This window comes from Corvus moneduloides, chromosome 3 (assembly GCF_009650955.1).
Source record: "Corvus moneduloides isolate bCorMon1 chromosome 3, bCorMon1.pri, whole genome shotgun sequence".
Classification (NCBI taxonomy): domain Eukaryota; kingdom Metazoa; phylum Chordata; class Aves; order Passeriformes; family Corvidae; genus Corvus; species Corvus moneduloides.
In genome coordinates, this window is record NC_045478.1 from 82,917,188 (window position 1) to 83,124,661 (window position 207,474).

At 38.4% G+C, this 207,474-nt stretch overlaps 1 protein-coding gene and 1 long non-coding RNA gene across 14 annotated transcripts in view; both read right to left on the minus strand.

Annotated features, from left to right (window-relative positions):
- LOC116441006 overlaps positions 1–8,611 on the minus strand; it is an 18,135-nt gene extending 9,524 nt beyond the window's left edge. Inside the window, exons 1-2 of the long non-coding RNA XR_004238837.1 lie at positions 7,999–8,611; positions 1–768 (exon numbers count right to left, since the gene is read on the minus strand). The exon at positions 1–768 is cut by the window's left edge and continues 9,524 nt beyond it. This is a non-coding gene — a long non-coding RNA (uncharacterized LOC116441006). The remainder of the gene's footprint in view (positions 769–7,998) is intronic.
- A 35,409-nt stretch (positions 8,612–44,020) lies between these two features.
- On the minus strand, positions 44,021–201,722 carry QKI (QKI, KH domain containing RNA binding). Of its 13 annotated transcripts, none has more exons than XM_032102463.1 (9): positions 201,034–201,719; positions 164,836–164,978; positions 137,003–137,119; positions 114,079–114,129; positions 96,037–96,180; positions 64,567–64,654; positions 61,929–62,225; positions 59,197–59,271; positions 44,021–45,333 (listed from the first exon to the last, which is right to left on the minus strand). In XM_032102463.1, exons 1-9 carry the CDS (start codon positions 201,173–201,175, stop codon positions 45,323–45,325), a joined length of 1,068 nt encoding a protein of 355 aa, XP_031958354.1. In that variant the 5' UTR covers positions 201,176–201,719; the 3' UTR covers positions 44,021–45,322. The 13 variants fall into 13 exon arrangements, with proteins under 13 accessions (XP_031958354.1, XP_031958352.1, XP_031958353.1 ...); XM_032102461.1 differs by lacking the exon at positions 44,021–45,333 and adding an exon at positions 49,914–54,475 and having other exon boundaries at positions 61,929–62,222; positions 201,034–201,721; XM_032102462.1 differs by lacking the exon at positions 44,021–45,333 and adding an exon at positions 49,914–54,475 and having other exon boundaries at positions 114,085–114,129; positions 201,034–201,717.
- Positions 201,723–207,474: the final 5,752 nt, after the last annotated feature.

A 207,474-nucleotide genomic window follows, 5' to 3' on the forward strand; every position in this document is an offset into this window, starting at 1 on the left:
AAGGAACATGAACAGAAGTGGGTCTTAGCTTGGCCAGGAATTATTCTGATCCCTGTGAAAGCAATGCCAAGGTTGAGTGCTGGGGTGCAGGATCAATCCCACCCCACGCAAAGCATCACACTGTTTCCAGGTGAGGTTAACTGACAGTCACAATGCCTAAAAATCCTGTCCTCCTTGGCACTAACTGATTTTCTTGAAGGCAGGTGGTGCACTCACATCCTTCTGCTCAGACACAATCTCTGGTCATAAAATAGCAACAAGGCTGAGGCAGTCAGACGAGGATGGCAGCTGGGATAGCCAGACTTAGTGCACTTGATGTAAACAGCAGCAGGACCTGAAAAGATGCGAGTACCCATCCTGAATGGCTCGGGAGACACTGATCATCCCGGAGGCCTACAATGAATCTCAGCACCCCATAGCAATGTGTGATGGGGCCAATTAACAGATGGTTAGGTTACAACCCAAAAAATGGCAGAACAGCATAAGTGTAGTATTGTGCAGCAGTGTTTAGTTGTGAGTCATCATTTTTGCAGTCTATTTTTGCCACGGACTTGGCTTGAAGTCCAGTTTCACAAATGGTCATCTTCAGCTGGTAATCCATGGAGCCATGGGATTGGGAGATATTTCCAGGGGGCTCTTAAAAACTGACTGTAAAGCCACAGTCTGAAAAATGCCTCTTTGAAACCCAGTACCAGGTGAAGCACTCCCTGATGGCTGTTCCTACTGCTGCACTGTGCTTCAGTGGCACCAAGACGAATTTTCATAGAGCTGTGGGAGGAATCAATTTTAAAACTGGTTAAAACAAATGAACAAAAAAAAGGATTACTTTTAACCTGAACTGGTTCCCCAGATGATTTGCCATGTATCTGCACCAGACCTTTGCTGGCACCACTAAATTAACACAGGAGTACAAGGGAAATGCTCCCCAAATTGCATCCTAAGGAGAGGAAGGCTATTGCCAGTAGTATGGCCCATTTTCCTATGGGAAACCTCTGACAGCTAGGTCTGTAGTTTCAGCTGTCCAACCCATTCAGCACACTGAAACTAACCCTAGCCAAGCTAAGCCAAGGACTTGAGCTGCTCTTAGGCTTACCCTTATCTCTCTCTTCCCCCAGCTGAACAGGCCCAGGACCCACCACCTCCTCTCGCAGGGCAAGCATTCCATGCATGGAGGACCTCAAGATTTACCAATTAAAATTTTATTTACTAGTCTAAACTCTCACTCAAAAACCTACATTCAAAAGACTCACAAGACTCTCATACCATTATGAAGTAAAACCCAGAAGAAGTTTCCCAGAAGACTTGTGACTCTCATGTGAAACCACTATCAAGAAGGTTTAACAGTTGTTGCAATAGAAGTTCTGTGCAACAACGATAACTGCACCAGGTTCAGCCTCCAGCACACTCGGGCCATGCACAGGGTTTCACATGAAGGTCATGAGAGGCTTCAAATGTTTCAAAGTTTCAAAAGAGATATCATGGCAGAGAAACAAAAGAAGGGACATCTTGTGTCTGCCTGCTAAGCCAAAGGGGTCTGACTTGCCTGCATGGGGCGCATTCAGCAAAAGCAAAAGCTCCCAACAGGATACCTTTGGAGGTCCCTTCAGACAGCATGGACTTTCTGGCTTTGAGAGAATACAGTTCACCTATTTTCAGTGGAGAAAGACTAAAGAAAGAACTAAGAGGACTGACATAAGACACCCTCCACAAAAGTTAGCCTTTGTAAATGCTATCCTCTCCAGGCTAAAGTACTATAATTTCTTTGTTGCAATTACAGAAAGAGAAAAGTTTATTAAACTTATTTACTAATTTGTCTATTTATTTATTAATCTTTGTTTAATAAACTTACCTATTAATTTGTTTTCGTATTATATTTTCTATGGGGAGACATCCTACTCTGTTCATAGACTATCTGTTTTTACATTTTAAATGCAACATAAGATGAATTTTAAACCTAAGATTATTTCATGCAACACCTTAGTTTTCAGAACTCTTATATCCATGTCTTCATTATTGCATGACTTATGTATGTTTTATGCAATAAGTACAGATCATTGAACACCTGAAAAAGGAAGAAACAATAAACTTAGAAAAGCCCACATCTTAAAGTACTATATTAAATTCTGATTACACTTTTTTGAGGAGCGTGCAGCAAAATGAGAAAGGCTGCAGATGCAGATGTGAAAGGGATGGTCAGAGGAATGGGTTACCTTCTGAAAAAGGGAGACTAAATAAGCCTTGGAAAAGAAGGAGACAACAGAGCAGGATAAGGCAGACATCTCTGTGTTTATGAAATAGAAAAGGTTAACAGATAACTATTATCCATTGCTTTTCTTAACACAAGAGTAAGGAGGCACTAAAAGAAAACATCAGGCTGAAAGTTGAAAAACAACAACAAAGTACTATTTTACAAAACCACGTGGGAGCACTGTGTGATGCACCACCATGGGATGGTGTGAAGCCCAAGGCTGTCCAAAGAAAGGTTCGATAAGTGATTAAAAAAAGTAATAGAAGAAAGGTGCCTTCAGGACTTTTGGATAGGCACAAATATATCCCACAGCCTAGAACATCCCAAGCTATGCAGGATGCAAGGATCAGAGCTGGTTACAATGTGGCCAGAATTACTGCACATTTGCCTTCTTTTTCTTCCCCAAGCACTTGCTGTCAGCCACAGATAGGCACAGGAAAGAAAAGACTCTGGGGAGCTGAAAAGCCCTGCTCTTGTATTTTCCCTTCAAGATTAGTCTGCTTGAGCTGGCATGCTCTGTCACTTAGCCAAGCTTCAGAGGTGACAGCATGAGGCAGGCTGAGAAGAAGCACCACAAGACTTCTAAATGCTTCCAAGAAAAATGATCCCTCTTTCTTTATTATGATATAACTTGTCATACAATAGCAATAATCACAACTGCTTTGCAATATACTTGGAGCAGCTTTGGAGATTGATTAAATGCTTCAGCTTCCCTTCAGCTTTAATCAACCTGAGCAGCTGTTTATCACTCAGAATACTTTAGATCAATAGAGCTTATACCTTTAAAATAGTGTGCTCCACACCAGCTCCCTTAAAGCTGCAAGCAGTAATTACAATAAGATTGTACTCTGTAGAGTTAAAAGTCAAGCTCTGTAGAGTTAAAAGTAGGTGTTATAAAACTGACAAAAATCACCACAGCCACTAGCATAAGACATTTTTGAAAGGTGGCCTTTCCTAGTTTCAAATTTGCCACAAGTTCTTTGATAAATGAGGGGCTGGAAAGACTGTGAGCAAAATTCTGCTCAGACCCTGCCACCAGCTTGAACAAAAGAGCCAGGAGACAGAGAAGGACACCAGCCCCCATCAACCTCAGACCTGTTCTCCAGGAGCCCAGCAGCAGAGGAAACGCCAAGGTTAAGTCCTAAGCACAAATGAGAACACCTCAACTTAGATGGCAGTACAGGAACTAAAACCATCAGTTTTAATGATTCTATGAAATACACTTACGTCATGTGACTGTGTCAGCAACCAGTTTCAGGGGCATTACAGCAATAAAACTTTAAGCATATTTTGATTACATAAAAATAAGCAAAATCCTACCAAAAACAGTGTGAAAACTTCTACTGACTTTGACATGTTCAGGACCTCACTCTCTGTGTTAATCATGGTGCATTAAGTGATTGAAAGTTGAACTCCAGGCATAAAATCATCAAATCCAGATGAAACACACTGAAAAAGTTCATTTCATTATACTACCAGACAAGACAAGACAAGACAAACTCTTGGCTGGTGCCTTGAAAAGACAAATATTTGGATAGGAAAAGAGAGAGCAGTTCAAGTAACTGCTTCTAAAATGATATGTTATGGAAAATCATTGCATCATTTTTACTAGCAGTTCACAGCTACTCATTAATTTTGCAGAATTGCAGTAGCTGCTGCTTTCTGAGGTCTACTGGGGCAGCAAGGCATCTTGCCTGTTCCAAAGGGAACAAAAAGCGACGTCCAAGAGAACTGCCACATGAAAAATAATGTTTACATGGAAAGTGACAAGATTTGGTTCATTCTATACACATCTAGGTCCTGTGTTTAAAAGAGACGACATTAGGACTGGTTTTTCCACCCACATATCCACAGCAATACAGGTCCTTCTCCACAGCAGGGAAGACACCGTAAAGCAGTATTAATGTCATGTTGTGTCAACAAACACATAGCACACCAGGACTTAGGACCCTTTTAGGTGGTCTAGCCCTCTAACCCTCATCTGACCCCAGCACTAGGCAGAGGAATGAGAAAATTGTCAGGCAGAATATGCCACATACTACATTTGCTTTGTTACACATTGAGGTATATTAAGTTAATGATCATTAAAATCCAATTAAGAACATGGTGAAAAACAGCCTGGGTGTTTAGAAGGCCCCAGCCTTCCAGTCGATCAGGCGAGGGAAGAAGAAAGCAGATAAAACAAGATTAACACAACCTGTCATTCCTGCTGCCATTCAGAAGAGAAGGAGTGCTGGACAATCTAGAGCTTTTCCACTTTATTGTATTTTTGCTGTTTTTCTCAGATGCATCTGGAATTTCAGCTGTTAAAAAAAGGAGGGAGGTGAGGGAAGATGGGCCCTTCAAGTTATTTTATAAACCCAGCAAACGTTTCACATGTTTCAATTTCTGCCACTCTGTGTTCTTTTTCACACTGCTAACCACTTGAAAGCCTCTTGCAGGAGAGAAGCTACCAGAGAAAATAGTTTTGGATGCTCCTTGTTTATTATGCAGATTAAGCAGTTCTTATTAACTCAGTCTCCATTCTTTCTTCATAGGTAGCAGTGCTGTGATATTATTTGCAAGCAGCCAAGGTAATTACCATCCAGCAGGGTCCAATTGTTTTCAATTAAAAGCTTGACTGAAGTCTTTAGTTTTTAATACCATTGTGACCATCTGCTTTCACTGAAGTTCATCAGCAAAGGCACAGGCCTCATTCTAATGCTGCTTAATTATATGGAGGAACTTTTTTTCTTGGTCAGAGGTTCATTTTTTCCTGCTAAAGAAATGGGCAGCAATGGGGCTGCCTGGCTTCTCTAATAGCCTGCAGCAAGATGGAGTATCCAGGAAGATCGTTACCTTCCTGGGAGATCCAGCTGTTATTGCACTGACAAAAAGATCCAGGGGACCAACAGGAGAAAGCAGTTAACCTCAGCTGCCCTCCTCCCCATTCAGTCACTTGCCTTCTTTTTCTACCAGCAAATCTGAAAAGGCCACAAGGAAGAGGAGTTAATCTAAAACAGAGAGTACGATCCTCCCCTGCTGATTAGATTTTCAGACTTGGTTCCAGGCCAGGAGCACAGGCAGGCTCTCCCGCCTGGGCACACATCCCCTCCTCCTTGCACATGCAGAGAATCTTTTGCAGTCCTGTATCATCTCAGATCTGAGGATCTTCAAATCCCTTACAGGCATTCATTAAGCCCCGTGCAATCCCCAGGAGAGGTAAGTAAATATAATTTTCCAGATGGGGAAATTAGGGCGGCAAGAGGTTAAGTGACTAGCCTGAGGCCCAACAACAAATAAGTGGCAGAATCAGCATGAGGATCTGCCAAGTCCCAGGTTTAATGAAAGTCTCTCGAGTGCTCAGCTCCAGAAAAGGAAAAACAACACCCCAGTCCTCAAATCCTCAGGACACTTAACTCATTTACTGCAGCTCTGCTTTATATGTGCCAGTGCTAATAAGCGTGACTCTTAACATTTCCAACTGCACTGTGCACAGAAAGGCATTTTGTAGATTTAATGTGGGAACCGCTGTCTCAAGGCAGGGAAGCACGCTTGATGTTGTTCCATATCATCAACCCAGGCAGGCACACAGCTTCCTTACGGGTGCCTGCTGCCATTTCTGTTACACGTGGCTATTTCCAAGGATTGGCCCCCTGAGAGGCAGGTGCTTTGCCAAGTACCAGTTAAAGAGGAAAAATAAGTGGTACAACACTGTCAAAGCTGGGGAGAGGCACTGTCTTGCTCTAGTGGCAGTTCAAAACCCTGAAATAAGAAGCCAGAGGGTTCTCCATCTTCTGGGCTGGCCACAAAAGTAAATCCATCACTCCACTAAATCATGGAACTGCTCAACCAAGACTTAAATCTCTGCTCCTCACTAATCTTTGGAGAGACAGGACATTGAGTTTCACCCTTGCCCCTGTGGGTGCCTCTTTCCTTGGCACATGTCTCCACTCTCAGCGTGGGGTGTTAGGCCCAAGTAGCACTCCCTCCCAAAGGCCACCAGTCCTGCTCTGCCATGGTCCAGCAGCAGAAGCACTAAATCTATATCAAGGCTGTTAGACAGCCAAGCCCAGGTCTTTTATGCTATATTGAGATGTCTGCAGCTCCTCTGCAGCAAAGGCATTGAAACTGGAATCTGACACTTGGGAGATAATTACTTCAGAAAATGGTGTAAATTACTTCAGTATTTTGAAAGGCTTGAGGTGTTGCTGTTCAACTACCTTCAGCTATTTGCAAATGTAATGCAATTTGTTTCCATACAGATTTCTTTTAAAGCTGTGTGTAGTATGTGTCCTAAATACATAATTACACACCAGAGTATAATGGCTCATTCGGGTTTATTTTGTAACCAATATGCATTTTAAAAGCAAATGCTGAAGGAATATGCAGCAACAAACATGCAGTACACATTCTGGTTTCTTACACTTTCACTCCTAAGATGCTCCCAAAGGCCTACTCCTGCCAGAGACACAGACATGAAAAAGTGAGAAGTAAACCCCTTCTTTAAGAATTAGGTTGAAGGACACATAATGACCCTGTTAAGAAAATAGTCCAGTAAAAACATTTTTGGCATGGATGCCCTGTGAACTGGATAGCCTAGGAAACTTGTAATAAGATTTTGCATTTTTCTTTCTGTGTTTGAAACTAATCTGTGCTTGTAGCAATTCGGCATAGCTATTCCAAAGAGTTTTTCAGTGACCTATGTAAAATCATTTGGCAGTGTCCAATTGGGCAGCTCTTACAGAGCTATGTATCCACTGCACAACTCACAGAGAAATTCCAATTCTTTTCCAATGTACTCCTTATAACCGCCCCAAAAGATGGTTTCTGGTGAAAAGTCCTTCACTGACATGAGCAATAATGCATCAATCAATACATGCAAGCAAAAAGTTTTAACAGTAGTCAGACTGATGGGAGTAACCCAAGGTTCATCTTAAAGAGTGTTTCAAACACTCTCACTTAAGTTATTAGTAGTTAGAATAATCTGCCTTGTTCACTAGTTACAGCCAAAAATATTTTGACTTTTTTCCTTCTTTTGTAATTCCCTGAGTTACCCTAAGAGAAGAAACTACCTTTTTACAGGAGTGTATGACCAGCATGAAGAGCACTAGGTCCATCCTGCTTAAGTGGAAGCATTTAAAATTGAGATGCTGAAATCAGGTACCATCTCCATCAAGAACCAGGTGTTTCCAAAGGGCACCTAAGATCTACATCTCCCATCAGAAGTATCTTTCCATCTCCATCAACTACAGAAGCAATTTAACATAAAAAGTCTCCCAATTCTGGCACCAGAGATAATAGCTTAAAGAAAAACTAAAAATAAATTCTGTCTGTTTGAAACTACCTGTTAGTTATACTTAAGCAGAGGAGCTACTGGATGTAAGACGAAAGGGACAGAAAGACCTTGCTTTCTGCCTTATGGTCATTGGGCATGCAGGTCAGTGAGGCAAAGCAAGACTCAAGATATTGTGAGTCTGGAGCCCAGTGAGCAGACAAGGCCTGAACATAAATATCCATGAAGTATAGGTATAGCCTTCTCAGTTTATTTCTGGAAGTGCAAAAAAAGTCTGACATTGAAAGAGACAACAGTTTTTTGATGAAAAGTAACACTCTTGACTTTATCAAGTGAGATAATCCCACTTTTCCTACTAGTTTCAACATCTTAAGTAAAAAATACAAATATCATTTTTCTTTCTCTTTGCTATTTTTATAAATTCAGTCAAAATACCAGATAATTTTAAAATGAAAGTATATGGAAAATTACTCACAGCACTGGGATTTTCCCAGGTGATCTGCAGCACTTCTCTACTGGAGCTCCAGAGCATATAAGGCTTCATTCATTTGCCTTCTTTCAAGTCACACATTCACTGGATCCAGATGGGATCTGAATTTTCAGTGTATGCATTGAGGTCAAAGGGCTGCAATATTAGCGTTCAGATTTTACCACACTTTTTAAGACCTGAGGAAAAATGAGATTTCCAAATGCATCTGTATTATAAAAACTCCATTATATCTCATAGTCTGTTCTTTTTAGTTCTAAAAACATTGCCATTCAAGTCAGAGGCAGCTGAGCCTAATGAGATGAATCAGTGGAAAAGGATCCTTCAACCTCAAGACGTGAGAGGTGTGCCACACCAGTCAGTCAGCTAAGGGGAAGGCTGATCGCTCATCTAGGTCTTTATGGGAGATCTCTCTCTTTTTGTTTCCTGAATTCTTGTAACTCTTCCCCCCAAGACAGCTCCCTACAAACTTTTTTAGAAATAGTGTGGCAAAATGCTTCCGATTCAGCTGCTGGTAAGGAGGAAGAAAGCCAGAATCTCATGCTTTGTATATTTTTCCCTCTGCACAAAAGGAAAAGCTCCCTCATTTTTTTTTTCTACTGTACTTATCCCTTCTTAAAGCACCCAGACAGCTTAAAGACATAGATGTAGAGTCTGAGTATCCAGAATCTATGTGAAAAACAATATTATCAGAGGATCAATCTGAAAACCTGTATTTCAGTGAGCTTTGTGCCATTTCCTGAATAACAACTTCAGATCTCATGTACTATCTTATAATTATGAAAAATATAACTTGGTATAGAATGCACTGTGTCTGCTTTGATTATGCCAGCAGAGAAAGACATGGGATACAGAGAAAGAATAAAGGAAGAATGATGGCTGTCTACTGGCTTATCAATTTACATCTCTCTACAGTAAATCTAAGTCCTTTGTGCTGTCAGTCATGCACTCCTACGGCAGTGATTGCTGGAATATGAAAATCACAGCTTTGAGATCCATTTGTACATTCACGTATTTGCACAGCCTTCATGGGTTTATTGCTTCAGTGGCTGAAGCATCCCACATCAGCATGGGTCCTGTGATCTGAGGCTTGATGTTTACCCCCACTATGCAGCTTATGTGCAACAATCTATACCAACATTCTCTGAATCACCACCTTTTCAGTTCAAATTGTGAAGGAAAATGGAAAAAACCCTCAGGAAACTGTAAAGGTAACAAACGATCATGTGTTAGATGACCTATTTCAGGCCTATAAATTTCAATAATATGTTGTGATTGTGGCTAAAAATAACACACCTCCTCATCAAATATTTACTGTAACATAAATAACCACCTAGCCAACATCATGGTTTTGAACACATTAACAGCAATTGCATATTTTCAGCTGAAATGACACACTGGAAATTAATGAAGTCAAGAAGGCATGAACAAAAACCACCTCACTGCTGCCATTACCCCTATAGCAACTGTCAGCAGCAAAGAGCAGCTTCCTGGAAATTTCAGAGGCATGGAGTTCAAAAAACAAAAAATCATGATTGTTGCAGGCACAACACTTGGTTATGCACGCACACACACTCCACAACTAAATTTTCTATGAGCTGAGCAGTAATTTAGGGCCTCACCTTCCCCATTTCTCTCCCATCTGGACCAACATTCAGGATAAAGTCAGCAATGTTTCTTGCTGTTGTAAAATACACATGGTGGTAGAAAAGTGTTTTTTCAAACCTTTTATGTGGCCTGTGAGGGCAAACACTCCACCATGTAAATTTCCCACAGGGCCACAGGTAACTAGCAAAGAGGAAGAAAAGAAGCAGAAACTATCCTTGCTCTAAGAACTGCTGTCAGCTATTTCCCTACCATGGAGTGAGAATTAAATTTTTTAGCAGAATACTAGCCCTCATCCAAATACTTGAATATTATTTGTCTCTAATGGGATAAGAATTGTGATGCAAGGAAAACAAAAGCCACTGGAAAATATGTCAGGATAATGAATTATTGCTGATTTCCTGAACTTACGTAAGTTGATCAGAATCCCTTAGAAAACTCCCCAAGCAATGCTTCTATCTTAAAATTCTCTGCATTAAAAAAAGAGAAGACTGTCATATTCATGCACTCAGCTTTTGAGCTGCATTCTGTAAGGCAAGAACAATTCTTCCAGATCAGCAAATCTGTACAATATGGCAGTGTTTGGTTCCCACACTGAATAAAACATGGTCTGTCCTACCCGATCGTTTATTAGACTTGGCATTATTTTCCCACTATAAACATTCCTAATAGCACTAGACTATTTTCATCATGAAGTAATAAGAAGAGCATGAAATCACTCCTTGTCTTTAAAGTAAACACATACATTATGTTTTGGGGTTTTTCCCTTGTGTTGAGGCTGAAGCATCTTAATGTTTGGCACTCCTTGGGGCTGCTACTGCAGAAGGTTGTTTCCTCCTTGACATCCCATAAAATCCCAAAATTCCTGTGTCTGGGATGAAAGGGTATTACAGGCAAGTAAATGACAAGAGAGAGAGAAGGCTGATGATGTTTTCACAATTTACCCTTAATTTTAGCTGGAAAAGATATTTGAGTCCTGAAGTTTGATTTGAACCAGTAAGAGGACCTGCATTTGTTATTGGAAATAAATAACCCTAAACAGTAATTGCTCTTTTTGCAGCTCCTTAGACATCTGCATTACTTCCACTCAAAACCAATCTCCCTTGAAGCAAGACAATGACAACCTGCACCATCATGAAGAGCAATATTGGGTTTAACCTAAGGTCCACGGGAGTCAGTAGCCTATTAATGACAATGGCCAACTGAGGATGCTCAGGAAGCAATAAAAAAGAAAAGAAAGGCCACAGTGAGGTACAGTTATGGCCTTGCATTTCTCTTTCATGGTTGTGTATCGTTTGAACGAGACTGAATTTTTATTTTAAGCTGCTGCCTGTTCGAAGTGCCCCATTGAGTCAAAGACAGAACCCAGAATATAGTGCAGTGAATATCTGGTCTTGAGTTTTGACTACCAGGTCTTGACAATCTTACCAAAACCCTGAAGATGTATCTATGCCCATAACACAAACAAGTCCATTAGAATGCTCCTCTGTCTTTCTCCTAGTCCATGTTCTTTCACCTCTGAGACATGTTTTTGCATAAGAAGTACTTGAATGACAGCCCTAGCAGCAGCCTATCACACCACAATAATAAAGGATTAATTACCTCCGTTGTCAGCACTCTATTATTATTTGTAGCACCAAGTGCCTGCTCTATTTTTGTGAGCTACAAATGCCTGGGAACACCGAAAAGAAGACACTGTGCATTAATTCAACAAGTCTGCCAGCCTGCACCTGCGTTTAATTAGTTACTCTCAAATCAGACCTGCAGAGCCAGGAGCTGCAAGCGAGAGCACCGCTGACTGCTGGCCTGGCTGGGCTGCCAGAGTAATTAATTGCATTCTTACTGTGGCTCTCCCCTCTGTGCAAACAGAAGTTAATCATCTACTGGGAAAGTCTGAGCTGATGCTTCTCCACCGTTTGAGCCAGCGTGTAGAACATTCCAATAACAGCATCCCCCCCCTTAATGTTTACTGCTTGCCTCCCAAAATGATGTGCTGACCACGTCTGTGCTGCTGGAGACCTACATGGAGGCAGGGGTTAAGAAGGTATAAAGAAAAAAAAAAGGAAGTGAAAACCTGAACTAGAGAAGTGCTGACCACAAAAAAACCACCACTCAGCAGCTGTCCCAATCCAAAGGCTTCTTTGGGCAGAGGTTTGGCAAAATGACAGCTAATAACCTGGCTGTGTTGTCATTCCTCTTGCCTTCAACTTTAGTGCTCGTGTAAGCTTCAAGCTATTTGTACACAGTAATGGTTGTGTCCTCAAAGCACACTTTCAGAAAGAGGGAAGCATCATTATTGCTATTAAACGCATGACAAAGAGAGTAGCAAAGGATCTTCTCCAAAGTTTCCACAGAAACCAGCAGAAAAGCAAGGTGCGCTGCGCCTTGGCATGGCTGTTGTTTTCAGCACAAGAACATTGATCTTTGCCAGGAGTTCAGGTGACCACAGGCATCAGAAGGCTGGCAAGAAGCCACCGCACAGAGGCTTAGGCATGGAGATGACACCTTCAAACCAAGCAGTACCTGTGAAGCATGTCTGAACAGAGAGAACGGGATACGGGTCTGAACAGGAACCTTGCACTTTCTTCATTGCAAACGAGCAGGTTGGTTATTGCTCCCAGCTTTGTCTTCTGCTCCTTCATCCAAGGACAGCCAGCACAATTTCCAAATGGCATAATGGGGCTGGAGCAAGGACAAAAGGGAGAGGGACGGCAGAGCCAGGCAAGGCTGGGAACAAGGAGACAATTCTTTTCTCTGCTTGCTGGAATAACCATTGGGGGTGACGTGGACTTTTTTCCATACGATTAGACTGCAAATGGACTGTTTGTTTGCAAAGGGAGGAGAAGGACTCAACCAAAAACAACCTTTGAAACTTTTGAAACACAATTTAGACATGATGGGCTTTCCTTTTAAATTTTTTTATTTCACTTTTTGAGAGCAGCCTGGTACATCTCTTTTTAAAATTAATGGCATACACTTGATCAAAAATGCTAAAATGCTGGTTCCAGCAAATTACACAGATAATTAAGCCTAATTTCAGTAATGCTCCGAAACACTACTAATAAATCTTTGGGCTCATGCATTCTTTGAATATATACAAGCTACTTCACGAGCACCAAATTCCACCCTCTCAGCTCCTTTTCTGTCAAGCTTTGGCAACCCCAAGCTAAATTCTGCTGTCAGTTATATCCTGTAAGTCTGGAGCAATTGCTTGTCCTCGGTGGCATAACTCAAGATTACAGCTGTGTAAATGAGCACAGAATGTAGCTTGAAATGTTGTAAATCTGACCTTCAGCTTGCTTCCATGAAAGGGGAAAACCCAGGAACTTGTTTTCACATTCACTAAGCTTCTTGAAAAACTACCCTGCATAAATATTATGATTTCAGTCATAGACATAGCAGATTTAAAATGGAGTCAAACCTGCCTGGTATCTGGCTCTACCAGCAGGGGGAAAGATGACAAATATAATATTTATGAGCTACCACAAGCAATGCTTGTTTTTAAACAGACATGCTCTTTGGTACATAAGACCTTCAGTTTTTTCTAGGTCACTGCTTGACCTCAAGATACTGCAGCATTTCCTCACCAGCAGCGCTTGCATGTTGGTCACCCACCCTCCGTGGACGCTGATCGCCAGCCTCCCAACCCACTTAGCTGGGTCTCTTGTTTTGTGGGGGGGTGGTGACAGAGTTTGTGCCTCACAGACCACACCTGTAGAGTGTGAGACTGCTATGGACCTGGTCACCACCATTGCTCCTGCTGAGCTGTTAGCTCCCTGCTCCACAGAAAAGCTGACCCAAGACATTTGGGGCCATGTCTTTACATGGTGATGGATGGGTTCAGTCCTAGTGCCCTCACAGGATTTTGCACTGGCTCAGTGATACTTTTGCCTGTGCACTCAAAATACCCACAAGAAGACAGGAACCAGGGAAGTGAAATCTCCCTTTTTGTCCTGACACCTCATGACTAGCAGGCTTAGCAAATAAGAGAAACACTCTCTTTCCCAGACTCCTTTAGCCACCAGTTCTCTGAATGGTATTATAGATGACTTGTCAGGTAGAGGGTATGGTAATATACTTACCAAATAGAGTTAGAAGAATGAATATCACAAAAAAGCAGGCCTCTAAACAAAACACCAAAAAGACAAGGGAAAATAATAATTGAAATGCCTTTTGTTCACGGAAGCACAAGTTAATTAATTAATGATCTTTCTAAACAATTGGTTTTGGAGAAAACATCATTTGCTGAAGTGCAGTACAATCCTTGCAGCGTTGTCATTTGCAGTTATGAAAGCATGTCTCTGTTATTACCAATATACATGTCTGAAGGGTTAGCTAGTTTCAGGCTAGGAAAAAACACCAAAATACTGCATGGTAAGTACTCCTATACATGTTAATTTTGATCATCACATTACCTCTTTGCTCTGATATGTGCACATAACATTCAGAAATCTCTATCAGGCCACTAAGTATAACAAATTGCTGGCCTATACATTTCAAAACTTTTATCTGTCCAAAGAATAAAATGATGGCACTGTACCACAGCACACAGCTGGGCAAAGCTGGACAAAGATGCACATATCAGTGGCACCAAAGATATTTATCTATGAAAGAAAAGCTTGCAGAGTATATGTCAGCATTTTATTTGCTTCTAGACTGCGTTATCAGTCTTTGGCTTTACCCTAACTTAAAAGTCATTGCCTTATGCAAAATACTTTTGAACAAGCAGCATCTCTTGTCTTCATTTCTAACTTTCTTAAAGCATAATTTGATGCATTACCATAAATGAGAGGAAAAGCCACAAAATCTCATCAAAAAGAGAAGAAAGACTGGACCTGTAATTTGCCTGCTATTGGGGGGGCTGCTTTTAAAAAATGGACCAAACTCACTTTCTGCTGATTGCTATTTTAACCATGTAAGATACTTTAATATATAATTTCCATTTTTCTTTCTATATTAAGGAGTGAATGCACTTTCCATTTTAATTCCCAAGCTGAAAAAGCAATGGAACAGTGTTTGAAGAAGCCATTTCAGACACAGGCATGTACCTGGAAACAGCAATGGTGACAATATTCTTGACTAGCACCATCAACAGAGTACTAGGAAACTCCAGAAGGTCAGCTAAGGACCTGTATCAATGATGAGAAATAAGAGGGAATTTCTCTTTCCTTAAAAATGAGCATAGTTTCCATGATAAAACCTTTCAAGTGCATGATTTCTTTTGGAAACTGTGGAATCTGAAATTTCTTCTGCAAAGAGGGATTGTTTCTGTGGAACTGGAACAAAATTATCCACAGGTATTTAGACTAAAAAAAAAAAATCAATAATAAAATAACCTAGATTTAATTTATTCCTTTTTCCTCTCCTGATTTCCACTAGCTTACCATTTCTTCAGGGTTTGTCTTGAGCTAAACATCACTGTAAACTGATGTGTTTGGTGTAGAATAATAAATTTCATCCAAGACCTTTTGAGTTACAGGTCATTTAATATAGTAACTGTGGGCAAGGCAAGCCCCCATTGTGCTCCCACTGATGTCAATGAGTATTTGCTGCCTGTGAGTTCAGAAATGAACACCAACTCTGGCTGTGAAAGATCACTCCTAATCTAAATTTGTCACACACTGCCACTGTCTGCACCTCATTTTCTGGGTGCCCATCTTCAGGCTCCCAGAGATTAATTTGCAGGGTAGACGGGTGCTACTGGAAACAGGGAAGATGATCTCTGTTTCGCCTGCAGAGACTCTCGCCGTTTGGATGCAGTTGCTGTCCTACACTCACAGGCCTCGTGAAGGTCTCTTCACTGCTTCCATCCTAAATGCAGGCAAGTAAATGCAGGTGCAAAGGGGAAAGCTCATCTGGTTATGGCCTTGTGTCTGCAGCAGAGTGGCAATACTCCAGGAAAGCAGAGAATATAGAAAAAAAGGAAACAAGAAGTGGGAATTTATGCCCAGGACAAAAAAAAAAAAAAAAAAGCACCAAAACACAAACAAACAAAAAGGCCATTTTATCATTTTGTATAAGTGCTGGCAGAAAGCTGGGTGCAGACACTGTCACTTGGTTCTGGTTCTGTATTAAAACAAACAAAATACAAAATTAAATAATCCCCAACAAAACAATTAAATAATCCCCAACAAAACACTTTTATCATTTCAGTAAAAACTAACCATGACCTCTTGTGTCTGGCTAACTTATCAAGTGGAAAATATTAACATCATGAAGCTCCACGCAATCTCAACAAAAGCAAGGTCCTTGAGTTCCCTACAGGGGCCTGCCCAGTTAGTTGACCCTCTTTTTTTATTTTTCTCTCTACAACTAAGTTTTTTAGGAAACAAAAAGAATAAGAACACTTCAGTACACCCAGTCAGCTGTGAATAGGCAAAGGATGAAGATGCTCTGCTGAGAATGCCACAGGGAGAAAACGACTGATCCTCTGCAGAGTCCAAGGAACCCAAAACCTACTGAATAGTGAGACTGAAAAATAAAGAGATAAAATAAACCCAAGCCAACCACAAAGGATGTTTATTTAGTCAGGAAACAGCATCCATCCATAGCCCAATGTTTCACTTCACAATTCTGATATGTTTCAATACATTTTTGTCTCAGCTACATAATATACCATTCCTTAAATGCATGCATATATATTAGTTCTAAAAGACTGGACAGTTTCCCTTGCTGCCCAGCTTTATTGTGTCAGATAAATGTCCCATGATTATAAGGTCTTTCTCTGTTGCTGTGAGATAGACCTGGGCAAATAAAAATCTATGCTTGCCTGACTGCGCAGGGAAACACTGACCCTGAGTAACCACCACATGCAAACGGTGTGGAGAGCTCAGATTTCTCTCCTTTAACCTGTTCTGCTCTTGGAATACGAAAAGCAGGTTAGCATTTTTGCAACAAGACTTAGAAGACCAAGGAGTAGTTGCTGGCTAAACACACGGGGAGCCTCTGGCACACAGATGGCCAGTAAAATGTGGACTCTGCAAACACTTAGGTGAATGTTAAAGTATAAAAGTATTGGGTAAAACCCCAGCCCCAATGACATCCATGACATTTTTAGTGTCAACATCAATGGGGGCAAGATTTTATTTGATGGGTTTAATTTATAATTTAATGTAAAGGGCAGAGCTCAGATTGTTCTTTACTCATCAGACATGATTAATACTGAGCTTGAAGTAGCACCAGATAACCAAATTACACATACAAATAAAAACATTATTATGGACTGCAGCAGTGTAAGTGAAAAATATTATTCACCTTCCAAGGGAAAAGAAATAGTTTTTAAATGAACCTTTAATTTAATCTATCCCTTTAGAATATTAGCTTAAGAGAAAAACTTATTCCCCATTGGAAGATATACCCATAATGGAGACTTCTCAGGTATCTCTCATAAAAACATTCAAAATAGGTGTGAACACACACTCTGGGTTTTCCATAAATGCCAACATTTATTCCTGGTAAATATTGTCCCTTGCTTTATCTCTGCCAGTTAGTATCACCTCAGACCAATAAATCTATGCAGGAGTCCGTAACTACTTACAGCTCTCATTGGATTAGCAATGATTACAAGTGACTGCTGCATGGATATACTGGATGGAATCCAAACTCTTCCCCCATGTCATGTATGCCTCCCACCCCTTCAGGATCCCCCAAGAGATATTTTCCTGCTCTCAGGCAGTACAGGTGTTCCTGGTAAACCAGGAAAGCGCAAGGTCTGCCCCTGCTCTCAGGTCAAAGAGACCATTGAGCATTTGTTAACAATGAGTTGTCCCATTTTCAGAAGGTCCATCTTACATCCTACTCTGCCTGTCTACATAAATCTACCTGGAGGACAGGCAGTAATCACATATACTAATTCTACAGACCAGAGGCTAGGATAATTTAACATAGCTTCTTCAGAATGCCCCTAGGAGAGACAGAAGAATTGCCATGCCCATTTCCCAAAGGGGAAGCAGTAAGTGTGTACCAATACCAAGCAGGTCTTTTACTGTAAGTGTGATGAATGGCAACCGCAGCCAAAAAAGCAGTATCATATGAAGAAAATACTTTGCTAAAAAGGAAAATACTAATTTCACCCTGGGACTGCACTAAGCAAACAGGGTCCTGCAAAGCAGACCATCCAAGCACAGGGAAGCAGAGGAATACATACAAAGGAATTCACTTCCCAAAGAAGACAATATTGGCTATGGTGGGCTCAAGGCCAAAATAAATAGAGATGTGTTGATTTTACATCTACCTACAGGCTTATTTTGTTGTGGGAGAAGAGAGCCTTAGAAACCTTGAGCTATTTTCCACTGCAGGAAGCCCCTGGTGATGATGAGAATGCCCATTGTTTCCCTGGGAGTGAATCGTCCCTTGGTTGCACAGGTGTGCATTAGTCTGCTGGCACAAGGACCCTTTAAACCAAGACAGAGGATCTGAGAGGAAGGAACAGGCTAGAAAGATGAAAGCAAGAACAATTTCATGCGAATGTGGAGAAGGACAGAAAAAAAAAAAAGGAACAAAACCCACTGGACATGAACTACGGTGCCCCTGAGTGAAAGCCTACCCCTACCCCAGGAGGATAGAAAAGTAGCCATGACTTACCGCAACAGGCAGACTCGTGAATGTCTCTTCAATTGGCCATAAGCAAGGAACACTCAAGGGAATCCCAGGAAAATACACCTTGTGCTACTGGTGAAAAATAAACATTTGTTCTGTGGCAAAGGAGTAACCTGGAAAGAAAAGAGAGACTGGGAAGCCATAGTGGTAACTGAGCCCAAATAGCAATTACATTGTAATGTCTGGGAATCCTGCCTCTGTACAAGTAACAATGTGTTCAGTCATCCTGAAGCTGTTCTCTAAACATGCTCTAGCCGTGATGCATTTGCACTGTTCAAGTTTATGCTGAAGACAGTTAATTCATATAGATGGAAAAAGTCAGATGGATGGATTGACCTTGGAACTTGGCCTGGAAGTTATTCATAGTCTCCACAAGAAAAGCACTGTTCATTTTGCATAGTAAAGCCTGAGAAGTGAGCATGAGAAACCCCAGGATATGCTGGTGACTTGCTTGGGAGTTCTGTTCTCTTAAAGCCACTTCAAAATTCAATTTGAGTCATTTTTCCCTTTGCTACAAACATTCCTCAAGCCCCAAAGGGGCATGAAATCAGATCCAGTACTTTTCCCAATACATTGCTGAATGGACCGAGAGGTCAGGAGAGCTTGGAGAAGAAGCTCCAGGTAAAATCCTCACAGATTCAAGGAAGGCTAAGGCCTGGTCTTGTAGTGCCTATAGCCTTCCACTTGGAAGTGGCCCTCCTGCCCTAAGACCTTCAGTGAAGGACAAATACGGCAAGGAAAACTTGCCCTGGGAGCCAGACAAACCTGCTCATTCCTTTCCACAGGATGAAGTGTTTCCGAAGCTTCAATCCTGTGTCATCAATAACAGTGGCCAGTTTGTCATCTGAAAGGTGGGAAATAGCTGTCACCTAGACTGCTGTTATTGGAGTTATCCTGATATGGATATAGGATGTTGCCGTGAGTATGAAAGACACCAATGAGCAATGATCCCTCTCACCTTTCAATCCCTGCGCTGGCTTATTCTGTTGAATAAAATGCTTTGGTCTGCGGACTGGAGCCTGAACTGGGTCACTAAGTACCTTCACTACAGTTGGGCCCATGTAGATGGTGCCTTGAAACCATTCTCAAGCCCATTTGAAGACCTCAGGCTTGAACTTTGTGAGCACTATGTTTATAATTGGTGTTTAAAATGCTGTACTCTGTGCCCTGGGTGGGCAGCCCACCTGCTTTCCAGCGAGGATTCCAGGAAAATCTCTGGTGCTATCTGCACCTAGATTCCAGAAGGGCAGACGGGCTCCAGCGGACTCTCAGGGTAGGGATGCAACACAGCACTAGTGGCTATGATGTAGCAGCTCTCTCCTGGGCTAGCTTAATCCATCCTTGCTCCCCATGGCCCTGCAACTAAAAGCCACCCTTTCCAAGGGGGATGCTGTCTGCTGGAGGCTGATCTCCTTCCCAGGCTGCTTCTGCATCTGCTCTCCCCAGGGCAGCAGCAGCAGACCAAAACCTGGGTGGCCAACACAAGGACACACACCTGCACCACAGAGGGTGGTCAAGACAAAAACCCCTACAGTGGGTGAGCAGCCAAGCTCACGTCCATCTCAAGCGGGAGTCCTGTCACCTGCTGACAAGTGACACGCTAGAAAATGTAGAAACCTTCTCTGCTGCCTTTTCCCCTCCCAATCCAGCATAAATCATAAATTAAAAGGCAAAAGAGGTAGAAGCCAGTTGGCTTTTCCTCCTTGCTGACTCACCTGTCCTTTATCCTTGTCCCCTTGCCAGAATGGAAAGCACAGGTTCCAAAGCCCCAGGGAGTTGTCTCTCAGGTTGTCCAGTTCAGCTGGAAGAAGAGCCTAACACAGGTGGCCAGAAACCTAGTCTGGTGAGAGCTCATCTGGGAACTGCAGAATGAATTTGGCAGCTCCCCTCCAAGCTGCCCACTGTTTCCTTGGTGCAAGAGTGAACTTAGAACCTGCCCCAACTGGCATCTGGGATCCACTCTCCCCTGTGTGAGGTTCCAAAAAACAAAGGGGCAGAGCCTGTAAGCTGTAGAAGGCCTCCTTGTAAAGTCACCAAGAGACAAAAAAAAGTAAAACTCAGTTCATTGAAAATACAAGACCAAACATTTCTTAGCATTCCCACACACAGTACTGTGCAATATACCTTCTGCAAGGACATTTTAACCATGCTTCTGTTAATGCTGCCTTGTGCCCCCTCTGGCTTGTATTTAACTTTCCACAACAGATCAGACTCAGCTTTGGACACAATAAAACAAATGCGTTTCTTCCTTTTTATTTGTGCATGTCATTAACATTAAGCACATGCTGCAATGACAGTGGAATTGATGGCTGAATGGGATGTATTTTAATTTAAGTAATATTTCCATTAACCTAAAAGCTCTCCCTTAAAAGTCTGTACAATTTATTTATTGGAAAAAATCCAGAATAATTGTACTGAAAATTCTGCTCTGAATGATAATATGTCAGACTTTTAAAGCTCTCTTCTGGCAGCTTGTCTTTTCTCCTTTGAACATTACTGACATAAGAATACATTTCTCACAAGTCTGATGTGTATTGAAAAAAAAAGAGAAAAGAAAAAGAAAGAGGGACTGCTACAGAAATCACAGTAGGTGTAAAACACCACAGCCCCAGATCTGTCCCCTTGGCTGGGGAAATGCATCCCAGATTTGTTACTCGTTTATGTTAGGTTATGGAAAATGCAGAGGATTAAAAAGGCAGGGGGAAGCAGATGCCATGCAGGCAGAGACAACTACGAGCCAATCTCCATCCGAGAGCACATAGGCACTGCACCCAGCAAAAGAATGTGTTTGGAGGCAAAGCTAAGCTGTGGCAGCTGGGGCTGGGACAGAGAGGTGCAGCTGCACTCGAGGAGGTGGAGGAGCAGGCGGCATTCCTGAGCTCAGAAAACAGCAAAATCCACCGTGCAAACCAAATAAAAGCTGGACTCTCCTCCCACCCCCGTGTTTGTGCTCACTGGCTTCAGAGCACAGGGGAACAGGATGGGGTAGGAGCTGCCTCTACGTCTCAGCCTCTAGAGAGGGGCTGCTGCAGGTTTGTCCCTTTCCTGCTGCCCACAAAGGGCATGGCTCTGACTGTGTCTCCTCTGGGATGTGCCATGAAGGGCACGCAAACACACATCTACATGTGCTTTTCTGTAGGGCAGCAAACACATCTAGTCTTCTGCCCAGACTTCTTTCAGGGAGGAGAGGGAAAATCAGAGACACATGACAGCTGTTGTCATGTCACTTTGTGCTCCACCGATCGATGTATGCAATCCCCAGCAACTCCAATTAGGCAATATAAAGTGCCTAAATAGGACAGCATGGAGCTTCTCCCCAGGGAGCACAGCCCTGAATTTGGGATGCCACAGCTCAGTCCAGGCACATTTGTCCAGCCTTTGCTTTACCCAGCCTGGGGAAGAGGTGGTTGGGCAAATACAGGGCAGCTGTGGGTGTTTGAGGATGACTACTTCTCTCATAAACAGCAGCAGGCTTCTGACAGATATCAGCACAGAGCCCTGTGAGCCAGCACAGGTGAGAGAGGCCCTCTCTTGGGCAGACCCCTTGCTCTTCTCTCATCCCTGTGGTACCCACCTGCCAAAGCCAGCCAGCCCCAAGGCACCACCAAGGCTGTGTGTGTGAAAATCAGGCACAGCAGCCCAGCACCACCCCAGAGCCAGACCAGTACAGTCAAACCCTCCACCTTGGCACAGCTCCTTGGAAGAGTTTAGATCCACTCTGAGCACCTTGAGAAGCCACCTTGCCTGCTCTGGCCAGCACAGGTGGATGCCCCACGTCATGCCAAGTCCTCTCCTGGGCTGTGTAGGGGCTGAGTACAGGGCAGCACTGCACTGAGACCCTGGAACCATCCAGAGCAGCACTGGTGGGCAGCGCTGCTCTCCCCTCTCCCTGCTACAGACCAGGTCAAGCAGCAGCAATGAGGTCTGGGTCAGAATGCAGCAGCTCTCTCCCTTCCTCCCCTCCATCTACTGCCAAAACACCCTTGGCTGTACCCCACACCCCTGCACTGCAGCCAGCTAACTATTCATTTTGATTTAGGATAACTGTCAACAAGAGATCAGAAACTAATTGTACGAAACAGCAACACCTCAGGCAAGCAGAAGTTGCTTAGGATTTGGAAATACTTTCTCCTGTCTCCACCCGCAGGTTGTACCTCCAAGACAGGCTGGTTTCTTAAGCAGCGGAGGTGGAGCTGCTCCAGCAGCAGGTGTCCAGCAGCTGGAAGACTTTCCACCCAACTGTCTAGCTCAGTTGTGACAACAACACTCCCAGCAACTCTGTTCGGGGCCGAACAAAACCCATCTCTTCCTTGCCAATAGGGGATTTCTTCTGGAAGATGAGACTGACCCCACAGTTTCATGGTACTCACACAGGGACATGAGTGGAAAAGAGCATGCTCCCTTCCAGCCACAGCCTTGCAAGGTCTGCCTTTCTCCACAGTTAGGGAGGGTTAGGAAGGGCAGCCAGCCCTTCGTGTGTGGCCCGAGCCTGGTTAGCATCTTTCACTCTTCATCACTCAGCCATTCCTCCCATCTGCACTGGCTCTAGCTGTCTCTCCCTCCCCTCTCCTCCCCTGGCTTCTCCTTGCATAGACTGATTTTGTGATACATCCAAAGGAAGACAGTGAAAAATACATTAATATTAACTCCTGCCTGGACAATAAAAAATGCTCTCAATTCTTTACCACCCATAGAGCTAAGTAAATCCACCTGCTTTCTACTACAGGCAGCATGCTGATGCTGACCATCTCCTTGCAGTCTTGTGCAGGGGAACACATTGCTGAGATGCAGCCATGGTAAATACCTGATACAGAATGCATGGAAGGAAGTCGCTCTAATCACCAGCTATTCAGTTAGTTCATAAGGCCTCTGCAGACAGATGCCTTTATATGTCTCATTCTTCTCATTCATGTATCACCCTCTCTTTCCCCTTTGTCTCCTCCTCCATTCCCAGCACCCTCTCTTTCCCCTTTGTCTCCTCCTCCACTCCCAGGACCTCCCCATGCTGACTCCAGGTTTCAGCCATGATCTAATGGATTAGGTACAAGGCTGACTGGCAACTCTTATAACTGGCGAGCTAATTCACACTTCTGCAGCTGGCTCAGCCCATCTCTCTGAAGCCCTCAGTGGCTCTTTTTTCTCCACCTGGGAAGCAGTTATGCTTATCCACTTTGGAAAAAACGTTATTTCCACTTAATATACCTAAGAATAGAGTGGGGTGTTTTTAAATAGGAAATCTAATGTGAGAGAGCATGTGTATGGACTGCTTTGCTCGGCCACACACAGCTCAAGGAGAGCCATCAAGAATCTGCATCCCCTGGGACTGACCTAAAAGGAGCAGCCTCAAGATGGCATCTGGAGTAGCCCATCCATCTCCCTCCCAGCAGGGCACTAAGCAGCTACACTAACAGCAGTTGACAGTGGGAAAGTTAATGGGTGTGTGCATTAACCTACATAAGCATGTTTAAGCTAGGGGGGCTCTGCAGAAATCAAAGGGGATAAGTTTCTAAGCCTTCTGTTCCAGAGATCGTGAAACCACTCCAAGGGCTCAACCTCTGTCGTGGGATGGCCTCAAAGGGACTTCACGTCATCACATTTTTTACCTCACTCATCAGTGCAAACTCTAATGTGTGTGTGCATGCATGGGTGTCTCTGTATATGCTGCTCAAACTAATTGTTTTAATTTCTCCCCACTACCCCCAGAAGCATAGATCTATTATATGCAAGATAGAGGAGAGGTTTATTTCTTTAAACTCAGAAATTTTCCAGTTTAAACTCACCCTTACTCTGTCCACTGGTCCAGGCCGGAGTCAGCAAGCAGCCCACTATGGCTTGGCACAGGTCAAACACCAGGCACCTGATAGATCTGTGCCACAGAACTGAAAAGTTATGGTGACAGTTTTTTCCTCGGCATAAGGAATAGATACTTCTATTTGGCTTAATAACAGATGCAGAGCCTTGAAGTAAATATTTCATTATAAACAAGAAACCTGCATAAACAGTGGGTGTGGATACATAATTGATGATGGATGCACTTGGGACCAGAGCAAGATCTAGAGAACTTGGCTTTAGGCACAGTATCCAGAGGAGATAATTCTCCCCCCAGGTCTGACCTCTGACATGTCCTCCAGTGCAGGTTCATTCAGCTCAGCTGTATCTAGGAGCTTGAACTGCCCTAGAAAGCTTGAACCACATGAGTTGGGAATAGGGAGAGGGAATGAGAGTGAAGCCAGACTGGGTGAGTGGAAAGTCCCTCCTGCAAAAGCTGGCAAGACCTTTACGGATCATCATAATGGCTTTTTGTTGTTGTAGTTGCAGGGATCATTTTTTAAAACAAAGAGATAACGTTTGGTTCATTTCTTTCATTTTGGAAAAGGGCAGCTCCTAAGCCCTTATCATTAAGAAATAAGAGCAGTGTTACATGTTCAAACAATTTATGTGAAGATCCTGCCATTTGTTATGGGAACAGCAAGTACAACTGCAAGTCCATTATCATCCCTCCCTGCCTCTGCATGCACAGCATGAGCAAGTGAGGAAGATTAGGGGTAAGAGCAATGGAGCCTGCAAAAGTCAGTGACAAATATTCAGTACTTAAAACCCTCTGATGCTTTCCACTCTGACGAGAGGCTTTGATTTGGTCAGCGGTCAGACATGGACCCACTGATTTTTCTCCAATTTACTCTCAGTCTCGAAGAATAGCAACCTCTTTTTGTGATCTGATAGCTGAGAAGTAAGTGACCCAACACCACCACAGTACCCTCCCGATGGCCCCATAAGCAGTGCTGACAGGAGGTGGGCTGCAGAACTGATACAGATAAGTTAATAGTGTTGGAAGGAGTTTCTGGACACCTGCCAATGTTAAAACCTGCCAGTGATATCTGCCTCTTTACTTAAAAAAAAAAATCACAGGGCAATTGGCATTATATTCTGGTCTTGTTTTCAAACCCACACTTCCTGTGACCTCCACTCCCTGTATCTTCACCCTCCCACTCACAGCTAATCTCTCCCTGCCTCTCCCCACTCCTCTGTTGTTTCTGCAGACAACACATTTATGTTGCTGCAAGTCTGCAGCAGCCGACAGACCATTTCTCATAATAAACCACTCCTGGCTGCACAGCCAGGCTGGGCTCTGCCACATGACCAGCCAGAAGCTCATGAGTTTTCAAAAGAAGGAGCTTTGCACTCCAGAAAAAAACCCCTACATCTCCTGTAAGTAGAACCCATACCAGAACAAGAACACACAGATGGAAGAGAAGGACAGCAGGGACAGCTCAGTTCTGGTGCAGCCCTCTGTGATGTCCTGCACAGTAAGTGCTCAGCAGTGAGCCCATCGTGAGCAGAGAGAAGGAAACCACTTATTGACGGGCATCAAGGAAGGGTAAGGGACCTGCTACAATTACTTAGCAAAGTTTAGCTGCCTTTAAACAAAGAGAAAGTTTCTGAGGAATGATGGTGACCAAAACAGCAATTTAAGGAGCCTCCTGAGAGTGTGCTCTAGCTATGCCAGCACATCCCTCTGTTCAGAACTTCTGCCCCTAGATGTCATGAGGTGCAGGGGAAGCAGGGGCCCTGGAGGGAAGAGGCTTGTCTGCTGTGCCACGGTGCCTTCTTACACAGAGCTGTGATGTTGCCACCACAATGGCCTGTCAGGGCAGTGGCAGATGCCAGCACAGGTTTGGGAGGCAGCTTCCACGGGCAGGTGTCCATAAAGGAGGTGATTGTTTCCTACACAGAGGACAGCAGCAGCAGCAGGAGAGCCAAACCCTGCTGCCCAACTGCCCCTGCCACCTTGCAGATGTGGCAGTGCTTCTGGCACAGAGTTGGGGTCCAGCAAATCTCCAGAGGGAGAATCAGCTTGATCCAGCATGCAGGGCTGTGACTGACAGGTGAGGGGAGCTAGCTGGCAGCAACGTCCCCTTCAGCCATCGCAGCTGAAGCTGGTGGTGGAGCAAGTGACACCATGGCATCACTCCTGCCAGTGATGCTTTAGTACAGGCCAAACCAGCAAGGGTGGGGGAGAGGGGACCTTACCTGCGTAGACAATGAAATAAAGCAATGAAGCAATGAGACCCTGGACTGATGAGGTGCCAGGGGACTGATGGGGACCCTCAAGGTGTGGGTCACACCCCATTATGGGCTCAACTGCTTCTGTAAAGTAAAGGGCTCAACTTCCTCCTGTGGAAGGAAACCACATTTGGGAGCGGAAACCCTGTATGGGCAGCAGAGGAGCACCTTGCTGCAGGAAGAAAAGAGGAATAGGGGGAAGTTGCTGTATTTGTTCAGCCTAAATGCAACTGTTTCTTCCTCAGCCCCTCCAGCAGCACTCCCGTGCCTATAGTATCTCCCTCCCTCTTCAGAGGGAAAGATTTACAGGCTCAGTTGATACTATTCGTTTCACTGGAAATTTGAGAGGGACCCACTTGTGAAAGTCTGTGCAAAACACCAAAAGGAAAATGGCAGAGGGACAGGGCTGCTAGATATTGGCAGTTACAGATGTCTTTATCTGCTTGAAACAGAAGAACTGCACAGCCTACTCCAGCCACATGCACCAGCAACAAGGAAAGAAAGAAAAGGGGAAAAAAAGGCATAATTAAAGGATGAACAAGCCCCTTAGCTTAGAGAAATATGTGTCCCTCTACCCCTGAGCTCAAGTACTTGCTGCAGGTCCCTGAAGCACTCCCTGTGCCAAAACAGACCTGTCATGAGGGGCCAATAGAGCTACAATGCAAAGCCTAAGTACAGAGTGGTAAATTTTAAAGAAATTCAGATGTGGTAGAAAGTACCAAAGCTGTGGGAACAAAAACTTTGCCCACTTCTGGCTCTTCCATTGAAGTCTCCAGTGCTTTGGACAGTGATCAATGAGGGGAAAACAACAGCATTTTCCATCTGTACTTGCTAAACAGGCACACTGGCACAAGCAGCTGCTGAACCAGGGCATCCCACTGGCATCTTCTGGCCATGAGTCCATGGCTGGAGCAAGATGAGTCCAGCTATAGAGGCTTGGAAAATGCATCACTTCATAAAAGAAGAAGTTTTGTACTAGTGAGAGAAGAATCAAAGTGGTGCTCTCAGAAAACACCACTTTCAGTATCAAAATTTTGGTGTCAAGGCACCAAATGAAGGCTGCCAGAGGGCACAGCCAAAAGTGCTAAAGCAGTGAGACTCTGAGGAATTGATGGCAGCAGCATCCAGAAGAGCTCTGGCACCACAACATGTGGCAGGATTCAAGGCCAGACACCTGGAGGGTCTGAAAGCCCTGTCTCTGCAGATGAAAGAGACACATCTCAAAGTGAGGCTACCAAAGCCTTTTGGAACAAGAAAGTCAGTGCAGAGGAGGGAAAAACATCACCTTATAGGAGTGAGTAGCAAATGAAGACTCTGAACATGAAGTCAAAACAGACACGAGCCCTTGGGAACAGAGGCATCATGAGGTATGGGAGCTCAAAAGAGGGCACATGATCGAACCTCTTTGCCTGAAGGGGTCCAGCAGAGCCACAACTCAGCAATGTGGATGATACCGGCTACCCTACAGCTTAAAAAATGGCCTGATTTTGAGTAGTCCCGAGTACCCAGCAGATTCTCACCGAAAATTTAGTCCATATTTCAGACCTAGTAAGTGCCTAACACCCTCACCTTAAGCTGGTCTCTGAAATCACCTCCTCAGGAGTCACAGCTCAAGGTTCATGGTCACACACGTGCCTGGAGCGCATCCTCATGTTCAACCTCTCCTGTGCCAGGGAAGCACAGTCCCTGCACTCAGCTACATCCCTCTCAACCTCTTCTGCTTCAACACCACAGGAAGCATGGGGACACCACTGCAGATAGTGGGAGGCCATGCTCAGGAGCACCTCTACACCCACTGCTTTAACTCACCTCCCTGCTGCTGCTGGTGCCTCACTCACACCAGGGCCACCGTGTCAAAGCTGTGTTGGCAGAGACAGGTCCCTCAGGAGTAGATGGCAGGAGGAGAGGAGAACTGACCTTCCAGTAAGAGAGGCTGGGTGAAAGTGTGACTGTAAAATAAAACACTACCATGCCCCCCTCCATGTTGCTGTGGAATGATTCCTCTCAAAAACACCAAGCCTGATCACCTGAGTGCTGGGACTGCTGCAGAAGACTTTAATCTGTTATGGTAGTGCTAGTGCCTAAAGCCATGGTGAAGGCAGTGCTTGCAACACGGAGATGTGCCTAAGCCCCTGCTCCATCTCTCTGTACCACAGTGTACCTGTGCTAAAATCTGGCCTTTTCACCAGAAAACTCACTTGCCCTTTTTCCAAGGTGAAGGAGGTGTGGGTCTTTCTCATGCATTTCCTGCATTACCAAAACAATCCTGTAAATACTGCCTCAACCTTTCCACTGGAGTGGTCCGTTCCTACAGAGTATACTCTTTCTTCCCAGGTTATAAGAAGAATGGGAAGTCCCTTCATGGCTCATTATCCTGGCTCTCCACCAACCCAGATCTCCTCTTCCTCTCCACCCTACAATTCTGGATAGGGACAACAGGGACTTAGACCTATGAAGTGGTTCATTGTCTTGGCAGCAGTGAGCAGGAAACTCAGAAGCTTTAGCACCATCCCTGTGGATATGAGTCCAGCTCTCTGTATCTCCAAACACATTTTGCAGAATTTAATTCATACAGTTCAGCACATGTTGGCAGAGATTTGTAACAGAAGGTTCACCACAAAGGTGCCTCTCTTAGAGAGTTCACCATAATTTCCCAGTGTCTGTAACTTAATCCTGTAATTGAATGAGTCAGCAGAATTTTCTATCACTTATAGAGAACAAAAGACTTAAAATTTAACCTGAGTGGCCTCTGAAGGCTCAAATCCACAGACTCAATAAAGTTCATGGCAGAGAAGAACATCAACACATTTGTTTGGTGTTTTCATTAACAGTTTTTTCATCTAGTCTTATAATTTATGAGACAGGGAGATCTGACTCATGCCTTTGGAACGCTTGGGGTTGGCAGGAGAAGACGCGCCATACATGTTTGTACCTCTGTCTCTGAAAAGGTCAACGCCACTCATTAAGTGGTGTGTCAGTGTCCTCATGGATAAAGCACCCACACAGCTGGCCAAGAGGTGCACAAGAAGCTGCAATGTGCATTATGCTTTATGGAAGGGGATGCTATTTCACTTAGGAGGGGCTGACCTGAATATGCAGCTTGGTCTGCTTCTGTCTTTGTAATTTTCTGAGATCCTGTGATGCAAGACTTTTGCAAAGAAAATGTTGTAATAAAAAATGTTACAATAAAATGTTGGAATATCCTGCATATTCATGTATTCACCATACAGTAGAGGTAGGAATATGAGATTTATTTCTGCAAAATTGACCTTCATGTGTCTGTTCTAGTCGATAGCATCCTTTTACCCCACTCAGGTGAATTTCCATACTGAGCTAAAGAATTCACCTAATGAACAGATTATGTTACAATTTGCTTTTGGGATTAAAATCCCTACTTACTCCTCATCTGTTTCCAAATAGTCATGGAACCTGTAGGTGGGCAAACCTGAAAAATACAAGAAAAAGCTCATCCATATATATGTTAAAATATCAGAATGGTATAAAATGAAAGCTTTCTCCTTGCTCTTCTTCAAAAAACATATGAACGAACCGACCAACCAAATGTATTTGAATTCATGAGCATATAAAGAAGGATTTTTTTCTATTATGATAGCAAGCAGGATGCATACTACCAAAAAGTTCTCAGCTAAGCAGCACTAAAAGGGTTTATGTCAGAAACACTGCAAAAACAAACATGGCATGGAGCTATACAAATCCAGGGTGGTTTGCTACAGCTCAGTCCTATTATCCAAGTTAATGATGCTGTGGTGTCACAGCTGCACACCCCCGCAGGGTGGGTCTCCAGCAGTGCTGTCCTGTATCCATGGAGCTGACTCAGTCTCCAGATGAGCTGCCCCATGCTGTGGGGCCAATATCCTTCCTTGCCTGTGGAGAGGGAAGTGGGGCAAAAGACAGGGGGTGAAGGGAAAAGGGGAGTCTTGGTCACTGCTGTAGAGGTGGAAAAGAAAGGAGGAAGGTTTAAGCATGAGGAGCACTGAGTAGGGAAACTCTTGCCCCTTCCCAGCAGGAGCCACTTCCCTGCATCCCCCCAGCCTCCCTCCACAGCTCTACCCAGATGAGCTTCTCATGGCTGGAGATGGGCAAAGCAAACGCTGAGGATGACAGCTGGTTTTGTGCCAGAGGTTTGCACTGCCCATGTCCGCCACCAGCCCTGAGACCTGCACTTCGTGTCTAGTTATACCTTTGTGATTTTGTTTCAAGCAGATATCCCAGCCTAAGACCTGATGGCGGTTGAAGCTCCCTGCATGAACCTGAGGTAGCTAAGAAAAGAATGTGTTAATCTGGTAATAATGACCCTTATTATCCAGCAGTTAATAAAAGTTGTGTCTATTAACATGCATTTGATGTTTACATTGAATCATACATCCAAAGCCTGTTTGTTTAAGCCAGAGACATCTCAGTCATTATTATGATGGTTTTACCAGGCACATTTTTTGGAAATCATTCCTCTTCTCTTTTGGATCTGTATCACCCATTTTTCCTGCCTCCTCCCTGGCTCCCATGCCCAACGGCAGAGAAGGAGAGAGACGAGGAACTGCAGTCAGAGTTCAGGATGCTGCTACAGCAGACAATACCTCAGGATTCACCCCTCAGCACTGGGCTTCCCATTGCTTTCAGTCTGGGTGAGTGCATTGCACCAGCCTACAGCTACAAGTTCAACAAAATCAAGGCAGCCTAAGGCTGGTGTCACGCTGCAATGAACCAGACCACTGACATCCAGGTGAAAGATTTCAGAGAATCAAATACGTATTTATTCTCCTATAAGGGTTGCAGCTAAGACAGGCTCTTCTGCATGAGATTTGGAGAGGCTCTCTCCTCTAATTCCCTGAAGATAATCCAAAAGCAGAAAGCGAGACCAACATTGCACTGCTATATTGGCTGATGGGTACAAAATCTTCTGACAAGTTGTTTGCTTGGCCCTGATTGGAAAATATCTTTAATTAAAACACCACATCAGAATCCTGAACCAATTTCATCCCAGCTCCACTAAGTGCTTTGTACAAAACATTAACTCTAAAATCTCATTACACATTAGCAATCCCTGTGACAAACATAAATGATAATTTAGCTCTAATGCATTCTGGAGCAAGCCATTTTTAAGACAGGCACATGATACCAGCTTGCTAGGAGAAGGGGAAGAATTGAATTTATCTGTCTCTTTATTTTTTAAACAAAAGGCTCCAACTGGCTCAGCAATGGGCTGTGCAAATCATTGTCATGTGTAGATCTGACAGTACATAGAAGCTGTTTAGCCCAAATCCAGCACTTGAGCCTGGGCCAGGTTTTGAAATCCCACCAGCAGTGCCGAGCTCCCAGGTCTTTAAGCATTCAGAGGAAGGGAACTGGGATGGAGAAGATGGGATGTCTCTTGATTTTACAGGACAGCAGGGAGGGAGATATGTCCAGAGACTGTGGGTAATGTGAGATTGCTCAAAAACACAGGGAGGAGGAAGGAAAAGGTGGGACTGAGTGCCTGCAGTCACTCCAGCTGGCTTCTCAGGAAAGAAGCATGAGTGCAAAAAAGGCAACACCTGCAGTGGTGATGTGATCCCTAGCACTAGTGGGAACTTTGCACCACTAAACACTGCACAACCCAGCCAGGACAACAGAGGACACTGCAGTGGATAATATTTATATTAAGTACTATAACTGTCTTAACAGCACTTCTAGGCCAGAGGGACAGCAGTGGAACTAATGTTATTTGTATTTCTTGTCAAAAAGATGTTAAATATTCCTTCTTCGATTAGCAGCAACATATTCAATCTCTCTCTAGTTTCCTCAGGCTGCACCTTGATCAATTTTTCTGTGTGCAGGTGAGCACATGGACAGTTAACTTTGTGAAATGGGGAATTTATGGTTATTTACTATGGGATTATCAAGCATGTACATAATGAATATTATACAGGGATTTCAAAAACAGGCAAACCCCAACATTTCCTCTAAATAGACCTACAAGATTTGGTCATTTCCTGGAAATCTAGAGCTGGAATCACTTTTTTTTTACTGTCTGAATAGAAGCTGGTGAAGTTTTCAGTGAAGGGAATGTTTTTCCCTCATCTGAGCCTTTCTGGATGCAGTAGAAATCAGAAAGATTATTCCTGATCAGTTTTGGTTTGGGCTGGAAGGGAGCAGATCACCTGCACCCACTCCCTTGTCAGAGCTGAAAGATATCCCTGTGGCCTAATGACTGGATGATGTTTCCTCTGTTGTATCTGTAGAGAAAAAGGTGCAAATCAAAATAAACTTGACTTTGACAGTGCACACCTCTCTCCTGTAAAAAGACTTGAAAAATCTGTGTTTGGTCTAGCAAGAAAAAAATCCCCTAAAACTTACTGCAGCATGGGTGCAATCTTCAACCAGCTCTTCTTTCAAGCAGCAGCCGTGCTTTACTTTGCCCAACAAAAGTGAGGAAGTTATTTCTACCAGCTTCAATGGGTGCCCAGACATGTTATCTCCATGTGCTTTTGAAATCTCTTTCTTGTGTGGCAGAAGGAAAGTAACCACATTAGATTTAAAAAAAAGAAAGGACTTTATTTTTTTCTTGCAACTGAAATACCATTCTGTGATTTTCCCTATTTCCAGTCCTGGAGGAGCTGCCTCCCCTCTGTACTGGGGCTGTTCCTGCCCTTTCCCAGAGCTCTGCAAGAGGTGTCAAGTCCAGCAATCTCCATAGAGAGATCTGCTAAATGCTTGGCATTTTACTTACATCTCTGTTCCAAAACATCTGAAAGCTACCACACAAATCAGACACAGCTCTGCTTGAGAGTCAGGAAAAAATGAGAAGCCCCAGAGGAGGTTTTTGTGAAAAGACAATGATCTTGCATGTAGGGAAGCTGACAGCAGTCAGGTGGTGGGTGGTTGTCTGGGTCCTGCAAGGCCAATAGTTCCTTGATTTTTACTTCTTAAGAACAGTAGCTTGGGGTTGCAGCTCTACCTGTTTTAGTCCTGCAGTTAGACCAATGTCCCAAAATCATTCAGATTCTTTAGAAGACTTTTCCTTGAATCATAGACTCATAGAATATCCTGAGCTGGAAGTTACTCTTAAGGATCCTCAAAGTGCAACTCCTGACCCTGCACAGGACAAACCCAAGAATTCCACCACTTACCTAAGAGTGTCATGGAAATACTTCTTGAACTGTCAGGCTGGTGCTGTGGCCATTGCCCTGGGGAGCCTGTTCCAGTGCCTAACCACCCTCTGGGTGAAGAACCTTCTCCTAATATCCAACCTAAACCTCCCCTGACATGACCTCAGACCATTCCTTCACGTCCTGTCACTGGTCACCACAGAGAAGAGATCAGTGTCTGCCCCTCCTCTTCCTCTCATGAGGAAGTTGTAACTGCAATGAGATCTCTCCTCAGTCTCCTCTTCTTCAGGCTGAACAGACCAAGTGACCTCAGCTGTTCATCATACGGCCTCCCCTTAAGGCCCTTCACCATCTTCCTGGCCCTTCTTTGGATGCTCTCTAAGAATTTTATATTCTTCTTATATTGTGGCACCCCAAACTGCCCCAGGACTCGAGGTGAGGCCACCCCAGTGCAGAGCAGAGCAGGACAATCCCCTCCCTTGCCCAGTGGCAATGCTGTGCATGAGGCACCCCAGGACAGGGTTGGCCCTCCTGGCTGCCAGGGCACTGCTGGCTCATGTTCAACTTGCCATTGACCAGGACTCCGTGTCTCTTTCCACAGCACTGCTCTCCAGACTCTCGTTTCCCATTCTGTGCATACATACAAGTTTGCCCCATCCCAGATGCAGAATCCATTGCTTATCTTTGTTAAATTTCATACAGTTGGTGATGACCCAGCCCTCTAATTTGTCCTGGAGACTTTCTGGCTAGCCCACAGTTTTTCCTTTCTTCATTTACAGTTTTCCTGAATTGTTCCCCCTCTAGAGGATTTGTCTTCCAAACCACCCTGTCACACTGCCAGGTCTCAGCAAAATTTTCCTTCCTCTTGCCACACCTGCATGCTTGCATCAGATACTGGACACTTTTATCATAGACTAAAGAATCATATATAGTAAAACTTTCAATAGCGGGCAGCATGATGCCAAGGCAGCTCTACTGCTGTAGCTGCGCCTGTGTTGGGTAGCTGTACTCTTTCTGTTCTCTGGGTTGAAATCAGTACACTGGGTTTCAAACAGACTTCAGTCAAAAATCGTCACATGTTGTCCACAGAAGGGGTGGGGAGTAATTTGAGGTGATAGTTTCTTTCCTCCTCAACATGGCCCTTGGATAATCATTAAATCATGTCAGCAGGCTCTGCAGAAGTGAGTCCATTTTGAAGGGGTGAAGGGGACCAGCTTGATAAACACTGCAGGGTGGGAACAGGAGCTGTGCTTAGATTTGTGTTTGGCAGTGACAATCAGCATTGTCAAGAGACGCTTCATTGGTCATGTGAAGAACTGAATAATGTTGTTGCTTTATTTGCAGACTTCTGCCTCAGTTATGTGCTGACCTTGGTCCATACAGCTCCAGTCATAACTGTCCTTCTGTGGTATATCTTAACAGAAGTCATCAAGGCCTTTGACTATTCATGACATGCTTCAGAGCTCTGCCTACATACCTGCATCTGCATGCATTAATAGCTGTGTCCCACACCTGCCCAGGACCTCACCACCCTTGTTCAAAGGCAGCAACTCAGCCAAGGTAGCTTAAAAAAAAAAAGGTTCAACTTGTTCTACTCCTTAGTTCAGCTTATCCTTGTAGAAAGTCACTGCCTGTGTACTTTGTGCCAATCACATGTTCAAAAACTACATTTGGTTCACATCAAGAGGAATTTTCTTCTCAACACTGCTCCAGCAGAAAGCATAAGCTTCACTTGCTGTGGAACACATGACATCACGCCAAAAATAGTCCGCTACTTCTTCAGCTTGTTTAAGAGTAACCAAGCTACCTGTTGGAGAGAAAATCTACAGCTACAGGCAGGGAGCATGCTGGAGCAAGGCAGAGGACAAACTGGATCCTGAGAAGCAACGTGGTGCAAAGCAGCAGTAAAAGGGGGCAAGGGAAGTAAATTGGGATGGGAAGCCTTGGGAATGCCAGGAAACAGATGCAGTGATAGACAAGTGAGAAGTATGGACAGCCCTTGTGTAGGCTCTCAAACCCATGTAGATCAGATACATCTGGAGGTGAATTTGACCTGGGCAGGTCAAATGCAAATAAGCCCTCACTTGTGAGTGATGAGGTACATCTCACCTGGCAATGGCTCCACAAGAATTGAATGACTGCTGCAGACTTGCAGCTCTTCATGTTGCACACCATGGGTCACCTGCAGCCTGTTTGTGGTGGCAGGAAGGCTCCTCAGTGCTCTCACTGTCTTCTCCCAACTCAGCTTCCTTAGACTTTTTCCCTGGGGGTGCCTATGCCATGTCCTGCCCCTTTAGGCTGCAGCTTCTCCACTTAGCTGGTACCTAGGGAAGGGAAACAAGAGGCAGAGGCACATCACAGCTGGCTGGAGCAGGAGCTGCCCCATGGGACCAGCCTGGACATGGCACTGTCCAGCAGCCCTGGCAGCCTTTTCCCTCCCACTGAATAAAGAAGACACGAATGCATCAGTCTTCACAGGATAACCATTACCCAGGTATAAAAACACGTAAGTCCCATTACCCTTGGGACTTTCGCTCTCTGGTCGTCTCTCTCCCCCTCTGCTTGACCAGATGCTGTTCTCTGCCAGTATCATTTCTGGAAGGAGTCCATGATAGAACACCCACGAGTGCTGCTGGAAGCAGTTGGGAAGTGAGGTGTGGGAAGTGGAAGGACTGTATCTACTCACAGAGATCTGTACCCCTCTTCAGGAGCAGCTTGTGGGGATCCTATTCCAACTCTGCAGCTCTTGTAATTTCTATGGCATCCCCTGCATAGTCTCTGTGGCTGGATGTGCTACACGGAAGAAATTCCTCACCCCAGCCCACTGGCTGTACCTGTTCCAAGGAATGGCTGCCCCAGCTTGGGTGGTTGTGCTGTCCTTTTCAGTGATCTGCATTCACAGTGATTTGTGTCTGCCTCTAAATCTGCCACCTGCACCCGGTGCCATCACAGCTCTTCCAGGAAAGCCCCGTGCCATGGCCTCTCTGCCTGACACTGACCCTGTAAAAGGAGGCTGGGACAAAACCAAACTGTGTCGTGCACTCTGCTGCAGGCAGGGCATCCCAGGGCTCTGAGTGCAGCCATCCCTGTGGATCAGCGAGGCTGGCCCACAGGCGAGCAGCGGGGGTGGCCACTGGCCATGCAGGCAAGTCCTGTAATGTGTTTTGCTCTGGTGTCATCCAACAGAGCAGAGTAAGGGCACAGCCACGACCACCCAGACAAATGCAAATCGACTGCATCAGCTGAGGGAAGACAAACATAAGGAAGAGGAACGGGGTGTGCAGCAGCTCCTGGTGGGATCAGAAGCAGTGCTGCTTTCACACACTTTTTGCTTAGCATAAAGGCTCCTCTGATGTTTCATGACTATCAAAGGCTTTGAAATTCACAGGAATTTCAAGGAAGGCAGAAGTTCATCTGAAATGAGAGAAAGATTATATTTTCCCTCCCACTATATTTCCAGCTTCCCAAGAATTTTCCTTTGAAGACTCCACTGCTCCCAGAAATGTCTTTATGATGTTTTTAAAGTCATTTCCCATACAGGATCATCACTGCACGGCACAAGCAAATGGTAGAGGCTCAGAAAGCAACGTGTGGGGGTGAGAATTGAGGATGGGGGTGAGCTTCAGCTTCTTAACAAAACCAGTTCATCCCACCACAATGTAGTAGCATTGGTTAGAGGCAAGTGTACCAGATGTCCCTTAGTGGAGGGAGTGCAAGGTCCTTCTGAGCAGCTGTTTAACCGAGCAGTGCCTTACTGCTTCCATGCTGGCTAAACCAAGAATACAGATTTGAGCTATGTGAGAAATTGCACTTTTCCAAACTTTTTTTTCAAGTACAAGCCACTCTCATCTGGAAAAGAAAGCACCTGCTAACTGCCTGCAGCAAGGGACAAGGGTCTCACAGCAAGGCATTTTATTTTCCAGCCCCTGGAAGGGGACTCCTCTCACTGGTCTGCTCTGATAGCTGTCCACCAGGGAATAGATAAGCATGGGGCAGACTTCAGAAACTGAGATGAAACTGCTCCTTTCCCTCTGATAAGAGGGAGCTGATATTGAACCTATTAGTCAGATTATGGTGGATCTGAATTTGTTTCCCCTTGAGCAGCAGCTACAGAGACAGAGCAGCTGGATTAAGTTTCACTTTCCTATGTAAAATGACTTAACAGAGTAGATAAAGCTTAATATTTGTGAAGGCTCATGTGTTCCCCTGAGACCTGATCTCAATTATGTCTTATGAATGCCTTGCTGATTGTTTAATGAATTATTTTTCTTCCTCTCAGACTGTTAATAATAAGTTATAAGTAGAGGCAATGTACAGACTGCTTGAAATAATTCCTCGAATATGAGTTCAGCTGCAGAACTCACTCTGTTTTGCCTTCTTCTACCTCTGAGCAAGTGCTTTTTGATGAGGATTTTGGGGCAGAGGAGTTCCCCCTGTTCTTGTGAGATAGGAAGGCCCTAGGGATCTGAAGGGCAATGAGTGAGCTGCACTGGGGAAGGTCAGCCTATCTGTGAAATACATGAGGTTTCAGTGTAAACCAGCTGGCTGTGTGTGTACATTGTTGTACACCTCCCAGATGGACTTTCACTTGGCAAAGCAGAGGCAGGAGGGACAGAGAAGCTTCGGAGACAGAAGAGGAGGGATGGTCCCATTTCAAGGCTGTAGAAAAGGACTCAGGATCTCACCACCTACCTCACCTGCCATGGGCTTTGAGGGACGTTCAGCATGAGTCACATTCACCTCATGCAGGTTTTGCTGTCTGAAGGACTCACATCCAACCATGCCACCTACATGGAGAGCCCAGGCATATAACAGAGGAGAACAGTTCTTGTTTGTATCAGAATTTCTTCATAATCTAGGCTGCACTGCCCTTATTGCTGTCCATGTCCTGCAGCTGACAAGGAGCAGGAGCCTAGCTGAGAAGCCCAGATCAGGACTAGAGTCAGGCATCGCACTGCTGCTGCCAACACCACCCACCCACATAGGAATGTTATGTGGATGGGCCTCTACTGGAAGCTATTAACCATAAGAGGGGTTTCCTTATTAGTCATGAGCTGTATATATAGTCTATAATATATATATATGTATTATGGAGTATAATCTACAGATTGTAAAAGTCTATCCCTTAGCATAGCTCACCCTGGAGGTTTCACGGATCTTTCACACATTTCAGTGTTAAATTACAGCCCACACTGTACCCATAGGCACATAAATGGATCAAACTCAGCCACCTCAGTTACTCTCAGCAGCACTTTGTTCACAGGGGGAAAACAACAGAGCTTTAAAAGAGAGAGCACCAGGAGAGCAAATGAAGGACGACATGAAAGACAAAGGGTGCTAGGATGTCAGCTGCATTTATAAACTTCCATTATTAGCCTTCACCTTCATCCTTGCCTCTTCCAAATCAAAGTGCTTTCACTTTAAATAGTGCCATGCACCCAGGGGAAGCTGCTGAAAACATCCAGTAGTGCAGTTTTCTGCATGCAGCCAAGCCAGCCCACGCCTTGCATTCAAACCAGAGGCAAACAGCTTTCACCATCCCCAACATGCCAGTACCACACATGGAGCTTAACCCAAGCAAGGACATTGAGGACTTCGCACTCGAAGGAGGAGCCTTTTGAAGTGGTAGGACAGGCAACATCCAACCCTGCAATGTGGGCACAGTGTAGAGCAGGGAGGACAGGAGAGGCAGGGATACTTTGTGCTGTCCCCAGAAACACAGAGACATGGACTAAGCCAGCAATAATCCCAGGCACTCCTCTGCCCAATTGCTGCACACCAGTCCAGCCAGCTACAGCTGGCCAGGTTGGTGTGCACAAGAGAGAGTGATGTGCAACTGAAATCTTGATGGTAAGGAGTAGGAAAAGGTTCTTTAAATCAAAAACAATTCTGCAGTTTCAGCAGGGAATGACAAATACAGAAAACCCACTGAAAGCTTCCTAATTATATACACCAAGTGTTTGGGCACACATACATCCTACAACAGCATTTATTTCACTGGTAAGGTTTGCAGTAAAACCAGTGTCCCAGGTTCCCCTCTGCCCAAAAGGCAGCCCTGAGGCACACCAAGGCTGCAGGTTAGCTTGGAGTCTCAAGTGAGGAAGCATGAGATGGGCAGGTCAGCACTTTTGGTATTGCTCATTAGAATGACTCACAGCTTGGATACAAACCCAGGTAGATGAGGATTACTCACTGCTCCTTTCAGCTGATCAGAGCTCACTTCCTTCCAAAACCTGAGTTAGCAACTGTCACCTTTGCAGGCTACAGGGCAGCCAGACCTGCACCAGGGCTTGTTACCATAATTTAGGCACGTGTAAGTCATCCTGTGGTGGGACACCACAGTGCTGCAGGTTGGCCAGGAGGGGTGCTCTGGCTTCTCTGCTCTATCCGCTCTCTCTATGACTCCCACAGCACCCACCAGCTGGTGGCACATCAGCTTTTCACCACCCTGTGTGGGGACTGCTGCTCCCTACACAGGGAGCAGTCACTGTGTGGGTGGTGCCCAGGTTGGAGGCTGCCAGGCTTTAATCCACTGAGTAACTTTGCTTCACCACTGCCATGTGTGTGAGCCAAGCTGTGGGTCTGCCCTTCTCACAGGGCCTGGAAGTCACTGAGGTCATTTCAGGGGAAAGAAAACTCCAAGAAAGGTGTGAAAGAAAGACACCTATGTCCTCAAAGACACATAGGCACCTGCTGCTGAATGAAATCAAGGGTGAGGTGGGTTTTCTTTGCACCTTTAAAATCCAGGGTGTGGATTCCTCCCAGGCTGCCACCTGATCCTCAGAAATAGCACACACTGAGGACTGAACAGCAGAGCCCCAGAAAGGTTGCTGTGTGTCATCCTAGGTTTTGCAAAATGGCACGTTGCAAACACCTGCGGTATCCCAGCTCCTTTTTCTCTGCTCTGAAAACGAATGTTTTGACCTTAGCTAGTCTCCCCTACCTCCTAATCTGTATAAACCCACCATTTCAGAAGCAGTGTTTTTGGTGCTGTGTTGCTGACTCCTGCAACTTGGGCAAAATTGCTCCAGAAATCAGAAACTTGTAGGTCAACATTTATTAACCTTGTATTAAACTGTGTGGTCATTATTGCCCTTGTGTTACACCATGCTCCTGGCAGTCACTACGAGCTCACTACGAGCTCGCCTACTCATGTCTGTACCTCCATCACACTGGTTTACTGAAATAGCTCCCATATGGGAAATACATTTTCATGGTTAGTTTTCTCTTTCCCCAGCCATATTGCTTGTACATCTCCTTCTCCTTTGGCTGTCAGACCTGCACAGCACCAAACCACTGACCTCTCCTATGTCTGGCAGGGAGCTAAGAAGCATTTCCATATTTCCCCACATTGGTAACATCCTTATTCTTATTGTCTGGGATGTAAGAAAATAGGTGGGGAAAGGAGATTTCTGCCAAAAATACATGCCCTGGTTCTTTTAAAAAAAAAAAAAAAAAAATCATGTTTCAGGCATTAATTCAGCCTCCAATTATCAGGGAGATGGCCAAGATTAACTAACTAACAGGCCCTACAGCTGCTCATTGAAAGATCATTGGGCCTTCCTGTAATAAATCACAATAAAACCCCATACTTATAAGGATGCCTTCAGAAAAAATCAGTAGGGGGGAGAGAGAGAGAAGGGGAGAAAGCATCTGACCAGTAATTGTAATTAATCTGTGGAGGAGCAGGTGACAACTTAGGAGATCCAAAAATGCTGTTTTTACAGTCATGAAAATAGCACTGAACACTGCAGGCCTGCATTCAGGCCACCAAAAGAGAAATCTTGTGAAGCAAGCAGGTGGGGCTGATTTTAATGCAAGGAGGAAGCGTCTCTGAAGTTATCCATTTTCTTTTCAAAAAGATTCTTGCAGCAGGCAGGGATCAAGTAATTACTTTGCCCCTGTTCACCAGATATCTCAGAATAGTAGCAGACCACACACCCAGGAGATGATTAAAGGAAGTCAGGGGTCAGGAACACAGAAAAGCTTGTGATACAGAAGAGAAGATTTGCATGGCCATTAATATTTCATGACTTACAAGCCATGTGGTTCAGAACAAATATCTGCACAATAAAGTAGAACTGTCTGCCATCAGGTTGCATATTTCAAGACATACCTGAGTCATAAAGGTATTATTTACATGCCTTTACCCACGAACAGAATGCAAAACTGTCTGAATCCTTGTACCTACCATAGGGGAACATGGAAAGCCTGTCTAAAGGCTCAGCAGGATTTAAGTGGGGCCTCTGCCCTTTGCTAGACCTCTGCACAGAGTGAGTTTCACTAAAAGCAAAGCGCAAGCAGCATTTTTCATACTGCAGGCCTATTAGATCCACTACAAAGGAAAAGAGCTGCTGCACTGTCAGTATGTCTCTTCAGCCTCTACTCCAACCCATGAAACAAAAGTGCTATTTATATGCAAGTGTATAGATAGCAGTGCAGACAGCAGATATTGTATTCTCTGCCATTATTCCCATTTTAGACACATCAAAGCTGGTAATTGAATTTAAAGAAAAAAACCAAAAATACAAAACACCAAACCATAAATGACTACTTTTCTCCCAGTGAAAAGAACAAGATGTGTCAGGGGTTAAGCAGGAGTATTTCGTCCCAGGATTTTGGCAATTATGCCTGGTGAGATTTCATTCTGGGAAAACAGAGTTTATTGTGGTGGCATAAGCAGGCCCTTTCCTCGCAATCAAAGCTAGGAATTTTCCCTGCCTGCACTTGCCTGTATGTGGCTGGAATAAGCAAGTGGAGCGAGTGGTTCAGCTGACTCACCAGCACAACCAGACTCTCCTGCTGCTGCCAGCCACTGATGGAACTTTTTTCCTGCCTTTGCACCTGGGCTCTCCCTTTCCCAAGCTGCTATAAGTGGTGAGGCTCCTGACTTGAAGGAAATGCTGAGAGCCAGAGTGACATTGCTAAATCGCCCAAAGGAATTGCTCAGAGCAGGAAGGCATGTTAGCATTGCTTGTCAAAGCTGCTGCTTCTCTGAGTCTCTTAGTGCTCTGTGCGTGTGTGAATGAGAAGAAATGAGAAGCTGTGGGGAGGGAAAAAAAATAAAATAATGAAAGCACTGCACCAGAATTGCAGTGTTTTACTGACAAGAATGTAAGTCGTTGCCTGGGGAATTTATAGCCAAAATGAGTCTAATACCACAGGGCTTGATTGCCATGATTGAGTGCTTTACAAATTACTCACGTGAGCAGCCCCACTGACTGTTGGAAGGATACTTCCATGTGCACATTCTGACTCACAGTGATTAGTGACAACAAACTGCAAGGGGAAAGGCATGACAAGGGAGAAAGTAGTCTAAGGCAACATTATTTACTGCTCCTCTCTCTCCAAAAAGAGTCAGGTGTTTGACTATTTCATTCATGGGCTGCACCTTTGTTTTAAACCAGGTGCTTGCCAGAGTGGAAATCATTTATTTTAAGGTTCCTTCACACAAGGAAGTCTGAAGACAAATCCAGAGCACGTGAAAGTCCTACTTCATCAATATAATTTATTATTATCATTGTGAGGTACAAGACAACTAATAAAACACAGTTGTTTAGTTCACCAAGATAAAATTTTGGAAGAGTCTTGACTGAGGAGGTAAATCCCCACTTCTCCACCTTTCACTATACCTATGTTGGCCAAAAGCGTTTGGTTGCCAGCTGTCTTGTGGTTGAGTGTGACCAGGGATAAACTGGTTAATGTTGGATTTTGCTGAGATTAGTGATATGGTTGATGAGGTGATTTTGTTTTGTATCTACCTGCTAGCCCTGGTTCTTGCTTGAGAAAGCAAGAAAGTTGTCTCTCACAAATGGCATTTCTCTCTCTCCTTCCAAAGCAAATTGAAAGCTCACTGAAAAATTGGTATCCCAAATGTAACCATTCACAACTACAGGCCTGAAGCTGCAAAAACTGTTGTTCTTGCTTCGAAGTTAATTATTTTAAGGCATTTCAGTTTTAAAAATTGTATGTTATGCTGAGAGTTGAACAATGTGAACCTCACATGATTGCAGAGGAAATCTCACTCCTGCCAACCAGATTCTCAATATAATTCCATTTTTTTCTTGGTCCTCCCAGGTCTCAAGCACTGTCAGTGCTCCCCACATCTACATTTCACTGGCAGAGACAAAGCAGTGCTGTTTCCCAAAACTGTATCTCTGTCCCTTTGCCTCTCCTTGGACTTGCCAACTGTGAAAAACTGGAATGCAGCTCAGTCCATCCTCAATGAGCCTGCAGGATTCAGATTGTTATGAACACAATCATAGAATACCAGATTGAAAGGGATTGCAAGGACCATCTAGTCCAACCTTTTTTGGTAAAAGCAAGGTCTAGATGTGAGCTAGTATGCTGTCCAGCTGAACCTTAAAGGTGTCCAAAATTGGAGAATCCACCATTTCTCTGGGGAGATTATTCCAATGGCTGCTATCCTCCCTGTAAAAAAATTTTCTCTTGCATCCAACCAGAATCTTCCCAGGCGTTACTTGTGCCCATCATTTCTTGAGATGGCCATCCCTTGAGACAGCACTACTGGTAGGTACCCACTGAAGTGATCTGGTTTGAGACTAGGACTCAGCTGGCCTACAAGATTCTGCAAACTCTTTGTATCATGGGTTTGACTAAGCAAGAAGTCAGAGGTATTTTGTTTTGCTTTCATGCTTTATTCTTAAGTACATTCATGATTATGAGACACTTGGACATTGTGATGATACCGGAGTACACTCAGCATTGTACTGCTTGAGCACTCTACAGACTCGAATGCAGCCATCCACAGCTTGCACTCCACTGGGGTTCTCCTGTTAGCCTCATTTCACTGACAGGAAACTGAGGGACAAAGATGCAGAACAAGAGTGCCAAAGGTACTTGAGTAAAAGAGTAGCTCTCGTTATGGGTAGCTGGGGAATGCAAAAGGCAAAGTTACAGCCATACATGCTGTGTATGTGGAAACAGGGAGAAACATATCCGAGAGATGGACCCAAGCAGCCAAGCTGCCCAGCTGGTTACTGTGGGTGTGGTGGAAAGATGGGGATTTATCAATCAGTGCTTTCCCTTCTGCACTCAGGCAGGTATATTGTCTCTGGGTACCAGGGGTTTTCTTTTTTGCTGATGTTGTTGCTTGAAACCAACAAAAGACAGTAAGGCTATGGTGTTTTCTTTTCTGGAAGACCATAAAAACGATTCTTTTGATGAAAACCTAGGTGACCACACTCTGTATTTTGATACATCGCTTCAGGTGATGGTGGTACTTTGTGGATTTGGCTGCAGGGGTCTTGCCCAAAACTGCAAAAATCATCAGCAATGAAAGAAGCATCTCAAAACCAGGTGTTCCAGACATTAGATTTATGCCCTCACTATTAAAATATTTCTCTTCCATCTGCTCATATGGAGTCATGTGTATGTAAAACAGGCTTTCTAAATAGTGTACACTTGAACATCCTGATCTAGACCTGAAGTCTTGCTTGTTGTCTTTCTGTAGCAAGAACGACCTGTGCCACCTCGCCATCCTAATGAAGGGAGCATTTGTCTATGAAATGCAAGACAGCATGGAAGGGGGCAGGGCAGAACCTTAGAATAAAAGAACAAGAAATTCAAATTAGGCCAAAGAAGGGAAAAATTTCCAACAGAGAAATTAACAAGCTTGCTTAAGATAACAGGAAGATATGGTAAACCAGTTCTTCAAGGACCGAGATAATTTCAATTTTCTTCACTTAAAATTCCAGCCTACAGTCTCTGATGAACTTCTTGTCAACACAGCATGGGCTTGACAGTGCTGCTCTTGTTTAGGGTTGTCTCCTCTTCTTGCCTCATATAAAAGTCCAAAGTAATTTTTAGTCATCTGTTCAGGACAGGGTTCAAAGCTCTGACATTATTATTTATCTTCTTTCAGTCCACATTGGAATACATTTCCTATTTTCTCTCAGAAACAAAGCTGAAGATCTGCTTCACTCGTTGCCTTTCAGGGAAAGAATCAAAATTATCTTATCACTAAGGTTATATAGGAAAAGTCACACACGGGCATGCAAGCAATGGCCTTGTGGCCCCCTCAGCAGTACTGGATCCACTCTTCATGAAAGATCATGAAAATGATCCAGAGATTTATTAGAGTAGTATGCATGTGAAGGTCTCCAAATTGCACCCTAAAAACAAGACATGGAATTTGCCACAGCAATTAATATGCAGTAACATCTCCAAAATGGTAACGATATTTGAACTTTTGATGATTCTTTTGATGAACTTTTGGTTAGCAGATAGGCTAACAAATAAACTGTGCCCCCTGCATCACAAATCACAATGTTTTACCCAGTATCTGAGGTCAAGACCTTAAAAAGGCTGTGCTCTATGAAAAGGCACAGATGTAGGAGTGATCTGCAATATCTTGTCATTTCACTACCTCTGAACTGCTCAAGGTACAGTCTTACTCTCATGGAAACCACCTTGTCTGGAAATCGTAATTGGAAAGGTGTAGAAACTAACAAGACAAATATTACACAAACATTTCATTGTGGGTTTCTAATGCACATAACACAGTGAGCCTCTAAAACAGTGATCCCAGTATCTTTATCATGTATTAACACATTTCCTGTAACACTCTTGCCCACTCAACCTGCCGTTTTACTGAAATAACTTCAATTAAAAAAAAATCCCTTTAAAACACTGCTCTACAGACTGATACATCTGTCACGATATTAAAAAGGCCTGGATACAAAAGATGGGGTTTCATTTTCACGTGAGTATAAAAGCAAACTAGAATCAACACTGAACACTTGTTTGCTCAATGACTGACCTATGACAAGAGGACCTGGGAACTTCCTATCTTCAGGCAGTGGAAGTACCACCTGCTTAATAAAGGCCACCCTCAGTGAACTGAAAATCTACAGAATTCATTCTGAAAAGGTTCCACAAACAAAAATAGTTTCTCTGCTTAGCCTCTTGTCCTTGTAAGGGGCTTACAAACACATGAACTTTAGAGAAAACAGCTTCATTTACTGATAAGCTGCTGAAATGATGCAGTCTTGAAGAGTGCCATTATTTGATGGTTTTTTTCCTTGAACCTCACCTCTGAGTTTATTCACTTTACTCTTCAAAGTAGTAACTGTATTTATTGCTGAAGATGAAAACACTCTAAAAATGCTGTGGCAGAAATTAAAAAGGACAAATATATGGTATATCACTTTGTGAAAAAAAAAACCAAAACCCCACCCCTTTTTTGAGAGTTACTGATTATTTGTGATTGTTAATTTTTATCGAGTTCAACTCAACAGGAACTGGCTGTCAGTTGTCTACTTTTAACTATTTGGGAACTTCAGAGGGGCACTAAGAAAACAGTTGGATAAAGTCTCTTTCTACGTTTGCTGGTAGACGTGAATGCCAACATGAAACACAGTAATTTCTGACCCTGCACTTCGTACTCTTCGCTGTGAATGTCTCTCATTATTTTGACACTGATAATGGTTAAGTTTGTATTTCCTCAAGGGAACTACAGTAACTGTAGTAAAACGAGGAGCCATCTAGTAAGGTCAGGCCATCCCCCATAAACATACCAAACCACACAGACAGTGCTGGTAGAATGGTGATAAAGTCTGTTGATAAAAATTTTCCAGTCTTTAAACTCCACATCTAACTTTAACTTGTAGACCTATAAATGCAATTCCTAAAATGAACGTGACCATAAACAGGTATTACTGACTTGGTGCAAGAGGTAAGGAAGGTCAGCACAATTCTGTTCTCTAGGGATCCGGATGGATGAAGGAGGGGGTTTACACAGTGCAGCCAGAGACAGCGCAGCAAGTGAGGCTGTGCCCACACTCCAGACCAGGACTGCAGGGCACAGGCACCTGGCACTCAGAGTAACAGCAAAGATGATAGGGGCTGCTTTACCTGCTCAAGTGGCACATGCCAAACAGCATCCCTACATTCTGTGAACTTCGGAGTTCAGCTAGCTCAGACACACCTATACACCACTACTTTGGTGAGACTCATCATGGAAGGTGTCTTTGAAAACTAATTATGCCAAATTTTTCATCCTTGCTGGGAGTGCAGAAGGGTACCTTAGCACTGGCATTTAACCTCCTCTCCCCTACTCAACCAGATTTCTTAAGATGCCACTCTTATCTACTTCACTTATTTCTGAAGCAAACATTTTTTTATTTAAGCAGTATGAAGTGGAAGAAATTTTTAGCAAAGAATACCTTGATAAAAGAAATTGTCCTTAACTAAAACCAGGCATAATCACATAAATGAAAGTGTAGAACACCATAATCTAGTTCTTCTCCAAAGTGTGTTTCTCGCCAGGTTCACAGTAGGTGGGGTGGCAGACATCTTGATTTTTTACCGTAATCAGAAACCATGCCCCAAACCAGTATGTTAACATTATAGTAAAGTAACACTCCTCTTTCTTATTTGCTCTGAACAATTTTAACAGTTATGCCTACAAAATTACAGTAACATCAAAATCACTTGGTCATCTTCGAGAAATTTATAGAATTGGTGCATCCACATATCCATATGCAAGATGTGTATTGCACGTTTATGGTATATAATGCATACTTCCTTCTTTTACAGTTACAAACAACAGCATAAAGCAAAATATACCCTGATAATTGGACAACCATGAAAGTTCAAGCCTCTTCAACAATTAACATCTTTCATAACACTGCTAGAAGCATTAATGAAAATTTAAGTGTGAAAAATGTACATTCTTTATTCTGTTGTTTAGATACAGAATAAAATTTAACTTTTCAGAAAATAAAACTATAGCTATAGCATTGAGAGCTGTCAGTTTTCTTTTGAGGATAAAGTACATGCACCTTTTTCCAGTTACTTTATTGCACATAATGTACAGTCATAAATGGTGTTTATTTACATGTGTTTTGGCAATGTCCATGTTTGCTTTTCCCCTCAGAATACATTATTTTGCACAAACAAAACCTCAAATGTTTCACACAAACTGCCATAGTACAAGTCAAAGCATTTATGTATATATGTCACTTTGTTGTTGCTGTATTTTCAATTAATTCTACAAAGAGTTTCAGATCTCAGCTAATCTTTGCCTTGGGAGGCAAAGTCCTCCAGTTAGTCTTGTTGTCAAAGACGGACACCCAAACTGCAGGCACCAAGAAATTAGGACTGTAACCTGCTGTGGCTAAGCCCCAGCCCCTATGCACCACCTGCAATTAGTGCGCAGGCACAGAGAAGGAAGAGCACTATACTTTCATCAACCAGTTTGATTCAACATTGATTACCACGTGCTAACGTTATGGGTCGTGTTATTTGGACAGTATTCCAGTGTTTTAGAAAAATATATCAAGCATATTAAAACAAAACAGAAATTCCAGGAAAAACCATGTACTTCCAGCCCTAGGAATGTGTTACTCAGATTTCGTTCTGTACAATGCGCTATTTCTGATAACTGGTATTTTTATCCAGACACAAAGAACTCAGTTTCATATACTCCTAAGTATGTTTCCGCCAAGTTAATTTCTAAATGGATGGTAACACACTTCAATGCTTCCCTGCTTTTTCAGGGCAGAAAACCTTTTAGTGGTCCCCCTCACAGAGTACAATCTGGCAATAAACCTTTCGTTACATGTAGATTTTTGACACACATTTAAAACGTATGTTCAAATAAAAGATCAGTATTGTCAGTACACTGAACATATGCTCATTAAAAATATCTGAAGTGTGTTCTTGAAGGCACTTTATAAAATGCACAAAAATACTCTAACTGAAACCAAATTTGGTGTACTTCGGTACAACAGTTCACTTTTAAGATGTGAAGAGCACTGCTCAGAGTTTACTTTGAAAGGCCTGATGATATTTTTATTTATATGCTGACCTAATTAAAAAAACCCCAAAACCTAAGATAAATCCCACTTTATTGGATCAAAGAGCAATTATCTAATTGTCTTGAATGTATGATCTTTCAAATGTTAAGACAATTTAACCTCAGAATATAAGAAAGAAAAAGAAGCTAACTTCAGTGATTTAGCAATATTGAAGTCATCCTCAAATTCAGTTCTAAAAACAGTTCATATCTTTCCTGTAAGCAGGCAAAGTAAAAAATAGTTAAATTTTCAGACAGGCACTCAGGTAAGTTGAGAAATGCCTTTGGTGGACAACAATAATAGTGTATTATTTTGATTTTAGAGTTTCCCTATTTTTTTCTGTCCTTCAGCTTTAAAGTACTACATAATTTACAGCAACTTTCACTATGGCATATACTGAAGAATGAGATGAAAATGCACTGTGGACAAAGTATGACAGTAGTTAATATCTATTGATAAAAATAAAAAATAATAAAAATATTACAGAAAAGCAGTAGTTCTCAGAATAGAAGTATTCTTCAATATAAAACATTAAAGTTTTGTTCCATCTGAATAGTTTCACTTATACTGGATAGAGTACTTCACCAAACTAAATGTGTGCCTCTGATAAAATTCTTTAAGATTATAAATTATTTGCTCTGTAATGACACTTGTTCCATTATCCAGTCAAAAGGTGCCTGATATTATCTGTTGTAATTACCTAATATTCTTATCATCTGCCTGTGGCTGAGTTTTAGGATAGCAACATGATCTGTTAAATTTAAAAAAAAAATTCTGCACAAGTGAAACTATTCAAAAGGTATTGGTATTTCAGCTCTACCTAAAATTTTTCTAAAACAAAGAACTACATGCCATTAGAAAACCAACAAACATCATGAAAGCTAGACTATTTTTCTCCATAAAATACAGATGCATAAAATTTTAATTACTAGCAATACTGTGAGAACTCTATTTATACAGTTTTATATAGCATGTATTTCAAGATAAATAGTTTGAAACGTCATAAATTAAAGGAGGAATTTGAACAGATTCAGACTCCTCATCTGGAATTTTACTATCTATAGGAAAAAAATGGGACTTCCAGGGAGAAATCCATCAACATCTGAAAAGTTATCTACATCGAGGATGTCCCTTGATATTAGTGGTAATTACTGCCCACTCAAGGTTACAAATCCAGGAGAACTACCTGGGAAATATGAAGGAGGCTCAGATAGTGTAGTTCTAAGAAAGGGGAAGCATTTCTGTAAAAATATTTGCATAGATGTACATTCAAAACAGCATTTTCACAATTTCAATTCCCTGCATTCATGTTGCTCCAGTCATCCACAGGGATAAAGATCACATAAAGGCAGCTCTGGAATTTGAAATGGATATTGCTTGGTAATTTAGTGAAAGGTGTATTTTTGTACTTTCTGCAGTCATTAGGAAAAAAAAACAGTTTGACCTTTGGCTTACAGAAGTTGTACTCCCCTGAGCTAGGCAATACTGACAGACTACAGCAGAAATACCATAAAAAAAAGTTACTTGAAATAGCATGGCATAAATAAGGCACTTTTGCCAAAGGAAACCCCCAGGTTTTGTATTTCAATGTACAGCAGTTTTATCCAGAAATATTTTCTGCTTAGAAATGTCACATGATGCAACAGTGAATCAGGTGCCAAAACCAACAAATCACAAATTACTGTGAGATTAATTGCAACATCTGAATGGTTCAACAAAGAATCAAACTGGTTTCTGTACACCGTCACGATTTACCAATACACTGGCATCTTTTGCTCTTTTGCTGTGAGCCAACAGTAATTATTTTAGAGAAAGAAAAAGAAAGTGTGGAATTAGTAATGCAGATGCTGAAAGGCAAGTGGCGAGACACTACAAGAAGAATGCCTCAAAAAATGCTACTTTGTTCCCATTTCTACTGGCACCTATTCCCCAAGGTAAAAGGCCAGAATGACCAAAGCCAACTTAATAGTAGTGTGCAGAATGTCAGCTGACAAACAACACAAAAACAAGTCACGTTGTGTTATCTGTGGTCACGTTCTTCAGGGTTAGTCCAGTAACTCAAGACTTTACATTCTTCCGTCTTTATTTGTTTATTTTAATTAAACATGTAATGGTTAATAAACAGACATAGTCCAGAGTTAGTAGGTTGGTATTATAACATTTATTAAAATAATGCTATGGGTTAATAGAAACAGCAAAGAACCAAAGAATTAAAATGCAAGCTATGTAAAAACCCAACTAAAACCCAAATATGTCTAATGTATTCATCCAGTAGCTAACTAAAAGCCCAAGAAAGACAACACTCCCAATATAATAAAGTACTGCAAAACAATTGGCAATTTTTCAGTTATCAAAATTGTGGGTTTTGCATTTTGTATCCTTTTTTCTCAATCAGGAAAAAAATTCTTTTGAATGTTATATAACATACATATAAAACAAGATAGAAAAATACATTATAAACTTGTAACAATGGCTGTAAATACATTATCTTACATGTTTCTCATAGGCAATAGGTTGGTTATGGTACATACATAGCATGAAACTACTAAGATAATAAAGAATAGACAAATATATGTCATCTGTATGGTTACATACAAGCGACACTCCCATCTACCCACTCTAAAAAAATTACATAATACTGTCAGAAAGAAGTCTTAAAACTACTTATTTTAATAAAGAAAAAGTCATTAAAGAATGATAATACTGAGAACCAAGGCATTCAGAGATTTCAAAAGTCATGCTTTTAAGTTGATCCAAAATTTTGTCAACTAAGTTTTCAGAAGTTTGTTCAGAGCAAACATTACTTTCACATGTCACACATCTATTCCATACACTTCCCCTCCCCCCAAGTAAAAGACCTTTGATAAATGTCTAAAATGTCCAGGTTTTATCATAGTTGAGATGAAACTGGATCAAATACTGGTATTGTTTTAGCAAATCTCTCTTCAAATGTTCGAGTGTCGCAAGTTTATTCAACCAACCAACCAAAATAAAATCAAAATGGCACAGCATATACTGTAAATAAAATCAACACAACTGTATGTGTAACAGGAAGACAAAGCCGGTGGCACAATAAACAAAAATCTAGCTGAATACGAAAGGATGAATGTCTATTGCATAGTAAATAAACTGATAATTATTTCCAGGTGAGACAAGATGTTAGATGAGGTCACCATGCAGGTGCTTAAAAACGTAAGCCCTCTTAGCTTACTATTGACCTTTCACTTGGAAGCTGTGAAGATTTGCAGGAGGAGAATAAGTTGACAAGAGGGGAATAAAATTATCACCTGATATTTGCCAAGTTTAGTACTGAGCCCCACAAAATTAATACTTAACGTTTTCAGAACTAAATACTGTGCGTTCAACAGCTTCAGCTCTTGCAATTGCCCAGCTAGTCGAACCTCATGTGGAAACAAGGGTTAAAAATAAAGTATAGCTGGACTTCAAATGGCTGAAGTCCCTCTCCTGCTTATCTTTTGAAGAAAAGTCAGTGGGCCAGATCTAACAATAGTCAAAGACGAGCTGAAAACTACGCAACTTCCATGCTGTTTGCCACTGCAGGAGCTGCTTGTGAAAACTGGGGACGTGAAAACTCGCTAAGCACTTTCAGTTTCATTATCCGAAGAACATCTGTTTTCTGGGTGGTGCCAAAGCCTACTATAGTTGATGTATATTTATTTCAACCAAAATCAAGAAAACTCCTCTCCATCCCTGAACAAAAATGACATAACTTCCAGCTCTACAAACATTTGTCAGCTAATAATCTCCTTTAGCATGAGACAGTCTGTATCACAGAACCCTTTGGTTTATGTTGCACAAGTACGGCATTTGCTATGATTTAAAAAGTAGAGTGGTTGAAATAATAATGGGCTGGTTTGATGAAAACTTAGCAAATACTTCACTTAATGAGATTTTGGCAAAGTCACATCACACTAGTATGGCAAAAATCAGGTAATTAATATGGTCAACTCATCATTTGTCTTCCCTCACAGCTTCTTTCACATACTGGGCGACTGAGTGGCATGCAGTAACTTGTCTGAGGGAGAAGCTGATTATACAAGACATTTGACTAAATGACCATGAAGAAAATAAGGCACTTCCTTTTCTTTAGACTTATTCCAATACTTAAAAAATAAAAAAGAAAGACTAAAAGGCTCTTTTGGTCTTTTGTTTCTTGACAACCACCAGAAAAAATCATTTAATGAAATAAAGGGTTTCTTTGTTCTTTTTTTCTTTTTTTATAACACTTGAAAGTATAAAATGCTACATTTCCAAAAATATATTTTTTTTCTGCACCAGCACCCTTGTATAGTAAAAGTATCTACTTTTTTGTTCATTTTGTTTCAATGCACTACACTTTATCTACAATTTCATTACATGTATACAGCAAATAGGCAAGCATGGCTTTTACATCCTTAATGAAATTTTTTCTATACAGGGAGGTTTAAAAAAAATATTTGAACAGTTTGCCCAGTAATGTGACACATAATGCATGTACCTTGTTCTCATGTAATCTTCCAAGGAGATTAAAATATGGTTAAAACAATTTAAACTCGTATTTTGCTTTAATAGTGTTGCTGTTTTGTTCTCTGCATTAATGTAGTTCTGAAAAGTCATCATAATCTGCATTTCATGGCACACTTTCCTTTAAAACGTCCAATTTGGCAGGCAATAGAAAAAAGGCTGCAACATCTGCCCTTTGAGGGCACTGGTAGTGACTAAAGAGCATATCAAATTTTGAATACTTTTTGGAATCCCTTCCCCAATGACATCCCTGACCAAAGGTTCATGCATGATGCATCATCACACAGTACATTCAGAGAGAGCTTTGACTTTTTTTTTTTTTTTTTCTGAGAAGAAAAATATTCCTAGAAGTCTCTCACAGTAACTGCCTCTGTCATCGGGTAGTTAAGGGACATCTGTCTCCATCTCGTGCGAGGCCTCCTTACCGTTCGCTTGGGGCAGGACACTAGAGGATGATCAGTGCGGAGGGATGAGTTGGACCTTATTGCTTTACTACTATTCAGTGCAGGTTCTAGAACCACTTTCACCCAAACAGGAGAACAACAAAAAGCGGAGTTGGAGGACAACAATTTCTTTGTCTGTTTTGTTAGATGGTAAGACGAACGGACAAGTGCCCCAGCTCGCTGCACTGAAGACAGGCAAGCAAAGGCGTTTACCAGTTAACTGATCAGCAGGCAGGCATGGTCAGGTCATCATTGGGTGAAGAGTTCAGAGGTCAGAAGGTCATAGGTTAGTTGCCGGTGGCGGCTGGGTGGTTAGAAACAAAAAAAAAAACAAAACAAAAAAAAGAAAGAAAAGATAGAGAAGAGATTAGTTCCAGCTAGTGACGGCTTAATGACAACATGAAAACTAATCACAACTAATAAAAAAAACAAGCATGTTTAATTCTGACATACTGATCGACACCACCATCTACAGAATGCAATAAAATCATGACAGCCCTCCATCATGATTTGGACATGTGAAGGAGAAGCCCACTCCCACAAAACCGGTTAACAGGAGAAATAGAGATAAAATATGACTAACGACTAATGGTTAGTAGCAGTCGATGAAGGAAATTGGAAAACAAAAAACGATGAACAGTTTTTGAACTGGGTAGAAGATTTCTGGAACAACAGTCAGTGCACAGCATCAGTATCTGACTGCTATTAAGCATTAGTACCTCCCCAGGTGCAAGCATTAAAGCAACTATTAATGATGGATGTGATTATTAATAACTGGTTGTTAAAAGAATGGAGTCATCTAAGGAATTCTGGATTTAGAGAAACAATTTGGTTCAACAAACTATGGGCCAAACAAAGGGTTTTTGTTCAATAAATTTTTTATTGCCTTTCATTTATTCTATTTACAAACAACACGGAATTTCTTGGCCTCATGATACAAAGCAATACTAAACTGTAGTCTAGCAACGTAGGCATCATCGTGGAAACCAGGAAAACGCTCAGCCTGCTACTATAGCCAGCATTTTCCCGTTCGAAATACTATTTTACACATATAGGACACTTATAAAATGCACTTGCATGTAAACACTGTAGAAGTCCTGCCATTTTAAAGTCTATACTTAAAAAGCTCTAAGTACATGAAAAAATAGAGAAAATATCTAATTGATACTAATAAGGCATTTTAAAACTACAAACAGCTCTCTTTATTCATTTTCAAAGCTAATACTCTGCAAATACAATAAAATCTGACATTTCATATACATTCCTGCTTTATATTTTTATATTTTAAAAGAAGCCACCTGTAAATACTATTTTCTTTTGCAAAAAAAAGGAAAAAAGAAAAAACCAACAAAACAAAACAAAAAAATAAAACCCAAAACCACAAACAAATTACAGTAAAACATAAAAAAGTTCTCAAGTGGAAAGTTATCATTCCCAATGTTCTTGAGCTATTCCTTCTTTATTCATTCTCTCGCATTCTCCTTCACCAAACTTGGTCCACTTAACAGTAGTATGATTTTTTTTATTTTTTTTTTTAAGACTCATTCAACAGCTTAATTAGAGCTAATATATTCTGAGGTTGATAAAAGTTTCTGTACTGTTGCCATTTTGACTAAGGCAGAGGAGATGAAAGTGAGAAAGGTATTCAGTGCAAAGTCAGATTTGTGCCATTACATAAAATGAAGTCCAGTAGGTGTAATATTCACAGATACCATCGATTTAACAATGTTTCTTGTGGATTCATTTACTTTCACATAATAAAAGTGGCCTATCATTTAGGATACAGTTTATAACACTACAAAAAATTACTACTGTAACATAAATGAGACCAAACACTCCCTGAATTTTTTTTCAGAATCATGCTAAGTGGGATTTGTTTAAATTAAAACAGCTGTTTCAAAAAGAAGAAAAAATAAAAATAAATATTTTATGTGGCACAATCTTACCACTTTACAGGTATACTAGAAACAGACCCTTAAAGCATTTTGATACTCATTACAATTTTGATTAAAAGGTATTAAAATTTATATATAAATTATGTGAAAATTGGTTTGGATAAAAAATTTGAGAAAATTCTCAGCATTAATATTTCTTGTGGAGTTTAAAATCAAAGCAAGCTACCTTTAAAAATACCAGTACACCTGTGATACATCCTCTGCCAAGTCTCTGGCCTTCTACAGTACACACAGGTTTGTCAACTGTGCAACACCATTTACAGTTTATTACAATTAAATCAGTCAGTCTCTCTGTTATATGAATCAAATTTGATTTTGTATTATTTATAAACTGGGGGTTTATTCTGAGTTAAAACGAGCTATATTTTCAAACCCTTCACCAATTCTACATGCTTAGTTGTAAAACATTTACATATTTGGGGATTCTTGCTTTAAATGCAGTGCTTATCTCTGGAAAAAAAACCCAAACCCCAACAAAAAACCAAAACTATGCAAAGAATAAGAACTACTTAAAAAGTGAATGCAGTAGTACTACAAAGTCATCTGAGAGTCAATTTAGAATTAAAAAAAAAAAACCAAAAAACAACTTTAGACCCAATGAATGCAAAGATAGATTTAGTGACATTTAACTACGTAAAAAAAAAGTATTTCGGTTTGCTGACATTGCTTTTCATGGCCATAGCTATAGAAGTATCTTGGTGATAGAACGACCATATAGGTGAATATAGCAACTACTGATAGGATTTTAATTCTACAATGTAATTTTAGTATATTAAAAGAAATTTTTATTGCTTAACAAAGTTATCTCCAAAACCTTTTGTGGAACTTTTAGATCTGTGCAGTGATAACCTAGGATTTAAAATTCAAAATACAATGATGTTCAGTTGTAAAATTAACTTTGTGTAAGTCTCTTCATACACATTTGGATTATTTAGATAAGACTTCAAAATAATGTTCTCCTGAAATATCAGCATGGTTTTCCTAAGACAGAGGTATGCATGACTTATTCCACAGGAAAAAGACGTGTATTTATTTCTCTATTTAAGACAGTGGGTTTCCAGTATCGCTAGAGATGAATGAATGCTGTTCTATGAGAAAATTGCTGCATTTTAAAAGAAGGTTAAATTATACCAATAATTAATTTAAATTACTTTTAAGTGACCCAGATGAAACATCTAGGCCCTTCAAAAAATACTTAAAATCTATGTTGAGCAAACATTACAATGATAAACTACAAATTGGTATTTTCTCCATGAAAACATCTCTATCCCCACTTTATCAGTGTATTTACTAGCTCTCTCAGGTAAATATCTAATTACACAAAAAGGTAGCCACATCTGTCACATGAAACTACCACTGCAGATCATGAAAGACCATTAGCAAAAAACTGATTTTTGCAACATCAGGTCAAACTTTCAAAGACAACCAAATCCTTACAACCTATTAGTCTTGACTGAGATAGAAAAAAAAAAAAATAGCAAAGATTAGAACCTATTTCCTCTTCTTTTTTTTTTTTGTAAACATGGGCTATGACCTTCAACTGATTATGTCCTGTAGCCCCATTGAAGTGTTCTTAAGAAATGAGAACAAGCCAATGGGCTGCAAATAGTGTGCAGTGATATAAAACAATCTCATAGAAAACTAAAGTAGTGTCTTCTATCAGCTTCACACTTTCTGTAAAGCCTAAAATCATATGAAAGATAAAAGCGTAACATAAATATAGCAAATATCCAGGAGGGCCCTTTTTACTGTATTGACCAGAATTTGTATTCTCTCTTGTAGCTAATTTATGGAAGGAAGGTTGTGAGAAGTGAAGTGTAGTCAATGTTAAGAGATGTCAGATCTGTCACTGGAATTTGGCTTTCGAATATTACAGTATCATGGAAACCTGCACAACATTGATCTGGATGAGAGTAGAATAATAATACTTGGCGCATAATGCTTTGCATCCTCAAAGCCCTGTACAAAACAAGAACCCCCACAACACCCCTGTGAGGTAGGGAAGTATTATTATCCTTATTTGACCAATGGGAAACCATACACAGAGAGATTAAATGACTTGCTGAAACCCACAGTGAGTCAGCAGCAGGGATGGGGTAAGAACTCATCCCCCACACTGCCTCCTAGCCAATGTCAATAAACCGAAAATATCAGTTTTCTCAATAAGCTTAAACACTTCATTCAGGGGTCCAAAGGCATGACACTTGATAAACAGGAGAAAAATGAAGATTTACTTTCCATTCAAGGGTTAAAGAGAGATGCCCAAATATTGGATGTCATCTCACCAACAGGTCTTCAAAAGTTGTTTCTCCTTCAGGTTACATATTTTAGCAGCAAAAGGCAAATACCAAGAAATAGATTTTGGAAAAAAAAAAAAAAACAACCAACAAAACAAAACCAAAAAACAAACCAACCTCCCTTCCCCTAACCCATACTAATTCAAACTCAAACAACTTTTGAAGTTATCTTCACAGCCCTTACCTTTCTGAATTCAGTTAGGTATCTGAGAACATGCATCCTCCTCATAATATACAGTACAGTGGCTCAAAAGTTTATTGGAAAAAAAGGAATCTAAATCTTCAGATTTCTCCAAACACAGACAGGAGGCATTTATTCCTTTACTTCTTTCTCATTAAGCAACCATCCATTCATTTTATTTTGCAACACCAATCTGATATTTCCACACCAATTAAAAGAACGAACTTGGGGGGGGGGGGGAGGGAGGGGGAGGGTGGAAGTGGGGAACATGACCAAATTAATTATTGCAGCACTGATTTCATAGCGTTTCCTGATGCAGATAGATGTTTCATTCTTAAAACTGAATCAGTTATAGAATTTCTGTTAAATATATCAAAGTATATGTCTTTAAATTGAGCCGGGAAAGCTAAGTTTAGAAATTTTTTTTTAAACCACAAGCATTCCCAAAGCTTTAAAATATTAACTGTCCAGGTTTTTGAGAAAAATCACGAATGGGTCAAGATAGGGTATTTGGTTAACCAGCTGTGGTGTTGCAAATCTCATGTACACTCAAAGCACTTCTTACAAACAAGAACTGCAGAACTAAACTAACCTCGGTCTGCGGTCACAATCCTTTGGTAAGGATGGACACGCATATCGTGCCTTCGAACTTTAGTAGCCACCGCACCTAGTTAAATTGCAATTACCAAGACAAAGTTAGAAAACATTCACAGAAAACATTAACAGCAGGTTTATCAAAATGGATTTAAATGATCATTAACTACAAAAGTTCATTTTAAGAAAAGCAACAAGTTAAGGCACAGTAGTTTCAAATCTTAATCTTAAAAAGGAGTTTATCTGTGCAGATTAATATTGCATTTATTTTAAACATCCTGGCCTTAACCTGTTTAATCCATTCATTTACAATCCCAAAATTACAGTATTTCATGAAATCTATTAGACCCAAGCACATTTAAGCTTTACTAGTCACATATTCACTGAAGTGCCTTTCTTGCAGCAGGACTATTTTAAATAATGCCATCTTTAATACTGACAATTATTTGCTAACCTTAAGATCACTTCCAGTTCTACCACAAAAAAAAGTTTTAAAGCAATTCTTCAAGCCTACAGATTGTGATTTTAAACTTTAAGTCAATAAGTATGAACTGCAATGAATTAGGTGATTAGTAAAGCAAACACTATATAGAACACTTAGCAGTCAGTATACTACTATACACTCATAAATTACAGCTACTCTGTAATAATAGGACCTAATCCAAATTAATAGCACTATTTTATTTTAAATCTATGTGCAAAAAAGTGCAAGTAAGTCACTGACTGCTAGGCCAAGCTTTTTTCAAGGCTGCTGAAACTAAGCATTTGTTAAAATTCAGATCTGATGAAGGATCAGTTAAGACCGTTCTTGAATTCTTAGCCTTTCGTTGGGAAAGCCATACCTGAAGATAAAAGGAAGGGAATTGAAAGTTAGTCACCAACTAAAAGTTGATCTCAACACCAACATCCCGAAAAATATTGATAGGGATGCATTTCTCTGCCATTTTTAACAGAATTATTTTAAAACATCTTAAAAGTCCACCACAAAAATGGACAAAATACTATAAATGAGAATGAGCATATAACAAAATAAACTCAATGAACCCCAAATTTAATACAATTAACTCTATACAATTGCTCAGAGAATAGAGCAGATGTATTAAGAGTTATTGATTCTAGGCAGCTTAAGTGGGAGTGTGGGGGTTTTTTTCCCTGCCCCCTTTTCCTTTTTTAAATAACATCTTCTTGATGAGGCCTGTTTTGGGCAATACACCTCACACAGTTAAGCCCAGGAGTATACAGTGGTTTCAGATACCATTTTAGAAGTAATTTTTATTTTTCCCTCCTATCTCTTTATAGAAAATCCTGTGAGAAATCGAAGTCCCTGCTTTGTAATAAACTTTGGAATTATGTTTTTATTTACTTGCTATTAACTGAATTCAGGAGAGGGGTTTACCACTAAGAGCTGATAGCTACTTTGATGAACTCTCTAACTGTGACTTGACTTTAGCCCAGGATGCACTCACAGACTGGGGGTAGAGGAGCTAGGGAGAATATTTACATATTTGTGGGAAATTAATAAATGATAATGTTATCATATGCTCACTGAACTTGGCTATGAGTTAACTGACAACAACCATAAACTGACAGATGTAGTGCATACTTTTGTCCTACTAGAATTTTTGGTATTGATTCACTAATCCTGCAAGACAGAAGTCTGAAATACATTTTCTTTTTTACTGTACATGATGTGGAAACATGCACACATACAGATAACTCACCAAGTATTTGTCACATGAAACACTGATTTTTTGCAATACTTTCAACAAAATATTGACTTTTAACCTTATTGTCCAGTGTTCATTAGAGATGTTTAGAATTTGTGTAAATCAATAACTGCCACTGAACAAAGATCAAAGTCCTATAAAATCAACATTATGCAGCACCAAGGTCATACGCAATTCAGAACAAACTGGAGAGAAAAGATTATTTAGATTCTGTAGAGGGTAGGGAAGGAAGAAACTACTGGAACTGCCTGTTCCATATTGGCCAGTTAACTGAATTGTCACGGCTGCTTTATCATTCTTGCCTTCACACACCAAGTCAGCGGTCTGAAATATTAGGAATGATGGGACATTTCAATGCAATGTATATAAAAGAAGCCATCAGTAAAGCTGCTAGTTTTATCGTCCTTTGGTCAGAACTTGGTTTGCTTTATATTCATTCACCGAAATAATTTTCTGCTCACGGTATGATTTAGAGCTTTCTGACACCGAGGAGAGATTTATCAGTTGCGTACTAAATAAAGAAACAAAAACTCCAACTGAACGAAGACTTTTCCACTCCCTCCAGTTTTGCTACTAATACAATATAGCAAAATAACAAGTCCTCTCCTCCAGAAATTGCTGGATGTTAATTTATGTTAAAGAGAATACAAACTAATCTGTTATTCATGGGAGCCCAGATGACATGTAATAGACATCAACTTGTATTTAACTGGTTTTTTCCCTTGCCTATGTATCTACCATCTAATATCATACAAACATGAAGATTTTATTTTCGGTAAATTTATTAATATAAACTAAGCACACACACTCAGGAATGCCAAATACATTCAAAATGTTTAAGAGCTGCACACCATTTGAGCAGCTCTCCTAGGCAGTTTTGATATACCTGAGATAAGTTTGTTGCTTCAGATTTTTTTCTTTGAGCACCATGAACCTCTACCTCGCAAACACAACAGAAGCATAAGCAATGCATTCTCCAGTCATCCACATGCGAAGATCTTACCTAATACACCACTAGGTTCAATAGGGTACTCAAGGATTGATGTAGCTGGTGCCAGCGTGTAGGGGTATTCATATGGTGTGTAAATTAAGCCGGCCTCAGGTCCGGGTGGAACTATTGCAGCGGTGGGATGAGGAGTTCCGTTTGGCATGACAGCGGTTTGTATTTGTCTGATCAAAGGCATTATGGTAGGGCCAGCTGGCGTAGGAGTACGCAGGGCAGCTGGTGGGAGAACAGGCGCAGGCCCAGTGATAATCCTTGGAGCCTGGGCTGTTGCTGCAAGAGAAAAGGCAAGGGCTGCTACAGTAAGCAAAGAAATTCAGAGGAAAGTATGGAGATAGCAGTACAAAACGTGGAAAGAATGGGAAAAAAGGGAAAAAGTAGGAAAGAAGAAAAATAAAAGGAAATCATTAGTACATGCGTTGATCACACAGTGCCAAAGCACACCATTCAAATGCAAACAGCTTTCCATTTTCCAGTGTGATTAAGTATGAACATGCAAAATAAAAAAGGCATTGTAAAACAGTGAGGTAGATTTCTCAAACAGGTTACACAGCACGAAAGCTCCATTTAGACCACATTTCTTCATTTATGCTATCAAGACTGCATGAGACTGAGATGCATGCAGGAAATACAAGGAAAATACTGTCACAATCAAATACAGAGTACAAAATTTAGTGCATCTATAGAGTCCACAGACATTCAGTTATGCAGAGCTGCTGTATGAGTCTAGAGTTTTTATATGTCTTAAAACTGCATTTAAACATATACACAATTCCCATTTCCAGGATCAGTGAAGTTGAAGATAACCTAGAAACATGAATCGGTCCTGTCCTACTCTAGCATGAATAAAATAGGTTTAAATTTTATTTCCGTATCAAATTTCACCAAATAAGATACTTCCTTTGTATTAGAAGTTCACTACGGCCTTGCTTAAGTTAAAGAAAATACGCAGTTTTTCTGTTTTAGTTTGGTTTTTTGTTTGTTTCTGGTGGTTTTGTTTGTTTTTTGAAGTGATGCTAGCACATTTCATTAAGTGTTATTTGAAGCTCGTTGGCACACCAGATGAACAACTTAAGCCCTAGCACATCTGCTGGTAACAGTCAATCTTGTGGTTATAATTTCTATTATATTATAATCTAGGGTTATAATTTATGTATTTCTATGCACTACTGTTGATCTCCATTGATTTAATTAAGTCACAGGTGTCCTGAAAAGACAAATGTTGCTCAGATTTGAGACTGGTGCATTTTTTAAATTGCTTTTATTTTTTAAACAAAAATGCTCAGATAATTTAAAAAAGGCACTCAAATGTTTTTACTTCCTGTCGTAAACAGAAATAAACCAGTACAGCTTCTACATCTTCGACTTTTCAGTAAAATCAAAACACAAAGAGTGAAACTGTCTTATCAAATAGTGAGTATTAGTGTGGCAACACCTAGTCAAAAATTAAATAAAAAAATTCCATCCTCCCACTTACACTGGTACAACAGACCAATGGGAAAAGACCAGACAAAGAAATTGCTCAAATGAATAAAAAAATTTCTGTGCAAAAGTTTGCATGAATTTAAGCTATTCTGAAAGCTATTTTACTCATAAATTTGTAATAATTTAGAGACTACCATATATTTAAAACTTACCTAGCTTTAAATTCACAGTGTTCATTAGGGCTGAAAGATTTACCATTACCATTGTAGTGGTAAAAGCCCTTGCTTATGTCTCTTTTCAAATCAGAATAATTACACTGGTGTAAGCACTCTCAAATTGACCTAACTGCATTCCAACCTTTAAACATATTCAACATTGAAACGGGGACTGTGTGGAGAAACAAATTTGCAAGTATCAGTAGGTCCTTAGTGAAAAGCCTGATTTAACTGTGCTTACATTTGACATCTGTATCACAGCTACAGCAAAAACGTACTTTTGAACAGCATCAGCAACTATATTTTCAGGAGGAGAAATTAGATTTTTCAACTGAAGTAAATAATTTGTATCACACAGAATAGGTATATGCTTTCATTAGTAGGTGCGTGTAATTAATTTTCAAGTGTAAACTTGTGCATACATGCGTTTGCAAAAGCATCTTCACACAAATGTAATGGAAGTAATCGTAAAAATGGCTCATTACATCACTGATCCCTGTGAACTCAGCTGTGAAATCAGTTGATGAATTGTTGGTAAAACATAACATTGGGGGTATACATGCAAGCAAGATGAAAGGAAGGAATATAATACAGAAAAACGTATCCTGAATATCTGTAACATTTTAAAATTAAATCTCTAAAAACAAAAATGCAAAGGAGTCAACTGTCCTGTATATGCTTTATGGAAAAAATGACCATAAAATAGAAGAATCCGACTTAAGGGTTGAGGTTTTTTATACCATATATTTGTAAATATTTCAACCCATACATACTGGTAAAAAAACAATGGGGCAAGAAACAAGCTAAAAAAATCCCCAAACTGAAATAACTTCTCCCCCAAAAATCTTTTGCAACAGCTACCTACAGTTTTGTTGGGTTCTTACTGCCTTCCATTCTCCAGCGTAAATTGCCACTGTACATTTTCCAAAGGTAGCCTTAAGATTCAAAACCTGCAAACACTTCTATGGCATTGACCCTTGAGCTTATGACATGCTTACGTGATTTGATGTTGGCATCTCTGTAGGTGCCATTCAGAATTGCAAGCTCCATCAGCTGCATCTTTTTAAGGCTGTCTTCTCCTTCTGCCTGCGTAGGAAAAAATGGGAAGAAAGTCAGGATTATGAACTCACTAGTGCACAAGATGTAAGTGACCTAGAATAAAACTGTTCAAGTTTTAACCAAGCAAAATATCTGCTTTCCATTAGTCACAAAAGCAGCAAGCTTTGTCAACTTTTCCATAAAATTAAGTGGAAATTGCCTGTTGACTACCATTAAGACTTGTTGACAAATATCTTAAAAGAGTTTTGAAAAAGGTTCATAACATAAATTATAAAAATTAAGGATGAAATGTAAGTTATGTTTGCTAGAAATCATTTAAGGAATTTTTTTCTCAAATACATTTTCATGTACTCCTAAAGGTATCTTTTAAAAAATTGTATTATTGGGCCAGAGGAAGAACAGAAATCACAAATTTTAAGCACAGCAATTTATTCTAATTTGCTCCACTGTAGTCGATACTGACTACTGGGAGGTGGAGCAAACAAAAAAATAAACAACAATCTCTAGTAGCTTTCCAGACAGGATATTGACAACTGCCCTGAGGCTGAATTCCTAATTCTGGCACATGTAGATGTACTCTGATGAGGATCTAACTACTATTTACACAGCATACACTACTCTTGGTTTTGCTTCAATAAAAACTACTTCCCTGAAGTCACCTACTCCATTGGTATTGTGCAGGATGCGTAAATATTAAGAAATGCTCACTTTTTCAGTTAATAATGAAAACATTTCTAACCATATAATTTCATTTTTAAGACCACAGATCTTCTGATCTGTCTTTCCAGAAATACTACCATTTGTTTAGTCTACAGTCTATCGAGCAGAAAACGTGATTATGACATAGGAAACCCAAGAGGGATGGTCAACATCTACTTTAATGTTAGGTTACCACCTTGCCTCTTGTATGGCATGCCACTGCTGAAATTCCTAAGTCAGATGCATAAAAGAGCAGCTTTCCTGTGAGCTGCATTGCATTCTTCCTTTGCTAAACTGGATTTCTTGCATTTTTACTTATCTACTCGCACAATATTTTCTGGATATTTGGAACAGCATTTTCCATAACAGCTTGTTATACATACTTTACTCCCAAACTATGGATTAGTGATTTACTAAACTCCGAGACAAAAACAGTTTTCAAATTTTATCTAAGCAAATACAGTACTTATTGTGAGATATGCGACATAACCCCTTGCAAAGGTAACTTTTAGCAGCTGATTTTTAGCAACAGCTCAAAATCAACATGGTAAGATGGGTCAACACTGAATTCCTTTCAAATGTCAGAAATTGAAAGTCCTAACTGTAATACTGAGGACTTGCATAAACACCAAGATTACCACACAGTAAACATTCCAAATATACTGAAAGTTAAACATTTTCTTTATATGTTAAATACTGTATGACAGGGCAAGCTGACATTAATACTAAAAAAGTAAATACACATTCAATTACCATCTTAACTAGAAATTAATTGTACTGTTTAGTACTGAACCATCCAGAAATGTCAGACACCATAGTCCCATATACCCTTTGGAATACAAAATATGCCGATTCTAGCAATCTTAACGTGACACAGAACAGATTTACAATTTACACGCAAAATAATTTTATCTTCTTTTTTTAAGAAACAGTTTTTCCATTGCATCTTTGCTGGTAAATTACCTAGGAAATCACGACACAATAAAACCAACTCCAAATCTACTTCCCTATCCAGAGTTCACAAATTCTTGTCATTCTGGGTATACCTTATCAAAGTTATTTTAGCAATACAGAGTTTTTTAATATAGTGGTTAGTCTTTTCCCCTTCCCCCATAAGTTATACTTTGTTATTTGCTTTTTGTTTGCATTCATGTATTTATTTATTTGAAAGTGTGTAACAAGAAAACCTCCTCACAACGTCAGCTGCATCTCCCATATAGTTCCATTAATGTTACTAAAATTGCGCACTTCCTCCAAACAAGACCTTCAGGTGATTGATCTATGCCATTAAAGACTCTCAGTAAATGCTGAATATTACATTCCACTTGCTGGGATAATTTTAGTAACCCTAATCCCAGATTTTGCACCACAATGAGTATTTCCCAATATAACTATTTGTAGGGTAATAATTTTAAGACAGAAAATACTTTTACCCTTTTGACATGGTCAAAAGAAGGAGATATAGGTCTAAGTAATCATTCTTACTTTAACATTTTCCTATAGGTCACTACTGCTTTCTATTAGAAAAGATGTTGCACAATTATTTAGGTTTTACAAAGTAAATTTATTAAAATAACAGTGGACTTAATCAAACAAAGCAGATCAAGTCCTTTGATTTTTGAGATTTACTTCTCTAGACTACTCAACAGTTGATAAATTTTTCTTCTTTTAAACAGATTCCAAAACACAGCTTAAGATTTTCCCTTAAAAACTGTACCAGTAAAAAAATCAAAGATGCAAGATGTGGACTTGCATTACCAGACATCAACACTGTCTTTTGACTTCCGGTACTTTGATTTTTAAAGCATTTATTAGATAGAAAAAAACCCCCAACCCGAACAAAAACCCAACCCCACCACTTTAAAAACACGTGTAATGCTGGCCACAAGGTCATCGTTCCGACTCCTCCCAGAAGATGGCACTGTTTGTTGCACAATGCCATCTCTGCGGGACATGGGTGCTCAGCACTGCTTGCACCACCCTACCAGGGCTGCTCAAAATCCTGCCAGCCCCTCGCACCCTGAACTTGGAACAGTCATTTGCCGCCTCTGCTCAAGGTGAAATCACAGAGGCGGCCAGGACCACTTGGGACATGCTGTCATGTCCTTCATTCTCTGGTACCAAGTTCTCCACTTGAACATCCTTCACCAATTGCCAACCCCTCAAATTTCCAAGAGCTGCGACAGAGCAAAGAGCACATGTTTTTCCCTGCCCTATCCTCTCGCTTCTTTGCTGACAGATGATCAAATGAGGCACATGAGATCTATCTTAGCTCCAGGCATTCCTGCAGGCACTCTCTGTTTAAAGCAAAGAGAGGTTGCATCAGGGATACAAAGGCAATCCCTAAAGGGACAGTACATTACCTGTACAATAACTGCAACAAAGCTCAGTCATTTGTACCAAAAGGAAGCTACTTTGAGCAAACATCAATAAGGTCACTTAAAACCAGATTTGCATTACTAAGTTGAAGCTCAAGTGATTGACTCAAACCTCTCATCCTCTTAAATCTCCAGTGCTTTCCTTGTATTGTATCATGTACAATATAACATGCAGATTAAAAAAAAAAAAAAGCCTTAAATGGTATCTTGAAACATAATTCTTTAAATGTAAGCAACTACTTGCAAATGCTCACTGCATACAAATAGGGAAGAGATGGAAGCAGTAAATCCTAACAAAGCCAACTGCACACAGACACTGCTGGGTGCTGTTCTGTGAACACACAGCCTGTAACTCCTCACAGTAGCTCAACTCTACTTCGGCTAGCAATAAATAGACCTAAAGGAGACCAAATGCCAGTGAGAACTATCATTTTAAGTAACTTGCCTTCTAATCTTTATCAGTGTAGGATTAATAGTTGCAAGGCTCAAAACACGAGTAACAAGTTCAACCTACATGAAGTCTCTGGGAAACACTTCCTAAAAAAACACAATTTCAAACTAAGTAGACAGTGCTGACCATACAAATGCCCAGTTAAAACCACAACTGTCTCCCCTACTTTAGACAATACTGACAGTTTCACAAAAAAAAAAAAGAAAAAAGAGGAATGCAGTTTATTATATAACTGCTATTAGTAAGAACTTGTTTCATGTCATGAAATGGGGAGCTCAGATAAAACACTCCAACGAATTCTTTTCATTATCAATGCCCAAGCTATACTTCAACCTCAGATACTCCAAAACCTTCAGAAAATCCCTTATTTTTAGGCACTAAAATGCCTCTGATTCTCATGTGCATACAGTGTACCCTGAAGAGTATCATACAGTTTAGCTTCTTATTTATACACAAAACATACATACACTAGATAAATTTGTTATCCAGGTGGAAGAGAGACAGGCATGCAGACTCCAAAGGTAAATGCCTTCATTGTGCAATGTCAATGAAGGACTTCAGCAGATGACAACAGTTTAGAGAGATGAAAGGTGGACTGATAGATTCTGTGTACAGTCAACTCTGAGACAAATTACAGTGGAGAAGGAAAGAAAGATACTATTTAAAAGAAGGATCAAGTAGCAGTGTTTAGGATAGAGCAGAGATCCATAAGCTAGCATCCAGTGGAGACGGTCAGTGGCCACACTGCCCTGCCATACTGCTGCCAGACCCAAAAGGAACATCACTGCAGCTCAGGTAATTCAGAAACCAAACAACCCACTCACTTGTGCCATAGCTGGGATACCTTGTTCTGACAGAGCTTCTTGAGCCTTACAGTCTCATGTACGTAGGTCTCAAAATGTTCTCTGATTCTCATTATTACCAGGGCTGGAAGGGAAGGCTTTCAACATATCTCTACAAACACAGGTCCATTCCCCATATAATGCTCAATTTTCTTTTAAAGTAACTGCTTTGGAAAATATAACAGACACAATTTTTTTACACATTCAAAACAAATATATCCTCATATTCAGGTGATGTTAGTGACTTTCACTGACAGTCTAGCTTCCCAATGTCATGCATTTTGGATGGTATCTTTGCAATCCTGTCACATCCCTGTACTTCAGCTGAATTCTCATGAACTGAAGTGAGCCCAGCCCTAGGAAAGGCTGCAGACAGTTTTATTATCCTGCACAAAATGCAGCGAAGTCTGGCTTTGGGGACCAGTCCTTCATAAGCTGTTCCAGGGCTGTCCTCTCAGGCTCAGAGCACGAGCAGCAAGTGGGTAGAGAAAAAGGTGGCAAAGCAAGACAATGGATAAATCAGCCAGGAATAACAAAGGCCAAAAACCAGTCTCCATCTTCCCCTGCTGGCTGCACCAGGCCTGTCCCACCAGGTTCATGGGAAGAATGACCAAGGGCCTCAGCAATGTCACAGCACCAAAGAACACTCGCCTTCCAAGCACCTCAGCAACCTCCCCTGCAGAGCGGCCACCCTGCCTGCTCCACACCACTCCTTGTTAAACAGAAGCTTCGCCTTTCCTGCCACCCTCGGGGGGAACTCCTCCAGCTACCTAACATTTTGTCCAAGTCCATACACCCTTCTACACATTTGCTTCAAGTAGAGAATTCTTCTAATGAACAAGAATAAATACTTAAAACTGTTCCTCAAATAGAAAAGTAATTTGTAATTGCCACATAAAATAAACATAACTTTTCTACTACCTGGAAATACACACATTAAATATGAAGACCTTAATTATTCTTTAGACTGCCTATCTGCATAGTATAAGCCATCTACTATTTACTACTTTAATATGAATTTTGGTAAAACACAGTATACCACTGAAATATTTTACTGTCATTGATCTGATCCTACTTATCCAGGAGGCAGTGGTGCTCCTCAAGGGTCTGTCACCCTGCCTTCCCCAAGTCCCCAGCTGCTCTATATAGCCAAACAGCTGCAGCTTGGAGGCTTGCACTGCGACACTGGCTGGACTCTAGGGCTCTAGAATGCTTTTATCTCCCTGACAAAGAAAAATCTTCCACTGCAATTCACTTGTAGATCAGTAAGTATTCCTAACATACCATGCGCCAGTCAAACAGTCTTAACACATGAATGTCTCCATTCAGGGACAAAAACCTTCCATTCATAATTTATAAACAAAAAAACCTTACAGACATTATACTACCAATTCCTAGACGTACATGTATTAAACAAAAAAACAGATCTGAGCCATCAATATATTGTAAAACATACTACAAAGGCTAAAACACATCGGAATTTTGACACTAAAGCATAAATGCTTAAAATCCATGTTTGGAAGGTCTTTTTTTTCCATATCTAAGTTGCTGAAAGTGATGTATCTATAGCAACAAAATCCTAGACAAGACGACAGGTAACTAGATGTAAAAGAAAGAAAAGATCTTTTTTACTGTGAATGGGAGTACCTCAACTATTAATCAGTTACCTACTGCAAGAGATTAGATTTTATTTTTGTAAAGGCTTTTAGTTCTGGTAAATTACTCTATTAGTCAGTATTAAAGAAAACATCTCATCCTCCCTTTCCCTCAAAAAAATCTGGCAGAGACCTTCAAGTTTCCCATGCCCAGAATGTAAATATTGATAGTTAGAAGTTGCTAGTAAACATACGTAAAAGACTTTCCCATCCTTGATTATGCACTTCTGAGGGTGATGGAGCAGAAATCCTACATAATAGGTTTGTTTGTTCTGAGGAGAATTGGTCAAAGGGGTCTTTTCTGTCAGAGTTTGGCAGCTATTCTTATATTAGAGGAAACTTTCCCAAATACTTCTGAGACAAAGACTTCCAGACCAGCCATGTTTCTCAGAGTCCTGTATGCCATCAACAATACTACGGCACTGAACAGGTGGCAAACTATAGCTCGGTTATTTCTCTATTTCCTTTTCAACACTGACACACACTGCTATGGCTATGAGGACAGGCAAAGATAAATTAGCATCATTATTTCTTCTGGGCAACAGTCTGCTTATCTTTTTCAAAGCAATCTCTCAGTTCAAATGATATGCAAAGAAGACTTGTGCTGCTTCACTTGACAAATTCATTGGTCATAATGTTAAAGATACACTAGGGGGAAAAGGCATCCTATCTTTTTACACTTCCCGTCACCTTGTCCGACATATTCCTGTTTAATCATGATACTTGGCTTACCAGTAATACTTCTGAGAGTCCTTATGCCCTCCCTCCCTCACTTTGCATTTCTGCACGAAGGAAATACAGATAAGGTACAGAAAACCAGCACGAAGCCTGTTTTCTAAGCCAGACTGAAATAACCCACCAGTGGAACTCAGAAGTTTGCTTTACCATATATCCTCCCTAGATATTAGTAGTTAACACACTGGGATGGGGGGAATTTTGCTTGACCTTAACAGGTCAGCACTTCTTTACACCAGATGTGATGAGCTCATATTTAAATCACAAGGTTTTAGGCTTTGAAGGAAAAAAAAAAGGTTCCCCGGATAAGGTAAATTAGACCCTCAACAATACTTACTTTAAGAACTTGCTTTTTGCTTTGCCTTTTTTTTTTTTTTTAATTATCATTCCTATTTTCCTTGCACCTCTGTTTTAATGCTGTTAATAAAATCTGTGATAAGAATCTCTATACACCACACTGGAGAGCTTGAGCAATTCGAAAGCTCCATAACAAGAATACATCTTTCATGATACACATATACACATTAAGCCCCAAAAAATTCAAAAAGAAAGAAAAACCCCATTGTTACAGTACATTCTAAAATGTTTTTAAAGGACAGAATAATACTGAGATATGTTCAGATTTATTTGCAAGCACAGACATCTGCTGATATTTGTATTAAGATTCAAATGAATATCTATCAATCTAAAGCCATCTATGCAGTCTAAGGCATTAGACCTATTTTTAGCAACGTGCAACCCCAGCTTAAAAACTTTCAGAGCTGAACACTTTACTTATGGTATTTCTAGCTTTAGAATGCTAGACATTCAAAATTCCTCCTCACTGGTTAGTTTAATTCTGAAAACAGCAGTTAAACTATAAGCACGCTGAATGAGACAGTACCAGGCAAGCCTCTTGTACTAATTTCCCACATATGGCTCTACCAGCAACATCTTGAGTTCCACGAGCATCCTAGGAATCTAAACAGAGCAGAATGCAAACACGACCTATATTATGCAGGTCTTTATTCCAGCGGTAGCCTTTGGAACAGACTGAACAGTGCCAAAACACTCCGACAGTGTTGACACATTCCACTTTTATCAGGACAAATTCATTAACCCATCATGAGTTTTAAGTAAATTATGAAAACAATTTAACCAATATATGCTACAGAACGATCTATGATCAAGGTGGTTGTTCTAACAGGTACAAATCAGAGGCAATTGCTAGAAATATAACAATGGAATGATTAATTAAAATATTTACAATTAAGTGTGGCCTGACCTGTAACATTTATTTTCCCTCTGTCATCCTAGGAGGTTTCTATTCAAAGTTTGAGTTTATACATTCCAAATAGCTGTAAATTGCCCTGAACCTCAAAGACGCCTAACTCAAATACTGGAGTGGGTCGGGACATGGGGGGCAAGATGGGACTGGAGACATGGAGGAACCCTATTTAAGGGTTTCAAAACTAGTATTTTGTTGTGAACTCTAGAGATCCCAATGCTACATAGTTTTCTTTCCAGCTGTGCTAATGGTTTAGTACATAAACAAAGCCTTTCATTTTCAAAATGGCACTGAAATATGACTGTGTGTTTTCATATGGAAAACATGTCCAGTATGTTTTGAATCTGTTCCCATCCAGAAACAAAAAAAAAAAAAAAAAAAAAAAAAAAAAAGAGAGAGGCAAGAAAAATGACATTTCATATCAAATTTAGTAACCAAGAAAGAATATGACAAGTCTCTCTCTTTAGAGCAACAGAAGACAACTAACTGCTGGTGACAAGGAGCACAAAGACTGTTGCTGTGAATTAGTACACATCTTTCAAGTGTATCTTCTCTCATGTGTTTCATTAAGGACAGGACTGAGGGCTGCACACTACCACATGGGAATTCAAGCTGCAGTAGTAACTTCTAAGACATTTTTATCTTCAGCATGGGATGTCCTGAAAATGTAATACTGACTAACAAAATTAACTAATTTATTACAATATGGAGTAAACCCATGAATGTTCAGGCTTTTCCAGTTACAAAATGTTAGTATTCCAGGAGCAGTGGTCTTCTAATAGCTTCTTCAACTGTCACACTTACTGCTCAACTCACATTTTCAACAGAAATCATGACAGCTAAATGTGATAGAAAAAATTGTTTCTGCATTTCACCTACATCCCCTTTGTAAAATATTTGCTTAAATTTTTTTTTTTTCAAAGTGACTGTTTTCTGCACACACACCACCTCTAAGGTCGAGGTATGTAATGACTGTTACATGCAGAACTTTATATAAAGCCATCATCTAGAGAAACAGTATTGTCTTAAACTTAAGATAGACAAAAATTCAACCAATTTAAGTTGTACATTTCTAATACAACTAAGGAAACAGAAAATTGGAAGTTTAAAAGGAGATATGCACTCACTTTATACTTGCAGTAATTTTCAACAGCTGCTAACAGGTGAATGAATACTAAAAGTTCACAATTACCCCAACTGCTTACATGTATATGAGCAGCCCACATGTGTCTCATGCACTTTTCTGGTACTCTAATACTAATGTTTAAACACTGTTTAAAAACCGAAATCAGCTCTTCCATAAACACCACAGATGCCTCTCCAGTTCTTGAATTCTCAGAGCTGATGAAGTCCAGGAGAAGGGTGTGATAGTACTCCAACTGGCCAGTCTCCTCTTGTATGGCTGCTAAAACCCACTTTCACACAGCTTAAAAATACAGAGAAGTGAAAAAACTAATTGTGTGCATTCTCCTTAGGGGCCAAATATGTCAATCACAGGACCTTCCGTTGGAAGGCTCGGGCTGCTCGAGGCAGCGTGTTGCTAGGGAGAGGGCTTTCTCTGCTATTTACTGAGCTTTCTTTTCAGCTTTTAGAGACCGGCCAACCCTTATTTTCCACAGACAGGAGCGAGAACCGGCGCTGCCTGGCAGGGGCTGGCACAAAGGGCCTTTGAGGAGTGCCTCTTCCCCAGGGAGCCACGCCACTGCTGGGCACACCTGACCACTCACCACATCTCCTCCTCCTTCAGGCACAGCCCCAACCTGCGGCTACCGCCATGGATGGATGGCGAGTCCCTGCCTCAAGGAGGAAAGGCAGAGGGGAGCCATTCTGGCTGGTGAAGGCTGCCTGAGGAGCCTGAGCCGCACACAGCAGCCACAGGTGTGTGAGCTGTGAGGTGTCCATCACTTAGGAGCAGCAGGCAGCAAAGCACAGGTTTGATCACAAACTGACAAAAGGCAGCTTTTTGACCCCAGCCAGCCCTGAACGTTTATTCGTGCTGTCACTTAGGAGCAGAGGGAAGGCACTGAAGTTCCTCCTATCAGTTTGTATCATTATTTTGTTTCTATGTAACATAAATTTAGCATTAAAAATACTTTTTAAAGCCTTTTAAGATACTCTCAATTAGCCGAAATATTTTTGATATCCACAAATATTACATAAAAATATACATGCAAGAGATTTTAATTTTTTAATCAATTCCTTTAATCTTAGCAACTTTAGTTACAAAAGATTAGTGGATTCTCAGTAAATCATGAAAATCATGCAGCATACTTCAGTTTCTTGTACCTATTCTAGAATAACAGAAGTGAGGGTATTTTGACTTTTTTTAATGCAGTCACAATTTTCCAGTATAATCATCCAGAATAATTCAAACATACACAAGTCTTATTTTAATTATCATAGTTCTTGGGGAAAAAAACCCCATGGAACCTGAAGCTGGAATAAGCGTCAAAGAAAATTAAACCAACTTCATATTTGAAGATATTCACCTTTTGGGCTTTGGGATATAATCACATACCTTAAGATCAGTATTTATCATCCAGATTTTAACAAATAAGAACCACCTAATTTTCATAATGTAGTAATATGAATTCAGTTTCTTACAATATTCCACTTTGTATATGAGATTTTATTCTGCTATGTTTTAAGACCAAATTACAAATACTTATTACTGAAAATAGGGGACACCAGCAGTAACAAAAATTTAGTTTTGAAAGTATGACTAGTGTTTTAAAAAATACCCCTTACATTTTGAAAAAAGATACCAAGTTGCAATAAAAATACCTTGCCGTTATCCACCAATTTCTGAAAGAAATTTGTATTTCAGCAAGCTATGTTTATAGAGAACTTTCCTAAAACTTGTTAAATTAAAAAAAAAAAAAAAACAAGCAAACAAAAAGCCCCCAAGAACAACTAAAAAAAACCCCAATACCAACACCCTCCCCCCGCCCCACTTCCCTCCCCCACTAAATAAAACAACAGTTTTTATAAAATGTGTTTTCTGGAATCTGCAGAAAAACCTACAGACTTTTTTCTCCCTTCCCAAGATTATGCAGATGCCATGCATAAATAACAAGTCTGCCAGTTTTGTTTTTGGGCCATGTTTCAGAACTCTACCTTTCCCAAGCAAGCATAGGCTGTGACAGCTCACATACGGAAATGAGACCATGGTATAACAAACATCTTCTGTCCAGAAGGTACTGGGATTATGAGGGACCTGACTAGAGACTGGCCAAAATAAAGGACTAGCTAACCCATTTGGAAAATCCCTAAAGAAATTACTGACCAGGACTTTTTCATCTCTTTTTTTCCTAAAATCCTACATTACCAGAATCAACTAATTATAATTTATTTTCTATATAATAATTGAGCCTACATGATAAGACAATTAAGTTCTTTAAGTATAATCTTCTGCCCTAGAATGAGAGAAGTATGTATCAGGCCTATCTTAAATAATTAATTTCACCATTCTTCCCCTCTGCTCTACACACTAATTTAAAAATCTGCCTCCTCAGCAGACACAGACACTAAAGTAACCATTTAACAGGATTCACAGTATAAATTTCACTGCAAGTTAAAGGCTATACTGGGCCAGAAATAATCAAGACTTCTGTGCTTCTCTTTGTTGCTGATCATCACATGTTTTATAGTGTTGCATCTGAACAGCTTGCTACAGACTCTGGACCAGATATTACACAGATAAACTTCATTTAATGGTTTTCCTTTTTCATTTTCTAAGCAGCTGGGTACCTGAACAGTGGCTGAAACAAACTGCAGCCACTGAGCCATCCTAGATCAATGCTGCCATGTCATGCTCAGGAAACCATTCTTGACAGGATACTCCTGCAGTATTTCTACATAGCATCTCCCTTGTACCTTCTAACGAACCTTAAATGCCAGATGCATATTATAGGACCTTTGCAGAGAACAAGCAATGTCGGTATTAAAAATATTAATCCACCCTAATAACACCAAATTGTTCCAGTGGTAACTTAATTTCTTCCCACACACTTCCTACCAGTACCTTGCTCTTCACTCTCACTCTGTATTGTATTGATACGAGATTTCCACCTGCTTTCAGAATGATCCTTGAGTCCTGTTGAACAAGTAACACTTTACCATTTCTAGATTTCTGACTCAATTCTTCACATCCTTCTGTCTAAATCTGTTTGAATATTGTTCAGACACTCTGGTTCTCTAAACATTTACTGCTCTAATCCAATTTTTAGAAGAAACAAATTTAGACTCAGATGTTAGAAATATAGTTAGAATTAAACTTCCAGAGACTGCCAAATTGTACTTTTGTATTTCAGCAGACAAGGTGCACAACCATAAGCAAAAGCAGCTTAAAATACGTCTTCTACTACAAGATAAATCACCTTAGTGATTCTTAATCTCCTGAGCCTCAGAATCTCATGAATATTTCAAAATAATACCTAAATTCACACAGTCGCTAATTTTATGGACTATATTCTTATACATAGCACTTTGCAGTAAAAACCTCCCTTAATGTGTGTAAAAAATAATACATAGGAAAAAAAATCCCAAACCAAACTCATAAAAAGTCTATTTTAAGCTTTCAGTTACAAGACATGGCTGAAAAATTAAGAAGTGAACCTAAAAAGTGATGCAAATTTTTGGACACTGAGAGTAACTGAAGAATATTCATTTACTGAGCATTAATGGGAAGAGACAAATGAAGTTCTTTTCCTTAGGCCAAGGGAAATAAGGACAACAGTGGTACAAAAGGTGTGAAAAGCAAGGCATATAATTCTGAAGCGATTCAAATAAATGGATAAATTAATGGAATTTTCTTTCAAGAATGTGTAAAAATAAGTTGCTGTGCATCAGTGCATGACTGAGTTCAAGAAGCTAAGACTCTGCAAAACAGAGGATGGAATGGGAATCAATCAGATGGAAAACTTAGGGAGAATAATTTCAGAGGAAACAAGTTCAGACAAGTCTGCCTAGCAAATACAACAGTCAATTTCAGAACGTAAAAAATTAAAATGCTATTCTTAAGATTTTTTTCCCAGGCTACGAATTAGTTCAGGATGACTAGGCTGAGGTTTTACATTGCTGTCGAAGGAGTCAAGAATTATTTTTCAAGATGTAAAAAGCCTCTCAACTGGCACTCCTGTGGTACTTTAAGCCAATTTAGCTAGTGGCGGTCACAGTCCTACTCTCTCATCACTGTTGCTCTCCTGCACCCATCACTGAACCCAGGACTGAACCATGCCAAACTGCTCATCTGGCAACACCTCTTTTTTTTTAAACCTGTGTATTTTTCTGCCAGGTTACAAAACGGGAAGAGCTCAGACTGCAGACTCACCAGTAAGGGAGGAGAGACTGATGGGAGCTGACACCTCAGTGTGTCAATTGACTCAGTTCCATGTGGAATCAGGAGTCTTAGTTTTGCTAATTCTGAAGACCAGCAGTTTTCTAACTGAAAACCACCACCTGACAACTAAATGAATTTCTCTTCATATTAAAATATTTAATTTCATTTTTCTTATTCCTCATTCTTTGACAATTTTTTTTTTAAAGTTTTTGCCCATTTCTTTACTTACAATCATTCTCCTTTCTGTCTTTCTTCTCTCTCAATGCCAACCTTCAGTGGAGAAATACTATTACAGCTTCTCTTGGCCAGCTGTACTGATCACACTCCTCTAGCAGTTACCTTAAACTGTGAAGTATATTTTCTCCATCTGTAGATCTGCTCATCAGGAGCAATGGCTACAATCTCAACCATTTACTTAATACTCCAAGTATACACATTCATATTTTGGAGAGATCTTTGACCTTCTTTGGTATTTGCAGTCCATGTTCTAAAAACACTGAAAATAACTAATTTCAAACCTCTTTAAAAGCATCATCATCCTAACCTGGCAATTCTTACACCTTATACAAGCAACTTTAAAACAGTAGCAGTTAAATAGCATAGCCAGTACTTACGAAACTCCATGTTAAGAAACATGGAGTTTGCATGGTTTGATAGTGAGAGGACTCTACAAAAATCAGTTTCCTTATTGATATTTTTTCTTTTTTGTGTATTACATTCTTCTATAGAACTACCTTAAGTGAGAGCTGCTGATTTTCTTTAGCCAAGAATTGTACAACTTAGACGATGCATTTTGTTTTCATGTCTCTGCATGCAATGTTAATTTTAGCGTAAGAGTATATAAACACTCTTCTGACCTGGAGTTCAGATACCCACAATACACATGCTAAGAACCCGCTCCAAAAAGTTTACAAGTTAGTAAGTGAAAAAATTGTAGAAGGAAACAAACTGTTGGAATCTAAAGATCAAAGGCAAAAGTAACAATGCCCCAGCAGATGCAGAACTAAACGGAGACTGAATAAAAATACTTGCAAGAGAGGTTATTAGAAAAGAGGGAGTGCCCAGAGAAGAAACAGCTGCTATCCCCACTGGTCTAACAGCATGCACATTTCTTTGATTCTCTGGATTCCTGGACCAGCAGGAGCCAAGAACCCTCAAAATATAGCAAATTAAACACAGAGAACAAGTACTTTGCATAGCTTCCCACTTCTTCCCCATTATGGTATTCCCACCTTTTCTGTGTGCACATCCATGACACTTCCTCTGTGTTCTCCAGTGGTGGCTGAGACATTCAACAAGGTGATTTACCTCTCCAAAAACCCCAGAAAATTTGTGAGTTACTTTTCTAGCACTTAGAAAAATCTGAAAAGTGTTCATTTATTATATCCATCCACAAATTAATTAGCCTGCAGCTGCATTCACCAGTGAAGCAGAGAGCAGACTTTTGCTTTCAATATGAAACAACAGACTCATGACAACTCCTGAGAACATACTTTTATCTGGAATCAGATTCAGAACTAAGAAGGCCCATCTCAGTTTTACATAAACCCAGACTTTTTTCTGTATGCCATATTTTAGATGGTAAAACTATAAGGTTTCTCCTACACTGCTCATGAGGTAAAGGACAGAATACCCTTCAAATGAAATATCCATCGTCTATCAGGTAACTTGCCTGATGTATGTTTTCATATACCCTGGAGAAGGATGTTTCTGATGTGACCAATCAGTAAGTTTTAGGTTACGAAAACCCCTCATTAAAAAAAAAAATACAGTGAAATACTAGGCAGTAATGCCCACCTTCCCCTTTCACAGGTATTGCAAAACTAAAATCATACTATGTAGCCCAGATTCAGTTTTCTGTAATTTTAAAATATCCTTATCTCAACATCTGACCCGGCCAAAAAATCCTGCCAGTTTAATCTTTTCCTGCACTCCTACTGCCACTTATTTTCACCTCAGTTTTGCAAGTCAAGCAGAGAGGAGAAGAGGAAGAATGCACAAGATGTAAAATAATATAGGTCCCAATCAAGCCTCACAACCTAGGGAACCAAAATTCTAAAATGCAGAAAAAATCCGAGATTTTGAAATCTGAAAACTGTAATACCTTTTTATTTTTCCAGGTTTTTTACTGCCTGATTTCTGTAAATAGCATCAATTTGCAGAGCTCCTGTAAGGTATTGGAATTAAGGACGTAAGTGAAGCACTCAGTTCAATCTAGTATCCCTAAGAGTCGTCTGAAGCATTGCCTTTTCTACATACTTTTTTTAATGCTCATAATGTCCTCTAATCATTTAGCAACCCTCTTACAATACAGAGTGTAGAAGGTTTCATAGTTTCAGTTTCTCAAGCCACTTCACACTTAGATAATACCTTTAAATTTTGCCTTCCAATATTAACTCTTTTAAGAAATAATAAAGTATGGGGGTGGGGATCAATTCTGATGAAATCAATTCCCTGACGGTATTTCTCAAACTTTAAATGAACAGTTAAAATTCTGAGTATTAGTAAGAGTAAATGCTGCTCTTGTTGTCTTCTAATTTCTTTGGAGACATTTCTAAAGTTTCACAGAAACAGGACCCTGAGGCTACCAAACAGCTTCAGCTGCATCATTAGTAACAGTTCAGGAATTTGTTAGAACTTAGCACCTGTTCAACCACTGAATCACCAGCACAAATTTACTATTTTCTTTTTCTAATTCACAGGATTCCTGCTAGTGATGTAAGATTATATCAAGGAGTTCTAACCGGTTTTTTATGGCTTTAAACTAAAGTTAAAATTGCTGCCATTACGGCAGTACTGCCCTCTTTTTAATTAGTTCCACCGCCATATCCTAATAGTCATGATGAGTAAAGATTTGAGATATGTACTCCAAAGGATCACAAGGCAACATTTAAGCCTTAAGCTATATAACTGATATAAATTATTTTGGGGAAAATATTGCATACTGTTTCAAGTATGACATGTCCTTGAATATACATTTTTAAAGCTATTATCAAAATATTCAAGCACGTATAAACTTTCCTATTTAAGTTACCCGATATAAGCGGCTAGGAGAACATTAACACATGCTTCCAAACAAGCGGTGCAAAACACCGGTCATCAGTTCTTCCACAGTCTACTACAGCTGACTTCTCGAGCCCAACTGAAGGTTAAACAAGCATAAGTGATGTTCATCACTTGAGGCACTTGTGAAAGCACCAAGTCCATCTTCTCACATTTCAATAGCATCGGTGCTGACAAAGAAGTCAGCAGGTCAAAGCCCAACTCCCTTTAGAGAGAAGGCAGGCCTGAGCTGGGAAAACATTTACATGTGACCCAAGAAAAAAAAAAAAAAACAACAGTTTGAAGGGCCATAGGACCTTATTTGTTTTCGAAAGAAACCTCAATGCCCTCCCTCCCCTTTCAGAAGCAGATCTGACAAGTGTTGTAATAAATATTACATGCACAGAGGAAAGTTGAAATCAATAGCAGGTTAATGTTTATTGAAACAATACAGAGAACCATTTATAATAGCATTACTTGAAAATAGATCTAATCTAGCAAAGGAAATTCAATTTATGTTTAGAGCAATCAGATTTTGCTTTTTACTCCGGGGATTTGTTGCAAACTATGTCTCTCAAAATGTGCTTACTGTACTGTATTTAGCAGAAACAGTTTAGCCTTAATAAGCTGATAAGTCTGCAAGGGAGCATGGATCAACTTATTCTCATTAAGAATGTAAGCAGCTTTCTAACAGCCTTCTTTGCTGTTCAGCCCATGCCAGAGAAAGCAGGGATCTCTCCTCTAAACCCCGTAATTTACGAGTTTCTTCAAACTCGCCAAATTGCTTTAAGTAAACGCCTCTTGTATTTGAAAATTCCCATGGCAACTCATTTAGTTTGGCAGGAAGGCAGACCCAAATTCAATCCTTTTATCCTCCTGCTAAACCATTACAATGGTAATTCTGCTCTGACACTCTGAAGAGACTGCTAATTACCGTACTCGGGTCCCCAGACAGATTCCCCATTCAGATTAAAATGGCTGTGCACGGCAGAGAACAGCAGCAACACCTTTGTGTACAGGAAGGGATGTACTCTCACATTACGGCTTTTTACAAGAGAGGCTCCAAGACTTCGAAGACAAAGCATCTCCTATCCACTAAGTCGTGCAGAACAAACACTGAGGAAGGCAAAAAGCCAGCTGCATTGACAGCGAAGGAGACAACGGGACCACTAAATTCGGTGTGCTGAATACTGAAGATACTTAGTCACCTCTCAGATGAAATTAATTAATCTTGTTATTGCTATTATATACGGCATGTAATAGTCTAAACTAGATATCAAGGAACTACATAAAATGCTACTGAGTATTGTGTCATTATACTCCACGTGCAAGAGCCCGGTCTCTCTGTCATGAGAAAGTCTCAATTTTTAAAAAGCCACGCAGGCCCTTTTACAGCGTTATCTATTTTGAGAAGGGGATGTGAGGATTTTGTAGCAAAGCTTTTTTTCCCCCTGTCATTTTTAATCGAGAAAATGCGAAGGAAACTAATGACTGCACCCTTGCTCTTTTGCCCTAGCTGTCCCCTCTTTCACTGAAATGTAAACAGCAGCTCAATGCTGAAGAGAATAAACATTTGCTGTCTCTGGACTAACAGTGTATTGGAAAGCCTAAACCCTGGCTTAACTCATTCTTCTACAGCAAATAAAGATGGTGGTCTGTCCTCCCAAAAAAATTAATTTTAGTCTGTCTTGGTCATACCACCACTTCTTTTGGAGCAGGAACACCCACAGTAAACATTACAACAACTTTTCTTCCTTTCTCCAGATGGAAACTTACCAGAACTAGCAAAGAACTAAGTGCACAAAAGTAAGGCACATTCTTAGAAAGTTACTCAAAAGGGAAGGAAGCCAACTTTTAAAATGTTCGAGAGAGAAATCAAGCAATGCATTTAATTTCAAAGCGTATCGTCTGATTTCTCTTTTAATCTGAAGTGAACAGCTTACATCTCATACTTTTTCTTCAAAAGATGATTTTAAATTGTGCATTAGTTTGATTCATAACATTTGAGAAAGTTAAGCTTTCACTTAAAAAATTACTGAGGTATTCTAAACCTACTGCATATTTGTTTTAAGAACAGATTTAGTTCTAAAATACTATATGCAACGGCAAACAAGAAACCCAAAGACAATTTTATCACGCAACATTTCTAATGAAATGCAGCCGTACTGTTAAGAACATCATTAAAGTGTAGGCTGACTCATCTAACAAAGCAGTCAGATCCATCTGGCCCAATTAGTGAAGCAGTCTACAACTTCTACCAACAGGAAAGTAAAAAAAAAACAACCTAAAAAACCCCAAACAAATAACCCCACAACAAAACAACAACAACGAACCAACCAACACCACTACACACACACAAAAAAAAGCCCAAAACAAAACAACCCCAAAAAACCCCTCATATATTGCTCCATCTGACCTTTACATGCAATTCATTCTGTGGTTTATAAGGATGCTGGTGAAGTCAGGACTAGTACCAGAGGTACAATCAATCTAACAATGTACTTTAATCTGAGAAGCAAGGAGCATTTGAGATAAAACCATACTGGATGCATTAATTATGCCTGCCCATATATCATACTTGCCAATTTTATTAATTTTTTAATTAAGTGCCTATTGGTGTTCTTGATAAGGTCTTCATATATCTGTAGAACATTCAATGCATACCTACACTGCAGCATCTTACACTGCACATACAGTGTAAATTTACTGATGTATTACATGTGAGACACCACCTACGCATATTGAATGCAGTATGGTCCCAGGTACTGCATACAAATTCCTCTACAGATAAATGTCTGCCACTCCCATCCTCCCCCCAAGAACAGTTCAACTTCAAATTTCAACTACAGAAATATCGCTCATCTTCACTTAAATAAGAATTAGTGCCTGGTGTTATTACTAATACTTTAATAAGGATAAAATGTAATTTTAATTTTGTGGTTTCTGGCAATATTTTTACATTTAAGACTGTACTATACACTTGTATTTGGCAGTTTACAAATACAAAGAAGCTCCTTTGCCTTACTGTGATGGTAACACAGACTACCACCCACACTTCTTTACCTTGCTTTGCCATTTGAAAACAGTTCATCAGTCCAGCTGGACAGCATCTGAAATCACTATATGGGATTCATATTTTGGATTGCAGTAAGTTTGTTCTTTTGTTTTTTTGGCTACCCCATGAGCCACCAGACAACAAAAAAAATTTTGGTTTCCATTTTGATTATGAAAGCATTCACTAGAAACGTTCTTTATCAACTGAGCCTTATTACCAACTGAGCCCCCAGTTTTAACCCTTCTGAAAGCTCTTATTTCAACTGTCTAGGATACAATATATTGTCAGTCTTACTGGGGAGAGGAAGGGGCATCTCAAGAATGAGAAAACCCAACTGGTTTACCTAATGATAACCAGCAAATAACACAGCAGAAGCTTTTGTGCAAGTACATAAAACTGTTGAGGGTGAGGTCTGGATGTTAACTGGAGAGGCCTAAGTGACAGACTGGTTCAAATTCGATTTTACAAATTCTTTTCCCAAAACATCTTTCAGAGGAGGCTGCAGGGCTCAGCAGTGATTCAGAAATACCAGCTGCTATGGTTTCCTGAAAGCAATGTATTTTAAATGAGGCAACATATAACAAATACTCTGGAAGGTAGTGGAGAGTTCACAGAAGCAGTTTTGGAAGTAGTTTCCTATACTTCCAAAAGCAAGTGTGGATAGATTAATGAACCAAAGAACTGTTCTTGAGCAAGGTCATCACTACTGAGATGAGAAGCAATTTCACTCGCATCAGATCCTTCAGGATTACAAGAGTCTCTCCAAGCAGGATGATACTCTGGGTTCAATACAATTTTCTTCCTTTTGCAGAACTCGCATGTACACAGAAAGGACAGGAGAACCGTGCTCTGGCTAGCACCCCTAAGATGTTGCACTTTGGGTATCAAGAGAAAAGAAGAGCTCTGCACTGCACTAAGTACTTGTCATAGGAAGCAGAACTGAGACTTAAATCCTCATCAGACGTATTTATACTTCTGAATCAATGAACACCGTCACAAGTGAAGGCATAGACACATATTATCAACCCGCCTTTTCCAAGCAATTACATGGAAAAACTCTTAAACCCGGCTTTTAGATGGTGCCATTTTTTGTCTCTCTTAAATGTGGGTTATGTGGCAAACAGGACAGATACTGTTCTCTGCCATAAATGCAACACACCCACGTGCTTTGGAGAAAAAGAAACTTTTCTCACCAGAAACTCAAAAATAATCCTGACAAAGTTAAGGGAGTATAGCCATAAGCCTGAGGTCAAAGACAGGAAAAGAACTGGTCTAATCAGTCAGACATCTAAAGGATGCCACAACAGTAAAGTGAGAAGGTAACTGTATAAAGAAGCACTGAAAGGATAATTTGGGAAAGAAAAAAAAAAAAAGAAATATTCTTCTCCCTCAGAATCCACAGTACACTCTTATTTCTATGCTTTGGAATGTAATATTTACTTGTTTGGATTGATACCATATGCTAGTAATACAATTGTTTTAGAGCAATATGGACATGTTTAATTTCTATAAATACAACTACGTTTTTCCTGAAATTACTTTTTTTTTTATCATAAGTAACAGGCTGGTAGTCTAAAGTAAAAACTCAGATTTTCTACTTTTTACATAAGCTTCCCTTGAAATACAAGCTTTTTAGAGAAGCCAAAAAGTCATAAATTTACTGGTCTTATGCCAGTTAAGGTTCCCTGCTAATCAATTGTTTTAATTAAACAGGATTCTATTTTGACATTTCTGTGAAAGAAATTAAAGAAAAAAGCAAAGCTTATTAAAAAAACCCCAAAGTGATTGACATCAAAACACCAAAAGGAGTAATTGTTTTCTCTTTCCCCTCATGATTCTAGTACATATCTCCATCAGAAAGAGGCTACTGAATCTAGAAAGAGAAGCCATGCCTTAAATCACAAGTGCTTTACATTAAATGACATGGAATCATATATATAGTTTCCTTAGTTCCCCTGAACCTTAATATTCGGCTGAAAGCCTATATGTGATTGACATTTGAAGAAAATTAACGAAAGAGACTAAAATACAGCAAAAATAAACAAAACCAGCACCTCAGGTGTATGTTGGGGATTACATCTCAACTACATCATCACAGAAGTTGTCTTAGCAAAGATTTCTAAAGTTTTCAACTCAATTTGAGACTTTTAGTAAAAATTAATTCCTAGGTTCCAAACCTAAACCACTGATGCACACAACTGTGCATCTTTCAAGTTCTTAGAAGTAACCTAGACAGGTTCTGCCTCCAAAAATCACCTGTAAAACTACTTACACTGCTACAGAAGAAAGAGCATTCCAGTAATGACCTGTCACATATTCATCATTAAGTAAACATTTACCTCTCAGAGTATTTAAAAAAACAATAAGGTGATCTCACCACATTTTACAGATGAAAAAGTTAAGGTTTATTTAAAGTACCTTTGCTATCATAGGAGAAAACAAGTGTTGCTATGACCTGATATATTTTAAAAGCCTGATTTTTTTTTAATGTTTATCTTTCTTGAATCTGACTGACCTTTGGATCTTCAGAAGTAAGAGATTTCCCTGAAGCTCTCCTCACTGCTGAGTAATAAAGTATCTCTTCGAAGAGTTCTCCACCATCCCCTACGAGAGGAGCTGATACTGCAAGGATGACTAAAGGAGTCCCTCTCCACAGCCCAACCACCTTCTTTGGAAATTAATCAGTGACTTCAGAAATGACTACTGAAAGGCACATACAGGCTTTTCTCTTGCAGGCATTAAGAAAAAAACAGTATTCTTCCCAATGCTGTATCAATAGCCTATCTGTTCCAAATGCCAGGATACCACTAATGACAAATCAGATTAGCACAGTGTTACCATACATACTGCAGCGGGTTTAAACCAGGAGAAATCCAGACACTCCTCTCAGCTCCCTTGGTCTTTCAGAACTTATCTTCCAAGACAAAAAAAAAGTGACTATACTCCTGCAAACAGCTTTTCTGAACAATACATGAAGATTTTATTATTCAACATATCTGATGTCTGTTGACAGTAATGATTTTGACTGTTAATTCCAACGAACTAAGCAACCAAGCTTTATTTTAAAACTTTGAAACTTTTCTTTAAGATCCTGGAAGCTACAGGTCTGCTCATTAAAAACTGAAACCTCAGACTAGCAGACAGAAAAATAAGGCCATCGGCTGCCTAACATAGCCAAAAGGCTGAGCAAAGAACTGGAATTGCCCACTTCCATCACCACAGCACTCAAGTGCCCATGTGTACACTTGACAAATTGCCACTCCACCTTCTAGTTCCATTTCACCTGATTATCATTTGCTTGCTTTAGTACAACTGTATCAGCATAGCTGCCAAGAAAGTCAGGGTAGCCAAAGTTAGAATTCTTGTTTTCAAACTAGGACACAAGCTAGAGAATGAAGGAATCATAAAGATTCTAAGATGAGGGCATAGCAATGCATGCAATTACTTGACTGAAAATTAGTCTTCATGAATACTGCTTCAAATGATCGTAAGACAGCCAACTCCAAATGGTGGGTTTGGAGCTTTGATGTTTTCAGTCTCATGAAAAAGGATTTGTAATGTACAATTTTGGAGGCTGTAGCAAAGTATCTATCAAAGGCTGGAATTATTTATTTATAAACTTCTTAGTATCTACAGCTGTGTTTGGTCAAATAGAAAACCTCACATCTTCCAATCCATTTATAAAAAGCTGCAATATCAAAGGACTGGATATAGTGCTAGAGACCTCTGACTTCATTAGATTTGCTGGTGCTGAAGTTTCCTTCTATCCAGTATTTCCAAGTGATTTGGAATATAAAACACATCTCACTTTACAACTCAAGTTGAAACTGATTAACACAATTTACTACATACACAGATGTTGTGAAAACATTAAAAATGAGCTAATAATGGTAATACTGAAAATGTAAAAGGCAGTACTGTTTTCATTAAGCTATCCCTACTAATAAAATGTTTGAAAACAAGGCAGAGACTTTAAAATACTTACTGAAATACAGAAGATGCAAGATAAAAAATTATAAAACTCATACCATTTCCAACAACAGACAAGAAATATACTACTTAATAAGGAAAAGCATTTAAGATTCTAACAACTGTTTTCCAAGCAATGCAACTTTCCAGTAAGATTTCATCTATCACTTTCCAGGATGGTTTACCACTCTCCAATTTATTATAAAGTATGTTACAAATGGCCTAGTCCAAAATCATATAAGCTATTTAACATAATCAGCTCCAATCTCTTATATCATGCCCACCTATGTTAATCCTGCTAACATATCCATAATTCCCCTGTTAAAGTCTTAGCCTATAAACAAATTGTGAAAGAAAAAGAAACCATATTATCCCACCACTGGAAGCTCTGGTATTTCTGTACTGTTTTAAAATAGAAACACTTAAGTTTTCTATTGAATAGTCAGTGAAAAACCCTTGGCGCTTTTCCACAGGTTAGAATTTTCTGTGTCTGACGTCAAAATAGCATAATGTAGACCAACTAGATGACTGTAAATCATCAGTCAGCATTAAACCACAGATGTCTGTATGACAAACTTTACTTCGGTATAATTAGAAATCTAGATTTCAAAATTAACACTTGCAATAAAGAATGCTTTAAATGGCTGGAAAAGGGAGATGTTTACTGGTTCCTTTACTATTGTTTCACACAAAAATCTTTGCAATTGCTATGATCCTTCCAGAAACCACTCCAAGGTGATTCATGCATGAAGTGATCTGACCTCCTTAATACAGTCTGGTTAGTGTTAAGCATTAAAATGTGTTAAAAGTCCAGGATAACAAAGTCCTACTCTTTATACTACATCTCCCCAGGAATCACAGTTCTACAATTACCATTTCTTTCACTTAGGTATAAAGTTGCGATAGCAAAAAAGAAAATCAACCAACCAAAAGTCAACTGTAACTAGAAATGAAGGATAAGAAAAATAATGCATGGGTAATTCACTGCAGTTTTGTCACCATCTTCATTAAGATGGCCAGACAAGGAGAACTGTAGCCTAATCATCTGCTTTTTGAAAAAGTGGAGAAATGCTGTAACAAGATTTTATATAAAGATCCCAACTTATATTTTCTGTTCCAGGACCATCAACAGAAAACAAACAAAAGTATGGAAGAAGAAGTAATAAGAAGAAAAATCTACTAGAGGAAGCACTGGGAAAATATCCAAGACTAGAGGAAGCAAAATTAAAAAATGAGATGAAAAATTAAAAAGAAGTTACAGGTACCACAAAACAAATTACTAGAATAGGTCAATACCATTTTTTCTTTCAACTATGTCTACCAAAAAAACCAAAGAGATTAAGCTCATTTCTGGAAGACAGACAAAACCCATGCAGAACCTAATTAGAGCTCCTAATCAATGCATAATCATGCTTTAGAAGGGCATGTCCCAACTGAGTTTCAGGCAACAGAGCTTCTTTGTTCTCTTTGAGAAGAGTCCATTTTCTAAGTTTCCCAAGGTCTTTTCCAGACTTTAGACCTACCACTTCTCTAGTCATACATTTGCAACACCTTAAATAAATGAATACAGAGGATGGTGGAGAAGAAGGAAAAGGGGAAAACAGAGGGTATTCAACAGTAACTGTAGGTAGGCACAACTAACTAATTTCCTTGGGTTCTAGAAGCCATCAGATGTCCAGAAGATTCAGAGTAACAGCTGGATTAAGGTGCTTATAAATAACTGTTGGAGAAGCTTCTTTCTGCCATTAGCATAAGGAAAGCCATGGGGAAGTAAGAATCCCTATGAACTGTTACCTAAGTTATAAGCTAATAAAACTAGACATATTTACAGTTATATTTGGTCATGACTATGTCCAAATTTGTAAAACAATCAACTGAAATGTATGAGGGCACAGATCACCATAAATTTGTACTTGCCATTTAATTACTTGTCAACTTTCTGAAAATGGAAAGTTGAAAACCAATTTATCATCATATTAAAACCAGCACATTTTATATCTCTTTTCAAAATTATTCTCATCACAGAATCACAGAATGATTGGGCTTGGAAGGGACCTCATGACACAGTCCAATCCTCACCCAGAGCAGGCTGCAGGGTATGGCATCCAGGTGGGTTTTGAATATATCCAGAAGGAGACTCCACAACCTCTCTGGGCAGCCTGTTCCAGTGCTCTATCACCCTGAACAATATTCTGATGAATAATTCTGATTTTCTCCTTTGTACTATGACGATCATTTCAGCAAAGTTGACAAATTCTAACAAAATTTAAACCAGATTTATCTCAATTCAGCTGAAAATCATCACGATATGTTGTAGTAAATATGGTCTCAAAAAACCATTTCCATTCAACAGGTAGTATTTTGGTGGTAATGAACCACTGGTTTCCACCACAGTACACAATGATGGAGAGAGCTACTTCTCACTTGCAGCTGACCCAAAATAATTTAGTTAATACTAATGTAAACTCAAAAATTTAACACTGCAGTGACATATCAAGTACAATACGTAAACACTTCGTATGTGAACTGGTGTAAGAAATTCATGTTCTTATTTTTAAAACTCAGACTTGCATGACAGTAAATACTTTCAGGAAAGTAAGACCATTAAAATGAATAGCAGAATTTACTTAAGGACTGCTCAACAGAACTCTCATAATTCTTTATTCAGTTTGTGAATAAGGTACTGAAATTACCAGTACTAGACATACTGGACAGTGGAAAACACAAAGAGGAATACTTACAATCCTCTTTTGTTTTCCACTGCCATAACAGAAATTCACTGTAGCAGGATATTTTACTCTCGTGCTATTTGCAGGTGAACATATTCACTCGCAGTTGTACAGAAATTTGTTTATTTAAGGGATGTCTGCTGCAGTACCATTTTTCCCTGTCTGCCTGTTCTCAGGCTGTCAATTCTGTCAGTGCTAAACCAGGCCTGACTCTGTAGCAAGTCAGCCAGTGAGGTTAAGCTCTCCACCAAATGGACTCGCCACACGGTCAGATGAAGGCCAGGGCTTTCTGATGCAAAACAGGAAGCAGGAACAGCAAATCATGAAGGAATGGCAGGACTGCAGCAGCCCTTGGTTCATACGGTCATGGAAACATTAAGTCCACTTCATGCTACTAAAAATAACACATTATCACCTCTCCCCCACATCAAAAAGTTTACCACGTTATCTAGTAGTCGCTGCCAAGATGTTTGGCTGCTTCACTGCCCTTCGTACAGAGCTTCCCATCTGATCGTTCACCCTGAGAGACTTCTATCGGAACTGACAACGCAGACATAAACGTAGGAATTTCCTAAAATGCTCTTAAGGACAGCAGTATCCTTTTTCTGCTACTGCATCACTTATTAATTTCATGACTTGAACTGAATAAGCAGCAAACAATGGATTGCACAGCATGACCAACATTTCAACAGGGAAACTATACAAGGCAGCACTATATTCTCACTCATGAAAGCAAAAATGTAAAACCAATGCACCATGTAGGAATGAATCAAAAGAGCTATTCAAGAAAGTCAAACTTGCATGCAGAATTTATTGTGGCTTTTTAGATAGCTAATAAAAAAATGAAATCTTCTAGTATCTTTCAAATGTCAAGTTTTTGCTAGTTTAATTACAGAGCAACAAATTATGTACAGCATTACTGTAAATTATGTTCTTTTTCTTTTACTAAGGCTAAAGCACAGTTAAACATTCTTAAATTCAATTTTTTTCTCTGTATTTTGCAATGGAATTTACAGCACACCAAGTTCCCAGAGTAAAAATTAAGACACATCTGAGTTTACTCTAAGTAGCTGAAAATAAACCACAATGAACATTTACAACCACACTTACATGGAAGGTATTAGAAATTTACTTTAATTAATAAACAAGCCCTACCTCATCACACTTGCTGAAAGCAGTCTTTTAGAAAGAAATGCCTTTAGCTTATTCAGCTGAAAAATAAACCACTCTACCAATACTATTGCCCCTTCACAATATTCTCTCCTGTTATATAAAGAAACTGTGTTGTATATAGGTGTGACTAAAAACAGAAACACCATCAAAACAGCTCGAGTAACAGGGACTGTACAGGAGGAGGACAGTTAGTGAATGAGGACATACCAAGCACCACTATAAAATATGCTCCAGTTTGTAAAAATCATGCCATATACAGCACATTTACTTTCTCATACAGCTAAATTTAAAGATATTCAAGACTAAAAAGTCAAAAATCACTATTACAGGCAAGATCTAAATGTAGGAGCAAAATGAAACAAGCTTCTACTGAAACATTTTTTCCTACCCATCATAACTGTAAAATTCTACATAGTAGTGGCAAATTATAAACAAAGTTAGACAGGGAGCATCACTGAATAATTCTGTGTTGTAGTTGTCTTCCAAGAAGATGGCAGCAGCAACCAAGTTAAAACTACAGCTGTCCCAACACAGGAAAAGCAATAAAAAAATCTGAATAACACTGTTTCCAGACCAACTTAGAACAGCTAAGTAGAAACCAAAAATATGATCTTTTCCTCTGAAAGGAAACATGTGAATCAAAAGGAAAAAGGGGTAAAAAGTATTCATCCATAATTTGAATTTTGTCATACATGCCTCGTCCTATACAAAGCCAGCTAGTATAAAGGTGAATTAGTAATTAAACGAGATATGGTCATCTGTAAAATGAAAGGAAAATCTAGATAAACTCATCCAGCTAGAAAGATTTATTCAACACCTTGTAGAAGCCTAACATTTCTGGCAGAAGAGTTCAGCCCTACAGCCCAGGAGCTCGAAGAACAACTTCAAACCATTAATGATGCTCTGATTTGGTAAGCTCTACTTCATTATTATGTATGTCCCCCTAAAAAGGTTCTGAGTTTTCTCTTCCGTTCTGCAGTGAACAACCAACCCAGAGCACCTTTTTCCTCTCCTTTGCAAGAGAACCACCCATCCTCACGTTAACTCTTGCAAATAACAAACAACTCTCAAAGCTCCCACAATAAAGAGAGATCAATGATCTGGAGGATTCACTTCAGAAGGAGGCATAAGGAGAGCACAACTTCATGAGATCCCTTAAGTCTGCAGACTGCTTTATTAATTCTACTTCTTTTTTAAGAAAAACATGGAAGAAGTAATATTGTATGATCTTGCAGGTCTAGATAAAGATCAGTATCTCACTGAACTATGGGAAGAGGAAAAGAATTAGTCCTATGAAACTTGCAGTACAGCCAAAAAAATAAAATAAAAAAAAAAAAGGTTTCATGCTAAAGAAATGTAAATTAAATACAAATGAATAATAATTTTAAAAAAATGTTGGCCTTTCTCCTCAAGGAGAAAAAAATGGCTTGTTCAGCCAGTCTTCCTCAAGTTGTGCTTTTCATTTCTAAAGATAAACTATTTGACTGTACAACTATCTTGGTAAAAATGCAAAAGCAAATGAAAAGGGAAAATATTAATTCACATCCACAAGGAAAAAAAAAAAATCACTAATGATTCAGATTCATAAATTTAGGAAACACACTTTAGTACTGAAATAGTCTCTCTTCACCCCAGTACATTCAAAAAGAAATCCATTTTAAGAAACGTGCCTATTTGTACACTGTAGCTAGAAAATGTAATTAGGCTTTTTAACATCTTGAGTACAAAAATAACTGATCATTCCAAGAAATTAGCAACTAATTTCCATCTCTGAACACTAGAACACTAGCACGTTTCTGAAATTTATCTCATAAACACAAAGCATTGTCACACTGTATGGCAAGAATGAAAATGAGTCTTCTCTCCCACATAGTCTCAAATTTTAATCAAGTTGGACAGTGATAGAACAGAAATACATTTACTTTTTTTTTTCAATTTTGACATTTATGTGAAAAACAGTAATAGTAGCAGGTATTCTACCATATGAAAGGGAATTTACAATTTTCCATTCTTACATCTTGGAGTATCTTTATAATATTCCAAAATCCACAGTTTCACTCATACTGCTATAATTCACTATGATTTCCTTTTTTCCCTACGCTTATCCTGATTATTTGAAGGTTTATGACTTCCCTCATAGAAGTTTTCAATTCCTACCTTTTAACACTAAACTGAGTTTTTCAGCTCTCAAACTGCCTGAAGCCACAATTCCATTTTTTATACTAATTGAACAGATGCAATAGGTAGTACAAAACCAAGTTCACCTATATACCAATTAATTAGTATGTACTACACATACCTGTTTCAGCAAGGAGTATTTTTGAGAAATTAGAGCCAGCAGACCTTTAACTCTTGTGCAAGTAATACGTATCACCCAAATCTCTTATGCCTACACATAACATATAAAGATGATAATGAAGTGAACTGACAAAGTGTATTTTAAGTGACGTTCTATTCAGACAATAGTTAGCCCTGTATTGTTATTTTTCATTAAAGGGGAAAACCAGTTATTTCTGTAATCAGGATTACAGTGCTTCCCCAACTGATTAGGATACTACCCGAGGCAGAGTGCTTTCAAGACAAAGAGCTGGCTTGTCACTTTCACAGTGAAAGAAGTACTAATGCATTACATGTTTTCTGGGGCTCAGAACACAACAGGTCCACAAAACAAGCACAACACAAACATACACAGAGTATACACACCAGTACTTCAGACATACTGGGGGTTTGTAACCTATCAAGTCATCCTGAAGTTGACCCTTCAGTCATATTATTGAGCAATAAGGGGGAGGTAGAAGAAGGAAGAAACACCTGACAAAATTAAGTCACACAGAAGTTTGGTTTTTAAACTGTTTGCTCTGCAATAGCTAAAGAATAAACATAAGGGTTTCTGAGTTTTGCCCGTATAAAAATTCTGACTATAAACTCAAATCCTAATGTGCTCAAGGTCTCTTTAATAAAGGAGTAAATTCTGAAGATCTACTTTCTCTGTCTTCTGCTTTCAGAAACTGACAATGTGCAATGTCAAGAGGTCTAAATCACATTTTTTCATACCTCCTGCTTAATAGTCTACCATTTTTTGATAATTAAGAAATTAAGTCTCTCTCCCTATCTTTAGTAACTTTTAAAAATGTCTTCTGAATAAATCTGCTTATAGAGACTGCACGTGTCACTACAAGTTTCCTCACAGCCAGCATCTATTAGCATTCACTAAGTACCCAAAATCAGTAGGCCATTTTAATACCACCTACTACTTTCTTTCACAAGATAGTCTCAATTTTCCCTTGTAACATGGAAAGTTCTTCTGCCACTGAAAAAGATCTAATTTATTATTATCATTTTACAGGGGCACAAAAGTGGTGGTAAAAATGAGCACAAGATGCAAGTTAACGGCATAGGATGCACTACACAGCCACACTGAGCCACCTTGCTTTGAGTGAGAATGCAGAGAAGATCTAAGACAAGGGCTCTCACAGGGCAATTCTGGTCTCTGAAAAAGGATTTAAGTCATCTAGCTATGCAGAAGCCCGTTTAAGTTATCAGAAAATGAGAAACACAACCATTTTCCCATTTCCCTACATTTATTTTTCCCCAGTATACTGACAGCAAAGTTTTTTGATACTAAACGGTTTTGTTCTTTTTGCAAAATGTTTAATGTGACGATCTAAAAAACACATGCCTTTGTTTCTTAAAATATCAGCATCATCTCAAAGTGAAACATAAAAGCATGTCATATTTCCCCAGCCTTAAAGAATACTAATACTGAAAGAAAGACAGAAAACTAGTGTTTGTAACAGTTCAGCATTGCCTTCTAAAGGTGATAACAATTTCCTGTATCTGATCTAAAACAGGCAAAAAAAGACAATGTCTATTTAAAATACTATTGTGTCCTAAGGAATAATTCAATCTGGGATGAGACATGTTTAAAGATCACTAGAATATTACCAAATCATATCCTAACTTCCTTCTAGGATGCCACTCTGCAGGCTTACTCTTACACCTGTAGTAAATTAGTTGTATTTCAAAAGTACCTTCTGAAAATGGAAATCAAAGGCTTGCATACAAATACTTACTGCAGGTATCAGTAACTTTTTTACTTCTTCAACAGCCCTCTTCAGCTTTATTTCTGCTCTGTTTTGAGCATCCTCCACAGTGATAAGTACATGTAAATCTTCGTTCAGGTGTTCCCAGTTGGGCTTGCCTCGATTCTGCTCTTCCTAAAAAAAATTAAAACACAGAAGCTATGAAGGACTTACATTCTGTATAAAGCAATCACAAACAGTAGACAAATTCAATTCTGTGCATAATATGGACTTCATTTTCAGCAATGGTTCTTCATACTTCAGAGACTTTTGTATCATATGAACTTAGGCTTCAAACGACCATTTTTTTGGTGTTTTGGAACCTCCTACTCTATATTACACCTTTTACAGACTACGATACACATGCTGTTTCTTGAAGAGTACCTTCCCCAGCTGAACAAAGGAACAAGAAATACTACAAACACAGTATTACTTTCAATATTATTTAGAGCATTTCAAGACTTAAACAGGTAAGACATACCAGTGGTTAAGTAACCGATCTTTTGAAGAGAAGTGAAACAGACACCAGACATAGAAACTCCATCTGAACCACTCCAAAGGACAAGAAAGCAATTCTCCAGCGTTAAAAAAAGCTTTCAAATACTCATGAAGACTAGATTCAAAGAATAAAACACTACAAAAGGAACACTACAAAAGTTGCCATTTTCAAAGGAGAGCATGTACTGGATGAAGAGAAAAGAGGAGGAGATGACAAAGTTTTAATACTGAAGTTACAGAAGGGCAAGTGACAAGATGGTCACCATTACACAGGTACTCATCGCATCCATGCCATTAATAATCCCAAAGATAAATCTTAGAAATGTTTTCAGAAAAAGAAAGCGCGCTAAACAAAACATTCTTAATGTAAAAAATTGTAGACAACAGAAAACAGTAAATTTAAGCAACACATTCAAGTATTCAGTCTTCCAAAAAAAACAGAAAATGAAACACAACACAGAAAAAACTTCCCAACTCCTTTTTTATTAAATGGTGAATAAAGCTAGCTAAATTTTCATGAAACCTCACTTAAATTTGACAATATTTAAAATATAATATAACAAGTTAAAAAAAAAAAAAAGGCAGGGGCTCAAAAAAAGGTTTATTACAATTTTGAATCTATAAAAAGGCCCGCATAAACAAACCTCACTTATTTAAAACTTAAAAAGCTGGGTATAATAGAAGAGCCTCCTATTTGTAAGATAAACCTTTGTGGCTTAACCACAATTCACACTTTAACTTTTTTTTTTTTTTTTTAATTGCAAATGTGTCTTTTTCCCCAAATTTCATGAAAAATTCCTCCAGAAAACCAGATATATTGAAGAAATGTACTAAGATTTAATACAAACAAATGTTTGCAGTGCCTCATATTCATATATACCTGAGGGAGCACTGTTCCTTAGAGTGTTTTATTTTTAATTCAGCTAAGTCTGAAATGTTTTGTGGAATAGACAAGGATTTTTAAACAAAGGAGGAAAAAACCTGAACCAAGAGAGATGTATGAAAAATGTATGTAATCAGTACATAATGTAAGAATCAGTACTTTGAAACTTCTTTTCACTGTGTATACAACATGCACATATCCATCACTCCATTTTATCAGCTACAGTGGTATGTTTTGTTGTTTTCAATGTTATCTTCACCAACTTTCTAAACAAAGGTGGCTGTGAAAATAGGTCTGCCAATTTCAGAAGCTGAAAACAGAGAGAAAAATAACCCTCACTACTTATGGTACAGAACATGACAAAAAGTGCAGCTGAGTTATAACACGTTCTCTGTTGAAATGTAATCTTTGAAAGAACTACCTATGACAAGGTATTTGCATCTTATTTATTCAGTCGTGATCAAAACTCCACTCTTATTAATCAATTCATTATTTTTTTTAATCCAAAGCAGGAGTGAGCTGTTTTCTTTTAAGATGGTGGCAAGCTATATCAATATGAGGTAATGTACAAAATAATATGTTACAGGTATGAAGAATGAGAGAAGGTTCCTAAACCAGCAGAGGGCAGAGGAAGAAATGTGCAACTATGCCTCTTCTTGCACTGACACAGTATTGGAACGGGAAAAGTCCTAGTTACTAACACCAGGTGCAAGACAACCTGCACGACTATAGTATCACAAGAGGCAAAAAAAAAATTAAAAAAAGGCCAAGAGGAGCAAATGAGAAGAAAGGTATCCCCAAGTAAAGCAGCAAGATCTGTTCCTGAAAGAGAAGGAATGCCCTAGTGCAATTTTAGCTACCACGCCATTAAACACCGCGCACCATGTTTACACATAGCGTGGGCAAACATGAAGGGGCTTTATGGTGGTGTATCCATTTCTCTCATAATGAAAATAATACTGTACAAAGTCTCAAAAACTTGTTTCAGATTAATGTCACATCAATTATTGGCACTGTACTCCAAATTATTCTGTTGCAGCATGACAATTTTTTGTTCAGTTTAAAAAGAGAACAAAAAGCTGCATATAGGACAAACACATGATACTGAAGATTTTTTTTACCCCCCTAATTTACTTTTAGGTGGAACGTGTTGTGTGTAATGTTTATAATCACAGGTATTATTAGGGTGAGACTTCACAGCACAAACAATCATATAAACTACTTATCAGTAAGATAACTGAAATACTATATGACTACGATAAGCTCTTCCACGACCATGAAGTGCAGTAATAAAAGTCCTGTTATTGAAAGTGCTATTTATTAAGTCAAATGGTAAGACTGAAAGAAAGGCTAAGAATAATAAAAGTTCACACTATGTTTCAAAATAAAAGAGAAAAGACAGAGTTTGGAATGGGCTCATAATTTCTTCTGTTCTACCTCGATGCACTGGGGTTTTGAATTCATCCAGTGCTCCCATTCTGTCTCATGAGATGGTTTTCTTAGTGGGTTAACAGTTTCCTAAGAAATGTCTTTTTATACTAGTATGTATATTTGATTATTTACCCGTTCAGTTTTACCCAAATTGGGAAATTCGGGTCTTTACTAGCTCATTCATTCCAACAGAAAGTCAGGTGCAAAACATATAACAGAGTTACATTCATGAAAGAGAGAATCTTCAAACCTCTTGCAGTTAAGAGCTACCTTTTTTATGGTACCTCGTTCTCCTTTTAAATCCTAAAATGAAGGTTTGGAAAAAAAAAAAATTTCCCCCAAGTAAAATCTTTATTTACATTAAACTAATCCTCTGTGCAACAAGTCTTGAACACATCTTTTCTCAACCACGTTTTGTTATAGTAAAGACTGAACAGGTAATTGAATATATCTGGAACACAAGTAGGAAGGAATCTTTCTGAAGACTCGTGAAACATGGTCCACGATTTTAAGGGTTGGTTAGGGTTTTCTTTTGATATTTTTGGGGGAGAAAACAGTGAAAAAATGGGCAGGAAAGAATTACAGCAACTTGCCTTGTTGCATAATTTGGCACAAAGAAAGAAAGTACAAGATGTGGCAGTCTTGAAGTGAATTGCAGGTAAGACAAACCAGTTCACTTCATAGATTCAGTAAATGTCTGGGGTGGGAAGAGATCCTGAACATCATCCAAACCAAACCCCTTGGTCAGGGCAAGGTCAATTCAAGCATGTTGCTACGGGCCAGGTTTTAAACATCTCCAAGGATGGACACTGCGTCCCCTCCCTCAGGAGACCTGTTCAGTGTTCAACCAGTGCTCAGTCACAACAACAAAAAGCTTATTCTTAGGTTTAAACATGATTTTTTTTCTTTCAGTGGCCCAATTGCCCCTTGTCCTTCAGTAGCAACTGTTGAGCAATTCAGCCTAGTTGCCAGGTCTACCTACTGAAAAAGCAGTCAAAAGTAATAGAAATTGCCATGAGAATTATTTTGGGAAAGAAACATTTGCCACCGCAGCAGGAAGGGTATGCACAATGAAGGAAGAAATAGCACCAGGAAAATCAGAAAACCTAAGACTTGGGGAAAAAGAAATTCAATTGCATATACTCAAAATTGTATTACATACACAAGAAGTAATTGACAGCATGAAGTCTTCCTGCATCCCAGAGATTGTTTATGGAAGAATTATACAAGAAAAATGGCGACTGAAGATGCAGAAAACTACAAAGTAAAGTGATTTATGCCACAACCTTGAGGAACAACAATATTAGAAAAGCTTAATTATAACCAAACTATCTTGTCTGCTAAATTAAAGAACATTAAGGACAACATAAATGGCAGATGAAATTTCACTGTGCTCCTTGTCTGGCAGAAATTTCAGTATCCTTAAATATACCCTAATTCTGTAGACAGATGTGCTTTCATTCTCTTGCCTATGCATATACACTCATTAATCCTCAGAACACCTATGCACAATAATGGAGTACTCAGTATTTATCTTGCTATTAGGGTCAATGTATTAGGTAGTTTAAAAAAAATATTGCTACAACTCCTCAAAATTTAGCTGCACAAAAAAACGTAGTGTAACTACATTTTCTTGGGGAGGGATTTAGGGGGAAGCAGAAAAGCAGGTAAAGCATGCAACTGACTTGAATCTATACAATCAAAACTTAAATATTAGAAAGGCTGTTCCACGAGGGAACTACTGTAGTCCAGCTCACTGTTAAACTGTATCCCGTATTTTCCATACATCTCACCATAACACAGTAACTTCAAGTCGTGGTTTGCACCTCCTGCACCTCAGGCCTAAATGGCCATTTCTATTTACATCTTCATCCCATCCCAAAGATTTCTTCTTAATTCCTCAACCTCTGACTGAACAAGAATGAGACAGCAGCTTACTAGCTTTCCACAAGCTATACAAAGCAGATGACTGAAAACTCTTCTAGAATAGAGTACAAAGTTAGGTTGCTTCCCTAGTCAATATGTTTCAACGTACTTCAAACCCAACTGAAAGAAGTGTCAAGGTTGACTGAAATTGTTAGAATTATTCAAATGTTGAAAAAGGAAAATATCAACTGAAAGCAATCAAAAATATTTTATCATCAACTTTAAAAAAAACTTCAAACCTTATGTCTCACCCCAAAGACCTTCACAGTATGGCCAACTGACGAAAAGTCAGCTGACAAATGAAAAACCGCTGAAGTAGGATCCAGTAATTTCCAACTGTCAGAATGCCATTAAAGAAAAATGAAATAAACTCTGAAAAAAATACTACTCTAGCGTCTGTTTATTTGTAGGCAAAAAAATATTAGTTAGACAATAAAGAATGAATGAATGCAATGTGGTAAGAGTGGAAGCAAGTTTTCCACACAGCATTTTTTTCAAAAAGCTATGGACTATTCTATAGTATTAAAAAAAGTGCAGCTTCCATTCTATGCACTTTTTTCCACTCCATCTCATACAATTTCCTTTAATGTAGGCCACTAAAAAGATACAAAACCAGCTCGGTACCAAGAGCAGGGATCTTTTAAAGTAAAGCCACCAGCTCAAGCAAGTGTTGAAAATTAACCTTAGTATTCTCACTCATTTTGAAGTGATAGGCTATTAAATTGTTTTCACCAACCTATTAAACAAGCTGCTCTCCCTACTGAATGACAAAAACCACAGAAAAAATAGAGTAAAAGGGAAGAATGTTTTCATATAATGTCAAATTTAACACTAAAATTAAAAGGCATCAGAATAGCTTTAGTCCTTTAAACCATACAAAGGTTTAATTCAAGTACACTCTAAGAACTTTAATTAAAATTATCCTAAGATATAAAAAACAGTATAATCACTCACAGCCACTTCTCACAGTCACATGGAGGAGGTAAGATGTGGAGAGAAGAAAATCCGCTATTTAGTAAAATTCTCACAATATGTTTTGTCTAATAAATTGTGCTGCAGGTACATTAAAATTGACAGTAGCTCTAGGCGAATATTTCTTTTCCATAACGAAAACATTCACACATAGATATCAAAGCTTTTAAAATAATTCAAAGAGTAGTTTAAAAGAAGGTGTGTGAACTCAAAAAAAAAAGCTAACATGTTGATTTTGAACAGTTTTGAAACAGAAGTTAAACTGAAAGGTCACAAATAACATCACTATAAATACATTCTAGTCCTGATCTAATTCTAGTATTTTTAAGTAAGACATGATATGTATTGCAGCCATGCAACAACATCTGAATTATTAAGTCCAAGAGAAACACTACTCGGCCATTCAATACAGTTTACATCTTACTTTACAACCTTTTGTTGACACAGTTGAACTGGTAAAACCAAGTCAGAGGAATCTTAGAAGAATGCACTTTGCCCTAAAGTCATTCACTCCCAACCTTTCAAGAGTTGTCTGTCTTGTGTTGTTTAATGAAACTTCTGCTCTTGCAACTGTTCTGCCAACCTGAACTACAAAATTGTATTTTCAAGTTTTTGGCTTTTCTGCTGCAGAGACATCTCAAAACAAACATCCAGAAGACAGAAGGTTTCTTTAACATTGTGCAAGGAATAAACCATTCAGTCTACAAATAATTCCACATCAGCTGATTCGTATTCATGAGAGGTCCAGCCCTAATGAAACAAAAATCACTTGGATAATCTCTTACTGTTGTATTCCTGCATCCTTTCCCAACCAGTATAACAACTTCCTAAGGTTCACTCCCCTTGCCAGGCAGCCCTTACTGCTCCCACTAGGACTGGCCCCAGCACCACACCAACCTTTCAGACTACATGCTGATGCAGCAGATGCCTTCCCACTCCCCCCCCCCATTTTCTGCCTGACAAGGGCGTTTACAACCATAAAGGGCTACTGAGTGCCAACACAAGGTCAGTGCTGTAGCTGGGAAAAGGAGAAGGTGAAGGACCATGTTTTAACACGTAACTGCCCCTTAAAAGACTGTCTCACCATGTCTCATGAAACTATCTAAGTGAGATCCAAGTATGCACATGCCAGGGACAGAACACACAGTCATCTTTATTATCTGGTATGAAGTAACCTGCTCATCTGTGACGATGTATTACATGTATTAAATGCTAGTATTACAGTAACAGTTTGTAAATCGGGGCTTGCTCCTTCCATTTTTGCAGCTGAATCTTAGGTCTTGACAGGATTGACTGATAAAAAAAAAGAAAAAAATCCCAAAAAACAACCTACCCACCCCCAAACCCGTATTGGAATTATACAGTCTTGATACTAACATTTCAATAGAAGTTGTTAATTTCGATGAGGCCTGCAAACAACGTAAGTGCTTAGGTAAGTACCAAAAATAGAGGTTTTTAACAGATGAAACTCCAAGCCAGCCCCGCAGAAAACCAGTTTAAAATGATGCACTAATTACAGTATCTGTTTGAACAACAGAAGTAATTTTATAACACGAAGCATCAGAACACACTGATTGTTCTAACCCCTGCTGATAAACTGCTTTAATTGTGCAGTTACAGTCAGGCAAATTAACACAGACTTTCGTTCCTACTGTGTTTCTAATGGCAGCAGTTCACAAGCAGAAAGCTGGTGAAAAAAGTAACGTTACAAAGGTGTGCTGAGGGAATAGCACCTGGTCAGGGAGAACATGGCAGCTTACGCCACACTTATTTCTGATCTAAGTTTACACCTATAGAAACAACAGATCAATTGCTTAAATTAACAGTCAAACACTTGTTGTTTTGATTGTCAAACAAGTTAGTGCTATTTGTCATGTCTTTAATTATAAATTATTATTGTACACTAAGCCCCACACCAAGATACTTTTGGATTGAAAAAGAGCGTGTCTTCCAGCACACATTAAACTAGCCAGCAGCTGTCAAACATTGTCAAAGGGCATTTATCTAAAGCATCTTTTAAGAACTGTTCTAAAAAAAAAAAATATGGCAGCATGAAGCAACCTAATGTTTAAATGACACAAGAGGATTTTGTTCTCTGTCTCAAAGCCTCAACACAGACTTTGTGCTCAGGAAACTTCAAACCAGGCACCGCCCCAAGTTCAGATCTGCCCTGTAGTCAAAATGGTTCCTAAATGCTCCAAACACAGCCCTGGATCTTTGTAAAGCTGCTGCTTCCCAGCACGAGTGAGCGGGGCTGATCCAGCCCTCGGGGGCTGCTGACAGAAGAGGAAGCCCCTGTCACCACCGCAGCTGGAGCGCTCACCCCCTGCTCCGCAGGGCTGTGCTGCGCAGGAACTGCTCCAGAGAGCCGAGCCAGCACAAACGTGCTCAAGAAGGGGAAGTTTCTGGGAAACTGGCAACAGGACCGCATCTTCCCGGGATTTTCTTCTTGCATATTTCTCTCAAATCTACCAGTGTGAAAATAAGGTTTGTGTAACAAGCTGTACTGTCAAGTGCTATGGAAGTCCAGGAGCCTGTTAAGACTGAGTATTTCACTGTTGTGGGATAAAAGTAAAAAAGTTTTGCATGCATCCATATCCACAGGGAAATAAATGAGAATTTAGCACATGAAATGCATAGCATAAACTCAATACCTGGATATATTTGTTAGAGATGAATGCAATTTTCAATATTGATACTTAAAATTACCATGAAGTAACAAACTTTACCCAGGCAGAAGAGTGAGACTGTTCATTTCTCTGACTTTGGACTACAGGTTTTAACATGTTAATTTTATCAGTATTCCTGGCGTAGTAAACTTTATATGGAGACAGTTACACTGATATCCAAGTATGGTTTTATCCCCCTACAGAAAAGGGAAAAGCAGCATGAAACATTTCACAATACTGAGATTCTTTCTACACTGACCACTCACTGAACAAACATCAAATTCCCTTGAAAGAAAATGAAATACCAATAAATCCTGAATGCAAGTCTTCTTGGTTCAGAGTTAGCTTTAGATGGCTTTTTGAAGAGAAGTACCTCCATATTCTAAATCTCAAAGTAAAAAAAACATTTTTCAGTGAAGGCTTAGACCAACAAAACCTAATCTGGAAGAGTGGACACATTCCTCAGAGCATTCTCAGCAATCAGAAAATACAGACAGTAAGAGTATTTCAACTCATGACTCAAGTCCATTCATCATCAGTAACGAATAAAATTAACTTCAAAGTAACCTGCAACTGTTCTAAAATCACTTCTGCATAAACCTATTTGCCTCTGAGTTTATGAGCATTATTAATCAGTATAAAGCTGATTCCAGTATTCGGCTTTAGACAGAGAAAGGATGACAAAAGTAAGTGTTCTTTTATATACCTTATTATCAAGCAGCACCTACGTACCACATACACAGAGCAAATTACTCAATTTACTTAACATATTTTACAATTTTTATTTTAAGAATAATTAACAGGATGTTAGAATTATATATATGTAAAAGCAAACAAATCTATAATACATCAGTTTTTATGAACATGAAAAGGTATTTCTTAAAGCAGGACCAACATGTCACTAATATAATATTTTACTATATAATACTATTGAGTTTACTCTTTTAAGTACATTAAGACCCCTTTGTATATCTGAGTTTTTATTTAGGCAGTATTCCAGCTGTATTATGTTTTAATTTACCATTGCATTCCCTTCTATCCAGGAAGAAGACTAGGACACCAAGGTACTAGCCTTGCTAATGCATGCCTCTCTTCCACCCAAAAACTTACCAAGGTAACTAAAACTCTGCTAAAGTACATGCTGACAGGCAAAATAGTCTTAATTAAAAGGAAATCTGATGACCATTTTCCATCTGGGATTCTCAAACTAGGAGATCTGAAAGTGTTGACATCCAAAAGGACCTAATCTAATACACTTTCCAAAACTAACTCAAGGTATGGCAACTTCAAGAAATTTGCCTGAAGAAAGAAGCTGCAACTCTAAGAAAACACCACATAACAATCCAGTGGTTCATACATGGTCCAGAAAGTGAGCATCAAGATCCTAGAACTATCTCAGACAAAAAGTCATCAACATCACCAGGTGGTGTTCCAGGAGTGCCCTAATACTGGGACAGAGAAACACAGAAGGAGGTGCTTCCCACTTTGCCATTTAAGAAAGCAAATCACTGCCCAGAAGCGGAGGAAAAAAAAAAAAAGGGATAGGACTGGAAGCTTTTTAGAGTAGTGAATGATTGAAACATATGAAGAGCATACTGAGGTGTGTACCTTTACTTATAGCTTCAAGGTAAACATCCTAGTTTTTCATTTTTCTATTTGTATGAAACTTTTACTTTCATCTGTGCAATGAACACAAACGGTAGAAAGCATCATAGGCACCTGTGGTTCAATGATTTGGGAACTCAGGGAAACACCTGAGCAGTGTTTTCATATTTCAGAGTACTGTATTGTTTACAGTAAAGTGCTATTGCTATTCCTCAACTGTATTTAAGGGGAAAAAACTGTCTGCTCATTGGTTTCTCATCAGTTTTATTCTACACAATATAGTACTCCCAAATATTTCTCTAGGAACTTTTTTTTTTAATGATTAAAAGAAAACCAAGCAAACAAACAAACCCAAATGAAAACCCCAACTCCAAAACACACTGTTCTCGACTCCACTTTGGAATGCCATTTACAGCATGCTGTATTTGGAAAACTGCACTCAATGTAGTAGTATTAGTCACTAGCACTTGGCCAAGTAAAAAACATAAAACAAATTTATACTTTTGTATTCAATGGATAACATGATCAGCTCCTAGGCCAGTAGTGTAATTGTACATGTTTTGAAACATTTTCTTTCCTCTTTTGAAGTACTATCATGCAACTTTCATCAACAGTAACTGCTACACATAATTGTGGCACCTGCCTTTACTGAATTTTAGCCATTTTTATTTCTCTATTCCATGTTTTATTTCCTCTGTCTTGTTTTGACTTGATTGCTGCTTCACACAGCAAACCTGGCCAAGATATAAACATTCCCCTCACCAGTAATTTGAATTCAGTGTTAAAGTAATCAATTTCTCAGTTAAACTCATCCACAAACCCCTGGGCTCCTGCTCTTTTATGACAGCTCCACGTATAAGTGACATTGAACAAACTGTAAGGGTCAAGAAGTATCAAAATAAAACCACACTTCTCCTTCAGGTGCTACTCCTGCTTAATCTAAACATGAATTCCAGAAACTGGACTTCATTTATGTTAAAAGCCTAAGAAGCAAAGCTACAGTAATTCATACATAAATTAGTGAAATTTCAATTTTTATTTTTTTTTTTTAATAATCAGGAATAAGTGACTGGGGTTTTTTCCCCAAACTGAATTTAGAGACCTGTTAAAGAAAAGGAGGGGAATGAAATATCAAGATGAGAAAAAAATGTAATAGCTAAGTGACTTTTTGGAAGTATCAGAATAAACAGCTGCTAATACCCTGCATTTTAATGCCAACACTTCTAGTTCCTTCTTCTCAATTTGCCTATCATGTCCAGAGTCCCGTGGCTCAGCCTTTGCTTGAGAATCTGACCATTCTGCTTTTAGCACTTCCTCAAGGAGAAGCTGCACATGCCTCTCATATAGATAAAAAATACAAGATATGTCAATAGGGGTTCCTCTGCATAAATCTTAGTGAAGGTCTTAAGGGAGTATATTGAAGGAAACTTCGTAAAATTGCAATATAATCCTGCCAACCCTTTGCTTTTTTTGTTACAAAATAACTGTAAACTTTTTAAAGAGAGAATTTTTCTTCCCCATTTTCCCATGCTGCTAACATTTATAATACACCATTACTAACCTTAGCATCTTTCCTGAGACTGCTTAGCACTTAGTAAGAAAAGTGAAATTTCACTAACTCCAAATCTTTGCACGAAAGTATACAAAGATGTTCCTACAGACTATTTTTAACAGAAACTTACATAGAACACGTTAACATAAACTCAGTGTGCCAAGAAAATTAAAAAGCATCACCTCTTAGCCTGCAATATAATAGAAAAGTTTCAGATACAGTATAAAACCACACACAGAAGCCAAGTTTAAGAAAATAAAACCAAAAATTCTTCCCTATTTCCTCCCTTCCCCCAAAAAACTGAGGTAAAAAAGTAACAAGTTTATATTTTTTACTTTTCGTATGTACAAAAAGAGACCTCAGTTTAAGAACATGAAGTTACTACTGTTTCTATAAACTGAAATGAGACTTGTATTGTAAAATAAAATTATTTTTATAATAATATGTTGTTAGCTTTATTTTAGGACATTGTGATCTTTAGGTTTTTACTGTTTGTCAAAGCAACTAAAAAAGAGACACATGACTCAAACTAAACATACCTAAGTAGTAGTTAAGTAACTTCAAGTAACTCAAACAACCTCCCAGCCATAAAGAAACTGTTTTGCTCAGAGAAATGAGAGAAAAAAAAAAAAAAAAATTAAGAGTTGAAACAAACATTCAACACCACTGATTTTTTTAGAATGGTTCAGGGACAGTTTGGGGAGGGGAAAGGATAGAGTATATTACTTTAATACTTTACCTGTAACACTTTGCCAATAGTATTCTATTTGGGGGCCACAAGAATGCAGTCAAATGCAGGAAAGAGGCCATGTGCAGGAAAGCAAAGCTGTTTTTTACTGCTAGGACCAGGCTGACATGGTTGCAATGCCACAGCTTTAGCTCAAAATCTGTATCTTGCAATTCTTGGGAATGATGCTTTGTGATTTGGATGTGAAAGTAAACAATATCCAAGTTTTGACAAGAGCAGGCAGAGTCAGACAGGAAAATACAGGGCAAGGGGGGGAGGGCTGTAACCAATGTTACAACAGCTCTCCTATATAAACTGAAGTGCTTTGTGGAATCCTGACCTAAGTAATAGATAGTGTATCAAGTATTATATGATAATACCTAGTATTTTTTTTATTCCCCTTTCTTGTTTCAGTTCTTGGGATGAATCTTCATTGGAGATTTCCTCAAAGATGCACTCCTGCTTTCTCTAGGTCTGCCAGGATAGCAAGAAGACTCGAGTGCCTAGGCAGCTAAATACTACCCTGGATTATTTAGAGTCAAAGCACCTCTTTGCCAATAAGAAAGCAGAGTGCTAAACATAAACCAAACCTTTTCATAAGCGGTTGCTTAAATGAATATTGACAACGTTAAACACAATGTCTGTGGTTATAATTAGAACACTAATCTTGTATAGTCACTTCAGAAAAAGGGACGGTCCCAAATCCCAAGACAGAACTATTCTGAGTTTCCTTGTACAGAAGGTTTTCCTCCATGGACTCCAGTTTAACACAGCTGCAAGGGTAAACGCTCACTCCCACAAGAGAAGTGGCCCCATTCCTTTCTCCTTCTGTCTTCTTTGTACCAGCAGCAGCTTTTGCTGGGGCCTTCCAGAGCCAGTTAACACAGCAGCAAATCACTGCTGTCAGATTAGGTTTTGCCTGTTTAGCAAGCTGAACTGGCTCAGTGACACACTCCACAAGCAGCAGGCTGAGCACAAAGGAGGGCACAGGCAGATCTCCCTCTGTAGGAAGCTGCGAGCTGGGTCAGTCACACCTCTGGCACGATACACAGCAGCCCAGCAGCTCCCAGAAGGCAGTGAGGATGGGGAGCCCCTCGCTCTGACTGCCCAGTGGACATGCTGGCATTTACTAGTGCCACGTAAGTCAAATGTAATCTTACCGCAATACATAAATTACTATTAAAAGTTCAGTATTCTGAAAACTCAGTTTCCACTCCAAGTTAGGCCTGCAAAGCAATCACCTTTCCTCCACTTCAGATGCTACATCTCAGTTGCTTACCTGAGAAACTAGTACACTATGTCCCATTTATTTAAGCCAGGGTGTGTCAAAGAAAAAAACCTTGCCATTCACAGCATAGTGATTAACTCTAAAAAAAAGTTCATTTAGACATAAAGGTTTGCAATCTCAACACTCTTCTTAAAAATGTGTAATTTCGTAGGAGACATCAACCAGTTTTCAGCAGCTCCATTTCCCCTCTTCATCATACAGCAGTACCAATACTGCCTTATTACACAAGGCCAATTTTTTTAAGGTTTTGTAATCACTTAGGAGTGATTTCCACTAACAAATTATATAACTAATGTCACTCAGTTATTCACTCTGTTTTCGTTATGCAGTGATTTCTCCCACAGTACTATGTTCCGAATTTTCAAATTTGTAGAAGCATTAGAAGAACATCTTGCATTTTAGATTAGAGAAAAGCGAGTCCAGAAACGACGCATAAAGTTAATTCTGCAGTCAGCAGGTCTCCTGAAACTCTATCTGTAACAGAAGGGCTTTATCTTAGTGACCAGGTACTCTTAAGCAGGTGACTGCCTGGAGTTCTTACCCAGTGCTTACACAGTGGTTTGCTCTGCTCTAAACAGTGGCCCCCTCTACAGTCCACAATTCTTTCGGAAAAGATGGTCAAATTCTTTGATTAATGTAACAAATACTTTCCACAAAATACTGCTGGTAAGCACACATATGCCACAAAGTGGCGTAACTTCAGAGCATGTTACCAAATACACTGTGCTGCCAGATAAGGCAAGATGTTATTTACCAGTTAGAAGCAACTGGAAAACTGAATTTCATGGTCATTCTAACCCATATACTAACTTATTGGCTCTATAGCTAGAAAGCTCATGAGATAATTGCAATGTTTTTATTTAGGTTGAGCCTCCTTTCATACAGGTTTTCTGCTTGAGTTTGTTTTTCCCCTTTTCATTTTTTTTTCCCCTTTGAGGAAAGGGCTATGTGAGCTTTATGTTGTCTGGTTTGGATCCATACTATCGTAATACTTCCAAGCAGTGCAAAAACAATAGTGTGGTTTGTTGTTGTCCACTATTCACTAAACTTTTTCTTCAACAGTGAGCCACCATCAGTAGTACAGTGGTGAATGGAACAAGGAATATAGCATTTTATAAAGCACCACTGCTAAGTCTGTTAGATCTTAGCACATTTAACAGTAACAGTCTAGCCTTATGTTTTCCCTCTCTTTTTTTCTTTTTTTTTTTTGCTGAACAGCAAGTTTACTCAAACTATAACAATTCACTCTTACAGTGATTAGACAAGCATATCTTTGTGTTTTAATCATTTCACTCCCTCCTGGAAGAGTTCCATTCTTTCGAATTTATGCAGTTGCAACAATTACAAAACAAATCTATGTATAACTGGACAACAGTTCAAGACTGTATGGAAAGTATGGAAATGGAAACTGGTGGGAAAGATCCTAACGCATATTAAATAAACTGATGTCTACTTTAAAAATAAAGGAAATTTTGTCACAAAGAATACAGAAAATCGGATTTGCCATTGAGTACAGAATTGACAATAAACATTGGCTAACAAACTAGAGTCCTTGAAAGAATTCAGAACTCCTGCCTCAAATAATCTCAGCACACAAGTTTTCCCTGTATTTATGACTGAAACCTTGCACACAGTCTGTAATTACAGTTTCACTGCAGCAGTTGCCTCAAATCCTTGCTACAATTACATGGGATTTGACACACCCAAGCTACCACCTAGATAACTCAAAAGTGTGACCACGGTTCCAAACCTTCTTTACGACCAATTTCATGCAACTACTCTATTGATTATAATGACTGCAGAATGAGGAGTATTCCAGCACGTGCCACATGTTCTCAAGGCTGGATTAAAACGTAGTAATAGTCATGCCAGTTAAAGACTTTGCAGTTGAGTGCCAGCTAGGCACTGATATTAAATGGCTCTTGAGAATACCACTAATAATACATTAGGGAAATCCTTCCTACAGCACAGAAATGATGGATGTTCAGGATTCCCCCTTCACTGCTCAGGTAGCATGAACCCAGTGATCTTAAAAAAAACCAACCAAACAAAAAAGCCCAACACAATCAACAAAAAAAAAAAAAAAAAAAAAAAAAAAAAAAAAAAAAAACCCAAAACAAAGAAAAAATAAATTAATCCCTGCAACAAACACACACCACCAAAAAAACCCAAAAACAAAAACACCCCAAAAAAGGGCCAGTGCATAGCAATATGACTTTAATGATTCTTCAGAATTAGAACATAGAACATTGTAACTCATCATACTGTCTCTGGTGGTTTTCACAGAGAGCTCCCTGGTCCTTCAATCAATCTGTCCTTAAGGTCAGGGCTTGTAAATCTTTATTCACTTTCTACACTAATGAGCTGAAAACCACAAATTTTTTAGTTCATTTAAAATATTGCACACGACCATCAGCTCTTTATATACCAACACATTTAAAATAAAACCCTTGCAAAATTACTGAAATAAGTAATTTCTATAAAGGAGTAATTATGAAAATTCTGTCCACTTTTTAAATTGGAAAACAACGTTTAATAGACCTCCTGCTCATTATATAAGCACAAAAGAAAGTAAAAGCTATTAATAATTTTGATTAAAAGTCAAATATCACAATATTTACATGTATACTGGTTTTAGGAGAGAATGCTTAGATATGCATCCTTCAAGATCCATTCAATTAGCAGTCCTACAACTGCTGTTTAGGGGACATCATCATCCTTCCAACAAGATACCTGGTTTCACGAGAACTTTTTGAATGCCAGAACTTCTGCTAAAATGTACAAAAACATTCACTAAAGGAATGTAATCTTCTAACAAACTCATTAAATAATGAATTTGCTGACATTTTCACTTGCATCATTTTGAGTAAAATTGAGTGTGCAAAATAAGATCTACAACTAATCAAATTATCACAGCTCCATTGCAAGTCACCATAATATGCAAAATTAAGGCTTATTATGAAAAATTTCAAGTTCTGTTTTTTCAACACATTCCCTCAGCCAGCCATTTCCCTCAGCTACCAGAGATATTAATGCAGAGAGAAATATCATGAATAAATACTGGACAGATAAGAGAGGCAAACAGAATGTCATTACAGTATGAAGCTACAGAAGCAAAGTAAATCCTTGATGAGCTAACCAAGTCACTATTTTAAAATGAGCAACTTTTAAACAAATTCCAGTATACTATCAGAAACACGCAAAAAGTTATTTAAAAAATTAACTGCTTCTGCTCTTCAAAAGACAAGTTCCAAGCTTCTTTCATTAAAATATCCATTATATATGTTTTCAGATTGCACGCTTATCTGCCCCCACAGAAATCAAATGGAAGTTTTACAGTTTAATTTAATATATTTCTGAATTACAAAAGTTGACGGGTGTAAGACTGGATAGAAAAGGTCATTATGTGCAAGCCTTTCTTACATTTTACAATGATTTCATCCACCTTAGAAAATAAGACAGCATGGTACATGAATTGAGGACAAAAATAATTACACACTTAGCTCACATCCTCGAGAGACAGGTAGAAAAAAGGTCAATTTCTTCATTCTAAATGTTTCCTCTTCTTCAGAAAAGCACAAGCTTTACAGCTTTCTTCAAAATGCATTTCCAAGAGATGACAAGGATTTACTGCCAACTGACAGGCAGTAAATTTTTCCCATCAGTACAGCTTATTAACTAGCAAATTTTTTTAAGCCCACTGAACTATTCTCTCACCTCAGCTGGCCAAAATCTAGCTTCTTTGCTGTTCCCACTGCAACCCTCTAACATGAAGTAGAACATTTGTTCCCACCATCCAAGAGAGAAGTTAAGCAAAACTTTCCCAAACACGTATAATCATGTACTGTTATGCAACGATGCAAACTGTCTGGTTTTATTCACAGTAACAGATAGAGAGGTCCAAAAAAACTTCAGCAAAACAGATGGATAGTTCTTTCCTGTACCTCCAATATAGCCTTCAAGATAATGTGATGCCATCAGGAGAAACTCAACATGAGCTTTCAGAGATGTCCCTAGCACAGAAATATTTACAGGTTTCGTATTAGTACATAATAGGTTGCTCAACTGTCCTTACTGAGAATGCCAAAGAGCTGATTTGAACACCAACAGCTGGAGGTAGGAAACAATCGGCACTTCCTTATTTTTCTAAGAAGAAAATCACTATATGACTCACTCAACAAATTTTCATTTTGTAGATCAGTTCAAAAGAAAAAACCTCAACAACTATTATCACAAAAACCTTACTAATATTAGAGCTACATATTTTTACACCAATTGGGTATTGCAACAGTGTGCAACTGATTTGAAACCTGTCAGTAATCAATAAAAGCTTAAATAAATTCTTCCTCACGTAGAATCACATACAGCAAATTTAGGAAAGGGGGCGAGGCTGAGGTTCCTTTTCAACCAGAGTCTCCTCAAATAATAGATGACTTGCAAAAACATACTGGAATGTTTACAAGAAGTAAAACATTTACTTGCCTCTACCTCCAAAATTGCTGGATCATGGCTGTCTCTGCTCTTAAAGGAGACCTGAAAAGCAAAAAAAAATTGGGCTTGTGCCCTATTTTGCTTCTTTAAGATGTTTGAGAGGCATGAAGAGTTGGAATTAGGGTTTTGTTTTTTTTTTTTTTTACCCTGTGATGGATATAAATTATTCCTTCTTGTTTACACTTGAGATTGAAATTTCAAGAAGCCATACTATAAAACAACCTAGTAAAGGAAAAACAGTGCAAGAATCAACAGAAGCTAAGTCACAGAAGAAAGAACAAACTTCATTTTTTTTCTGCTCACCCCTACTTTTTTCAAGCTCTCTTTCATTTGAGTGATGAGTGACATAAAATTCTTTTCCAGAGTTAAGCATTCTTGCACTACTACTACTGGTGATTTGCACACAAAATCATGATTTAACTTTGTGCATGCTAAAGAAAAAAAATGGGGGACAAAACCTAGAAATTTGATTGAGGTTGTATTTGTGAATTTAAGATAAAAACAATTCGGGAAAATGAAAAGTTCTTTTCAGGGGCTCTTTGTGGTTCAAAATAGAAAAATAAGTAGAAAAATAATTGTTAGAAGTTCTCTGCAAATGGAAAAGAGTGAAAAATCCATGAACTGGCTAGGTCTAAAAGGGAGACGAACACATGACTTTCTCTTCCACTACTAATACAGCCTGTAAGACATTTCCTGTGTATGCTGTAGTGATGCAGTTATCAGAACAGAAAAGCTGCTGCAATGTATTTTCTAAAAATTAGTGTATTTCATCTTATAGCACTAGGCTAATTTAAAAGTAAAATAAAACTAAAATTTATACTATATGCAAATGAGCAAAGAGTATAGCTTATTTTAACTAATGACCATTACTGCTGGGGCAACTAAAATAGCTCATTAGTGTTAACTGAGATGGGATGGCACCATGTATTTCCATTCAAAAAAATTGTTCAAAGCCCTTTCCTATTCCTTCCACCCATACTTCAACTATGTAATTACCATATATGAAAATGAAAGTCTAATTTTTTTTTTTTTTTTTTTGTAAAAAGGGAAATTTAAAACGCTGCTTATGGAAAAACATGCAATCGTCAAGAAAAATAAAAGCACGATGCCTAAAAATAAGAAAAATATATTCAAAGTACATCCTTAGAAAACTATTTAAGACAACAAATTCTCATAAATTATATATCACTGAAAAACAACAGTCAACCAGTACAGGGCTGTAGTCAGTATTTTAAGCCAAATCAGTGAACTGGTGGAAGGTTCTCATCATTACACACAAGGAACATGATCTTCCTGAAATGCGAAACCAACATTAGACAGGCCAAAGAGCTGAGCATCGTTACCACAGGTCTATTACTCAACTCAGCTCTCTAATACCAACAATTATAATGTTACTTCTCCAGTTGCAACATGCAAAAGGCACCAATTTAAACAATACTGGCACTTAATTAAATGCTCCAGTGTCATAATTCAAAAAGGGTTATTTTGGTTTGTGGGGCTTGGGACAGTTGGTTTGTGTTTGGGGGGTTTTTTGGTATATTTTGCTTTTGGGTTTCTTTGGTTGGTGAAGGGGGCATGTTTGGTAGGGGTTTTTTCCCCCCCCACATAAGAATTATAAAGAGAGAATGGAACTAAATAAAAACAGGAAAAAAAGCAACAAATTTCATGTGTCTTTAAAATACTGGAAAAACTCTTAAAAAATGAACCACATTTAAGAAAATTATGTTTAGTTCAGAAATGACTTACAAGTCTATAAAACATCACATTTCAAGATCACACAAAAGACTGTTTCAAAGCTATGGAGAAAAAAAAAAAAATCACAAAATGATTTTTTTTCTCCTTTCTGTTGAACAAGAATTCTCATCAGAAACTTCTCACTTTTCTGGGTAAAATATATGGTGACACAGCAAGCTAAAAATCAAACTGAGAGCATTTTAATGCAGACACTCATGTATCTCATATCATGGAATGTGACGGTGAAGTTTAACTTTGCAGGTTGAGTCTATTTAACAACCAGCTGTCACTGAAAATAGCAGCCCTGACTCTGCTACTTCCACTGAGCTGCCCCTGCTGCTTAGACAATTGCGCAGGGGCCAATTTAGGAAACTCACAAACTCAATTGACTCCCTCAGATGCACATGGAACAGTGGGAACAGATGTCCTAAGGCCTTTAATGTGAACTGACCATCAGATCGATCCAAATGTAGTGCCATACCACTCACAGAAAACCTTCAATAATTTGCAACAGAGAGATTTTGTCCTCTGAGGACTACTAATATGATTAGAGCTGAGGCATTACTCCACTTAAGAGTGTGTGAGCCTCTTCAATCCTGCATAATTTTATGAAAATTTAAGTAAAGACACTTAAAATTAAATTCTAATTTAAGGATATCTGTGGTTACTTCAATATCCATTATAACACCTTCTTAAGGAAAAGTGTATTTATATAATGTAGAAACTACTTTAAGATTACAAAACATATGAATGACACGAACATATTACTTTTTTTTTTAATTATGCTTTAATACCCTTTTTACCATGCAACACATAGTACATATGTAACTATTTACCTTGATACCTCTTCTACCTATGGAACTACTTCATACAAACTATTAAATCCCATTTAGATGTTATGGAACAGAAGTGACTGATCGACTTTGGGGGGGGGGGGAAATCAAAGTAATCAAGTAATATAAAGTTAAAATCAAAGTACCTCAACCACTGGTTTCAATGCTGTTCTCCATGGGAATTTGAAAGAAATTAATCTTCTGCTGTAATTTACAAACAGTGCTTAGACTGTATACTCAAACTCCTTGCTGCAAAACCATATGGTCTCACAGGGAAAGAAACCTTCACAAAAAAGTGCTTGCATAAGTCAGAAAAATCATCAGCAAAAGTTGTTGATCGGATTTTTTCTCTCTTTTAGTAAAGCATGTTTTAATTATTCAACAAACTACATTAATACTCGTAAAACTGAAGTTTCCAATGCAAGTCATGCTCAGCTAAGCATACATAGTATAACCTCCATATCCTCCCTGTTCTGCCCCCAATCCTACCCTGCAGGCAGAGTTAACAACATTTATTCCACTTTTGTAGGTAGGATGTCACATTCTTGTGATGGGGACAATTTTTTATTGACTTTATTGACTGACTTAGTACGTAATATACAACTATTTAGCACACCAGCACTCAAGCTTCACAAGGCAAGGAAGGCACACATTGCAGTTGCAGTGTATGCAAAGTAAAAAGTAGGCACAGCTCATCATCTATAAAGAAGTTAAAGGAGACCAACAACATAAAATACACAGACAAATCAACAGATGAAGAAAGGACTTCAAAAAAAACATGAGCTGTCTCACAGCAAGACAGGATGTTTTTATTTGAGCACTTAAATACATATAAACTGTTTTAATAGCTTGCTCTAACATGATACAACATCCAGGATAACATACCTATTAGAGTTTTAAAACACTACCCCATTTTAGGTATGAGATGTTACTTCATTACTCTGAAGATACCAACAAATAACCTCCTAAATCTGGTGATGAAACAGTACATAAAAATGCCACAAATATTCAAAAACACAGGCATGCAAAGAGCTTTTCCAATATACGTATATAAGAAAAGGTACTAAGAAAAGAAAGAAATACACCAAAAAAGGAAGTTTGCACTGTATATGCTCACCAAGAGTCCAAAGAGCATCTGAATTACCAGTGAACAAGCACATAGCACCTGCAACTCCAGGTACGGAAAATATTAGTACAAAGCTCCACACTGAGCTTTTCACTTTGTACATTTCAAATGTTTCCCTTACATATGGGAATAAGCTTGGGGTTTTTTTTTGTGGTGTGTCAACAACCACACACAGTCCCAGGACAGTGAATTCCATGCATTCTGCAAGTTCTGCATGTGGTAATATTCACCCCCTCCTCCAAGTAATTACATGGTTCTTAACACTATTAACCACTGTAAATGCTGGTAAAAAGAACTGAATGAACAGACTAGAATTCAAATATCTAGTTTGACACATGAAAAATCTCAGCAGCAGAAAGCAAGAAACTGTTTATCATCACAGAAAATATACTTGCAAAATTCACAGATAAGTAAGCATTTATGAATATGATTTTTAAAAAACCAACCTTTTGCTACTATTGTCACGATTTTGTGGAGAGTTAACACTTTGTTCTCAGTTTCCTCCCAATCTCTCAGGCCTAATTTTGTCCATCTCAAACTTGCCGCATTTCCTGTTGTCTGTGTTGCCTCACTTCCTTTTTAATAAACCCCCTTGCAGAGTCTCAAACTGGTCACACAGGTGATCATACTTGACTTTTTTTGAAACAAGCAATAAAATTTCCAAAAACCCTGCCTGTTTAAACTAAATTTAGAATTTTTAGTTTTTCTAATTTAAGGCCAGTAACAAGACACACAACGAAGACCACTACTCTACTCACTAAAACTTGTGGCTGAATACTACTCAGGATTAATGACAACTGGCTAGTACAGAAGCATCACACAGTATGACCAAAGTAACAGCACTCAATGTACAAAAAAAAACAACAAAAAAAATTCATGTGATGAAGATTTTAGTTCTCTGAGATTAGATGTAGACAAGCCATACTGGAGTACCAAAAATTTGGCATGATCTTTATCAACAGGCTGTTTTCATTTTAGCATATAGGAATGTATGAAGTCCATGATGCACAAAACCAGACACAAGGGAAAAAAAACCCCAAACACATAAAATGGAACTTGATTACAGAACTGTTGACACACACAAACAAGTGTATATACATATGTATAGGTATAACAAAAGGTTTTGTGATTTGTATAACATTTTGATAAATTAGATGTTACACTATACTATACTGAAATGTTATTCTATACATCTTACCCATTATGCCTCTTTTTAGACTTAAGCTTACCTCCAAGTAATTTTTTCCCAGTTTTAGAAACTTTGACCAGAAGGAATAGTCAGGATGATTTAATCTGGCCTTCAATATATCATAGACCATTACTTTTCAATGGAAAAATAACTGTTCTGACAGTAATCATTAAAAATTGGTTTAGAGTGTACCCAAGGTCATCATAACTTAACTCTGCTAATACATGGAATGAAAGTTTGTTTCTAGATGGATTATTCACATCTTCTTGAAGACAAATCTCTATCACTCAAAATTTGATTTTAAAAAAATTCTTAGCTTTGAGGCATAGATACACCAAGGGCTAACTGGTAAATTCCCCTTACTTTCTTTCACAGTACGTTTTGAAATTTTACACTTTAACCTCATTCTCAACGGTCCAAACGGCTAAGAAAATGGAGAAGGGATAAAGGACATCAATATCACTGCTATCTACTAAAAAAAAAAAAAATCTTAGGTAGTTGTGCTCAGAGTGACCTCACTAGAGAGAATACTTCAAATACCAGATGCACCAAGAACATTGTTATGCAGCCAAAAACTGAAGTATGAAAGTGAGACACGCTCTATAGGTCCCAACCATAAATAAAATATCGTTCACATTTTCAGTTTTTTAGTTGTTGATCCGACATAGGCAGGATCTGAGCCTGCAGGAAATTATGATTCATTGTGTACCTCTGCAATAAAACCAAGTTTTATGACATGCTTTCAGCAAGACTGTTTTCATCAGAAAAAAAAAGCATGTTTAGCAGGTGTATATATATTTCAAATGACAAGTACTATCAACTCAGATTATAGGGGGAGATAGAGGGTCTGAATTTTCCTCAGTGGTACATAAACCCTGTCGAAAGGATGCTTAACAGTGTTCTTCTGGATGACTATTTGGAGAACTACAAGCTCTCAGCTTCTAGATTTTTCATGTCCTAAAAGCTTAGTGGTACAAGAAAGTTAAACTTTCCTTTCAAAGTTACCAAGATAGGGAGCTTTTCCTATTTGACCTAGTATATAACTTAACACAACCATTTTTGTCCAACTTTTTAATGAAATTTGTGAAAAACTGTCCATGGGGCGAGTGCAGAAAATTACTGTATTTGTACATTCTAGCTGGTATTTTTCAAATGGGAAACCCCCCCCAAAACCTTAGACTGGAAAAGAAAATTCCTATTCAGTCTTAGACTTAGGAACCTCACTCTGAAGCACAGACACACAGCAATTCCTCCCTCCAAAAGGGAATGCAAGTCGTACAACAATAGTAAAGAACATGAAGGGAAACAACAATAGTAAAGAGAACATGAAGGGAAAGCATGTTCGTGCAAAAAGGGTCCAGGAAAGGTAATTGTAAAGTTCCTTTACTTTTCCACATCTTAACACTAAAAATAATTTAAAACCAGAAATTTTCCTCTCTTCAAGAAGATCTACACGTAGAGATTATGTGAAAATATAGCAGATTAATATCTATTCAAAATGGGATATCACAACATTATTTTAAAATTTTGTACATGGAAATAACAAATTTCTCTAAAAGCAAATACAAGAAAGAGCTCCTCAAAATTGTAACTGAACTACGTAACAAAGAAAATACTCCAAAAAAGGCTAACAAATTTTTTTCAAGTGACCAAAGTCAATGAAACATAATCAGAACAATTTAAGCAGGAAAATGTGACAGCCTTGTTGCATTTTTTTTTTACAGGGAACAAAAAGTACAGTATGTCCATTAAGACTGTTCATTCTGGAAGAACACAGTCATTTGACTTTATTTGAGGCTGGGAATTTGTACTGAATGCATGACAGTCTGAGGAAGCCTTAACAGACTGGCTTTGATTACAAAAACTGTCTGCGGCTGGACAGTGTGGGCTGCAGTACCCACCTACAAAGTGAAATGACTATTCAATGTTTGAGCAGAGAAAGCCATCTAATCACTGCAGAACCTAATCCTAAATGGATGAGCTAACACAGTTACACTAATACATACTGTGCTGCAGCACTGCTGTGCCATGAAATAAATCTACTAATCTGAATGCATGTCAAACTCATATTCGTGTTTTTTTTACAGTGCAGAAAAAAGAAAACTGGAAAAAACTGTTAAAGAAACAGACAGATAATTGCACTTCAAAATGCCAGATCATGAAACACTTTATCAAGTTCTTTTTTAATGCTTATCACTGTTTACTTGGCACGAAAGGGCAATTGTGTGGTGATTAGGAACAACTCTGCATTTACTAACTTCATGAATTACCTATAGAAAATGTAACCGATAATCATGTAGCAACTTATTATTAAATACAACAGTTTAATGAAATTTATCAGTTAATATGCCCAGATAAACATTTACTTCAAAAGAAAAGCAGACTACTTAAAAAACATGCCAGTTGTGAACTAAGATGGGCTTTCTAGTTTTCTTTCTGTAAACCATGATCAATTAACACTATTACAACTTTTTTTCTTAGCCTGATTTCTCACAGCACTTTGCTTGCATCCTGTTATACTACAATGTTCCACTACAAAATAAAATCTTTCTGCTCTTTAACAATGACAACAAAACAAGAAAACCTTTCAAGTTTCCACACCTTACAAATTCTTTTAAGAAATTGTTTTATCTGTAATGATTTTTTTGTTTATTTGTATATGGTTATATCTAAGACCAGTCATTACTGCTAAACATTCAGTATGCACAATATGCCTTCTGAAGAAACTTTATTAATTGCACCTAATTAATTGCAGACAACCACTCTTACTCGGCATGTGACCTCTATTCACCTAACAGTTGAAGCTCTGAAGTTCTAGTTGAATTACCATGCATTGCCATATCCACTGAGCTCCTCAAAAGAATTTCATGTACACACTTTAAAGCTGCTACAGTAATTACTCCTTTCCACTTACTGTTTCACATTTTTGGTCAAAATAGTCTAGCATCAAACATTCAGCTTTCACTCCAGAATAGACCTGTTCAAGCTTGCTGAAGACAGACCTTCCAAATTTCGTAAGGAAAGCAACCAAACCATTCCTTAATTTCTTCGGATGAATGAAATAATAAACATTTAAGTGTTACTATAACAATTTTATACCCTTTCTTACTGCCCATTGATATAGTTTTGATATAGTATATTTTTACTGTTAGAATATTCTTCAGCACTGGCATCTGAAATAAACCAAGACTACCAAATCTTCTATGTTAACTTCTTTGCTTTACTCCTCCTTGTTATTTCTGTTCAGATATGCAAAAATAGATGCTACTTTAAAAAGTCTGTCTCAGACTGCATTAGGAAACAAGCTTCCAATACTTGGAATAGAGAACTCAGTCAAAACCTTTAATTAAAAAAAAATTAAAATTCTGACATGTAAGATATGTAAGATGCCATGTCATGCATGATACAATAGATTTTCAAAAACCACTGAAATAACGACCTATGGCAACAGATGCTTCACACAGAGGAATGAGAAGGAACAGGATAGGACAAGCATCTTCCAAATTTGCAACTCTTAACACTGAAGTTCAGGTTTCTTTCCTCTTCTACTATAGCCACGGTTATTAAACAGCAGGATTCAAGAGTCGCAAAGATTTAAAAAATAAATAACCAAAGCTCACCATACACTACTCCACCCAAAAAGACAAAACTCGTTTGTCTTTACTGTCACTAGGTTCATAAAAAAAAAAACAAAGCCGCCTTCAAACAGATGAAAACACCCTGTTAATTTTCTTCACCTCACGTCTTCTCCACCAGATAAACGAGGGCATTATCACTGTTTAATACAAGTTTTAATTGAGTACTGTCACTGGTGGGAAGAAAAGTGTGGAACCACTACTTTCCATATCAAACAAAGCAGGTAATTAACAGCTACTTTGGCACAATCCCTTATCACCAAAATACACAACACTGCTAAGTTCTCTCAATGTGAATGCTTTGCTTCAACAAAGGAAAGCTGATGTTTCAGGGTCACATTCACTCCTTTAATACACAGGCATAAATTTACTGCTCAGTCAGACACCTATAATTAAACACAAGAAGAATATAATTCTAATATTCAGACAGGCTTGCATATGAGTGGGATATCTCCCCCTTTAAAGATGATTGCCTTTCATTTTTTAGTTTCAAGCAGCTACAGTTCACTTAGTTTTGATTACATAGCAATTAGATATGCAAATACAAGAGATCTAAAAAAATGCTTTTTCAAATGTCAGATTGTAAGCAATCAAGCTTATTCTTTTCTCCTGTACACACAAGCTATTCATTAAATAGCTATTGTCTTAAAAACATTCCAACAGATTGCATTTATCAGTGTTTTAGAAGCAATGGGAGTGCACACTACTCAGAACACAGCTCATCAGGGAACGAAATCGATCTTACAATTAATTTAATACATTCATGATAGTGGTTAACTAAGTTGAAACTAAGTATCATCTTCTTTGGGCATTTTTCCCACCATTGTTGTTAACAATACTGAGACTCACTGCATCATCAAATTAACCAAAAGTCATTTGTTTATATATTTAATGACAAATGTCATTTGTGATAAATGTCACAGCTAAAATCACTGAATTGTGACTATCAATAACTTTTCATCCTATACAGTAAGTTCATTCTGAATTATTATCAATTATTTTTTCATTGTATCTTACAAATGCGCTCATATAAAGGAATTCACTGTGAAATGATGTGGCTAGTATAATTTTGGCAGGAACAGCCATTCTGACACCTGTCCTTCTTTTTCTCCCCTGAAGGCCCACAAATATGTTCTGTTACAAATACAGAAGTTCCCATCCATCTAGACCACATATACGGTCTTGGTTCTTTGTGACACATTTCATTTGGAAGCAGCTTGAGATCCACTGATCACTAGTTAAAATGGTGGGAAAGGATATTTGGCAGCAGCTCTGAAGAGACCAGGAAAGAATAACTACTGCAAAACCATATGGACTGGTCTGTAAAATATTCTTACCCACAGCTCTGGACAGCCACTGAAAGCTTGCTCTTGCAAAACTCTAAAACACAAGAATAAAATGGGATGGAGGCAGGGGTTGGTCGGTTGTTTTTCTAAAGATCACAAAATCACTTTCAAGATAACAGGAGGGGGAAAATAGATCCCTAAAAGCAAGTTCATGCCGTCAGTTACTCAGCTGTGCAGAAATGTACACTAACAAGGGAAGCTGAAACAGTTCTTTCCTCAGGCTGAGCTTTCAAGCTAGGTAACTGAAGTAAATAAAATGCTTTCATAGCTGATTCCATGATCACCAACCACCCTTCAAGATATCTCTCACAGGAGCACAGACCTTTTTTCAAGGTCAGGAGAGCAGCAAAAATTACAAGAGATGCCTGATTCAGAGGTCTGTTTAAAAACCTGAAAAAAATCAGTTTAGCTCTGCAGCCCAGCTGTAAGCCCCAAAATGTTCTGCAAAGTCAGATCCAAGAATAAGCTGGAAAGGCTTTTTACAAGAATCGACTTCTATGAACTAACAGATGAATGTGTGTGACAAATTATTTGACATTTTGAGGGTCTTCAAATTTGCCTTTTTTTATCCCTTTAAATGCTCAATGTGATTTTCTCTTTCCTTCCCCTTGCAATACAGGAGCCTTATTTAACCAGCCAGTGAGGTAAAACTCACTGCCTCTCAGCCTGCTGTTGTTGCCCATGCAATGTTTATATCCCTTCTGCTGCATCTTCCCTAAGGGTCACTGTAAACAACTGTGAGAGCAGCAAACACAACCTGTGTATTTGAACTCCTACCCACTACAGACTAACATAAAAAATGATACAGCTGACAGAGGAACGAGAATAATTCCCTCCCAGTGGTGCCCCTGCAAAAACTCCCTCATCTATTACATGGTTCTCTAAGAAGACACAGGGAAAATCCTGTATCTGCTACTGTGAAACACCAGGACCCAAAAAGCATGTGGCAAAATGCCACATTCCTGCCAATTTCTGCATCTGGCAAGATTGGTGATACAGCTTTGTGTAATCAAATCTACTATACTTAATACTCTGACTTGCAGAAACAGCCTTTTGCAAGTGGGTTTTACAGGAACACAGGTACTATGACAAATATGACTCATTTAAAATCATTACACTTTATTCTACCTGGTAGATTCTTCTACTGTAAGTCATGAAATATATATTAGACTGCACATAACAGGTGTGAAGCCTGCAATAACCAAATGAGACTTCCTTAAGAGAGCCTAAACACATAATCAATAATAAATGTGTCTTCCTCTTCCAAATGTTTCTGCAGGTGTATATAGAAGACAACGCAAAGCCATCTATATATATGATTTTTCTTAAAAATGGAGAATTGTGGTGGGTTTTCTTGGTTTTTGGTTTTTTTTTTTTTAGGGAAGGTTAATTTTACCACCAAATGAACTTTTCCAAAAAAGTACACTTCAAGCTAAATTGAACTTATCATTTAAAAGGCTGGATACTGAAATATACCACTAGTCAGGCTGGAAAAACCAATTTTGGTATTTGCAATACCCTTGTGTCCTCACTGCATACTGATTTCCAGAGTAGCTTTGGTATTTCAGACCACGCAACGTTAAAGTTTATCACTTATTTTGGTTTGTAATACAGCTTATCTTAAGACCTTTTCTGATTCATGCTGTTGTGAGTCAATGTGAGCTAACAGATTTAAGTTCTGCGTCTTTTCTGTCAGTCAAAATTTAAGTGAACGTTCAATTCCAGCATTGTCAACTTGAAACATAGGAGTATTTCAGAGCTACCTCAAAGACTGCTTGGTCATTTACGGATCACTTACAAGATGCAGAACGAATACAACATACTTTATCAACAGAGAAAACATCTGTTTCTCTCTATAAAATTTCATTTTAAATCTAATATTTGTCAACCACTAGCTTTTAGTTCTTGAAACTATCTATCACTAATAGTATATTTCACAAGTTCGGCAAGCCAGTTACAATACCTGCCAAGATCCCCAAGAGCCTAAAAATTAAATTCCCTTGAATACATATGGTTGTAAATATGGGAGTGTTTGAAATCAATAGCTCTGAATCTTAAGTGGCTCCGATATAATTCCATCAAGTGGATCAATTAAAACAGTCAGGTACTTCAAGTGGATTCAGTCAGACAGCTAAACCTGGTTTTAAATTCTTTATCACTGTCTGATTGCCACAGAAGCATTAATTGTTTCTGTGTGGCTGCAGGACTGAACAGTCCAGATAACCATTTATAAAAATACTCCAAAGAGCCCACAAGCAGTGGCAGAGCTGTTAATAATTATGTTATGGGTCCCATCTTTCAGAAAACGACTTCTTTCTTATTCAAGACAAACATGCCATCTTAGAGTTTACTGTGACTTTACCACAGAAAGGACCCAGCGCTGTCACCGCTTCTTTCCTTACACCATAGGAAAGTACCACCACAGCAGAAACACCAAGGGCCAATAAATTAAGGTACACAATCACACTTACTGAGGAAAAAAGCTTATCTAGGACAAAACATCAGGATCTGGTGTCTAGAGTTTAAAGGTCCAATAGGCAGAAAATGAACCAGCATTTCAAGGTGGAGAAACATGGGAAACAAAAAAAAAAATCTGTAACTAGAAGCCCATGTGCATGCTTTGGACAGGATTTAGGGAACTGCTCCCAGAGCTCCAAACTGCAGAGACAAGGCATGTACACCACCAAACAATACCAAGGGAGGACAGCAGAACAGAAAGACCAGTTTTCAGCTTTTAATTTATAACACTGGGGGCTGATTTTGCTGGCTATCAAGCTGGAAGAAGTTTTCTTAAGATACGCTGCTACCACAGTGTTAAAAAAAATCCAAATAAGAAAACCACCGCAATACCAATATCAAATCAATATCGAAGAAAATAATTTCAAGAAAACCCTCCAAATAGTTAAATAACCCTATACCAGAACATCCAATGCCAAGAAATAAATGCTGACCTCACTAGAAACAATATCAGCCTTGTGTCACAGCATGTGATCACAGAATATTACAGAAAGATGAGGAAGAAAGTAACACCTACATCTGACTTACCAGACAGAAAAAAAATAGTATAATAATTTACATAAGTATTTACACCCAAACATTTCAGTTATAAGCACTCACTGCCCACATGCCAGATAAAGGCACTCAATCAACAGGCTGTCCTTTGCTTTGGAAGAAAAATCCCTTCCACTTGTGCATGCAAAAATACCACTAGCACACTTGTAAAATGATGCATAAAAGAAAGGACAGTTTGATTCATAATTATATTGCCTATTTTTAGTTGTGTCAGGAATCAAAAAGGTTGCAGGAATTCCACTTGAGATACTAATTAATCTTAACCTTTCATTTCTACTCATTCCTCATGTCACACCTACAGCTTACCTACAGAAACCTCTAGCCAAATGTGAGAGCAACATTGCTATCTACTCACCACACCTCTTCAAAAGCTACTGCATCCAGAGTTCATGTTCCAGCAACTTCAAGACAAGCAAATTGGTGAATCTGCCTTATCACCTTCTCAGGAAATAATTTTCTTTATGTGTTTTTGCTGTTGGATTTTTTCTTCCCATTCAGACAGTCTTATGCATGCTAAATAATTTCAATGTTAGTTAGTAGCATGAGAAGTGTGTCATTATTTCCTTCTGCCTCATGTAATCTTCCTTGCCTGCATTACTCAGGTTCCCCAGTTACAACTCTCTTTTTAAACACCAGTGTTTATATCATTTGCTACCATAATACAAATATATGAAGTGTTGCTGGAAACCAAAATTCAGTTTATTGCACTTTCATGTCATCTAATTGTATTTTCAAAAAATAAACGAAGCACCATAGAAATTAACCGTCCTTTTATTACAGTAATTTATAAAGCGCATGACCACCAAGAAGGAGGTACTCAAGGATCAAGATGGAAAAAGATAGCCAGAGAAGACTACTAGAGAGAACTAAGAGGAACCTTAAGTCAAATCAAGGAAAATGAATATAATTTACAAAACAAGAGAGAAATTCATGAAAGAGGGAGAAAAAAACCCCAAAAAGTTGACCTAGGTTCAAAGCAGTAGAAATATTAGGAAGGAGGGAGGAAGGCGAAGAGAGAGGAAAGGAGGGAGAGTTAGGCTCGCCAGGGAAGTGGTCACCAAGCCTGACAGGCCACCAAGCCTGACAGAGCTCAAGAAGAGTTTGGACAACGCTTCTGGGCACATGGTGTGACTCTTGGGGTGTCTTGTGCAGGGTCAGGACTCAATGATCCTGAAAGGTCCCTTCCAACTCAGCATATTCTATGATTCTATGTAAGATTCAATAAGAAAAAAAAATCTGTAGCTTTTGCTGTGAAAACATAACTGGCTCCTTAAATTATTTTGGATTACTTTCCACTCTACTATACATAGGTTCACTCCCCACAAATGCTCATTTTTCATGCATCAAAACATCCTGGTATTTCCCAGCAGCTGTGTCAAACTCATGGCATTTTTATATTGACTAGACATCTCCTCCCTGTACTGATTTCCATCCATTCTTATCAAATTTTCTGCATAATTCCGTAACACCTTCTAATGAAAGCAACCAGTAATTTGATATTCCCATTTTTTTCCCACAGCCAGAGTTTTCACGTTACTTCAGCTGCCAGCTAAACCATTCTGTTAGGCCCATTCTGCTACTGCCTGAATGCAGTCACTGTTTCGCAGATCTTACTTTCAACACCCAAAACCAGCCCAATGTTTTCTTCATTTCAAGCTATTAAGGTTAGGACAAGATTTTGTTTGTCATGTAGGAATATAGTGCTGAATTGATTTATGAGTCAAATTACATTCAAGAATCACTAACATCAACAAATGCATCAAGAATGCATAAATACTGTATGTTGTGTTTGTTCCATGGCAAGTTTGTGGCACTTCAATCGGATAATTTACACAGAATATCAGATTCTATTAAGGTAAACAGTCTCCAAGCTTTGCTTGAAGTGTTCTACTACTGTAAGAGTAACAAGTTCTCTCTAACAGAAAAATAGATTTGTGTACTTGGCCTTACCAAACATTTAAATAAGCTTTCATCCTTTCATGCATGTACTTAACACACACTTTAAACAGAACTGTTTTGAGTTGCAAGCTAATTTTTAAAGATATATTCAGTGTGCAGGCACTTCAGTGAGTCCCACATTTATCAAAACATTCCCCATTTACTGCCCAAAAATATGTGAAAAAATGTAAAAATTACTAGACAGAAGCTGCTAATTACTCTCATGAAGGGTTAACAAAAATGTCCGACCATCTGTAAATAAATACCCCCTCTACCTTAAAAGTGCAAAGACTAAAAATAAAACCTTGCAACTGCAGCTGGATGAACTGTCAAGTGAGGATACTGTCCCATCACATCCTTATTAACATCTACACAGCTTCTTGGATTTCACTCATATGCTTAATGCATGGTACCTTAGGCCATACATCACAGAAGTGGAGCCTATGATTAACAATATCCATTTCAATCCAAGCCTAGGCATGACAAAGGCTAATACTAGGCCAGAAACCTAAGGAAAGTCACCATCTATAAACAAGTTTAAATTGATCAGTCATTTTAGGAATTACAGTTTGTGACTGTTACTATACAGTTGACAAGGAATTCAGTACCTTGCTGCAAATAAACAGCACAGATTACTTGTCTCTATTTGGAAAACAATATACTAGCACAAAGTTAAATAACTATGTTCTAAATGTTCAATTAATAATTTTATTATTTGGTTTCAGCAATAGTTGTATCTTATTTTGTGCTGACTCTTTTACTCCATGCTAAAGAGCCTTCCTATCAGTCTCAATGAAACGGCTAAATCTGACCCTGAGGAGCCATATCCGCTATGGTAAATACCTGCCTGTATTCTGCCTGCCAAAAGCCACCCAAAAAATAAGAACCAAGAACTGCCAGGAACTGATAGCTACTCAGGAATCACACAGGCATGCTGCTTTCCCCCCTGAAACAAGTTCTAACTCTGTTCCCACATTTAAGTGGGCTCAATCTTCATGCAGGTACAAGAAAATTCCCATGAGCCTCAGACTAAGTATGGCCTTTCCCACACAGAATTGCAAGCACAGTTGCATGATACTGAACAAACACACTGAAAATGCAAACCTGAATACAAATTATTTCTGGTAAGCAAGATTATCACAGCATTAATTCTTAAGAAAGTTAGAAATGTTAGTATGAAAAAGGTTTCAGGTTACAGTACATTTTCATTTTTTAAACCTTGCTTCACTACTTTGCTAGACAAAGCAAAATGCAGATAGATGTTTGCAGACAATTTCGTCAGCATCTCAAAACAATTCTGTATGCGGTCTCCCAAGCCTTTCAAAACTTCTATTCGAATGCCAGATACAAACCACTGTGAGCTGAAACCCGGTCAAGCTTTTACAACAAATTAACACTCTCTGTGCTTACCACCTAACAAAAGCTTAGGAGTAATTCTGCAGAAAGAGAACTTCTGCCATGCTACAGGATGAGTCAATTCCTGTTCAACAGACATAGCATTTTAATTTATAAACCAGACTTGTTTATACAGAGACGTTCAGGCAATGATTCAGGATTCCCTTGATGTACTTTTTCCACTACACTTCATGCTACTTTTCTCCAATTTCTAGATAATCTAGATTCTCTCACTGCTTGATCACAAGATTTTTTCCTCACAGGGAACTGAGAGAAAAACAAATAAAAGGAAAGCATAATACAAGTTGATTTCAACTAGCAGGGCTTTGATTACACTTCTACAGTCTACAGCTTCCAGTGTATTTAATGGCAGGAAAGAAGTGTTTTGTTAAAAGTCAGTTATTTCCATATTTAATTAGCTCAATAACCAATTTAACTGCTCTAGAACAAAATGACATATAATGAATTTTTGATAGCAAAGTTAATCATAGCCAAAGGCTTCAGCTACTTTTCACATTACACAGGAAAACCCATGTCTTAGTAGTGTTAAAATCTGCTTGAAGCTGCAACTTTGTATTGAGCTCATGTAGAAATATATCCAATATATACTGGGTATATTCGGTATGTAGCCAACAAAGGGCAAAAGTATGTATGAAATAAACCATCTAAAAGATGCATTGCATCAGATACATATCAGTAATTTTTTCTGAAAGACTAATATTGCCTTGTAATAATTTTTAAGGTCCTCAGGCACCTAATTTTTTTTCCCTTCAAAATAAAACCATTCTGCTCTTGAAAGTAAGAGCATTCCCCTGGCTGCTATGAAAACACTCTTGAAATAAATTACTTCAAATAAGAAGCGTTTGTCAAATCTTATATAAAACTTCAGGAAAATGTTCTCTTCTTGTAAAATTTGCATTCCCATATGTAACTATGCTAGTTGTCCCTGCATTCTTCACTACTGTCATTGTGAACTGTTTTTTACTTAAAGATGTATGAGGGTAAGATTCCAAAGATAATACCCTAGAAGCTCTGGAGTACAAAACTCCCATGTACAGGCTTAAAAGGAGTCTGATGTCAGTGAGAAATAATATCTATTACCTTCACTGCTGTCTAATAAAACTGTATTTCTAAGAACTAAAAATTCAGTAGTCTTTAGCATTTAATTATATAATTAAATCAGTAACTTGGTAAGAGGACTTCTTTTTTTCTTTGTCTACACTATTAGCTAATAGTGTAAACAACTCTTAAAAGGGTCGCTGCTCAAATATTACCAGGGATATAATTTGAGAGACCTCTGTTTTGTCTGTGAAAAGGGAAAAATGCTTTAACAATTCTTTAATTCTTTAAATCCAGCTTTACAATTCCCCCTGTATTCAAAATAATTAGCTACAAATGAAATGGAGGTTTTGAAACTGGAACAGAAAAGTCCATTTTCTGTAGTACTCACTACTAAAAAAAAATACTAGCTTACAAGCAAACAAAAATATTTTAATCCATCTTATGTTTTACAGTGAACCTCTAGGAAGGCAAAGCAGTATCAACCACCAAGTATATTCTTAAACATCTGTATTAAAATAGCAGTTGTGATACAGTGAATATGTAAGTTTACATGAATACCTTTTTGTTTAGAGTTAGTTTAAAAATATAAGGCCAGTTATTGTAGTAGTCAAAAATTAAGGATGAAAAAAGTCTGCCAAGCCTGATCAGTTTGAGAAATCAAACCTAATCAAGACATACAGGCTTATGAAAAAGTGTGTTCAGAGGAAATGTCACTGTAGAAGATGCTGAAGTTTATTGTTGCCAGGGCAGTATCTTAAACAGTTCATTCTGAATGCCTTAAGTAATTTTCTATTCCGAGTTTCTAACCTGAATGCAGTAGATTCAGGACATGCTGTATAAGCCATGTCTCAGTCTTAGCTATGGAGCCTGTTCATACAATGACTTTTATGTATAGTCACAGAAGTTGATAGCAATTAAAATGAAAGTAGGAGTCTCTTATATAAAGTTGCAGCTTTGATTTGCAACAGAAATTAACAAAGCACAATCCAGCATTTCAGACATGCTGAGCTGCTGCTCCACACTGCCTCAGTGAGTCAGTATCCAGTCACTAGAGGTCAATTTTAATAAACAGCATCCTTAAGGGTGGACATTGACAAGGGATTCTGCTACCTATAGTTCTAAATGTAAAATTAAGCATCTGACCTCCAGAAACTCCACCAGCATTATCAAAAAAGGATTCTTTTTTTAAATAAAAGGACAGTCATTCTAGTCATGTATTATGAATACGGAATTGCTTTTCACTTTCACATGTCTATGTCCCCAGTCACTTAAAGTATTTTTCCCCTACTATTCCTAAAGGTACTGACACAGAGCCAAACCCCCACCTTTGCAACTAGTTACAAAATTTTTTTAAATTGCCATTCCAAACCACTATTTGTCAACACAGACACATGCCATCATCAAACACCATTGGCATGCTTTTGCATAGAGGCACGTGTTAGAGACAACAGGCCTCAGCCAAGCAATTTACTCCCGGAATACAAGAACAATGATGGCTGGGTCAGCCTTCCATTTTGAAACACAGAACAACTTCATTGCCTCCCATATGCTAAATATATTCCATTTCAACATGCATGTCAGCACCAGACCTTTATGATTTGTTCACACATAGTACTTTTCACAGAATACAGAAGTTAAGCATCTTGTAATTAAGGTAGCAATAATAGGGTTTGCTTAACAAGACACAGTACGATGTATTTTCCAATGTCAGTAACATCACTTCATTACCTAAGCTGAATGTTTAAGCCTTTCCATTGGAAAACAAAGTTTATCAGATGATATTTTAAAGCCTAAAAGGTAATAAAATATTACGAATATGTAATACTACATATTTAATAACACAGAATGTAAATTTAATAAAATATCCTGCTCACAAGACAGATATATTTTTCCACTATGATATTTTCCTCAGACTTTGTGCAGGTATCAAGGACAGAGTTTTTCTAATTCCTTTTTAGCCATACTACAAAAACAGAAAAATGGACAGTTCAAAGATATGGAATTATCTATTTATTGTAACAACTCTGCACAAGTCAGAGGTCAAGACTGGTACTAACTGAGAGCTTGCCTTTTGTGAAACCTTACGTTTCTGCTTGCAAAGTGAACGGGGTTGTGGGAACAAGTAATCTGGAACACATAGGTCAGAAACCACAAATCAGTTCAAATGATCTAATATGGAGTGAAGTGCAACAGATTTAAAGCTACAGAGGAGGAAGTCACAGAGTTTTTCAAATTTAAAACTATCCATAGCTGCCTGCCCTTCTACTTGAAATTACCAATTTTAAGAAAAAAAATTCTGTGTATCATAATGAGATGCTTCCTCCTGAAGTAAAAACAAATGATGCTCTCTCATCACACAGTGTTCTAGGGGAGATTCTTCTCTAGAAGAAGAAAGAAATAGAGAAAAACAACAGAGTTGACCAAGGCTGCCACGAGTCAGCAGCCTGATGCTGTTGGGCTTCATACCCCTCTCTAAAGTGAGATAATGGCAGTGTGTTAAAGAGCACAGGGCTGACACCCTAGGGGTGTCATCGCCTGTTTTATGGAATTCATGTAGGACAAGTGACACGTAAAAAAATCTTTTGCTTATCCATCATTGGACAGTCATCACTATACACATTCTTTAACTGGTGTGCAAGTTACCAGTTTTCTTCTGTGCCTAATGAAAGGTGCATTCAGACTAAACAAAAAGAAAATGCCTTGGTCTTAATAAAGTTACACATTCATTAGCTTTTGATGAATGCCTGCAACCCCTTTTCCCTCCCCAATAATCTCCTTCAAGTACCCCTAGGCTCTAATCACAGTATTCTCAGTAATTAAGGTTTTGATTTTAAATTTGTTGAAAGCTGCCTGGAGAGATGTTCTGATTACCAGCTGAGACTCAAATACAAACGATTTGAGGATTTCCCCTGCTTTCTGGGGGGAATCTGTCAGCAAGTTTCAAGATGTGATGCCAGTTCCAGTGTTTTGGCCATGTGACAAAGATTTCTAATTCATTACTTCTTTCATAGGATCACACAGCAAAGCAAAATTCTCTACAGAGCATATCTGGATGGTTTATTTTCCAGCATGTCAGTCTTTGTATTTTCTTTTGGATTCTGCAACCACTAGCAAGGCAGGAAAAGCACATGGACAGTTTACTCGAGATAGTATTTAGTACCATGTAGCTGTCACGTTAAGATTGACACTGCTTCAGTAATTATTCCTTCCTACAACCAATAAAGTTCCTTGTATAATTAGCACTGGGAAATCAAGTTTGCAGATATAGAATATACTCACAAAATATATATAAAAAACTAACCTGCATCTCTTATGTCCTCCAAATTTCAAAACTATTCAGTGAAAAAAAATCTCGAATACTGACAACACTGGCTGTAGAGCAAGGAAAGGGTTTTAAAAAAGAATTAGTGTATCCTAACCTGCCATGAAAAAAATGATATTACTTCTGTATTTTATACAAGTTCATTAGCATTTTGAAGTACAACCTGCAAATAGAGAAGCCCTTTGAGAAAATGAAAAAAAGGTAGTTATCATTAAAGGGCACAGACTGCCAAGAAATTTGATCATCTTGCACTGCAAGACTAGGGAGTTCATCTGTAAGTATAACTCATCAGGAAAAGAGGCAAAAGTCAACAGGAAGAAGTGTACTTGTGCTTTAAACTGAGGGATGTCACTCATTCTTTCTTTAGTCTGTGACCACCATGTCTTAAATCAGCTTCCAAATCATCATTTTTACAAGAAACATCTTATTGGTGTGCATTATAATCAAGGATTATGAAGCTCTTCCTACTGCATCAACACTGGTATAGCACCAAAAAGTCTGCTCTTAAAAATGTAAACTAATGACCAATACAAATCACCTCAGGAAAGCAAATGAGCTGAAAAGATTAGGAATGGATGACACGAAAATCAGTTCTGTGAAGAAAATTATTTGGCACTCAACATTGGTTTACAACCAATATCATACTGTTTGGTATACAAATACATTATATTATGGTATCATTCAAATACAATCCATACTAACTGCAGTATTATCTCATTAAATTATCAATGGTTGAGTACTTTATGTTTAAAAATTATGAGAGAACCAACTTCAAAGTGATAATGGACATTCAAGTGCTGACCGGATCAATTTATAGTTTTTAATGTGTACGATGTTTTATCTGATGCAGTATCTGATACTTGTCCTTGTTGAAGGTAGCTTTCTTTTCTTACTAAACTTAAAAAACCAGGTGACTGGTTAGAAGGTCTCAGCTCCTCTAATCTTTTTCTTAAATACAAAACTCCAGTAACTCCCATTGCCTATTCTTTTGTGAACAGTCAAAAAAAAATTTTAAAAAAAAGGCATGGAGAAGAGAGGAAATCAGTCCAAAAATACTTCTCCAGAGAGTAAACCTGCCCAAGCTGTCTATAGAGACGACTCCCCACAGGACAGGACTGGTTCTGAAGCACAGTGGTAGAAGAAGGACTCTACACCTAACAGCCACCTGGACATGGTCCTAGGAAACCAGGACATGGTGACTCTGCCTGAGGTGGAGAACCTCCACCACTCTGTGATTCTGTAACAGACATTTCACAAACTCCAAAACGTACAAGAATGGTAGAATAGGACAAAGGATGGTGACAGTATTATAGCAGATTATGAAAACAAGAGACATTAAATGAAATTTGACGGTAACAGATTTATAAGCTCTGGGAAGGAAGAGATGTTTAACTGGGTAGACATTAACTTTCTAATAACTAACTAACTAATTGTAATTGTTATGTACTACATACGTATTAATAGAACGGATGTGGTTGATCATGTAAGGAAAACGGGGGGGGGGGGGGGGGGGGGGGGGGGCTCCTAAAAAGAAGCAAAAGAAAGTGTATTTCTGGGAATAAAGAGGAAACATTCAAAACTACAGTGGAGATGTCAGTGTAACTCCAGCAGCAGTAGCCAGAGGTAGAGGGAAATAGCTAGAAAATAAACCTAGAAAAACAGAGTTACCACGAGAGCAACCTGACATTCAGGAAGGCTCTGTTCTATCATGCAGTTTCCCTATTCATATGGGCAGAGCATGCATATTACAGCACAAGGCAAGAACAGCCCTAATTACTTTGCAACTCCACCTGAACACAAAACAAAACCAGAAACACAGCGCTTTTTGGTTCACTCAGACAGAAGTGACTGCTGGAAAAACAATTAACTCTTTTTTTCAATCCACACTCCATGTACAAATCATTACTTTGGTAATTCAATCCAAGAAAGTTATTAATAAGACCTTTGAGGTTAACAGCTCTTTCCTAGAAAAATACATTTAACTTCAATTTTTACCTTTACCTTGTGAAATGTGACACAATTATAAGTTACTTATTATTTTAGAATATAATTGCTGGCTAGACTCCCAGTTGCAGAATTATGAAGCATGTACATTTTACTTCTTCAGGACAGCCTGTGTTATTTACTAAGTTTATATAAGACACTAGATAATGACAAAGCATATAGTGAGAACATAACAAGTAAGAATGAGAGACATGAGCTTATTCTCCATTAGAAATCAAAATTATGCATCTGAAACTACACTACCCCTTTAAGACCTTACCTTCTTTTTGTCCCTCATTGAGCCCTTCCCTCGGACCATTATCTTGCATCCTGTTTCTGCCTCAAGCTGTTTAGCTGTTAGTCCTCTGGGCCCAAGGATTCTTCCAACAAAGTTAAACTGAAAGAAAAAAATAAATAATTTCTATAAAATCAAGCAAAGAAAATTAATTAAAAATGTAACAAGATATATTTCTGTGTCTAAAAATATCAAGGGTTTAATGGTTTAGGACACCACACTAAATGCCTGAGGTTGAAAAATGAGATAGGTACTGTTTTTCTACATTAAGTACCCACGTGACACCAACTTTGGGGATACAAGTTTCAGGTGAAACTAGGTATTTTAGATGTAACATCAGGCAGTCTACAGAAGCAATAGTGTTAATTTCCTCCTCATTAAGTTGTACAAGCTCTTACAGAAAGCTCGGGCCACTCTCCTCACCACTAACATGTCCAGCCATGCTCATCCGTAGGCCAGCGAGTGCATCATGGAAACACACACAGGGGCTGGGTGCACGACCAGACATGCACACAAATTTCAAGAGGTGGGAATGCTCAGGTGCCGGGGGAGCTGCAGTTCCACAATGGCACAGGATCTTTGGGAAAGGCCCCTGCGCTCACTGTTCAGTTGTTCCCTGCTCACAGCTAAGGGGCCTGCAGACAGCATTCTCCTTCCCCAGTCCATGTGGTTCTGCTCGGCTCCATCTGGGAAGGACATCTAGAGTAACTCTTCTTTCTCTACCCATGCCATGGCATTTTCTTCAGGAAAAAAAAATGAGGCCTCTTACATGTTTATTTTAGGTTTCATGGGGCAACATTTCTTAAAAATATGGTATTTTCATACACACACACATATATAAAATATTTATATATGTAAAATTTTATGTGTATATACAGACAAAACAAAAGCACATCACTTTTTGTAAGCTGTATCATTTATTCAGTTGCACTTACAAATAAAGCATGCATTTCATGTTTAATTGGCTGACTTCAGCAGACAGCCCCCCACCTACACTCAACACAGTACCACCACCATTTAGCCATACATAACATCATTTCCTAGTTGTCCTCAACAGCTTTTCCCCTTTCATTATTTTTAACCACATTCTGAAAATTATGACATAAATAAAAAAAGTAGTAAGTGACAGCAGCATTGAGAACACAGAGCAGTACTCTGTGACAACTGCAGTGCAAAGATGGAACACCAGCTCAAAGGATACATAAACAATGAAATTTCAGAGCAAACATTAAATTCCAAGAAGAAATTAAGAGAACAGAAACTCTGCTGTAAGGACGTAAGTCTGGATATTTTAGATCCTGGTAAAAAAAAGTTATTCAATAGAATTGTGAAGAAGTTGTTGGCTTTCATTTCCTCAGCTAATTAAAACTGGGCTTGAGTACTAAAACTCAGCATACTTGAAATCTTTATGAAACTGCAAAGATCAGAAATGATTTAAGAGTGAGCAGAAATAATGAACGCAAGCAAATTAAAGTTCTTTAAAAAAAACCCCAGTGTTTCACGGCAGCTAAACTATTCATAGAGAATATATACTCCCAAAGTTATTTAGTATTGCAAGCTCAGAAAACAAAGACATATTATGAAGCCTGAATCAACTATTGGGAGGTGAGGGGGTGGGGAGTAAAGACTAATGGAATTTGTGAACACACACAAACTGTGAATCCTAAGAAATTAAGGAACATTCACTAAGCCTTGATAAAACAATGAACTAGTAACTAGTAATAAAGGTCGGCTGTGAAATATTATTAAAATATTACATCTCACATTTCATGTTTAATACCAAAATTGTACCATTGTCTTACATGAACAACATCTTACTCGCCTTTCTCCACAACCACACTGCTGCACACCAAACCTTTAGATATCTATGCCATTCCACCTAACGCTAAAATAGTACTGCAAAGCTGACTTTAAATCAATATTTTTACCAACACACAAGCTGACTATTGTTATATTCTCAATCTCCCAAGAAGAACAGCAGTCTCCAATGTTTCATTAATTTGGATCAAGACTAAAAGAATAATTAAATAATAACATACTTCGGATAAAAAATAAATAGAACAATATAGGATACTAAGAAAAAAAAAGGGAGTAATCTGTATTAGTGTCAAGTTTGCAACTTTATTCATGTTGTCTGAACACTATTTAGAATTTCTAGTTGAGAAATCACAGACTTAAAACTGCAACACATTCTGTTGAATGTTAAGCCAGTTCCTTTACCAGTTATGCCAAGGATATCCTCCTTATAAAGAGCCTTCAGGAATTGTTCCAAGGCAGCTCAACCCTGCCTTTTCTTTCCAAATGGTATGTATTAACCTTTTTGGATAGCTATTCCTCCCAAACCCCAGCCTGTTCTCATTGCCTCTCTTGCGGCCTACAATTTGATCATTTCTAAAAGCAGGATGCCTAGACAAGGCAATATGTCTACTGAGATCTCAACTATGTTAAGTTACTCAGAACAATTTTATCTTATAAACCACATTCTTATTAACACATCCCAGGTTGGTTCTTTCCCTCCCTCAAAAATTCAGCTTTTATGCTTGTTTCAACATTCATTGACCCCAAATACTCTCTCCATTACCTCAGCCATGATCCTTTCCCCTAGTTTTATATTCCTATGAAGTTCTATGCCCCCCTACAGCAGCATATTGCTCTACATTTGTGTAACGAATTCCACATTGTTGACTTCAGGCACATTAATTTCAAGACAGAATTAAAATTCAAAACCATCTTTAGAAGCATTTGGTAATGACTTAATTTTTTTTCTAAGCATACTTTCTATCCTACCAACCAAGTTTTCTTCAATGTGTTAAGAGATACAAGATGAAGGAGAACTCTGCAGGACCTCCCTACCTGGGGCGCAGTCTTAATTGACTCATCAGTAATCAATTATCATAGATTAAGCCAATTATTGCTTTAACAAATGATCCCCTACTTTTTAATACCAATATATCACTGTCAGTATTCAGTTCCTCAGACAACCATCTTAAAAGTCCTAGCTCAGAACTCATAGAAAAACATAACGCAGACTCTTTTGACAGAGACAGAGCAGTGACCAGCAAGACCACAACTAAGAAACACAGAGTAAGCCTTCAAGTTAGACAGTTTTTTCAGAATCCAGTTGTATCTGCAGCTACTGCTTCTCTTACCTGTCAGGCCAGCTAGACTATCAGACAGAATTACCAGAACGACATCTGACAAATTCAGAAGACCATCCTTAACATCTAATTCAATATTTCTTGTGCTCTTTGTCTCATACTGTCACCCAATCACACTCTTCATTGCTTTGTGTTTCTCTACAAATAACATACCTGTGTTCAGGAATACTGTTTGTTCTAACATTTGTACAGGGACAAAGCTAAGAATATTTCCCTTTAATTTCTGATAGTGTTTCTCACTTGGCATTTGTCTAGTACTGTAGGATTCACCTTAGCCCCAGAGAACTGCTAGTTTAGAGCAGAGGTTCAGAAATCAATTTGACCAAAAAAGGGAGTAATCTGTATTAGTGTCAAGTTTGCAACTTGGCTGTACTACTTTGACTGTATGTAACCTCACACATGTTGAAAAATGAGATTATGTTAAAAATTAAGCAGAAGTGGCCCTTATTAAGATTAACTGCTTCTACATCAACAACACAGAAAAAGCAATCAAATGAAGTCAGTCTTTCCTTCCACAACAACTAATATCTCTACACTCGATATATTTTTATATGTAAAATTTTCACTAGTGGTATTTCACAATTGTTTTCCTGAGTTTTATTTTCATGTGCTCAAATCTTCCTCAACTCAAAATCACAACTAGAGAAACAACCTCCAGAAGAAGGTGACACACAAACACAAGAGCATCCTAAAAGCCAAGAATTAAAAGTGTTTAGCAGAGCTCAGGTGCTGAAGTTCCAACCTGTTACAGCCTTGTTGCTCTCCCTCTCTGCTTGTTTCTCTGCATCATCACTCACATTCCCTTAGTTTGCTAACCTTTCACGTTTGAAGTTTTCAGCATGTACAAAACACCACTGGAACGTGCCAGCGTGTAAGACAGTTGCTGCCTTTCTTTGAGAAGATATCCAAAACATACCCCCTTAAAGAAAAGCAACAGACAGCATATGTTGGGACACTGAACATGAGGATCTTTGTTACTCAAAGACTTTAAGCAGTAAAAAACATATTAGGAAAAAAAGCTGCTCCAAATTCTAATGTTCGCACCTACTCTGGGATATTAACGATTATTCTGCAGCAACTGACGTTCCCAAGAGTCGACAAAATTGCCATGTGGTGACCTAACAAGTCCACTGCATGAGAAATTCCCTGATAAAAACATCTTGTATTCCCTATGCATAGAACAATTCCTAAGCAGACCAGCTGCTTTTATAGTCCTTCTACGCTTCACCAGTCCTCACTCCCAGAACAAAAGTAGTGAAGAAAAGCAAAAACGAACCATGCCAAAGACTCAGAGCTGCTGCAAAGAAGTGTCTGGTTTCTACAGTATGGGAAATGCAGAGTTTAAGGAACTTTCCATGCAAGTTAATATCTGAGGACCTTCAGGTAGACCAGTAATATTAAATTTCATACTACTATTGTGACTTTTGTATTTTGTGTTTTCCTTTGAAATATGAAAATAAGATGTGGCAAGATCTAATTTAACTTATGAAAAAAAGTGTCTTTACTTCATTAATGGAAATGAATTTTAAAAAATCCAATTTGATTGAAATATCCAAATCTAGCAAGAAAGAGCACAAACACATGCATTTGATCGAACAATTATTTAACTCAATTAAAAACTCATTTATTCTACCATCTTATTAGCAAATGTTCCAGTGACTTACTAAACATTGATTTTGCAGAGTCAGTTACTTATCACTGGAAAAAAGCCAAAACAAGCTATTCTTCAAGTCTATTTCAAGTTAAGGAAAACAAGAAAAGTCTCAGAAAGCTTTTATGTTCCTTAGGTACAATGCATATTTGAGTACTTTTCATACACAGCCTAAACTTTATTTTAAGGAAAGTCTCAAGAAAAGCTCAGTAGTTCCTCATTATACCAAAAGCAAAAGATGCTCCACACTTCATGCTGACTTTCAGCATACTTTAAGATGTAACAAGCAGCTAAGTTCAGAAAAAAATTAGAAACACACAAAAAAGGACCCCTTTCTTTAATAATGATTTATAACAAATGCTTTGCAATCTATGTGTCTAGTAATCTAGCATTGGTTTCACCTTCTGACCCCCAGCTTAGAAAAATCACATAAATTCTATTATTTCCTTAAACACCCCCGTAATTACAACTGAGTACTTGTAACCATAGATGTCCACTCTTGATGATGTTAGTTAATTCTTACCCTCCTGTAGAAAGCAGCTTCAGTATAGTTATGCCATACATGAAAACAAGTTCTCCATTTTGAGACTACCTTTACATATAGTTTCCTTTTTTTTTAAATCATAACAGGTCAAAAACTGCAGACTTCTCAGTTAGCGAGCAGCCTCACCTTCACTTATCCATATTTTTTCCAAATTACATTTTACAGCCTAGTTATATGCTAGACATAACCGCCAGCTGGATGTGGATTTTCATCAAGAGAGAACACTATACCTTATATCCAGCCTTCTCCATAGTCAAAACAGCTTTCAGATTGCACACTGATACATTAAACAAACTAAAGCACCTCAAAAATGTGCTTTAAAATGTCCTGGTGGTTAGCTTGATTTTTGAAGACACGGAGAGCAGCATTTTCTGCTCATTTCATTTTCATATGATTTTCCACACCAAATAAAAAACATCTGAAGACCAGGACTCCGCATGGTTCAGTGGTTAAAATATGTCACGGTTAAGACGCAACTGAAAACTGGATGTTACAATGGACAACATCTGCTAATTTTATCTTAGGCAGCAATGCTGGCAGTCAGTTTAGCCACTTCAGAGGAAACCTTCTATGTCTTCAGATTGCAATAGTCATATTCCAAGACCATTTAGGAGATAACTTAATCTGACAGAGTCACAGGCTAAAATGCCAACCACAGAAATGGAGTAATGAAGAGACACGAAGGAACTGCAAGACAATGAAGGCACTCAAAACAAAGTGTGATGAATGTGTATGACACTCACAATGGTGTTTGTTTAATGTTAGTACTCTTTGTGAGCAAGATTAACATCTCTCCAAGGATTAATATATTTCTTAAAGATACAATTAAATTCAAGTATGTATTTTCATGCATGTTTTTTATTAAAAAAAAACAGCCAATGCATTTAATTGAAACATTTATATGCAAACAACCTGGAAATACTAAAGAAGAAGATAAAACATAACACTACGCTGACAGAACAAATACAAGAATGGACTCTGAATCCAGTAAAAGCTTTCACTGACCCACCAAAATTAGCAAATTTAGGTTTGATTTTTTTCATTGATTTCTTTTTAAATGAATATTGTTTTATGATACTGGTAATACAGTTTTTCATAAAATATTTCTCAGAAAATCTTGTGTTGTTCTCAACCGAGTTTTAGATAATGATAAAAAAAAATCAGATATGTGTGGCTGATTTGATTTTTTGAAAGTCTCTAACCTGAAACAAGTATAAAACCACTTGAGATATTAGAAAACAAAATACAGCATATTAAACCTTAAGATACTTTCAGTTAGGTAGTCTAGTGCTCAATAAACAAAACTTGTAGCATAAAGTTACAGCTAGGTACCTTTGAGACTGAATTTCTGAGAAAGTAATCTGAAACATTTTACAGGAAAAAAGAAATGACAAACGGGCAAATTACTTACATTGCATATGCTTTCTAGAAATAACATTTTCCAATATTTACTCCATTAGTATACCATGCCCGCAAAACCATTTTCACAATGACAACTTTGTCAAAAAATTCGCTTCTGGTTGTTGCTTTGGGGTTTTTGGTTGGTTTTTTTTTTTTTTTGGGGGGGGGGGGGGGCGGTGGGGAAGAGGAGATGTTTGGTTAGTTGGGCTTTTTTTACAAGCACAGTTGCAGTGATGTTTATTGCACATGTATATATACAAACACAAACAATGTTACCAAAACCAGCATTTACACCTGTAAACATGTAATTTGCCAGTAAGACAGCAGGGATAGATTAAATACATAACCTTTCAGTTAACATTTACAGCCCCCACCCCCTTATTTCAGTCAAAGTATTTTCTTTAGATACTTGAAACTGTTGCCACTATCTCACCCCATACAGAAGATGATACCACTACATTTTTTGGTAGGTTGTGATTAACAAAACAGAAGGTTTCTTTTTCCATGAAGAGAAACCTCAAATATATTTCATACCTTAAGTATTTTCAGTGATTCAACATCACACTTATCACAACAGAAAACAGCTACACAGCTTTTGTTGAAGCAGTAAGAACTACTATAAAATAAAAACAAGTGCATCCCATACACGACTGACTCAGTGACCACATCACAGATTAACTAAAAACAAAGGCCAAGTTTACATAAACAGCCACTTGTACATATTTCAGAAATCAAGAGGGTAAAGCATAATGTTTCAAGAATAATGCTGAAATTGTGGTATCTTTCATTAACTGCATTAGCTTGTATTCTGAGGATTAAATGTGCTCCAGTGGAATTTGTCAAGTTTGTAACATAGTTAAGAAAAACAGATTATCTGATGAGATTTTAAAGGGAGAAGAGGCTGACAAAGCAGATGGTATTATCACTGTCAATACAGTGAACAGAGACAATAGTAACCACATTTAGAAGGTAATTTTTACACACAAGCTAACTTTAGGTAGTAGTTAAGACTGCTAGTGACAACATGTGAAGTTGTTTCCCCAAGTCTCTATCAAACCCATCTACTGCTGGTCACAGAAGAGATGCTGCAGGCAACAATGCATGAGAAACATTCTCTCCATCCCTAAACATGTCATGTTTTCTAAGCAAAATAACCAAGTAAAGGCTAAAGTACACATGTAGTGAATATCAGCAGCATAATCTGCTTATGTCAAATATATCCACTTATATTTGGTGTGGGTATCTGATATACACCATTCCAATACTACAATCAAAACTAAATGAGAACTATTGAAGCATTTAAGTGATGAAGTTAAGTAGCAAATTAGAAATGCTGTGCAAGCAGCATTGTATAAGCAACCTATGCATACAAATTATTATTAAATAATCTCTTCATCACTTAAACACAAAAATAAAACCATTAACGTACTGGGGAATAAAACACAGAATATCAACCGTCAGAAAATTAGGATCTGTCATATTTTCAATTAGGTACTTTTGCGCTGGACAAACAAAATCAAAACTTCTTGTAGATCTGTTGAAATACCTCTGAGATTACTTCAAGTGTGAGCAATTTAATCTCCAACATTTAATAAAAGGGTCACTACAGCTGAAATATTTAAAGTAGTTCCAATTCTCTAAAATTTGAGTTGACACAAAGAGGAGAACATCATCTTAGAAAGGAGACAATGAAAAGATTTTTTCTTTTTCTTAGTGTATTAAATGGATAAGAATCATCTTCAGTACATATGTAATGCACTAAGACTGGTTCCATCTTTATTTAGTACACTACATACATTTTTAACAAAGATTATAGGGTTGGGGGCATTTTTGGGTTGGTTTTTTTGTTCTAGTTCAGTTACCATAATCACTTTTAAACATCAAAGCCAGATAATAACTTGTCTTGTGATGGGAAAGAACTGATAATTATTGTGGGAGTAAGACCAGCTTGGTCTAGTTCAAAAACATGTATAAAATATGTATTAATGCAAAAACAAAGGATATGAATATAATTGTGATATATTACTAAAACATAGTATTTGTGCAGCAGGAGAACAAAGTTAACATTCGGTGTTTTGAAGTCTGATGTACTATACAAAAAAAAACAGCATCTGGAGGAAAATGAACACATTAGTGCAAAGGTTTTGACTTTTACACAATGCAGAGGTTCCAAAGAAAACTTCAGCCAGTAAAAGAGCAAATGAGTTCTCTCAATACAAATAACTTTATCTATTACTCTCTCCCAGAACTATGTTTAGCTTAAGTATTACATAATGCACTTTGTGTAGGAGTAATTTTGGTTAAATTAAAAGGAATTCGTTAAATTCCTTTAAATTACATTATATTTAATTGGGAGTTTTTTTCTTACGTCAATTAGAACAGTACAGATTCTATGGGATGTCCAGAAAGATCCCCAGAAACTTTATCATATTTATCATATAGCAGGGCAGAACAGCTTAAATCTCCGCTCTAAGTATTGGGGTATTTATGTTTCATGGCATGCATGAGTCAGTCTTCCTCAACGCTGTTTAACTTCTAACTCACCTCATCTAGAAACCTGGTGCCATCAGCACAATTCAAACACTGAATTGTTCACGTTATGTTCGGAACCAAATAAAATCTCTTGAATGAACGCACACATGCTGCAAGTCAGCTGGCTCACAAAACTGAGCACAAAATTTAGCATCCGTTGGGACAAGTTAGTAAACAGGCCTTGCCTACACAGACTCTGCACATGATCTTTAGTAAGAAATGCTGATACAAATTTATCTGTGTTTTCCAGTAAAACTTAAATAAGTATATAATAAACTATCAGTGATGAACAGTAGTACCTTGTTCTCGCTATAGGATTAGGAATTGCTGCCTTCCCTTCTTGGACACCAGCAATACACGTTTAATGGTTTAAAGGATGGATCACCATAACAAACCGTTTGGTCTACCTGTCATAGGTTAGCAAGCATAGTCCCGGAAGGGACGTCCTTGCTAAGGGGTGCTTACAGTTTCCTCTGGGAACTGATAGAACCTATCAGCTGGCCAGTTTGAATATGGACAATTCTCTAAGCCACTTAAAGTTGTGATCACCTCTGTGATCCACATTTAAGAATAGGCAAACTCCCCCTCCAAGCTCTCTCTCGTTTCCGGCGCTGGGACAGGTGGCTGCGGGCCCCGTGTGGGGGCCAGCGGGCCCAGCCAGGCCCTGCTCGGGCCAGGCCAGGCTGGGCCACGGCCATCCTGGAGTCAATGGACCTGTTCCAGCCATGGAACCCCCCCCACTGCCTTGCCGTCCGTGGGCAGCCGGAGCGGCTCGGCTCTCCCCCCTCTCCACTGCGATAAGAAAAATTCAACATTCCAGCTGCAAAGCTGCAAGGCCGAGGTGAGATTAACCCTTTTTATTGCTGTGAAGAGCTGAAAACCTGAAGGAAGAGAGAGAGGAGATGCTTAAAGCTGAAATTCTCTTGTGAAGCTATGATATATCAGAGTATCCTGTTGTAATTTCATGAAGATATGGGGGGTGGAGTGTTCAACTCGTGAGCAAAAGCACCTGCGCTGAGATAGGCAGATGCTGACGCAGCTGTAATTTCATGAGAAGTTTGGACAGGGAGAGATGAACCTGATGAGGACTTTTGCTCCAAACGGGAAAGGAGAAAACCTCAGTCCGTAGAGATGAACCAGATGGGGACTTTTGCTCCAAATGGGAAAGGAGAAAACCTCAGTTCCTAGAGATGCTCCCAGAGATAGTCCTAAAGATGAAGATGATGAAGACCCTTTGCTCCCAGGGAAGGAGAAGGGCCTCTGTTTTTGTTTCTGAACGGCTCGACCTTAAAATTGTACCCCAAAAAACTTCAAGAGTGGACCCTCGAAAGCAGTTGTGGGAAAAGCTGCAAGTCGGGGGAAGGGACTCACATGCAGGCAGAGAGACTCCTCTTCCTAAATGGACTGAACAATATTTGGAAGTGGGCGGCTGTCTCGTTGTGATAATGTTTTCATAGCATGAGCAAGAAGAGACTTCTCTTTCTAAATGGACTGAACAAGGTTATTATGGAAGTGGTAAACAGACTGAACATCTTAAGGGTTGTCTTTTCACATTGTCAGTGGGAGAAGGGAGGAAGGTGGGGGGAGGAGGAGAGTTCTGAAGGTGGTATAATTTTTTTTTCTTCTTTTAGGTCTGTTAATAAACTTCTTTATATTCTTTCAAGTTTGGTGCCTGTTTTGCATTTCTCCTAATTCTTATCTCACAGCAGATAAACAGTAATGAGTATTTTGGACCAAACCACTACACTACCTTAAAAATTGCGCATCTATTACTATTTCTTACTGGTAATGTTCTCTAAATAACATTAAAACAGGTAGTACAATAAATAAGAACTTTTAGAATGTTTTAATATGGCAAATCAGGATTTGTTTCAATTTAAGGTTTTGCCACTTAAAGTAGTTCTATTATTTACTAGAATCACAAATACTAAATTTTCAAAGGGTAACCCTGAGTCCTGTTCAACTATTAAATACTCTTTGCTAGTACCTGTATTCTGGCACTGTAACATTATTTAACAAATTGAATACATTACTTCCAGTTATGTTCTGGAATGTGCCAAAATAAACAGCACCCCCTATAATTTCAGATAGAAAACTGAGGTGATTTTAACTGGGGGATAAATTTTAATAGACACATTGCTTGCTACAATAAAAACTAAATTGTTTTTATGAAGCACCACCATACAATTGAAGCCCCAGCACCACAGCAACATAAGCATCTTGAAGTAAAAATGTCAACTTGCTGCATTTCATAAAGTCATAGAACAGTTAGGGCTGGAAGGGAACTTGAAAATCATCTAATTCCAAACCCCCAGCCATGGGCAGGGACACCTTCCACCAGACCAGGTTGCTCAAAGCCCCATCCAACCTGGCTTTGAACACCTCCAGGGATGGGGCACCCACAGCTTCTCTGGGCAGCCTGTTCCACTGTCTCACCACCCTCACAGTGAAGAATTTCTTCCTAACATCTATTAATTCTACCCTCTTTCAGTCTAAATCTATTCCCACTTGACCTATCCTAAAAGATCCTCTCCAGATCTCTTGTAGGCTCCCTTCAGGTCCTGTAAGGGTGCCACAATTTACAGACCATAATTCTGCAATCTTAAGCTTCGTTGGTAGAGTTGACTTGCCCATTACGGATTATTACAGATTATTTGCATTTGTTCCTGACTGAGCTGAGTATCAGCCACTGATATAGTGATCATTCAAAAAGCTCAGCTTCTGATCACTGCAGCTGTAAGCTAGACAAACCAGATTATCCATGTGATGTCAATAAAATATCATTTTCACCCAGCAGACCACATCCGAATGCTTAAAATACTCCTTCAAAAAAAAAAAAAAAAAAAGAAAAAATACGCATTTAAAAGTATAGCTGGGATTTAGAATGAATTACTAAATCCTTTAAATCCACATCATTCACCTCTAATAACCTTTGCTGAAGGCTTTGAGAGCATGTTTAACTGACAAACAGCTTTACAAACCTCATGTAAATACATTAGACCAGATCTATAAAAAATGAAGTAAATAAATAATAATAATAATAATAATAATAAAATCAGGCTAGCTTTCCAGGTCATTTCAATAATGGTAACACAGCTTCCTTGATTAAAGAACAAAGAATTTCAAAGCACAGATTAAAAGATATAAAGCAAACTAAAAGTAATACACTGAAGTATACCACTTTTTTCTCCAAATTCTCACCTTGCAGTTTATAAGAGGACCTTATCAAATTAAGTACTTGGTGTTGTTTCGCTTAGTTATTGAAAATCTTTAATGAAATATAACAATAGCTAGGTATTTATCTAAATGACACCTAATTTTTAGCAATGAAATTCTAATTAATGCGACAGAACCATCTGAGCAGTAGCTACACCTAGTTGGCTGAATGCATTACTACTAATCAGAGAAGTCAACGTAGAGTTTTCTTTTGTCATCTGTTTGAAATAGGTATCTGTCAGAACTTGTCATCAAAATGAAGCCATAAGAATTCAGGATGTAGTAATTCCTGTATATCCGAAACTCAATATCTTCAAAATGTTATCTAGGATGCCAACTTAATTTTCACCCATTGAAACAGCACTGACCCACTAACACAGTCTTTCCAGAAAATATATTTTCAGCTCCTCTGGGCAGAAGATCCCACCTTATTTTTTAAACACAATATATGTGTATGTTATCACAGGTGGAAAAAATAAAAAAAAAAAATTCTATGTTAACACAAAGATATTATCTTTAATCTCAAAGGCACTGTTTTCCCAGATTAGCTGCTACAGAGCTAACAATTTCTTCACAAATTTTTTGGCCAATTTGAAGATCAGTCTATCTAACAGCATACCAAAAATAGGTATCCTAATCTTCTAGATTTGGCAAATTACCACATCTAATCAATATTTTATTCAATTTCATTTTCTAAAAACTAACCCAAGATTTAATCATTTATGCCAGGAGATTTACCATTTAGTTCAAAATTAAGTGAATACTAAGAAGCTTTACTGTCCTAGGATTGAGTAACAAATCTTTTTTCATTTTCATTTTTCTGTAGCAAAATTACACCTTCACCATATAGTTTTGGCATTAAGAAAATAGAACCTTCAGATGGAAGCTAGAAAGCAATCCAAATCCAACAGCAGATCTAAATTTTTTGTGAAAATGAATGCAGCCATAAAACCTTACATTATGTTGTCAAAGGATTGAGAAATTTCGAAGTATTGAAAATATTGCACTCCGGAAGTTCCTTTAAAGAGCAGCAGCAGTAGTCAGATGCCAGAGTACAAAGGTAGAGAGGATTTAAAAATAACTCTTAAATTACTGACCTCTAACATAAAGCTTTAAAAGCTGTGTGCATCTGGTTTTTACTGTGCAGAATGAAACAATCACTTGGAAAAAAGCTAATACTATGACTAAACTTGCATTAGATACATAGAAGGAATAAAGGCAAGTTTATTACATCAGCTAAGTTCTGCTGATATTTTTCTGGATATTTTTGTATAATGTAACACAAGGGTAATACTGGCATCTACCTAAACAAGTTACAGAATTCAAAATGAAGACCCACAAAGAGCTCCTATGCTAATTAAAAAAGGGAACCAGCACTTCACAAATGGCACCATTTAGTAAACGCAAGAGAAGATTTTCAAATTACTGTACAGCTCCACAGCCATAAAGCTCTCAACACAGAAGTATATAAAAAAACCGAAATCTGCCTAAACACAATACATCAAATTCCCTGAGCAAAGCAGCTCAAATCTCTCTAATCTCTTTTATTCAAGGCCTGAAAACCTTAACTGGTGCATCATCCCGCTACATACAGTCCACCTGAACTTTCGCATACCGTAGAGAAGAAAAACATATACAAACACAAATTAATGCAAGACCATCTCAAAATGATAGAAAACCACACTGGTGGTACTACTAAGGAGAAGCTGCTCCTATAATAGGAAGAAAACCAGCTCCTAACATTAAGACAAATGAGACCCAACTATCACTGTCGCAGTCTTCTAAAAGCTGACACTAAACTGCTCGGTTACACCTCACTTCCACAAACACTCCAACAAGCTTTAAGGAAGGCGACAGATCTAAGAGCAGGAGATCTGGAATTTCCTGATTCCTTCCCATCCTGTCAGATTATGCCACAGCACAAGGAGCACTTACAATAGGAAAGAAAAAAAAAAAAAAGGAAAGTCCCCTCCACTAAAGGCTTCTAACCTGTATCACATTTTCACATCTTCAGCCCACAGCGTCTTTCAAGGGCATGTTCAATCCAGCACCAGAGTGCCACCAACACAGACACTCACTCTGAGTACAAAAGAGGACAGAAAGGCTTCTTCACTACCACTTTACTTGCTGAGGAGCCATAAATGAGGTTTTGTTTTTCACTTCTCTCTGAGTCAGCTGTAAGACAGTGGTAACAATGAAGTTTGGGTTCAAGAACTAAACAGGTTCTTGAGAAGAAACTGTTAAAATCTCAGACAGGAAGAAGCAGCAAATATCAAGCAGGGCTCATCTTTTGACTAAGGTGCTGTACTTATTTCAAGCTGACATTCAAAACAGCCTTTACGGCAAGAACTAGATGTAGTTACAAGTTACATGACAAACATGAAGCTTTTAAGCAATTAAACACGGATTTTTCTAAACATTAACTTTCGTTTTGAAAGTGTATCAGACAAAATCATATTTAAATCACATGGCACTTTTCTATCTCTCTAATAAAGACGGGGTTTAAGATACATGAAGTTTATACCATTCGAGGGCATTAATGCTTTCATCTATTAGAAAAATAAGCCTTTTCTAAATTAAGCATTAAATGCCAAGATACTTAAGTATCAAACTGTTTCCAAGAGTTTCCTTATGGAGCAAGAAAACATCAAAAGTAAGTTACTGTAAAAACCACCTACCAAACTGCTTGAATCAAAAGTAAGCAAATTTTTAAAGTAATTTTATTTGGACAACAAACGAAGCATTCACATCTTTTTGTGCTGAACAAGCCACGTTCTAGAGTAGTTTTATAAAGCTACTGATAACAAATTAAAGATTTTATGTTACTAATAAAAGCACTCTTTCAAGATTTGTCCTTCCAAACTCTTTAACCTTCTCTGTCATTAGGGCTGACTGATAAGCCACCAGCTGTTTTTTTTCTTCTCGGTGCTACAATGCATTCTCTTCCTTTTTAAGGCTAGTATACCCAAGCAACAAACAGCAGGACTTTAGCCAGCTGCTAGAATGTCACAAACCTATATATTTAGCTCCCATCTCATTTACTGCCATCCCTCAGTGTCAACCATTTAATGTCCCTTTTGCTCCAGTCTCCTGACATTCCTCACTGAGCTGACAACACTGCGGGCTGGATCAGCAGACAGAAGATACAAGAACACACAACAGCAAAGCAGAGACCTTATCAGTTACCAGAGACAGAAGCCATGCCTTGTCAAACACACTCAAGCAAAAAGCATTTTGGGGTTTGCCTCCCTCCCACCACTTCTGGACTAATTTTTACTGTTTATAAATTGTGTAGTTGTTTGTATAAATATTACCTTTAGAAATATTACTTGTGAAATAGCAATTTGTTCTTTTAGCATGTTTAATTAGTAACATTGTTTCTTCTCCTAATAGGGCAAGAACCCCTCCTGTTTGTGCGCTGTTTCACCTCTGCTTTTTCATTTTGTACATAATAATATAAACTAGTCACATTTTCTTTCCATTTAATATTGTTTTTACCATTAACCCTTTTCCTCATGCCACAAGTTTAAAGGGAATCTTAACTGGGTAGTTTCAATTCCACTTCAAATAACTAAAATAATATCCCTCAAAATGATTTTTTTTATGCGACATGTTCTGGTCATGTAAAAACACTAATCTAATTACTGTCATGTTTTGGAAATAATTGGATTTTAAATTGCTTAGAATTATCAACATAAGTGAGAAAGCTGTAAAGATAGACAAATTAACAATTTCATGGTTTTAAAATGGGAATCTCTGTTATCATTAGATTCCCATTTGCAATTATTTAGAGGCCCACAGAACCGTTTGGTAGTTCCCTCCTTTAAGTGGTCATAAAAACCTTTAAACAGTAATTGAAAGATTGTTAACAGAAACTCTCTCAGGAAATCAGATCCTGTGAACAATCTAATAGTAGGCATGCTTAAGCGAGATAGTGAATAATCTCTTTCATCCTATTCACTAAGAGGAGGTTTTCAGAACAGTGACAAGACATCAGTTTCAATAACACCACGAGATGAGTAAAAATTGTTCAATTCCATGCTCTACTTGGGAATCGTGACACATTTATCTAGAGAATTAACAAGTTGTGCTGTGTGTTAATCGGTCTCCAAAACCCAATTGTAGGATCCAGCAGTGTCCTCTAAGCCTCACAGTTTACATCATTAGACTCATATTCCAATAACAAAGGATCCTCAGGATATACAGTCCAACAACTAATTTCCATAATAATACCTTTTAATTAGATCTGACTACATATGACATTACCCAAGGCACTTGAAGTTGGCAATTTAGCTGTAGACTACTTCCATTTCTCAGTAATTAGAAGTGAGAAAGATACATTTAAGTTGGAGCACCATTGCAGATAGTTACAAATACTAAGCAGAAACAGAATACTGGTACTTAAGGGATACTATTCTCTTTTTTTTAATTTACCAGAGAAATGCAGTCACTTTTCCTCCTCTCAAAAGGAAAACTGACTTTGCAGAAACAGGCTTTGAGGTTATACTCAAGTTTATGCAAAGGAGAGGTGCTCAGTAACAACTTCATTTTATTTTATTAGTTACTGGAATTTTAGACAAAGTTCTTCATCCCTTTAAGGCAACAGATTTTATGCTGAATTATTCAGTCTTTTATAATTCTAAGTTGCAAAAATACACTTGTTTGCCACCTTGAAAGATGGGAAGGGAGGAAACACAAAAATTGCACACTTCCAAATCAGAAGACCTCAAAGCAGTACTATATAAATAGCAATTACTATTTTTTCCTCCATAATAGCACTCTTTCACACAAGCAAAGTTAAAAATAAAGCGGTAAAGCACCACACCAAGCAACTAAACCCCATGATACGGATGCATAGTATTGTTTTGTGAATAAAGATAGGCCTTACCAATTAGAGCTGTGATGAAAGTTTCCATATTCAAGCAAGATATTTTGGGAAAAAATGCATTTTATCAAATTTCTGAAGTGAGTGACAAACTAAGGTGTTTAACATTCCTACACATAGACATGCTTTTCATTCATGTAACTGATTTGAATTGCTTAATTTAGCTGACTAAATCATCATTTATAATCAGAACAAATACTAGATAATTTTTGCTTTGCTTCTTTAAATTTTACACACATTTGAGAATTGGTAACACAACTGCAATCTCATTCATAGACTAAGAGCTCCATAGTGAAACAAACTGAATTTTACTAATTCATAGGGGAAGGTGAATCAGAATTCTTCTCATTTAAGACAAACTTCTGAAATACCTATTTCTATCTTTAAATATATTGAAAATACTCCCAGTATTTTACAAGCATAACTACAAAACCCCACTTTTTATATAAATATCATGCTTAATCGTAGCTTTATACACAGTTTGTACTACTTCAGGTTGATTAGGGGTTCATTTACCAAACTAGGTCTAGAATTTCAGGTCATGAAAATACTGAAACATGTCAGAGAAAGTAATTTTAAATTGTTTCATCAAAACAAAAGCAATCCCCCTTCCAAAATTTAGAACAAAACTCAGCAGGATTATCTAACTGGTAGCATTTCTCATGCTACTACAGACTTCAAATGATACACTTCAATAAAGTGTAAAATAAAGTAAGATTATAAACTCTCAATGCCTATTTGCTGCTGTATAAGCATTTCTTCTAAAAAAAGAAATAATAAATAGACTTCTCAGTGTTGACCATATTTGAAGTGAAAAATTAAACTAATAATTCCATTCACCTTCTGGAAACATTGTTACAAAAAGTCTTCTCCATATGTGTACATCTGCCATAATCAGTAAACTTGCAAAATTCAAACCTAACACTGCAGAACAGGTCAGAAATACAGAGGAGGGCTCAAAATATAGCACTCAATATCTCCTTTAGTGTTTTAAGATCTAATCTGCCTTGTTTGCTCTAAATGACTTTTGCTAAAAGCTATTACCAAACCTTAAGTCTACGCTCTAGCTGTAAAAAGGCAATGCATAAAAAGACAAATGAGTCAAAACTGAAAAGCACCTGAAACACCTTAAAAAGCCCCCCTGGTTGGGAGCACTTAAGGGTAGAAGCCTCAAAACACAAGCACTATACAGTTATGTGCTTCAGTCAGCATCGAGCACTAAGAGCAGCAGTATTACAGTCTAATCATACAATAATAGTAGTACCTTTGGATATCAAATCATATTGAATCTACTATCCTAAATATCTACGATTACAACACTACTAAAAGAGCAGCATATCAACAATTGCTACATTCAGCCTTCATTTCAACTAACTTCTGCCTTTTACTCTGGGCTTTTAAAGTAAGGAGCGGGGTACTACCACTTTCTACAGTTCTGTGACGACCAACACCGCAACAGAAGAGAAACTACCTCATATTTACCACAGGAGAGACAGCAGAAGAAAAGAGTTATCATAAGGCTCTGAGATGTACTTCAGGTTTACATGTGAGGCTACCTGTCTGCAGTGACTTAGGATTTAGAGATATATGTTATGTTCCAGCCCTATCTACATTACAAAGCCAGAGTTTCAGGTCTCTCTCTTGTTTCAGCTTGCCCATCAGCTGACTCACAGAAAAAACCGAAGTCCTTCACAGAGACTCAAAAGCCCTTGTTTACAATTTTTCCCAGTCTCAAGGGTAACATCTGCACTCATGGAAGAAAAAAAAGATGTGCAAAATATTATTTTGGCTAGAATAACTTGAAAAAATCTAATGAGATTGAAGCCCAAGATACACTATTTTAGTATTTGTGTTGAATGACATCAACTTTGCTTTACTTTTAATGCAAGTGACATTCATTTTTTTAAAAAATGGTAATCAAATTGTCAAGTAAGTTCAAATTATAAAATTCAAGCAATTAGGCTAAATAGTACGACCCAGGCATTTAGGATGTTAATTTGAATAATATATTCATTATCATCAGTACTTAAATACATTAGCAATGTAACAACTGGTCATTTCCAGATGGAACATCAATAACGATATATCTATTTAACACAGCATTCACATTTTTAGACCACCTGTACAAGGAAAAAAATAAACTGATAAACGGCTGCATATTTAAGACAACTTTAAATCACAATTTAGTTGATAATCTTCCCAGAGCAAGCAGTCCCTGTATCACCGACCACAGGGCAAAGCCCTCAGCGCCCTCTGACACCACAGATCACAATGTTTGCAACTAGAACTAACTCGAATTTTTGGGTCAGTATGTTCTGAGTGTTTATAAACCACACAGCTGAGACACACTGATCATGCTTGTATCAGCACTCTAAAGAGACAGAAACCTTCTGAAAAAGCATTAACCAACCTAAGTAACTGAAGTGTTGGGTGGATGAATGCACACAATTAGGACAGGTGCATGAGCATTCCTGAAGAGAGGAAGTGCTATACTATATAATAAGAGACAACTGAGTGCAAATAAGGTGTAAAAAGGAACTGGCTGCTCATCAAGCAAAATTATTTTTCTTAAAGTATTGAGCGTATTTGACAGAAAAAGAATTCAGTTTCAAAGCAATGCAGCAAATTTCAAAAGGAATCAGTGCCTTCACAGAATTCACTACTATACACTGCTCTTAAAGAGAAGCAGCATATAAAAGCTTAGAACTGTGAATTAATATTATGTCAAAGTGACTGAAATTAAACAACAGTGTCCAACTAGTATTCTTACTAGCTTTAAAAAACAGCACACTAATTTCATAAATTGAGTAGATCCACACTACAATGGATGAATACCTATTAGCTACAGAAACCCAGAATCTCCTATGCAGAGATACCTACTGAGACAGCATTTGGGTTTTATTTTAAATCCAACATTCCAAACCAAGGCAGGTAAACAACAGTTCTCTAGCAATGAAACAAAACATGGGAAAAGGAAGGAAATGCCTAAAACAAAAGTTTATTCCTGAAGCTGGATTTGTGTACAATCTTCCCCACAAAAAGACCCTTGCAAGACAACCAAGTGACCAGCAACAATGAGACACATATGGAGAGCAAAACTACTCTGTTCTTTTGAAATACAGAACAAATTCAGATCAGAAATGTATGCTATAGATACAGCATTACACTGAAAACTTTTCCTTGACAAGTGATGCACACTTCTAAATGTATTAATAACTTCAGAAGCAGTACAACCTCAAAACAGCACACCTGTTTAAAAAAACTTGACCATGTTGTTTATAAGGCACCTTTTTTCTTTTTCTTTTCTTTTTTTTTTTGTTAATTAATATGCACCTCCAAGGTTTGTGGGCAGACTTACCCTGGTAATAAACAATAGACCTTTTACCACTGAGGGCATGTACATTGATTTTTACCTAAGCATATGATTTAGGAGTAATACAAAGAAATTATCAAGCTGGTATTTTGACTGGAACTCAAAACTACATTAAATAGCAATTCTAAATGGGGCTTGGCGTCATCTTATCCTGGCAAAACACAGAGCAACCACAATTAGCATTTCACTGACCTACCCATACAAAGTTACCAAACTCTTGCTGTCCTCTGACTGGAAAGCATCGAATTACTTTTGCAAGGGCAACTCCATAAAAATCGGAGTGTACAAACAGTAATATCTAAACTACAGAGCTACTAAAAAGGAAGAAATATCTAATACTCAGTCTGTCAAAAGCTGACTGACCACTGCAGGGGGAGGGGGTGAAGACAACATGGTACCATAATTGCCAGTTTAAGTTTCTGGGGAAAGCACTACAGCTTAGTGCTATAGGTCTCCTTTTGTCAACTAATCAGAGGGGGGGAAACTAAAAAATTTAAAAACCTCTTAACCCTCAAGAAAGGGTTTTTCTCTCTGTATTTCCTCCCTCCTTAAAACACTGTGCTTCTCAAATACCAGCCCAATCTCCTTCAGGAGTCTGTTTCAGCTCTCTAAAGCAGAGGGAAGATCTGTTCCTGACTTTGAGTAATAAAGCACAACTACTAAGGATTCTGATGTCTAAACAGTAATTTGTGAATTCACCTATGTGTTTTAAACACAAGCTCTACCTTGCTCTGTTAAGTATTGTTTCAGCACTTACTCGATGTATTTCCATGTTTACTGCATTCCCCAGTCCTAGTTAAAGTACATTAGTTCACAAAAAACTACCAACAAGTTCAGCAGGTGTGTACCCAAGCATACCTGACCTCACAATAGCAAGCAAAAATACCATGCTGAAGCATTTCCTCATCCCTGTATAAAACTCTTCTTTCCTAAAATAAACATTTCAAAAGAATAGACTGAAAAAAACCCCCAATGTAAAACAAAGTCGGTATGCAACAATGCCTCACAGTTGACTGTTCATTACTTGTACTTGCACCCAGCTCTCCTAGACTTAAGTCTTGCAAGAGCTAATACACAAAGTAGCAGCTCTAAGAAAAATCAGTTCAGCAAAAGCAAGCACACACTGACACCAGAGTTGTAGTGCATAATCAACTGAAACCATGCACCCAAATAATTCTGTAATCCATGAAAGAAAGAAACATATGCACATGAAGTGCAGAATTCAAAATGGAAGAGGGTATTAAGAAGACAGCCCTGATCAAACAGATTGCCCACTGAAAGCCTGACTCTACACAGAAAATGAAATGAGCTAAAATGAAAGGCACTACAGGAGCACAACCAATCATGATGGATGTTGACTGCTAGACCAACTTCAAAAAGTTCTGTTGGACACTTTCTTTGCAACCTCAAATTTTGTATATCCCAAAGTTAAACATTTTAAATAAAATTAATTTATTAGAATAATTTAAGTTATTTCATCCACAGAAAAGTAACAGGTATCTTTAAACTAACTGTTTAGACTAATTTTCTAGACTACCATTCTCCTTTAGCACTTGGCTTCCCCATAAACGCACAGTCCTCTTCATCCACGGTGAAGAGAGGCACCCAAACATCTAGCACTAGCTGTTAATGTCAGAGTAGGGGATTCCCACCCTTACAAGTTGGAATTGTATACTGATTAAACAAGAAAAAAATTCCACTGCTTTCTGCAGGGAGTGTCATATACATGCTGGACATAGCATGTATATGAACATACATATAAAACTAGGAGTTTCATCTTATGATGCTAATTTGAAGAAGTTAATAATACAAGCATCACCATAAAAACATGGTGTCCTAACAAATATGTTCAATTTTCCTGTCAGTACCAGATTTACAAATTTACTTTGTCTTACATTGCCAAGACAAAGGCTACTTACTAAGTTTTTACTTGTCTTACTTCCACCCTACCTTCCTTTTCTTTTTATTTACACACACAGAAAGACCGCAGGATCTGCAAACAGCAAAATTAAAGTAAGAATAAAATGGGAAGAACAACATTAAAAGATGAATGACAAGGTAATCACCAAACCTAACTGGACTAAATTCTTGAAGAGCTTAACAGGTAAAAAATAATGGAGATATGGACCAAGTTAATTGGTACTGCTGAGTACTGAGCCTGCAAGATTACTGTAAGGGACTAAAGGACAGGATTTTTTATTCCAATGTATTCTAGACTGTTGTCCATCCTTTTGCCTCCAAGTACAAACATGCTCTGGAGATTTGACCAACTTATTTATGAATAAAATTATGACATCTGTCATCCTTCACCAAAAAAACCCCAAAACCAAAAAATCCACCAAGAAAGCACCCAACCCCCCACACCAGCTATTGAGTGTTTAGCATGGTTCCAAAAAAAAAAAAAAAAAAAAAAAACAAAACCACCAAAAAAACAAAAACAAAAAAAATGTAAAAAGGTGATTCAGAGGGTCAGTAATGGAAGGATATCTAATAAAACATTAGATAGAAAGGGTAAAAAAAATCTTCATACAGATATTAAGGCATGTACATTTTAACAGCATCTAAACAAAAGGGCCCTTTCTCAACCCATTCCCTTACCATGTGCAACCAGAGCACATAAAGCCTCTCATGAATATATAAAGGTTGAATTAAAAATTAAATTTTTAGTTCTCATTATTTCTACTAGAATGTTTTTCCAATTGACCCTACTAAGACTGAAAATTAGTAATCAAACTACTTTAGTGTTTGTTATTTCGTGTACATTTGTACTTTCATCAGTAGCTGACCTCTTTCCCAAATCTTCCTTCAGCCCTGCCATTACTCTGTATCCCAAGTTTATCTACAGCTACCAGTTATATTCTCTCTTTGCTTCAAATTGCAAGGGTAAGCAAGGCCAAGTCTTTTAGCCTCCTTCCCTGTTTACCACTAGGGAACGAAAAGCTTAAGTAAAAGAATCAGAACAATAAATAAAGAAGATGTTATCATTTTTCTAATCCATATTAGGGATGCTATTAAACTCTGATATTACAAATTGAAAAAGTATTTAAACGTTTTGTCAGTAAGTTCCCCACAGTAAAATGAGTCCCTGTGTTCATCGTTGTGTTGTTCTAATTAAACAGTTTTAACTAAAACGGTCAGAAAGTACGCACAAGCTGTTTATCACTGCTGGCCTTTGAGCTTCAGTATACTCAAAGGACATGCTACTATAGATGCGATAATTACTGAGTTCTTACATTTTTACTGAAGAGGCACAGTAGAGTTCCAACAGAGAATTTCACATTAATCAGAGCTAACAGGGTACTTATTAATAATAAAGCCATGATTATAATAGAAAAAACATTTATTCAGTTCAACATTTGTAGGTACTAATTCCAGAAACTGTTTAAATTGATATCAGGCAGAAAGTTTAGTCTCAGCTCTTTAGGGAAATTTGAGAAAATTAATCATTTATCTGAAGCATAAGAAATGCTAAAGACTATTAACTATTCACCCACAAACAATAGCTTATCCTCCATTCTTCTGCTTCTTAAGAGCTCAATAATTTTTCTGACATCTTTTCTTCTTACTTTTTAAAATTCTGCTGGAAGTTATTTCTCCATGAATTGGAAATGCCTTCAAACTGTAACACCAAAGACTTATATGAGAGTACAAACATTACACTATAGAGAACAAACACATTTTTAACTGAAGGGCAGAATATAGACAATTAATGGAATTTCATTTTTTGGGTGCCTGCTGCACAAGTTCTCTCTCAAGTTTCAGGAGCATATACATGGTCCAGAAAAGTTAAGTATCTCAAATCTCAGTTTTAATACTAAAATTTCTATAAAGATTAAACACCTTTCAAGGGTGCTAGAACAAAACAATACAAACAGACCCAACTGCGTAACAGTAACTTCCTATGGAAAAAAATGTCCCAGAAAGGAGACCATCCCAACAGCTACACAATTTATCAGACTGTGACTACATCACAGAAAAATGCTCTTTATTAATACAACACACCAAAGAAAATTAATTTTTGTTTAGCAAGATTTTTGCATATCTTCCACTTACTAGTACAGAAGTAGGAATTCAGACTCTGAACAGCCAACATTTAAAAACTAAAGGCTGTTTCAGTCAAACAATTTTTTGGCAAGTTGAATCTTGCATCAACTATGGTCTTCAAATAAAAATATTAGATTAAAAATACTTAATACACACTAGTATAGAAAAATAAATTAAGAGCCTTCAAGGGATCTTATATATTTATTTCAAATTTAATTTTATATATTCTCTACTTTGTGTGGGGAACCAAAGGGTAGTAAAACAGTAATAACAAAGTGATGCAGGCTATGAAAATTTATTGTTTCAGCTTTTGTGCATGTCTATACATACACACATATAAAGCATGTTTGTTTAAACCTATGGTAGACTACTATTGTTTTGCCTCACAAGTAACTGAGGATTCTCTGCACAAAATGGCATTATAGTACTATGCAGTATTCACTATAGAAAACTAACCAATATGCTCAAAATTCTAAATCAAAAATATTTACCACAACAGAAGTTTATTACAACCTCCTAACATTTTGCTAATTTTTTTTTTTTAATTTCTGTTACTAAAAATATTATTAAATATCTATCAGAAAAACAGTTTCTGGTCACTCTTCTCCGAGCAACTTTAGGTTTATTCAACTTTACATCTTTGTAACATATACAAGATTGTCAGCTGGAAGAAAATTACGGCAACACAAAGAATTAACTAGATTTATTTATCTGAGAAGCTCACTCTCAGTCTATACACCATGTCTTTCCTACATCTGGTAACAACTAAATTAATTGCTAAACATGAGCCAGAAGTTTCACATAACACCGTGAAAATTATCACAGGTGACAATTTCTATCTTTACCCACAAATTTACCTTTACTGGTGAAATTAATACTTACAAGTGAATTTTACAACTTTTGTTCTTTTTTTAAAACAAGTTGGAATCACTGTACCCCCAACCTTCTGAATGCTAGCCTGAATTTAAAGAAGGTTACATAATTTCTGACTTGCACAAAGAAAGAGCCTACATACAAAATCAAAGCTTTCTGTTCATATGTAGTGGTATATTCTAGTTTATTAACCAGTTATTGAGGCTGTGCAAATCCCATTCAAAGTAGCAGTGAACACATATAGGAGCACAGAGAGAACACCAGGCTTGGCTCTCCAGTGAAGCTTGAACTGCCGGGTCCCACCACAGCGGCAGAAGCAGCACATTTTCTAGCACACACTTCACATCATCTCACAAGAACCAACAGCCTTTTTATTCCAGGTCACATGTATACAAATCACAAGCTTCTCCAACTTCTGAATGCGTAAGTGTTTATTACAATAATTTAGTGACCACTTCAAGGCCGTTCTTCTGAAAGCACACAAAGAGCTAGCAGTAGCTAGTGAAATCATTACTTTGACAGTAACTAGAGACAAACTCTTTCCTGCTTATTTACACTATATTTGACAATTAACTGGCAGTGAAGAGCTAAGCTACTAAACCCCTGATTTCTAGAACAGCAGCTTAATAGTTAAAATAACAGGGAAATCAAACACCTTTTTTCTTACTCATAATCCTCGTACAGCACGCCTCAAGTTCTGTAAAAACTGCAACAAATAACTAAGGCAACTCTTCATAAAGAATACATTGTCAAGTTATGAAACAAAGATTTCAATAACTAAGAAATGTTTTAAAAAGCCCTAAGCAATATAATTCTAAGATATATGCAGGTATTAATTCCACAGCTACTTACATGGCTTTGTGGAACAAAAGGACAGGACAATTCCTCTCAAAAATCTATAATTCTGTGAGTCTCAAAAGAATCACTGTTTTTGGTGTGGGGAGAAGTATGCATGTACAAATATGTATACAGACACACATATGTTTAATTTGGAAGAAAAATACAATACAAGGGGAGAGAGATGTCCTTAGTGCCAGTGCAAATTCCTTAAACACTTTTCCCAGTACAGGTATTTTAACCCCACAGCAAAACAACTGCGTGAAAACTTGAAAAGAGAGAAAAGACATTTGTCTAAATATTCTGTTCTGAGTAAGGACTTGCACTTAATTTTCTTAATGGAGCGTGGCACAATGAGGTTTATTTAGAGGCCCGTATGTTCTAAGCAGAATTGAAATAATAAAACTCCATTTGGAGAGCTTAATCTAATTAAGCATACAAAGAAAAGCCACAGAAATAGGCAAGTGTTAGCCCCATTTTTTGCTGTTCTGTACTTTCTTCCACTTTATATCACTTTAATGTGCAAATCCCTTACTTGGACCCTGCACTCCTCTATCGCAACAGAACCTCTAAATTCTATTAGGGAAGAATAACACAATTTCTTATTCTGTCACCAATCAATGAAAATGGTTGGGGTAGTTGGGGGTAGATTTTGACAGGACTGTTCTTCCCAAGCAGTTTTTAGAAACACAGATGAATTCAAAACAGTTCCAATTAAATGAAACCATTCTCTTTCAAAAGGTAAGCGTACAATGGAACTGAACACCCCATGGAGAGCACAGTATTGACAGGCAAGCAAACAGTTTTGCTTAAGAAGGGCAGAGAAAGGGGAGAGGACAGGACAACCAACCCTGAGATAAAGACACTTCTGTAAGCAACAGAACTAGTTACACAGGTATGGGACAAACAGTAATTGAGACTAAGTACAGTCTCCAAAAGGTCTCTAAAGGGCCTCTAAGCATTCTGCAGCTGACTTTTAGCAACACACCAAGAGGAAAAAACATCATCCCAAGAACTACTTTCCTCCTAATATTCACTTCACAAGTGTCTCAGGACAGACAATACTGAATGAACATGATAATTAGGATCTTACATCTATGGTTTAGCAATCCAAACTAGTTTGGTATTTAACACAACCTTCTTCCACTCACACTCTCTGCAAATCAAGCCAAGTGGAACGTACACTAATTCCCTGGTGTCCAAAGCAACTCAGCATGATCCAAGGGTAGCATCACATGAAATTTACACTTAAAGACAACCACAAGGATCAAAAAATAACTTAGGGACTAAAAAGATATACTTACATCTGGATATTCTTTTACAGGCACATATAGTTTCTCTTGTAACTGTACAATAGGTCCCACAGCATCTGGTAATTCTGCACTTCTCTTCTCCGTACTACCATTTAATGTGTCGTTATACATGTCTTTCCGTACTCTGCTAATTTCTGTGGGGGGGGAAAAACGTATATTAGCCATTAAATACAGTAACAGATTATAATCTCACATGACAATCTTCTCTTTCTATTATTTCCCAAACCTTAATGCCATTTTCTTCCTTGTGTCATGAACATCATAGTAGCTGAAAAATCTGCTCTGGTTTTGGTTTTTTCCTTCTGTTTTGTTTGGGGGTTTTCAGTTGTTTTTTTGGCTTTTTCTTTTAAATTGCAGCACCCATCCTTAAATGTCTTTCATGTCTGTAAATTTGCTGCCTACTCATCCTGTTTATGGAATTCAGCTATTGAAGTAAAAATTATGTGCAGCTCCTCAGAACACTTACAAGATTGTTCACATCATTTAAAAGGTGTATAAAAACAGCTCTTTTAAGGTTTTTTTTTAATAATAAGGCAGTTAGAAAGCAAAAAAAAAAATTAGAAATCTGCACCTAACATAAAAAATAGAAAAATGCATCTATACAGCACTTTTTGCTAGTTATGGGATTAACAACAGCACCTGGAAATTAAATGGAGCATCTTTCAGCAATGGAAAATAGGACAACTTAGCAGTGAGCGCAGTTCATGAGCACATGGTATGACAACAAACAGGTAGATATTGTTCTACTGACTACCCCCAGAGAGATAACAAAAGAATGAAGGCATGCTCTGGGCATGACCTGGGCAAGCTCTCTAAGCACTCAGAAGCCCTACTACTTCATTTCAAAGTAATGAAAAACTCCTCAACAGCACCAGGAAATGTCAAGGGTGGACTTCTAAGTACTGTTTCTACCATTTGCACATGTATTACTCATACCTTGAGGTATTTACTTGGAAGATGTAGTTCAGTAGTTATGAACAAGGTAGTTAAAAATGGATAATTTGATTCAAATCTACATTAGCGTCACTAAAATCTAATAGTCCGAGAATGAACACAAAGCTTTCTTTTGTTTAGCCAAAAAAGACATTTAACACAAGGTTACATTTTATTTCTAAACCTGTTAAATGTTAAATGTGGTATTTAAATTGCTGCTATAAGAATAAGAAATTCCACATTTCATAACTTACAAAATCCCAAATAGCGTAAAAATGTTCTCAATGAGTTTATTTCAATACTACAGAAGAATTACTTAAAATGAATGTATTAACCAAGTTTCAAACAAAAAACTAACATTTCAACAGGATAGTTCCCAAAGCATTAAGACTTAAAATAGCATGGGCTGTAAACAAAGCCAGGTATCAGTAATTCCAGTCTTTCACTTAGAATTGCAACAACTGCTTTCAAAACTTTCAGAATTAAACATGACACTGAAAACAGAAATCTTATGTTTTCATCTAAATACAGGAAGCCACAGAAAGAAGTAGTCTGCTGCTAGAGTTTCAAGTGACAAGAGATTAATATAACCTCTGTTTCATTATCAGTTTCTTCTCTGGAAAATGATTAACAGCTGAGATTTCACCACCTGAAAAGCTGTAGGGTGGGGGACAGTGTCAGAAAGGACGCATCTCTGAAACGCATACTCAGGAACAAGTTGTTTCTCGGCTGGAAACTGACACAGTCATGTGTACTGTATCATGATTTGGTAGTTAACACCTGTTTACAATGGGGAACACAAGTTTTGTCACCATATAATCATAGCTCAAGGAAAAAATCCTCATCTCCATCTACACTGACAATTTTGGCTACGAGCACAAATTCCTCTGAACTACAAGCAGTATTTATACTGGCTTCAGTATATAAAGAAATTCTTTTGCACATCTCTGAACAGATATTACTATCTTTTGCCACACTTTGTTTCCTTTTCATTCTCTTCAGATTTTCCATTAATTTACACTACACTGAAACAAGCTAGGCAGTCCACAGAAGTACTGAAGCATAAGTAGCAACATGGTTATTTTTATTTATAACTGGCAGCTACTGAGTAGCTGCACCAAAATTTTCCTTTCAAAATGTATCTTTCATGCAGAATATAATCATTAACATTAGGTATCATAGTTTTCACAGGAGAAAACAAACATTTATTTTAATCCTTCCCTTGCAAATAATCTTATGCCACATTCATGACACTTGGAAGCCAAACATTCAGAACACACACAGACAGTATGAGAGCTGGCTTAAGGACTACCACTCAATTTTCGCTTGTGTGAAACCTAAGCTACCTCAAACTTTATAGAGTGAAGACATCTACCAACTCAGTGGAGTAGAAAACGCCACTACAGAACCAGACACCTGAACTTTAGTCTTCTCTGCATGCATAGGTTTGTATTTCCTCTCACTACATTCAAGCCAGCAGTAACGGTAACAAACATCAGGACAGGGACAGTCAGCTCCTCAAGTGCTACCACTTCTTCTGCTTCTTGGCATTTTACCTTCTCTCGTCTTAGATACTTTCTCCAAGGCCTCAGACAAAACATTCAGAAGCAACAAATGAAATAACAGGCATATATTATATATTCCCTGTTTTCTTTAACTTCCGATCCAATCTCCAAACTCCATTTCTGCACAACACGTCATCTATGAAACTCTCTCTCTCCACTTTTCTTAAATTTCACAGTACTGAAGGGCTACTCCTTAAATGATAAAATAGATCAAATCTCTAGTTCACCCATTCTCTCTCACTTCTATGAATTGAGTACAACCTATCTTCCTTCCTAAGGTATTAGTGCAGCTGACCAAAAGCATTCTCTCAAATGCACAACTCATGAAGTTATCTGCTTGATATGCCTCCTGGGTTTTTCCAGATTCTGCTGAATCCTTCTACACATCTGCAAGATTACTTTTTTTATTATGACTAACACCAGTTTTCTCACATACCTACCTCTTGTTTAATCACACCTCTGGTGTCTCAGCAAGACTCCAAAGTATTGAATTTTGATGACATAATCTTTCCTTTTACAGTCTCCATTACAGCCAATTCAAGTTTCTAGTTTCTTGTGTATCTTGCAACTTTGCCACTCGCTTTAGGCTGTTTATGTGTATCAACAGAGTTATGTGGCACTGTATTTTCAGCACCTCCCTCAAGCTTATCAGGAGTGAATAAGGTTTCCAAAAGCATCACCAGCAGAATGTTAGAGAAGATAAAAGCTCTGCTCTCCCAAGCTCTAGCAAGCACCATTTTATTCTGTTCTGAAATACTTTAAAATACCTAAAAACCTGAGGAGCAGTGCTGAGGTAGGAAGGTCAAATCCTCCATGCACACCTTTTTTATTTTTTAGCATTGAATTCACACATCTTTTTAAAAAAAAAAAAAAAAAAGAAGAAGTCAAGTAAACAATCTTTTCTTTAGATTTATTTCACATTTCTTACACACTACCAAGTAAGTCCTCCCTTGCCCAGAAGCTTCTTTGGTATGTCTCTCATGAAATCACACTGTTCAAGTTCATTTGTAAAGCTTTAGCTCCTTCCCATTTACAATTCTTTACTGATTCTTCCCTCTCACAGAAAGCCAACTGATTCAAAAATAAGGAAAGCTTTACTTTCAGAGTGAACATCTAAGTACAATTCTAGGTACTTTATCTTAACGCTGCAGTGGTAATTACATGGTATAACACTCTAGGGATTTAAAAGAGTGTTAGTAAGGAGAGATACTTAATTATAATAGTAGATATGGCTTATAAAAAAAAGAAAGGCATACAGCAGCTTCCCCACACCTTTAAAACCTGTGAGTTCTGCCAATGCATTAATAGGTCTCTGAAAGGATACAAGTACCCATCTCTACTGTAGGTAAAAGCAGAAACTCATGAAGAATTTTGAAACCTACAATAATCACCTTTAACAATACCCTGGTCTGTACACTCTAAGTAATAAGTTTAGCAGTAAATAACAAATTTGTCTTGCTCACAGCAGGGTGAAATAAACACAGTGGAGAAATAAACTTTAAAAAAAAAAAAAGACAAACTGGTTTCAGTATCTTCATCTTGTTCCACCTTAATATGGTACGACCTAGTTAGCCATGACATGCATTCTGGTCCAGAGGACATTTTTCTTCCTCTGCCCCTGAAACTACACAAGTAATGTAATCTTCTGTTTCCTTTATCTACAGATCGTATTTTTCAATCTCTCTAATACCATTCTAAGAGATGTTTTGAAGCAGGATATCCTGTTTATACTGCTTACATCTGTCTACAGATATCCACTGGTTTGATTTCTTCATTAAAGTATTCTTCCCCCTTGAACACACAAAGAACGGTGTTCATGTGAGTGTTTGTCATCACATGAAAAACCACCAAGAAGTTACTCACTTTCAGCTGTCAATTATTCCTTCAGAGGAAGTAAAACTCCGCACATGCATTTAAGACTGCTGGGTTGCAACGTAAAATTGGTTTACATAAACCATTCTCTGCAAGAATATTCAAAATAGGAAATCACTGAAAAGATTCAAATCCTTCCTGTCCCACCACTTTGCAAATCACTTTCATCATCAGTGGCCACAGTTTTAGTATCTCTCACCACGAAAACTTCTTCTAAAGTTTTATCTTTTGGAAGAGCAGCAGACTTAGTGTTTTTAAACCAATGCATTCCTCACTGTAGTTTAAGCTAGAACTAAGAATTTGAAGAACTGAAACAAATCTTCTGATGTTCCAGTTTAGCTGCATCCGTTTAAACAGAGTTAAACTGATGCCACTCTCAGCTTATGTTTCTCTCCTAGGACCATGTTAAGTCATCAATACACACAGAATTTCAAGCAACAGAAAGCAACAGAAGAGCACCTCAACTATCATTCATTGTTTTTACAATACACAGCAAGTAAGGGTGGAACAATCCAATAGCCAAAATCAGCAAGAGATAGAGAATTAATCAAAATGCTAACCACCATCTAGCAGCAGCAGGCATGCTTCCTTAACCAAGTGAAGTACCAGTCTTTCAAAGATTCTCAAGCACAAGCTAGTTTCCATATGAAAAAATAATAAAGTTAGGAGCAAATGTTTAAAGTTAAAAGTTTAAGAGTTATGGTAAGAAAAACAGGTATGTTCATACAGCTAAAAATCTACATGTTACTTGGACCTCACTGAGCATCAGTTTCAGTTTTCTACTTTCTCAGGGAAATCAAGTTACGCCCAAAATACCATCAACACCAAAATTTTTACATGCAGAGTAATTTTATGTATTTTGACAGGCAAAAGTAATTCCTATCATTTTTTTTCTTACAAAATATGACACTAAAATGAAGCACAAATAACACTTTCAGTATTTCCCCAACATTTTGCAAAAAGTGAAAAATTCTAGTATCTATCAGAGACCACTTTAGTGGGTCTACTCAAAAGCATGTGATTAGCATGCATTGCACTTAGGGGGCAGGTGAGGAATTAACTGAATCAAATACCTTCTCATTCTTTCCTACTATGCAGTTTAATTTTTTTTTAATGCTATGTACGAATGTGTGCAATAAGTTAATATTTTTACAAAGTGTTTTTATTGCACACAACTGTTGCTAGATCATCACATCAGGCATTTGAGAGTTACTTTTAAGCAACAATTTTTTTTTTCCAGTCAGGTAAGTCCCTGAACTAGAAAAAAAGGGTTGCAGACACTCTAATTTACAGACAAAATTACAACTTTGTAGGATCCAAATCCACTGAATACAGACCCATGATTTATACAGGCAGGCAACCAATTCCATGTGCCATTAAAGCATCACCCATCAATTAGACAACTGCAACTAGATACCAGTTTATTTTATATACTACACATTGTGTCAAACACCATCCAATAATATTGTAAAAAATATGGAAACTATAATAATGGAGAGAAAAAAGCAGAAAAAGTAGGAAACTTATATACTGCTCTTACTTAAAATCTCTGAAGACAGGTGAATTATAATCTCTCTTGAAAGCATTCTAAAGACTAACACAAAGCTTGTACTCAAACTAGAACATGAGTAGTGTGCTGAGTTCATCCCCTGCACAGAAAGAATACTGTTGACACAGCACGTACCAAATTTAAATACAACTTTTATGATAAAAAAATTTAAAGAAAAAACAAAGTGACATCACACCATTAACGGACTGCATCAATAGACACTTAGTCTCTCAGAAGAACTAAAAAGAATGTCAAAGTACTCTACACCACCGAGAATATGGCACACAAGTCATTCAGGAGTATCACAAAAAATCCCAAAAGTGTTTGCATTTCAAATTTCAATTCATCTTTTAATGCTTTGGAAAAACTACAGGTTCATCTCCTTTGCTCCTCAGAGCCCAGTCTAACAGTACACTTTCAATGATTAAACTGTCAGTCCAATGACAAGTGGGCAGCACTTTCAGCAATTTGTCAGCACTCTTGGTGTCAAAATTCCGTCTTTTTTTTTTGCCATTAAGAGCCTGCAAAACTCCTCCTTTTGTGGGCAGTTGTAAGGTTTGTATCAAACTGACTTCAAAACCAAATAGAGCATAGTCATCTGTTCTCTTTGTATAAATGTCAACAGAAAGCTTTAAAGTGCTTTATTACTGGTGGAACATTGCAACTCGTGTTTTCTAATCTAGCAGCTTTAGTATGCTTACTTGGCAAAGAAATAGCTGGTTTTATTCATCACAATTTTAACAATCTTCACTGTTAACACCAGTGCTGTTTGCTACTACTCCTGATGCAGCAGAAATAGCAATGCTAGCAAAAAACCAAGTCATTTTTAATATTGTGCCACATGGACTTGTATCCTGCATGCATCATCAGCACACGGTCTAAAACACTGGCAAACGTTTACACTCCCCACCCCTGATATTAAATCAGTGACATGCGTGAGCATCAGGCAAACAAGATTCATAGCATCTTTCCTTCAGAAACCAACACAGAGTTTAAAAAAAAAAAAAAATTAAACTTAGGATCAAGTAGAGCTGATCAAACAGGCCACTTCTGAAAAATTTTCATATATCAGCAATTTTGGTCTAGAGCATGACACTGAACTCTGACATAATTAACTGGCAATTTAAAACAGTCATGTGTTTGTTTCCACTTACTAAAACTTGCATTTATGTTATTTAATATTATGGTATATCAGAAAGGCCAGAGCAGGTCTGAAAAAGCCCATCAATCCTGCATTACAGCTGCCAGTGGCAATCTGCATTTGCTTAAAAAAAACAATATAAAGGAGATTGCATACAGTCTCCTCATTTTCTTGGTAAGCTCCAAAAGCTGTACATTTGAGATGAAGTTCTCGTATTTGTCTCATCATATCCCAGCACTATGCTCCAGAAACCTAAATACCTTTTACACAAAAATCAGTTTATAAGTTCCCAAGAGGATACTTTAAAGAACTTTTCAGCAGTCTACTTGGCATATTCAACTAACATAACACAGCAACTGACATACACTATCCATCCACACCCAAATGAGCAGCACTGGAAAATGGAAAGTTTCTTGAGATGAGTAATTAGCTGATACAGAGAAAACTGTAAAACTAAACTGAAGTCCATCAGCACAGCACGACTGCAGAAGCAGATTTGGTGGCTCATATTGTATCAGGCTTAATTATTACCCTCTCAAAAACCTACTCTAGCTCCCTTTTGCAGCAATTTGCCCCTAAATACTTACAGAATCAAAGAAGCAATTAGGTTGGAAAAGTCCTCTGAGACCCAGTCTAATCTGTGACCAAACACACCAACATACCAACTTGACAACAGCACGAAGTGCCACGTCCAGTCTTTCTTTGAACTGTGTCCTCCTGTCCTGCCACTGGCTGCCTGGGAGAAGAGGCCGACGCCCACCGGGATACATCCTCCTTTCAGGGAGCTGTAAGGAGTGACAAGGTCTCCCTCAACCTCCTTTGCTCCAGGGCTAAACATCCCCAGCTCCTTCAGCGGATCCTCCTCTGGAACACTTGTGCTTCAGACCCTTCACCAGCTCCGCTGCCCTTCTCTGGACTCACTCCAGCTCAAGTCCTTCCTTAGTTACAAGCAGCACAGCTAAATGTGCATCAAGCTTCTAGATCTATCCAGAGTTTTTATTTGTTTGTTTTTCTTTCCATACCCAGTAGCATAAATCAAATGTTTGGCAGGTAACCATAATTATAAACAACTTGAACACCTTAGATGTGGGATAATCTGCAGTAATACTACTTTGTATGAACTACTAATCATCCAGAAGATTAAAGAAAAGAGCCATCCATTCCTGTGAGATTTAAACAACAGTGTTACCTGGTGCTCTTTAAAAACATCAGCTTTACAGTATCAGCTCAGAGGTAAGTTCTATGGTTTTAGTTCCTCAGGTGGGTATTTTTTTACAAAAAATACGTTACCTGTTTACTGTCTTTTTTTTGAAATTGATCTTTGTGAACAATGCAGACTGACTGGTCTGCAATGGAACTTCTCTACCCACACACTATTCCATGCTCCCTTCACACCAGAATTAACTGTTGTCCACTTTCCACAGGTATCTTCCGCATATGAAATAAAGTGTATTTATGTTCAACAACAATGAAGTTATGTAATGGGAAGCTCTCCAGTTAAAGCCAGAAGAACATTCTCTCAAAATGTATACTGGGCGCTTCAGAACACAACTGTCTTATTAATATCAGAATCACCTGGGTATCAGCACTGAAATCCCACACTATGCTATTCTGCCAGTATGTGCACGAAGTGCCTGAAAGTAAGGGGCAAGACACTATTTTACAACCTTTAAAACAAAACTAACTAATTTAAACAAACTCCTGGCAGAGACCCTCCAAAATAATGAGTTTTGAAGTTTACTATAAAATATAAATCATGACTGAGTTACCTAAACTTTAGAATTGCTTATTCTTGGAACTGAGAAGTAAAAACTACTAAAAAGCCCCACTTGAAAATTAAACAGCAGCACCATTTTCTTTCCTGTATTCAAAGGTGCACTTTAAGACTCACCAATTTCAAAGAGCAACATAGAGCACATGCAGAGATATTCTCTCAGTCTCTGGGAACCATCCACAATGATCCTCCACAGTCAGCAATTACAAGAGAGCATTCCACTGGTTAATGTACTCTTTGACTTTTGTATGAAAGGAGTGAAGGAATTTTTTTTTTTACCTCCATGACCACCCAAAAATAATTACCTATTCACTAACACAGTAATGTTACGTGGGTCTTCTCTCTATTTTACTAATTGTTTTAGGGCTCAAGTAAATTTCATACATTCTTACATTACATACAAAGGCAACCTGAGGAAACACAAAACTTGGTCACTAATATAAAGTATTTCAGGAAATGCTGGGAAGTGAAGATGCATATCCTCCTGTGTTCTGCCAATTTTTCAGTTTTGTATGTCTTTCTGTGTCACAAAACCGAATCTTCTACAGTTCATGCACACAGTGATCACTTGACACATTGAAAACCACTAGATATCCAGACCATACCCTACATGATTCATGAAATATAAGGGAGGAAAAAAAATTAGTCATTATCAGCTGATTAGTTGTGATGTATTAACATTATGCATTATTATAAGAATATACTATACTGCTACTTAGATGCTGATGGAAACACTTTATAACCATAAAAGCATGTATTTAGGCACTATAGATTTTGTATCCGTGACATCTAAACAAACTGTTGGTTACCAACTGAAGAATTTACCTAATACTGGAAGATACGAAACACCAAAATGTGAGAAAGCAAGCATACCTAGACATAATTGACTTAGTTACAAAGAGAACATCTCTAATTCTAACCTGCTAGCATGTCAAAACAAAGTTATTCCAGTACTTTTAAGAAACATCTCTCTCTATGTATTCCTGAAGTACAATTTCATAAGAGGCCAACCTGACAGCTTTCATCACTTCAACTGGAATCTAATCCATTTGAATAGGACTGACTAGTGCCTCTCATTCCCAATTTACTTTTTCTTAGCTGATCGCATACAACAGTAACACAATCCCACTTTTATACACACTGCTCCCCATCACACGGTATTGTTGTAAACGCTGCCCTACCTGACTCTGTCAGCATTTTATTCACAAGACTAAGAAAGTAACTATTTTTGCTTGACAAGTACCAGCACTGACTGGTTAGTCATCTACAACACTAAATACATTAACTATTGCACTGCTCTGATATAAATTATATTATGAACATGCACTGTGCAACTTCAAATTAACTTTTAAGTATTAGAAGATTTCCCTGAGTTAGTCAGTACATAAACAACATCTGTACTTAATCACAATCTCTACTTAACCAAATACATAACCAACACCATAGCTTAAGAAATTTGACAACACAGCTGACCAAATTACAACCCTAAATTAAGCATTAGCTAACTGTGTTAGAAGATTATACACATCCAACACACCTGAAAACTCTTGAGTTGGATATAGAATAGCAAAACACATACTCATGCAGGAAAACACTCCAAAATTTAGTTCTAGAATAAATATTCCATCCAGACACATCAGTCCATTTTTATTACTATGCCAAGTTTAACTAAAGAAATTTGGTTAAAACATGGCAGGGAAGTTGGAACTAGATGATCTTGAAGGTGCCTCCAACCAGAACCATTCTATGACTTTATGAAATGGGTACTCCTAGAAAAGCTCTATAAGCTAAAACAAAGTGACAATAGCTGTGCCAAAAGCAGAACTGATTAAAAGGAAGTTGCCAAAACATGAGTAAAAAATCTATTACAAACAACACATGCTAATAGGAACAGTTTTTACCTTAATGCAAATTGTAATTTATTATACAAACACCAGCAGGGACAACTATGACTAGTAAAAAATTTAAGTAACGTTATTGAATATTTTAAGCAAGGTGTTGAAAGGAGTTAAAAAATGCTTGTATTTATGCGAGGTAATACATACAGAAAAAAATACTTAAAAATTATGACTGAGTTCCTCTATTAAAACTGTTAAACAACTTCTGTATCACGTTGAAGTGATTAAGATAACCAGTCAACTTTGAAAAGGTGATCATTTTTCATCAGTGTAGAAAAAAAAAACCAGTGTGCTTGAATTCACTACAAATACATACACCTGAATAATCTTCTAAATGATAAATATACCTATGTAAACATGGTTCTCCAGGGAAGTGAAACCTGGCAACAATCAAACAAAATCTTACACACGACTGAGACCTAAATTCAAGGTTCAAAAGTAGGCTGTTGGCAATTGTAATTTTTAATAAAGGTATTTTTTCAGACTTGAACATTAAATGAAGTGACATATTAGTACACTAATCTAACTGTTATCCATCCTTTTGTACCATACATTAGTTCAGCCATCTGACTCAACACATTACCAACCAGCAGGAAATCAGCAAGGCAACTAACTCTTTCTAAACATGCAGAGCCAGCAAAACTTTAAAGAATCCACTACCATCATCACCCTCCAACAAAGTGAGAAATAAGAACATTACTATTTATGTTTCTTTTACTACAGTGAAAGGCATTAACTGTTACTTGTCCTATTTTAGTTATTCCACATAGTGAATGGAATGTTCAACTTAATTTGCAGTTGAGTATGCTAAAACCTACTTAGATCATCTTACAAAGTTTCATTTCTGTCAAGAAAAAACAAAGCTCTTCAAAAAAAAACCTCCATTGATATTATTTTTATACTATGACAAAACCCCATCAACTACCAGAGGCCTAAGTAGATTCACACTCTTTTTGCTCCTTTACACGATAAACAGATACATGCTTTTGAAAAACTGCAGTGCAACTTGCTCTATCAGGTGGGTTCTCATTTCAACAAGACAGAACACAGACCTAGCTCACCCCCTTCAACCATAACAGAGCTAATGAGAATGTAGTTTGCCTGCCTACTATGTAAACAGAAGTATTTGGTTAGTGATACTACTCTAGAAGTACTACTTCTAGAAGTAATCAGAATAAAACAGACTAGGCTGAGCCTTCTAATCATCCTTCTTGTTCATTTTGCACACAGTATTTGATTTGCATATAACATCAGTCCCCCATTAGGCAGATCTGCCTTGACAGGTGAGGCAGCCAGAGTCAAAACAGCCCGCAGAGTATTTGGATCAGTACACGTCCAAACTACCTTGGAGATATCCTTGTAAAGGTATATAGGTAACTTAGGCCGTTTGACAGGAGATTCCAAGAGGCATGGTTATGTCTGTTGTCACAACAGCAATCCACTAAAACCTAATAAAACAACAGCCTTTCCTCAAAAAACAATTGTACACTCTTCAGGAATGTGAAGAGGTGACTATTCCTTGATAAACTACTACTAATATTTTTAGAGTTGCACAATGTAACTATCCTGGGAACTATGACAATATTATTATATACCCCTGGTTCCAAACTAGCAAAAAATGCCATTATTAACTGAAATAATTCTTCAGACTTCTAATTCTCAATTACTATTACTAATCAGTAACAATTACTGCGATTACTGCATATTTAGGCCCTGCCTTGAGACATCACATCAATAAAGTATCACCCTCAACAATAAGCCCAATGCTTCTTTCCATGTAAATAAATACACACTGTCTTGGTCTATACCTTATTGTCTAAGTTAACATTGTTCAACACCGAGAGGCATTTTCTAAAGTCTGAATCACACTCTGCTGGGAGGGAGACCTTTATGAACAGTCTCATGAAACACTATAAAGAAATGAAAGATGTGAGGTTTTTTCCTTACAATATTCAAGACCTGACCAAACAAAATAAAAAAACCTAATACCGCTTCAGAGAACTGCTGCCTGAGATTCCCTCAGTATCAGAAACATCACTCTTCCAAAACAAGCATGCCTGAAAGTTCTCATCTGTGTGCATCTCATGGATCACTTTTACTGCCACAAACCAACTGTGCTCCTATCTGGTAACTTGCTAAATTCAGCCAGTCAGCTAGGCTGGCATTTTTCCATCCAAAGACCTCTGCCACATGAAATAAGGTATTAACTGACAGCAGAAGAAGATACTGTCCAGCAGCACAGGAGCAATGAGACAATTTGCCTCTGGGTTTCATAGATATTTCCTGACAGCAAAGACATGGCAAGACTCCAAAACTTTGAGTTTACCCCAGGCTCTGGAAAGCAGTTTCCTCTAGTACACACATACTTTTTGTTTTCCGGTTTTCCTCATCCCAAACCTTCTCCTACTCCCAAACTGTCTTTTCTCCATACTCAAGTCCCATTTTTTGCCTATGGAATATACAATTCTTCATTCCTTCAGTTTGTCCTAGTTTTCACCCAACATTGCTTTATACCTCCAAAGAGTCCACAAACGGTGAAGGATGGCTACACCACCAGACTACTGTGCTCTAACACAGTATCTTCCTGTTTAAAAAGTATACCTTCATAAGCTCTAAGATTTCAGAAGAAAGCCATGCTTTTGCTTACAACACAGGAAACTCAGTCTGGTCTCCCAAGTCCGTTCCCCAAATGCACATAAACTCACAACAGCAAATACATGGCTTTCTCAGGTTGGAGTAAAGCATCCCTGTCCTGCGAGCTCAGTAAGGGAGATTGCATGGAGGCACAGCACATACTCAGCAGGACAACCTTTTTGTGCTCAAATTTAGGTGCTCAAAGGCAAACATGTGATCTACCTTATTTATATCTAGGCAGACTTCCAGACAACATGATAAAAGTACTCACTTTAGCAACCTCCCACAAAAAAAAAAAATTAAGTGCATTTTGTTTTAAAATACTAGGACTTTTTCCCCCATGTTTATTCTTGAAAACTTTTTCACTGCTTTAATTGAGGCCTAAACCACACATTTGGCATGAGAAGCTTCAGGTAGTTCTGGAAAGTTAGAACAGCAGAAGAGGCCATTTAGTGGAATGTATAATGCAAACTTAATCACCAGTTGTATCAAAGCTATTTAAAATACATATGATAGTACAGCACATTCCAGAGATCGTATCTGAAGCTTTACATTACATAATTCATATATTTCTTCAGAAACACACCCATACTCTGAATGGCTGAAAAAGGATTTCAGTTTATGCACTAGAAATATGAAGATTACAGGTATCATGATAATAGTGTATTTCTTTTCAGTGTCATAGTGTTTGGTACCAGATACTACAGTAAAAGATAGCATCACCTCTGCCAGCCTGCCTATACAGTCACTATTTTAATTTTGTTTTATGGTTTATCTTTCACATCTTAAGGAGAACCACCTCCTGCTAAAAAAACACAAAACACCAAATATCCCACAGAAATATCCCTCCCTGCCCTTCCCCCCTCTCTCCACCCTTGCTAACCACCCCATGCCCCCCACTATGCTAAGATAGAGTTCAACTTTAAATACAGGGTATCAAAATGAAATGGAGATGAGGCCTCGACTACACACCAGCTTACACCACTGCTTCCAACATTAATTGCCAGATCTATATTCCACCCAAGCAGATGAGCCATCACTCATTAAATCCCAGCCATGCACAACTAGTAATGGTATATAGCTGAGGCTACATTACCAGAAGGAAATAAAATTTTAACACATACTGTGTTGAGCAGGAGTAGAGAAGTTTCATTTTCTTCCTCCATTTAACATTCCAGACTTGTTTTCATAAGCTTTGAGTACAAAAGCAGCCAAAACCTGAAACATCCTTTCAGGCTTCTATTTTCTGTCTCTTTAACTCTTCTCTTTCACCTGTTCTCACATACTGGCTGCAGGGGGAAACAATTTTTTTTTTTTTTTAATCATCTTTGAAGGATAAAGAAAAAACAAAAGGTAAATAGGCAATCCCCTCCTATCACTAGACCTGCAGAACATCTGGTGAGAAGCTTGACTGCTTTCAATTACACTGTGCTGGGGAAAAAGAAAAAAAAACAACAAAACCAAAACAAAATGAAACCCAAACAAAAAAACAAACAAACAAAAAAAACCCAGAGAAGACCATAGAAGAGCTTTTTGGGGTCCTCTGACACTTCAAAAACTCATTTCAATGTGATTTTCCTACAGAGCATGGAACCACATTATCACACCACAAAGTGTTCTTCCAAATACCAAAAAGCACTCTAGGTAAAGTCTATAAAGCTCCATACAGTGTAGTGAAGAACTAGAAATACAACCAGTAACACTAGTTATAATTACTATTCAAAGCAGCCTGGATGCATGCTGGATACATTTCAGCTTGACAGAGAAAGTTTATATGAGTAATGTTCTATTACTCATTACTGTGGTGAGTACCAAATCACAACGTCTTAGTTGGTGTATTTTCTCAGCTTTGAGAGGCAGCAGCCTTGGTATCAACTCTCATGATTCCTCTAAAAACTTTGAAAAAAATAGCTTAACACTGAACTGCAAATTGCAGCTGTGCACTTCAAAAGGAGACTGAACACTGGGAGCTTTGCACTCCATTTAGGTGTCTCCCACGATCCCTCAACTCCCCCTTAAGGAGCAAATTCGTATATAAATAAATAAACCCACCACAACATTTTTGGGAATAATCTCTGTCACCTGCAACATCTCTCCTCTGGGTCAGTATTGAAATTAAAGTGAAACAGGAAGATAATGCTGACTGCATGATGAAGCATCTGGACACCTCCTCACAACTTCCTATACTGGAAGGAGATCCTAAATTAAACTTTTAAGTTGATATCAATATAGAAGAACATTCTGCAATGAAATTAAGAGACCCATGTATTTAAGCAACCTGCTTCTCTTATTTACTAAGACTCTGATGAATTATTTCAAAATTGTGAACCAGACAGCTGGGAGAAATATATTAAAACTTACTTTGTTTCTGCCAAAAGTCAGTGAACTGACTTTTGCCCTCTCAGAGAAGTGGCAGTAATTAGTAAAACTGGAAAGTAAATTCAGTTTCCTACCTCCTTCCATTCCTTTTTCATTCTTGCAAAAAAAGTAATCAAAAGACAACTCTAATTTTACAGATTCACACCCTGACCTTAATAAAAAAACCAGCTCTAAATAAACAATCTTTTCTTTATTAAATAATCTGCTGCTAACACTACATCTGGTTAAGAACATGAAAGATAAAAGTTGCAGCGGGGAAGATGCTTTTGTTCTTAAAAACATGGCAATGCAATGTCAAGAACAAGAACAAAACTGGACTTCAAGATGTTCATAAAGTTTTCTCAAAAGAAAACTTTAAAAACCTCTCAGTTTAACTGATTTTAGCCCACGATCAAATGCACAGATCAATTCCTTAACTTGGGAATGACTTGACACACTATCTAAAAGTCTTCCTTAAGGACAAATGTTAATGTATGTTATGTACTAGAGACAAACTGAAAACAGCTTTACAAATTCAGTCAACAAAGCAAAACAGAAACTAAACTATGAACAGGAAGGCCACAGTAAACAACACTTATGAAAGCTATGAAATGTTAGTATAGATTGAGACTCTACAGGAGGACTGGAATAAAAAATGTAGCAGGTTAAATCCAATGCTACATACAAAGTAAATTGAGTGGGAAAAAAGATGTGTTCTCTTACACATAATGCTAAGGTACAACAGTACCAATTCAAAATAAAGTACACATCATTCTGAGTAGGGTAACAAAGACATTTAAAAAATAACTTAATATTAGGACCAAAGAAACAGAATTGAAAATAACAGAGTATGCTTAAAATAAAACAATGGTTACCATTACTGAACAAGCAAGCAGCATGGAACACACAAGTTCAAATAAATAAGAAAGTGAAAAGACACAGACTGTCTTCATCACAGTTTATGGTAGCATCAAGACTTTTTGTACTGCACACTGTAGAATATCTTGCTTCACCACAAGAGAAAGCTTTCTGAAAGCTTAAAATGTAGATATCAGTAAGGGGAAGTAGAAAAATGAGGTGGAAGTAGACAGCAGAATATATCTGGTTACAAGCACAGACCTAAAAAACCAGTTTAGTGAAAAGATAAAGAAGACAAGAGCAGATGAATGGCATAAAGAAAGCAACCCAAGCCAATTTCCCTTGTTAAAACTCAAGGTGAAAACCACAGTGGATCAAACAAAGGCTGCAAAAGGAAACCCATTTTGATATAATACAGACAATACTGCCAAACTGTGAACGTGACTACACAACTACAGAGGGTAAACACCAGTGCAATCACGGTTATTGGAAACAAGCCAGCAGGTGCATAAGTGCACCACACACACACAGAAATAGTGCAAAAAGTTAGAACAGGCATTTTCTGTGTGTTAATAAATGCATAAAACAAACAAAACAAACAAAAAAAAAACAGTAGGAAAAAATTAACTTGAAAATCAATCTACATTAGTGTTTGAAAATAACACAGCATTAATCATACACTACACTGGAAGTAAAATGCTACTACTAGTAGTTTTGTTACACACATTACAACTCATTTTTAAGAGGATATTAAATTATTTTGGATTTTAGGTTGTATGTTATTTCCTTTTTATCTGAAAGTTAGTGAAGGTGAAGGGCAATACAGAAGCCTAAGTCTAGAAAGACATTTAACCAACAGGAAGAAAGAACAGTGGAAAAACAAAGTTAATGATAACCAAATGGAAGATGCACAGAACAGCAACAGCAAGCTGCATGAAATTATTCCTGCTCTTTTTATAGAGGAAAAAAATTGCATAGTTAAAAATGACACCACTCATCCCACAGAAGAGCTGCATACTTTGAGAAAGTTGCAAAAAATAGATTTAAAAAATGACAACACAAGAAAGTTCACTTCTCTGGAAGAAGGAGACTACATATCCCAGACTATGCACAGAAGTCCAGAAGAAATTAGAAATTTGGACCATTACTCCAGAAGTCAGGTTTGCTACACCAATTCACCTTCCTTTGAAGGTAAGAGGAGTTACTAGTAGCAACACACTGCTGCTGAAAAATGAAGTTCCTTAACACGTCTCACACCAGCTCTGTCTTAGTAGGCCAATTCAACTCACTAATCGAGTGAAAGACTATTCTTAGTCATTTTCTGGTTTGCTTGATTAGCTTTCTTCCAGGTTACTGAGCTGAAACAGATCACTGAAGAACTCACTGAATACCAGAATTAGCAAAGAGAAACAGGGACACCTTCTCCAACAAGAATCTACTTTTTGCATTATCAAGCTGCTAAATTACTTCAAAACTATCTTCCATTACTCCCCTCCGAGGTGATTCCAGTAATTGAAACAAAAACAGGTCCTACAGCTATTTTGCAGTAAACAGGTTGGACATAATCTTTTCTATTAATCAGCAAACACATTCCAGTTTCAGCTCTATTCTACACCTGTACTTGATCTTTCCTAAGTTCAATAGGTGCCTCTGAATGCTTACAGATAGAAGGCAATAAAAAGCATAGGAACAGGGGTAAAAGTTATACCAGCTAACTCTGGATGCCTGTATGTATCTGAACTTGTCTACCTGCTGTACTTCCAAGTTCCAAGGAAAAGCTAGTCTCTCATGTGCCAAAGTACAGAATTCCAGTTAATGTGTTCATTTGAATCTACTGCAGTCTTAGAACACCAACATAACAAGATTATAAATGCTACTGCATATTTCTCAAGCAAGTTAGGCCACAGCTTTCCCGTGATCAGAAAATAGAGAAATTTATACTGAAAATACATTCTATAGGAACTTTATTCTGTATTTTCTATCGAAAAACGAAAATAACGGTAACAGACAGTCAAGAACTTGCCAACCATTCATTTAATTTTGTTACGAATCTGCACTTTCAGCAAAGGAATATGGATGACTTACTCATTAACTACAGATACTGTGTAGGACAGATTTCCAACAACTGCCAAAATCAGGCTCAACTGTTTTCATCACACAGTGAGTTAATAACCCTTATGTCTCCTGTTAATAAGAGTATTACCTCTCAGGAAGCTTTACTTTGCCAAAAAAATAATGAAGTAATAATTAAAAAAAAAAGAAATAATAAAATCTATCAGAAATTGCTAACAGGTTTAATTTTCTAAAGGGCATAACAAAATTAAATCACGAACAAGAAATGAGCAGCTCCTCTTTCATATACTTGCTATAAAAATTCATCATGTTGGCCAAGAAATTAGGTTATATTTTACCTTAGGGATCATATAACCAAGAGAATCATTCTAACACAGACCTTTACTTCTGATGTCGCTTAAGAGGAAAAGCTGGACCAACAAAACATTTGAAGGAATAACTTTAACAGATGCCACACTCAATGTCTTAAGTGTTCCTATTCTCTTCATCTCAAAGTCTGTATCAAAATCCAATGCTACTCATTCTTACTCCCACCTGAATGATCACCTCTCAAAGCACTCAAAAGAACAGTCCAAAAGTGTCTTAGTGACTACATTTAGTTCAGTGTCCAATTCAAGTATCTATTTCTAAATTATTATCTGCAATTTTTTCTATGAACAGCTGATAAGCATGCCATCTATCACTAAGTTCCTTATATTTTGTCTTCTCTTTTTAAAATAGTGCTCACCATACATGGGAATCGTATTTGTACATTCAGCTCCTAGTTATCATATAGGAAGAACATCAGCATTCGGCACTGCTAAATATAAGGGGTTAATATTTGCTGAAATGTATCAGTCCCGACAACTCTGAAAAATGCAGTGCCGCTATCAGAAATTACATTAACATACTGCTAGAGACTTCCAGTGGGACTTCAAGACCAGTTCAATTATTTAGGGAACTGCTTCAATGCAAATAGTCTTCAAATACAAGGCTATGTGGTTTTTAAATCTCATATCACATTAGGGTTAAATTTGGCATAAGGGGAAGTCTGTGAGGCAGTTGCCAAGTTTCATTTAATTATACATACTAGGTCCTATTTTCTAATAGGAGCAAATATCAAGCAAATAAAGCAACGGATTTTTCCAAAATAGTTATTGTGTAAAGTTTAAGCAGAAGGGGCAGGGTTTTTTTATTTTTAAAAAAACAGTGCAACACTGTAACTAGTTCTTAAATAAAGGAAGAATAAAGTGTCATCCATCTGAACTAAACAGCCCAAGCAAAATACCCTGCAATTCCTGTGTTCTCCTCAATGTCGAAATGGGTGGATAAATTTAAAGCCTGCTCTCTCAGGAGTTGCTTTATAGGCAATTTTCTCCCAGTATCAAGGTCTGCAATTTCCATTTGGCTGCCAGTTTGCGATTAAATTCATCACCTTTATTATAAAAATGTGCTGCACTCCATGGCCTGCTGCACAAGAATCGTAAGGAAGACATTTTTCACTGCTAACAGCAGCATCAGTCCAAGGCAGACATCACATCCATTCAGACATTAGCATCTCCAATGCAATGTAAGGACCTATCACTCACCTGAAAAAGCCCTAGCAGCAGGTATACCTCAGAGGAACTTCTTCACAGGTGGTACCTGTAGTTCAACTTTTTCAGTAAAAGCCACCATTACAGCTCTTGTGTTAAGTGATTCTAAAAGTCAGCGGTTTAAAAACAAGTATGTTGACATTAAACTTGCCTACTTGCATTACTCAAAACATTTCTAAGAATGAAATCCATCCTCATACTGCCTATACCTTCACATACACCTTGCACTCCTTACTAAAATACATTTTGGAGCAAGCACTCCACATGAATTTTTTTAATATACATTTTTTTTCATAGTGTCCCTTTCAAAGCGTCCCTTTCTTTCCCACACACTTTGTTCACAAATTTCCACTGATTTTTCCCACCTCCATATGATACATTTTTTCTTAAAAGTTTTTGGACAATCCTGAAAAATACTCAGAAAAAAAAATACTTATGCTCGCTATGCTATGTGTTTTAAGGTCCTCCTCTGATAACTAAAAGGAAAGGCCCTATCTTCTTCACTTTGCTTCCTTTTTGTAGTACTACCTGAGCTAAGTGAGATGTAATACAAAATCTGTACCTTAAAAACAAAAATATACTACTGAAAGGACAAAGCAGCAAAGCCATAGCTACCAACAGGAGTAAGAGCTAAGTGAAAGCCACATACCAAATCCTTACGCAGCATGAGAGTTAAATTCACATTGGTTTGGGCTTCATTGAATAAAAGACTTTAAATTACAGTAAAACAAGGAAAGATAATATGTAATAAGCAATTAAAAATATTAACCTTTAGCATTCAATAAGAAAAGAAGCATAAGAATGTCATTTTAGCATGTGAAACAGCTGTACTGGTCACACTGAAAGGTAATCAAATTGTATTAGAGGTAACCAATCTATACGCACAGCATGACAATTTCACACACTAGGTAATTTAAGTTTTACTCTGCTATCTTAACTAATGCAGTACTTCAAAAGGTGAATTTTTCACCATGTCCACTAGTTTTCAAAAATATTTTGTTATCAGATAAACAAACAGTATCTCATACAAAGCTGATGTACCTGAATAGTCAATCTATCTTCTTAAGTCATTTCACTTTATGTGGCCACATTAAGTGAAGATAACATTCAAAAGAATGTTGTTCTGGTTAACTCCTACACGCCTTTAGAAAACGCAAGAAAAATACATTAAACCACAAATCTCTGATACCTAGCTGTCAGAAGTTTAAAATTGAAGTAAATTATGGGCACATACAAACAATTACTAAACCTTGCACAACTGACATGTTTTGCACTGCACCAGATGGGTCCCATGAAATGAAATGAAAGTGCCATCTAGACTTCAGGGACTAATAAAAAGCAGATATTGCATGGCATTAGCAGCACTGTAAACTGGAGAAATTACCTGACAAGCCATTTGTTGAACATGAACTCTAAAATTCAAAATTAAACAACCAAAGGCTCATTAGGCCTATTTGTCTACAAATTAACTTAAATTGCAACAAAAACTGGCAAACATTTGTTCACATTGCAGAATAATACCAGAAACTCTCTTTTGGCAATAAAAAATGGCATCTTGTCACACTGTAACTATTTGGTTTCCACTGCAATGCAGCATAGAAAGCAGATTTCAACTCAACTTTACTGAAAACAATAGCTTGGTATTTGCAAGCTGAAGTTCCGATTATTTCACAGCCCAATACATTCAACAGTTGGCACAACAAGTTCCGGGACCATTCGATGAAATTATCAACTAGATAAGATAATGCAGCATCAGTGTTTACCTCTTGCCATTACAGCAAAAGTTGAGATTGGAGCTTTTCTAACTGAAGCTATAATGAAAGAAGGACTACTGTTTTGTCATAATCTGGAGAATTAACTAAAACGCGTTTTATTATAAAAGAAGATGCTCTGCAAGACACCAACAGATATCAGACAACAGGCAACAACCAGCACAAAAAAAAAAAAAATTCCATGTGCAAGTTTGCATTACTATATCCACCATGTTCCATAAGTAAATTTCAATGCTGCATTTTAAGAAATGCAAATATTAATTTTGCTTCCTGTCAAATATAAAAATCTATTTACATTACTTATTAAAACCAGATAGTTTTATTTTTAACAAACACACTTAAAATTAAAGATTTACAATGCTGAAGTTTCTAATGTACATGTTCTTCATTCACAAAGAGAACATTTTAGTTCATCGAAGTTCAGTAGATTCTCCCCTCCACCCTTTTGGCTTTACACTACAGCAACCTGATGTATTACTTTTAATTCCATTAGAAAAAATAAGTAATTCTAATGATATTAAATTTTGCCCATAGAGACATTTATTACTCACTAAGCACTTCCTACTACTATAAGGGAGAGGTATTAACAAGCACCACTACCACAAAAGGGAGGGGGGAAGGGAGAGAGCACAGGAGATAGACTGTACTCATGTCTATATACACACATGGTAGAAACAGACAGAGAATATTAAAACAAAACTAATATTTATTTTAACAGTCTGGTAGCCAAGATCTCTGCTACTTGCATAATTAAAATGTTGAAGATAATCTAAGTTTTTATGGAGTAGCTACAGAATCATCAATTTTCTCTTCAGCTGACAAACAAACTGACTGAAGAACAGCCTCTTTTAGGAACAAACTTAACAAGTTGAAAAAGTGCAAGCCACCACAGAAATTAAACATCCAATATTGAAACAGAATGCTAAGTTTAATTCACGTAATTTTTTAGCTTTTTACAGGCTTCTAACACAGCACAGATTTCAATTATATTAGTTCCATCTATCTCTTCAATCCACCAGAAAAGATCTTACAAATTAAGCACTTATATTCAGGATTGATTTAAAGAACACACTTATTACATTAGCATGATCTATACCTTGACTAGTATGTATTAAACATGTTACAACCTCTTCTGTAAGTTCTTTTTTTCCCAAGCTCATTTATCACTAACACTGAACAACAGGTTCTATCAGCTCATAAAGCTGTCTATTGTGGGGAAAAAGTTGGGGAGGGAGGGGGGCGAGAAACAACCTCAAACATTTCTTGAAATGTTTACAGCTAAAGGTACTTGAGCATCTGAAACTGGCTTTAATATCCTTGTCCACAAATTACAATAGTGTGGCTACTTTAATGGAATTTAAATTGAAAGGTTCAGATGCCCTAAAGACAGTTTACTACTGAAATTATTCTATAATAATAGCATACCTATTTGAATCTAGTAGGTTACATCTCTTATACGTACTTTTGGCAATTAACATCTTAATATTTTGGAGCTCCAATGTTGCAAACTGGACTCTATAGATTACTATAATTAGATTCTCTACATCTCATCTGGGAAAAACATCATCATGCTCACTAGCTCAGTAAATATATAACATCAGGAAGTCTTAAAGTAAGAATAAAGGCTGATAGGTGAAACAAGTTTCAATACACATAATGGTGAACACTATTTTATTTTGTGGTCTTCTTGAAGTTTCTTGTTTCAAATTTTTATTTCAGTCCACAGCCAAGGACAATTACTATAATGGAAATACCCTTACATCAGTGGTCTTCAACTTTTTTCACTTACATAACAACAAAAAGTTGCCAAAAAAGGTGAAAGCCCAGTGTAGCCTATTTAAATCTCCCTATAACAGACTTCCTTTTTCTCTGTTATCTGCAGCAACTCTTCATATGCAGTGAGTCTGCAAACAGTAGATTGAAAAACACCATTCTGGTAACTCATACTGTTTTTCACTTAGCTCCACTAACTTTGCTAACAAAAAAAGATGCTGTCTACTTCAGGGAGAAAGTGGTCTCAAAGGTCTCATGTCAAAGACTATTTTGTTTCCATGCAATTTCCAAATACAACCCCCTTCAGTTCAGGAAAAAAAAAATCTGTTTGATGTTACTTTTTGTGCCAGTGACTACACTACAGTTTTGCTGATGGTGCTGCAAAATAAATACACCTGGCTTTGTAATTCTTTTCTATGTCAGAACAGGTATGGGCAAGGAATGGCTGGAGTGGCTCAGTGTGACAAGCATGAGAAAAAATAGTATAGGTTGCATTGGAAAAAGACACTACATGCAGCGGAAATCTTGATTAGATTGAACATTAACTTCAATATAAAAATCTCCATCTCTCATACGTGTAATGCATAATCTCAGAACATTTGAAGGCTAAGTAAATTGTCGTATTATTTTTGTAAATTAGTTACACTTTCTGAGCAAAAAAGACATGTCAAATCTCAAGGAAATACATTCTGATTTTTCTGTTCCTTTCATATAATAATCTGTTTAATGCAGCAGTTTCAAAACTAACATACAATACAATTTTTGCAGGTACTTACACAGTAACATGTTTTTAAAATGTACTGTGTCCTTTCTATTAATTTTTTCATTATACCAACATCAATAGTTGCATACTATTGCACTCATATTTGTGGCATTAAGTTTCATTAATTAGCTCAACAGCCTGGAGATTATCCAGGTTTCATTCCTAGCAATATTTAGCAATTCCTTCACTTTCCATGGAGGGAAAAGAAGTCCCAACTTTCCATGGTAGGGGAGGGTGTGGGAAAAGATAAAAGCTTATAGCAGGTTAAGTTGTGCTTCAGCTGTATTACATCCTATGAGAAACCACTCACCCATGACTAGACTAAGACAAAAAGTTCCTTAAATGTTAGTGCTTTATTAGTATCCCATCTTTTATCTGAAATTTAAAACTAAGAGCACAAAATAAAAGTTTGAAGAAGGAGACATCACAATATACTTCCGATTATTCATGAATACATTTTAGTTATTAACAACTCCTCAAAACTTTCAGCAGCCCAGATGCTAAATCCAGAAAAGCATACTAGAAATGTAGTTTAATCTGTGCAACGATTTATACTATAAAATACCATTACACTATACTAGTTATGACTGCTATACAACATACTGAAATGTTTCTTTGATACAGATTTCAGTACTGAATTGTGCTCAGGGCTCCAAAAGCCTGTACATACCGGTTTAGTAACCTAAAGTCAATCAGCAGTCAGAAAAAAATCCATATGAGGAGCCCGAATAAAGTAGAAGAGTTGAATATTATTACTTTAAACAGTTCTCCATGTATCAAGTGTTCAACAATATAACAAAAAGCAGTCAAAAACAATTCTGTTACAAACCATACTAAATGGGATTAGAAAGACCTGTGCACATGACAAAAACCATTTAGTTATGCTATTAGGCTGATGGAAGAAAATCCCCCCTCCAAATCCCAACTATTTTCTTTATCCTGAAACGGAAAAAATTAAAAATTAAAACTGAAAGTAACCAGTAATTGAAGTAACAAAGTAACTGAAAGCCATGAGCTCTAAGAAAGGCTAACACAGAACGTGAAGGAAAATTAAGTCCAGAATAAACTAAATCTGCCTCAAAATTAATTTATGCAAATTTTTGATGCCATATAAGGTTGCTGAGCCTGCAAAGATGAAGGGAAGTTCACAAGTCTGTCTTCAAAACATAACTCACATTTATCAATAATAAAGACTGATGTAATCTTTTTCAATGAATTAAAAAAGCAGTTGTCCATCTGTCATTTTAAGCTGTTGAATTTCATAACCTTTTTGGACTGTAGAAGGGACACGTTTCTTTTTCTTCTCTCTTCAGCTGAGCAAAAGCGTTCGGTCCCTCCTCACTTAATTACTCAGCGTACACCTAAATACCAACTGCCATCCCTCAACACCCCAGCGCTGGCTGGAGCAGCCATCTACTGCAGCATCCATTTCTCCCCAATTCATCATCGTCAGCTTTCTTGCTGACACTCTTCAGAGCTGCCTAGCTGATGAATTGCTCTGTTATTCATCCTATGTTAATCCAAGGCTGACGCAAGAATACCTTGCTGAAGACACTTAACAGTATTAAAATTCAGCACTACCAAGTGCCCCCAGTGTGCATTAAACCTCCCATTTGGAACCAACATGATTCCTCATGAACAGTTATGAATAAGATACAGTTACTAAATCAATAGACACTAAGTTTATGTACCCCATCACCTACAGACAAAGCTTCCACACAGTCCCTTCCTTCCCTGGAAGCTACACCTGAATTATTCGAAGTTGGAAATATCTGGATACATACAGAATTTAACCTCAATTAACCCTATAATTAAGATGATATCGAGATGTTTTCCCCCTCCTCCCCCTCAAAATGTCAGTATGTATCTTAAATGCCACAGGTCTCTAAAAAAGTTTTTGAAGTTTGTAACCTTAAAAAGCTTTTCTCAAAAAAACCAGTTGTTCTTTTTTTCCCTCCGAAGGTGGATTTGATCTTTAGGTAATGTTTTCTCTGGGTTTGGTTTTTTTTGTTTTTTTTTTTTTTGTTTGGTTGGTTTTTTTTTTTTAATATAAAAAACTGTGCTAGTCTCGTCACAAAAATAAAATTTATCCACAGAATGAACACAAAACCACTGCAAGAAATTTCAAAATATGACTCAAATCTCTCTAAACATGTTATTAAAACAGCCAAATATAATTCCCTTCTATACACAATTACAGTCACTGATTTTATACCTGAGATACTAAAGTATCATTCTCCCTCTGAAGATGTTTTAATACACATATAATCAATCTTCCTGATAGAACCTTGGTTAGAATTCATTTCTGATCCCTACCACATCATCTGTGCTCAGATTTTGTTCAAGTCTATTTGAGCACAAAGTTGACATAACTACATGAAAAGTGGGAACAAAAGAATGTGCATAACGAGTCCTGCTTCAGGTTGATTCAGAGGCAGTATCAGATTTCCATAAAAGCCTCCAGTGATTTAAAGCAGCAGTAATTCCCTTGTAAACTGACTGTATACGAGCCTCTCTGACTATACTTATCTTTATAGATGATAAGATACTTAAGCAATTAAAGAACTATCAACAACTTGTCTCTACCAACGTCTAACACACACACCACTTTCTCACTGCACAGCCAATCTTCACAGCAAAAACATCACACTTTAAACAAGACAGCTGGGCCTATTACAGCATTTTAACCTTCAACTTTAGCACACAAACCAACTGTTACGAGAACACGCCTGACAACAGATTGTACATGTAGTATTTAGGCAAAGTTATTCTGTAAGTTTGGGCGGGGGTTGATGACTGAGACAACTTTCTGAGAAACTGTCCATGTTGCTTTATGCTGGAGGGGTGCAGCTCATGCTCCTTCAAATTGAGACAAACCGAAACTAACTAAAAGCAGTATGATCAGCAATACCGCTCAAAAGCAAACAGCATCGGGTCAGAGCATTGTTTTCTTGTCTTCTCCTCCTCCCTGTTCCTGCACAGAAACCTAAGATATTCACAGCAAAGAGAAGTGGATTTGGCTTGCTCTGCATCTAAAAGTTGAAAATTATGCATCAACTTTTAATATAATTATTTGCAGGTTATTAGATTAAGCTGCATTGAGAAGAATATTAACTGATTTGCTACTGCTTTGAAGTCTGATAAATAAATGGAAGCATTATGCAACATGAGCTGAATGCTTTGGTTTAGCTGCCATTTAAACACATGAACCAGAACATTAAGTTTGTATTAATACTTGTGCTAGCAGATCTGTTGCTTACTTTTTAAAATTTCAGGCACCTGCCATCTCCTACACATTAATGAAAAAAATATACCGTAGCTAGGAAAGGACAGTTTGACCAGCTAATGGTTACAGAGATTTCTAAATCAGTTCTTTAATCAGAATTAGAAAAAAAATACCAAAAAGGTTCATTATTTCAACAGCTAAAGGATTTAAAGAATTCAGCAAAGTCTGACTTCCATCTAGTGTCAGCTAGTCTGCAAATAAGCACATCCTTAAAATTCTGAATGGACCAGATCCACAATCAGTGGACATCAATCGGGAGCTTCAGACTTTTAAGTAAATGTTTAAGCAAATGCAGTTCCCTCCCCACGGCACTGCTCTACATCGTCACTATCGAGCCACCTCAGCCACTGTGCCAACACAACTACTCTGAGATCACATATGGGGAGTGAGATCACAGCTCTGAGCCATCTGAAAAGAAAGCCAGCACCAGACAAAAACAAACTCAAAAAAAACCCTGACCAGTACAGAATATCAGCTGACCTTTTAAGCCAGAAACTGATCCACCAGATAAGGGTATAAAGTACTGTATTATCTTCCCCTGTCTCTGCACTGACATCAGCAGCCATTCTGATGCATTACTCCCTAGATTACGTAGAAGTAACTTCCCAGCAAAGTAACAAGATTTTAATTGCTTATCATGCCGGGATGTTTTTACTTTTCAAATCAAGTCTTAAAGACACACCAACATTTATAAGGTTATACACCACTGAAGTGTTAACTGTTCCAGCTGTTAATACCCTCAGATTTCAGTGAGTTATCACGCAAAGTGCTTCATGGTTTATCCCTTCTAAAAACGGGTATCCTGAGCACCTTCCCACATGGGCACTTCCTGCAGCACTGCAATTACAGTACAAAGTATCAAAACCTCGCTCTGGTACTGGAAACACAGAAAATCCCTCAAACTACAGAATGGAGCAAAGCAAAAGGATCCAAGTGCAGACACAAAACAGTCAAAAATATTTTTTAAAGCAATTAAAAAAATTGACTTCCAGGGTGCTACTCAACTATGCACCACCAAAAACATTAAAACACATCAATAGCTACCTACTGCCATTCCCCTTTAAAAGAAAAATTTTTTGCACTGAACTGAAAAACAAAATTTACTATTTGACACCAAGTACAAAAAAAAATCAATTCTCAAATGAAAAGTAACTGAAAATGTATTCTCAATTTCTACACTATTTCAAACCGTGAGAATAAAATAAATAAAAAATCCCATTAGTATTACCACACTCATTCCCATCACTGACACCTGCTAAAATAACTGCAGAGATCACAAAAGCTGCAACTTCAAGTGCCAAACTCAGACAACAGAGGTTTAAGTAACACAACTCCACTTTAACTTGTGCTGTCTTGTTCTCAGACACGCAGCTAGCCTGCAAAAGATACTTTCTAATGGAAGCAAGAATAACAAAGTGGAGGAGCACCTCTGCTAATGAAGCCAGATATTATTTCTCTTTAGTGTTGTCACAGCTGTTTTGTTCATTCGTGCATAAATTGTCTCAAAAAATCTAAGCTCTGCTATTAAAAAGCTAACTCCACTTCCATGAAATGTTTCCAAGAAAAACAACCAAAAGAAACACAAACCTGGACATTACTTTGACTGCATTGTACAGGGTTACACAGGGTATTTTCTGAAGTCAAAAGTAAAAATGTAACGTTGCCTAACTTTCAGCAACCCCACTCTTCGTCTTAGCAAAGCAAAGGTATATAATTCAGACCATAAACATTACACCTATTAGCTGTTTCAGGATTCAGACAGTAGTTTCGATGTACCTCACAAGCACCGATCCTCCTGTTAGCAAGCCACAGGTGCAGCTTGTGTGGCACTTCTACTGACATAACCAACTGCATAGTGAGATTAAAAACACTGGCAGTTTTATTGTTCTTACTAGTTTTCTAAGCACTGGGTTATTAAATTTCTGTAAAATGTCAAAATCAACAGAAGATCTTCATAGTTCGCATTCTGACTAAAATCAATACAGAAAAATTCACACAGCACAAATGAGAAGTCGTGAGTTATGTTTCAATAAAGACAAGGGTCAGCGAGTGAGGTCATTTCATTAGTTCACAACTTTCCTGGCAAGGCATTTCCCCCATCTCCCCCCTCTCCCGCCCCCCCCAACATTCCATATAAGCAGTCAAATATAAACCATCAGTTTCCATGGCAGACTCCTGCTGTACTTCAATCAGCCTGAGCTGTCAGGATGGTCTGATAATTAACATTAACACAGGTCTATCCTGTCGGCCACAGAAATATACCAGACCAGTGTCTAATAATACATCTAATTAATAGGATACCTGCATCAGTGTGCATTCTCAAAAATGGAGAACACTTTACTGTTACAGACAGCAATTAAAAACAATTCAAATGTACTTGCTTTTCTAACGAAGTCTACACAACTCAAATTATTGTAAGCATCCCATTCCTGTCCTGGCATTGTATAGTGTACTCAAGAGGAAAAAAAGTTTTAGCCTAAGAATGACTGAAACAGATAACCTAGTCAAAAACATTACTAACCCACAAAACTCACCATCCACTTCATGACTAGCCTTCTCTTCACACCCACAGCACCCATCAAACATAAGTAATTTCTTTCCATCTTTTGATGCACGTAAACTTCATTTTCATAATCAGGACATTCTAAGCGCTCTCTTAAAATCTGTAGAGTTTTTCTCAATTGGTGGTGGTTGGTTTAGGGGTTTTTTTTCCCCTTTTACTACAACATTAACCAATACACCTCCAGTTCTTCCCCTTGTGCATTACGAAAGTGCTGCGTGCCATGCCACTCCCTAAAGTAATCGGCACTTGGTCAGTTTTTCTAACCATAGCAAGAGATTTTTGTATGACACCAGTTATTTTTGAAATTACTGCATTCAATTTCAGAGGAGGAAAATACAACTCAATTCCAACCTTAATGAACAAGTAGCACTAAACAAAAACAGTAAATTCGAACAGGCCTCTTCCAGTTTAACAAGTCAGCACCTCCTGCATAGAACTAAGTCTACTGTGGCTATTCTTATTTAAAAAAAACAAACACCCTAAGACAGATATTTTAACAAGCAATTATTGGTAAGCTTTCAAAGCATGAGCTTAAAATAACTGTTTTACTAACTTAAAAACTTGTTATCAGTCAAAAAAATACCCTTTTTTTAGTTACAAGCCAGGTGACTGCAATCCTATAAATGCTGCAGATACAGCTCCAAAAATAACGTATTTTAAAAAGAACTGAACTGTTGCCGTTTTAAATATTTTCCACAAGCCAAAAAAAAACCGCCACACTTATTTCTTAAGTGCAATGGAGCTTTTGGTTTGATGTTATAAGAGGCTGTGCCAAGGTATTAAACCCACTCCCCCCCTCCGCCAAAAAATAACCAAACACCCTCACCCCAAAATAGCTCTCACAAGGTTTTTGAATACAAGTTCTAGAAGCATTACAATCTTGTTATTACAACACATTCATAAATCAGAAAAACACCTCAGACCATTAAATTTTAGAGATTATTAAAGAACCAAATTCAAAAGAGTACTAATGATAGACAGCACACAAACAATACTCAATGCTCTTGTGGCATGCTGTTTTGACAATTTTAACATTAATACACCAAGTTTAAAAATTAGTCTGAGACTCTCTCGGCAAACACCTTTCATAACAACTTTATCCCAAAGAATATTCATTCCTGAATATTGCATAAAGAAGCACATTTTAAATGAAATAATGGAGGCTTATTGCAAGACCTGATACAACTGAAAAAACTGACATGCTAATGTGGCCAGTGCCCCTCCATCAAATCTGACAAGTCAGCAAAACCCTAGCTAAGCTGCATTTACATAATCACAAACAATAAGGTCATGTACAAAAGTAACTAGATAACTTCTCAGAGAGAATTCATTTACAACACCAGAACACAGTTCTTCAGCCTTACTTCAAGCAGACGTTTTGGCTCATAGAACTGGACTGACACAAAAACTGCACTCTTGAGCACTGGGCCCTCCAAGTTCACATGCACTTTTCTCAGTGAGCAAATTAAACAGAGAGCACAATATTCAAGAAAAAATGATCCTCATATTGTCTACTTAGATGTTTTTACACTAGGTTTACTACACCTGGTAGACAAAAAAGAGGCAGCCTATTTGACACAAAATTAAATTTACCTCCAATAGGTAGATGCATGGTTTAATCTACATTTAGATGTAGACATGCTTTTAAGTCACCTTCAACGCAGTTTTGAAGGGAAGATGTAAGTTTTTGAGGTATAGGTTACCAAGGCAAAATGAATTCTTCATAAAGTCCGCCTCAATCTCTTTTTGAAAACAGTTCAGACCACAGATCTGATCTGTGTACAGTCCAATCAGGTGCAAGAGTCTAACCACTTACAGGTTCAAGAAAACAAAATGTAAATTTAAAAATTAAGACTATTCAGATCTCAGTTAATAGTTCAGGCACATTTGCTCACAGCCTCCTGAAAGGACACAACTGAAGTACCTCATTAAATTCAATCTGTCAGCGTGCTACTGAGGACTTTGAAATGTCCAATTTAGTTTTTAAAAATAGTGCAAGAAAATAAGTACAACTCTATTCACTGTCCACAAAGAGGATTATTAAAATATACAAGTTGTCAGAAAAAAAACAATCTAGGTTAAGATCATAAAAGTTAGTATCTCAGAAGCTTAAGCAGAAAAAAAAAAATCAAAAAAAAAAATCAGGTCACATTTGATGGTGCAAACAATTACAGGAAATACAGCCTATTCCACATTCAGGAAGAACCCTCTCTTCCCACAGGTTTGCACTAGTCTGATAAAAACAATTCAGCTTCCTAGTTATTATGATGTGCTCTTTAAACATCCTTGTTAATCCACAGAAGCCTTATTTACACATAAGAAGTTAAAAGCACGCATATGGAAAAATAACCGTAACCTAAACAAAACTGTGACTTTCACATTTTATGACAGTAGTTTTTATTAAAAAAAAAAAAAGGTTTCCCAATACACTTCTTACATTTAAGCTAATCTTCAAAAACAAAATGGTGCAAGACAGAGACCATCTACTAAGTTAAGCACTAAAATTTTCAAAGATCAAAAAGTAGGATAGAGTTCAGAAAGGAAAACATGTTTTGGATAATACACACAGCGTAGAAATGCCCCCCAAAAAAGCAGACGTATATTCTGTAACCTAACCGGATTAGATGTACTGCTCACCTTCACAGGTCCCTTTCTATCTCTTGTTGCACACAGTTACAAGAAGTCATCACAACAGAAGCCCCTTTGAGCTCTGTTTTTAAATACTGACATGGCATGTAACAATAAATAAATAATAATAAAAAAACCCACCCTAGCATTCCAGTAGGGAAAGCAATCCCACCTTTTATTTGTTTGAATTCTTAGGGCTGTGACTTTATTTCTTCATTTTGATCAGCACACAAAATAAAAAACAATGGCTGATCATAATATTATTCTTCTCAAGCATAAACAAAACCTTCAGGAAAATGGTTGTATAGTAACTAAAGAAAAAAACCCCACCTACCTAAAGCACAAAACAACAAACTAGAAGAAGCAAATCAAATGACAGGGTGGAGGAGGCAAAGAGGGAATGTGAACCCCGTAACTTTATTTTTAGATTATATATACCTATATATACACACACTTGCCCCATATACTTGGTATTCTCAAGGGTGCCAGGAAACAACTGATGAAACTATGAAATAATACACTTTTAAGTTAAGCAAATTAAATCCTGCAGATTTTTCTAGCAAACCTGTAATTCGCTATTACTAAACTCCTCTGCTGGAGGATGTCAGTGGAGCATAGAGTTCAAGACATTTAACACAGCCCCCACTGGTAACCACGATAGGTGTTATACAGCAAAACAGTTATTCGAACTCCTCGGCTGTTCATTGCTACTGCCCATTCCACCTATGTAATACTGCCTGGAAGCATACAATACATGGAAGTCCATGCAAATACAGATACCTGCACAAATCCACAAGTATTTTGTCATTCTTTGCCGTCGATTTGATAATTTTACTGCCCGAGTCAATACTCGGTGCTCGCGGAATTACGCCTCAGAAAAAAAAATAACTGGCGCCCCTTAGTGTTCAAATTTTGAAGTCTTGAAGCAATTTACTAGATTTGCATGAAACATTTTTTTCAACATTCCAAAAAGTTTTCTGCCTCCACAATACTTCCACCCAATTGCCAACGTAAACAGGAAAAGCAGAAAAGCTTAAAGGGATAGCAGGCTTCTTCCAGAGACCATTTAGGAACACAGAGAGTATTTTATTTGCTTTTCTTTTGAAGAAGAGCGTGAAGAATAGTTCCAACACAGTCCTTAAACTTTTTCAGCAAGTGTCTCAAGAGCCCTCGTTTTGGAACTCCAATACTTTGGAAACAGACTTCCAGAGTTTTCAGTATTTCAAAATATATGACAAGATGTATTTCAGGCATTCCTTTTTCAGTGTCCTTTTCACATCGGGAAATGTTTTTCTTCCTTTTGTTCTCTGAAAATAAAAAAACAGCTTCAGGCCTCCTCTGGCCAAATACATTACATTGAAGAGATTCAGGAATTTAAAAATCCATTATCAAGCCTCTGAAAGGCTCATTTGTGCTATAAAGGAGTCTTCTCAGTCAAGTTTCTTCTTGGTGTTTTTTGTAAATCTACCTACTCTGAAGAGGTTGTTCACTGTGGTGACCAAGAACATAAGTTTTAAATAGTTTTGCTTTTCATGTCCATATTTGCTCTAATGTAAATTCAAACTCCTCCAAGTGTCTTGAAAATAAAAACAGATGGTCCTACTATAATGCTTCCCACAATCCATATTTCAGTATTCTTCACCCTTTGTTTAGGGTTTTTTAAACTCCTCTATCACTTATTTCCGAAGGTAGCATTTTCTCAACATGCTATTTTTGTGTCGTACTACAGTCGCTATCTCATTTTTACAGTCTTGGCAGAGGGCGGGGAGTTGTTCTACCAGATATAACCAGTTCTTTCATCTTCCGAGGTCAACAACTTCCCAAACTTCTTTTAGTGAGGTGGAATACATCCGCAAACAAGAACCCCAACTCAAAATCTCGAAAATCAGTACTTCATACTAAGAATCCCAACAAGGTGAAACTGTATAAATAATTTATGGTCATATCATATTCTACTAAGCTATCAAATACTATTAAACAAACAGGTCTAACTCTCCAGAAAGCCTAGGTTTAAATTGGAAGGAAAGGAAATGCCTCTGACAAGAAAAAACAAACCTGTGAACCCGACTATAAGGCGAATTTAAAATACTAAGAACAAGCGTTTCACCTAATTTTTAATACACAGTGGGTCTGTTACTGTAGTGGGAAAACATATGGGACACCGTAACTTCCCAGCTCGTACTTTTCTTTTTAATTTCTAAAATGTGATTATTTATTTATGAAAGCTTAGCCTTAAACAAAGTTATTTAGCGAAAAATTGGGGGGTTGGGGGGGCCTCGCCCCGCGCCAGGAGCGGGTGCGGTGCCGGGATGGACGTTTGGCAGGAGCGGACCAGGCAATTTCGTAATCCTTTTTGTTTCTCCCACTTCACTAAAGTCACACGTAGGAGTCTTTCAAGTTAAGCTTCTTTAAAAGGTAAAGATAGCTGAGAGAACAATTTACTCGCTTCCCTTGCGATATAGGAAAATGTAATTAGTTTGTGGCCAGTTCGGGGTGGGGTGGATCTGGAGGTGAAAAAGGAGCTCAGCCCCCCTCCGCCTTAGTTATTCAAGTCCAAGCAGCTTCCAGAACAGCCAAATCTCGAAACCAAACACCCCCCGCCCCCCCGGCGGGGGCCCTGGGGCCGGGCGGCGGAGCGCTCCGAGGGCGCCGGCAGGACCCCCGTGTCCCCCGCCGCCACGGGAGGGAGGGATGGAGGGAGGGGAGCGCCAGCCGCCAGCCAGCCTTTCCCCTCCTCCCTGCCTTCCCCCAGAGCGCATTCCTGAGCTCCTGTCCTCGTTCCCTCCCTCCGTGCTGTAGTTACCCTTCCCCCGGTTTAAGGAAATAGTGCGGAAAAGGGTTAAAAAAAAAAAAAGGAAAAATAAGGGGGAAAACCCTCCGGGGGGTTCGAGGACCCGTGCGGCCAGGGCTGCCTCTCCCCTCCCACTCGCTCCCCGAGTCCCTCGGCACCGCGCGACGGCGGCCAGGGAGGGGAGAGCCCGCACTTCCCCTTTGTTTTAGGCTCCCCAGCCGGGGCCGGGAGCGTGCGGGGAGCAGCGGGGAGAGCGGAACAGGCCCCGGGCCGCCCCCGTCGCCCGGCCGGGCCGGGCCGGGGGGCCGAGCGGGATCCCCGGGCCGGGGGAGGCAGGGCAGGGCGGCGGGGCGGGGGAGGGGGCGGCCGGGCGAGTGCTTTTACCTTCGTCCAGCAGCCTCTCGAGGTGGTTGAAGATCCCGCAGAAGTTGGGGAGGCTGCTCATCAGCTTCTTGTCGTTCATCAGCTGCATCAGGTAATCGGGGCTCGGCTTCGGCTTCTCCTTGGTTTCCATTTCCCCAACCATATTCCAAGCCCGCGCAGAGACGGCGAGCGCCCGCAGCAGCTCCGCCGAGCAACGCGACCGCGGCACGGGGCGCCCGGCTGGATCCGGGCGGGCAGGGAGGCGGTGGGGGAGGGGAGGGGGCGGGGAGGGGAGCTTCCCCGAGGAAGGAGGAGAAGGAGGAGGATTCAAATCCGGAGACAAACGCAGACCCGCCGCTGACTCCCAGGGACCGAAAAAAAAGAAAAAAAAAAAGGAAAAAAAAGAGGAAACTCGGTAGAAACCCCCGTGCGGGCTGCGCCCTCCTCTCCGGGCACGAGGATCCGCCGCCGCCGCCTCTCGGTGCCGCCGCCGCTTCCCTGCTCCGTGCGCCCTCGGCCGGCGCAGTCCTCGGTGTGTCCCCCCTCCTCCTCCTCCTCCTCCTCCCGCGCACACACACGCTGAGCCCGGTTCTCCTCTCGGCGCTGCCCCCAGTCTCCGCGGCGGGGGAGGGAGGGAGGGGACGCGCGGGGCGGGCGGGCGCTGCTGGCGCGGCTGCCGCTTCCGAGGAGCCGCCGCCGGTGTCTCCCCGCTGTTGCCGCCGCCGCCGCCGCTGCTGCTGTTGTTGCCGCCGCGCTGCGCCTGGCGTGTCCTCCTCCTCCTCCTCCTCCTCTCCGCCTCCCGCCCTCCCGCCGCTGCCGCCGCCGCCGCCGCCGCCTGTGGCTGGTGAGTCTCAGCCCCGCCGCCGCCTCCTCACTTCTCCTCAGTTCGCTCCGGAGTTCGCTTCAGTTCAGGCTGCGCTGGCAGCAGCGGCGGCGGCGGCAGGAGGGGAGGGGGCAGGGCCCGCGGGGGTGGGACACGCCGGGGGCGGGACCAGGGGCGGGGAGGCCGCTGCCCGGCGGCGGCGGCAGCGCCGCTTGGCGGAGCCACAGCCGTCCCTCCCTCCTTGCCTCCCTTCCGCTCCGGGGGCCCGGGGCGGCGGCGGGGAGGGGAACCAGCTGCCGCGCGCGCACGGAACTCTCCCAAACAAAGTCGCGTCGCGGCACCTCCGGGGCGGGGATGGGTCACGTGCGCGCCCCCCCCGGGGGCGGGGAGAGCCCCGCCGGGGCGCGCGCGCTCCCGCCGCTCCGCACGGCCCCGGTCGCGCGTGGCGGCGGCGGCGGCGGCGGGGGGCGGGCAGGCGCGCGCGGGGGCTGCGGCCGCGCTTGCGCGCGCGGGCGGTGGGCGGTGCGGACGGCGCGACGAGCGATTCCCGGTCGGTCCCGGGGCCGCGGGGGCGGGCGGGGAGCGCGGAACCGCGGGGAAGCCGCCACAGTGCCCCGGGAGCCAGCCGCTGACCGGCCCCGCGCGGGGGCGAGGAGGGAGAAGCGGGGCTGCCGGGAGCCGCTCACCCCGGCTGCGGGGCCCCGCCAGTACCGGGCGGCCGCGGGCGGGCCCCGCGGGGCGCGGAGAGGGTCGAGATCCGTCCGCTGTGGCGCTGCCCCGGCCGGGCACGGCCGGCCCTTCCCCCGGCCCCCCGACCTGCGGCGGGCATTGCGCAGCGCCTGCCCCGGTCGGTAGCCCGGGCCGTATCCCAGCCCGCTGAGCTCCTTCCCGCCCGAGCCTCCTCGGCAAGGCTGTGCGTCGCCCTTGTTGCTTGTAGGGCAGCGCCGCGTTTTGGCATCAGCCGTGGCTTGTTTGACGGGTTTGGATGGGAAACGTGACGGGAGCAGCGGTGTCCGGCAGCCAGAACCAAAATTAACGTGCTCCATCCACTGTAGCCGCAGAGGCAAAGCAGCGCGACGGGGTTGCTTGTACGTATTCCTCCTTACCCACGCACCTACTCGGTGTTCTTACTTGGTGTTTAGCACTTAAGAGGCTGTCAGGAAGCTTTGAGGCAGTTTGCGGTAGCTTGGTAGAGCTTTTGTTACAAAGCTGGATAAAAACCGCTGCATTCTTCACGTAGCTCGCTGAAAACAGTCATATTTCATAGGATTAGGTACAAAGTCTAGCTCCTGCTTGAAGTTCTGTGAAAAATTCAAATGTATTTCGATACGTACTACACAGTATTTGAAGATCCTTTCAATATTAGGTTAATGGCAATGAATAATGCTTCCTAAACTAAAAAGAAACAGAGACACGTCATCTTGACAGGAGTACAGTGTCATTGGGTATTATCAAGCAGTGTTAACTCTGCTTTTCCTGAAAGATGTGCATTGACAAAAATGTAGAGGATGCATAGTTCTCATAACAATTAAAATGACTTGGATTATTGCATGTTCCATTGCATGCATATCCGGTGTTCATTGTATATTTCCCCTTCAAACGTGTAGATAGAGCTCATTATTTGGACACTGGAGTTTTTATTTCATTTTAGGGTTTTGTTTACATTAGTAGAAATTAATCGCTTATGTAAGGTAAGTCAGTCATACTGCTTCTATCCTTAAAAAAATTGTATGTTCAGTAAGAAAATATTATCCTTGTTGTCAAAGAATAGCAGTGTTACAAACCATTTTTTTAAATATAGATTCTTAGTTCATCAATAGCATGCCCACAGCACACCGCAGTATGGTTATGGATGACAAAACAATGCAGTTTCTATTTAGTAACATGATTGTGTTTGCTCTTTTCCAACCTTGTTTTAAGATTGTGACAAGCTAAAATACCACCTTACACGCTTAACAAAATTGCCATCTTTTTACTTCTTGTAGACCAGTCTGGACAATGATGCATTTTTGTAGACCTTTCTTGCTAATTTTTAACTGGTGAACGAAGGCTCTCTTTAACCCTGAGAAACCGTGCTGTCGAATCCTTCCATTTGATTAAGGGCATCTGCTGAACAGCAAGCTTTCATCTTAAAATTAGATAAATGTAGATGATGTTAGAATAATTGTTCTGGACTGATGATTCTCACAGTAAAAATAGCATATGGAGACTTTTTTTCAGCAGATTTGGTGCAGCTGTTCCCATACCACTTCATTATTGCTTCCTGGACATAAAGAGTTTCCAGTGCTCGAATATAAGCAGACAATACGAGGTAAGAAATACCAGCACAAGTTGTTGTGCAGTAACACCAGTAACCTACTAACAGGAACAATATAGTTTGTCCTAAAGTATTTATTTTGTGCTTATTTAGTGGAGAATGAGATGGTGCACGCCAACACTTGTGGAATCACCCATGCCAGTGATTCAATCTCTAGTTTGCTTGGTTGCTAATCTGAATTATTTTCTCAGTCAGAACAGTACAGAAATTGAGGCAAAGCTACTTAATGAAGCTGCCCGTTTAATTAGGTGCAAATGACAGGAAAAGTTCTCATCCTTGACTTTTTCCATAAATACCTCAAAACTCAGAATTTAAGTCTTTAGAAAAAAGCCCTTGGAAAAGCTGAATGTTTTAATAAAATGCAGAAACCTCATCATTGGTTTCAAATAGACAAATCAGCATGATATCTTTAGCAAGTATACAGTGAAAACCAAAAAAGCTACCTGAAAGCCCCTCTCAGCATACCTTATGTTCTGCTCTCTGCCTTTACCTTCCCATACTCCCACATTGTAAGAAAGGGAGTTTTAAGAGTTCCTGGGAGATGAAAGTTGAATTAATTCAGGTTAAAGAGCTGAAGGTACAGCTCCCATCAAGACTGCCATGACTACAGCCTGATCTACTGAGACAGTAGAAATACTTTTGCACTCTCTCAATTTTGCAGTTTTCCCATGGGGGAAAAAGGCTGGGGGGAGGACATGATAGAGGGCTGGGTAAACAGGTTCTGTGGGTATGGGGGAGAGGTGTGTGGTGTTAATATCAGGGAAGGGGAGGGGGCAGGGAGATAGAGGTTGCTTAGTCTGTTTCAAGATAACCAGGTCCTGTGGTCTTGTAAGGTTCTTTAGGTAACTACCCAATGTCTTAACTTCTATCTAGACACAAGCAGAAGTGCCTATCTTCAGCACTTGTGTTTTCGTCTAGGTAGCCCTTCTTGTATCATGTAACCTGTAGTATTCTCCAACAGTTTCTCTTTTAAGGTGAAGTTTTATTGCATTAATCTAATCTCAAAGTTAGAAGGATTACGATAATGCCAGCAGCGGCCTCTGTGTATTACAGTAAAGGCCTGCAATGATCATAAAAAGCAAATTCAATTACTGCTATAATGTTCATAGCTGATAACACCTTTGGAAATAGAGGCAAAGGCTAATGACTACTGGGAAGCTCTTTCAAGAGTGTTGGCTATTACTTCCAATGTCTCTGTTGACCAAATCATAGGCATAGGCTGTTGGATGTCATCAGCCTTCTGCGATGCTGTCTGTAACAGGAAGGTACCAATATGCTGTACTACACTTCTTTAGGAAAAGAAGCAATTCTTCACTCACCCATTACAGTCACTTGAAAAAAAAAATACTGTGTGTGTGATTCAGTATTGAATCGTTCATGGTGTACAAGACTGTAGCTACTGTAACCAAACATGCCCAAAACCAGATGAACATCTGAAATACATTTATTTCTGCAAGGTGATGAGTGCCTTAACAGAATAAGGTCTAGAGCCAAACTAAAAATCTCAAGGACCAATTACATGAAAATTCTGCGCTGTGTTTGACAACAAAAACATGCTTCCCTTGACATTAAGGCAAACTTGACAGGTAACTTTTCAAGCAGAAGCTATAGTAGTGTGTCATTCAAAGTAATAAGCAGATGGTGTAGTTTTCAAAAGGGACATGTGCAAGTATTCTGTGTAATCCTGGAAGAGATAATGCCTATATTTGTCCACTAGTGATGTTATGTCATTGCTGAAGAACTGAAAGATACAGGTTTTAAGCACACCTTAGTCTGGAAGGATTCAGATTTGTATCTCTTATACTTCAGTTACTTCAAGCTGTACCACAACTGTGAAGAAGGGTGTAGTAACCCACAGTATCACTCCTGGTAGAACTGGCTCTTCCTCAGTCTGGAATAAAGGAGCCAGAAGAAGAGATACCTTTGTGATTCATCAACTTACACAAGAGTAGGAAGAGCTACATTCTCTTTGCTCCTGTGGTTGTGTATTAATTAGGCAATCATTAAGCTGGGGAGAAAAAAGTAAAACAAGTAAGTATTTTTCCACTTTTGACCTAAATCTTGTACCTGTCAGCTTTCTTGGTAAGGTCTTTATTTCATGTATCTTAAGTTACTGCTGCAGGATGCTGTTACATGGATAGGATGGAGGGGACTAAATTCTGCTTGATAAAATACTAAGCATTTTGTGTAACTTTCAGTAATTAGGGAAGGCAGGAGTATCTCTGTATTGGGCTTCACTTTACCTACCTACCAGAGAGTCATGGTTATGCATGGGAAAGATGTAAATCAATATATAGTGGAATGTATTACAGCTGTGTTCAAGATTATCATAGAATGATTGCCTACGAGATTGCACTTTTGAGTAGATTATTTCCATAGGTATGCAGTGGCTGTACATGCAGTTTCTTTAAGTACTAGGCAGACTTTTTTCTAGAAAAGATCGCATTTTAGCAACAAGAAAAGGTGTGTCTGTCTAGAGAGGGTGGTGCTTCTGCTGTGCTCTTGAAAAATCTCTGTGCATTAAAAACAAAGTTTAGATTGGTTTTGTTTCACACTCTCCAGTAGGAGATGAAAATGAAGTCTCAGGTATGCCAGTTTTATTACAGCGTTGTTGAGCAAGGCAGAAAATGGTGGGAAGGAGGAAAAGAAAAGCAATCTGACAAGGCATAGAAGAGAAAAAAATTCCAGCAGCTACAGAGAGAAAACTAAACTGAGGTACTGCATTGTAAACATAAAATTTATCCACTTTATCATCTTCATAACATCTTTTTAATTGAACAGTGGGGGGGCAACACTGTTTACAGAACATATTTGAATCCTGTATTTTGAAGGTATGTGTTGCCTCTAAGCTCATAACATTCCTACACCTTATAATTTATGAACACTTGTATTGTTTTAGTGCATTTTACAGTTGTATTATCAGTAATTGATGCTTGTCCTAGGTCAATAAAAGAAGCCAACTAATCTCTTGAAAAACACCGTACACAGTGTTTTCCCAGTGTTTCTAACCCCATGCACAGCCCCATGGCTTCAGTTAGTGTGCTAGGATATGACACTTCCATCTCTGCAGTTACAAAATTACTACCTTAGCTGTATAGCTCTGTGCTCACACAGGGAGGAATTTCGTATGGCTTCTGGTCTGTCACTTTTGGTAGCAATAAGTGAGCCAGCCTGTGCCCCACATTGCAAAGTGGGAGTAGCAGTGAGTGTGTCTTGCTGTAAATGCAGCCCTGATCTGTGGGGCACTGAACTGACCATTGCTAAATATAATACCTACCAGTGGAAGTCCAGCTAATGCACATTCAAGTTTAAAAGATTACCG

What these genes read in the sequence shown, in the direction of transcription:
- QKI (XM_032102459.1), bottom strand. Translation starts at nt 201,175, where the DNA reads ATGGTTGGGGAAATGGAAACCAAGGAGAAGCCGAAGCCGAGCCCCGAT. An exon ending in CAATGAGGGACAAAAAGAAG is followed by an intron (nt 114,130 to 137,002) that starts GTAAGGTCTTAA and finishes TTTGCTTTTCAG; the next exon opens with GTCTCCTTTAAGAGCAGAGA. An exon ending in TGAACCTAGTGGTGTATTAG is followed by an intron (nt 59,272 to 61,928) that starts GTAAGATCTTCG and finishes CAATTTAACTAG; the next exon opens with GTGCGGTGGCTACTAAAGTT.